Source organism: Cydia splendana, chromosome 18, assembly GCF_910591565.1.
Source record: "Cydia splendana chromosome 18, ilCydSple1.2, whole genome shotgun sequence".
Lineage (NCBI taxonomy): Eukaryota > Metazoa > Arthropoda > Insecta > Lepidoptera > Tortricidae > Cydia > Cydia splendana.
The window spans coordinates 5,572,826-5,861,183 of NC_085977.1; the positions used below are offsets into that span (position 1 = coordinate 5,572,826).

At 36.7% G+C, this 288,358-nt stretch overlaps 1 protein-coding gene and 1 long non-coding RNA gene across 2 annotated transcripts; one reads left to right on the forward strand and one right to left on the reverse strand.

The window, feature by feature from the left end:
* Positions 1-15,295: 15,295 nt before the first annotated feature.
* Positions 15,296-225,174, reverse strand: LOC134799410 (hemicentin-1-like). The gene is made up of 18 exons (XM_063771804.1): positions 224,777-225,174; positions 70,119-70,251; positions 62,035-62,162; positions 61,694-61,774; positions 56,693-56,803; positions 49,795-50,001; positions 45,377-45,522; positions 39,914-40,064; positions 37,024-37,154; positions 32,117-32,276; positions 28,994-29,155; positions 28,361-28,495; positions 27,566-27,769; positions 26,902-27,051; positions 25,760-25,877; positions 24,998-25,125; positions 16,564-16,673; positions 15,296-15,647 (listed from the first exon to the last, which is right to left on the reverse strand). Exons 1-18 carry the CDS (start codon positions 224,877-224,879, stop codon positions 15,543-15,545), a joined length of 2,463 nt encoding a protein of 820 aa, XP_063627874.1. The 5' UTR covers positions 224,880-225,174; the 3' UTR covers positions 15,296-15,542.
* On the forward strand, positions 148,383-218,562 carry LOC134799432 (uncharacterized). The gene is made up of 2 exons (XR_010145406.1): positions 148,383-148,524; positions 218,455-218,562. It is a non-coding gene; the product is annotated as an uncharacterized LOC134799432 (long non-coding RNA).
* Positions 225,175-288,358: the final 63,184 nt, after the last annotated feature.

Genomic DNA, 288,358 nt, shown 5'->3' on the forward strand with positions numbered 1-288,358 from the left:
TTTTTCATATAATTATTTTGTGCCTCAGTTATGTCAGTTTTTATTTTTGTACGAAGCTGACTATAGCGGTCATAAAACAATTTATTTCCCGACCTTTTCCATTGTCGATGGAGATGTGCTTTTAGCTCTATGTCACGGATGATTGCTCTCGTATAGAAGATTGCTGATTGAAGATTATTATGGCGAGATGCTGCTAAGCAATAACTAATAAGGAAGGATACCCAACTGTCCGACTCCGATTTGATTTAATTTTATATATGTTATAGAATAGTCTAAAATAACAGACACGTATTTTTATTAGCTGCCCAAACTCAACCTACTGGGAGAAATTGGCCTCAAAAGTGACAAAACCCTGTAACTTCTGTAGAGAGTTTTGTTCGAGCAAATATCTAGTTAATTAACCAAGAGCCAAAATAACAAAACACGTGTCCATTATTTTTCCATGTTCTCCAACATATATTCAAACCAGTAATTAACTAGCAATTTGCTTGAACAAATCTCTTTACAGAAGTTAGAGGGTTTTGTCACTTTTCAGTACCTACTTTGGAGGCATTGGCTTTGGAGAAATTGTTCTCCCAGTAGATTGAGTATATGGGCAGCAAAAAAAATACGTCACTGTTATTTTTAACTACTCTAAAACATATATAAAAATTATTCAAATCGGAGCCGGACTCTTCCTTGCAAGTAGATTTTGAAAAAAATCACTGCAACCTGTGCTTACTCTACTGTTTTTTATGTATTATTGTATCAAAGCTGTGCTAAGTTAATCGCTACTAAGTACCTGCAATTTATAGCCAGTAATCGCTAATTACCATCCGATTTTAATAGTCTCAGAGAGAACATTGACTAGAGTTTTATGTTTCAAAATAAAAAACTTGAAGTTGCATTAGTTTTATTTTATTTTTGTTTAGTCGGATAGTTAAGATTTAGTATTGGTATTCAAAGTGAAATTTACAGGTTTTTAAAAGGCAATTCTACGATAGTACAGGTACGCTTTCTACTAGGCTGGTTGTATCTTTGTATGCCACAAAAAATAGAAGCACTTAACTTATCAAGACGTTAATAGAGGGCCGCGGTCCGGATCACCACGGGGTAATTAATAATAATTATTAATTTACTAAGTAATTTATGTAATTAATTAATAATAGATTTTGTATGCGCCTAAATAAAATCAGCAATGTATTTATGTCCTGTTTGTCACAGCGTTTAACAAAATTGACCAGTTTGAGCTAAAACTACAGTATTTTTTTGTGTTTTGTCGGAATTTTTTTTTATTTATTAATATTATAGGTTTTTTATGTAATTCGACATTAAGAGACCATATACATCTCTAAGTAATTGTAATACATTAGTTTGAATTGTTAGTTCTATTTTATATAAATGTGGATGTGTTGTTATTTTATTATTTTTGCTTGTATGTAAATTCAATGATGACGTGTAAAAGTGCCCTTGTGGCCTATTTGCTGAATAAATGTTGATGTTTGATGTTTGTTTGATGTTAGGTAAATCAATTTTCAGTATTCTGATATGTAAGGTCAACCGGGATGAATGCGTCACTTGATGCGTCTTTTAAATATTTCATCTGAACGGAATATTTTAGAACTATTGCAACCCTCTTCTGTTCGAAGTGTGGTCACTAAATTTTTAATGCAGACGTCTATAATAGTCATTATAGTTGCGTTTGGAAGATATCTTCAATAAAAATTCGGCGCACTTGTTTTTTGAAGGACTGCGAGTCCGACAAGAACTGCTTGTCGGACTCGCCCACCGAGGGTTCCGTACTTTTTAGTATTTGTTGTTATAGCGGCAACAGAAATACATCATCTGTGTAAATTTCAACTGCCTAGCTATCACGGTTCATGAGATCCAGCCTGGTGACAGACGGACGGACGGACGGACGGACAGCGGAGTACGGAACCCTAAAAACGCATTTACCACAAGAGACGCATTTATCCCGGTAGGCCTTAACCGCTTGGACCAGCCCAGATACAACAATATAACCACATGGCGTCATCCAGTCGCTCATAAATCGAAAACAAAATTTATTAACACCGTCAAACAATACCCCCGTTTATGATATCACATAAAACATTAACCGTTGCAAGTAACGTCGAGGTGTAAATGAAACATTATTTTATTGAAGTTTGGACAATAAATCCACTCACCTACAAAGACCGTAAAATTCGGTAGGTTGATTGAGTCAGTATTTTTATTGTTTCGGCCCGTGAATCAATGGCGAATGTTTCAGTAATAAAACGGTTTTACGATTGTTTTCACGGGAAAATTTGTGGCCCGTGAAATGCCGTCATTTTCTTACTGAACGCTTTGCCAGAGATGTAGACAATTGACATTTTATTCAGTTAGCACGAGTATAAAATAATTGAGCAATTTGTGATTTTCTTTTTGCAGAAACGACACTGAAAGGGTGTCGAACGGTCAATGATAGGCTTTTAGGATGCTCGGAACATCCTAACGCTTGCTGAAGGCCTACCGAAGCCGAAGTTCTTCTTTCTCCTTTACTCCAATTACGGCATAATTAGAGTGACCGAAAATTCCCCACAATTTGAGAACTTCGGTGTTCGCGGTAGGCCCTTTGAACCTGATGCTCTGAGTACGGTAAAGGGACTCGTTGATAAGAATATATTTAACAACCCTAAATTTTTTACTCAATATCACATCTACTTTAAAATTAGAACTACAAATGCATTTTTTTATTATCTTAGTACCTATTTCTATTTAAAATATTCAACAAAGCTCGCCCCAAACTGTTTTAACACGTCCAAATTTGGCCAAGCGGAGTACTTAAAAAACACACGAATTACTTTGTATTTCGTACTCACAGATAACCTTTCAGAGATACCGCATTACGAGTCTCGAATTTGTCACACTGATTTTTTTTTCTGGATTAGGTAATAATAATATTTGGTTACGATGAGCTTAATACCTAATAGGGTAATTCACCAATAACTGGGCACTGTTAGGCGACTAGTTATTGAAGGCTGGCCAGTTATTGAAACGTTATACTAAAATGAATTATGTTTAATAGGTGAATAAAATTCATTTTTTAGTTTAGGGTGGCCAATTACTAACAGTGGCCAGTTACTAGCGAATTACCATATGTTTAGTTTTTGAAGCTTAACAAGAATAGAACTAAAGCCGGACTGGCTGGGTTAATTTACCAATTTAATTATAATAACCGCTTTATGCGCATTTAGAATTCTAATATATGATTCATAGATATTAAGTGTGTTTTTCAAGCTGAAATTAACAGATAAGTTTTGATCTTATTTTGATACGACCTTGAAAATTGCTCACACTGATTGGTGCATGCGAAGTCAAGTCAAAGTCGTGCGCGAGAAGCGTGCAAATCACAAGACTGTCGTCAAGGTCGTATAACAAGTAGGTAAATAGTGAATAGAATCAGGCGTTACTTTGCGGAAATCCATAATATTTAAAATAAAAATATTACTTTGCTAATCCGCGAAAAGATAACGTGCTAGTCAATCAATGCTAACCCGATTTCCGTTGCCAGGCGTCAGACCGTCAACATCTCCTGAAGATGCCTCGTAGAGAGGCGAAACATGTGTCGAGTATTGTTATTTTGGTGGTGGTTTGTTATTTTGCGTATTTTTTTTGCGGTGAGAGGGTGGGAACATTAATTGCAATACGCAAGTAAGTACAACGGGTTAGCACTGATTGACTAGGACGTTATCTTTTCGCGGATTAGCAAAGTAATATTTTGGTTTTAATTTTTTTACATGTTGGTAAATCTGAAACGGGCGCTAGGTAATTCGCACCCGACAGCGACAGTGCGTTACCCTATCTCTCGCAGTATCTAGTGAGCAGATCAATGTTCGTACTATTTTCTCTTCGCACGTCCGCTTATGAAATGTTCGTATTTCTGCATCGTTACTGTTAAAGTACTTAACAATGCTTTTGTCTGAAGCATCGGTGTACGGATGGAGTTTTCCGAGTACGTTAGTCATTAGCATTCTTTTAAATAGCACGACATGTGAATTTGTTACTTTAAAATAATACTAAACTGCATTCGGCCCGATTCGATTCGATTAAGATATCTTAAAGTTCGTATCGGGTGGATTGGGATAACGTCCATAGCGGGGTAATTTTGAAATACTTTGGCAAACACTTACGCTACTGCACCTCTTACTCGTACCAGGGCATCTTGTTTACTATTGCTACAGAAGAAAGTGCTTCTTAATTTAGTAGATATTTCCAATTTTAAAAATTAACACGCTATCGAAGTTACCCCAATGCACTTTACAAAATATACCTACTAGCCTCTGCCCGTCACTTAGTCCGAACTCAGTACTTCTAAGTAGGTAAACAGTCAGTACTTCTAAGTAGATGTAACTTTTAACAGTTTTAACCCCATTTTCTCACTTTCAAGGGGTGACAATTTTAATGACTGACTTTTAATGGCTGACTCCGACACCTACTGTTTAGGGTTCCGTACCCAAAGGATAAAAACGGGACCCTATTACTAAGACTCCGCTGTCCGTCTGTCTGTCACCAGGCTGTATCTCATTAATCGTGATAGACAATTGAAATTTTCACAGATGATCTATTTCTGTTGCCGCTATAACAACAAATACTAAAAACAAAATGAAATAAATATTTAAGTGGGGCTCCCATACAACAAACGTGATATTTTTTGCCGTTTTTTGCGTAATGGTACGGGTGCCCTTCGTGCGCGAGTCCGACTCGCACTTGGCCGGTTTTTAAGTATGTTAAAACGGGTCATTGGCGTTTTTTAAATCGTTAATTTAATGTAAATGTTCTTTAGTTAAGTAAAATTGTATCGTATGTAGAACTTAAGTCTGTTTTATAGAGTGTGGCAAAAACTTTGTTTCTAATATGGCTTTTCATTTGATATTTGGAGAAAATACAAAGGTAAATAAGTACTTCATTATCATTACTGAATTTTCCTACCTTAAAATAAATATTAACAGAACTTCTATAAACATAATTATTTCTCGGAACAAAGCAAACGCAATATAATTTACAAAGTTTTACCTCGTTTTTACTTCAACCTTAAAATAAATTATTTACTCCAGTAAACATTCTAAAAAGCAACAAAACGCGTGCCTAATAATTAGATCTCGGTGAAAGAAAAACTCGCGGCAGCGGTCAGCGGTCCATTTGTCTTTATACAGCAGACGTAGGTCTTTCCACTGTCCCTTGCCTATGTTGTCCATTTTTCTTCTCCTTTTCCGGGGGCAAACGGTAAAGAGAAACTTAATTGGAGGCTTTCCCGCCGACTCTTGGGCTCAATGAAAAATTACGAGCTAAACGAGCACACGCTTGGGAATTTGTGCTCATTCTCGGGCGTTTTATGGAAAGAAATGCGTAGACTTACTTACGTAAGGCTTCCTTGAACCATAGAGAATTTGAAATAGAGGAATATTGTCAAAGTAAATTATGTAGTCAGTACATTTACTGCCATCTATCGACACAAATTATTAAAACTTTTAGAACGACTTTGATCCTAATTTTCCTGATACCGTGCTAAATCTGTTAAATGTCAAAAAGTATCGCCATCTACTCGGTGATAGGCCAAAGCTATGGTGCCACTGCCATCTTTTCGAGCGTTGGCGCCATACCTTTGGCCTAACTGTCGAGAAGATGGCGATACTTTTTGACATTTAACAACACAATGAAATAATAAGGATCAAAGTCAAACGGCGTTCTAAGTATTAATCATTTGTGTCGAAAGATGGCAGTAAATGTACCGACTACATAATTTACTTTGACAATATTCCTCTAGTCTAAATTATCTTTGCTTGAACTTAGATAAACGTAAGCTGACAAACGTAATTTCGATGAAATATACTGCTCATTAGTAGACTTAATTTAATTCCCCTCTTTTAAATTCATGCCGGGAGTGTATCAGTGTACGTAGTCGCGCGTCAAGGGTCTTTAGCGAGTGTATTTTGACTTATGTTTATATGTAAGCTATTTTTGTTTGCTTATGGAATAAATCTTTTTAGCGATTTTATTTTCGCAGAATGCTTAATAGGACTAGTTTTTTTAAGCCTGATGGACGTGGGTTTAAATGTTGGTATGATAAAATATATTATGACTTCATTCTCAAAATGTACGCTGAATTTTCCTTTATCAAATAATTAGGTAGTCCGCTAGCTAATTTTATTCATTGTTGAAACAAACTAGTAATTCAGTTGTTATTTTAACCTAAATGCAGAAAACATTTTACAACAATGTAGTTGTTTATTATTACGATACCTTGTAATTACTTAGAGTTCGACCACAGAAACTTTGCAGCGCAATAATTTGACAGCGAATTAAAAAACTATATATGGCAATGTTTTTTAGCAGTCAGTAAACGTCATTCTCTATGGTATGTGTTTATCAAAATCGTTTAAATATTCGTTGTGTTTTGTGATGAACGGGAAAAACATGGTGAAACCTTACAAAATCGGCGTGCGGGAATTACTTTTCCGCATGACGAATAATTTTACATTAGTAAAAATCAACACTAGGCGATTCAAGCTCAAAAACGACAATGTTTACAAAATTTTGAGTTGATGACGGGTAAGTGGAATGAAAAATTTTAATACTTGCACCATATCTATTACATAAATAGATAATATATTATAATATTGGTTTATACTTGGTTTAGACTAAGGTTTCACAGCAAATTGAACACACCTAATAGGTATAGGCATACTATTACCTTATGAACTTTCTCTAACATTTCGAGAAACCCTTTGGTTCGAGCTGGGTTTTGAGATCGAAGTCCTCTAACCCACAACCTCCATGCTTAATGCTTACGGCATGGGTGCCTACTAGTTAAAGCTTACATTTATTTTGAATATACAATAAACATATTATTGTTTTAATGGTTTATTTAGTTTTTCCGAAATCCGAAGTTCGCGAATTGCGGGCAATTTCTTTTTCAATATAATTACGCCTTAATTAATGGGAGTAAAAGAGAAAGATGCTCGCGATTTGCGAACTTCGGTGATTGCGGTAGGCTCTCTGTACCTATTTACCGCTAGGCCGTCGCGGATATTACAAAAGCTCAATAATTTTGATGAAGCCAAATGTCATATTCTCCCAAATATCCCAATATGATTTATCAACATTTAGTATATGTATACATATTAATAGTGACATATATTGTTGGAATTAAATTTATTTAACCATAAATGCACAGCTTAAATTTTTCATAGACGGTAAATATGGTAGAAATTTCACAAGTATCAAGACTATTTAATCCACTTTCTGTGGTGTTGTCACATACTGATTTTTAAAAACTACTTTTTATCTAGCGCTGCAAAGTTCCTGTGGTCGAACTATAACTAATCATACCTAAATTATTCATGCAGTTGAATTGACAATCGCGGAAATAATATTCGAGTCCCTGATTTAAGTAAATTGAACGCTTGGTTCAGCAATCGCAGTTTAGGCTAACCATAAACTAAAACAAAAGAAGTTACATTTAAAACTCTATAATTTGTTAGGCTTATACCTATTCAGCTTATTATTTCCATTTTCATACAGAAAGAGTTAATTGGTCATTCTAAAATTTGTAAAACATTTTTGTAACGAAATTAAGATCCACCAATTGTCAGTTAAGCGCTCTTTGTACTTTAAAAACTTTGTCATACAATTGTAAGCTTTACATTTAATATGTAAAATGCAGTAACACTATACACCGGACGTCAATTTCTGATCGACCATTACGTCGACAAATCGCCAAAGACAAAGGTTCCAAAAACACCGTAATTGGTTAAGCAGTGGTCGCGGATTACCCTAGTTGTTCATTATTGCGCTTTCGGGATTCCGCTTAGGCGGAAAACACACGGAGGGCAAATCTTTAAAGCATCAAATGTAGTCTGAGCACGATTCCGATATTAACTTCTTGTTATAAAACTGTTATGGGTAAAATCTGTCACTGTTTCTGATACAAAAATCGAGAAATGTCACTGTTTGCTGACAGATCATATCCGTAACCGTTTCATAACAAGAAATTTAAATCTAATTCAGGCTACAGTTCTAAACTTTGCGCTAGTTTTTGGTAAATAAAAAATATAATAATAGGCTCCCTTACCTACGTTAGAGGGGCGTTTTTAAAACGCTCGACTGGGCTCCACGCCTTGCACCTCCTTGTGTATGTACTATCCCTTAGTGGACTCCACCTTAGAATCTAGCAGATACATATACTTGCCGCAGCACCAAGTTGCGTGTCAGGAAATAAAAGTCAGGTACCTACCTACCGTACATTTTATGCGTAATATTATGTACATGCACTACTGTTTTGAAAGCGAAAGCATGACTTCGATTATTTACAACCTGAGGGACTACCACGAACCACGTTCGATGTGTTGCCTCTCTGTCGCACTTGTAAATTCGCACGTAAATGTAACAGGGAGGCAACACTTAGTTTTAGTATACCCGCAGCCACAGGTATAGTTTTGTAGGAAGGTATAGTTTACAGTTTACATGATGGAAAAACGTTTCTAAACGTTCATTCGGGCTCGACACCGTATCCATCCATGTGTTCTATACCTAAGCGGACCCCTGCATAATTCACACGGCCGCGATTAACCCACCTGCATTAAAGAACATACTGCAATATTTATAATGTGCTTATGCCTGAGGCGTTCTATTTGTTTGCATATCTGCTTCCATTTTCGAAATAACTTCTTTGTACGATGTTTTATCATGCGAAAGCTGTTTAGGGCATTGTTTTATGGCACTCCAGAAGCTTTTATACAAAAGACTATAGAGTCATACATACAATACTCTTTATTGCACACCTCACATACTCGTAGTTACATACCTACATACACTACACCCATATACTTACGTAGTGATTCTACGTGCGTAGCAATTACGGGTAAAATATAGGGATGTACCGACTAGTCGCCGATTAGTCGGGAAAGCCGACTATCCGGCCACATTTGTAGTCGGCGATTAGTCAGCGACTAGTCGGCAAAAATGGCCGATTAGTCGGCACTTTATTAGTGAAAGAATACCATATATTTTATGTTTATTTTACTAAAATACCTATTCAGGATGCATACGAAAACTTTTATTCATATAAATAATTGACCGTTTGATCGTTATAGTATGTTGGTGGGCTGGTGTTTTCCTCTACAGGTCGATCTCAACTGATTCTCGTGTAATTTCATGTGCAAGTTCGATAGTTAATTTTTTAAATTATTATCCAGTTTTTGTTTTTTTTTAATGGTAGAGCCATGAGGAACTATTAATGTTATTGCAAAATTTAGAGACTTAGACTGGGCACGTTGCTCGTAAAGACGCGGACCACAGGGGATAAGTTCTTAACTGGCGACTGCGTACGGGAAATAGAGCCTTGGAAATACCTCCTACAAGCTGTACTGACGGTCTGCTCAGGATCGTAAAATAAAAAAACTAAAGACAGAAATTGAACGAGGATTCTTGTGATAGGTCTTTGAACCGGTAGAGGACACCTTTTAGCCAAGCTAATATGATGAATAGCGCAACCAAAGGAGCAAAACTATTGTATTTCACCTGAACTTATACGAAACTAGTGATCTGGCCGACTAGCCGACTAATCGGCCATTCGAGCGCCGATTAGTCGGCTAGTCGGCTAGTCGGCCAAATCAATAGTCGGTACATCACTAGTAAAATACAATGGCAAGTTGAACGCTACTAAATAAATCCAGCAGAGAAAATTACGGTCTACATAAACCTTTCATATAAGTAGTCCTACTTACACCTACTTAGTTTAAGTAACTTTATCGGGAAACAGAACTTTATACTCGTTAAAAATAAATGCTTAGGCACCCAAAAACAATAAAATAAATATTGAAGCAGTGGTGCCTTGCTCAAAACAGTGGCAGAGAGGAGAACGGAATGGCGATTACTCCACCGACAAGAGCCAGGCTCTTAAGTATTATGATGATGATGATTGTGCCTTGCGTAAATCTATATGAACACAAATTATGAACGACACGGCCCATACAATCGTAATTATGCTCTCGTTTTAAAACTACGTTCCAAAATAACATGAGATTTTATTTTACATGCAAAACTTTTACTCGCTAAGTATATTTTCTTTGTATGTAACAGTGTGCAAAGATATAACACTTTACACTCTCGCGTTTTGTACACATATTTAATAACACAAACAGGTCTACGGGTAGCTGGTGCAACTCAGTTGAAACGCGGAATTAAAAGTAAAAACAATGAAATTATATCGTGGTAGACCCGTTTGTGTGATTAAATAAGTGTACAAAGATTATAATAAACATATATAGTGTGTAAAGATATCTGGAAACATTTCACCATACTTAAAATAATTCTAGTCTGTCCAATAAACTCGCTGTCTTCTCAAATCTATAGATTTTCAAATCCCTTTCATCCACGATGACATCAATTCCCGATAAAGAAGCAAACAATCTAACACAAACTTTCAGTTTTTATAACTCCCGAGTCTATTTGACGGGTAAAAATTGAAATGGCTTTGCGGGTGAGCCCGGGTTTTAATTTTATTATGAGAATCGGATATTCGGTTAAGATTTTAAACTGGCTACGTCGAGTGGGTCCACTGGGATGACAGGCTGCAGACATTTTAATTAAGGTTCTGGATAGAGGCACAGTCGGCACAGACGAACGCTTCGCAGTAGCTACCGCACAGGTAAATACATACTAAAAAGGGGGATGAGATTTGTGATGGTCGTAGTTTTGACGTGAGTAAAGGACACATTTTCGAAGCATTAAGGTTAGGCGGTGTTGGAAAATGTCTTCGTAAACTGAGAGAATCTTGTTTTTTAGGTAATTGCATAAACGCACGTGGAACAAGTTTAAAGTTTGAATAATATACAGGTTTGTTCGCGTGCGTGATGCCGTCATATTCTTTCGACCTTACTGCTGTACAGACTAAATTTTGTATGAGTGCTCATTCTCTAGACAATACATATCTTCACATGAACTTCTCATAGTTTCTTTTTACGCCCAGATTTAACAGGTTATGGGCCCAGCACGCTTCTACTGCGGATCAAGGCCGATATGTCAGATATTGAGCAGCGCGAAGTGCTTATAATTTTGTTAGCGAATTGATGACAACTTAAAAGAAGCGCAGCAAAATAAAGGATGACTCACGCTAGATCGGTCCGGGTCCGGGCCAAGGCGTCCGACTCTTTGTTTTCTGTGACGGGTGTTCGATGTTATACTTTTTATAGAAAACGAAGCGCCGGACGCCCTGGCCCAGACCCGGACCGTTCTAGCGTAGTCATCTTTAACAAGACTAAATTCTTGCTAAATCTAAAACCATGATAAATATATATTAAAAAAAACAATAATTCATACATCTAATAGAAAACTATTTTGTTATCAACAAACTAGATACCTATACTAATAATCATTGCTTTTACTTAATGTATACTGAAAAGTTTTATTAAAAACCCCTTAAAAATTAACCACTTATGAATGAGTACTAGACTAATTAAAACTAAACAACACACAAACATCCAGCTGCATTTTATTCAACACAAACTCATTCTGACCAGCCATTTCATTCGTTACAAAATACAAAACTCGCAACATTCTTACAAAGAAACTGTACTATCTGCACACACAAGCTGTAGCAAGAAAGATCAGTCTGATTAATGTTTGCCGGTGTTGGATCACTGGCTCGTCACATACGCGCGTCGCATCTCCAATCAAGAGATTCGGCCATTCCATTACTGTAATTTGATTGAACTGTGGCTGGCACGATGTGACACCGACATTTGAAAGCTATTAATACGTTTTAGTGTAATGAGGTACGCTGAGTACAGTCGTAATGGGAAATCGGCGATTCGATTTTCTTTGTCTGACGGTCAAAGGATTGGTTACGATTGTAAAACTTCGGTCGGAATTTGGGTTTGTGATAATGTTAATGAATTTTAAATGTGAGCTCATTGACCTGATTAGAGAATGTGCGTTTAATTGAAAAGGTTGTAATGGATTTTTAGCTTAATATATTTTTTCATAATTAAGACTTTATTTATAAGTTAGGGTAGAACTAAAAATTGTCAGTTATTATTTATTTTTATTTAATTTTATTTTTTTATTTATTTCGTTATTTTGCTTCTGTATTTTTTTCAATCTAATAAAACTCAATTATATCATAAAAATAATATAGAAAATAACTTATCCATAAAGAAGTTACGAGATGACTTTCCTGTACGAGTAGAAGGTAAGTAGAGTTAGACCAAGACAAGTCTGCAACGATTTTGACAGCACACGCAGTGCAAGTGTTATTTTAAACGTCAATTCGTTTTTTTTACGAAACCAAACAGTCACATAAACATTTCAAAAATGCAATACAAAAGTTGTACTGCAACAAAAGATACAACAAAAAACGCCTATTCCACCTATCCCTACCGCGATATCCCCCCCAGTGGGGATATGTGGAATATTTTTCCATCTATTTCTACTAGTAGGGATACTTTTCCATCTATCCCTACTAATTGATGCCAAATGGATTTTTTTCCGCATATCCCTACCATTTTCCCCCTGGTAGGGATAAATGGATTTTTATCCTCCCGTCCCTACTGTTTCCCCCCCTGGGGGGGACAGGTGGAATTATTTCTATGTATACCCATTGGTTTCCCCCCCGGTGGGGATAGGTGGATTTTTTTTCACTTATCCCTACAACCTCGCTATTTGGTAGGGATACATGGAAACTTTTCCAATCATCTTAACCTGATTGTATTTTGGTTGAAATACATGGAAACTTTTCCAATCATCTTAACCTGATTGTATTTTGGTTGAAATACATGGAAACTTTTCCAATCATCTTAACCTGATTGTATTTTGGTTGAAATACATGGAAACTTTTCCAATCATCTTAACCTGATTGTATTTTGGTTGAAATACATGGAAACTTTTCCAATCATCTTTACCTGATTGTATTTTGATAGGGATACATGGAAGTTTTCTCCAATCATCTTTACCTAATTACATTGGAAAGACTGGCCAAAAAAATTGTGACGAGGCTATCTGAACATATATATGAAAAGGTGCAGGGGCGGGTGGAATAAGTCCATATTATATATCTACTAAACGCCTGTGCAAACCGGCGGAGCGCAGCGCAGATCACTTTAAATTTATCAATGTGTATTCTTCCCTATTTCAATTTCATTCAGGTATAAATTTGAATGCTCTGAGACATGGAGCATCTCGGAGCATCACGGAGGATTGTTACTCCGCGGCATCGAGGAGCACGTTAATCCTCCTGGGTGATCTGCGCTGCGGTCCGCCGGTTTGCGCAGGCCTTAAACAGCTAGGTAGCAGGGCGAGTGGATGAAATTCCATATATATCCCTACTAGGTAGCAGGGACGGGATGACTGGAAGAATTTCCATATATCCCTACTAAACAGCAAGGTAGCAGGGACGAATGGAAGAAATTCCATATAGCCCTACCAAACAGCAAGGTAGCAGGGACGAGTGGAAGAAATTCCATATATCCCTACCAAACAGCAAGGTGGCAGGGACGAGTGGAAAAAATTCCATATAGCCCTACCAAACAGCAAGGTAGCAGGGACGAGTGGAAGAAATTCCATATATCCCTACCAAACAGCAAGGTGGCAGGGACGAGTGGAAAAAATTCCATATAGCCCTACCAAACAGCAAGGTAGCAGGGACGAGTGGAAGAAATTCCATATATCCCTACCAAACAGCAAGGTGGCAGGGACGAGTGGAAAAAATTCCATATATCCCTACCAAACAGCAAGGTAGCAGGGACGAGTGGAAGAGATTCCATATATCCCTACCAAACAAAAAGGCAGTAGGGATAGGTAACATAAAATCCACCTGTCCCCACCTGGGGAGGAAAAAAGAGGTTAAAGTGGAAAAAAAGTTACTTATCCCCACCAGGGGGGAAATCAACAGGTACACGTGGAAAAAAATCCACCTATTTCTACCAGGGGGGAAAGTAGTTGGGAAAAGCGTAATAAATTCCATCTGGCCCTACCATTCAAAAATAGGGGGGATAGATGGACGACTTGATTCCATGTATCACTACCAGTAGAAATAGATGGAAAAATATTCCACATATCCCCACTGGGGGGGATATCGCGGTAGGGATAGGTGGAATAGGCGGAAATAGATGGAAAAATATTCCACATATCCCCACTGGGGGGGATATCGCGGTAGGGATAGGTGGAATAGGCGACAAAAAAGACCTGGAGGTTCATAATTATAAATTATGTTAGATAACTGAAATTAAGTAAAATTATAACTAATGCATAGGTAGATACCTGATATAATTAATATGAAATTATGACGTATAATGAACACTACCACTGCGTGTGCTATCAAAATCGTCGCAGTCTTGTCTGGGTCTGACTCTAGCTGAGTTTTTAGACAGAAACTAGATTATCCATAAATTTTTACTTACCCTTAATAGAAATCAGGAAGCTAACCGTAGGTAACTTAAACAACGGTAATTCTCTAATTCTGATGTAGGTATATTAATATTTTACCGAAGAGTTTGAAAAGCTTCGTGGAAATATACATGACTTTTATAACACAAACCTAAAATAGTGACACATAAACATTTAAAACTAATGTCGTTTAGTTAATGAACAGTACATATTAAATATTCATCGCACTTGCATGTCGTATTTACTTACATCCACACAATTGTCATTAGCGTAATGAAATATCAATAAAACAGTAGGTAAGTCAGAATTCATTTTACTTTTGGAAGCCATAGCTCAGTCAAGTTTAGGAACCAACTGGGGACGTACCTCCACTTTACAAAAGACCACAGCTTTTATACCACTTAGCGCCACTTTCACCATCCCACTAACCCGGGATTAACCGGTTAAACCGTTAACCGAATTGTACTGGTAACCATGGTAACCCCATGTTTAACCGGTTAACCCAGGTTTAGTAAAAGGTGTATGTGGCCCTTACTGTTTATAGAGAGACCTTCAAACGTTCAAGAGCGTACTCCACCGATCTTGGGAGTACGCTAGGGGCCTTTAGGCCGGGAACGCACTTGCAACCACTCTGAAAAGGCGCCGGTTTTCCTGAACGTTTAGTGACCCATGTATGTGGTTGACCCATGTGGTGGACCCATTAAACTAACTCTTTGCTGGGATCAAATTCTATGTATTTAAGTATTTGTATATTATATATATCGTTGTCTGAGTACCCACAACACAAGCCTTCTTGAGCTTACTGTGGGACTTAGTCAATCTGTGTAAGAATGTCCTATAATATTTATTTTATTGAATATTTATTTATCAAAGGCAAATAAAACAACAAATAGCCCGACTTCACTTTTAATCCTCCTTTATACCTTCATTTTACAATATTTACATCATCTTTATCACAATTTGACAGTCATTACATACCTACATTTCCTACTATGTACAAAATTCGTTAAAAATATTCGCTATTAGGGATGGACCACAAGATTTTGACGCAACATACGCGCAAATTCAAACACGCAACGAAGATACTTCGTTGCGTAAACGCTGCGTCAAGTATATGTGGGCGGTCCCTTAATAATTGTCTATACACAACTCTCTGGACCCGGTATTTCTTCTGCTATGAGATGTTCTCGCCTACTGAGCGTTGTGGTACCAGATTTGGTAGATGCTGCTATTGGTGAAATTAACTGTAACAAAAATATACATAAACGGTACATCACATTGTTTTTCGGAACGGCAAAAGTTCGCATTTACCTTATTAACACCTCTTTCTTAACTATCAGTCTAAGGGCCGATACAGACGGACTACAACTTATATGGGAACTGCACGCCGACGTTGCAGTTGGGGTGCAGTCGGCGTGCAGTTCCCATACAACCTGCAGTCGGGTTGCAGTCCGTCTGTATCGGCCCTTAGGTAGCCGTTAAATACTTTGAATACCTACCTACATACACGAAATTCTATGTGCTTGGCGTCCTTACTTTATCCGTAAACTAAACTACACTAGTTTGCGGGATGGTAACAAGAGAGTTACGGCCCGATTCGAATTTTAATAAAAAAAAAACATGTATTCAGATGAAATAAACCCTATTATACAGATTTTTTTCTTCTGCCAAACTGCAGGGCAGTTTGTTGGCTAAGATACGTCAGTTAATAGATCTAGAAACGATATGGATTAGATATGTCAGAGTCAAATGTGACGTTTCTTCAAACAAAAACGTCACTTTTGACACTGACACATCTAATCCCTATCGTTTCTAGATCTATTAATTGACGTATCTTAAAGTTCGAATCGGGCCTGTGATATTTGAGAAAAGATAATCCGATTAATTAACAAGCACTTTATTATTTACAATGCAGCCTTAGTAAGAATATTTGATCCTAATTTATTACCATACTACAACGGACGAGGAAATAACTTTAAAACTGAAACCAGGTGCCACTCCCAAATGTCTACCGGTAAGGCGGGTGCCTTTTTCTCTTCGAGACAAGGTAAAAAATGAAATCTCTATTATTGGCTAATGGAAGAATAGAACCCATAGAACATAGTCAATGGGGAACCCCAGCAGGGCCGTTAGTGAAATTACCAATGTGGTTCTTCTTACCGTGCGTGGCTCATCTTGCGTGACGCTCGCGCGCTCGCCCGTCGGCCACTCGTCTCGCAGGGCACCGTTCTTCACCGCCTCCGGACACCGCTTTAGAACCGGATCGCCATCTGAAAAGAGGTTACATTAAGAAGAAATTTGCCTAAATAATCAGCCGTCTTGTATGCCTAGTAGGGAGTGCTCCCGGTACTGGTTGTCTATACAAATACAGTACCGGAACCGGGAATTCCCGGTTTTTGCCATACAAACTCAGTACCGGGAGCATTCCCTAATGCCTAGCACATGATTGGCGCGACAGTATCTCGCGGCAAGATAGACTACCTGTCTTTTTCTAACTATGTTAATAAAAGAGGGACGCTGTAAACTGGAGCCCGATTCAGATTTATCAATTTGTTATGGTTTTGAACTGGTTTTGATACGACCAAAGAGAATTTGAAATAGAGTTACTATCATGGTAAATTATGTAGCTACAGTTCATTTACTGCCATCTTTCGACAAGATTAAAACTGTTATAACGCCATTTGACTTTAATTATTATTCTTTCACTGATATGTTAACTTGTTAAATATTAATATTAACGCCATCTACTCTAGAGTAGGCTGAAGGTTATGGCGCCATCGCTCGAAAAGATTGCACCATACCTTTGGCTTCAGTCGAGCGTTAATATTAATATTTACCAAGTTAACACATATAAGTGAAAGAATAAGGATCAAAGTCAAATGGCGTTCTAACAATTTTAATCATCTGTCGAAAGATGGCAGTAAAACAGTGGCTACATAATTTACTTTGACAATCCGCCTCTATACACTTTACTTTGATACGACCAAGACAATCGTCTTGGTGACTGTTTGGGTAACTTTATAGGTACCCCTGGGTGGCGAAACTGATTGTCCTGGCTTCCTAGGTTGAATACGGAACCCTTACGCTACGTCTTACGTAAGCGAACAACTCGCGACGGCGGCGCGGCGCGGCGCGGCGCGGCGCGGCGCGGCGCGGCGCGGCGCGGCGCGGCGAGGAAGAAACAAAACGTTGATACGTATAGGTGTGTCCTACTCACACATGAGCGATTTAGACGCGAAGCGGCGCGGCGCGGCGCGGCGCGGCGAACGCGCGGCGAACACGCGGCGCGGCGCGGCGCGGCGCGGCGCGGCGAGGTGAAACAAAACGTTGATACGTATAGGTGTGTCCTACTCACACATGAACGCGGCGAAGGCGCGGCGCGGCGCGGCGGCCTTGTCCGACTAGGGAGACACTCCACGATCGCCATGGCCGCACGCAGACACGGTTTTTAGTAAATTCGTATTTAAATTATGAGTAAACTATATGTCTTTATGTGGTTATGCAAGTAAGTGCAGCGTTCTTCGTTGTCTAAAATTTTGGTTTACTGGGATTTTGAATTGGCACCGCCATCAAAAACTAAGTACACAATTACCCGGGTGGTTATTAATTTGCTTATTAGGTACTAGCTTTTGCCCGCGACTTCGTCTGCGTGGAATTAGTAATTTGGGTACCATAATTTTTAAACAAATCTGCTTTTTATTACATCCTTCTTTTCGCCCCCAAAATGGATGACTAATTACAATTAGTCAAAAATGCGAACTTTCTTTATTTGTAACGAAATTAAGATATTATTTTCTTTTATTTATTTATTAATTTTGACGTGATAACGTCTTATAAATCGATGAACACCGGTAGCATGCACGAAAAAGTGTCACGTTGTGGACAAATCTCCATGGTAACGTTGTGGACAGATCTCCATGGTAACGTTACGTAATGTAATGGTAATGTTTTCTTATGACGTTATCACGCAAAATTATCGTCCGTAAACCGACTTTACAGACAACCATATTTTTCTATCTTAACATCACTTCCACCTCCACTCCAACTTGGAGGTTCGAGAAGTTGAAGAAGTTGGAGAAGCTGTAGAAGTTGGAGAAGTTGATAAAGTTGAATAAGTTGGACAAGTTGAAGTTGGACTTGGACAATTTAAAGTTGGAGAAGTTGGACAATTTGAAAAAGTTGAAGAAGTTCGAGTTGGAGAAGTTGAAGTTGAATTTGAAGAAGTTGGAGAAGTTGAAGTTGTAGTTGAAGAAGTTGAAAAGTTGAAGTTGAAGAAGTTGAAAAGGTTGGAGTAGTAGAAGTTCAAGAAGTACGAGAAGTTGAAGTTAAAGAAGTTGGAGATGTCGAAGTTGAAGAAGTTGAAGAATTTCGAGTTGGAGAAGTTGAAGTTGAAGAAGTTGAAAAGGTTGGAGAACTTGAAGAAGTTGAAAGGTTGGAGAAGTTGAAGTCTAAGAAGTAGATGTTGAAGTTGAAGAAGTGGGAGAAGTTGAAGTTGAAGAAGTTGAAGTTAAAGAAATTGGAGAAGTCGAAGTCGAAGTCGAAGAAGTTGAAGTTGAAGAAGTAGGAGAAGTTGAAGAAATTGAAAAGGTTGGAGAAGTTGAAGTAGAAGAAGTTGGAGAAGTCGAAGTTGAAGTTGAAGAAGTAGGAGAAGTTGAAGTTAGAGAAGTTGAAGAAATTGAAAAGGTTGGAGAAGTTGAAGTTGGAGAAGTTGAAGAAGTTGGAGAAGTTGAAAAAGTTGAAGCAGTTAGAGTTGGAGAAGTTTAAGTTGAATTTGAAGAAGTTGGAGAAGTTGAAGAAGTTGAAAAGGTTGGAGAACTTGAAGAAGTTGAAAGGTTGGAGAAGTTGAAGTTGAAGAAGTAGAAGATGTTGCAGTTGAAGAAGTGGGAGAAGTTGAAGTTGAAGAAGTTGAAGTTAAAGAAGTTGGAGAAGTTGAAGTTGAATTTGAGGAAGTTGGAGAAGTTGAAGTTGAAAAGGTTGGAGTAGTCGAATTTGAAGAAGTTGAAGAAGTTGAAAAGGTTGGAGAACTTGAAGAAGTTAAAAAGGTTGGAGAACTTGAAGAAGTTGAAAAGGTTGGAGAAGTTGAAGTTCAAGAAGTAGGAGATGTTGAAGTTATAGAAGTAGAAAATGAAGAAGTTGGAGAAGTTGAAGAAGTTCGAGTTGGAGAAGATGAAGTTAGAGAAGTTGAAGAAGTAGAATTTGAAGGACGAGTTGAAGAAGTAGGAGTTGAAGTTGAAGAAGTTGAAGTTAGAGAAGTAGAAGTTGAAAAGGTTGGAGAAGTTGAAGTTGAAGTAGGAGAAGTTGAAGTTGAAGAATTTGAAAAGGTTGAAATAGTTGAAGAAGTAGGAGAAGTTGAAGTTGAAGTTGAAAAGGTTGAAGTAGTTGAATAAGTAGAAGTTAAAGTTGAAGACGTTGAAAAGGTTGAAGAAGTTGAAGAAGTAGGAGAAGTTGAAGTTAGAGAAGTTGATGAAGTTGAAGAAGTTGAAGTTGACGACGTTGAAAAGGTTGGAAAAGTTCGAGTTGGAGAAGTTGAAGTTAGAGAAGTAGAAGTTGAAGAATTGTTGAAGAAAAGGTTGTTGATTCCCCATACAAACTTCCACCCCCTTTTTCACCCCCTTAAAGAGGGATTTCTGGGATAAAAACTACCCTATGTCCTTCCCCGGGACTCAAACTATCTCTATACCAAATTTCATGAAAATCGGTTCAGCGGTTTAAGCGTGAAGAGGTAACAGACAGACAGACAGACAGACAGACGGACACACTTTCGCATTTATAATATTACTAGCTTTTGCCCGCGACTTCGTCTGCGTGGAATTAGTGACAGCAGCTAAAGTAGGTATGGCGCCTGGATAATTCTAATAGCAATGATTCAATTCGCGCATTGCTTGCTTCAATTATTAGGCAATTCATTAACTCTTTCAATTCCACCCCCCCTTGCACTCTCTTCAGGGATGATTACCGACATAAAAACTATCCTATGTCCTTCCCCGGGACTCAAACTATCCCTATACCAAATTTCAACTAAATCGGTTCAGCGGCTTAAGCGTGAAGAGGTAACAGACAGACAGACACACTTTCGCCTTTATAATATTATATATATTTATAATATTAGTATTAATATAGTATGGATTAATTACGTTTTGGCAGAAATTGGCTTTACGACGGGATAGGGACTGGACAAGGATAGGGGTGGGGTCTGGTATATAAAAAAATATTTTGTGCTTTTCAGTGGGTTGGAAGGACCTACTAACGAAGAAACTACTGGACCAATTAAGTTGAAATTTGGTACACATATGTACATTAGTAACTTAAAGATGGACATGTTTTTTTTATAATTTTAAAATACATAGGTTCGAAGTTATTTAAGAAAATAGCCAAAAAATGACCATTTATCTCCAAAACTACTGGGTCTAAAATTTTGAAAAAAAATATACAAAATAGTTCTTTACCTATAGATGACAGGAAAACCTATTAGAAATGTGAAGTCAAGCGGGAGTCGGAATTATGTGCGGAACCCTAGAAACGCGAGTCTGACTCGCACTTGGCCGGTTTTTTTAAAGAAATTATATTAAGTTATTTTGCTTTTATGTTTGTTTTTTTTAATTGATTTATTTATATTTTTACTTTTTTATTTCGTTTTATTTATTTTTGTCTCATTATGACGATCGATTGATCTTGCTGCGCGCACGTAATACAGGGACCCACTCCCTCTCCCACTCGCACTCGCACTCTCAATGCCACTGAAAACCGCATCAAAATCACGGACAAACATACATACATAAATACATACCGGTCAAACTGAGAACCTCCTTTTTTTTAAGGCGGTTAAAAACCAAAGTAGTTGCTCTTTTCTGTGAGCTGTAACTTCGCAATTAGCCTAAAAAATTAAAATAATGACATAAATTACTTTGCCGAATCTTTATTACAGCGAACTCAGAATAGTCGTAAGTGCCATAGACGCTACTGGATTTAAGTCTTTTATGCCAATTTCCGCGAATTTGAATAGTTTTTAGTTTTGTGCCTATAGATTACAGGAAAACCTATAAAGAAATCAAACGGGAGTCGACTAATCAAATCATAGCCGGTAATTCTATATACGCAACGCCTCTAGCCGCGTCATATTCGCGTCTAAAAATCAAATGGATTGATCGCGCCCGTTCCGCGCCGCGCCGCGCCGCCGCCGCGCCGCTTCGCCATCGCGTCAAAATCGCTCACCTAGGACACTTCCATATGCAACAACGGTTTGTTTTTTCCGTGCCGCGTCTCGCCGCGCCGCCGCCGCGCCGCGCCGCGCCTCGCCGCCCGTCATTCGCGTGCAAATCGCGCCGCGCCGCGTTCGCAACGAGATCGCTTACGTAGGACACTTCTATGGGCATCAAAGGATTGATTTAGCCGCGCCGCGCCGCGCCGCGCCGCGTTCGCGCGTTGTTCGCCTACGTAAGACGTAGCGTTACGCAGCGTACTACGTAGGCGAAGAACACGCGAACGCGAAGCGAAGCGTGCGGCGCGGGGTGAATCAATCCTTTGATACCTTTAGAAGTGTCCTACATGGGCGATCTCGTTGCGAACGCAAACGCCTTGGGCCCGCCGCGCCGCGCCGCGTGGCGTTCGCGAGTTGTTCGCTTACGTAAGACGTAGCGTTAAAAAGTACCTCAAACAGTGTCAAACTGTTATTTTTCGGCGCCAAAATAAGACTGCCTGCTTAGCATCAGACAGATGACCTGTCAGCGCTTTTGCTTAATCCTCGTCATAAAGAAAAGCATTTATATGGAGGAAACAAAACTTAAGCTTTTTTATACAGAACGTCAGGTACAGTCAGCAGAAGTTGCTAAGGGGGCGAAGTGCTCAAAATTAACTTAGCACAACTTTATTGTTTAGACGTAGGTTAGGTAGTTCAAGTCCCATACTCCTAATAATGTTGAACATTGTACAAAAAATTACATTTAAAGGATCACGCTAAAACGGTCCGGGTCAAGGCCGAGGCTTAAGACACTTATTTTTCTATGACAGGTGATCGGTGATCACTTGATGCTTTCTATAAAAAACTCAATTGTCTAACGCATGAAGGACTTCTAAAACTAATTATTTGATGGTTAATGAAAAATTGAACATCCCTAATTCTATCCGGAGCAAATACATAAACAAAGGTAATATTTAAAAAAATATCGCGAAAACGTATTAAAGCCCAAAGCTTTGTCCACATTGCCCCGTGTTTTTGACACCTGTCTAAATATAAACGAGCCTTTGATCTCTCTAGGATACTGTATAGCTACATTGCGTAGAAACTTTAATGGAAACTATAATGGGCTAGAAATATTAACGGCAATAGGTAATTTAACTTTAGAGTGACGTATTTTATTTTAATTAAAAGCGCAAATGGACCAAGTGGATTGTGAAAGTTGAAGTAAATTGTGTAGGTATGTAAATTACTTATTATTCTTCCTTATTGTGTCATCACTACCGTCTTAGATATCTATACAGGGTGACTTGAAAGACGTAGGTAATTTGTAACCTAAAGGATTTCAATATTATATTGCCTTTCTGTCACAATATTTTCAACTATTTTCCAAGTTCCGTGCTACGCCAAGGAAGCATCACAATGACTAGTATTTGGCTCCCTTGAATAAAAAAAAACATAGCTTTTTTCATAAAATTTACTATTAATGCTGGAGGTGTTATTTCATATTTCATATTTCATTTATTGCATAGTCATGAACATAAATTACATAATAAGATGTTACAGTTAAGTTGGCCAATTCATGACACCCTGTTAGGGCACACATATATAGTTATATATAGTGGACATGTAAATTTAAGGTTATTTTAACGTTATGACGAACCACGTAGCAGAAATTAGTAGGTCTAGCGGGCGGTTTCGACTCTACCGGCCGCCGGCTGTACAGTCCAAAGTTTAATTTTATGACCCATTTGAACCCTGTCACAATGACAATAGTATGAGCTCTCTAGCGACTTTCATATTTATTGTCACTGTGACAAGCGTATTAAAAAAACATTAATGAACAAGAACATAAAAATATATTTAATGAAGCCTAAACTCGTTCATTAGACCAACTTAACGAGCAATAGAATTTAATTGTTGTTGTATTTTGTCTGAAAGCTATGTTTTGATACCACAACAAACAAATCCAACGACATAATATCAAACGTACGAGGTGTTTTGACGACGAGGCTCTTAAATTTTTTTTATTAAATATTCGAATTCAAATTCCACCTATAACTCTTTGTTCCAATTTTCGTTACAATAAATGTACATTACCCTCCCTTTATCGTCAGTTATATATTATGTTTAAAAATGCATTATGATATTACAATATTAAAGGCACCCTGTTTTTGTAACTCGGTTGATCTCTTGGGTATATTCCCGAACTTAAATTAAGATTAACATTTAATTATTTTGTATGAAAAATAAATGAAAATAAAAAATATCAGAATTTACAAAAACTTACTTTTTATACCATTTATTTCCCTTAACTATAGTTAGACATATGCCGAATTTAATGGATTTCAATAAAACATCCTGTATAAAAGCGTAGAGTAAGTAAACAAGTAAGTACGCTATGAAAATGTCGAGGGCCTTGAACCCACTAACAAAATTGTGTTCAAACGTTGATTCGGTCCCGGATAAATTTGCCCATTTTTGTCTTTGTACTTACAGCCAGCCTCAAAGATCCGTATTTAAGATATCAGAAAGCAGTATTTGTTTAGGACGAGCTCGTGGTGTGGCCTGCGGTAACGCAATTATTCTATTTGTACGGAAAATTGGAATATTCACTTACTGATAATGATGATATTTTGATTTATTGTAAGAGAATTGGTGTACATTTGGCAAACCTAATAATGATAACGACGGTATAAAAAAAAACTACCGTCTTATTTCTTTTCTCGATTTCTTGTCAATACTCAATACGGATAAGTGTAGCTGCGGGATAAGTATGGCTGCCTGGCTGGCCCTCATATTGGGGCCTGTTTACACATTGATTAGTGTGTATTTCAGTTCATAAATTTACTACTTGCTACTTGAGTTTGATGGCAAATGTATGAACTCTCACTTAGTAAACAGGCCTCAGAATGAAGGCCAGCTACACTTAGCGCGGAGCCACACTTACCCGCCACACTCGACCTTACCTATTATGACTCAGAAATGCACGTTTGACAACAACAACAAACAAATGAAATGAAACGAATGGAAAGAAACGAATCGAAATGAAACAAAACGAAATGAAATGAGGCATTGTCTATGAAAAGGGACCTTATTGTCGATGGCGCTTACACCGCACATGGTCGCGCGGCATTGTATTTACATCGGAGCATCGTTAATAATGGCGTAAGCGCCATCGACAATAAGGTGCCTTTTCATGGATAACGTCATAAATAATTTATTAATGCATGTGAAGAATAGGTCAACACATCTTACAATCAATATTTGGGGCATTATCTACGAAAAGGGACCTTATTGTCGAAGGGGACTTATTGTTGCGCGGCATTGCATTTACCCATGTCGATTACCATTGTCGTAAACCCCATCGACAATAAGGTTCCTTTTCAAAGATAACGTCACATTTAAAAATGTACTTACCGGGCGGTGGATTCAATATATCCGGCTGCGCCTGCTTGGGCGGTTTCAGCGTGTACGCGACCACGTATTGCCCATCGCCCGCGTTTAATTGCAGCTCAGGAGTCTGTTGCTTCGTTGGTAATGCTGCCCTGTTGCGAAATATTCAATTAGTAACATGATTTAATAAAAAATTGTATTGAGACTCTCGCTAGGTGGTTGGATCAAGGGTCAGATGCAGAAGGCGGTGATCTTGGACACGGCGCGGATAGTCCGCCGGTTCCTCTCTCTGCGGCCCTGACCACCGGTAGCTTGGGCCTTGCCCCGCTGCTGGCGGCACCCTAGGTTAGGTTTTTTATAATGTGTTTATATGTATTTTTTATTGTTTTGTAAGTGTTTTTATATTTTACTTTTATATTCATATTATAAATCACCTAGCCTAAGAGTTGAAATAAATAAAGAGAATAATTGTATTGTATTGTCCTATAGTTTTTCTGTGATTCCCAAATAAATCGCTAAAAAATATAATTATAATATCGAATCAGGGGCATTCCACGAGAATGCCGCTTACGGAATCTGATACTTCTGAAAATGCTGAGACCAATATTTTGACTTGGCCAACAAATTGACAATGTGTTCTCGAGATTTAGGCATTTGATTGAGGTAGCTGCCCCCCAAAACACGAAAAGTACCTCCTGTTCTTCATCTCACACCGCCGGTCGTCCGTTTTTGTTTCTGGATACCTTCCATTTATATTTTTTTTAAACTTCATGTAATATCACTTACTTTTTCCTCCGCAGCAAAAAGGCGATGAAGATGGCAGCGCATGTCCCGACGACCAAAGTGAGCGCGATCGCCCAGAACGTAGTAGCGGACACTCCCGCCATGATACTGTTAGCTCCATCTGTTGTATTTGGGAACTATTAGTAACAATAAAAAGTTAAGAGCGTACAGTCCTTAAGCCCTCGTATGCCGGAGCGCGGATCCGCGTACGAGGAAAATATTAGAAAAAAAATTACGGCACACGAGAGGTTAAAGTATAATAAACATAAACTTTCAGACGAAGGTTTAAATCAATGACAGTACATTATAGTAGAAGTTTTTCCCAGAATTTATTGACAAACTTAATAAAATGAAAACTTTGTAAGGTTATTAATTTCATATAATACAAAAATATATTCTAACAAGTTTAATATTATGAAGTTTCCAACAAGCAAAGCCAAGTAATCAACCAACTTTTAAAGTAGACTTAATTATTTAAACACGTTTATCTGCTCTGCTTTAAATTACTTCAAGTAGATTGTAATTAAGAACATAAAACTTAATTGCCTTTTTAAAAATGTTTTTTTCTCTTATTACTTGAGAATAAGATATTAAGAGTCTGAATTTTGGCTTGGCCTGTATATTTAAAAATATACATATAAAGGCTGTCAAGTCAGTCTTGAAAATCTATTGCTTCAATGTATCTATTACACTTCATTTAAAATTAGACAAGGTTATTTTACACTATTTCAATTGAAGCTCATAATTTTTGTTTTAAAGATCTTACAGGCCAATTTGAACGTGCACTGGCATCAAACTGATATTAGAATGATATTTGAATCATATCAGTAAGCTGACATGACAGCTAGGCTCATGTGGGCTAAATATAAAACACGGGTAAAATTAAGACTAACTTTTTAACACTCAAAATTTATTCTATTTTATTCCTATTCTATTTAAAAAGAAGCCTTGTGTTTATACAGACTTCTTTTTGAATGGACTAGGAATGAAATAGAATAAGTTTTTAACTTTCAATAACTTAGTCTTATTTTACCCGTGATTTGTATTTACCCCACTTAACCCTAACTTAGCTTTTGTCGTATTCGGAAAACAACAACATCAAACGAATATATTTTAATGCCTTGTGTGTTTCATTAATAACATACCGGTTCTTCTCTCAGGATCACGGTAAGCGAGTGAATGCAGGGTGATCCGATCAGAGTTCCCCTTGTCATTCCTGGAGTGGACTGTCAGTTGCAAACTGCCACCGATTGACCACAGCGCCCCAATCGGCACCAGGAATATGGCCACGCCATCTAGGAACAAATATTCAACTTTGCGGTACAGTCGTAGTTTGCGGTAAAGTAAGGTAGCTGCAGTACCGTCTTCATTATAAGGGCACACGGGGCCCGTGCCCAGTGGCCCCATCCTCAGGGGCCCCCGAATGACAGTAACAGTATATTTCATTACCCATAATAAATAGAAGATTATAGTAGAAAAAAGTAAGTTTTATAGCTTTCTTTACTTTCCAAAAGGGCCCCAAATTCGTATGTGCCCAGGGGCCCCAGCATAGTTTAAGATGGCCCTGGGTAGCTGAATATCAGCCAAGTTCAACTCACCAGTTTCATTAGCCGTAACGACGAATCGCGACTGGCCACTGCCGATGTCCACGGCCTCCAAAACCACAAGCTGCGGTAGCCCTCCATCATAGCCGGCCACACAGCGGATCACGACTGTCGCCGACGTCTTGCTCGAATCCTGGATCCAGTTCAAACCGTTCCCGGTCGAAACTAAAATAAGGTAGCTGAATATCAGCCAAGTTCAACTCACCAGTTTCATTAGCCGTAACGACGAATCGTGACTGGCCACTGCCGATGTCCACGGCCTCCAAAACCACAAGCTGCGGTAATCCTCCATCATAGCCGGCCACACAGCGGATCACGAGACTGTCGCCGACGTCTTGGCTCGAGTCCTCGATCCAGTTCGAACCGTTGCCGGTGGAAACGGTGCAGTTGCGAGGTGGCGAGGGTTTTGCTGGTGAAAACGGGAGTTAGTTAGAATAACAAAAACATGGTACTGTAGTGAAGCCATTTTAAGTGTGTTATTATTGTAAAAGCAGAAGAAATTAAGATCGTATTTTGAACAAACATGGTGGCCATTGACGGCTTTACGGAACTAAATATGTGTCTAGGCTTTAAAATTCGTAGGTGAGTCGTATTAAGGCATTAGTCTAGAGACATTGAACGTTGCATTTTAAACCTGAAACTATATTTGGGGTTTCTCCGACTGACGAGTCCGGGCATAAAAATCTACTTAAAACAACAAACATTGTTTGCTAAAACTTGATGTTTGTCAATCAACTCGTACTCGTACAACAACGTAATCAAGCGTACAGTCAGCATCAGAAGTGGTGGATGAGTCCAGTCATCAGTCTGGACTGACTAGTAATCAATCCTTTCTAAAAAGCGATAAATCTTTAGGTAAGTACATATAAAACTATTATTAGCAGGTGGCAGATACCTTTGGCGCGTTGTTTAATTCGCTTTTATTGATGTTGACGATAAACTGGTTGTTGAAAGTTTTGACAACTCTGAAAATCGTTTCTACATAAATTTGGCTACATACCTGCTGGCACAATTTGGAAGACACAAGGTTTGGCTTGGATACCGACGCTGTTGGTCCCCCGGCACGTCAGGGCACCGTAGTCCCTCTCGCTTGCCGGCGTGTATCTCAGCTCACTTATACTACTGTTCACTGTACCTGCATGAGAAAACAATTAGGTAGGTAGGTACTTAATACCAGCGACGGAATATATAGGCCCCGTACATGAACTATAGGGGGCAGCATAGGAGCCGTCAGATTTTGGGCGCGAGGCGTAAATGTGCCGATGAAGCCTACATGATGGCAGAACCTACTATGCACAAGGAAAAGTACCGACGAGAACGGTAGATGGTAGCACTTGCTTTAGCAATGTACATGTGCACATATGTTTCTGATTCAGACCACAAGATGGCAGACCCTCCACACGCACGGTCCCTATAGACTTTTATAGACGAATCTCTCAATACATTTTCAGTTTGTAAAACGACCCGTATATGACTGACATTTCTGACACATAACTATCACTTTCTGTCCGTAAACATATCCCGCCACGCCCAAATTTTTGAATATTAGCCAATACTCGGAATCTTTTAAGCGATCAGCACTCTAATTCCTACCAACACTAGGGAGAACATAACGAGCTGCAGAATAACTCACCATATCTTGCGGGAGACACGTTGAAGCTCTCGCCACTATTATTGAACTCCCACAGAAAGTGGACGTCGGCGGGGTCGGCGTGCACGGAGCAGCGCACGTGCAACGCCTCGTCCAACGCCGCGCCCACCACTTGCGGCGACGACTCCGCGCATACTGGTGCGTCTGTGGAAAGCAAAGCAGCTTTACCTACGGGACTTTTAAAACTGCTGGTACCATCTCGTTTGTTTTTCTTTATGGCCCATCCACTTTATAGCGTACTTAAAAATTGTAACTGTGTGTGTGGTCGCAAACACGGTAATGACCACGTAGAAAAAAGTGCCAATGGAGGATTCCAGGACCACTGGATTATCGACTTTATGAACAAGTTATGACTACAAGTCCAATAATTGATCCAGGGCAACCCCTGGATGCCTAGCCAATGTGACAAGTTGTGCTACGACAACGGAACGATTTGTGTCTCTCTATCACTCTTCCATATTAGTGCGTCAGTGACAATTGCGTTTCGTTTGCTACTGAGTGTAAACGATGGCATGTTGGATATGCACCCTGGCACACAAGACTAACCTGAGACTGGTCATTTAGAGTAGAAAAAGGCTCGTAAATTTGCGTGTTCAAGCACTCTTGCAAGTAGGTAAGCTTGAAGATACTTATATTTATATACTCGCTTTCAAATATCTATTTGTACAATTTCGATTTAAATAGAATATGAACATAAATTATCGAGGTGTTTTGACAAGACTAATGTAAGCTTTAGAATATTGCTATTTAATTACAAAAATATTCTGTTAAAACGCGAACCCTATTTTTCTTCAAGAGCTTATAGGAAGTTGATCCAATCAATATTCCGAGCAAAGTTTGTTTGTTACTTTTGAGTTCCCGGCCTCCAAACTTTGAGAACCTATTACCAAGTCACTGAACTCATGTGAAGCTTTGTAGCGTCTGTATAAATATACTTAAATACCTACTTAATTATCTCTCGTGTCTTGATTAATGCTTTTAGCTCAAAGTAGGTTATAGACGATAACGATTTCATATTTTTTTATATCGTATTTTAACATCAAGGTATTCTTTACTCCTTTTGCAATGAATTTTCAGATTTAACTAGACTCTTCCCATAAAAAAACTACTAGAATTGTTCCTTGAGAATTCTTCCCAAAAATTTGTATTCAGATTTGTTTTATTGTACCAAAAACATCATTATTACGAACAAACCAATAAATCCAGAAATCCAAACACCATTTTTAACTCGTAAAAAGTGTATAAATCAAATGCGGTACCTTCCCCGGCTGTAATTATTTCGTCTCCTCGCATGGCCAGCTAACCCCAATGAAAAAGGTAAGGTCATACATTTACCTTAACATGTAGTTACTGCTTTTTTCCCGAGGGAATCAGACCGGCCAGAATGTCCGCGGAAGGAAGCTATTCGATGCGCCAATATAGAATTGTATAATTAATCTTAGACCCGGACGTCCTTCTTGATTTACATTGTGCCCGCTTGAAAGGTACGGAATCCGCGCACAACAATGTGAATTTAAATTATCGGAATAATTTTCTTTAAGAGTCTCCAGTAAGCTCGGTTCTCCATACAAACGTAGTTACGCTCTCACTTTAAAACGACTAGCTAGATTGTTCTAAAACTTTGATCTTACAATAGGTTAAGCTATATATTATCTAGTGCTGTAATTAGTTTATGTAGCTTCAGATACCATATTTAAAAAATAAAGCGAATTTAAGTTTTTCATACAAAACTTGTTTTTGCTCTATTTCGTTTGGTTTATAAACTAGAGTTACATAAACTAATTACAGGACTAGATATACCTCATGTCATTCTATGTGCAAAGTTTCTTTACAATCCAAAATGTAGTTTTTAAAATGAGAACGGTATTCCGTTTGTATGGGAAGGTGAAATTCGGCCGAGCTTGTTGGGGACTCTCAACGGACTTCTTCACTCGAAAATAACCATCTAAATTACGCTTACAAACATTTTAACATCAACTGAAATGTCTCGTAGCTGTCAGCAAAAACACTATGTTAATCCTCTTTGTGTTTCTTGAAACGTAACTTTCTTTATTTTTATTTGAAACTCTGATTTCTATCTCGAATAAAAATAAGTTTGAACAAAAACTACGGCAAATCGGAGTTTGGACTTTATAAACAATACAAGTTTTTATTGCTCGTTCTAAAAGGAATTTCCGTAATGGCTACAAGAATAGAACAAATAAAACGGACAATGAACGTGCAAATGTTTTCGTTTTTGAAATGTATTCAACACAAGCGCTAACTAAAGCAAAGCTCTATGATTTAAAGTGAGCCGCGGAACAACAGATTGCGCGACTACGAATCGCCGTAATATTAGGGGTGTAATTTCGATGATTTAGTGGCCTTACCGACTTTCCTCAGCAATTACTATGCGGACGGCCGGCGGAAGGAAGTGGGTAGATACATCGATCCGACCGCAATCATTTGAATAGGTACCTACTGCGGACAGGGCGGTATTTATGGCACTGTAATTCATACTGCGCAGTGACATTTTATGGTTGCGATACATGTCACGGATACGTATTTGATGGTTATTACGGGGAGAATGCAAATGATGCTGTCTAATAGGTGGGGTTTTGGTTTCCTGTGACGGTCGCTTTGTTACGCAGGTTGACGTTTGATACGCATGTTACGTTTATTTTGCTATGCGCCCACAAGAGGATACCTTAGATAATAATTTAATTAAAATTAAACCTTTATCTAGGGTCTTTGAGAGGTTTAAAGGTAGGTAGGTATGATGGCGTCACACTAGCGAGAGTTATCATACCATTGCATCAGATTTACAGGGACCTGTCAAATTATAATCTCTGTACTGTGTATTAATAAATAAATAATAATGTCAGAACATTCAATGATGAACCTTTTGAACGCCAAACGGCGCATCCACTTGCCGTGCCACCACTGACGCCACGGAGGTAAAATTTAGTTTTGTGAATAAATAATGCCAACCTAAAAGTGGGGTGTTTTTCAGTAGATTTTCATCAAAAAACGATCGACATCAAATACCGTCATTGGCGTCGTTATCACGATTTTGCGTTGACGTCAATTGCCGTCTGTGGCGTTCAAAAGGTTAAGTATACTCACACTGCACCCGTAACCGGACGACTTCGCTCGAGGTCTCCCCTCTGGCGTTGGCAGCTTTGCAAGCGTACGCGCCCGCCTCTTGCCGGGTCACTTTCTGCAGAACCAGGGAGCGGGTACTGACGATGATGCCTGACGTCATGTTTTGCGACACCGGTCTGTCCTAGTGAAGGGAATGTATTTAATTTAAGAGTTTTTACAGTAACAGCTTATAATAATTAGAGAAAAATATTCATTCTCCGAGAATTTGAAAGGAAAATCCGAATTTAATCACACGTGATTATCAAAATTTAAACAGCATCATGCGAGCTTTACTTTATACGTCCACATTTCATTAAAATGAAAATGACTACTTTTTATGACCGCGATTGTTTTAAGCATGGCGTCTAAAACAAATGCCAACCGCCATAATTCCAATTTCAAACATGCCCAAACAATACAGCGTGACCTCGTTATGAAAAGCTCAGGCAGTGTCAATCAGTCGGAACAAAGCAGGGCTACATTTCCATTCCTCATTGAGCTATGACATGACATTTGTTCAGATCTCTGTGTAAGTTAACCTCGAGATTTCTGGATATATGTAGTAGGTGCAGATTTTTTTTTTCGGAGAATGTGTAAGCTACGCGAGTGATAATTATGGACTTTAAAGACTGCGTCGTTCTTTAGTTAAAGAAATAATCGTGATATTTAATTCTCTAAGAAAACAAGTCAATTGAAATAGTTCAAATAATTAACACTTTCTATGTTGGGCGCCCCGTTTCCAGTAAGTACAAAATAAATACACATAGGTACGTGTTCTTGACAGTGAATGTGTTAACACGTATAAAGACTAACTTTAGATAAATTTCGAAAAACTTTCGTTTTTGCCCTGAGTTTCCTAAACTACCAGACAGTAAAATAAGTAAATAATCCGTCTCTTTTTGAATTGAGACATGATGATGATGAGACTTAGTTTTTTGCTTGGTCCGCGGATGCCTCTTTAAATATTTATCATTCAAGAATATCTTTATAAGTATTTGGAGACCAGACTAAAAGTGGTCAACTTAAAAAGGTCCCTCAGTAAGTTTTGAGAAAATATTTTCAGTGCTGTGCACGTTTATAGTCGATAGAAATTGCTTTATACTCGTAAGATTAGTCAGCAGGGGTTCCCAAACTGTGCGCCGCGGCGCCCTGGTGCACCATAGACAATAAAGAGGGGACCGTGAGGCAGTCCACCTCACCATGTACCTGTCTATTTCGAATAGCTTAACTAAGTTAGGGCGCAAGAATAAATTTAAAACTTGCAAATGCGCAGCCGACTGAAAAAGATTGGTAACCCCTGGATTAAGTTAATTTTCAGTACCTCCATATTGGGCAGTGAGTACTCAACTACCTATTTAATAAAAACAGCTATTAGAAAAACAGAATTTGTGCATAATTTTAATTTATGAATAGCGAAATTTCACCAATTTCGATTCGCTTACGCTACGTGAATGTAAATGAGGGAAATTTTGAATAACAGTTTAAACGCTAGTAAAGTTTGGACGTAATCTGTTTAGAGCGTGGATTGGCTTCAAAAACAGATTTGTGATTTAAGTTTAGTTCAATAGTAGTGGGCGCTTATTGAAATTGATTGCAGTTCCCTAAACACAAATTCGATTCGGTTATGTTCTAATATATGGGGAAGACAAACAAATTATAGCCAGCATGCAATGAATGTAGTATGATACCTTTGGGTATGGTGCTTTACGCACACTAGCGTCCCACCCCCTCCCCCTGACGCAACCAAACTGAGTCTTACCAAAAAGTTGCACATAACCTTTTATGTTTAAAATTTATTATGGATTATTTCTTACCTTGACACTTTTTGCCTAACTCTAATACTTTTCTCAAAAATTAAAAAAAAAACCGTCAACCGGGACATATTTCAAGCTAAAAGAGGGGGGTTACGTCAGGGGGGGGGGGGGGACGCTAGTGTGCGTAAAGCACCATACCCAAAGGTATCATACTACATTCATTAAATGCTGGCTATAATTAGTTTTTCAAAAAACACAATTTGACCGAATCAATTGTATTACACTAGAAGCAAAACAATAATAATGCAAACAGGGTATTGGGTATTACATTAACATTTTGAAGTTATATGTATTCACATTTCAACGGGCTTTGCATTTGACTTTGACGGGTGCACGTGTGGGAGGGACAGAATAGATCCTGTGTTATTTATACGAACGATGAACTAAAATTGTACAAAATATAGATTTTATTGATCTCTGATAACGCATAAGTATACCTACTCCGCAATCTTGTCGCTCGTCGTAAAGTCAGGCTATTAAATATCAACACTGATAATAAAGTGCAAATAATATGTACCTATACACAACCTTATTATTGCCCATACATTAAGGTTAGTATTAGTGATGTACCGACTATTGATTTGGCCGACTAGCCGACTAATCGGCGCTCGAATGGCCGGCCGATTAGTCGGCTAGTCGGCCAGATCATTAGTTTCGTATAAGTTCAGGTGAAAAGCAATAGTTTTGCTTCTTTGGTTGCGCTATTCATCATATTAGCTTGGCTAAAAGGTGTTCTCTACAGGTTCAAAGACCTATCACAAGAATACTCGTTAAATTTCTGTATTTAGTGCTTTTATTTTACGATCCTGAGCAAACCGTCAGTACAGCTTGTAGGAGGTATTTCCAAGGCTCTATTTCCCGTAGGTACGTAGTCGCCAGTTAAGAACCTATCCCCTGTGGTCAGCGTTTTTACGAGCAACGTGCCCTGTCTGTCTCTAAATTTTGCAATAACAATAATAGTTCCTCATGGCTCTCTTTCTCTCTCTCTCGTCAGCATTATTATTCCCATCTGATTGTGGGGTCTGCTTTTCTGGTCTTTTCTCTCCACTTCGCGCGATCGGACGTGTCGTCTACTGAAACATCGCAGGCCCTCATGTCTTTTGCTATGGTGTCTGCCCATCTCATCTTCGGTCTTCCTCGTCCTCTGGACCCAACAATGTTCAGATCCATAGCAACCGAATACTCTGGGATGTTTTTCTTCCGAAGACTCCACCAGATTGTCGGCCGAGGAACACGATCAAAAGATAAAAAAAAATCTGAATAATAATTAAAAAAATTAACTATCGAACTTGCACATGAAATTACACGATCTAGAATCAGTTGAGATCGACCTGTAGAGGAAAACACCAGCCCACCAACATACAATAACGATCAAACGGTCAATTATTTATATGAACAAAAGTTTCCGTATGCATCCTGAAATACCTATTCAGGATGCATATACCTATTTATACCTATTTATACCTATTTAGTAAAATAAACAAAACATATGGTATTCTTTCACTAATAAAGTGCCGACTAATTGGTCATTTTTGCCGACTAGTCGCCGACTAATCGCCGACTACAAATGTGGCCGGTAGTCGGTACATCCCTAGTTAGTATACATATTTTAGCAATTTGTCCTTGTCGATATTTAATTAAACACCTTAACTGTACCGACATAAATCAAATTCCTTGACTGTATCGAAACGCAAAGCTGAATAATGCCCCTAAATAATAAACCTTCCTGTTACTCTGATGTCGGTGGCATGTCTTCAATTGCGTAACAAATCCGTAAATCTATACGGATCTGTGTGCAACAGGTGACTTTATCAAACTGGTTTTCGTCTCTACACAACCAATACCAATATACTTATATATAATATGATGTAAAATACGTCTCTGATATCAGAACTTCTTTTAAAAATGATACAGGTTGACGCCGGTCAATCCGCATGCATAATTTATTCTAAGAATGTAGGTGCGAGGGATAACTTTATAAACAACATGTCTTTCTAGGAAAACTACTAAAGTGCGGACTTAAAAATGATTAAAAGTTAAAAATAGTAATAGGAGGCGAGGCCATCATAAAAAGTGCAAGCGAGTATCGTAAAATGAGATTCAATCAATCCACTCCCATGGAACCGAGCCCAGGATTCATTTTGTAATGGGTTATTGTAGAAGTAGGAAAATTGAACTACTTATCCCTATTTTTATGATGTCCAGCATCATAAAATGTACAATATTATTAATGTACAATTTCTATTTAAAAAAAAAACCTTTTTTATTACGTCGCATTACGATTGAAATTGCTTTTCGACCCTTCTTTATAAATATTTTTTAGCAAAACCTCATAATTTTCATTAAAAAACCGGTCAAGTGCGACTCGCGTACGGAGGGATCCGTACCATTACGCAAAAAAATGACGTTAGTTGTATGGGAGCCCCACTTAAATATTTATTTTATTTTGTTTTTAGTATTTGTTGTTATAGCGGCAACAGAAATACATCATCTGTGAAAATTTCAACTGTCTAGCTGTCACGGTTCATGAGTTACGGCTTGGTGACAGACAGACGGACGGACAGACGGACAGCGGAGTCTTAATATGGTTGAACGTCAGGGTGGCCAATCCAAACTTAAATTTGGACGTCTAAATGATGTTATTATATTATCATTCGCCCCGCACGTCTGAATTGGCCTCAAGGAACTGTCAGTGTACATTCAACCAAAGAGAATAGATAGTATAGAGGGGTCCTGTTTTAATAAATTTTGTAGTCACAGTAAATTTACTGCCATCTCGACACACGACTAAAACTCAAAATGTAAACGTATAAAACTATCAAAAAAAAAATGGATAAATGATTTTATTATTTTTATATCATTTTGACCCATGTTCATTCACTAGACTGATACCTGTGTTAAAATTGTTAAATATTATATGGTGTCGTCAACTCCATCTAGCCGACCATAGGCCAAAGGTGAATGACTGACTGAATGAATGAATGAGAATGACTTTTTCTTGATTTCCGAGGCACGTTTTTTCCTTAGACTTTATTCATCTTATACGGAGTTACATATGTCTTTGATTCAACTTACATCATGAAACCACGTGATCCTATGCTCCCTCGGGTTTGCTCTGACGTTGCACTCGAAGTAGACGTCGTCCCCCTCCTTTATGTCGTGGGGGTTGAGTGTGCTGCCCAGCGTAAGGGTAACCAGCGGACTGTCTGGGGGAGAATACACAAAGATATAAATATATTAATTACAATTAAGGCGCGGTGTGTAGTAAAATGCGCTTTTTTGTCACCATATTTAGAGACTTTTACAAGGATTTCATGCATTATTTTCTAGTATGCATAACTTCAGTCCTTGAACTACGTTATTGCTTGTCAGAAACACGACGGCTCATTATTTTCTCGATAGAATCTTAAGTTAAAACATGCCTAACACTGTCTTTATTTCCTTATGTTAGAAGTACTACGACGAAAATGTATATGAAACTTACTTTAGTCGATAGCTTTTAAGTAAATCTTCATTATTGCTTGTCCTTTTATCGAAACGTTAATTTTTTCATTCATCATTTTATGAATTCAACATTTTGCCTACTAAATTACACCCTACGCGGCAATACCTTGCGCCCATTCCTCACGCCAGTACGCCCGTGACCACTATCAGCGTCGGACCTATGCTAGTTTAGCGGACGTTTCATAAAATGCGTAATCACAGTATAAATATGTTATACACACAATGTTTTTCAACATACTTACGAAGTAAAGCAAAATAATTCTTAAATACGGTGACATTTCAGACATTCGTCCGTCATATTGTCATTTTATAACAAGTTGGGCAGCAAAGGCACACACCCATCTAACCAATCCGGAATTCAGTCACGATTGATAAATTGTGTAAACATATTTTAAAAGGCTATTAAATTAATCAAATTGAATATATTTAAACATAGATATACAGGATTCAAATATGTGGGAGTGTTTAGTGTATGGTGGTAACCATTTCAACACTTTTAGTTTCCGAGATACCTACATGCGTTTTTGTGGAAGTGGTCGAAAAATGGCTATAATGGTTTTGTGTTTAATTGGATTAGGTATTTACATCCTAAGGAAAATAAGTGTAAGTACAATTGATCACTCTAAACTTTTATCGTAATAAAAAAAATGCGAGAGTGTCATGGGACAATCGGTTGAAACGAAGTTAAGAAAGAGTCGTGACGGAAACTCGGTCATGAGTATGTCGGGCCATGATCAGTATGGGTTCCGCAGTTACCCCTACGTCAAAATGGTCTGATTGAGTGATTGCAAAAACTCAAAAACGGCTGGAGCGTTCAGGTTTGCTATATTTTTCCTTGAAAGTATACTAAGTACTTTCACGATTTTTTCATATTTTTTGGACACATGGTTCAAAACTTAGGGGAACTAGAGGGGAAAAGACCACTTTTTTCTTTCAGAGCGATTATTTCCGAAAATATTATGCTGATCAAAAAATTGTCCTTAAAGACCTATCCAACGACACCCTACCCTATAGGGTTGAAGCGAAAAAAAATTTCATGCCCACTTTTCATATAAGGGCCCTATTAAATATTTTTTCTAGTTTTTATTTTACGACTTTGTCAGCGTAACTGATTTATATATTCTTGCTTATTCTAAACTAAAAATTTGATTTATGATGAATAATTACGAAAAAACGACGTTTTCTGAAATCGACTTTTTTATCTCATTGTTAACTTTAACAACCCTAAAGTATTGATCGTAACGTAAAAATAAAAATAACCAAATTTGTAGGAAATTATATGTTAAAACTTTTGTTATTGTTTTGTGTTCTATTCGTACAGATATTCGAGATATGTGCAAAAATATGAAAAAGGTACCTTCACCCCCTCCCCCCTACACCCTCAGCACACCCGCTAAGCTCGAGGACTTTAAGTGTGTTTATCTGGACACTATAAGGTATAACTGTGCCAATTTTCAAAATTATACGAATTACTTCCGCAGATTTTTTTATTTTCTTGAGCTATTAACTAACTCGAATGTCGAAGTAGAAGTGTTTTTTGCCATTACAATCTTTATGCTTGACTTTTACTCGTTAATTTTGTGAAGATAGCTAATTTTATCTACTTATTGGAGCTATGCATAACTCAATAGTCCCACAAATTATCTTAGCTTTGCTAGTATTCTTCCTGATTTTCACTACCTACTTGCCCTAAATTGACTGCTAGAGTTGGACCAAGTCTGCGACGCTTTTGATAGCATAGGCAGTGCAAGTGTTATTCATAATTTCATAGAAGTTTGACGTTTAAAATAACACTTATACTGCGTGTGCAATCAAAATCGTTGCAGACTTTTCTTGGTCTAACTCTATTACATTTTTAAGGTCTATTAGTAAGTACAATTTTTTGTCTCATAATAATTTGGTATCATTTGATTAGATTCTCAGTTTATCGCGATATACACTCATATTGTTTATTATTAATAATTATTTACACTCACCGTCTTACCTACCATTTTTAATTTCATTAAGCATTCATCAAAATACGAATTTGCTAATAAATCTTATTCAATATTAATTGCCGGAAAAAATCCCGGAACTGACAATTCAGAATACCGATGTCGTCAGAATAAGGACGTAGACGTGCTGCGCGGACATGGTGCGGTGCGCCGCGCGGGGCGCCCGCCTGCCCGCTCTACCACTCGTCTGCTTCACCCCCTTGAAAACGTAAAACTCGAGTATAAGAGCGCCTTAAATAATGTGTGGTCAATGTGAAAAAGACCGTCATCAGGTAAGACCTGTGTATATGCTCTTTCGTCCTCCGCGCCAAATACCCAACCTTATACCCTCCCATTTCTTTAGAGAACCTCCACACTAGCGTCTCTTGAGCGTTGGCTTGCTGACTAGACGCCGACGGTCGGGAGACGTTTTAGTTTTTCTATATTTTAAATTACATAAACAATGAATCAATAACACCGATACTAACATACAATGTTGAGCTGCACGTGATCATCGATCGCCTTCCTTGGCAACGCCGGGTTGGCCGCTATGCATTTGATCACCGCGCCGTTGTCCAGCGGCGTGGGCGTGAACACCAATGTGCTCGCCGACCACGTCTCGTTCGAGTGGTCGCTTACCTACACAAGGGAGAAAAGGATGAATTAGGTACTTGATACATCAATAAAAACCGGCCAAGTGCGAGTTGGACTCGCCCACGAAGGGCTCCGTACCATTACGCAAAAAACGGCAAAAATCACGTTTATTGTATGGGAGCCTCACTTAAATATTTACTATATTCTGTTTTTAGTTTGTTTATTGTTATTATAGCGACAACATAAATACATAATCTGTGAAATTTTCAACTGCTTAGCTATCACGGTTCATGCCTGGTGACAGACAGACGGACAGACGGACGGACAGAGGAATCTTAGTAAAATAGGGTGCCGTTTTTACCCTTTCGGTACAAGCCCTAAACAATACTGGAGCCCGATTTGAACTTGCAAAGAACTCGCAATAAACACTAATCAATGTATAAATAGGCCCCAATGTGAAGACCCGCCACTCTTATCCAGCGGCAAAGAGAATATATTATAGAGACTTACTGTCATGGTAAATTATGTAGCCACAGTACATTTACTGCTATCTTTCGACAGAAGATTAAAACTGTTAAACCGCCATTTGACTTTGATCCTTATTCTTTCACTGATATTGGGTTAATTTGTTAAATATTGAAATTAACGCCATCTACTCGACAGTAAATATAAAAAAAAACATTTATTCAGATGAAAGAAACCCTATTTTACAAATGTTTTTCTTCTACCAAACTGCAGGGCAGTTTGTTGGCAGAGGGAACTCCCTTAAAACATACCGGGTGTGGCCTGTAATATGGGCAAAACATTTGTTCAGCAACTTTCAAAAATAACTTGTGGTTTGATTTTTAATACGCCTTAAAGTTTATTCTAAGACGCAATGTATTGCGAATTTTGTTATGTTTAAGGCGTGACAAGCAACGTCAATCACAATGATATGGCATAGCGATGGCGTCCATTGAAGATAATATTTATTTTGTATGAAAAACAGGGAGTCTAAATACTAATTATTTTTTAAAAGTTGTTGAACAAAAGTGTCACCGTTTTTGAGGAGTACAATCTATGTTTTAATTATTTGGTCATGTTACAGGCCACACCCGGTAGATTGGTAGACTTAGCCAATTGCCTAATTAATTGTGAACTTAAGTACATCTTATTGCTTATGCTGGTAACTTTAACTTAGTAGGCTAAAGGTATGGTGCAATATTTTCGAGCGATGGCGCCATAACCTACTGGCGCCATCTACTGTCGAGTAGATGGCCTTAATTTCAATATTTAACAAATAAACACATATCAGTGAAAGAATAAGAATAAAAGTCAAATGGCGTTCTAACAGTTTTAATTTTTTGTCGAAAGATGGCAGTAATTTTACTGTGGCTACATAATTTACTTTGACAATTCGCCTCTAGTTCAAATTCTCTTTGCCAGCAGCCCCACTTATTATCCGTATTGATCTTTTACTTCTATAGATACAACAATATATTCGATATATCTTCGGTCTCCGCGTGCAGCCCACCTTTTGTGTTTTTACTGCAGGTACAAAATTTCATTTTTAGTATCTCACTTACGGTGTCTACTAGATATTTCTTATTTTTAGCCGTTGCAACGAAACTGCCGACTGGTCGCCTTAAAATTAAATTAGCGTTCACGCGATCGTGTTCAAACTTTGCAGGTAAGTACACTTAAGAGCAATAAACAAGAGATACTTTCACAGAAAGTCATCCATTTTCATTGCGTTTGAGTATAGTAGGTATTCTGTAAGTAGTGTGATGTGATCGTGAGAGCTAGGTGCCGCTTCTAAATACATAGTTCTAGGTCCTGTGTTGACGAAATAGTACGTGCGTTTGTCCCATGGAGGACCTAATATTCATAGGGAAATGATATTTATTTATTACTACATATTTTTTAGTATACATATGTATTTCAATTAAATACATCACCTCAGTATCATATTAAAATTATCAAAAAATATTATTAAGAGTGTTTAAATTATCAAGAATATTAAGTAAATATAGATAGGTAAAGGCGCTGTTAAATTATAAATAAAAAAAATTTGGTAGGTATACATAATTTCTAGTTAGATTCGTTTTCTGTGAATTTAATTTACAAAGTTTTAACAATAACAAACGTTCCTATCACGCTAATTACTCGCAACATAAACAACGAAACGCTCGTCTTCCAAATATTTGCATGTGGCACTTACCGAAATTAATTAAATTATGATACGCTAGCATATAAAATAAGTGTAACTAAATTACAAAAAAATACTATTGTGCGTGAGTAAAACTTAATTTACAAAAAGATAAATACGATTTTTATGGAAAATTTTGTTTGACATTTGTAAGTAGTGGTCAAACTAGTAACTTGTAACACCCCTCGTTTTGCGTCGGGACTTAATAATATTAGTTACCACCTGCCTGGATAACGTGTGTTAGCGTTGTTATGGTAGGTGTCCGGACTTCTTTGTAATAGCCCAGTCTCATTGACCACTCAAACTTCAATCCATATACTATTCACTTTTTCTACAATAGTCCCAATGCCTGCTGCGACCGGTTCATGGGTGTTTATTGTTGCGCCTGTGAATGGGTTCCAGCAGGCGTTCTACATTACATTAAAGCTCTCCAAGGGGCCTCTACGTGTTGGATCTATATCCCCACGCAAGCCTATCAAAAGACCGGGATTCCAAAACTTAGTTATGAGCCAAGAAACATAGGAAGCGCCAGGCGATGAGGTGAATGATCACACATAGAACACTGAGTGCAAGAAAGGTACCTAGTTAATGTGGTGTTTCGGCGGTTCCGCGGCCGGTCCCCTGACACTGCGGGGTTGCGAATAGGATCACAACTACATATAATGTGATTTGTAGTGTTTAGTTTTAAAATATATTTTATAATATGTATGCTAGTTTTAAGATATTGTATGGGCCACTTGCCTGAAATAAAGATTTTAATTCAAATGAACAAAAATAATTGAATATAACTTAGGTGCACAATATTTAAACTGCATAGAAGAAACTTTGAAAAATCTTTTGACCAATCTTGCAATTAGCTGTTGTTGCTTGCTTGTCGGTACGAGTAGTAGTTGGTAGTAGTAACCTAACTTCGCCCAAGTAGAATAAAAAAAATATGGTTTAATGCTAGTTAAGGCTAAGTTATGTAGGTACTAAAGGCAAATATAGGGTACGTATTTTTGCTGACCCTTATTTTAAATCAACTGCAACATTGAAAACGAGGTTTTACTGTGACACATTGTTGTGTGCGCGACTTCAATAGCTATAAAATAACTTATTATTGTTACAGCTATTTTTGGATCAAGAAAACGTTCATTTCTTCTTAAAATAATGTATTTACATGTATAATTTAGCTTTTTATCTGTGTACTCAGGAAAATGTTTACCAAGTTGAAAGCCAAGCAAAAAGGGTTAAGACGTTTACGTAGGTAAATCCCAAGCATTCCGCCAAATGCTCAGTGTTCACGTTTTGCGAGCAACCTTTTTCACCGTGACGATGCATTACGTTTCAGCAAATTTTGTTAAGTCATTCCGTGGCCGCAGGAATCTGATTAGACACTGACCTAGTTAGCGAGCGGGGTTATTCTGAAAGCTTAGCAAGCAAAGTGGCTCCGGCAACCAGTGGTATATTGGCCATTTTATTTTAAGTTGTACACTACACTTTTTTCCAAAAAACATATGTTAATTATAATATATGTTAAAAGCGCTGGTGGCCTAGCGGTAAGAGCGTGCGACTTACAATCTGGAGGTCGCAAGTTCAAGCCCCGGCTCGTACCAATGAGTTTTTCGGAACTTATGTACGAAATATCATTTGATATTACCAGTCACTTTTCGGTGAAGGAAAACATCGTGAGGAAACCGGACTAATCACAATAAGGCCTAGTTTACCATCTGGGTTGGAAGGTCAGATGGCAGCCGCTTTCGTAAAAACTAGTGCCTTGCCAATTCTTGTGATTAGTTATCAAGCGGCCCCTCGGCTCCCATGAGCTGTGGCAAAATGCCGGGGACAACGCGAGGAAGAAGAAGAAGATAATATACATTATGTTTTATATTAGTGTAATATAATATGAGAAGTGGGAGAAGTGACTCCGGCAACCAGTTGTTTATTACTGGTTGAAATGAGGCGTTGCACTTAGCAAGGGTTGTAACTAAAAGCCCAGGCAGCGAGTCTTCTGTTTTATCCAGATATTTAATGAAACGGGAATGTTCGTTACATCGTAGTATCATGTTTTATATAATTAGCATGCATTTAGGTTTAACAAATTATGTATACTATGCAATTTAGATTTTCATAACAGCTTTGCGGTTTCATTAGGATTACAGACATTACAGTAACTACATTTTCAGTGAAAATATTTCATTACTAATATTATTACTGATTAATATTGTTGGAAAGTAATCTAATTAGAATGACTTGGTATACAAATAATAATTTATACTAAAATATCATTAAGTAAATCTACAACGGGTTCCAATTAAAAGCTTACCTTTTCGCTGTCAAGGCTCCAATTGTGTTTGAACCAGATGAACTATATTTATATGTCATATGGTGATGGAAATCTTATTTGAAAATTATAGGTAATTAAGGATGACTCACGTACCGTGCCGGGCCCGGGCCGAGGCGTCCGACATGTCATTTTCTATGACGGCTGATAGATAATCACGTGGTGCTTTCCATATTAAACGACGCGCCGGAAGCTTCGGCCCGGTCCCGGCCCAGTCTAGCGTGAGTCAACTTTTATACACCAATGACAGGTACTGTTCAGTGTAGTTTGTCTATCATGACTATACTGATGTGCCGTTGGAAAATTTCCAAGATTGCGAAATTTTCACATTAAAAGTCTAAATTAAATCAAGTGTTTGTACAGGAATCGAAATTTCCCATGTTCAAAATGAAAGTTTTCTTTGTTTTCTGTGAACGTTTCGTAAACTCTTCCAATTTTTTTTATCTTCTTGACATGACATAACACATCTTTAAATGCAGGATTCCTCCTCCAAAATGCGGGATTCGTCCTCCAGCACACTGGTGGAATCCCGCCGTAATACATGGCTAAAAAATAACTGCATTCCCGTTGCCAGGGAGGTTTTGGGATTGTACTGAGCAACTTTTACTAATATGGGACCAATCCCACAGTCACGAAAAAATAAATTTACCCACCCATAGAAAATGGACCAGCCAGCAAAATGTAAGAAACAGCCAAATTTTTTTTCGGGGTTGGTCCCATAGTAACAGTTGCTCCGTATACTAAGTAATTCCAAAACTTCCCTGGCAACGGGAATGTGGTTATTTTTTAGCCACCCTGTATATACTAATGACACTAAATTATGTACCTACGTAAGCAGGCCTATACCTTTTCTCTCTCAAGACTCCTATTGTCCTTGAACCAGGTGATCTGCGCCGGCGGTCGGCTGCCCTCGGCGACGCATCGCAACGTCGAGGCTGCTCCAGCGATCAGCTGCTGCGGACGGTTCACGAGCGACACGGAGATCGGGGATACTGGGAAAAAAGTGAACGTATTAGATTTTAATGATGATGAGCACATTTGAAAAAAAAACAAATATAAGTACGAGAGAGGTAAGTAAGATAATGATAAGTAAGTATTCAAATGCAGGAAACCGCCGGGGTTGGTCTGAGATTCAATTTGAAACTCAAAACAGCCAAAATAGTAGAACCGCATGCATGTCTCGTTGCTTATATCTACCCCCTTTATTTTTTTTAACAAGTAATAGAATAGTTTTATTCTATTAGTTGTATACTTAGTTGTTTAGAATTGACTTTGTAATTTAGTGTGTAATTATTAATTACCCCCTCGTTTGTATTATGTTAGTGTAAACATGTATTTATCAGGAAGTGATTATTCTAGTAATCTTTTGAGAAATATAAACATCTTAAACCTAAAAATGTGTATACGGTCAATATGGAGAAAACCAGCACATATATATAACATTTTTGGTTAGGATGACCATCATAGGACAAGGATTCTAGTATTTTTACTTCGCTCAGACACAGTCAGAAAAGGAAAAGATTCGCTTCTTCTACTCTACCGACCTTCTATAAGTGGAGTATGTGTACAAACGCAAAAGTTAAAACAGCCAAAAGAGCTTCGTCGACGGTCTTCCCTTATAGACGGTCTTCTCCATATTGAGCTCATAATAAATTATAAGAATTAAAAGGCCCCACAGATTACCAGTTCGCCGGACGGTATCAGCCTGTCAGTTGTTCGGAGCTGTCAATTTTTGCGTTTAACTGCCAGGCTGGTCTGGCGAACTGGTAATCAGTGGGCGCCCCCTTAAGTCTTTTTATGAAGTATTATATTACGCAAAATTTTTAATATTCACACCATAAATGTGAGTAGGTATAATGTTTTTTTCAATGCTTTCAATTTAGAGCAACGAAGGAAGCAACTCGATGATTTAGAACATCAGTAGTCAGTTACACAGAACACTCCAGTCAATTGCGAGGGTAAACGAATTGTGGCCCCGCACGTGACAGGACGGCCACTCGAGGGGCATTTAGGTGCCTCTATCTAGTGTTGGTTAAAATGTTTAGCATAAGACTCGAGTACTTTGAATTTTATGCTAAACCTCTAGAGGACCACAATACGAGAAAAATTGGCAGTCTGAGACATTAAAAAATAGAATTGAGTTTGTTTCGTTTTACTATATTTTAAAATCTAACAAAACAAAACAAAAGCAACTCTATTCTATTTAATAAATATTTTTTCATTGGGGATAATTTATTTTGTATTGTTTGCAAATATAATACACATTGTATGTACCTGAATAGTTTGAACACCTTTCGTGGCTGTATTTTTGCAAATAAATGATTAATTGATTGATTGGGAATGTGGGACGCTAGAGATTAAGACTCGACTCAGTTTTTCACTATTATAATTAAGGCGAAACTCGAGTTATTATTTCAATTCGTTAGAGACTAAAGTTTTTTGTAGAGACTTAAGTCCTCTCTCAGAAAACTCAATTTTTTTAAGTTTTCAAAACGTTTCCATACTTATTTAAAAAAATAATAATAGAGGACTCGACTCAGGGCTTTAAAGACGTGGAAGATTTTAAGTACCGAGTCTCATAATAAATACTCGAGTAGGTGTTTCAAATTTAGACTCGAAAGACTCAAGTTCCCACCAACACTATCTATCGGAGAACTATTTCAAGGAATTATTCAGATCATGATTCCGAGCTCCTGTAAATGCCAAGCATAGTAAGGTCTTAGATGTTGCGATAAAGCATTTTACAAGCGTTATACTTCAGACGGCTGATTCGAACATGCAAAATTCTCATTGAATCATTTTACGGTTTAGACTCACTTGTTTTTAGTCACTCGCGCGACATGTTTCGGAGAGCCTAGGTCTCCTTTCTCAAGCACTAACAGTCGCGCGAGTGACTAAAAACAAGTGAGTCTAAACCGTAAAATAATTCAATGACAATTTTGCATGTTCGAATCAGCCTCGTAGTTATTTTTATGCATATTTGAAAAAAAAATATGGTTAATAGAAGACCATTTCCTCGGTAACATTTAATTATAAAGAATAAAGGCTAAAAACCCATTAACAACCTGTATCATACCAAACTCATTCTCATTCACTCAACACTTCTAACTTTCTCCATATAAATAAACGTAAGTGTATAGAAAATCCTAGCGACTAACGTCCTTCTGAATATAAGGCAGGCAGGACAAGGGAAGGTATATTAGTTTAAATTAGGGCGCCGCCCCACCTTTGTGACGTAGCAAGAACTAATCTGCTATACTATAATATGCTGAACATGATATGGCATGCACAAAGTAAATCGTTTAAGTACATCAGTTTCACGTAAGGCTAGGTTCACACTATAGTAAAGTTGGCCCTGGGCGTATTTTATGTTTAGGTTCATGAAAAATATATTGGCACGTCGCAAAGCGATAGAGGTAACTTTAATTTTAGCAGAGCTCCGTTGAAATGTATGGAATAACCGAAGCTTGTACTGTTCTCAATAATACCTTGAAATTAGTCGTTTTATGAAGGCCAGTCCAGACGGGTCACTTTTTCGCACAATCTGATTAAATTGTCAATTTAATTGTGTTGTGTGGACGCAAAAATAAATAAATAATAAATTCAAAAACATTTTCTTGCCGATCCTACTATTAAATTGAGTAAGTGGGAACGCTAGATGAGATTGTCAATTAAATTGAAAATTTTATAATCAAATTGGCAATTCGACTACCTGCCTATCTTGTCTTTACCTACTGGACTTAAACGTGAAGAAAACAAAACATATGTAGGTAACCAAATACTTTTGTAGTTTATATGGTCATATTTAATAGGTAGGTACATATTCCAAAGGAACATCAAAAATCTTAAATGTAAAGATTTAAAAAATATGTATTTAAATCTTTTCAAGATTAAAAAATACGCAAAATGTTTTAACATGAGTTATGCTGCAAGTGAATATTATTACTTACAAGGTATGTCGACACGGCGTAGACGCAGTGTATACCCACCCTTATTGTTTAACTATCGCGTCACTCGCCGTTGTAATATTACATTTCAAAGCTTGACGACGCATCAAGCAGTAAAATTGTTAATTTAATGCAAAGCGCTAAAAGGAAACCGAAGGCCGAGTTATACGGAACTAGTCTAAACGTAAACATGTATTTTATGTACGCCCCGGCATAATTTGAATTTAGTGGCTGCGGCAGCCTATTACGCAACTCTGCGGTACACTTTCAAAAACTTGTAGCATTTTTTGTCCATTTGAGAGGGAATCCTGGTCGGACTGAATTTGAAAAGAGCACTTTCATTTTAGCGACTGGTTGCAATGTCGTGCCTTATCGCGATGGCCGGGTTTTTTTTTTGGATAGCCGTTTAGCGTTAGATTTAGATCTGGCGGGTCACACATTTTGATATTTGATAGACATATAATGTTACCCGTTTTCATAGAAGCATATATATCGATTTAAACTACTACATTAGTCCCTTATTTTTGAATATATTTTATATAGTAGATTAAGTTGATGAAATATGAAAGAGGCATGCTTAGGTAGTGTCCAAAAAACCGGGCAAGTGCGAGTCGGAATCGCCCACCGAGGGTTCCGTAATTTTTAGTATTTGTTGTTCTAGCGGCAACAGAAATACATCATCTGTGAAAATTTCAACTATCTGACTATCACGGTTCATGAGATACAGCCTGGTGACAGACGGACGGACGGACAGCGGAGTCTTAGTAATAGGGTCGCGTTTTACCCTTTGGGTACGGAACCCTAAAAATTGTTTCCCCGTCATGTAAAAAAAGCTAACCGGGTTTAGGTGAAATTTGAAATACAGATATTATTTAACCTAGAAAAGGACATAGAATATTACTTATTTCGGCATCTGGCATATTTTTTAGCATATTTGGTTTAAGCCTAGTTTGCACCAACTTGGCAGCAATATAATCAGATTGGGAGAAAATTGAAGATTATATAAGTTATACTATCCGATGTAGCCCTCCGAATCGCTAAACTTAAGTGGCAGTGGGCGGGGCACATTGCCCGTAGAACCGATGGCCGTTGGGGCGGTAAGGTTCTCGAGTGGCGACCACGCAGGTACCGGAAGGCGCAGCGTGGGTAGACCCCCCACAAGGTGGACTGACGACCTGGTTAAGGTCGCAGGAGTCCGCTGGATGCGGGTGGCGCAAGACCGGTCATTGTGGCACTCTTTGGGGGAGGCCTATGTCCAGCAGTGGACGTCCTCTGGCTGATATGATGATGATGATGATGATGATAAGTTATACTTACAATTCATTTCCAGCCTAACAACCTTCTCCTGCGGCGGCACAAGATGCGTATTCGCCGCCCGGCACTTGAACGTGGTGTTCAAGTCTTCCCGCTTTAGATGCTGGAGTTCAAGTCGGTTCACGACCACGTGTGTGTCGGTCTTTACCCCGATGTACTGCGGGGCTGGCAGGCCGTCGATCAACCAGGATACCACGGGTTCTGGGCGACCTGGTAACAAAAGAATCATTTATTTTTAAATGTAGCAAAAAAATGTATAACATTTCATATGTGTGGTGGTCAGAATCGTGAGTTCATACCTTGGTTATGCTGTATAGAGCAGTTAAAATCGTTCTAAAAGAGCAATATATGACAAACTTTGGTCAAGAGCCTTAATATGCGTACAAGAAGTTAAGGATCCATTTCATAAGACATCGACTTTTTAAGAAAAAAATCCGTCACAGATTACATAAAATATTTTACAATAAATATTCCTAGACTTTTTCTTTTTAAATAACACTATAACATTCATATTGGGATTGTTCGAAACTGCCTTGCTTAGGGTAACCATACCGTAGCAACAGTATACAAGATGCCTAGTAATTGCAGTAGCGTAAGTGTTGCTAAAGTATGAAGTTCTTATGAATTATTGATATTTGCCATTTTCAAAATTACAAACGTAAGTAATTATTTAGATAGAAACTTTAGTAACTTAGAACAAACTTATCTCTTATTGTTTTTATCGCTTGCGATCATTCACTCTGTATATCCGATGACACAACCATTTGTAACAATATTGTTTCATTACTAACTTCCTTATCCCAAAATCCCGCGGACATCACTTCAGTTTTATCCTTTCAACGAAATATCGTGGGCTTATCCCTTGGAGCCATGGGACGGAATTTCACGTAGCGACTAGAACACAATGGATGGTTTTTGGACAATCCGTTATGACCCTGTTGTGTAGTCAGCCATAACCTCGTAAGGTTCACGGTCCGCACTTATAGTAGATACTTATTATTATAGTACTTTTTAGATAATATTAGAATAAATATACTTTCACTTTACTTTTGCCTTACTTTTTTACTTCTTTTTTACTTTTTGTTTGCGTGGATATTCTGAGTGTCGCGTGTCGGACTATTGACAATAAATAACATTACGTGTAGTGGGTGGATGGAAACATGGTCTAATAAAACATGGTCTTCCATTCCCAGAGTGACACGGGCCTACGTCACAATAACATTGCCACTTTATTTCAACATAACATGTTACATGGGTACATTATACCTATGGTTAATAAGTTAAAATATTTCTTTATAATTTTATAATTTTCATTTATATGTATTTTAGCTTAAATTTTACAATAACACATCATTTTTAATTACTCGTTAGCAATATCTTCCGATTCACGAAAGAAATTTCAGACTTTCGGGTAATTCTGTTTATACTACTGGCAACACAGGATAGCGCTGTGCACATTTGACAATTCGGATCTAGATAACTTCATGCCCTGACCGTCATCCTTGTCGAACGCGTGTTAATTGTTATTTCCTTCTCGCTCAGTGTCAGCAGTCGCAGTGTTTTCCAAACTTTTCACGTCGTAAGCTTGGTAATTAATGTGTAACTGTGAATTCGTTTTTTAAACGTTTGTCTTGTATAGATAAATAAAGTTTAATTTAATACATTAGATTTGTTTTATTTTACTATGTTTCTACATGAATAACTTAAAATTAATGCCGTTAAAATAATTTTCACCATTGGTTAAAATTCTCCCACATTTCAAAGTTTGAGAACCTGTAAACAGCATGATGACGTAGGCGCGTGTCAGTTAGGTCATACGCGAATCTCGGAATGGAGTACCAGGCGGAGTATATTATTATACCATGGATGGAAATGTGATGACAGCCCCATACTTTTTCATACACTTTTCGTCGGGTAGTTGCACAAATCTCTGTTTTGACATTTTGCTGGGACCATAGTCTAATAAAACATGGTCTTCTCTTCCCAGAGTGACACAAGCCTACGTCACAATAACATTGCCACTTTATATAGCGCTATCGCATATTATCATATACTGCTGTCGCATGATGACGTAGGCTTGTGTCAGTCACGTGACCACGAACAGAACGGGAAGAGAGTACCAGGCGGAGTATATTATTACACCATGGCTGGGACACCAGTTAGCCGCGACCACGACCAGTGAAACCTGTGTCGAAACGTCGGTAAATAAAGGTAATAAAATAAATTCACGATAGGTCTATAAATGTGAGTAAATATACTTTCAATCAGAAAAGACTTACATATTTTCTTTCGTTTCGTATAATATTCACCCAAACAAAAACTAAACTGAACTATTTCTTACTAATTTTACTAAATTTTATAAGATAATACGTTTTAAACGATTTATATGGGCAAGTGGTCTAACTAGTGCAATGGCGGAGACTTGGCCACGACCCAAAGAGACGCCGATGTGTCGATAGGCAATCACATCGTTTAGTATTTGGCCGATGCAGGCAAACCACACTTATTTATTTAAAAAGTCAAGCAGCATTACTCAACATATGCTTTATTTGTATCGATCATACACTGTCAGAGATGCGTAATATGCTTACATTATTATATATTATACAATAGGTAATACCTACTTAAAGCTAGTTCTATGAATTAATCTAAGCATTTCATCGAACAACCCCTTTTGTTCCAAAACTACTTCTACCGAAAAAGCGTAAAATAACCGGAATAATGAACAATTCGGTTAAATTTTTCTACTGCTTGATTTCCTTTATGGCAACATTGGAAGAGATATTCCATTCGAATGGGTTCATTGAAAAGTTCCGCAGTATGGCCGGTTGGCGGGCCGCCAGTCCTCCGTCCGGATTATCATTGCCTGTGTGCTCACCAATTGTGATGATGCAGCGGCGCGGACACTGGGGGATTTGGAGTTTGATTCTCATATCGGGAAATATTTAATTAATGGTATAGATTACTCGACATATTAACGATTGGATAAACTTGATGTCAATCTTATAATTTCCTGTGTACTCTGCAGTACTACACTATCAAAATGAGGCATAATAAAATGTTAGAAGGAGATATTTAGGAATAACTGCCGGATTCGAACTTTAAGATACGTCAATTAATAGATCTAGAAACGATATGGATTCGATGTGTCAGTGTCAAAAGTGACGTATTTGTTTGAAGAAGCGTCACATTTGACAGTGACATATCTAATCCATATCGTTTCTAGATCTATTAATTGACGTATTTTAAAGTTAGAATCGGGCCGTAGGTCTTAACTATATCTTTAAATATTGCTTAGTATGAATATATTTTATATTTGCCTGAGTTAAACAATTCTGATGATGGAATAGCGGGGATTTTTAGTTTGATTCACATATTGGAAAATATTTCATTAATTACAGATTACTCCAAAACCCATAACCATTGGGTAAACTTGATGCCAATCTTAGAATTGGCTACACTCTGATAGACTACCTACTAGAATAAGGCGTACCTACTCAGATGATTGAAGAAGATATTTTAGATTGAGTCATAAATTTATATTTAAATATTGCTATTGTATCTTTTCATCTTTGCTTACAATTCTCATGATAGAGCGGCGCACATACTGGGTGATTTTGAGTTTGACTTTCATATCGAAAAATATTTAATTATTTGTAAAGATATTCCACAGTCAGTAATTTTCAATGACATTTCTGTAATTTGGTGTTCAACATACATTGAAAATATTCCTCGAACTTATTTTAATAAAATACTATATCGGTACACCACTAGATTCAAGGAATAGAATTTACAATATCGTGCGTCAGGGCAATCCGGCCCAATTCTATCAATTTGTACCTAGTTTGGCAAAAAACTATCGTCATATATTTTTAGCGCGCGAATAGGATATTGCAAAATTTCAAGCGCTGGCCTAAATTTAACACAATCACGCTGTACAAAATTCTTTTTTACAGTTTTGAATGTTTTAGATAAAAATGTATAGTATTTGAATTAGATTTATAGACGAAAAATTCTGGCAGAGTTTTTCTTTTGAATTAAATTGTATGTTTGAACTGGAAAATATCGGCGTATTAAAATGTGTGGATAAAAAAAAACAGTATTAAAAAGTTAAAGCAGATATTGTTAGGCCTAGGAGGAAACTGGGTGGAAACGTAGAGGTGTGATAAGAGAGTTTTCTAGGTCACGTGACATTAAATAAACAGGGCGCATTACATTTGTTATAATTATTTTTCATATATTATAGTTTGATATATCGTTATTTTGAATAACGTAATAAATGGTATACTACCGTAATACCTAATTAACGGTACACATAATGTTATTTTTGGTATAATGGTCATAAGGTATCTTTACACTTCGTCTAAAATATACATTGTCATAATTATTACATACTCTAAAGCATATTATTTGTTATAACAAGTGACTACACATAATTATTTATGTGGCATAATAGTTGCATTACATAAATGGGTTAGGTTAGGTTGGAATTGTGACTCCGCACAAACGAATACCACCTAACAAAAGGAGGGTTAGGTTAGGTTAGAACTTTGACCCTCCGTAGAATAAAATACTCTGGCAAAAAAGTGGTTTAGGTTAGGTTTGAACTGCGGCCCCCGTAGAACGAAAACCGTGAAAAAATTGGTTAAGTTAGGTTAGAACTGCGACCTCCCTAGAATAAAATAGCTAGCAAAAGCAGTAGGGCTGCGTACTAGTTATAAAAAGTATGTAAAACTTTACGTTGTCAGTAAATTAAATATGACAAAAAAATTTATACAATATATGTATTTATACTTGATAAAATTGTATGAAGTATTACGTTATACAAAAATATAATATAATAAATGTCATTATAAAACATGTCTATATACTATTTGTAAATTATATTACACTAGGCATTATATCAATGACAGTTTAGATGAAATCACAATATAATAAAGGAAACGTATAATAAAAATTACATTATAACATATAATTTTTTTTTTTTCAATTTATTTATTAAGAAAAGAGAAGTTACATTAATTATTGTTACTTATCTGCCAAACTGCATAGCAGTTTGTTGGCAGAAAACTTATTCTACCCTCCACCATTGTAAAGTAAGTTAATTCTTACTTAATTTATAGCTGTGCGAGTGCGATTTCTTACAAACCGTTGTATACGTAACAGACAGACTTTAATTAAAAACATTTAGATTAGAATAACCATTAATACCATTAACCAGCTAACTAACTAGGTTTACCTATTTAGTCATTCTGTTACTGCATTATCATGTGTAAAAGGTAATTAGATTTCGTTATTAAATTTTATCTCAACCGGTCACCGGTAAACAATAATATATCAAATGGCGTTATAAGAAATGTATGATAGTTTTTTTTATAATTATATTAAACATTACACACCTGAATAAACAATATCACAGTGCAATGTTTGATTATCCAGTTTCCTTAACACCGTTATTAATGTTGCATTTATAAGGGTTGGTAAAACTATTTATTTATTTATTTATTTTAATCTTTATTGCACAATACATGAAGGTACAAATGGCGGACTTAATGCCTTAAGGCATTCTCTACCAGTCAACCAATGGGTCAAACCAGAAAGATTAAGTAGGTGCAGTGTCTTTAAAGTAAATGAATTTGTAAACAAGACTCTATATGAATATAAACTATGTTGATAAACTTACACATATACTTAATACAAATAGACTTACATACATAATATACATAATTATATACCTTGTGTGAATAATTAAGTTGACGAAGAAGAAAGTTTGTCAAGGAAATGTTTGCGCAGCATGCGCTTGAATGTGAATTTGGTCTGCGCTTGTCTGATAGAGAGTGGGAGACCGTTCCAAAGCCTGATAGCCTGCGGGCTCAGCACGGTTCCATTTTTATCGACTATCACTATGCGCGTCCCTTTCGCACTTACATACTTGTTAGAACGTGACAGGCATGGTGACAAGGGATAAAAACGCGACCGTGCTAAGCTGCCTGGACAGTGAAAGAATTGGTCATGAAACCCGTTCGATGTTGGGGGACAATGAGCTTAAGGCTACGGGAAGAGCGGAGATCTGTGCCTGGACGTGGGGTAACAAATTTAAATTTCGAGCGGAGATACTCTGGGGCGGACGGATCAAACAAGATTGAGTAGAGAGTACACAGAATACGAAGGGACCTACGATCTCGTATAGGGAGCCAATTAAGTTTTCTACGAAAAGCAGAGATATGGTCATACTTACGAAGTCCAAACACGAACCGAATGCAGCTATTAAGTAGCCGGTCAAATTTATTTAAAGAATCTTGAGTGAGATTAGTGTTACAAACATCAACATAATCAAGGACAGGCAGAACAAGAGCTTGGACAAGGAGAGTTTTTGTGCTGACCGGACTATCTATCGTATGGAACCCTAACTTCGCCGATGTTGCTCAACTTCGCCCGAGTAAAATAAACATATAATAATTTAACCAAGAAATACATATTTAATTTTCGAAAATGTTAGAACTGTAAAAATAGTTTATTTTTAAGTTAAAAATAAACATTCTAGAATTATCCAACTTCACTACCCGTCCCTAACTTCGCTTTATTTTTTTTAATGAAAATTAGACAAAACGTATTCCGTACTAAATCTTGAATTATTAACCACCCATGATACAATTTATAATAAAATTATGATTTAATTCTAGATAGGCCGAAGTTCGGTACTTAAAGCCAATATCGGTTACGTAGTTTCATCAACCCAAATTTTCAATGAACTCCAACATTGACAACGTTCAAAAACGGGTTATACACAGTTACGAAGATTCATTAGACTATTTGTAGAACATTAACTATCTACTTTTTATACATTTGCATGCTACAAGATCCTATTAAAAGATTATAATGAAAATGTAGATTTACTTACCACCCCTGACTTCGCAGACCAGCACTAAGGCTGAGCCCTCTTCTAAAGGTCCTACGACCCCTGAGACGTCTGCCCCCGATTTGTCGTATAACAGCATCTGATGCGGAGGCACTGGAACAATTTTTGTAGTTAGTATTTATTAAATAAATAGAAAATATGTATTGGTTAACTGTAGTATATACCTACTGTATAAATAAATAATAAATAAATAATAATAAATAAATAAATATTAAGGACATTAAATTTGTACACAAATTGACTAAGCCCCACGGTAAGCTCAAGAAAGCTTGTGTTGTGGGTACTCAGACAACGATATATATAATATATAAATACTTAAATACATAGAAAACAACCATGAATCAGGAACAAATATCTGTATCATCATACAAATAAATGCCCTTACCAGGATTCGAACCCGGGACCATCGGCTTCATAGGCAGGGTCACTACCCACTAGGCCAGACCGGTCGTATAAAGGGTGTAAATCCGATACGGGCGATAAATCAAACCAGACCCAGAATTTACCCCTGTAATCATGAATTAGGAAGTTACACGAAATTATTACCCCGTAGCTAATTATTGAAAATTTACCGAGCCGCAGTACAGTCGCCTGCAATAATATGTTACTCTTCCAAGGCCGCAAAAATATGTGACACGCTCTTATGGACCTACAAATAGATCGTGTCAGATATTTTTGCGGTCTTCGTTGTGTAAGATATTATTGCAGGTGACTGTACTGCAAACATTACGAGACATAACATAACATGACATGACATTACCAGATACGAGCTATTTATAGTAACTGCCAATAAGCGTTGACAGTTATTTAAAAAGCTTGTACTTATATCGTAACTTGTGTGTTGCTTTAGGTGCATTGTGGGCCGAATTATTTTGTATGGTTAATATTAAAGATAATTTAATATGATTATCTCTGACAATGTTTGAAATGAGACAATTAAATGCAAAAATTAATGTAAATATATAATATTCAGATAATATTAATATCAATATGTAATAATAATTAATCAGCAAATACCTGAAATGTAAAATAACAGTTGGATATTGTACATATATTTATTGACTTGTAAAATGATTGCCTTTTACCAATAAAACATCTGAATCTGAATCTGAATATTTTCATTGTATTTCCAAAAAAAATATATCTCAATATACTTCTAAGGTCCTATGCTAACCAAAGTATAATATTCGCCCGTACTGAATTTACACACTGTATAATATTACAATTAATAAGAAAGCGTACATCACAATTATTTTAAATTAAGTTTATTTTACATAATTATAACTACATAGTAGATTACAATAAATAGTGTAATGAAAGCTTAATAGTCTCTTGGTTTTAAACGTGCTATATTAATTTACATTCTGAGCTACATTTTCACTATTAACAATTTAATTTCGTTGTATAAATATTTTGTTTTCAGTCTATTTATAAGTGGGTAGTTATTTTTGCAAGGATGTTTAATTATCGTTGTGTGTACTGAAAAATAATAACAATGTTAACTGTATTTTTGACTTAATATTTATATATTCACATTAACACATGGATTGTTTAATCGGGACCTGACAGCAGCTAAATGGTCCCATGATGGTGCTACGCAAAAATCGTCTCTTTCCTAACTTTTTAATTACCGACGATTAACATTTATAGATTTAAAAAAAAACAGTCAGCAACAAATAGTCAATTTTGACAACAAAAATGTCTATGCTAATCGATCAAATCGTTGAGCACGGAATGTAGTGCTCCGTACAAGATTTGATTCACGAAGCATTTATGGGATTATTTCGAGAATTTGGGATTTTTTTTTGGTACTTGTAAATCGGCTACTATCGTTATTCTTACAAAATGTTGGAGGTAGATAGCTATATATTTGGAACACTAACTTTTCACTGTTAGAGCATTCTAGCTAACTATTATAGTAAATACTAGCTCTAACAGTGCATTTATTAAATTTACAAAATAAGTCAAAACTCAAAACAAAGGCTTAAAGGAAAAGTAATAAGGAAAAAAAATATGTGCCACGGCGTTGATAATAAATTTAAAACAAATCAATAATACCGCATCATAATCAACCAAAAACTAAATAATCCCAATACGTTAATTATTACTCCGTAGAGCATGTTTATTGCAATAAGTCAAAACTTCGATATAACCGTCGAAATACGTTTTGTTTAGTTAAATGATGGTAAGAATTGTAAGTAAGAAAAACATACCTAAAAATTCTATGCCAACGTATTTTTGGACCAACCTTTATACTTTGATTTATTATTGTTTCCGTCAGTATATAAGACGTATTATTTTCTGATTACAAATAAAAAAACTTATTTCATAGCTGATAAGAATACAATCTACGAGTACATTGTTTGTCATAATTTTTATTAGGTAGTCCCTGATAACGAACGAACATTTTGATCTTTTGAAAGCTAATTTTCTTTTCCATTTAACCTGCCTCCTGCAGATTTTATCTGTCATCGTGGTTGGCGTCTTTTTATCAGCAAATGGAGTTAAATGACACAGAGCAACGAAAAACACAGTAGAGAAACTACTAAATTGGACTAAAAAGTTGAGAAATATTTAAAAGTAATTGGACTATTGATTAATCTGCTGCTTATAACATTTTGGTGGAGGCTGGTTAAATATTAACTATAACACCAGGGGCTATGGAAGGTAGTGGTAAGGAATACAATCTCCATATATCAAAAAGTGCCCGTCAAAAAACCATAATAGGTGGCGCCACAATACCTATCTAGAATATTTGATACAAAAAAAAATCATTGACAGCGCACTTCACTCCGTCAATAACGCTTACGTTATCAGCTACTCTAGCGCTACTCTGGAGAGATTTGGAACTATTATTTATATCTGACAGCTGGATACTTTTGCAAATATTCTCCCATAAAAGAGTATTCTCCTTACCTCTACCCTCCATATCAGGGGCTACAAGACGAAACCATTGAAAGTTCATTCCTAAAAATCAGCTCCATAGTTTTGATAGTAATAAATAATTAAAATAATAGCGACCTACCTACCTAATAGGTACCTATCGAAAGCTACTCCGTTATTTTTAATAACCTAAACAGGCAGGACAAATCTAGTCCTATTAAATATTACCAGAAGACAAAAAAGTTTAAAAATTATAATAACTTAAGTAAGAATTTAATAAAAATATCGTCAGCGGGATCTAGAAATCACCGTATCATATTCAGCGACATCTACCGACTTATTAAGTAAGCTTTATACTGCGTATCCCAAGTGTCAAGCCTCACTATCTGGCGCACTGTTCCCATCTCCGCCCGGATCTCGCCTCGACAGCTCATAATTAAAATGTCTGCGAACCGTCATTAGCCAGAGCCGCATTTCACTCGTAATGACTAAATTGATTCCCTGTCGTCGCCTCATAAAATTTTCATGAAGATAAAAGTTTCGCGGTTTATTTGATGTTTTATTTATTTGGATGAGGACAGCTCTGGAATGAATATGAACAGTTATAGGATACCTAGGAGATGAGGATGTTTTTCTATTTTTATGACATGAATACATATCAAATTTACAAATAGTAGGTAGGATGTTTCCTAGGATTGGTTTAGGATGAAGGGCGTCACCATCATCAAAATGTTAACTATTTTGAGACACAGCTTCGCTACAAAGGGCTACGCAGTAGTTTGTAGCAGGCTTCATTTCAACAAGTTCACAAAATGTTTGGGTGTTTTAATTTCGTGAGTGTTGTGGATTGGTTAGTAACAATAGATCGCTGGCCAGCAGTGCATTGTGCATAAATAATTGTTAAAGATTTTCACTTAATTTCGGAACATACGGAAAAGGTTTGAGTGCGTACATAGCGAAGATCACCATTTTGAAAATGGATTTTCAAAAAAATAAATACGCCGTCATATTTGTCTTAGTTTTTCTTTTTTAATATAATTCAGAAATAGGAAATCTGCCGCTGGACATCCTGTATTAAAAATTGCAGCGCAGTTAGTGTCAGAACACTTCAAGCGTAATTCAACTTTGTCCACCAAAGTATTCTACCAACTTCCAACATAAATTGATTTTATTTTGATTAATTTGAAAACTTCCCTGTATGTACACCTAACATACAAGCTTTGATTGCTAAACGGAGTAGAGCAACGGTGAACAAGTGAGCTGATAGCTCTCACGAGAAAGTTTCTGCGCAAGACAATTAATGTATAGCTTGAGCACCAATTATGAGCATATGCTTGTAATACTAGCTTCGGTGTTTTCGATTCCATTGTCAGGGGGTTAACTCGTTTGAAAAAAAACAACGGGTTGCACTCTGGGAGTGCCGGCAGAAGTGAAAACTCAATGACATTGTAACAGTTTTTCGATCAGGTCACGTGTCGTTTCCGTCTTACGAATCTTACGGTCACGTGACCTGTCGCGAGTTTAACATTTTTTCCTCATCACAAAAAGTGTACAGCGCCGCTAAAGAAGTTTTCACTTCAAAAATATTAAGGAAGCTTTACTGATTCAGCATTAAAATATGTCGGTTTTGAATGTTTCACGGTTAGTTTCACTACACTTGTATCGATGCATGTAACTGCGTCGAAATATCGGGAGCTCGAAAACAATACAAAAGGTAATCATGGTTCATATCCCGGTCGATATAAGTGTGTTAAAATATGTGTTTCATAATTTCAATGTCCTAACTTCAAAGAGTCAGATAACAATTTATTACATAAAAAATAATATAAGACATTTATGCGATAAGACCGCCAGTTGTTTAACCTCTTCTTCCTGTATTATTTGTATTGTTTTCTGTAATGAGGTGTGCAGTAAAGAGTATTTCTATTGTATTGTATGGTATTCGCAAGATTCATTAAAAAAAAAAGAATAAAACACATGAAAATACAAACAAAAACAAAACAGTCGCATTAGTTTAGGTAAGGTTTTCATTTTGTTATGATATATCGCTATCTACATATATGTTACGATTATGAGCGTGTTTTCTAAGATCAAACTCACCTATGACAGTGAGTCGTATCTGGAAATTTCTGGTAGGGGAGTTCTTGAAGTCGACGCGACAGCGGTAGGTCCCCTCGTCATCTAGAAAATCATAAATTAATTTACACAATTTTACCTTTTGGCGTTTAGGTTAGACTATACATCTGTTCTACTTATTAACTTTTAGAATAAGAAAAGACAAATATGATAAACGTACTGGTGCTCGACGCGGTCCCAGTACATGTCATCTTGAAACTTAGTCATTGTCAATAGATGTGACAGCAAGGTGTCATCTATTGGGCATTAGCATGCCGAGCACTATTACGTTTACCTTATATGAATACAAATGTTCAACGTTTTACCTAGCTGAACGGAGCTGAGCGTAAGCGCCGCCGGCCGCGCCACTGTGGCGAAATACGCGCGCGGCCCGAAGCTGTGCGGATCCGACCATTGGAGGGCCTTGTTGAACGAGCGGCCGCGAACGTCGAAGCTGAAAAAAATATTGAATTTAGACTAAAGTCTATTAATAAATTAAATCCATAGATGTAGTTCTTAGGCACAAGCTCTGAATTTAAATGAGGCTGCAGTCAAGCCAAAGATGGCTGACGACATGGTTAATGCGTCTGTGTTAGCAGATTTGAAAAAAAGCCTACGCTCTCGAAATGGGTTATCGAAATTTCGCTCAAATTCGATGAATCAATCAATCACTTCCTTTTTGCTTACGCCTTAGTAAGGCTCGTTATATCTTTCTTGAGAAAACACATCGCAAAATAATGATCTTGCTTTACGCGTGTAACTACTCAAACGTTTATCTACAGTAAAGTTGTCTATGTAGTACCTAGTAACACAGTCTTACCTATGTAGATAAAGAATTGAAATGTATCTCTCTAATGACTAAAAATATTTTAGAATTTTTATATTATTTACTTTCAAATTATTTTTATGCAGCTTATTTCAATTTCTTGGTAAAAAAATTAATTTTAATATTTTACTTGGGCGAAGTTGGGTACCAACGGCGAAGTGAGGGTTCTTACGGTCGATATTTTTGCCAACCCTGATTTTCAATTAATTGCAACATACATAACGGGGTTTGCTTAGAACTAAGAAAATCAGTGCCTGTATTTTTATTTATTTGTAGCAAATGACAAGTCCAAGGAGTAACATTTTCGAAAATCCTAACACAATAAAACACCTTCAATTTGAAAAAGTAAGTAAGGCTTTTGTGTCCCAAGCTTGCACGTGGCAAACTAAGATTTTAAGACCATGGAGTCAGCATTAAAAATGTCAGAGTAAAGCGTTCCAATATGTGAGCTCAACTGTATTGTCAAGGGATGAAAGTTTCACGCATTTGAGACATCTTTTGTGTTCTCATATATAATGTTGAAAACTAACGAAAGATGCGAGTTGTTCGTATTAGGAACTATAATTTTCTGAAGAGCACGTGCGGTTATGCGAGTGTATTTGTTATATTATTCGTGTTGTATTTTGCTAAATTTATGATAATTATACTCGAACATATTTTGTGTATAATTTAAGGTGTAATTGCCCTTCTGTATATAGGTATAATCATCATCATCTTCCTCGCGTTATCCCGGCATTCTGCCACGGCTCATGGGAGCCTGGGGTCCGCTTGGCAACTAATCCCGAGGCACTATAGTTTTTACGGAAGCGACTGTTATCTGACCTTCCAACCCAGAGGGTAAACTAGACCTTATTGGGATTAGTCCTGTTTCCTCACAATGTTTTCCATCACCGAAAAGCGACTGGTAAATATCAAATGATATTTCGTACATAAGTTCCGAAAAACTCATTGGTACGAGCCGGGGTACCCGCGACGTCTGGATTGAAAGTCGCATGCTCTTACCGCTAGGCCACCAGCGCTTTTGTATATATAAGCAATAGTAAATAAAATAAGGAATAAGTTAGTCTAAGTCTTTCTGCCGAAGCTACCTGTTACTCAAGGAGCCGCTTACCCCTAAAATTCACATTTTAGTTCCATTTCATTGAATGTTATTTATCTGTAGCTTTGTTACAGCGACTGCAGTTTGTCATCGGCGTGACGTTTTAAACCCTAACAGCTTGCAGTCGGTTTTACAGTCTAGACTGCACGACTGTAAACCCAACATATATCACGTTGTGGACTAAAAATATAATTTTGCAAGCTATAAGAGTCAGACAAACCTAACCGCCGCCATACAGGCGAAGTCGAAGCGTAAGCTCTAATTTTAAAAAGATATTCTGAAATATTTGACATGAACATTCAAGTAACACAATATATAATTATCTATGTCAGGTATAGTTTTCGTTGCGAAGAATTGTAATACAGAGAAAATATTTACCCAGTTAAGGCTAGCTAGTGCTTTATTTCTAAGAACATAATATGAGATATAATTTAATAAAATTGATACATTATGTAAATATACTTAAAATTTGTTAGAGTTAGAACAAGATAAGTCTGCAACGATAACGATGTTGATAGCACACGCACTAAAAGTGTTATTTTAAACGTCAAACTTCTATGAAATTACGTCGTATAAATAACACTTGCACCGCGTATGCTATCAAAACCGTTGCAGACTTTTAACCGTCTAACTTTAGCGCCTTTAATATTTTATACAAAACAAGCTAGCCCGTTATGTCACTATCGCAATTCCATTCCAAGTTTGTAACATTAGTAAAAGGCGAAAGTGACAGGATAGTAAAATTACCTACTTTAGCCTTCTGTAGACGTGGACATGGGTAGAGGTCATGGGTGAGTGAGGGAGAGGAACTGAACATGTGTCACGGGTGTGAGTCACAATCTGAGATTCCTGTCTCGAGGTCTTTAGTGCGAGATGGATTAATTTTGCTATCGCGGGATATAGGGGCATGGCACACTGCATCAGCGAGCGCTCAAACTTCGGAGCGACGTCCGAATCGGACGCAGTGTGACATGCCCCATACAGTTAGATGTGCTTAAAGATTTTATAATTTGCCTTAAAAATAATATGTTTTAAATTAAATGACTTCAATGAAATAACGTGTAATTAACGTTATTTATCCTACCTCCACGAATGATATAAATGTTTATTTTGTAAATTTAGAAAAATATCAACAAGATGTTTTTGGCATACAAATAACTAGTAACATAAATCAGCATATACATCATTATAAGTACTAACGAGTAGCACACTATTTATTCATATTACAAAATGATTCCCTAAAGAAGTAAAAATTTGGATTAAAATAAAAAGTTAAGTATGCAATGTACCTTCTACTAGCAGTCCTGCCGGAGTATAGATTTCTTTTTTTTTTATTATGTATGTTTTTACTACCACTTGCTAAATATGTGAAGTGAAGCTACATAGAATACTTATTATTGCTTATCGTATGAAATCCATTGTTAAATAGTAAAATAGAGTGAATTTCGGTGAGTGAAGGTCGGAAAATGAAGATCGGTTAATTTCAAAGTAATTGTTATAAAGATTATCCTTAATACTACAGAAAAAATACATTTTTCTAAAACAGCTAAGCCGTTACTCGTAATTTTTCAAAGTGCCGCCTAAGGCTACATCATCCGTCACAAAAGATAACACTATAAATAATCAGCCAATGACCAACCACAAATTGTTGCGCCGTCACCCCACTTTGTATTATCTCCCAAAAATAATACACCCCAAAATAGGGGAGAGTTTTCTTAAAATTGCAAAGTCACGTCAACAAAGCCTCTTTACGGCGTAACTAATAGAATCAACGCCTAGCCGGGTTTAATAAAAGCCCGTAAATTGTCACATGGTCCGTTCCTAAAATTCATTTTCCGGAAAAAAAAACTGTCAAATTCTAGAATAAAAGAACGACCCGACCGAAGTTTTTCAATTTCCGGACAGGCAACATTTTTCTCAATTTTCCGACCTCCATCCTAATTTATACAGCAAGAAGCTTTGAGAGAGATGATTTGATTGTACACCCCTGCTGTTTCCAGGTAAATTTAACAATTTAAGCAAGCTTTTTATGGCGGCATTATCCCCGCAAAGCGTTCGTTGCTCTGCCGGTTATTGCCTTCGAGATACCTACTTATAATTGCAATTCCAGATAATCGTTGCCTCAGTAAACAGTGTACAGTCGATGATTTAAATTTTCCGCGGCTGCACGGAGTCTAAAATTACTTTGTTCGGGTTATTCATGTGAAAAGGTACTATACGTCAAAGCCTAAATAAAACTCGTTATCATGTAAACTTCTACACAATAGCTACGAGTACATAAATTCTCAAAAATTCACTGTAGGTATACAGCGCGCAACAGACGGATAGAAAGTTTATTAATAGGGTCAAGTTTGCACTTTTCAGATACAGTACTGAGAAGGTTTGCCATTGCCACCTTTACAGCCTTCTTAGTCGGACGGTGACTAGCAGTAGATTTATTTAAATTTGGAACTGGCAGCCACTGTCAGATAGAAAGGATGTGCGGGCCGGCATTCCAGAAGAGGTCGGCATCAGTGTTGATTGTTTTTAAGTAGATGATGAACATGAAAAAATGATGATGTGGATGATGCTCTCCTGAACATCTGTGTGGTCTGGAGTAGGCAATTTTTATTTCGCGTTATTAGAGTGTAGCTGATCCAGTCTCTGGTGCGCCCTTGGGTGGCTCACGTACCCTATCTTCTTGCTAAATACTCGAGCGCATTTCAGGAACATTAGATAACTTTTTCAGAGTTGTTGATCGAAACAGTGCGCTCCCCAATAGGCCGTCCTTCTTTACCGTACCCTGGAAACTCCAGTCACGTGTGCCTACTTGAACTGAGACCCCACTTATCTATAAACAGATTAGTACCTACACCCTTCCATAAAAACAATAATTATATTTCAGGAAGGTTTGTTCCAACATATGAAGGGATTCCTTTGATGGGATGAAGGCACAAAGTCTTTGTAAATCGTAGAAGGATATTAACATTGACTCAACCTTCATTAAACAATACTTCGAAGTCTAAGTGGATTATCCCCAGTTTAGACTCGTTACGGTTCAGCGATTTGTTTATTTCTGGGCTTATTTCGATACTCTGCTTTGTAAGCCGTTCGACTCTTTTATTTTTAAAGACTGAGTACAAGCTTGTTGATATAAAAAAGGACACTGAAGCTTGGTGATATAAAAAGGACATTGAATGGTATTATATTGAAGGGTATCTATCTATCTAATCTAATACCTTTAAACGAGATATTCTTGTTTATTTATTTATATATTTATATATATATTTCGGGGATCTCGGAAACGTCTCTAACGATTTCGATTAAATTTGCTATATGGGGGTTTTCGGGGGCGATAAATCGATCTAGCTAGGTCTTATCTCTGGGAAAACGTGCATTTTTGAGTTTTTATATGTTTTCCGAGCAAAGTTCGGTCTTCCAGATATTAAGAATAAAAATAAGTTTATACAGATAGTGGTCTCGAGAAAAGTGCTGGTGGACTAGCGGTAAGAGCGTGCGACTTTCAATCCGGAGGTCGCGGGTTCTAACCCCGCCTCGTACCAATGAGTTTTGACATTGGAAATGTCTTTTCGTTCGCTCCAGTATACGGTCCGATTTCACGAAAAAGTGCGATCCCCTTATATCTCGGATAGTTGTGAAGATATGATATTAAAAAATAGGCTCAAAAGACGCATAATCACGAGAGCTGTAAGGTGCAAAAATAATTATTCGAGAAAGTCAAAAACAAAAAAAGTTATGGTCGAAATGGTGAAAATAAAATTCAATTTTTTCCGAATTTTTGATTTTGGTGCTCGATAATTTGGAAACGAAGAATGATATCAAAAATTTGGCGTGATTTGCCGTGTAATAATTTTCTTGTACTTTGAACATTAATATATCCTGCTTATTAATCGAAAAATGAAATATGTACCTATACTTATGCGCCACGGCGACAATTATTCAAACTTGGATACGCGTGTGGAAATTTTGCAATTTGTTTGTTCACATGCGTTATGTCCAGGATACTTGTGTTAGTCTAAGAATAAAATAATTATCATTCAACGTTGTAGTTTTATTTTGTAACTTTTTCCTTATCCAGACTTTCTCGTCGCTCAGCGACAATATTTTTTCGAATTCCGTAGATTCATTTCCAATGTGCTCGATAGTCGTGTGAGGCACGAAATCTGTGAATTTTTCGGAACTTATGTACGAAATATCAGTTGATATTAAAATTTACCAGTCGCTTTTCGGTGAAGGAAAACATCGTCAGGAAACCGGGCTAACGGATGACTCACGTTAGACCGGGCCGTGTCCGGGCCGGAGCTTCCGGCGCATCGTTTTGTTTGGAAAGCATCACGATCACCTGTCATGTCATAGAAAAGTAAGCGCCGGAAGCTCCTGCCCGGACACGGCCCGGTCTAACGTGAGTCATCCTTATTCCCAATAAGGCCTTGTTTCCTCTCTGGGTTTAAAGGTCATTATGGCAGTCGCTTTCGTAAAAACTAGTGTATACGTCAATTCTTGAACCGTGAACCGTGCCATGAGCCGTGGCAAAATGCTGGGATAACGCGAGGAAGAAGACAGATAGGGGTCTTAAGAGTAAGTTACTGATTATTAGTATATACTTCGATTTTTAACTAGAACCTATAGGTAGAGCTACGCAATTTTACAAAATTACCGTTAAGTATGTTCCGCGTATCATTATTTTGCTTAAAAATGTCTTAGGTAAAAAGTCTTACAAGGAATAAAAATAGACATTGATAACTATCCCCCATCTATTCTACGAACGCCCTCCACACAATTTATTAACATTAAGTTTGGCCCAATTAAAAATAATCACGCCAAGACTTTAAAACAAAAGTTTACTTGCTTATGTCAATGGAAGAAGGTACACAATCGTATAATTATTTATTATTTCTGTATAGTCTTCGACTAACGAGTTCGTGACAAGTTCTTAAGTGTGTTTCGTTGTAGGTGTTTCTAAATGTTAATTGGATACCGTGAAGCGATTTAACTTAAGGAATCAAACGTGTCACGGTATCTTCTATCTCATATGAAGTAGTGTGTTAGTAAGGGAGGGAGGTAGATGAGGCAAGGTCCTGTCTAGTGATGTCGTGTTGGCATGATCACGTTCCCGGGAATACGTATAACTCAAGATTGTTTGTTGATTTTATATTTTGAGTACTCACCTACTCATTTTTCAATCAGCCATTTCCACGGAAACATTACTGACTCGGTTAAGATTACATTTTTTGTTTATATAATGCCTGGCATTAGATTTCTTGAAGTATACCTAAGTGATGATCAAGTATAATATTTTAAACTCTCGCGTTTTGTACAGATATTAAATTACACAAAGGGGTCTACAGCGATATAATTTTATTGTTTTTACCTTAAATTCCGACGTTTCAGCTGAGTTGCACCAGCTGTGGTCACGGAAAGACTGACGTCCCAAGTACACTCAATACTAAAAATCTGTCCTTCTCTCTTTAAAAGTCGTGTAAGAAACACAAACGTAAGCTTTAAAAGTTGCTCAGTGTAATCCCAAAACCTCCCTGGCAACTGGAATGCAGTTATTTTTTAGCCAACCTGTATATCACATAAACGGGCGGATTCCCTTACGTAAGTATCAACATTTTTAAGAAATATTCCCGTAAAATCTCTAGAGAATAATTCCCACGGTACGGCACATCTCTAGACCTACCTAGCTCCCGTTCGTTCCTGTCATCCGTGTAAGGCGCCGAACGGTTCATTACGCCCGACTTAACGATATTTAAATACGCTTTCATGACGTATTTACAGCATAATTGCCTTCTTATCTAACAATTTACGCTCACTAGCGGCGCTTCGTTACGGCAACTGGATTTACTCTGGAAGAGGGAATAGTTTTAACGGGATTATTTATGTTACGAACGGGTGATTCGATGAGCTCGTTGATTTTTGCTTTTCTTACGCTGCGGAGCTCATCGATCTCAAATTGAGTTAAGATTTTGAGAGTTCGAATGATGCTTCGTGAGTACCTATTTACTTATTTATTTTTCAAACGATTTTCGATAAAACTGAAAATTGTTGTCTTCCTAACGTTGAAATATTCTTACGGATTTTTTAGGGTTCCGTACCCAAAGGGTAAAAACGAGACCGTATTACTAAGAAAGTCACCAGGCTGTATCTCGTGAAACATATTAGCTAGACAGTTGAAATTTTCACAGATGATGTATTTCTGTTGCCGCTATAACAACGAATACTAAAAACAAAATTAAATTAATATTTAAGTGGGGCTCCCATACAACAAACGTGTTTTTTTTACCGTTTTTTGTGTAATGGTACGGAACCCTACGTGCGTGAGTCCGACTCCCACGTGGCCGGTTTTTTACTAGAATCATTGTTGTCCTTTACAAAAAAAGGTATTTTTACAGACATACATTACAGATGTGATAAACAAGAAGTTGTAAATAACTAAAGACGCAAAAAAGTAAATAAGACATAATAAACTCTAAATAAAGTACCTGTATATAGGCTTCCCGCCAGCCTTTCTGAACCAGAGCACCATGTACACTCGATCTTCTCCGGCGTCCGGCGAAACGTCGCACGGCAGTGACGCCGTGCGGCCCAGCACCGCGTCCACATCCACCGTGGATACTGAAACAATGGAAAATAAATACTTTATTATTTGTATTTCTCTACCCATCACGGATCCATGGTGTGCGTAAGTAATGTCAAAGGTAATGTATAGCCATTCAAGTGGTAGGGGAGACCGAGGTGAGTTGTGACAGAGGAGAGTTGTGACATTGTCGATTTTTTGGAATCTATTAACTAAAAACTAGGTCGCAATAGCGCACGTTTGTTAGTTCAAGTTGCGAGCTAACAAACGCACACAGTTGCGAGCTCACTAACAGTTATTAGATTCCAGAAAATCGACAATGTCACAACTCTCCTCTGTCACAACTCACCTCGGTCTCCCCTATACGTCATTTTTGAGTAGTTGAAACTTTAAAAGAGCTCCGCACAAAACTGTTAGCGGAGCTCTTATTTTGATTAATCACATTTCTAATTGACGTAATTATCCGGGAGCCGGTTCCCGCCACTTGAAGGGATAACTAGCTGTATGAACCAAATTTGCATGTAGGTATATAGCCTTAAAATGTATAGTTTTTGTTCATTATTTCTGTATGTGGAGATTAATATTTTCCTCAGTCACCCATTAACCACGAACGCTGTAAAAGGATCGAAACGTCGGGATGTATTTTAAATTCATTATAGGTACGCGATAATCCGTTTAAATTTGGCTTTCCATGAGAGAAGGGTCCTTATGCTTCATCTGCAATAAGAACGTTTCTATCAGAATATCTGTTGGAATTTCAGAAGTAAACGTCCTTAGGAAAGCCACAAATAGTTTTATTTCATGAATTTTGCTTCATTTCTAATTATACAGGTCTACCATCGCAGCTCCAAAAAGGTACGAAGATTTTATTTTGGCTGCAGCTGAAGAAGTTGAAAATCTTCATAAACCGAAGGAACCTGAAACTTTCAAAGAGGCTATGGAATCGCCAGACAGCGAAAAATGGCAAGAAGCAATGAAAAGTGAAATTCTCTCATTGAAAGACAACCAAACATGGGATCTGGTCGAATATCTCATTCAAAAGTACACTTATAGCCGCATTAAATTCTCCATTAACGAAGCGTTTCATTGTAACTAATCAGCTGTTTCGTAAATAATACTTAACCTTTCTAATCGTGTCAAAGCCTTAATGAACAATACGGCCCGATTCGAACTTTAAGATACGTCTGATATTACGACTAGATACGATATGGATTAAAGTGTCATTCCATATGGAACTTGCTAACTATGTAAACAAACCGCCATATTGAAATTGTCAAGAATACAATCAAGAATGTAATTTACTAGTGACTTTTGTTTACATAGTTAGCAAGTTCCATAGCTTTAAGATACGGCTGATATTACGACTAGATACGATATGGATTAAAGTGTCATTCCATGGAACTTGCTAACTATGTAAACAAACCGCCATATTGAAATTGTCAAGAATACAATTAGCGATAGCGGTACACCCTGAAATTCGGGAATCAGCTGCAAATGGTGTTAAAGGTATGAAAATCGGCACGATTAATCTTTAGGCCATTTGAATCAATTTGACCCGTAGCACCAAAAAAAAAACAAACGGAAAGGAGTTATGACGTCATCTTTTTTTTGTATGGAAAATAAAAAAAATTGGGACAGAAACCCATCGTGTGTGGTATTTAATGAAAGGGCATTTTGAGCCGGTTCTAAATATATATCACATTATTATATTTCCGTCACTTGCATTCAATTAAAATAAAAATAATTTTCAAAACATACCAAGTTTGGGCTCCTCCAGATACGAAACCGTTGCATTATTTTTTGTAAAATATACCTCAAGTAATACCTAATATCCTCATATCTAACCCCAAGAAATTAATTTCGAAAATATTTAGTTTTAGTATTTTTTTTTAATTTTTTAATTTTTTATTATTACAAATTGTGATCTATCAATCTATCGATGAAACGGCCTCCTAGCCTAGTCGATAGTGACCCTGCCTATGAAGCAGGAGATCCCAGGTTCAAATCCTTAATGAACAATACGGCCCGATTCGAACTTTAAGATACGTCTGATATTACGACTAGATACGATATGGATTAAAGTGTCATTCCATATGGAACTTGCTAACTATGTAAACAAACCGCCATATTGAAATTGTCAAGAATACAATCAAGAATGTAATTTACTAGTGACTTTTGTTTACATAGTTAGCAAGTTCCATAGCTTTAAGATACGTCTGATATTACGACTAGATACGATATGGATTAAAGTGTCATTCCATGGAACTTGCTAACTATGTAAACAAACCGCCATATTGAAATTGTCAAGAATACAATTAGCGATAGCGGTACACCCTGAAATTCGGGAATCAGCTGCAAATGGTGTTAAAGGTATGAAAATCGGCACGATTAATCTTTAGGCCATTTGAATCAATTTGACCCGTAGCACCAAAAAAAAAACAAACGGAAAGGAGTTATGACGTCATCTTTTTTTTGTATGGAAAATAAAAAAAATTGGGTCAGAAACCCATCGTGTGTGGTATTTAATGAAAGGGCATTTTGAGCCGGTTCTAAATATATATCACATTATTATATTTCCGTCACTTGCATTCAATTAAAATAAAAATAATTTTCAAAACATACCAAGTTTGGGCTCCTCCAGATACGAAACCGTTGCATTATTTTTTGTAAAATATACCTCAAGTAATACCTAATATCCTCATATCTAACCCCAAGAAATTAATTTCGAAAATATTTAGTTTTAGTATTTTTTTTTAATTTTTTATTATTACAAATTGTGATCTATCAATCTATCGATGAAACGGCCTCCTAGCCTAGTCGATAGTGACCCTGCCTATGAAGCAGGAGATCCCAGGTTCAAATCCTGGTAAGGGCATTTATTTGTATGTTCATCATCATCATCACACAAATAAATGCCCATATACACATATATACAAGCCCTGGTAAGGGCATTTATTTGTGTGATGATGATGATGATGAACAAACGAATAAATGCCCTTACCAGGATTCGAACCTGGGACCTCTTGCTTCATAGGCAGGGTCACTATCGACTAGGCTAGGAGGCCGTTTTATTGATAGATTTAAAAAAAAAATAAAAAAAACTTGACGCCGTCAACGTCAGACGCGTTTTTTACTAAATTTTCCTTTTATATGTGATCAAATATGTTTTTTACTGGCTTTTATTACATTTTTATTGAATTTTTTTGTGGAAAAGTTACCTACACATTAATGCGACACTTCGCAAAGGGATTCATGACCGCGAAAATGTAACTATGTACAAAGCTAGCCAACAAAGAATGATCGAATGACAGAAGGAAATGATCACACGGAGTAAAACGCGCTCACAAGCGTCTATCACAACTAACGCACGCCCACCACCCTCGCCCGTCTCGTCCGTCTCCTCACAAGCGTCATCGGGCGATGAATTTGCCACTGCGCCCGATACCAGCGAGTCGAGCGACGAGTGCGGGCCGCCGCCGCCGCCGCCACGACCACCAGCACGACGCGGGCGGCCACCGCTGCCGGCACGCTTGGGGCCTGCGGGACATCATGCTCCGCCCACGGTTCCCACTGCCGGTGGTGTAGTGCGTCGCATGCGATGGTCTCAAACAATGAATGAGAACGTCATGCGCGCCTACTATGGGGCTACAGAGGGGGGAATCGACTTATGCGCGTACCGTGTCCGAATGCTTCCACTGTTTCAGGCCCTCGAACCAACCATCGACGTGACTGCGCAACGGCTATCGGATCAGGTGCGAGTCATCCAGCGGCTAAAGCGGTTGGATGACTCGACACTTGATCGGCTTCGCCTGGAGGCTCTCTCTACTCGCGCAGCTTCCACCTCGGTGCGAGACCCGCCCGCCACATCGCCGGATCCGGTGCCGGCACCCGACCAGGCACCGGAGGCGCCGCGGGTAGATCTCTGTGCCGACGAGGAGGAGTTCGCGCAGAGTGTGAGTAGTACAGCCAATGAGCAACTGAGGAGGACTTTGGATGAGGCGATTACGCAGTATCGCTCCACACCCAATACTAGGCCACGATTACCACGTTTGCCTATGAATAGACACAATCTAGCGCTAATGGGAGCCCTAAACGCTTTACTAGAGCCATATTTGCGGACTAGTAAAGATTTAGATGATACGCACGCGATCATGTATTGCGGAGCCATCGCGGCGTGCCGTGTTGCACGAGTCAAGTTTCCGGACTCTGAACGTGCACCTAGGACCGCCGGGGGTGCCCCCGCATGGCAAATACGGATCGAGCGACGTATCAGCTCTTTTAGGACTCTTATCGCAAAGCTGATCTGCTTCAGGGGGGGCAACAATCGCCCCCGAGTAATGCGCTTTGTAAACCAGGCATTCGCGGGGACGGATATCAGGCCCCGCGACTACATGGCCAACATTACGGAGCGCATCGACTTTCTAAAGCAGAAAGTCTATGCATGGGCAAACCGTATTCGCCGCTACAGAGAGCGTGTGGACCGATTCCAGCAGAACCGTCTTTTCCAGAGTGACCAAAGGAAGATGTACCGAAAGTGGGAGGAAACCAACCCTCGTGCGTCCGACTCGCAGCCACCGGAGGCTACTGTCATGAATGACTTCTGGCGTAGCATCTGGTCAGTGCCTGTCGGACACACCGAGGGGAGTTGGATGAGTGTTGTCGAGCGTGAGTGCGAGTCCATCGAACCTATGGGGGCAGTCACCATCAGCCCCGATGACGTAAGTTGTGCCATTCGCACGGCCCAGAACTGGAAAAGTCCTGGGCCGGATGGATTGCACAACTTCTGGCTAAAATGGTTCCGATGCTCACACTCCTGCTTGGCAGCACAATTTCAACAAGCCCTCGAGCTTGGTTCTCCCCCACCTTCCTTAACAACTGGTGTCACCTTCCTGCTCTATAAGTCCGGTAGTACCACGGAAGCGAAGAACTACAGACCCATCACATGCTTGCCTACCTCTTCTCCCACTTAACTGATGACATCTGCCTTAATCCTCTAAGTTTGTTTCAGTGATGTTTAATAGTCTTTATAATGTAAAGTTCGTTACTCGTTATATTGTAATGTTTAGATAGTTATTTCTTCTGTGATATTTTTCACTGTAGCTATAGGAATATGGTGTTAATTAGTTTGTAATATTTCCGCTCAATTGTAAAACATGCTGTGTACACTTGTTTTGGATCTCGTGCTAGATTTAAGCCATAATGTGCAATTGTATTACTTACCCATGATATTGTACGATGTCTGTTTAGTGTACCTAATAAAGTAAAAATAAAAAATAAAATAAAAACACTCTACAAGCTCCTTACATCCATTTTGAGAGCAAAATTCAACGCGCACATTGTCGCAAACAATATTTTGGCCTCTGCTCAAAATGGATGTAGGGTTGGGTCCCGTGGTACTAAAGAGCTCCTCCTCATAGACATGACCATCTGCCAACAAATCCGGCGGAACAGGGGGGCCCTCTCAGCAGCCTGGATTGACTACAAGAAGGCCTATGATTCGGTGCCTCACTCATGGCTGGAGAGGGTCTTAGAGCTGTATAAAGTTGATACAGCTTTAAGAGCCTTTCTAAGCGCGTGTATGAGGCAATGGACCACAGTCCTTCGTCAACCAGGAGGCGGGGATGGGAGCCCTGGCCCGCAGGATTTTATAAGGATTGAGCGAGGAATATTTCAGGGTGATAGTCTGAGTCCTCTGTGGTTCTGCCTAGCTCTGAATCCTCTCAGTACCTTGCTGAAGGATTTAGAACTAGGTTGCCGGCTTCGGAGAGGGGGTGAAGTCATTTCTCACCTTCTGTACATGGATGATCTCAAATTATTTGCACCAAATAGCCAAGACTTGGTGGAGCTACTGAAAACTACCGAAGTCTTCAGTAATGCCATCAACATGGAGTTTGGTGTCGATAAACGTGCGGTTATGCATGTACAGCGGGGGAAAGTTGTAAATTCAACAAATTTACAACTTTCTGAGACAATGTCTTTCAGATCCATCTCTGAATCAGAAACCTATAAATACCTTGGCATGTCACAGTCGTTGGGTATTGAGGAAGAGGGTATTAGACGGTCGGTGAAGGAGCGCTTTTTCAGTCGGCTCACAAAAGTACTCAACAGTCTTTTGTCAGGAGGCAACAAAGTGCGCGCCTTCAACGCCTGGGTAATGCCTCTACTCACATACTCCTTTGGCATACTAAGGTGGACTCAGACCGAGCTGGATGCCCTGGATCGGAGGGTCCGACAGCTGCTCACCACTCACCGTATGTTGCACCCACGCTCGTCTGTTATGAGATTGTACATCCCACGGAAATGTGGAGGTCGCGGCTTTCTAAACGCCAAAAATCTCCACAACCGTGAGGTGTACAATCTCAGGAATTATTTCCTCAACAACGAGTGTGGGATGCATCGTGATGTGGTGGCAGCTGACAAGGGCCTCACGCCGCTCTCCTTGGCGAACGAGAACTGGCGCAAACCTGTAGTACTAAGCACCGAGGACCGCAAGGCGGTATGGAAGGATAAGCAGCTACACGGGCGGTTCTACAAGGCCCTCACGGGACCCGATGTGGACCTGCTCGCGTCGGTGAACTGGTTACGATTCGGGGACCTCTTCGGAGAAACCGAGGGTTTTGCCTGTGCAATTGCGGACGAAGTGATGATGACGAACAACTATCGGAAATATATCCTGAAGGACGGTACGGTCGACATTTGTCGGGCATGCCGCCGTCCCGGAGAGTCACTCAGGCATATTATCTCCGGTTGTTCTCATCTTGCTAACGGCGAGTACTTGCACAGACATAACCTCGTAGCCAGAATTATTCACCAGCAGCTTGCCCTCCTATACGGCCTTGTGGACCGCGAAGTGCCGTACTACAAGTACTCACCTGCGCCAGTTCTCGAAAATGGTCGTGCCACGCTCTATTGGGATCGATCTATCATCACTGACAGGACTATTGTAGCCAATAAGCCTGACATCGTGCTGATAGATCGATCGCAGCGCCGGACCGTGCTCGTCGACGTCACCACGCCACGCCATGATGAGAATCTCGTGAAGGCCGAGAAGGACAAGTCCAGCAAGTACCTAGACTTAGCCCACGAGATAACCGCTATGTGGGATGTTGACTCGACGATCATTGTTCCTATAGTCGTGTCAGCGAACGGTCTCATAGCGAAGAGTCTCGACCAACACCTAGAGAGACTCTCGCTGGGTGGTTGGATCAAGGGTCAGATGCAGAAGGCGGTAATTTTGGACACGGCGCGTATAGTACGTCGATTCCTCACTCTGCGGCCCTGACCACCGGCAGCTTGGACCCTGCCCCGCTGCCGGCGGCACCCTAGGTTAGGTTTTTTATAATGTGTTTATATATTTTTGTTATGTTTTGTAAGTGTTTTTATATTTTACTTTTATACTCACATTGTAAAACCCTAACCTAAGACCCTAATTGAATAAAGAGAATAAAAAATTAAAAAAATACTAAAACTAAATATTTTCGAAATTAATTTCTTGGGGTTAGATATGAGGATATTGGGTATTACTTGAGGTATATTTTACAAAAAATAATGCAACGGTTTCGTATCTGGAGGAGCCCAAACTTGGTATGTTTTGAAAATTATTTTTATTTTAATTGAATGCAAGTGACGGAAATATAATAATGTGATATATATTTAGAACCGGCTCAAAATGCCCTTTCATTTAATACCACACACGATGGGTTTATGACCAATTTTTTTTTATTTTCCATACAAAAAAAAGATGACGTCATAACTCCTTTCCGTTTGTTTTCTTTTTTTGGTGCTACGGGTCAAATTGATTCAAATGGCCTAAAGATTAATTGTACCGATTTTCATACCTTTAACCCCATTTGCAGCTGATTTTGGTCAACCGCTAGTACTAAATCAAGAATGTAATTTACTAGTGACTTTTGTTTACATAGTTAGCAAGTTCCATAGAATGACACTTTAGACATGTCGGTGTCAAAAGTGACGTTTTTTTGAAGAAACGTCAATTTTGACACTGACATATCTAGTACAATATCGTATCCAGTCGTAATATTTGACGTATCTTAAAGTTCGAATCGGGCCGACAGAATCAGAGATAAATCTCAATTAGATAAACAAAGGCATTTGTGCAAGAAACATTAAAATATTCCTCCATTCAGCTTTATCCAGTTCATTATGCGATTTAAAGACGGGTGACAGCCACGAGGCCAGACATTTGCATTTTGGAATAAATTCTAAAAGGGAACGTGAAAATAAAATTTATTACGTCCTAGATAAAAAAAAGTACATTGCGTTGAAGCATAAGACAGTGTTCTACGGTTTATAATAAAATAAGGAAGTAAAAAAAGTGAGGAAAGGAATCCCCGGTGTAATACATTTATTCATTACGAAAGTAATTTAATAAAAAAGAGCCATGGCGTTAGATGAAGCTCTTGGCTCAACTGCCTACTGCTTTAGGGCCGACATTTATCTCGGCGAGTTAATTGGGGCACTGTTTTCCCTCGATACATATTAATAAATGTCTGTAGTACTCTCACTAACTTTTCTATTGTTTTTACCGTTGAAAGATCTGATTTTGTACTATTAAAGAGCAAATAAAGAAACTGAACATTTATTTCGTAAAACATAGATACTACATGTTTCTCAGTCACTTATTTAGCGTATTATTGGGTTTTCAGTTTTTTCGAAAAACCAAACCTTTTGGGTTATTTAGACTCAGAATCACGAGTACCTACAAAGAAAAACAGTGTCCCCAGTTTTATATACAAATTTTGGGTGTCAGTTTTTTGACGGTCTATATAAAATGTAGGGTGAAAAAGCGTCACAAAACAGAAATTATTTTTGGGTCACATTTTTTTTCTTATTAAACGGATAGTCCTCGTGATTCTGAGTAGAAATAACCCAAAAGTTGATGGAATTTCAAAAAAGTAAATAGTACACTTTTAAGTAAAAATGCCTTTAGCTCGTAATATTATCAGAAAGCTTATCGCAAGCTTGGCATGATAAACTACCATTTTCTAATATAAAGAGTCGGCGAACCTCACACGGCGAACGACACAAAGAAACAAATCATTTTTCTATAAAGGTCCATGAAAACGCCTTCCAGTTTACATTTAAACAAAAATATTCTTCGCCTCATTCTAAACATCATACGGAACTGTGGGAAATCGAATAAACCAAGTCAAAACTCAATTTTCGGCACAAAAGAGCTTCCTAAGCATCAGCATTCACCAGGAAGCTATTGTGATGTGTTCATTTTGATTTGTGAGCGCCTAGTGAATATAATATCGACTGGCACGAAACTCATTGTCGCTTTTTAGAGGTACATTCGAGAAACACGGCTGCTAACGAGCCGAGAATTCGAGAACAAATTTAAGGTGTTTCCATTGTCTGTGATCGGAAACGTTGTAAAAAGAAAGATTGTTGTCTTTAGATTCGATCAGACTGAAAGCGGTGCGGCGGGAAAGGACTGAAAATGGTTTTTATTGAGAAAGAAATAAACATGATTTATCGACGCTGTGAAAAATGAGTCTCGAATACATTTTATAGATACGATTCGTTCAATAAACAAATTACGTTTCTATACACACCTACTCTACGAGGCTCGAGAGAGTTAAAAGGCTGACCGAGCAAAGAGCAGAGTATCGATTACTCCACCGAGAAGAGCATAGCTCTTATTGATGATGACACACCCACTCGTAAATTACCTACGCTTAAACTTTTTTTATTGTCGTTACTTCACGTATCCTTATTAGGCTACGTATAATTTTAGGCTATTCCTACTAAAAATCACTATTGATTGAACTATAATAAAAAGTGCCCAACTTTTCAGAATCTAAATTCCTAAGAACACAATAGTTACACCAAGTTGTAAAATTGCACGGCCATTATGTGAATGAATTCTTTCATAATGTGGCAAAAATAACAAAAACGCTTTAATCAATACCAAGTCCCATATAATTAGCAGCAGACGCGACACGAAAATAGGTTATCTAAATCTAAGCGGGTCTCACCTCAAAATAATAACCAAATCGATCAATCGGCATGCAGTATACCCTGCATATGCATTACGTGAATACGGCATCCTATTACGGGGATTGTGTTTTGGGCGCGGATCGGTCGCGTGCTGCAAGTCGTTTCAAACCCACGACCTTATGGATCGTATGCACGTATATAAACAATGGCCCACTAATGGTAACCTTAGTGCATTTACTAGTGTTATACAAACCGTCTTGGATTAGATCGAAATACATTTCTTAATGGGTCCATTTACTTTTATGGAGCGCAACGAATGTTGACCGTATTTGCTAGAGGTTGATAACATTTCATTACTTAAGTTAAAAATAAGCAGGAAGTAAAAGTATTACCAGATGTAGAAACATCCGGCTGCTCAGTTATTTTTTTATAATGTATTCTCTTCTACAGCTTCTTATGACGAATATAGCGGCCCACTGACCGATTTTGGATCTCCACGTGAGATGGATTCGAATACAATAATCGATTTAGAGTCATACTACAGTGTTCGTATTTGGCAAATATCAAATCAATCCGACTTTTAAATAGAAGGGTGAAAATCAACTTACAAAATATAACCGATTGTACTACAAAAATTAACTTAATTCTAAATAACATTTTAATTGAATAAAACCTAAGTTAGAATAGGCCCACTTCTAGAATAATTATTCTGTTTTTTATTCCGCATTTAAAATAAGAGTCACATGATTTATTCACCTTAATTTTATTCTAAAATAACTAGTGCAAGAATAATTCTAATTCAAATCGATTTGAATAAGAATAAAATTTCTGTTTTTATTCTTATTCTTATTCAAGTTAATTTTTGCCCAACTCTGGTATTTGCTAGGTATTACGGAAAGATTCTTGGTTGGCAATGGGTAGATTTTAAGTGGAAAGCTAATTGGCCTTGTACCATGCGTTTCAAATGAATTTATAGAAAATATTTTATGGATATTATTTAAAGACAAGTTTCATTTTAGAACTTTGTACTAACCTCCAAAAGCCTAAAATGCTATTTTCAATTTGAATTGTGTTGTTTCAAATATACCTAAGTTCAAACAAATCAAAACAAAGATAGAGAGATAGTTTGTGGGGCTAACTTTCGCCAATTTAACTCGTCTTTGCCTTGTTAAGATTTCATCGTCCTTCCACACCGGAGCTATTTTTAGGAGCAGTTGCTTACTTAGGTACTTCTCTAAAAATATCTTGAACCACAAGGAATTCAAAAGCTATCCCTAAATAGATAAGGCCTCCATTATATCACGTCACAGGGCTGATTTCGACGGCGCGTGAACTCGCATGCGATTTTAGTTACATTGCGGACTGTTGGTAACGTCCAATTCAACCGACCGATCATAACCCGCAATGTATGAAATTCGCATGCGAGTTCTCGCATTGTCTAAATGAGCCCTAATCATTAAAAAAGCACTTAACCTCAATATTTATTGCATTGCTATTCGGACGAGTTTAAAGCTATATCTGTGGTTTTGAGACACAGTGTACATTTAATATAAATGGTTAATTAATCTGTTTTTAATTGCTTATTAATGTATAACCGGAACTTCAATAAAAGGTCAATTTGTATAAGTTTTCTCGGTAGGTAGTTTCCAAAGTTAAGGGTTCGGAACCCAAAATTTGCTAATTTGCTACGTAATGATGTTTTTTGTTCAGTAGGTATTATCTGTTATTTGTTTTATATTAACTTTTCAATATCAATCATGATTTATATAAGGTGTAAACAATATTTCAGTACCTATATATCGACGCTGAAAAGGAGAAATTGGATAAGCGACACGCAGCTAACTTTACGGGGGAGCCAAAAAACTGCAAGGCTTTCTAAAAAAAAATCATTAAAATTCCTAATGATGACGTATTTCCTAGATTAGACATTTTATATGGTTATAGTGATGTATTCTACATTATTCTATTATTATTTTACCTTCAAATGAGTTATTTAAGAATTTAGTGTCGCTTAAGCAAAATGATCGTAAAAATAAATTTAGGTAAATTTATCTTACCGACATATTCCACAAGAAATTAGTCAGGTAAAAAACTCCAAGGTAAATTTGTTGTCAGAATTGATCGAGTAAAAACTATCTTATTGCAAAGTATGCTTATTTTATAGTCAAGCAAAAAAGTATATACGTAAAATTTTCCAAAAAACAAATCAAGATAGATTATCTAACACTTTTTAAGGAGCAATTTCAAACTCGATAAGCTGCTTATGCGACACATTCAACCTATGATACATCTACATTCTATGAGTTTTATAGTTATCAACCACAAGGAAGATTGTCATACCTACACATATAAAAAAACACCCTTTAAGGAATTTGTATAGCTTTATTACAAATAAGAAGTTATGTAACGAGTCTTAAGATAACAAGTGTACCATTTCTATTTGAGATCAAAATTGCTTAAAAGGGTCAACTTAATTATGAGGTACCAGTAAGAATGGGAAATTTATATTTGACCCAAAATAGGAAAAAATATTATCTCGTGTTTTCATACCTGAGATTAATATATTTTTTCTGTTACTTGGCATTTTCTGATATTATGAAAAATAACAACAAAATGTACTTAACTTAAAAAAATTACTAGGTAGCTTCCAACAAATTTCAGGTAAAATGGAATAAACGACAAAAATTTTATATCTGAAATTAGGTAAATAATGATAAACGCCAATAATTCACATTTGACAGTTAAGTAAATTTATCCATATGATATAGAAAGCTATTATTCGATCAGGTAAAAATAGTTAACCGACAGTGAAAGGTTAGTTGTCATAAGGCAAAATTATCCAAGCTAAGGTTAAGCTGAACTGGCAAATAAGTAAAAAACTCTATGGTTCATTACATCGAATAACTTTTTATCTAATCTCCACTTTTCAATAAATTGTTGAGAACTAAGTCGTTTAGTAACTTAAATGTACCAGTGATTTTCCAAATCACCGACTGGATAAGCGACACTAAAGTCGTCAGTTGGGTACGAAACCTAGTCCATTCGATGCAAAAAAATCTGGCGATTCCAGCGATGTATATAACTCAATATCTCTGAAAATGTCGCTTATCCAATTTCTCCTTTCCAGCGTCGATATGTATTATAACTTCTATGAAACAATTATTCAATCATCTAAGTACCTATAACTAACTAACTAACTAACTACTGATTGTAAGATAAATAAGTGTGTATTCTTGTTAAAATAAAAACCTAAGTAGCGTAAATTAAGGGGGTGGTACTGGTGCTCGACGCGGTCCCAGTACATGTCATCTGGAAACTTAAGTCATTGTCAATAGAGGTGACAGCAGGGTGTCATCTATTGGGCATTAGCATGTCGAGCACTAGTACCACCACCTTAGTACAGAAAACTTGAGGCTCCATTTGATGAAAGATATTTAATATACCGTATTTTTAGGTACAAACTTATTTAATTTTAAAATGTATTTTGTCTGCCAGTGTAATGGGGTCCATGCCGCAAGCCGAATTGTTGGACGGGGCATTTTTTTATGATTGGGTACTTTATAGGTTAATTGAATTCTTATACTTTTTCCGGTGTTCCGTATTTACTTTATTTCCACAAATAGTAATCAACTAATCACATATACAAACATATTAAAAGTTGTACGTCACAAAAAATAAATCACACTTCTAACTAATTACTGCAACTTAACCTTAACCTAACCAAGCTATCTAGATAAAACTAAAACATAACTAAATATAAAAAATCTCCCTCAACTCACCTTTTTATACTGTATATATAGGTACAAATATATTTAATTTTAAATTATTTAATTCTTTCCTGTTACAATAAATTAAGACACATGTTAAGTTGTATAATGAATATAAATAAATTTTTATTATGACTTTAATTAATGATTTAATATTGAATAAATATTTGTCGGAGAACGGCTGAATTGTGCTATCTATCGCATTTAACTAGCAAACTAGGATATTACAGTTTACATTACAGTACACCTGAGTGTAAACAAGGTTCTGATGTTCATCCGATAGTATGATACACCCACGATTCCCGACATACTTATAATGATTACCAGTATCCAAATTTCTCTGATGTGATATATTATGTGGAAGCCGAATGTTATTTAATTTGTTTAACATAGGCCTTGGAAAATTTACCATTTTTGCACCTAAATAAACTATAAGTTCCGCAAAAGGATTTTATAACTCATCCTTAAATTGATTTGGGACAGTAGTATGCGAGTCTTATCAAAAATCGGTATTGCGCGACATCGAATCTGAGTCGGGTCACGTTCTCGCCGCGGGGACCGCGGGCCCACTGACCGATTTTGGATCTCCACGTGAGATGGATTCGAATACAATAATCGATTTAGAGTCATACTACAGTGTTCGTATTTGCAAGGTATTACGGAACGATTCTTGGTTGGCAATGTTTAGATTTTAAGTGGAAAGCTAATTGGTATTGTACTCCAAGTGTTTCAAATGAATTTGTATCATGAGAAAGAAAAGTTTGGTCCATTTATACAACTACGCTTAACTTCACCTATTTTAAATTTTCACCATCGCATTTTTATTATTATATTAGAGAAATGGCAGCCTCTAGGGCCTTTGCCAAAGTCAGAGGTAGAGAATATCAACTAAATTAATTATAATACATTATTAGCAAGAAAAACGATGTACTCCCACGTCTCTCAATAAGATGGTGGTAGGAGTCTCTCCATCACATTATAGATATCTTGCATTTCTTTTTAGGGTTCCGTACCCAGAAACGGTAAAACCGGGACCCTATTACTAAGACTCCGCTGTCTGTCTGTCCGTCCATCTGTCTGGCACCAGGCTGTAACTCATGAACCGTGATAGCTAGACAGTTGGAATTTTCACAGATGATGTATTTCTGTTGCCGCTATAACAACAAATACTAAAAACAAAATAAAATAACTATTTAAGTGGGGCTCCCAAAAAACAAACGTGATATTTTTTTGCGTTATGGTTCGGGTCGGACGGAAACCTTCGTGCGCGAGTCCAACTCGCACTTGGCCGTTTTTTTTTAAATAACGTTTACAGACGACGTTAAAAATTTACATAAGTAAGTTTATGCAAACAGTTACAAAATAGGCTCTTCTTTGTCTGGCAATCATAAGATTAGCTTCGGCACTGTGCAATAAGTAAATATGGTATTTTACATTATTGCAACAATTAGAAAATACTTGCAAAACAAGGTAGGCCTTTTAAACTGGTGTGGTTAACGCTACGAATTCCACCAAAAGAATCGTAGTAAAATACGCCAGTATGAAAACGTCCCTAGCTCGAGGGAATCTACAGTCGTACCCAGCGCTTCAGTCACGACAAGTCCCATAGGGCTCGCCACGTGACGAAAATGGCGTACGTCGGAACGTTATCTGCGTCGTGAGCGTGACAAGTGACAGTAAGGTTTGTCAAATTATAATACAGCAAGAAAGTTTACGAAATTAAGCTTCGGCTTGAAATAGTCTGTTTTCATTTCACATCGTAGCCGATAACATGGATTTCCCGGTATGTAGCGGAAATGCTTCATAGAGGCAAAACGACAACATGTCGTGATTAGCGCTGAATGGGTTAATTGAGGTAAAATACCATGAAAAAATTACAATGCAAAACAATGTTTGCAAGGGCTCACAACCATCGGTCCCATAATTATTTTTTTTCAATTTCGTAAAAAACATAGAACCTTGGCGCCAAGTTTGGTAACTTGCCAAACTTGGCTTGGCTTGTTTGCTTGGTTTGGTTTTGCTTGGCTTGGTTTTTGTTTGGTTTGGTAGTTTGGTAATTTGTGCCTAAATTAAGTTAAAATGCAATTGCATATACAAATTTTATTTAAATACAAACCCTAGATTTTGTGACGAATCAGAAAAACCGCAACCGACTCGATCCAGATCGCGCGCCATTCAATATGTCTTAAGGGGCCCACTGATTAACAGTCCGCCGGACGGTATCGGCCTGTCAGTTGTTCGGAACTGTCAAAATTTTGTTCAACTGACGGGCCGATACCGTCCGGCGGACTGTTAATCAGTGGGCCCTTTACTCGCAAATCGTGTTACGGCGGGAACCATCGATGCGTAGTATCGTTGAGGTCTCTTCCTCACATATTCTTCACATTCTTTTTTTTGGCCCATAAATAGATTTATACTCCTACTAGCTTCTTCCCTCCACTTTGTCTGCGTGGGATGATGATGATTGATAAAAACTATCCTATTCCCTACTTCGGGCCTCAAAAAATCTCCGTACCAAAATTTCTTACATTAGATACTTACAATTTTTCACCTTATTGCAATGGATTAAGGGTAAGAAATGTATACATATTTATGAACTCGACTATACAAAATATCGGCATGATCGTGGGAACGACTCATGCATTATGATAATTTGTTCCATAACCACGGAAAAGGCGCCACAGATAACTTACACAATAGATGGAACATGATAAAGCCGACTCACGCTCACCATGAGCTCCAACATCTACAAAATTATAGGATATGGGGGTGCGAGCATTAATTTCAGTAGCAACAACGCTTGCTACCTATGCATGCGGTCATAAAAATATTAAGAAAATATAGTATAAGTACCTCCTCCAAGTCGAGCTTAATTTAAGAAAGAAAAAGATATGTTATTACCGTATATTAATAATTAAATGTTACATTTCTATAGTACATTGTAGGAGAGGACGGAAAACCGCTAAAAGATGGACGAGTGCGTTTGAGGGCCGACACGTTAGTCATCTCCATGCGCAGTCTATCAAAATGAATCAATGAACATCGAGGCACAAAATTTTAATGCCCGATGTTACGTGAGACGCACTTATTAAAAAAGCCGATTCGCATATTTTTAATCCTACAAAAATACGAAAAAGCGTCCCTAATGCTGGGCTATAACCGCGAAAATCGAAGTTCGCAAATTGCGGGCATTTTTCTCTGTCACTCTTATTACGCCTTCCTTGGAGTAAAAGAGAAAGATCCCCGCAATTTGCGAATATCGGTTTTCGCGGTAGCCCCTCTGCTCCGGATTTAAAATATAAATTGACACGTGCTGCGCCTCTCAACGAGACTGGGCCTTGTATTCTAATGGCGTTATTCACAAATGCGTTACTGGCCTGAATTATACTCTGTATCTTTAGGTATTTAAATAAAAGTAAACAAAATCTACCCTCAAATGGCTCCTTAAGCCAGTCAGGTGATCACGACATTTTTGCATCTGTCATCCCTATAAATTATTACTTATTGATCGATATATATAATATAATTATACGAATATTATATTGGCTACGGCTTGTGATATTTCCCTCCTAATAGAAAACATGTATTTTTTAAGCACATAACAGCAATAAATTCTCACTAAAACTCTCAGATAATCTGTTTCAAATGTTATGAAGTTGAATTGAGGCACATTTATTAATTCCAAAGGGCAAGCTCAAAAGCCAATGTTCAAAATATTGTTTGATTCGTAACAATTTTGAAGATTTCATGAAAATTAATGTATTAGGAATTGTTTAGAACTGTCAGTTATTCATTCTTATTATATCAACTGTAAAGTGTAAAGTTAATTTCATGTTATTCACAAAACAATGTCTAGTTTTTTTTTCATATGTGACAAAACAACGTCACAAGTTTTTGCTAATTAATCAACTTTTCTGAGAAAGCAAATCAAATCTAAAGCCTTTGGTAAATTAATTTAATAATTTAACTTGGCTAAATGTTTGTTTAAGGAATAGCGTTCCTTTATATTAATATTAAACGTGCCGGTAACATCTTATAAACCTAACAATTATCCAAAACTATTTCAGGAGTAGGCTGTATTAAGTGTATTATGTAATTTTCATTGAATTTGTATTATGTATGTACAAAGGACGAGAAAGTACCTTATACCTCGCATTTTCAATAAATTAACATGAGTGTAAAAGTGTAAATACGTTTAAAAGTAAAGTTAAAATATGGTTAATGAATTCCTTTCTCAAAGAAAATAGGTAAAGCTAAAATACAAAGTGTATAAAAAAAAACATTGCGAATACCCAAATTAGACCTTAATACATAGATATAAGTTATAGTTTTATAAGTAAAGAGTGCTGTATTTCGCCAACAAACTGTCAAGCAGTTTGGCGAAACCATATCATTGTAATTGTGTATATACTTTTGTTAAAATAAATAATAAAAAAAAAAATTTGCAGACTTAAACCATACAGTTTAGAAATTTCAATTTAATATATTTTAGTACACGTATGACTGGGCGTATGACTTATAATAACCTACCTACCTACCTCCCTAAGTACCTAAGTGTGTGTCTGTGTGGTGTGTTAACCCTAACAATACTACTATGGACCTTGTTGTCTGAAAATAAACGCATTTCTTTTTTTTAAGTATTTTTTTTTAATTAGCCCACTTGCCTTTATTGAGGCAAGTTTAATCTATTATTTAGTATGTTCGATCAGATTTTATATAGTTAACGAATGCTAACTATGAATTTAATTTCGCTTGACAGAAAATCGACAATTCGATCCATCATTAAGTATCTTCTTTTGTAAAAAGCGTATTAAACATAAATATTTCCCTTTAATGAAGTAACATTGTTGAGTTCCATTATCGATCAAATAGGTTTAAAGTTGACAATAATACAAGTAATGCAACACGTTTTGTAGCAATCAGTTTGGTGATTTTCCACTTACATTTCAGCCATTACGGTCGTACGTGTAATTAATTATGCCGTGATTTCAGGAATTTAATAAATTTTATATGCATTTTATTCATACAATTAATGCGAAATTAACATTTAGAATATTTCAAATTCATAATAACGTAACTGGGTTAAAAACTATTTTTAGTATGAGTTGAAGTTATGCGCCTTTCCTGTGGACGACATAAAAAACGGATTTTAAAATCAAATTTTCGTACTTTATCCCTGTTGGCAAATTAAACCCTTGCCACTCTTTGAACTGTGTATTAAACAAAGTCTTAGAAAAATGTATTACTACTTACAGTTCTATATCAAACACAATAAAACAATAAGCAATTAAGCAATTGATGAAAACATTTCTAAAAAGATGTCATGCACTGATCAATCTTCTTATGGCTCCTCTACACGTTGGCCAAACGGCCAACGCTTGGCCCATGAGTTGGCCGTGCCTTGGTCGGAACGCTACTACACGATGGCGAATTTCAGTTGTGATCTGACCGGTTTCCAAGATGGACGTGGAAGCATTAGCCCTTGCAGCAATTTATCTAAGATACGCCACGTACCATTATTATCATCATTGATGATACCTACTTCCCGAAAATAAATGAATGTTAGATATTTTTAAAGAATTAAATTAATTAAATATCTTTTTTAATTTCATGTTACCTTATAATTTGCTTAAATTATTTTAGAGCATATTATAATTTTATTTAATTTTGTTACTAGCTTACCAACATAGCTGTGCAAATTGTGCAATGTAGGTACTTACTATATATAGTTAGATATGTATATAATATTCATTTATTTAACTATAAATATGTATTGTTATATTTATTTATTTAAATTGTAAATGTACTGTCTGCGTAAATTTCCTATTCCTTCATCACCTCCATAACAAGGCCACGTACTCGTCATTTTAATTAAAAAAAAAAAACTAAAATTGATACTGAGCACAAACGTCCGCACTCGACCGCGTTCGAGCACGCACTGTGGATTGGGCCACGTGTAGATGCGTCCGCAATCGCTTGGCCAATCCCTTTGATGTGCGGCCGAAAAACCGACACCGCGGCCAACTCATCGCCATCCCGCGCGCCAAAAGCCAACCGATACCAATACCCCCTCTACACGTTGTCCCAACATATTGGACCAATAGGTTGGGCCAACGTGTAGAGGAGCCATTAAGTATGCAATATGAACTTTCCGCCGTTGCCGGTCCCAAGCCCGGATGCAAAAGGAGGAGGGTTGGTGGTAGAAGACAAAACCAACCGTAAAAGGTCAACGCCGAGCTATGGGCGGCGGTTAAATAACCCAGCTCCGGACCAAACCAGCGATCTCGGAGCGGTTCTCAGTGGCCTTGAGGGACTAAATCCCCTCTAAAAGACTGGCATGGAAGGACGTGGGAACCCACCATGATTATATCCCAAGAAAATCATCTCAAAATGCCAGGAAATAGAAAAGAGTATGATCTGTCGGACGCTCCGGCTGACGCCCGGCGCCACCCGGTACCCGGGCCGGGTGGTGGGAAATTTGCTACCGAAGCTCCCGAAGGGATAGGCCACCAGGTCTCTGAAGGAGGAAGTGCTACTGGTGGAACCAAACATAAAAACAATAAAATCTCAATACAGGCACATCATCGTATTGGCACCTGGAACGTGAACGGAATACTTCAGCCAGGAAAACTGAGTATCGTCGACAATGAAAGGGAAAATCACAATATCTCCATATTGGGCATCAGTGAAACCCATCTCCGCGGACAAGGCCATTTTACCACTGCCACTGGAAGCACTCTGTACTTTTCAGGGAATGACGACTCAAGCAGGAATGGAGTTGCTATACTTTTGCCACCAAACATGAACAAGTTTGTCCTCGGATATAATCCCGTATCTGATAGAATCATCAGCATGAAATTGAATACCAAACCATGCCTGCTCAATATCGTGCAAATCTACGCCCCTACAGCACAAGCTACGGATGAGGTTATCAACGAATTCTATGGAAACCTCGAGAAGACACTTGATGACATACCAAATCGTCAGATAACCATTATACTCGGCGACTGGAATGCGAAGGTTGGCAACATGAGACCGGACAGCGCCATCAGCGACACCATCGGCAGATATGGTCTAGGCACCAGGAATGATCGCGGCCAAAAACTCATTGATTTTTGCGTTGGCAGGAGACTGAGTATCATGAACACCCATTTTCAGCACCACCATAGACGCCTTTATACATGGAGATCTCCAGGCGATCGATACAGGAACCAAATTGATTATATAATCATAAACACCCGCTGGAGGTCTTCCATAACTAATACGAAGACTTTCCCCGGTGCTGAATGTGGATCCGACCACATACTGCTTGTCGCTAGCCTATCCCTGCGCCTTAAAGCGATGAACAATAACAGCTCACGACCAACACCCAGAGTTTTAAACCCTATTGAGCGCCTACATTTCCAAGATATCATCGAAGGCAAACTCGCTGAGAACCCAACACCAATGACGGCAGACGCCGATACTCTCTGGAGAAATCTGGAAAATAGAATTAATGAGTCTCTAAGTGAAATTGTCTCGAAGCGAAAGAAGGACCGCAAGAAAACAGCTTGGATAACCGACCACACGTGGGAACTCATACAAAGGAGAAAGGAACTTAAAGTGAGAGGGCTGCAGAACTCCGACGTAATGAAGGAATATTCAAACTTGTGCCGGGCCATCAAAAAGGAATGCCGCAAAGACAAGAATAACTTCATTGCCAGCATATGTCTTGAAGTGGAAACCCACGCGATGAAACAGCAGACCTCAGACCTGTTTAAAAAAGTTCGCCTGCTAAGTAGGCAATTTAAGCCCAAAGTGTGGGTCATCGAGGATAGCGATGGGAAACCACTGCACGAGTTAGACACTATTGCCGAAAGATGGCGTCGCTACTGCGAGCAGCTGTACAAAAAGCCCAACACAGCAGATCCCCTTAATGTCCGCGTGAACTGGTCTGTTTTGGACCTGGAACCCGATATCCTACGCTCGGAGATAGTAGCAGCCATTGAATCGTTAAAGACTAAGAAAGCGCCAGGTCCGGATCAAATCACAGCGGAAGTGCTTAAATCTCTGGGTGAAAAAGGCGTTGACACAGTGCACAACATCTGCAACCACGTATGGCGGAATGGCGAGTGGCCAAAGGCTTGGACTCAGTCGATTATCCTTCCACTTCACAAAAAGGGCTCGACCAAAAAATGCGATAACTATCGCACACTCGCGCTAATATCCCACGCTAGCAAAGTCCTGTTACACATTATAAACAACCGTATTCGCTATTATCTCGACTGGCAGATCCCACAGGAACAGGCTGGCTTTGTAAAGGGAAAAGGCACCCGTGAACAAATTCTTAACATCAGGCAAATCGTGGAGAAATGCTATGAGTTTGACACGCCGGTCATAATGTGCTTCGTCGACTATAGCAAAGCTTTCGACTGTGTCAATTGGGACTGTCTATGGAGAGTCTTATCAGAACTGGGTGTACCTCATCATTTAACCGCGCTTCTGCAGTCACTATACCACAATAGCCAAGGAATGGTGAGGATCGACGGTACAATATCCAAACCATTCAGTTTTGAAAAAGGAGTTCGTCAAGGCTGTATCCTATCGCCCATCCTATTCAATATATACGGCGAGTACATAGTGAGGCGTACATGCGATGGCTGGGGAGGAGGAATTGCCGTTGGTGGACGCAAAATTCACAATTTGCGTTATGCAGACGACACCACCTTACTAGCGTCAGATGAGATTGAGATGGCCACCTTATTGGATAGGATGGAACGCATAAGCGGAGAACTAGGGCTCTCTATAAATAGATCCAAGACGAAGATAATGGTCGTAAATCGCACAGGCAAGCTTGAGCTCACCGGAACACTTGACTTGGAGGTAGTTGACAACTTCACATACCTGGGCTCAAGCATTAGTAATAATGGCTCTTGCGAAGCTGAGGTGCGACGTCGAATCGGGATGGCAAAAGGAGCTATGGCGCAGCTACAAAAGATATGGAAGGACAGGAGCATCACCCTGAAAACCAAGACCAACCTTGTGCGCACTTTGGTGTTCTCCATATTCTTATATGGCGCAGAGACGTGGACCTTAAAGAAAGCCGACCGTGACCGCATTGATGCTTTTGAGATGTGGTGCTGGCGCAGGATGCTGGGGATTCCCTGGACAGCACATCGCACCAACGTATCGATTCTTCAGGAGCTCAAGATCCAGACGAGGCTTTCTACCACCTGCCTGCGAAGGATTCTGGAGTACTTCGGACACATAGCCAGGAAAAGCAGCGATAATCTCGAAAAATTAGTGGTCACTGGCAAAGTGGAAGGAAACAGACCTAGGGGCAGAAGCCCGATACGTTGGACTGACCAGGTTCGCACCACCCTCGACACCACCGTACACGACGCTCTTCACGAGGCAGCAGATAGAAGTGTGTGGCGCCGAGTGGTCCACACAAAACTATTTCGACGAGATGGTCACGACCCTCAGCATTGAGGAAACCGACGCGAGGAGGAGGATGAACTTTCCAGTTATATTGTGTAATTTAGCTCCGCCGTCTTTTCGCGCCTATCCTCAGGGCTCTCAAACTTGTTGTCCGAACTTCCCAAGTCATATTTTGCGCCCGTTATTGCTCCTCTCAAATTGTCTTCGTTTTAACAACTTTGAGCATTCACGGAGTCTTGAACTACTTAAAATAACTTTGTGTTAGAAAATATTGCTGCAAAATATTGTGTTTTATTGATTTAACTTTGACCAGGCGCCTCACTCCGCGATTTCGTCGCGTCGTTACAAGTTATAGAAGGTAGGATCCTATAGAAGTGCTATAAGCGTGCCTCCGTGAGGGACAAAACATACGCAATGCGACACTATTTTTGGTCGAATTTATTTGTTGCCCACCATAATCCATACTAAATTTACGGTGGGGAATAAAAAAAAAGTGAGACTGTGACAAGAACAAACAATAATAGCTCTTTCGCTACTACTCCTAATGAAAGATATATAAGACTATCCTGTTCGCTCATACCCCCCACCCCTCATACGTGATCCAGTTATATACTAGATTCATGCTACAAGTACATGCGGCCCACACCAATTTTGGTGTTTAATATTCGCGCTTGCGCCACCTAGCGTTCATATCTGTCGTAATAGACGCGTTTTGTTAGAGAGTGAAGCTTCTGTTATTTATTTTGTGCTTTGACTTTTCAAAGTTATTTATAAATCTACTCAATGGAGTATTCTGATCAAAACTAAGGCAGGCTAAAAATAATTCTGTTTGTATCAAAAGACAAACTCAAACATAAAATTTACATTCTGCCATTTGATACTGTTAAAAGTGACAAAACGAATATACAGTGTCATTATTCATTACAAACAACAATGTATTCCAGGTAATCCATTTCAATCAATTAAATATACCTTTGAAACAAAGCGCACCAGTCAAATGCATCTGTAAATCCCTGCATTTATTCCACAGCTTAAAAGGTTACCAAATCAAGAAGGCAGTATGTTTGTACAGAACTCGTACGTTCCGCAGCCTTCTTACGTAAGACGGCTTTAAGTCGTAGAGTGCTATTTTTATACGACAGTTGGCCGTTTTCTCGGCGACTAAATCTATTTAATGTCTTTGGTGAAGGAAATCTAACGTATATTTAGGTAAGGGAATGTCTTTTAGAGCTGCTGAAATGAACCATAAAAGGATGACAACTATGTAATTGTCTAATGCAGACGCGTTGGTAATAGGTACAACTGAATCACTTTATAGCTTAAGGGATATTGTGTGAATTATTTATTACATTCGTTACCTTTTAATCTTTTACCTACCATAAAGAATGCCAATAGCAGGTGTATTATGAATTGCTTTATCCACGTGATAAGATTTTAAGTGTCACCCTTTAACACCACGGGATTGAAAGAGACAGACACTTTATCACGCTGTGACGTAACAAAAAGCAATCGCTGCTTTGTCGACGAAATTATCAATGTTGTTCGTTGTTCGAGAAAAACGCTAGTGGACGGAATAGTCTCTATGACGGAATTAAACACATTGACCTTAGCCATTGTTTTATAGCTAAGTTTTGCTAAGCTTTTGTTACTTAGTAATATAAACAACGAGCAACGTCAACAACTAGCTTCTACCTTTTTATTTTAACAATTCTCGCGATACTTTATAGGTAACATAAAATAAAATCATGCTGCTATAAACATCCTACTGTTTTAAACTCCGCTTAGAACACTAGTGCGAATTTGCATAAAAGCAATAACCATAATTTTTCCAAGCATTTTTCAACCTAAAATTTATTCACCATACTAATTTATGAAATTGAAATTATATTCGGGAGCCAATCCCAGTGCTCGTGAATGTTGCGTGACTTCATTTTATATCAATATGTTTAACAACCACCTTTGTTTTGTTATTACGCTTGAATACTGAACGTGCAATTAAATTCAATTAAATTATTGTTTACTCAAGAGCATTAAAATCGGGTATTTTATATGGAAATCTTAAATGCGTATAAACTCGTAACAAACATTTGAGACAGAACTTACAGATCAGTTTAAATTTTTATAGGATATAAATAATATTCGTTCAACTCTCTTTCAACCAATACCTACAAGATAAAACGGTTTTTTAATAATAGTAAAATTTCTTTTCCTGAACAGTTTCATATCTGTTTCAAACCCTCATAGATTTGTACCAGAGAACTCAAATTCATAGGCTCAAATTGATGCGTGATGTTACGAGTAATTTCTACCGTAAGTAAATCCATCGGACAGTGTGGCACATATGGAAATAAATAAAGTTTATGTCTTCAATATTGTGAAAATGCAATAGAAAATTTATGAAACGGCCAAGCCATAGTTTTAAAGCCAAGGTGTAGTGTAAGTAAATACAGGGCTTAGTGGCTTGGCTTTTGCTGAGACCTGATATTTATTTTCAGTAAAAGCTAGTGAGTCTTTGCCACCAATTTTACATTATAAAATTATAATACATGTGTTTGGTGAGTAAGTTTTTATTAAATAACATTAAGTATACCTAACGTATAAAACCTAATCAAAACTCAAACAAATCGTCATAACATTAAAAATACTGTCCTTAGAATGTCCTTCAACACTCACCTTCCAATTCCACAGAAATACTTTGACTCCCACTTTCGTCACTTTAAAATCACTCGCGACCCTTCAAAGACTCGGTTGGCGTGACTCCTGCCACTTTGCCCACGAATGCGGGTACCGAAATAGTACGATTATGTTTATGGCACTTTTATTGGACCTACCTGGGATTTCTAGTGCCATGTTTTAAATTTTAGTGGGGTATCGAATTATTCGAGTTCGGTTAGGATGGGGATACAATAGTATGCTATAGAGCGAAGCAATTAAATTTAAAGAAGTGGTTTTTACTGACCGAACGTGCGCGAAGCGTCTCTGTTTCAGCGTGCGCAAAACTGCTTTTGTCTCTCTGTCTGTTCGGCTGTTCTCTTCTACAGGTCGCATTTCTCAACCGGTTCTCGGGATATTTTTTAAGGAAAGTCGGTGAATGTATAGAATTTTTGTGATAATTTTAGGTTCAAAATGGCGAAACCATAGATATATTGTTTGTGACATATAGAACTAGTACATACACATATGTGTGGGCCTACATAAAGATTTATCACATTTAATATGATGAAATAGGTAGCTTTTAAAAAAATTCAATGGCATAAAAGGAATCTTTAGAACGGTGAATACTTGGAAATACACAGTGAAATAAAGATAAAACTTATATTCATTATTTTCACTGATATTAAATTTACTGGTTTATTTTATTCTTTGAATTTAAATAAATGAGAAATGCTGAGTAATACCGGATTACTTATAAACATTTTATTAATTAACAACACTTTAAGGAATGGATCCTCAATGGATCAGTTATTTTAAAAACTAAATTTCCGCAATGCTTACATTTAAAGGCAAAATTGAACAAATATTTAAATAATAACAATATAGTAAGTAAGTAAAAATAACTAAAATAGACGCGGTATAGAATACGACTATTTAAAAGATCGTATTAATAACGAGATTAGTAAAGTGTTAGTTACATGATACGTTTTTTTTTGCCATCTAAGGCAAATTAGATTTCAAAACAATAAACGATAAGGTTATTAGTAAATACACCCTACAGTACCCGACACATTTAAGTATGTCGTTGCTAGTAATTTATGCAACTGATACATAATGAGAACGAAGATTGAAAGATTGATTGTTAGTGTTGATAAATAATAAATTACTTAGAAGAACATGGACATTATCAGCGCACTATTGTCTAGGCGACTATGTTTTGTCTCAAAATAAATAACTTCAGATGTTCAGCTCCGCAGACGTGCTCGAAAAGCAAACTAGCGTCCCTCGCTTCTTGACAAATGTGGGACTTTAGTGCCGTAGTTTCTTTAAGTTCTGATAGAGATTTCAGATTCTTGTAAGGCGTTGAATTCTGAATTTATTCCACAATATTTAGATACAGTCAAGTGTTAAAACATGGGTGCACTAATCATCACAAAAATATGTCCTATGTAATATGTGTATGTGTGTGTAAAATATGTCAGCGAATTAGGAACTACTATGGGACATATTTTTGAGTAACTTGTCTACCCATATTTTTACACTAAGTACACTCAGTACTTACTAGATTCTTCCCTTCAACTAATTCAACGGTTTAACTCACACAGTCATGAACTAAAACACGACACGACAATATACAAAGAGTATTCTTACGTTCATGTTGTATAACTTTGTATGCCTATATGTTTTTGTTAGATATAAGGTACAAGATAATATCATCATAATGCAATTGTTATCTTAATTAAGGATTTAAATACGATTCAGTAGAACAAAATAAGCAAACTAAAATATGTGAAAGAAAAACAACAAATCCACGTATATTTTAAGTATCTCTTTCCACTGAGGTCTTATTGGCAAACAAAGGCGAATGAAAGACTCAAAAATAATAAACGTAAAGACGTCTTGCTTCTTTAAGTACAAAGTCCCTTATGAATACAATGCCCTTCTAACAGACCTCATAAATGTCCTTCTTGGAGAAAGTTATTTACATAATTTTAATTAAATTCAGTCTGTCATGAAACCCCCCGTTTAAAATCTGAATCAAAATGCATTTTAAAAAGGAGAGCGATTTAAACAAATAAAGGGGAAAGGTTGACCGACGATGTAAAACAAGGCTTCTGTTTTGCTCCCGCATAATTACATTTTGAGCGATATAATATTTTGCCAGTGAAGTCGATGGTCCTGGGTTCAAATCCCGGTAAGGGCATTTATTTGTATGATGACACAGATATTTGTTCCTGAGTCATGCTTGTTTTCTATGTATTTAAGTATTTATATATTATATATATCGCTGTCTGAGTACCCACAACACAAGCTTTCTTAAGCTTACTGTGGGACTTAGTCAATCTGTGTAAGAATGTCCTATAATATTTATTTATTTATATAAATACTTGAAGACGCAAATTTACTTAAATCGAACTAACCAATATTATTGTGTAAGTACTTCGGTGTTGATATATTATAAAAAGCTGTCAAGCAAGATACAAATAATATTTTTAAAATGAACACAATATAAACAATTTGGTGTTGCTGAGGAAAGTTTGCATGTATTGTGTAAGGGCCTGTACGTAATGGTTTTTAACGATTCAAATCTGTAAACTGAAATAAATGTCAAAATCAAATCTGCTCCCTAAGGCGTATAAACAAACAGGTAGGAATGGAAAAATTCGCACGCTTAAAGTCGCAATTTCGAGTCTTGCCCGGAGCGTTGAATTTTTCCATTTTTATTTTATTTAACTTTATTGCATAAAAACAAAAATAATGTACAAATGGCCAATGCTATCTTTCGCATTTACATATTTTAAGTAGGGATAAGTAGTTGATACAAAACGTTGAAAACAAATCATCATCTGTAACTGCATTTTACACCTCAGTAACCAACAGTTTATAAAGAAAGGTAAACAGAAGCGAGAGCGCTTTACGTGTCACGTAGCGTAGTATACATCAGCTCGTTAAGAGGCGACAAGCCAGGTCAAGGCACGGTTCGTTAGTGACGGGATCGCGGCGGCACATCGATCTCGACTAGTGACGTGTTAAGGGAATATTCTTTTTCTCAAACTTGCAATGAAATGTTGACATGACCTACCTACTGTTAGGTCCGGATATACGAGTACTACGTATCCGGTGCGATGAGCCAAGGTGATATGTAAAGGAATTTCATACAGCCTTACACACCTAGGCCTGTAAAGCAACCTTCTTTTATTTATAAACGTCAAATTGTGACACAACGTTTTAGGATTTTTTTTTTTCATCTTTATAGGGCTGTATTTCCTAAACCGTGCGTCGTAGCGCAAAAATAAGCAAATTTTCGTTCCCCTTTACCCTAAGTAATATTTAAAAAACACATATGTCATGTAGAATGCCTGGCAGGCATTGCCTACTGGAACCCGTTCACATGCGCAACAATAAACAACCATAAACCGGTCGCAGCAGGCATTGGGACTATTAATTGTAGAAAAAGTGAATAGTATAAGGTCTATTCACTTTTTCTACAATATATTTATTTTAATATATTTTTATAGAATATAGGGCCTAATGAAGGTACCAAAATGATTTCTAGCTTGCTGGGAATTATTTCCTCCAAACGCTTTTTTGGATCTAATATGTTTGGCCTAGTACTAAGTTGCATGATTATGCAGAATATTCGAGATTCTTTATTGTCCAATATTATCGAGCACGTTGCCAGGAATTTTCTCAATCAAGGAATATTTCCGGGAACAGCGCATCACTAATCCCGAGCGATACGCCACATTACCTCACCTACGCCAGAGGATGTCATTTTATTCAACTGCTTTCTAATTTTGATTGAGAATGACGGTAATGGCTGTGATTATATTACGTATATGTTAAGATGTCTGAAGTGGGGTGAAGTCTGAAGATTTAGAAGCATTTGATCTTACCCCTTTTTGGAACCTCGAATTGTCGGGTCCCTGCGATGTGATGCAAAGTATGGTAAATAAACAAAAACTATTTAGTTAACTAGCTTATCTTTTTTAATGAATCTGACTAAATTTACTCAATAATTTAATTTTTTATGGTTTTATTCATAAACTCTAAAGTCTAACTAGCCCTTGACAATAATTTGTCCTTATCTGTCATTTTAACATTTGTATTTGGCAGAAAGGGACACAATTTAACATTTATGAACAAAGGGGTTAGTGTATATATGATATTATTTTACTAATTTACTCTAGGTCCATGGGGTCCCAGCGCGCATAAGTTGTTCGCAGAAATCGCGAAGCGTCTGGTTGACGTAACTGGTGACGGAAGAGCTGGCGGCTACCTCGCACAACGTATCAGCATTACGATACAGCGAGGAAATGCCGCCAGCATCCTTGGTACAATGCCTCAAGGGCCTATTTTAGATTTAAGATAGTTATTAATTTCGTTTAGTAGTACCACTGTATATATATTGTATGTAAATAAATGTTTTATTCCCATTTATAACGACGATTTATAATTTATAATTTGTAAATTGGTATAAATTTATTCATATTTTTTAAAGTTTAGTCTTACTCTGTCCTTTACCCTTAATATAAGTTACAAAATAGAGTAAGACCAAAAAAAGTCTGCAACGATTTTAATAGCATACGCAGTGCAAGTGTTATTTATACGTCATAATTTCATAGAAGTTTGACGTTTTAAATAACACTTATCTTGGTCTAACCTAGCAAATTGCTAAAAAGTAATTAGTTTTAAACTTTACGCATACGTTCGTTTTAATAATAACGGTTTCATTAAATTTAATAATGCAAACAAACGAAATTCTTTATTGACCAAACAACAAAGCAGCAATTATTTTCCATAACACCAAATTTTCCGTTAAACGTTCGTTTAAAACTTGCACCCTTGTAGCGAACGCACAAAATTGAGGGAATATTCAAAAGCTCATAACTCCCATTTCATTTTCGACCAAATATAAACCTTATGAAGCGAGTGACAGAGTAAAATTTTCTGAAGCATTCATTTAAAATTATGGTGGTTCAAAAGTCAGAGGAGGAATTGCCGACTCTTTATTCAAAAGCTTTGTTCGCTGACGGGCAAGTTAGTAAGTCCAGTGGGTCGAAACTGTATGAAAATGTAAACCGCCCTGTTTAGACTTAAAAACACCTGTTACAGAAATAACTTACATAAAGCAGAAAGTAACTCACATATTTTCAGCAAGGCATTATTTCAGGGAAATTATTTTTAAATGTGAGTCTGAAGTACCAAGAAATCTATATTTTACGACATGTTTTTTTCCATGGACAACGACCCGTTATTATTTGAAAAGAGAATTTGAAATAGAGAGTTACTTGAAATAGAGAGGTAAATTATGTAGCTCCAGTACATTTTCTGCCATCTTTCGACGGACGATTAAAACTGTTAGAACGCCATTTGACTTTGATCATTATTATTTCACTGATATGTGTTAACTTTTTAAATAATATTAACGCTATCTACTCGAGAATAGGCTGAAAGTTATGGCGCCATCGCTCGAAAAGATTGCACCATACCTTTGGCCTATAGTCGAGTAGATGGCATTGATATTAATATTTAATAAGTTAACACATATCAGTGAAAGAATAAGGATCAAAGTCAAATGGCGTTCTAACAGTTTTATTTTCTGTCGAAAGATGGCACTAAATTTACAGTGGCTACATAATTTACTTTGACAATCCGTCTCTATGCACTCTATTCTCTTTGTTCACTATATGACTCTGAAATCAAACGTACGCGCAAACGCTACACAGTTAACACACAGCCGTAATGGAGTGTGTAATGAAATAATCCGCTTGTTAAACACGCGCGAAGGATTAAGGCCTAATTTGTATAAGGCCAGACGACATCGTACGATCATACGTGACAGACAGGGGTCGCCGAATTATGCCTCAGTCACGCATGTGTGTGATAATGTTGTGCTAGGTTCGTACGTGGGAAAAGTAAATACACTTTTATAGGCCATCGTATCCAATTAATAATTTGTTTGGTTTTTCATTGCAAAGTTTGTAAATCTATATTTTAAGGCGAGTAATGCTCAATACAATTAGTAGTAATTGAAAAAAAAAGCACAAATCTGCCCGGTCTTAAGGCATAATATACTCAATATTGCAAATGCCGTACATACTGAGTGGAAAACTTTTCAGTGACTGATTTTTTAGAGGAAAGCGGACGACCGCTTCTCCATATAAACATAATACCCATTTTCCTGTCTGGATATTGAAATCATGAAAACTATAAATTAGATGTTTATTAACTATATCTAATATGTATTATGTATATGCCCCTTCGTTGATATTTTTTTTATTTCTTGATTATTATAAAAGAGATAGGAGCTAAAAAATAACTACCGTAGAAATTTCTAAAAGCTCCTAACTCTTAAAATAATAACAATAATAATTATTATTCAAGGCCCACTTTGTTCCACTACTGGGCAAAGGCCTCCCCCCTCGTCTTCCACTCGTCTCTTTTTAGTGCTATAGTTGGCCAGCCACTCAAGAAGGTGTCCAAGTTATCCAAAATAATTAAAAATCGGAAAAAGAAAAAGGGGGCATAGCTCTGGTTAATATAAATATAATTGGAAATTAGGACTACATTTTTTATTGAGAAGCGTCATCCATATCGTCTTAAAAAGTCATTCAAATATTGTAGCGTTTTAATTATTTCCCGGAACACACAACATTATAAATCCGAGGGATGTTGCATAATAAAATACAAGCTAATACTATTAGTGATTTTGTATGTTAAATCACTAATAGTATTAGCTTGTATTTCATTATGAAATAGGCCCCCAGTCTAACTAAATCTGGGCAAAACATTATTAAAACCACACTCAAACATTATGAAGTATCCAGTTTACTAATATTAATTCGATTGGAAATATACTGTTAATTAAAATGCATTCGAACGTAGTCAAACGCAAAAGTTAACAACGTTTTCCATTATGTAAGCCGGTATAGAATGTAATGGTATAATCCGTTAGTTCAATTAAACACACGTGATGGTAGATTAAGTCCAAATTCAAATAAACTAGAGGATTACATTGCATCGGCATCTGCCCGCGACTTTGTCTAGGTACATAAAATATTAAATTAATTAAGTGGTATTAATTTTCATATTATGATAACCCAAATAGTTTACCTACGAGAGTTAAAAAAACTACAATCAAACTTTTTTATGCGGGTCAAGTTTAATATTTTAATATTACTCGTGTATACACAATATTTTTGTTACACATGCTAACATATGTATTTTGTAATGGGATGCTTTTTAATAAAAAATGTATTTGAAAGCTGAAATACATTCTTTTGCCATTAAAAAATAATAATTATTCCGCCATCGCCATTGTCGTTTTTGAAGCAAAGCATAAAATGATTAAAAAGAGCATGAAAAATATTTGTAACAGATATTAAATTACTCAAAATTATTTCATATACCATCTAAATATATATGAACTGCATTTTGTTTAGTTAGTAGGTAAAAGTCAGTAAAAAGTTCATTAGAATTACATCGATCAGAGTAAATGACTTAAAAACTGTACAATTGGCGATATAAGCTTGTATACAATTTTATTTACCTACATCTTTAAATTACACCATCCACGTCCAACTCGAAGATAGTTTCCCTTTATTACTTACTAAAGCGTTCACAACATTTTTCCTTTTTGTCTCGCGATTCAAGAGAATATCTAGTAGTTTTATGAACAAGCAGAAATAATAAGGTTTCTTTGGTCCCGGGGGCAAAAGTTTGCGGAAACGGTGTAGCCGTGTATTAACGTTAAATACGTTTCCATGAAGTTCATGCCGCATGGGTGTGATGTGTTATAATCAGGCATATAAGTTTTCGTGGCAAAAACGAGTGTTTGATGAAATGAAACATCGATAAATCTGTTATCGATAGTTTAATCATAAATTAATTAATAAATAAAATGTAACTTCTAAGCTAATTTACGGTTTCACTCACGTATTAAACTAAAAAAAAGTTAAAAGCTTAAAGTTAGTATGTCTCACGATAGCTTTAATACGATCTTAGAGGATATAACCAACGGAGACGCCATGTCTAAAATTTTCGGTACAAAATAGTCTGCCGTTTTTTGCGGGGGAGGGGCACATCAAATGTATAGGTACATCATGTCAGATAAACCTCAGTCCATACATACGGTTGACATGTGGTTGACCATTGGCCGCCTATTTTCGACAGAGAGGAATGCCTGTTAATGGTGGCTCCATTGTTAATTACTCCGAGAATACGATTATGTAGCTTTTACTTGCTGTAAATTACCGATATTCCTGTAACTACATTCGCATTCTGCAATTACATTCTTGTAACTACAAGAATGCAAATTAATTACATACTTTCTACTACTACTTAATGGCGCAGCGACCCAAAATGAGTCTTGGCCTCCGACACGAGTACCTACACGCCAAAATTGTCTCGATCCTGTGCCATCTCCCGCCAGTTATCGGCATGGAGATCGCGCAAGTCCGCTTCAACCGCATCGCCTCAGCGATACCTGGGACGTCCGATCGGCCTCCGCCCTACCGAGCGTCCCAGGTATGCCCTCTTAGCGCCGCGATCCTCCTTCATTCTCAAAACGTGGCTGAGCCAGCGAAGACGGTGAGCCTTTGCCTCGCCTATAATATTGGGTGCCGCCACTAATATCTAAATCAACCTAAATAAATAAAAAAGAAAATTGTAGTGTAAGTGTCAAAATAATAGAAGACTACTGTGAAGATTACTAATAGACCAAAGAAGATATTGGACGTATTCTACATTTTGCGGTAGCTATATACTCTAACAATGTTAGAAATATATATTACCTTAACTCCTAGCCTCCCACAGACGAAAAATTGCCAAAACAAATGCAAGACTAGTCAAAATAAAGATTCAGAATACAATGACCTTTTTATAGGTCTCTACAGTGGTTATAGGAGTTAAGGTATCATCGATAACAGATTTATATTTCATTTTGTCAAACACTTTTTGTTGCCAGGAAAAGTTCTATGTCTAGTTATAATAGTAACTTATGTTACTTTGTTGTTGATAACCAAAGAAGTCACCATAATTAACACATTACTGATTGAAAGCTAGTTAATAACAGACGCGTTCAAATGGATATTCCATTAATTAATAAGCGCCAATTTCATTGAAATTCCGATAATCCGATTAATCATCCTGTTAATAAAACGCTCATTAAACACACTTGGTAAAAAGACGTGAATAATATTTACGAAAATAAATAAGCTACATGTAGGTACAGTCAGCAATAATAGTAACGGATATATTTTTGTATAAAAAAAAGACACGAAACTTGTAAACCTAGAATATATTATGCTGAAGCGATCGACATCAAAATTTAAGTGATATGTTAAGATTTGTTTAGTGGAAAACGTTTTCTCCCGAAATGTAAATTATATGAAAAAAGTACCTTTTGTCAGTTAGCTATACTTCCCTCTTAAGTTAGTATTAGTGGTATTAGTGAATGGTAGATAATTTTGCCGTTAAATTACTTTGCCACTCTTGAGGCTAAAATGAATGAATGAATGAAAATCTTTATTTCAGGCAACTAATGGCCCATACATAAATACCTTAAAACTAGCATACATAATTATTATATAAAAATATATTTTAAAACTAAACACTATAAATCACATTATGGTTGCGATGCATTACGCAACCCCGCAATGTCTGGGAATCGGCCGCGGAACCGCCGAAACTTGACACCCTTCGGCCAAAACTCCTCCTTGGTGAAGGTCGCTAGAAATAAAATAAAATGCAACGTTCTCTTTTTTTTAATAGCCTGTTATAGTGTCCCACTCCTGGACAAAGGCCTCTCCCCTTTTCACGACTTCCGTTGTTAAGCTTTTACCGGCCAGTTATTAATGAAGGTGTCTAACGGCCCGATTCGAACTTTAAGATAAACTTGGTCAAGCAGATTTTGTCAGTAGAAAATGGCGGCAAATTTGAAAAATGTAGGCGCGAAGGAATATCGTCTCATAGAAAATTTGAATTTCGCGCGTTTTCTACTGACAAGATTTGCTTGACCATCTATACGTCAAATATTTCTGTGTCAGTTATATGTCAGTGTCAAATGTGACGTTTCTTCAAATAAAAATTTCACTTTTGACACTGACATATCTAATCCATATCTTATATAGCTGTAATATTTGATGTAGGTATCTTAAAGTTCGAACGGGCAGTGTGTCGTCCCGCCATCTCCGTCTGGGCCTGCCACGTCCGCGCTTATTTTGCGTCCTCATTAATTCTTAAAAATAAAGAGAACCTTTACGAACTGGTGTGATGAAAACAAATAAGCCTATCTATATCCAAGTACCCCATTTATAAAACATTTACCCGGCCTGATGTAATAAGGATGTCAAAACAGAAATTGGGCCCGCTGGCGCCCAAAACTAAATTCAGGTGAGGTCACGCAAATCCAGAAACCGCATATGGCTTCCGAAGTTTCCCAGCGTGAACCAATTAACCCCTGTGAACATCCCTGGCCGTATTAAAACAAAATTGGCTCCAATATAATTTCAGATGAAAGCGAGGGCTAAGTTAGGATCACTTTATGATTTCGGCAACCCTAGTTAGGGAAGTTGACATTGCCGTTAAGGAAGGTGTGCTTTGTTTCAAACTACTGTTAGATATGTTTTGCGTGTTTGTAAATAAATAAGGACATAACATATTGTAGATTAGTTACTTAATTGCTCGTTAGATGTCGCTTTTTAAATGCAAACTAGCCAACGAAACTATTTTCTGCGACAATAGGGTCGAATCGTTTCCAGGGTCAAGTCGGTAAAAAAAATAAAGTTTAAGTAATACAGTAGTACTCTACTGTACTCAGTGTGTAATAATAATTTTCTTTAAGACTCCATCGCTCGTCCAGTGGCGCCCTCATTGGAGTAATTGTATTTTCTAATAAGCCAATTAGTTTATGTATAAATTAGTATATTACTATTGTTTTCCTACTGATTCTCTGACTTTTGATATTTGTGGCATAGTTTTATTTTGCTTATTGTTTGCTTTATCACTTAAACATAAATATGTGGCCAACGTTTGCCTGGCCAACATATTACATATTGTCTAATTTATTTTTATACAGAAAAAAATGGTGCATTGCTCGCAATAAAATATGATAACAATCTTCTATATATCTCAATAAAAATACACGTAAAAGTATAATAATTTAATCACAGTCGTAATAAATAAAATTACGATGACATATAATACCTACTTACTTAATGTAACGCAGAACTAAGTGAGAATCATACCTATATATTTTATTGAAAACAATAAAGATCTAATATAATATTTGACAATTTGCTATAATATCATTCGTAAGTAAGAGTATATTGAACACTATGATTTCAAATAAAATAATGAGACTTTTATAAGATATATTTTTATTAAAGTTATTCGTAAGAGTATATTGAACACTATGATTTGAAATAAAACAGTGATAGGCTTTTATAAGATTTATTTTTATTAAATCTACCTCAATCAAAATTCGACCTTTCATACACATGTAAAAGTGTTACTCAACGTTACAAACAAATTGATTTTACCAATAAAACCGTATTAAATTCGCTTTGGGACACTGAACAAATGAATTTCTCCCCGCGGTAATAAAAGCTATGTTACAAAAAGTATCGTAAAAAATAATATAGCCGGTGTTGCACGCGACATAGATTGATGTGGCCGAGTGTGACGGGTATGCAGTGTACCTGCTCGCACCTTGCCCACAGTTAATGTTTTCATGGAGGTTATTATTCATTTTTATATTAATGTTTGAAATAAGGAGAGAATGGAAATATTCGCTCTGGTAAATCTCTAACTCGCAACTAGCGAGATACTAGCCTGTCCCTCCACTAATTGAGCTACGACGACCTACCAGACTGCAGCGGATACCAATATGCGCCATTTTTATCTATTTCAATATGTAATTATATTTTATTTAGCTATGACTTTTTAACTGAATACGGGGGAAAGACGTAGCGACGAAGTTTCTTTTAAGTAAACCACTTTTCTACACTTTACCTATTAGTATTACTTCAACTTCTTTATGTATAGTCACAGAATAATTAATAGTACTACCGTACAGAAAGGAAACTTCCTACAAAAACGAAGTTTGACAGCGGTTCAGGGTCGAATCATGCTGTTCCTTTCTAATATATCGCACTATCCCTTTCGGCTATTTAGGGTTGTCAAAAATCAAGTGATTATCTTATCTGTGGTCGTGCACGCAAAAGGGAGCCAAGTGGTGCCAACCCTAATAATTGCTCGGAGCAATGCTGAGCCGAGCGGAGCCGAGTTTGACCGAAGTCAGGAGTTTCGCACCCCTGGTATAGTCTGTATCATTTGGTATTCAAATAAACAAAATCTACCCTCAAATGGCTCCGTAAGCCAGTTGAGGGTAGATAGAATAAGAATAAGAGAATAGAATAAGAATAATATTTCAACATTAAAATAAGAATAAGAATAAGATGACAACATTGCACGATCAAATAATGTAGGTTAAATTCAGGCCGTTCAGTGACTGATCCAGGCAGTTTTGTAATTGGTCGGTTAACCAATAAACACATCTACATGTAGGTAGGTACTACATGTAGAAGTTGCGGCTTACAACTTGTTCTCCATGCCGTGACAATCAGCTAAAACAATCACACGTGGAATCCAATCGGCACGCGGCGAAGTCTTGCCGAGGCATTCGCGGCATTCGCCCGGCTTTATCATTTCTATTCCGCCTCGGAAATCTATTGCTGACCGGCATTACTTTTAACGCTACACTTGTTAGATAATTTTATTTACCTACTAACTTTAATAGTTTCTTCAAATAATGGAATACATGTACAAATATGTAGTTTGTAATTTAACTGGTTTGGTTTGACGTAAATAAATGAATTTTCTTTCTTTCTTTCAAATAATGATGAATGTAATGATGATTTAATTACAAGATAATTAGTAGAAGTAGTGAATTGACATTGTTTTTTTTTGTCATATTATTATAATACTACCCTTATACACCTAGTAACTACAGCAAAAATATTGTTGATCAGGCGGTAAGAAAAAATAATATTTAAAAACATTACCTCCGCTTAGATTCGAACTCACGCCTCTACCGCGCCAGACCACCGCTGTATCACCTATTTTCTAATCCCTATCTAAAGGGGCCCACTGATTAACAGTCCGCCGGACGGTATCGGCCTGTCAGTTAGAACAAAATTTTGACAGTTCCGAACAACTGACAGGCCGATACCGTCCGGCGGACTGTTAATCAGTGGGCCCCTTAAGGGGTAAACTTAACTACGGTAATGTGTAATATTTCCATCAAATACATCAGTAAAGTTATTCCTTATAATTAACCATCTACCCTCATTTACAACCGAATTAAAACATGTAATCCAACTGCACTAACCATTCCCAAATTAGGTGCAAAACGCTTACCAGGTCCGTAAATGCCCCGGTACCGAAAATCACCCCATAATACTCCAGGGACCCAGGTGGCATAACACTAGGGTAGAAGCTTAAGCGATTTGCCTCCGCCTAAAGCTAGCCATGCAGGCAATAAACCCCTAGTTTTCGGTACATTTTCGGTACACGCCACTTGTTCGGAATACCTTAGCATGGTACATTTTAAATTAGAATTTAACGCAGGTGCGGCCCGGTTTGTAATGCTGGATAATTATAAGTTACAGTTCTGAATTCAATGTGCACAGGAAAAATAAAAGGGTATTAGCAGATGTGTTTATGTTCGCGTCGTATTCACCGTAGCGGCTTATTTACTTAGCCCATTTTGGGTGCATTACATTTGTTATAATTACTTTTCATATATTATAGTTTGATATATCATAATTTAGAATAACGTAATAAATGGCAATCTACCGTAATACCTAATTAACGGTATACATAATGTTATTGTTGGTATAATGGTCATAAGGTATATTTACTCTTCGTTTAATATACATTGCCATAATTATTACATACTCTAAAGCATATTATTTGTTATAACAAGAGTCATTACATAATTATTTATGTGGCATAATAGTTGCATGACATAAATGGGTTAGGTTAGGTTGGAACTGCGACTCCGCATAAACGAATAACTACCTAACAAAAGGACGGTTAGGTTAGGTTAGAACTTTGACCCTCCGTAGAATAAAATACTCTAGGAAAAAAAGTGGTTTAGGTTAGGTTTGAACTGCGGCCCCGCAGAACGAAAACCGTGGAAAAATTGGTTAGGTTAGGTTAGAACTGCGACCTCCCTAAAATAAAATAGCTAGCAAAAGCAGTAGGTCTGCGTACTAGTTATAAAAAGTATGTAAAACTTTACGTTATCAGTAAATGAAATATGTCAAAAAATTTTATACAATATATGTATTTATACTTGATAAAATTGTATGAAGTATTACGTTATACAAAAATATAATATAACAAATGTCATTATAAAATATGTTTATATACTATTTGAAAATTATATTACATTAGGCATTATATCAATGACAGTTTAGATGAAATCACAATATAATAAAGGAAACGTATAATAAAAAATACATTATAACATACAATAATATATCAAGTGGCGTTATAACAAATGTATAATAGTTTTTTTATAATTATATTAAGCATTACACACCCGCCCATTTTAATTAATGAAGAGTACGTATACTTAGATTCGTGTTTACGATTTTTAAATTACTTTCTTAAAGGTGGTGGTTCTATACGAAAAAAAATAGTGGGTTTAATCTGTCTGTTCGTTTTCTCATATTTAAAAAGGGTTAGTTTCAGTTTATAAGTATTATTACTTTTCCAAAAAAAAAAATCAGGTACAAAAATTAGGTACCTACTTAAACTACAGGTAGGTATAAAAATGTACATAGGTACTTAAACTACGAGTACCTGGGTTATTATGTTCAGCTCAGCTTATTAGTAACCACTATGTATGTATGTATGTATGTACGAGTATGTATATATGTGCTATGTATGTAATCAATAGGCTTAGGAGTTTTCGTAGCAAACCGTGGTTCTAAAATCCTTGGAGCCACCATATGTTAAATTTTCGAAGTCAAAGTCAAAGTCAAAAAGTATGAAGTTATTTTAAAGGCTTAGGACTTTTTGAAGCATGCCGTGGTTCTAGATTCTATGGAATTTTTAGTTGTAAAATAATATATAACAAAGTAAAAAAAGACATTTAATATAAATAGTATAATGTAATATATTAATTTACAACGCATTTTATAACGGTGATAAAAAAAAAACTTAGAAAATATAACGTCTCTAACGTATATTTTAGTATCACACGCCAAACAATATATGTGTGACTTATCTTCGCTTACCGTTAGTTCTTCTTAAGGTTTTATCCAACTTAGGATTATACTATTCTCATCACTGTTATTTTGATGAGATATGCTATTAATATGATTCACAACAAACATCACGCTGTAAAATATAATAGGAACAATGAACACCATATTTTTAACCGACTTCCATTTCATAGAAGGAGGAGGTTCTGTATTCGGTTCTATGTTTTTTTTTATGTATGTTCATCGATTACTCCGAGACCCGTGGGCCGATTTGAGTAATTCTTTTTTTGTTCGAAAGGAGGTACTTCCAAGGTGGTCCCACATTAATCTGGTGCTGTTCTGATGATGGGATCCATGAGGAATTGAGGGAACTCCTCAATTTTTAAATGCACATGTAGGGTGATTTGGGTGTTTTCTTAAGCAACTCGAGCATTTTCTCTCGAAAACCACCAATTTGATGAAGTGGACCTGATGATGATGATTTTTTTTATGATAATCATGACGATTTCTTAAAATGTACGACGTTCAGCGATTATTCCGAGACCCGTGGTCCGATTTGAGCAATTCTTTTTTTGTTTGAAGGGAACTGCCTCCAAGAGCGTCCCACATTAATCTGGTGCTGTTCTGATGATGGGATCCGTGAAGAATTGAGGGAACTCCTCAATTTTTAAAGGCACATGTATGGTGATTTGGGTATTGTCTTAAGCAAATCAAGCATTTCCTCTTAAAAACCACTAATTTGATGGAGTGGACCTGATGATGATGATTGTTGATGATAAATGATGGTGATTTTATAAGTGTAGATTACTCCGGAACCCGTGGTCCGATTTGAGTAATAATTTTTTTGTTTGAACGAAGTTACCTCCAAGGTGTTCCCATAATATTGTTGGTTATAATCTGGTGACGGAATTCATAAGGAAATGAGGGAACTCCTCAATTTTTAAAGGTACGAGTATGGCGACATCGTTGTTTTTTATAGTAACTCAAACATTTCCTCCCGTTAATAACCCATTTGATGAAGTACAACTGTAGTCTTACCACGAGTATGACACTACATCTTCGCTATCGTCTTCGTAACTTACTTTCTATACATCTCGCTCGCACTAATAGGATGCCAGTACGAGCGAGACGCATAGAAAGTAAGTTACGCACTCGCTAAGCTAATATGTCAGTGTTAGACTTATGGTAAGGCTACTGAGGAGTCGGGAAATGGCGGTTGAAGGGTTGGTGGTTCAGGCTTCAGGGTCGAGGGGTTCCGTGATCAGGGGTTGATGTGCTGTGAGGTTGAGTGATCTGGGGGTTGAGGTTGAGGATTGAGGATTGGGTCAGTGGCGGGGCGGAGGATGGATTTTGTGTTTGTGCACTGTAGTGACAGGAATGATTACGAATTTAGTGATACGCATCATTATTATTTTCATTCATGCGTCACGCGTCACTCATAAGCTGTTAACAATGCCTTACAATTAAAAATGGAGAAATAAAAACTTTTACAAAAAAAAAGAAAACCGACTTCAAAAAGGATAAAATAAAATATAATCTGTTTTTAAGTATATGCGTTACTAACTGATATGTTTGAAGTCGGTGCCAAGACAAATAGTAACAATACCGGTCAAAAATAATCAGCTTTATGTCTATAAATCACATTACAACTGTACTAATAGGTATTATAATAGTGAAAGTAATTCTGTCTGTCTCTTTGTCACCTTTTCAGCTAAACAACTGCCATGTAAACTGGTGAAATTTGCCATGCAGGTAAAAAGTTAAAGCCCTGTAGATGGTTCTTGAATTGTTTTATATTTTGAAATCATGTTCTCTGGATAAGAGGCAGGAAATAACTCAGTCCCAATCCCACACCTGAGTACTATGGACAGTTCGAAAATTAGTAAAAATTGCTGTTTAAAAAACATATCGGCAATCGCATTGGTTTTATACTAGTACCGACAAACATGGTACGGACTCCGCCAAGGTGGATTGACAGTGGGTTCTTAGGTATCTACAGAAAGTATGATAATTGCTGTCGTGTAAGGCAATCCTTGTTATGGCAAACATTGTTACCGGATCGCCCTAAAATCATGGTATGTTTCAAATTTGGCTTGGCACCGACTTCAAACATATCAGTTAGTAACGCATATACTTAAAAACGGATTATATTTTATTTTATCCTTTTTGAAGTCGGTTTTCTTTTTTTTTGTAAAAGTTTTTATTCACCATTATATTTTAATTCCTTATATGACTCTATTCAATATTTAATCTCGGAAGTTGTAATATTATTCATTTTAAATACAATCAAAAACCAATTTGAAGGTCTCTTATCAAAAGTGTCAACTAATTATGTCAATATTTTTTAATTTTAAATTGCGAATGAATTTGCACTACTCACTAAACACGGGCATTAAAGAGGATGTATAACTAGATATTGTAGCATCACATGTGATCAGTAATTAGTATTATTATATAGGTTTATGATAAAATTAATTACGTTCGATTAAAATGAACTCAGTAACAATGTGACTGTGACTGTGTATGTGTGTGTGTATGTATAAATCATTATATTTAATATGACATCATACTTTTTGACTTTGAATTCGAGAATTTCACATATGGCGGCTCCAAGGATTTTAGAACCACGGTATGCTACGAAAAGTCCTCAGCCTAGTAATCAATGCCAGCGGTTACTTATTCATACAAACTTACAATGTAGAAAGGTGTGAATTTAGGTACCTAGTGTAGATAGGTACATACCTAGTCAAAAACACTGTATATTGTATCGGGTAAATCAATGTGAAAGAGTATCCCTTTCTTGTAAATCACGTAAAACATACATCTTGTAAAACGATAATTTCCATTCGTTTACTTAATTAACCTAGGTGATCTGAGCTGGGTAAACAGAGTCAACTGTTTCTATTGATGATCAGAATACATAAAAATTCAACTTACGCAGGTTAGAAATTATTCGTTCAAATGTGCGGCAAAAAGTAGGTATTAACGATAAATCATTTATCTTCACGACTAACGTTAGGCGCACCTCCGAGCTCCTCAGGGAGGGGAGGCAGTCAAAGGCATAAAACTCATGATTTCCGTGAGCAAAGAATACTAAATAATTTGTAAGGTTGAATTCTGTTCCGTAGGCGGACAAAAAATGAATTTTAGGCAGAAAAAGTTGCGGTCAATTAAGAAATGAATACTTTGCTTTATTTGTAATAAGTTTTGTAATATGTTTGTGATTTATATCGAAATATTTCTTGTTTAATTAGCCATTTACTTAATTTCTTGTTTTGTTGTTTTGTTTGTGAAAATTTAGATACCTAATATGATAACGAAATATTCCCTTACTTACTTCCCTCGTGTTGAAGATTTTGGAAATACTTAATGAAGTAACGATGAAAATGTTAGTCTCGGTATTATTTCAGCTATTACAGGAATTAGTGTCAGTGTTAATAGGCCTTAAAGGTTATAAAGGGTTATGCGAAATATTGATTAAGTTATTAAATTTCCTTTATTCATTTAATATCTTGCGTTAGGTTATTTATAATATGAATATAAAAGTAAAATATAAAAGCACCTACAAAACAATAAAAAAATACATTATAAACATATTATAAAAAATCTGACCAAGGGTGCCGCCAGCAGCGGGGCGTTGGCCCAAGCTGCCGGTGGTCAGGGCTGCAGAGAGAGGAACCGGCGGACTATCCGCACCGTGTCCAAGATCACCGCCTTCTGCATCTGACCTTTGACCTAACCACCTAGCGAGAGTCTCTCAAGATGTTGGTCGAGACTCTTCGCTATTAGACCGTTCACTGAAACGACTATTAATCAGTTTAGTCACGTCACAACACAATATTACTATAAATAAATATAATTACAAAACAGCGAAAAGTGATCACAGATGAGATCTAGCCAACTGACAATCGGTTATAAAAACACCAAACAGAACTTAAAATAATTTATAGACCTTATCATGTTTTTACTTTTTTTAATCATTTATTTACATACAATTGTTTTTACTTTAGTTTTAGTTATTAAATGATTCATCCTTCAAATAATGAGTTTTCAATTACGATATGAGTGTAAATGAATCTCATCTATTTTCCACAAGCATGTCTCACGCTCGAACGGTCCGGGTCCGGGCTGAGGCGTCCGACACTTCAGTTTTCTACAAAAATATTTCGTGGTCAACGAACTGTCGGAAGCCTAACGTGAGTCATCCTTAAAATAAAATAAAGATATCACCAAAGTGCATAATTAGAGGATGGATTTTTATGAAGGGTTCGGAATGCCGTATATAGCACCTAGTGCTCTGTTTTAAAAAAAAATCCTCAGTATTTAGCGTCGAAATTATATGATCATAAATTAATAAATAAATATTATAGGACATTCTTACACAGATTGACCAAGTCCCCCAGTAAGCTCAAGAAGGCTTGTGTTGAGGGTACTCAGACAACGATATACCTATATATAATATATAAATACTCATCATCATCATCATCATCATCATTTATTCATTTGACGACCGGTCTGGCCTAGTGGGTAGTGACCCTGCCTGTGAAGCCGATGGTCCTGGGTTCAAATCCCAGTAAGGGCATTTATTTGTGTGATGACACAGATATTTGTTCCTGAGTCATGGTTGTTTTCTATGTATTTAAGTATTTATATAAATATTATATACATCGTTGTCTGAGTACCCACAACACAAGCCTTCTTGAGCTTACTGTGGGACTTGGTCAATCTGTGTAAGAATGTCCTATAATATTTATTTATTTATTTATTTATTTATTTATTTATTTATTTATTTATTTATTTATACGTACACGGATATCCGAAGCTTTGGAATGCAAATAACCCCTTATAACTCCATGATAACACGTTATAGCGATGTAACTAAGCGTAGCGTATGCATCTGAGAGCTCAATTACTCGTAGTTGAACTGCAGCTTTCAGTAACAACAATGGACTGAGCGATCTATAGTTTCCCATCGCACGGGATAATAGGTCTTATGTCATAAAAATGACCCACTAAGATGTTACATTTTGCGTGCTCGAGCTGTCGGTATTCCTCGAGCATGCGTGCGTTTGCTTCTAATGAACTATTATTATAGCAGAACCAAACTGACCGGGGACATATCACTATCTCTCTCACCCTACCTATGATCACACGAGTGTGAATGCGAATGTGAATAAGACCCCGGTTGTCAGTTTGGTTTGCGTCAACTTATAGCTGTTAATGACCAAGGCCATCAACCTTTTGGAATCCACAAGCCTTACGCGCTGGCCACGACATTGCGCGACTGACTCCGGCTAAGGCGACCATAGGTGGGAATGAAAGGTCCGATCGCTGTGTCTCGCTCCAACCTATGGTTACTTCCTTAGCCGAAGCGTTCGCGCAATGTCGTGGTCAGCGCATAAGGCTTGTGGATTCCAAACATTGAAAATTAATGAAAATTCCGGTATCTACTCAATTTATTAGACGTATTAGAACAAATTAAATTACTTTAAGAAAATATTATAGAGAGCCGCCATAAACCGTCAGTAAGAAGTGCATCTACTTGGTAAAAATCTATCTATGCCGCTGTGGCCCGGTGGCCGAATGGCACAGGCACCTGGCCCGATAGCAGAGGACGCTGGTTCGATTCCAGCCTGGGGCACTGGAGGCCTTGGTCACTTTTTCTTAGTATATGACATTTATTTCAGTTTATAATCTACTTAATTTGTTTGGAAACTTTCAGCAGATCTATAGTCACACCTAAGATAGGTTACCTACGAGTAAGGCATTCTGCATTGCGTATTCGAGTAATACCAGTATCACCTACAAAGCAATAAGCACACCACAGAATTGACCGGGAAGGTATTGTGTTACAAACGTATCGTATGCCGCACTAGGTTGGTCAATGATAATACGAGTAGTTAGATATTGTTTGCTTCTAAGATGTAATGCAGAAAGTTATTTATTTATTTAAGTATTAAGAAATTTAAATCAGGCAATAAGGCCCATATTACAAATACCTTACAGACTAACATACATATGTATTTTATAAACTTAAAACTAAACATTATTTAGGCGACAAAATGGCGTGGCTCCGTTGCATCGTCTGGTCTTGTGTCGGATTCGGAAGTTTGCCCCGGAACCTCCGAAACACGACACCTTTCGACCAGAAGTCGGCGCAGTCAATAAATAAATAAAGATAAACTGTTATGTTATAACAAATATTTCTTATATGAAAGTTTCGTTTATACTTAACAACATAGGTACAGTCACCTGCAATAATATGTTACTCTTCGAAGGCCGCAAAAATATGTGACACGCTCTTATGGCTCTACAAATAAGATCGTGTCAGATATTTTTGCGGCCTTCATTGTGTAACATATTAGTGCAGGTGACTGTACCTATATTTACAATAGGACCAATATTGACATTGCGAAAAAAATTTGGCTGTTTCATAAATTTCAACTCATCAAATCCACTAGAGTTGCAAGCACTCATAGGCTGCGATGGCTGCTTAACATCAGGCGGTCCGCACGCATGTTTGCTCCGTCGTGGTAAATAAAAACCGGCCAAGTGCGAGTCGGACTCGCACACGAAGGGTTCCGTACCATTATCTATAAAACGGTCACCCAACCAAGTACTGACCCCGCCCGACGTTGCTTAACTTCGGTCAAAAATCACGTTTGTTGTATGGGAGCCCCACTTAAATCTTTATTTTATTCTGTTTTTAGTATTTGTTGTTATAGCGGCAACAGAAATACATCATCTGTGAAAATTTCAACTGTCTAGCTATCACGGTTCGTGAGATACAGCCTGGTGACAGACGGACGGACGGACAGACAGCGGAGTCTTAGTAATAGGGTCCCGTTTTACCCTTTGGGTACGGAACCCTAAAAAATTACGATGTTATCTATGGAACAGCTCGATAATTTTTTCGCAATGTGGGGGTTGGAGGTAGTACAGTCAGCAGCAGAAGTTGCTAAGCGGCCGAGGTGTTCAAAATTACCTTGACACGCTCTTATTCTCTTAACAATAAAGTCGCGTCAAGATCATTTTGAACACCTGGCCCGCTTAGCAACTTCTGCTGCTGACTGTACGAGTAGAAGGTTTTAAGTACTGGCTACGTGCGAAGTGCATGGTGGGGGTAAGTAAAGCGATCACAGCGCATGCGGTGGTGAAAATTGGAACTAACGAAGGATAGCGTCTTTAACATTTCATACAAGTTATATGGCTCGAAATGTAACTTTAATTTACGATTACTCCTGAGTTATTAATTTAAATTGTATTTGTAATTTGTAATTGTAATTGTAAGGGACCATTGTAATCTGTATGAAATGCTTAGTATAACTAACGTACCTACCTATTTGATAATTATTGATGCTGTATCCGTGTAAATAGCTTTGCAAATGCCACATATTATATGATCTTTTTCTAGAAGTTAAGAATGAGTATAGGTAAGTTATCCTCAAAATATATACATACACCATCGCGGACTTTTTGTAGACCCGTGAGAGAGAGACAACCCCACCATACATTGTGTTGTTATAGCTCAAACGGATTAGGCAGCGTTTTCGATTAAAGCTCCTAGCCAGCGTGATTTTTTCCGACAACATTGTTGTTGTTTTTCCGACGACGACGACAACAACAACAACAACAACAACAACAACAACAACAACAACAACAACAACAACAACAACAACAACAACAACGTCATATTTCAACTATTTTAAGCAAAACCTTCACAAGTTATATACCTAAACCTTCCTCAAGAATCACTCTATTGATAGATGAAAATCGTATGAAAATCCGTTCAGTCGTTTTTGAGTTTTGGAGTAGTTTTATACGATGTAGTGAACTGACGTTTTCCCCTAGATTAGTGGATGCTAGGTTGCGTGACAGTTGTGCACGAAGCGAATTAGAATATGACTGAAAGTGCCTACCTTAATACATGACATAACTGTATTAATGTATTATCCATCAATTAATTTCGCTTCCCATTTCCGAGCCCATATCTTGACTATAATTGGTACTTATCTGGATAATTGGATTTGATTTAATTGAATAGATTTGTAATACTAAATGTGTAGATTAGACCATGGGTTCTATAATAGGATTGTAAGAATCGTCGGTGCGAATAAATCGCTATGTGTTTTTTTACGATTTTTTTACTTTGGTATATTTTAATTCCTTTTTCAATTTCCCGTCGACCTATATCTTTATATTATATTTATATTTATCTTTATATTTATACCTATTTTTTATTATATCTTTATTATTTTTGAAAATAACTAACAAAATTTGTACAAAAAAATATTTTTTTAGCACATAACGAAATTAAATGCCTTGTTTTCCGTCGAGGGTGACGGCGATAATGTTGCACATGGCGATTTATTGACCTTAAAATCCGCTATGTATCATTTCTCGTACTAAGTTATTTGGCAACAAATCGCTATGTGTAAACTTTACACATGACGATTTTAAGTGAACCAAATTTAAGTCGCTATATGTAGCAAAATTCTGGTTAAAATAATTATATTGTGTAAATTTACGAAAAAAACTGTTTATTTTTTTCATAAGTATCATGTAAAAACCATTGATCTACCAGAAAAAAAATACAGGTGCAACAAATATATTACAAACAGGAAAATAAACAGTTTTTTTGTCTCCTGAAAAGTAGCTAAAAAATACATGGTGATTTTTTTTATTCGCACCGACAGTATGTATGTATAAACTGTTAATTGTACAAAACACAAATTTATGATCTTCGGTTACCGCGATAGTTACTTACTCATTAAATAAAACTATTAGGTTTAAGATCATTTATTCTCATAAGAATTTTACAATTCACTTGACGAGATAAATACAGAATAGTATATTATGTTTTGTTTAAAGCGCACAAAGAACTTAAATACTTAAGATAAGATAAGATAAGATAAGAATAGCCTTTATTGACCAAAAAATAAAGTTCATTACATATTACATTTAAATTAATTCACATTTCATTTATATTAACATTTTTCCTTAATTAATTTTAATAAATATATTTTTGAATGTCATTGCTTTTTATTAATTATTCAGTCTGCCTTCTTGGCATAGGCCTCCTCCAGCTCTCTCCATAGCTCTCTATTCTGTGCTGTCCCAATCCAATTTACTCCCGCATGCTTCTTGATGTCATCCGACCTCCTCATTATTGGTCTCCCTTCTCTCCTCTTTCCATCTCTAGGATACCATTCCGCTACCTCTCTATCCCACTTATTTTTACCTTCTCTTGCCATATGTCCAGCCCATTTCCATTTTAACATTTTTACAGTTACTGATATATCCTTAATTTTAGTTTTCTTTCTAATATCTGTCAGTCTTACTTTGTCTTAAGTAAGTCAAAGTAAGACTTAAATACTTAATTTAACTTAACTAAAACAGGTAGTTTACAATAATACTTACTACAAATTATAACTGACCGCGCAAGGAGGGCAGCGATAACGCGCGAGTATCTATATCTATTGAAACGGATTATATCGCGTATATTGAATTCATACTACATCCCGACGTTTCGAACCCTTTACAGCGTTCGTGATGGTCAACGGGTGACTGAGAAAAAAGTACACTGTGCAAAAACTACCCACTTACAAAATAATGAACCATCATAAACTATAAATTTTAAGGGCACTTATACATGCAAATTTGGTTCATAAGGCTAGTTCTACATTACAACTATTTTCTAGTAAAGATAAAGATACGCGATAAAACTATGCCGGCTCTAACCCTACACCTCTGACCCGAGAAGATTCTCCCCTACATTTTAGGAGATTCTCCCCTTCCCATAGAAAATGGACCAGCCAAAATGTATGAAACAGCCAAATTTTTTTTCGCATTTTCGAGGTTGGTCCCATAGTAAAAGTTGCTCAGTATTCTCCCAAAACCTCCCTGGCAACGCGATTGCACTTATTTTTTGGCCACCCTGTATATCAAGAAAAATCACATCGACCGGATCATACAGGATGTCCAGCGGCAGATTTCAGTACAAAAAGAACTATTTGAATCAACCTAACAAAGATACCTTGGCCTTAGGAACTTGTTCTAAATGGACTTGTAAAACAACACACTATTCTCGTATTCTCAACTATTCCCATTCTATAACAATACAACACACAACTATTTCGTCATCGGACTAAACTCTATCCAAAGATATTTAGACCATTGTATTCACAATACATTCCCAATACCTATTGTATCTAACGTGGAACTATCAAGTCGTTTAAGAGGAGAGTGGACGATCGCTTATCCATACAAACTTAGTTCCCATTCTCCTCTCTGTATTTTATATAAGATAAAGTTAAAATATATTTATTCGTGACTATCACACAACATGTACAGACAACAACAGCAAGAAAAGAAGAAATCATTAATTGTGCATCACGAAATGGACCCAACTCAGCATAATGCTAGCTATAAAGCCAGCGCTGGTCTGCCGTAGGGCCCAATCGGTGATGCTACGACAGATAACACATAAAGATACATATTAAAACAATACAAAAATACACAAAAGGAATAAATAAAAAAAAAACAACTAGAATTATACAAGAGAAATCATAAAGAAACCAAACAAAACAAAAATTCCAACTCCTATAGGTAATTATTTAAAAAATCAAAAAAGAAGGGACCAAAAGGGCATAAATATGGTTAGAGTTAGACCAAGAAAAGTCTGCAACGATTTTGATAGCACACGCAGTGCAAGTGTCATTTTAAACGTCAAACTTCTATAAAATTATGACGTATAAATAACACTTGCACTGCGTAAGCTCTCAAAATCGTTGCAGACACATCTTGGTTTAACTCTAGTATAAATCAAATTGGTTTGTACACAAATTTCTATATTTTTAATATCCAGAGAGGAAAATAGGGACCAGAATTGTATGGAGACCCGGTCATCCACTTTCCTTTCCAAAAGCTATTGTGTCTAACGTACCCAGTCGTTTAACAATAGAGTCGTAGGAGCATCAGGCCGCAGTAAAACTATGCAACAATAGGATTAAAACCTATTAGTGCTAACGGAAATTCGTGTCGGGACCATTGGGGGCAGCGGTGGTGTCGCAGATCACTTACTAAAGGATGACTCATGTTAGACCGAGCCGGACCTTCCGGCGCTTACTTTTCTATGGCATGACAGGTGATCACGTGATACTATCCATAGAAAACGGCCCGGATACGGCCCGGTCTAACGTGAGTCATCCTTAATCCGGACAACAGAGCATACAATACAATACAAATTGATACTCTTTATCGGCACCTCACTCAGTTTACAAGTGTACTAATCTAGCCATGGGCGAAGTCACATCTGCAAGGCCCTTTTCTTTCAATATGGCGAAGGCCCACTTCGCCCACGCTGCTACGCCACTGGTATTAAGGCCGGTGAACAATAATTACGAACGAATGTGAATTGAAGCCCGATGCCGAAGGCGAGGACTTACTTAACACGAGTTCGTAATACCTGTACCGCCCGTGGTACACACAATGTTTTTCATCACACTTGTGTGGAAAAAAGGGAAATAAATTTTAGTCTCACAACGTCTTTTTCAAGTACATCGCCATGTATCGTGTGTTGACCGCGAAATTTTGTATATATTCCCCATAATGCATAGTCTTCACGAAATAGTCTACGGTCACTACGGTCAATACACACGGATGGAATGGGCGGATAACTGCGTGAGTTAATTTGCTTGACTTTAAGCCCTGGTACTTATCCAGAGTAAAAAATTGTTGAACATCATGCTTTCTCTTTAACTTTCACAACCCCTGTTACCCCGCGCTTATGGCCACTTTCTTGGCTTCCCTTCATATCAATATGTTCTAACGCAAAACATACTGTCGGCCCGATTCGAACTGTAAGATACATTAATTAATAGATCTAGAAATGATATATCTTAAAGTTCGAATCGGGCAGTGTTAGTCAATACTACTCGTTTTTTTGTTGGCCGAATGGATAGGCAATCTCATTTGTAGGTGCAGGTACGAGTGGCTAACTAGAAAAGTTAATTTGTGAAACAGTTACGTGGTTACCTACATTCTCATTAGTTCATTTGTTTTGGATATAGTAAGGGAGAAAGTTATAAAATGTATACCAATTAGTAAAAATTAAAAATATTCAAAAAATATCATAATATGTTTTGTCAAAGCCGGTACCTACTCGTATTATCTTATTTTTTGTATCTATAACGGATTTTTTAACATATTTTGTATATTTTCATATTTTTATAATAATTATGTACCTAATATCTCATGTAATTAAATTTTTAACAGTTTACATTGCTTTCACAACATCTCTGACTAACGGCGCGATTCGGGAAATGAATTACAGATTCACTAGATATGAAATAGTAAAGATATGTGACGTTCCACGGCAAAAGGTTCCCTTATATATTATATTATATTGGAACGGCGTTAATAGCGTAAGCGCCAACCGCCATGAGGTACCTTTACCTACCCGTGGGACGTCACATATCTTTACTATTTCATATCTAGTGAATCTCTAATTCATTTCCCGAATCGCGCCGATACTCATATACGGCATAACCAAATAACCATTCTATATACGGTAATAATTAGTAGGAAACTAGAAATTATGTACATTGTGACGACAATAATAGGTCCCAAGAATGAACGCGAATTTCAGTACTGAAACTGTTTCTGAAATCAAATATAATATTTAAGGTGTAGCATAACATTTTTCCTGCACAAAATATGAACTAGGTTTTTTTTTTGTTTTGCCGGAAATATTTCACATGAAATAATCTTTAGTAGGTATTTTGAGAAACATAAAACATTGCATTCATGTTTTATGTTTTGAAAATACCTCCTTAAGCATGCCTCGCTCTATTTTTACTCAAATACAGTAAAACCAAACGGAAAGTTTGTTCTAATTCTAAGTTTAGCACTAACATAAACGCTAGCGTAAACGTAACTTAAATACTTACTATGCATCTCACTCGTACTGGCATATTAGTGCGAGATGTATAGAAAGTAAATTACGTAGACGTTAGCGTATTAGACAGCGTTGACGCTGTCAGTGACTCGTGGTACTGGTACAGGAGGCCAATTCGAACGTATTATGTTGATGTCAAAATAATCATTTTGGTATCATTCGCCCGTGCATTTCGCTCGTACTTGTTCGTACAGGGGGAGGCCTATGTAAGGGGGAGGCCTATATTCAGCAGTGGACGTCTTATGGCTGAGATGATGTTCGTACAGCCTGGCAAAAAAGAGTAGAAATTAAAAAGTGGCAACACTGTAGTGTCTTCCCTTTCAAATCAATTTATATAAGAGAACGGGACGACACTACAGTGTTGCCACTTTTTAATTCCTACTCTTTTTTGCCAGGCTGTAAGTATATTGGCTCGAGCGTGACGCACGGGCGAATGATAACAAATGGACATCATTAAGATCATTTTGACATCAAAAACAAGTTTTAATTTGTCTCCATAGCCTCTACCATCAGTTTTGACATTGACATAACGCTCACGTCTACGTAAATTACTTTCTGTACATCTCGCTTGCACTAATATGCGAGTACGAGCGAGATGCATAGAAAGTAACTTACGTAGACGTGAGCGTATATGTCAATGTAAAAACTGATGGTAGACGTACAGGTCTATGTTTAGTGAGTATGATTGGGTTGGACCGTAGCGTCAAAACCACTCAGCCGTTTTCAATAAGGTGTCAATCGGTTTGTTTTTTAGGATAGGTAACATCGGTTATAAACCAATTGACAACTTTTCTTACCATAAAGAAGACCGAACTTTTACGATTTGTTCAATAAAATGTATTTATTGTACTGCAGTGCTATAAAACAAAGTCCCTATATTTTACTTATTTACATACATATCCTAAATGATGATGCAAACAAACGTATCTGGACCAATATGGTCAAATTGTTTTTTTACCTAAGTCGCAAACCTAAGGGGCCCACTGATTAACAGTCCGCCGGACGGTATCGGCCTGTCAGTGGTTTGGAACTGTCAAAAACCCACCGTCCGGCGGACTGTATCAGTGGGCCCCTTTTGATAATCCTCAAACCCTATCAAGACTATCGTACCTTGTTAGGATCAAGTGAACAGTTGAAAACAACGCCGGCTTACAATTAATCCAAACCAGACTGAACTCCTGACTTCTCGAAACTGCTCTGTACACGCCGCAATGCAGCCACAGATTTCATGCTAATAGCAGATATGCTATTATTTACGAAAACGGAACTTAAATGCGTATAATTATGTTTTAAGCGCGGTGAGAAAATTATTATGTGTCTTTGAACAGGGATTTGAAAGTAAGTAATTAATTTTAGGTACTTTATTGTTTTCAAAACACATTAAACCCTAGTAGTTAAAAATGTGGTTTCTGTGCACTTTAAATCAAAATTTACAGAGATAATTAGCTCGTTCTTTTAACACTGAAGAGTGATCTCCCAGAAAAAACATCTGATGTAGTATTGTAGATTGTCGATCTAGATAGCATTTATGTGCTTACTAACTAACTGATTTGGCTCAGCGATTCAAAGAGCATCTTGGGCTCCGAAACGAGAGCGTGCCACCTGTGACCTGTCCCGATCTTGCGCAACTTCCTGCAATTACTACCATTCTTATTATTAATTTGCTTACTAGTTACTTATATTTCCTATGGCAAAATGACCAGTGAGGCGAGCCTTTCCGCCATATGAGGCTTTTAGGGAGGCACCCTAGCGATATCTAACCGTAAGAGCGTTACACTCCTTAAACGGCTACCGGAGTTCCAAGTCATATTGGAAAATCACCAATTTTTCCACTTTTAAATTTACTATAAGCTTAATCGCATCATTTGCAGACATTTCTGCTTGATAAGAAATTAAGTCAAACATAAAAAAAAAAATTTTTCACCTCACCAGCTCGAACAAGGGTACTTTGCTTCTTAAAAACAGTGAGCAAAATGCGATTTTGCTCACTGAGTCATTTTGTCTCACTCACTGAGCAAAATCGCATTTTACTCACTGAGTGAGACAAAATGACATTCAAGTGACCTTTATAGTCAAATGTCATTTCAACATGCGGGGTCTAATACAAGTTCGATATACTTGGGTTCTATTATCTCTGTCCCTCTAGGTATGTTCTCACTGCTTAGGGTGAAAATTTTTGTGTACTACACGAGATCAAAGTTATTTACGTCTCGTGCGCTTTTGAATCCCTTACTACGCTCAAGATTCTAAATTAGATTCACTCGCTACGCTCGTGAATCTATTATAGAATCTTTCGCTTGCACGGGACTCAAAATAAGCACTCGAAGAAATATCAAACTTTGATCTCTTGTTGTACAAATAACTATTCTAAATTACTTTAACATGGTTTTACATATTATTGACTTATTATTGACGTACTTAAATACGGTATGATAGTGCGTCTTACAAATTATCTCACTTTCTGAGAACTCATCATCATCATCTGGTCTTGTACATCTTTACATATGATTTAAGAAACATCTATGAATTATATTATCTAGATTCTAGCAACAGCGTTGCTCGTGGCTGTATAACCCGATCCTTGAACGGCACAATCGCCCAAGAACTCATACATAAATTTAATAACTTCCGTTTTGGCCAACGCAAAACTAACTTTCATTGCTAGCAATTGGTGAATCTATAGCGTTATTTAATCTGCGTCATGGCTGTAAAGTAATAGCAAAGTTATGGACGCAGCCCTTGTATACCGTCTAACGCGCGCCACGACCGCAGCCAATTCGCGCCGACCCCACTACATTGAATTGCGGAACCATAACCCGTCCAAACTAATTGTTGGTAGAAAATACTTGAAACGCTCTGTTAGTTGCGTTTTACAGTTACGTCAGTTATGTTGTTTTGCAAAATGATTTTGCAGTTTTAGAAGCTTCATTTTGTTGAGGAATTTAAGAGGATAGTGGACCACCGTTTCTCCATACAAGCGTAGTTGTTTTTTAGGGTTCCTTACCCAAAGGGTAAAAACGGGACCCTATTACACAGACTCCGCCGTCCGTTTGTCTGTCCGTCTGTCTGTCTGTTACAGGGCTGTATCTCATGAACCGTGATAGCTAGGCAGTTGAATTTTTCACAGATGATGTATTTCTGTTGCCGCTATAACAAGAAATACTAAAAACAGATTAAAATAAATATTTAAGTTGGGCTCCCATACAACGAACTTGATTTTTTTGCGTAAAGGTACGGAACCCTTCGTGCGCGAGTCTGACTTGCACTTGGCCGGTTGTTTCCTCCCTGGATATTAACATTATGGAAAATAATTTACTTAATACGATGTTTAACCATAGCTTCGTATTTCGTGAAATATTGTTTATGGGACAATTTTACATAAATCGAACTAGTCCCACACTAAATATAATCTATCGGCTATACTAACATCGGCTCATGTATGTATAATCGAATATAAAAATATACGACCTACATAATATTTTCTATACCTAGAGGTATTCATTTTCGTTACGAAACTCACAAAAATTTTTGTTCACCTGCCAAAACGGCCTGAAAATCACGGCAATATTATTCGGCAAAATACATTGTCTCCATTATTCAAGACAACGCTAATTACAATCAAAATAACAGTGGTAAATTTGTGTAACTTGTTGAGCAAGGTGACGCCATAACTTGAGACGCTCGCAAAATTTATATTTAAAGCAATACAAAAGTTAAACCCTGCAAGCTCGCCGTTCAGACAATAGCGGAATACAGGCGACGGCGAGGCGAGACACTTTAGAAAATTTTAGAAAATTCTTGGTAATTTTCTCACGAAAACTTGGTAATTTTCGCTCGCGTTTCGGACGTAGAGCATAAATCATTGAACTTGTTTTGTTTATAACGCAAACTTTATCAACGGTGTTAACAAGCGAGTGTCCTGTAGGCGTCTACAAAGCCATTTAAGGTGAGGGAATGAGTTTCGGAAGCTGAAATAAGATTTAAAGGTGACGCTTCTATACTCTGTTTTGTAGTCAACTTTAATGAATAGATTATTTAATGGGTACGGAGGTGCCTATGCATATTTTATTAGATATACGATATGATCTATAATTTTTTTAATCCACACTTTAATATCGAATCAAATCATCATTTAGAAATAATTACTGCCTCACGCACGCTAAGTTCATAAAATATGATGTGATGTGACAAAAAAAGTGCTAAGAATAAAAGAAAAGCATTTTTAACGGTACACAAACACGAAATTGGCGGAGAAAATTATCATACGACTTTGAAACATTAGATCGTATCTAATTTAGTAATGAAATTACTCTCTTAGGACCTCACATACTGTTTAAACCATGATGATGATATTACAAATACCTTTACAGAAAATCACAACTAAATCGGCAATCCATTTTAGAAATAAGTGGAAAAGTTATATTAGGACTTAACCAACCTCTCGCAGTTAACGCAATATTATATACATTCATCTCTCCTTTGAGTTATGTCACCACCTAATTTTCTTGGCGGTTATCGGTTAAAATATGAAAAGCATTTTTAAGTTCAAAAATGAAACAGGTAGAGACAAGGTTCGTCGACCTCATATCCTTTTCCAAAAATGCGACACAAAAGATCCATTGAATTAGAAAAATCCATTTAATTCATAGTAAAATAAGAAAATGCGAATTTTTCACGCCTTAAACCATCGAAAAAACAAAAGACAAAAGAACAAAGGCGGTGTGCCTTTGACGAATTAATTTTTAAGCAATATTAATTCGTTGGCGAGGTCATTTATTTGGGTAGGTGTTTAATATACCTCCATTTATTAAAAACGCATATTTCTGTAACACCAATAAATATTAATGAAGTGAATTTTCTATTTAAGATTGTCGTCTGATTTTAAGAAGCGTTTTATTTTATTTCATTAGGTATTTTTATTTTGATTCCCCGAACCATCTTTTAATAAGATTATTTCTGTCTAGTTTTACCTACTTTAGCTATAAAACGTTGTAAGTGATGTATAAGTATAGTATTCAGTGTGCGTTCATTATTCATATTAGCCACAATACGCCAAATATACTTACGAATAATTAATTACGTTACTGATTAACGTTAATACTTATACGGAAACTACGCTATAGTAAAGTTAAATAAAATTAAGTAAAATTAAATCAACTATATTTCCAATAGACTTTTTACCGCGTTGTTTTGGGAAAAACTATATTTTGTCTCGCAGTATGTTAATATTTCAATTAAAAAAGATCATAATTTGACTTTTTTAACTTTGGGTATCTATGTCCACATGATAAACGTGTATAGTCAGCATCTAAAATAACGCATCGGACTACGCGTCCTCTCTATTTTGAAATCTAGCTCTAGCATTCTATGTTGGTATTAGGTCATTACCTATGAAATTGGCGTTTTGTTCGGAGAATTTCAACGAAACACGAATTTCCATACAATTAATTTTGCGGATATTTTTTTGATGGCTAATTCAAACCAAACAAAATTTTTCCAGTAATTTTTGACACCTTTAAGGTATGTTTTCAATATCTCCATTTCTTGAAAATTGGTACCATTAGAAAAATATAAGTAATTTTAATACTCGAACCGACAGCACATGAAAAGACCTATTTTCAAGGCTTAATTCTGAACACTTAACAATAAAAAATAACAATTAATTGTATGTAAAATCGTTGTTTATTGAGTGCACTGTAGTTTTATTGTAATTGTGTATGTACTTTTGTAAAAAAAAAAAAAACTAGGATCAGACTTATATCTATGAACAAAAACGCCAATTTCATAGGTAAGGACCTAATAGATACTTTGGCGTGTGTGTGTAGAAGCGCTGGTGGCCTAGTGGTAAGAGCGTGTGACTTGCAATCCGGAGGTCGCGGGTTCAAACCCCGGCTCGTACCAATGAGTTTTTCGAAACTTATGTACGAAATATCATTTGTTATCAGTCGCTTTTCGGTGAAGGAAAACACCGCGAGGAAACCTGACTAATCCCAATAAGGTAAACAAGGGTTTACCCTCTGGGTTGAAAGGTCAGATGGCAGTCGCTTTCGTAAAAACTAGTGCCCACGCCAATTCTTAAGATTAGTTGCCAAGCGGATCCCCCAGGCTCCCATGAGCCGTAGCAAAAATGCCGGGACAACGCGAGGAAGATAATGATGAGATACTTTGGCGTGTTGTTTTATTCACTAATATTGATGCTGAATGTACAGTCGCCATCAGATATATAGGAGCGGCCAAGGTGTTCACAATATCTGAACACGCGCTCTAACGCCCTGACAATAGAGGCGTGTTCCTATATTTGTGAGCACCTTGGCCGCTCCGATATATCTGATGGCGACTGTACCTACCTAATAGCCGTATGACCCAGATAAATCTCAGAATTCCACAACACAGACAAGCAAAGTTGCTAATAGCTTGATTCAAACTTAACGCAGCAAACGGAGCAATCTTAAAAGAGCTCGCTAAACCAAAAGCAAAATATACTATCCGCACATAACTGATATTACGTAACTACTTTTTAAGGTTCCGTAGCCAAATGGCAAAAATCGGAACCCTTATGGATTCGTCATGTCTGTCTGTCTGTCTGCCTGTCTCTCTGTCTGTCTGTCTGTCTGTCTGTCCGTGTATGTCACAGCCACTTTTTTCCGAAACTATAAGAACTATACTGTTGAAACTTGGTAAGTACATGTATTCTGTGAACCGCATTAAGATTTTCACACAAAAATAGAAAAAAGACAATAAATTTTGGGGGTTCCCCATACTTAGAACTTAGAACTGAAACTCAAAAAAAAATTATTCATCAAACCCAAATGGGGTATTTATGGATAGATCTTCAAAAATGATATTGAGGTTTCTAATATCATTTTTTTTCTAAACTGAATAGTTTGCGCGAGAGATACTTCCAAAGTGGTATGATGTGTCCCGTCCCCCCCTGTAACTTCTAAAATAGGAGAATAATATAACTAAAAAAAATATATGATGTACATTACCATGCAAACTTCCACCGAAAATTGGTTTGAACGAGATCTAGTAAGTAGTTTTTTTTAAATACGTCATAAATCGTAAACCGCAATTTTATTATGTTACTTGCTGCTACGGAACCCTTCATGGGCGAGTCCGACTCGCACTTGGCCGCTTTTTGTTTTATGTGAGAGCGCACGTTTCGCCTACATCGCTCGCAGGAGCTTTCTATCTCTGAAACAGTTGGGAAACAAGAAATTTAATAGCCACACTATCAGTGAGTGCGATCACGAAACGAAACAACTAGTCGCTGTGGGGCCTATTCTGTTTCAACGATTTGATATGATTTTCATATAATTTTGATACAACTTTGTTCAAGTGGTCAAGTAACATAACCTATAACCGAAATAGTGTGAGAGGCGACTGGTTCGGCCACGTGATGAGAAGAGACGACCACCACATGACTTAGAGAGCCCTTAATGACATTTCCGCAAGTAGAAGAGATAGAGTGTAGAGATTAACAAGCATTAATAATTAAATAGTGTTATTAAAATACGCTACATATTATCCTATTTTTGTGTTCATAATTACTTATTACATTATCTTTAAAAACATGTAATGCAATAAGCCCAAACGCAAGTAATGCAATGAGGCCTGTGCCCAGCAGTGGGTGGGACGTATATAGGCATAATTATTATTATAATTATAATGAGATTTTCAGAATTGTGCGGAACCAAAGCATTAGCCCTGACTTCGCCGCTAAATTAATCTTAATTGTACCTTGATTGCTCCTTTATAGCACTTTGGTTGAAGCACTTCCCTGTACGGAATAAAATTTTTGAAATCCGCTGTTCAATTTATTTCTAGAAACTAGAGACAAGTGAACAAAAGAACAGGTAGATTCAAAAAAAGAAAACTTAGTTGAATGTCCTCACATTAGACAGGATTTAGTTCTATTTGAAACTCTCTTTAAATTTTTTCACCTATATTTACCACCGTGATGACATCTACTTTTTTTTGCGAGCTTACTAGGCCGCAATTGCCAGTAAATTAACAAAAAAATATACCTAATTAAACACTTTATTCTTCTTCTTCCTCGTGTTATCCCAGCATTTTGCCACGGCTCATGGGAGCCTGGGGTCTGCTTGACAACTACCTATCCCAAGAATTGACCTAGGCACTAGTTTTAGTTTTAAACACAGTAGTAATTAAACACGTTATTATTTCAATTAATTACGCTAACCTTATATTCGCATCATATTTATGTTATGGTTCTATAACAAATGCGTATAAAACCTCAGGAAACCATTGTAGAAAGGCTTTTGCTCACCAAAAGACGTTTTTCGGCAGACAGCAGGAGACCTCAAGGACACGAAGCTAAGCAGTTATTGAAAGTATTTATTATTTTTATGTCACTTACAACACAGACACGGACACTGACCAATTAGGGCCAAGGTTCGCCTAGTGGGACAAATAAGTGGGGACCGGGCAAAAAGTGACAAGTAAAGAATGGGGGCATTAGGTAAAAACGTCTATTAGAGCTCGTGACAAACGATCCGGAGGATGCTGTTTCATGGTGATTATAGACCTTACCTTACCCGCCGACGGATTAGTGAGTGAGATCATTATAAAGTGAGGGAAAACAATACAAAAGGAAAACATTTTAAAATTATTTTAACGCCGTCGCTCGTTCGATCAGAAGCGGTATCATGGTCGCATTTTTATCACCTGTCATGCCATGCGTCACTTTCGCACTTACATATTTGTTAGAGCGTGACAGGCATGGTGACAAATTATTAAGAGCCAGCCATATTAGCCTTACAGTAGAGGGGTGCAATCGGTGCTACGGTGCTTCTAGTCGAAGATCCTTTATTTAGAAGAGCGTTATTCGAGTAAAGGATGACTCACGCTAGACCGGGCCGGGCCCGGGCCGAGGTGTCTGAGATGTCATTTTCTATGACGGCTGATCGGTGATCACTGATCACGTGGTGCTTTCTATAGAAAACGAAGCACCGGAAACTCCGGCCCGGCCCCGGCCCGGTCTAACACTCGCGTTATCCTTAAATAAAACGTGATAACCCGTTTAAAATAAATTTAACATGTCTAACGAGAGTTTTTTAGTTAAAAGGAAAACAAGTGGTAACTTCTTTCTTTTTCCTCGCGTTATCCCGGCATTTTACCACGGCTCATGGGAGCCTGGGGTCCGCTTGACAACTAATCCCAAGAATTGACGTAGGCACTAGTTTTTACGAAAGCGACTGCCATCTGACCTTCCAACCCAGAGGGTAAACTAGGCCTTATTGGGATTAATCCGGTTTCCTCACGATGTTTTCCTTCACCGAAAAGCGACTGGTAAATATCAAATGATATTTCGTACATATAAGTTCCGAAAAACTCATTGGTACGAGCCGGGGTTTGAACGCGCGACCTCCGGATTGAAAGTCGCACGCTCTTACCACCAGCGCTTCCACCTGCGCTTTTAAGTGGTGACCTTACTTCTAATATATTAAACAATACATTTCGTAGATTTACTAAGCGTTTCTTCCTATCACATAACATGTTCATTTTCGATTCGTTAGGTTGGCTGTATCTGCGTGTCGTATACGACGCCCCATACTCACCTTGCCGCAGTGTAAATTGAGCCATGCTCACTGCAGCGCACACAGATCTACAATGACCAGTCGACGTCAAAGATATGCTTACACTTTTGCACTTTACCCCTTTGCAATAAGGCGAAAAATGTAAACATATCTTTGACGTCGAGTGTCCAAGATTGCTTGTCAACGATCAAAAGGGTGACGAAAATTGGAATGATGTCACGTGTTATTGGAGTATTAAATTTAAAATATATATTTTCCAGTAAGGTTAGTACATACGTTACGGTACATTCAAGTCAGCCGCTAGGCCGATATAGAATCTCAAATGTTTTGAATTTGCCTGTCTTTTTCTATTAATGAAATGATCATATATATGATGGTTTCCCTTTCCCACACTTAAATTCAAGTAATTTTAGATCTATGATAGCGCCACAGCTGGCGAGTAGGAATGACATGGAAAGACAACTCATAACCAAATACTACATAATTGTCTTTTTACGTTCATTTGTAAGCGCAAGCACTAATTCACATTTATAACAAGAAAGGCATCTAACTAAAATCCAATTATAATAATCCAATACAACATTAATTCACATGAGAAAACACCCACAGAATATTATAGAAACAGAAAAAATAAAAATAAATGAGGATCGTCAAATATCGACTTTAAAACAATATGCATCATTTACATAATCACGTGTATGGAAAACGCAATGCAAAAACAGGTGTGTTCAGTCCTTTAATTGTAATATCGATCGGTTCATTTAGATAGTCAAAACTTTCACGAAACCCCTATTACACCTCTGTTATCGAATTATTAGCATAGCGCTACAGTTTGAGATAAGGCCCCTTCAAAATCCCTCCTCATTGCCCATTACGAAAAAAAACAGTGTACCCAACGATTACATCCCCCTAAAACCATAAACACCCGAAGCAAGTGACATAAGTGAGCAAACTCGAACATGATAGAAAGCCTAATCTTCGTTGGCACTGCTCCGAACTGTCGTTAATAAAACTCCCTGAAAACTTATCTCCCTTGGGCGAGATAAAATATTTTTCCGCAAAAAACAAACATCTTAACCGTCGGAATTGGGTGAGGGAGTTTCGAACCTATTGCAGGGTTGACGAGGATATATTGATTTTAAAGTAGATTGAGTCGATACGCGGAATGATATATTGAATATAAACTGGGCATTCTATGCTCTCGATTTCCGACAATATTTTCGATTCAAACTGCAGCGATATAAACTTCATATGAGTAAAACTTAAAATTTTTCTTCTCCATTTAACAACAGATATTATACTCCATTTACTGCTCCGAATGACCACTCCTTCCCGATCACAATCATTATAAACGACGTCCCAAAGTTACGTTGCGCCGAATCATAAAACAATCTACGATCGTATTGCCTCATAATTTCCCACCATAATCTCTGTAATTAAGTACTCCGTGTTCTTATCGCCAAAGTCGTGAATCAATTAGGTGTGTGAGGTCTAGATCGCCTTAACAAAGAGTAACTGACGCCAGTTAGCGAGACAAAGAGGAATCGCCCTAGTGGACTGGAAGTCTCGTTACTTCACATATTTATGGGCTGAGAAGAAAAGTCTTTCTAACAGAAAATTGTGGCTGTTGTCGGGATTCTTCAAAATAATTCTTATGCGACTTGGGAAAGTATCATTCAGATTAAATTGTATATTACTAACATAACGGAGAGTTTGCTATAAATTGCGTTAGTTAATTTTAATGGTGTAAATTTGGACACAAAAATTAAATGCCAGATATATCGAAATGTGGTTAAAAATAAAATTTGTGAAAGGTAGTGCTTAACTTAGAAGATTCAAGGAAATACATTTATATCTCAATTAAATATCGCCGTAATATGCAAGACGAATTATAAAACTTCCAATTAAAATTTCCACGTGCAATGATACTTGAACCTAGAAAGGTAAGTGCTTAAAATCTAAGTACCTAATAGTGCAAGGACCTATTTCAATCCAGCCCAAATTCATACGGCATCTTCAATTTATCAGTATGTGCCTAATTACCCGTTTATTTACTATTTAAACATAAAATAACCCAGAAAAACCACTTAATAAACATCACGTAGGTACCTATAACTTATTCCGTGTAATGTAAGACACAAAAACGTTTTCAAAGCTAAACTTAATACACACGCCCCGCTGTGTGCGAAGCACTCAGAATCGCTTCCGCTTTTGTTGCGGCTTCTTCGCAACAAAAGCTATTCGACTAGAAAATATTTGAATAGTGCCCTGTTACAGGAGTATAATTTTCAATGACGTCAGTAAATAAACTACATGTATGTTATGTGCTCGCGTTTATAGATCCTTACGTCGTCTAACAAAGTAATAATAAAATGCGTTAAAGTTTAAATTCCGTGTAGGTACTTTTTACGTCAAACGTTCACGTATTTATACACAGTTGTACTTGTATTGTATTTTTTAAAGCTAGCATATGTATACAACAAAAGATTTGTACGGTGCACTGAATTTGGACTGAAAAATAATAAATTTAGATAAATTAAATAGCAAAACTTCATAAATTCAAACACATTTTTCAATAACGAATCGTGTGATAAATATCTTATGATTGGCAAAATATACCATATGCATATATATGTCGCAGACCGTCTATTATGAATTTATGTTAGCTATGGCGTTCATCCAGTATCTTTAATTTACGTGATCGTTTATCAATATCTGTCACATATATGATCATGATAAAATATTTACAGTCACTTGCAATAATATGTTACACAACGAAGGCCGCAAAAATATCTGACACGATCTTATTTGTAGAGCCATAAGATCGTGTCACATATTTTTGCGGGCTTCGAAGAGTAACATATTATTGCAGATGACTGTACTGCTAAAAAAAATCCCTAGTCTTAACTTGTTTGTCCTTAAATTTTATAGGTAGGATACAGTTTTTTGTTTGAGGAATAGTCAAAATATTAAAAAGTCCCGTTTTTGGTTTCGCTAAACGTAAACTTTACTCATCAACATGTTAATATCAGCACAATTTTAACATTTAATTTCAAACAAAATACACAAAACAAATTAGTTTAAATTATAACGAACCGTACGACAATAAAAAATAATAACTTGTAATTTATTTACAAAATCATTACCGCTTACATTATCCATCTAACATTCTACTTTGCACCGCTGTCAAAAGCTGTGTAGTTAATAAGATCAGGTGTGTAAGCAGGTATTGTGAAGACGGGCTGTCAACGTCGGTCCCTTGGAAGGGCTCTCGATATAATCCCTAGGTCGGCCTAACGCAGGTGTCGACTTGAGAGCTCCTATCCTACTTTATATTTATTAAATGCAGACTACGAGCATGTTACATTTTAAAACACGTTCGAGGTTCCCGTACTTCTAAAGAATAAGGATTTTACTAAAAGTGACATGTTCAAAAATATGGAACCAATTCTTGTCAGCATAAAACTTAGCGGATCAGACTACATGTTAAAACAGGCAGGTGTATGCAAGTTGAAACGAAATGGAGACAATATATATATTTTTCCCATATTTAACTTTGGTACTAAATTGTAACCAAAGTCATACAAACCCTATTGACTTCCGATAACAGTTTTAGCTGTAGACATTTCCCTTAATATTGTTGAATATATACTATTTCTGTGGCCTACGTTCAGATCATTATTACTCGTATTCTCATAAGATTTTACATGCCTTTAATTAATTAATTTATGTTACATCCCTTTCTTACAAATGCATACGTTAAAATTTAGACAAAACATAACAACAACAACAAACAAATAATAGCTAATTGAGGCTTGTAGAGAGTTGATGAATAACGATATTAGTCCCTTCAAACATGTTCTTATCAGAATCAGCACTTTTCAAAGTATGAGTTAGCAGAGCTCAGCAAAAGTAGAGCGTACCGGCTTATCGTCTAAACGTCTTAGACGGTCGGCGAATAAGCAAGACTTGAGAGGCTTCAAGAAAACAAGATTACCTCTCGCTTGTACACAACTTAGGTCAATGAACTTGTTGTTTACGATGAAAGGCAATCTATAGTCTGGCAAGAAAATTATGTGGTCACTTTCGCACTTACATATTTGTTAGAGCGTGACAGGCATGGTGACAAATGATAAAGACACGACCATCTTAGCCCTACACAGTGTAAATAAGTACATACAGTCGTCAAACAAGTCCAATTGAACTCTAGCATCGGGACAAAAAAGTTATCATCGATCGTTTATTTACTTACAATTCTGTAAACATAAATAAAGATCGAACTGAAACCATTTCCACCAAACTATAAAAAAACAAACAAACAACTCTCAGTAGTTAGCAATGAGCGTATCCAAATAGAACGGTAAGTAGACATTTCTCGGCTACGCTCGAGTCGCGAAAATAGTTTCATTGATGTATTGGTAAAGGCGACGGGAGAATTTACTTTTCATTACGACTGAAAGTTTGTTGGCAAACAGCTCAGCACTCGTTCGAACGTTTCACTTGAACCTCGCGTACGGATCTATGTAGATTCATGGAATCGTTTTGCGGTGCTGTGAATTTTCTCAAGTTTGCCTGCTGTGCCAAACATTGCCTGACATTAAAAAAATGTGATTCTCTTCCAAAAAAGTTATAGATAGATAAATACCTACCTCAATTCAAATACGTTTGGGATCATTTCAGACAGATAGAGTTTTGAGCAGCTAAGTAGGTTTGAGGATATGCTTGTATTATGGGTGTTATGCAATACTATAAAAGTTAAAAGTCAAATATACTTTATTCATGTAGGCCTAGCAACAAGCACTTATGAATGGTAAATTAGTATATATATGTAATATTATCTGAAGCTAATTATCATTATAACTCAGGAAAAAGTATTTATGGATACAAATCCAAAAGCTCCAGCTTTGCAAGCAGGCTTGATTCTGATTAGCGCAATAGGCCGTAGGTATCTTTATCCTAATAATCAGAAAAATGCAAACATTATTATAAATAAGATATAGAATAACTGTTTTGTAAAGAATCTGTTCTCTCAAGCCAGGCAATCATTGGCACGGTACCGGCAGGCAATGTTGAGCAAGTTAACGGTAAGCAAATTGAATGTAAAAATAGGAAATAAAATATTTTGTCATCAATCAAAATAACATGCTTATAAATAAAACAGGTCATACAACTTTTTCCTGTAAAACTTTGTCAGAGTTACATTTGGATCAACCTCTAAATCCTCGATTTTATAGTTTTTTTTTTCCGAGTAAGCAGTTTGTGGTGGTTATAAGCATTTATAGACTGCCTACTGAGCACATCAATTCATAGTAATCAATGCCAACATCCGTAAAGTAAATATGAAAAAGCCAGGAACTGCAGGGAACGCAGGAAGACCAAAATTATTCTTAAAGCATTACTTACTTACTACCTAGTATATTACTAGTACATACATCGGGTAGTATGTTTTATTAGGAAAATAGTTGTACCTACGTTTAACCGGTCGCTGGCCAACATTTTTACGCGTAAAAAAAATCTATGATAATCCTAGCAAATCTGGTGAGATACTAAAATGGGTTTGTTAAGATAAACTAACTCGTAAACATATTATTAAATTATGATCATAAGTCTAAACCTAAATTAGCCTGAGGCATTGTTCCCAGGACACTGGCCGCGTTCCCCTCTGCACAGTGAGGCTGAGTTATTGCGCAAAAAATGCGCCTGCTCGTAGGTCGCCAGATTATCTAAAAAACGCTTTAGTGATCATAAAAATAACGTAACATTATCCCCAAATCTCAACCGATACTAAAATCTCATGTTACCCAAACGACTTTCTAAATAAGAAAAACTTTCCCGAATCAGGCCCTTAACTCTAGGTTTCTTAGTCCCCAGTGGTGGAGCAGGCACTTTATAGTTGAACGCAGCTCGGGTCGTATTATCACGCCTAATAATATGTATTAACTTTCAAACTTACGTCCAAGGAATAAGAGGCAAAATTGTTTACCTAATTTTAACCCCAACACAAACTACAACTTTTCTTCTCGTTAACCCATGTTTGCTTCTAGCTTGTGATAAATTCATTTACTATAAAGCTCTAGATAACTTTATAGTGAGATAAGTCTGAGTAAAATTAAGATTTTCACGCAATAGGCCAGTTACTAGCAAGCTAGATATTACTAAGGCACACGCTAAATCTGAATAATGATTCTAAAATATGGAGAAAGTCAAGGTTTATGCGTTGTTATAAAAAATAAAACCTTAAATATTACCAAGATTCTAAACATAACCTTTAACTAAAACACATGCACAGCGTACACTTTAGCTCAACTTGTGTCAACGTACTATAGAAAATAGTAAAATGTAATCTGCATTGTACTTAAAACTACTTGACGATAGTTCTCAAATTTCTTTTTAAATTATAAATTGTTTGTTTTCATAATTTGTAATTTGATTATGATTATCATTGTTGACATTTTATAATTACGTTTGCATGCTAAATTATTGACGATCATAATGTAAATTCATATAGATTAGCGTAAGAATAATTTATACTGTAATTTATCATTATGAAATAAATAAACTAAACTAAACCAAACTACTTAAATAAGTACCTTAAAATAATTATAGTAACGTTCGATGTAATATTATGTTCATTGTAATTGACAACCTGTTACAATACACGCTTTTTAACAAACTGTTTCCATAGTCAATCAACTTCAACACATACAAAATAATGCAAACGAGAATCCGCAGAGAACTCGATTAAAAATAAAGTGTCCGCATTAAAGAACAATGAACGCCACAAATTCTCATGCAGCCCCACTGGATACCGAGGTTATAAAAAAATCCCTTTAGACAATTTTCCATTATCTGGGCGTCCATTGTCGAGGTCCGATGGTCAGCGTTTTATGGCCGGGCACTGCGTCGTAAGTTCTTATTAAACCGTCGGGGACGTCTTCTCTGAAGTTCCCTCTAATTGATTTAGAGACTGCCGCCATGACGTTTGGCCTTTTTTGTTTACTTTTTGCGTTCGGATAGTGTCGATACTGAGGTAATGTTAGTGATTTAAAGGCCTATAAAAGATTAAGATACAACACTGACAAACACGAAACTAAAAGGTACAATAGACTTTTCGATTGCTAATAGAATGAATTTGGTAAATTTTAATTAAAATAGCATAAAAGCATTGTATACTAAACCACTCATGTCACACACCTATTTAGGTATCAGTTAATTTAGATTTAATTGAGAATATATATGCCTTACGGTGGTATTCACAGATTTAGAATTATCTGAATTTTAATGTCATGTCGTTGAATTAAATTTCAAATAGGCAATCCCGCTGCGAGGCCTATGTTTAGCAGTGGACGTCCTCTGGCTGATATGATGATGACGATGATGATGACGATGATGATGATGATGAATTCCGCTGCGGGAGTTTGCCTATTATATGACCCTAGATTGTCCCACTGCTAGGCAGAGGCCACTTCTAAGGCCTCTCTTTCCACGTATCTCGGTCTTCACCAGTCTTCGTCTTCGTCACTAGTTTCTAAAATTAAAGGCGTCGAGGTCATCTTGCCATCGTCGTCGAGGTATGATGTAACCCTGAGTTCGATTTTGTTTTATACGAAAGCACAACGCTATAAAAATATTTAATAAATACGAAAGTTTCAAATCTTAGATTTTTATCTAGTAACACGATTATTAGTGTATTAGCGCTGAATCGCATTAATATTTATATTTTTCCTCGAAGACTGACCTTCATACTTAAAACTCGAAACTTGTACAGAATTAAAACATTTATGAAGAGCCTTGGCTTTACTAGTATAACCTTTAAAGAAAGTAACGTATATTAATTGAAACAAACTTATAGAAAACTTTTTATTAGTCTAGACTAAATTCATTTTAAAAAGTTTAAGTTATGTTTCAAGGTTTTATTAGTGGTAGGTATTGTTATTTGTTTAAGTTTTTGCAATTATTTAACGTACGACAACAAAATTATGTTGAAGCCTCATAACAACAAAACTATTAAGTACATAAAAAAATAAAAACACTACATAAACAAAATAAGGCTATATAATATAGGTACGAAATAAGCCTATGTAAATTAAAAATTGTCACGAACAAAATTCTTTGTGTAAACTATGACACACGTTAACGTTTTTAAAACTTAAATAAAAAACAACGTCATAAATTCACCTTCATATAATTTCCGAGAGTTTTGTCGTCACAGGAAGAAAGAAAGAAAACGAGGGAAGAAAAATGAATGATTACGGCAAAAGGGCCATCAGAAGGAATGATATACGAGTTTAATCCGAGCCCCATCCTAGTTTTATTACTATCGAACGATTGTAAAAACGTATTAGTGGAACTTAGCGGTGGCAGTGATGGGCCACGACGGAATACAATGCGCTTGATGTACATCGATGGCTGAAACATGGCTAATCATTACATATTATAACACAAAGTCTTAGAACCTTAACAAATTAAACATTTTCAAGAATCACTATTGATAGGTGAAAACCGCATGAAAATACGTTCAGATGATTTTAAGTTTATCGCGAATAATTATTCAAAAGGACAGAAGCGGCGGGAGACATTGTTTTATAAGGTGTGGTGATGTTTACTGATGTGCCGTCGAAAAGTTTCTAACAGTGCAAACTTCCCACATGGAGACATTTCAGAAATTTAACATAATTATTTTTGCCATTTCCAAAATGAAAGTGTCCTTAATTTCCTGAGAAAATTTTCGTGAAATTTCCGCGAATTTTTTAAACTTTTTGGGAATTTTTTGCAAGTTGGACTTCTGTAATGATGTGAACTAAAATATAGACTTTGGTGGTAAAGGGTGGTTTTCCATGCACGCACTAAAGTAAGTAGAAGTACATAATATTATAATAGCGCAGCAGATCCAAGGGAGTATAGCAATATTTTTCGTTCACATCATAATAATTTATTTTCACCTCACAAATGATACATTTATTAGTTTTAAATAAGCTTTACTGTTACAAATACTACCTACCTACACCTACCGTTATAATATAATATTTACTACTATAAGTATGTTTTTTTTTTGTTTTCATTCAATTGACGTTTTCATAAATAGTACCCTTGAAAGTAGTTTATACCTACTGTCCCATTTTCTTGAATAGACTAAAACGTATAAAATACTAATATTCTGGCTTTAACATCATTAAACGAACATTAAGTACCTATTAAAATATAAGTACTATGACAAATATTCCCTTTTGCCCGTATTTACATGCTAATGATCAACACTAATGAGTTTTACTCTAATTAGACCAAAAAATCAAACAAAAGCTTTTGTTAAATATCATAATATTGTATACTACATAAACTTCGAAAGTAAATCGCAAAAAATGTGCAGAAAATTCTTGTTTGTTCTCATTAAGTCGGCTTTTATGGTATCCTAAAGGCTTTAATCGCAATAACAAGAAATAATTCTACCAAATGCGGCATATCAAAGAATCGAATTCCAGGAATTTCTTTCAGCTAGATTCAAAGGCAATTTTTGGGTAAAAAAATATAATTACCTAAATGGAAAACGGCACAGAATATTTGTTGCCAGGGTGATCAAGTCTTTTAATGATTTGTTTTTTTATTTTTTATACCACCGTGTGTCAAAAAATCATACGGCCTCTGCTAGTCCGCCGGTGGATACGATCGCCGTAGACTTTAAGAGCTTGCAACTCCAGGGGTGTTACATGCGCGTTGCCGACCCTTTACGAAATTTTTCTTAAACCGCACAGTGCGCTACCATTTAGGTTCAACTTGATCATAATTTAAATTTGATATTTATATAAGTGCATCTCGCGCTGTGTTTTCTTTTGGCTTTGAGAATAAGTAGTCCTTTTCAAGATGTCGTTTAACTTTATACTGCCCGATTCGAACTTTAAGATACGTCAATTAATAGATCTAGAAACGATACGGATTAGATGTGTCAGTGTCAAAAGTGACGTTTATGTTTGAAGAAACGTCACATTTGACACTGACATATCTAATCCATATCGTTTCTAGATCTATTAACTGACGAATCTTAAAGTTCGAATCGGGACGATAGAAATTTTATTTCCAGGTAAAAGTTGTTTTGTTCAACAACTCGTCAATCAAACTCTGATATATTTGCATTTGGAAATATTTGCTTAATTTACGTGAAATCATGCAATTAGTTTTGCTACTAATCCGAGGATGAAATCCGAGGTTACAAAAAAATCGGCGGTTTTGATTTCTGTGCCACTTAGTACCTTATCGCAGTAACAATAAACAAGAAGCCACTAGCAAAGATAATATAGTACATACAGAGTTGCTGTCAGTGTAAATTATGTAGCCACAGTAAATTTACTGCCATCTTTCGACATAAGATTAAAACTGTTAGAACGGCATTTGACTATGATCCTTATTCTTTCACTGATATGTGTTAATTTGCTAAATATTGGAATTAACGCCATCTATTCGATTATAGGCCAAACGTAAGGTGCAATATTTTGGAGCGATGGCGCCATAACCTTCGGCCTACGGCGAGTAGATGGCGTTAATTTCAATATTTAGCAAATTAACACCATATCAGTGAAAGAATAAGGATCAAAGTCAAATTGCGTTCTAACAGTTTTAATCTTTTGTCGAAAGATGGCAGTAAATCTAAATATACTGTGGCTACATAATTTACCATGACAGTAACCATCTATACACTATTCTCTTTGGCCACGAGTAATCTCGTGTAACTGTCACTGTGGCAAGGTACAAATTAGTACAGAATGATTCCTTGACCATATATATATGGTGACCGAACACGCAATGGACATCAAACGATTACTTCTTTCGTTAATCAAGTTAAATGTTTTTATGGCCTATAGGCGATCTATGACACTTAACGTGACTTTTTATGTCCAAAACCGAACATTTGTGCTAATTTATAGGCTGTTCGTTACTTAAATGAAATTGAACTAAAGGTATAAAGGTTTGTGACGAATGATAGGCAATTTTACGTGTTGTATTTAATGATAATGATACTAAATATTATTATCCTTTTTTTGTAATACTACGATTATAGTTCGTTCCGCGTTAAGAATCCAGTGAAATCATCACTGTCCGCTGGCCTAGCCACACCCGTAACCAATTAAATAGTTCCATCATCAATTCAATTTCACAGAGACCAGTTGAAGGCATACTTTCTTATTAGGAACTAATCATTGGTTACAGCATCGCTAGGCCGGCGGACAATGATGATTTGACTGCAATCTTCACGCGAACGAACTATGTATACTGCGTTGTATACAAATTACATCAAAGGTGGTGGCTAAGATAATCCAAGTTACGGAGCGATTCGGGAAATGAATTAGAGATTCATTAGATATGAAATAGTAAAGATATGTGACGTTCCATGGCAAAAGGTACCATTGCCCCGGCTGAATATTGGAGCGGCGTTAATAATAGTGTATTAAGCGCCAGCCGCCATAAGGCACCTTTTGCCGTGGAACGTCACACACATATCTTTACTATTTCATATCTAGGGAATCTCTAATTCATTTCCGTAATGGCACCGTTAAATGTGTAGGTACAAGCGTATCTCATGTAAACTTCTACCTTCTGTCTGTAACAGGATTAATTTACTATAAATATATAAGTGGTACCAAGTATTTTATCGAGACTCAGAACAGCTTAGCATACATGAATAACATTTTTATCTTTGCTCCTATATATAATAACGCAATTATTTTTAGAACATAGTTGGTTGTATTATTTTACCCGACTACGGCAATGCAAAAGGAGGGTTATGATTTTGACCGGTATGTATGTGGGTATGTATGTATGTATGACTGTATGTATGTATGTTCATCTGTTCCCTCATAACTTCTAAAAGGATTAGTGTTGACAAGAAAACTAAAAATACCATTCAAATCAATGCAAACGACTAAAAAAGTAAGTATTTATATTTTAATTAGCTTTAAATGTAAAAAAATGTTGCCTTCAATATATGTATTTGTTTCATCTTACAAACTTAAATCAATATTAAATCAGATTATTAATCTTCAAATACCGCTCCATTGAATAAAACACGTTTAAAATCAAACAGCTATTACGCTTAAGTAACATCTTAAGCTCCGAAACTACAACAATACAGTACAATGTTTTACAGCACTTACTCTCTCATAACCTTTAGTGTGATAAAAAGAAAAGCTTTCAGGGGCAAAAACATGAGAAAATGACTAATTTTCATTATTCAGCAAGATGCTCCTGAACGAGAATTTTACCTCGTCGGCCATATTGTTGGCAACTACTTGTGCGCTTTACGACGATCTTAAAATAAATGACGTAATTTTTCAAGTTTGGCGCCTGCTGCACCCGGATTTAAAAGTAATTAGGTTCATGAGATGTGGTTCTTGGATAAGGCAAAGAAGGCAATTTTTATATAACTTATGAGATCAAATAAGAACCAATATTGGGTCCTAAAATCCGAGGTCACGGCAAATGTTGAAAGATTGTACAATACCAAAATATATTAATATATTTGTATAGCCCATATAACTTTAAAAAATAACTTCTAAATGATGACTATAAATTTGTCGGTGTAAGGTATTTCAAGCAGCTTCAGACCCGAATAATATGCAAAAAGGCTCGAATGCTTAAATAAGCTGTGAAAAAGGCTCGAATGCTTAAATAAATTTGCAAAAAGGCTCGAATGCTTAAAAAAATCCTTCGATTTTACTGAACTGTGACGCGGTGGGCAAAGTTATGTTAAAGGGCAAACTTTTACACTTTTACGGTATTCATAATATAACGTAGAAAACATGATATACTTATTTTATGTAAATTTATAACTGTAGGTAAAATTTCAGCATTTTCTTTTTACACAAAAAATATACTCGCTAATTCTCAACAACACGTCACAATTATTTAAATTAATCATTTGTAACAAAGACATAATATACAAGATTAAAGCAAAAGGAATGCGAGTTAGCTCAAGTAACGAGTAACTGAAGAAAGGGCTCATTAAGCCCTCTAGGGTTCCTTGAGACCCTTATTAAACGAGAGGACGAGAGGGTAGAGTGCCCTTGCGACCTATTCTTCCCCCGCAGGGTGGTGCATCCCTCCCATGTCTGGCTGCATAACCGTGAGTACTCTTTGAGCGTATTGTTTATATTTTTGTTCAGAGGAATGTAACAACGTGATATGAGTTACGAGGTGCTACGCCGTAGCACTTGTACGGAATACGTAAATGTTGACGATGACATTCGATTTATTCTAGGAGACGTATTCTTATTATGTATACATATTTATGAACTCGACTGTAATTATAATAAGTGTAATAACAGGTAATGAAATTGATCTGTATTTGATCTATCAGTGTCAAAAGTGACCTCTCTTCAACCAGAAATGTCACTTTGAACATTAACAGATCGTATCGATAACAAATCCATGTCAAATTCACAACCTGTTATAACAATCAGAATACGCGTCCTGAGTTACGAAAACGTATAGTATTCAGCGTAACTCAACGTATAATTACATTAATTTTTTTAGACAAGTTTTGATATCGTATTTATTTCACCCAGAATATGGAACTCTTCAAACCGGCCTTATCTGAGCGTTTTCCAAAAAAAATTACATTTCATTCATATCTTCAAAATATTGACTTCTTGGGCTCATTTTACTCAGAATCATTTGTACATTCACGCCTCATACATGAAAAAATGTGTCCCAAGATTTCCTTTCCGGATCGTCACATTTTGTATGAATATTTTTATTATTTGTATGAACGTGACGCACTGGAAAAGTATTTTTTCATACAAAATTTTGGAACACATTTTTTCATGTATGAGGCGTGAATGTACAAATGATTCTGAGTAAAATGAGCCAAAGAAGTCAATATTTTGAAGACATGAATGAAATGTACATTTTTATTGGAAAACGCTCATCTAAATTTAATGGGGAAAAAAATCAACACCAAAATCTATTGAAACATTAAGCAAATAAATAAAAATATTGTATAAAGGGATCGGGGATGTTTTATTTTTATTGATTTAGGATACTTACTATAATTTAGTTTCACAAAAAAAAATCGGCCCTATTAGCATGCTGTAACATATTTAGGTAGCATTAGTGTTTTCATAATAAAACGACAATAAAATTTTATTTTAGTGAGAAATTTTATAACACACGATATACACTACCGCCTTTAAGTAAATAAGTCCATAAAGAACGTTTTATAACGAATATAACAAAGTAACATAAAATAAATCCACCTAAACGTAGGCGGAGCGATGAAATTATCAGGGCCTAAAATATTGTTTTCGGAAGCCATAAAGAAAATTTCTCATAATAAAGATAAGATTTCCAGAATTTGGGGCAATTTTGTTAGTATTAAGAATCTACATGTAAATTACTATTGGGACATGCTTGAAATTGGGGCAGCGTGTAAAAGAAGCTCATAAAAATATGAAACTTAACCTAGATTCAATTAGAGTTAGACCAAGAAAAGTCTGCAGCGATTTTGATAGCCCACGCAATGCAACTGTTATGTTAAACTTTTTTGACACAAGTTGACGTTGTATGTTGTATGTTGACGACCGCTCTGGCCTAGTGGGTAGTGACCCTGCCTGTGAAGCCGATGGTCCTGGGTTCGAATCCCAGTAAGGGCATTTATTTGTGTGATGACACAGATATTTGTTCCTGAGTCATGGTTGTTTTCTATGTATTTAAGTATTTATATGTTATATATATCGTTGTCTGAGTACCCTCAACACAAGCCTTCTTGAGCTTACTGGGGGACTTGGTCAATCTGTGTAAGAATGTCCTATAATTATTAAAAAAAAAAACGTGAAACTTCTATGAAATTATGACGTATGAATAACATTTGCACTGCGTGGGTTATCTAAATCGCTGCAGACTTTTCTTGGTCTAACTCTAACGTTTTTCTATAGGGACACCGTACAATGTGCCTACTTTGCTCCAAAACTTGCTCCAATATATCTAATTCGATTGTAGGCATAGATATATTTATACCTGCTATCTCGTACTCTTCCCAAAACGGTAGGTTAGGTTAATGTGCTTCCATATGTCCTTACCTGTAAAGAACGGAAACGACAAATTAGAAAAATATACATTTATTACTCACACAAACACTAACATAACAGAAAAATAAGGAGTTAATATTCTATAGGGTGTATTTGGATAATTCCAACTACTGCAAAATGTCTGCTTATTGTGAAAATCACCCATAATTCCATCTGATTAGAGATCAGTTCTTGATATTTCCTGACATTCTGAACTTTTCGGAATTACCCAAACTCTTGCAACCCTCTGGTGTTTCAGGTGTCCATGAGCAACGGTAATTGCTTACCATCAGGTGATTTGTCTGCTCTTTTGCGTCCTACCGTAAAAGTATAAAACTTTGCCCTTTAACATAACTTTGCCCACCGCGTCACAGTTCAGTAAAAGCGAAATATAACACCTTCTTCAGAAAGTGTATCTTTAACTACTTTTAAGTTATTTCGCTTTTCCTGTGACGCGGTGGGCAAAGTTATTTTAAAGGGCAAAGTTTTATAATAGGTACTTTTACGTATATCATTAAAAATACAAATATCTGACATATGAATGTCAACTTTAGTTGCAAACGATAGCTTACGTAACCAATCAAAAACTCCCTAAATACAGAAATCTGTCATTCACAATCTAATGAACTCGCAACACAGTAAATACCAGCAAAATTCCGAGGTTCGGGCCAAAAATTTATGATCTGCAACACGCAGTAACATGTCTGAGCGTGTCGCATGTGGACAGAACGGCGCGAAATGATTTACAGGCTTTCATTTCGGTCCGTTTCATTTCTGCATTCAACTGAGGTTCTATAAAAATACTGTTGTAAAAATTACACGGACATTTCGATATGAGCGAGCGTTCTGAGTGAGCAGTTGGTTTTATAAATGATGTACATTATTTTAAACAATTTATTTTATGGCCGTTTTTTGGTGCGCAGGGTTACGCGGGAATACTGGAGTAGCTAAACGTTTGAGCGTATAATATAATCATTGTCAATTTACATACGTTTTAACAACAGAAATTTACCATTGACGTATTATATCTAAGGACTGGCCTTACGTCAACGATATTTACCTATTAGTTACTTGTATCCATGGAAAAGTTGTAATCTTGACCGTAAGGAGTTTTTGAAAACGAACCATACTAAGATGTGCCAGTTACGGAAGTGTCCAAAAAGTTCTCGGAAATAGGAAATCTCTTAGAAATAGTACATTGTAGGAGAGGACGGAAAACCGCTAAAAAATGGACGGCCCTCAAATAATACGAGTCCATCTTTAGCGTTTCCGGCCGAGGCATTAGATAGTGCTTTTCAAGACTACTGCGAGGAAATAAGAAAACATTTGCATAACTATAAGTACTGGCCCGCGGTTTCTCTGGTAGCAAATTACTAGCCACTGCCTGTGCTGTCTCTTGAATTTCGGTAGGCGTCAGCGTAAGAATATCATTTTCTTCAGTAGAAGAACTCATTTATATAGCGAGCGTAGATACGTGTTTCTTGTATTTTTTAGTCAAACACAATTTACACTATCCAATTCATTAAGTAATTTCAGATCCCGCATTTTTTACTTTTTTTATCACTTTTAAGAGGCGTTTTTCGGTTATTTGCTTCAAACCGACTCTAAGCTTGGAACCGTTTTTGCTAAAAAAAAACACAAACAGCTACAAAAGTAAAAACCGCCTTAAGCGTGAACTGAATGGATAATTGTTAAAAATGGTTTTGAATTTTTTTTTAACAAGAAATTGGTCCTATAAATAACCTAATTTTATTTTTGAAGGAAAAGGTTGCGCCAAAAAAGACCTTTTATTGATTTTTATGTTATAAATGATACTCATTGCTGTAGCGAACCGTCACCAATGATAGTTGATGATAACAATGAAACATTGTAGTAGTGGTGGTTCAGGTGCTACAGCTATTCCCTACTTTCCAGCTTGGTTTTAGACCATATATTGCTACATTTCCGAACAGTGGCGTGAAATAATAATTTTCATAAATAGGTTACTTCTTACTAACTGCCCGATTCGAACTTTAAGATACGTCAATAATTTGCTAAAGATACGATAAGGATCCGATATGTCAGTCTCAATAGTGATGTTTTTGTTTGAAGAAACGTCACTTTTGACATTGACATACTCTATCCACGTCGTATATTTAGCAATTTTTTGACGAATATTAGAGTTCGAATCAGGCCGTAACGGCTCTAACGATTTCGATGAAATTTGCTATATGGGGGTTTTCGGAGGCGAAAAATCGATCTAGCTAGGTCTTATCTCTGGAAAATCGCGCATTTTTGAGTTTTTATATGTTTTCCGAGCAAAGCTCGGTCTCCCAGATATTTTTCATAAGGAACCATATTTACTTTGAACGAAATAGGTTACCTACATCTACTCATAAGTAATCCTACCTCTGTAGGCTTTACATCAAAAAAGGCAATTCTTCAACAAAAGCCTAGACATCATTGTTTATTATTTCAAACGTCGCTGTTCACGAGTTTTCCAGTTGTGTTTTATTTCTGTTATTACATTATAGAAGTTCCTTCGACATGACACATTTATGTGCCCCCGCGGAACACACGTTTACAAGGTTATACGACGATCAAATACTTTTTGCTGCTTTTTGATATTTTTATCAAACATGAACAAAGAAACGAATAAATATGTCTGTGGTACAAACTGGGTAAGCAAATAAAATGTAAATAGTAAAGAAAAGTAAATTTATTTAATTCATCAAGACTAATACAATTTGTAGGGTGTATTGGGTTAACTTCGACAAGAGATAATTTGTGACGTTATCTATGAAAAGGGACCTTATTGTCGATGGCGCTTACGCCATTATTAACGATGCTCTGATATAAATACAATACCGCGCGACGCTGTGCGGCGTAAGCGCCATCGACAATGAGGTCCCTTTTCATAGATAATGCCCCATTTTGAAAATAACAAATATACTAATTTAGAAGTACTTTGCTCTAGACACAGTAAGTAAGATGCCTAATAAGAGTAATAAGCGTTGCAGTAACGTAGGTAGGGTATTTCACCAGTAAATGGCCGGTTTTAGTAACTGGCCGTCCTAAACTAACAATTAATTATATTCACCTATAAACAGAATCCATTTTAGTATAAGGTTTCCATAACTGGCCAACTTTCAATAACTGGCCACCTTATTTATACTAAAATGAATTCTATTCATAGGCGAATAGAATTCATTTTAGGTTTGGGGTGGCCAGTTACTAAAAGTGGCCAGTTACTGGCGAATTACCCTAAGTGTTGCCAAGGTAAGAAGTTTTCAAATGTATGGTGTTATTCGTAAACGTCTGTTAAATGTAACAAACCGTTGATAAATTGTTTGTCCCATCTGTTATTTTTGACATTTCTGTTTATTAGAAAGACAAAATTTAACAAAAAGGGGTTGCTAAGTTTTATGAATAGGGGGGTTAATAGATGTTAGTGATTTTCCCATTTATAAAGTTACCCAATGCACCTTATAATAACATAATAGCGAATCATACGATTGAGAAATGTATTCAAGATAATTAATGTTAAAACGAAATTTTCTTTTATTATTCCTTATCAGATGGCTAAATACACCCTAAAATCGCACCTTTTTAAAATAACCCCACAAAAACTCAATTGACTCAAAACGGACTAAACGTGATTCAGGCCCGAAAAACAATTATTAACTGTGTAAAATAAATGTTTTTCCAAGGGAAGCGTATTTAACCGTGGCGGGAAATAACACAGCGGCATCGCCGATTACGCGCGCTGATAATTCTCGACCTTGTAATTTATGGCCCTGATAATAGGGCAGATGATTTAAAGAACAGAGATAGTGTTAGCTGTTAACAACCGTAAATATCCTGTATCATTATTTTCTTGGGACTTCTTTTGATTATAACATTATTTGCTAATTAGGGTTCCGTACCCAAAGGGTAAAACGGGACCCTATTACTAAGACTTCGCTGTCCGTCCGTCCGTCCGTCCGTCTGTCTGTCACCAGGCTGTATCTCACGAACCGTGATAGCTAGACAGTTGAAATTTTCACAGATGATGTATTTCTGTTACCGCTATAACAACAAATACTAAAAACAGAATAAAATAAAGATTTAACCATTTAAATCTTTAGGCTCCCATACAACAAACGTGATTTTTGACCGAAGTTAAGTAACGTCGGGAGTGGTCAGTATTTGGATGGGTGAGCGTTTTTTTTGCTTTTTTTTCGTTTTTTTTATGCATTATGGTACGGAACCCTTCGTGCGCGAGTCCGACTCGCACTTGCCCGGTTTTTTTTATTATTCAAGCCCTAATACTGCACTAGAAATCAAGACGTTATACGATCGATGTAACTTAAGTTTAGAAACAAGTTGATTTGTATTTTTATATTTGTTTGCATGGTATATTGTTTGTTTTGTGTGTATTTTGTGACAGCTATTTTTTTAATGTGTAAATTTATTAATTTCTGCTACCTAAAGGTTGTCTGGGAGAGATCGTTTAAGAGTATACTGTATTGTAGGTATCGATTTGACATACTATTTTGTATACTGATGCTGAACACTGGTAGTACCTATTGGAACTCAGGTTTGGTGCAACATAGACAAACGCTGTTATGGTCATCTCTCGTCGCGTCAAACTGCTGTCAAGAAAATTTCATATCTTGCAGCAAATGGGCCGCTGCCGATCAAGACTCCAGTGACGATAACGGCTATGTGGCTACCACTTCTCGAGTTGACTACGGATTTGCCGTGTAATAATTTTCTTGTACTTTGAACATTCATATATCCTGCTTATTAATCGGTAAATGAAATATGTACCTATACTTATGCGCCACGGCGACAATTATTCAAACTTCGATACGCGTGTGGAAATTTTGCAATTTGTTTGTTCACATGCGTTATGTCCAGGATACTTGTGTTAGTCTAAGAATAAAATAATTATCATTCAACGTTGTAGTTTTATTTTGTAACTTTTTCCTTATCCAGACTTTCTCGTCGCTCAGCGACAATATTTTTTCGAATTCCGTAGATTCATTTCCAATGTGCTCGATAGTCGTGTGAGGCACGAAATCTGTGAATTTTTTTCTCTTAGTTATGATAGACTGCTCATTTTCTATAAATGTAATTAAAATAGGTACCATTACATTGTAAAATTCATCATGAACATGTCATCACTAACAAAATTTTGATAACACTTTACAGGTTGCTTTTGGATATTGTGTCTCATTATTTTTTAAGCTTCCATTATCTCGTAACATAAGCTAAATTTTGCTTGAGACGAAGCATAAGGCTATAAGGTACCTTTATTTTACATCGTTAGGAAGCGTTATAAACTTTCTTTGAACACAGAAGTCTATAGTTTCAAGCTCTAGCAGCTAGCTATTTAATCTTAAGAAAAGTAATTAATGAAGATAATGAAAAATTTATTAATGTCAATACAAGATAAAATAATATACGACGCAAATCAACAAAAGGTTAGCTGAACAAAACAATTTTAGGTAAATTTCACCTTCGTACAAATGTAGATTACCTATTTCATTACTTTCGAATTGTTATTGTGTCGTTTTTATATGCATTAAATATCATACATACCTACTCGTATAATAATCGATTTGAAAGTAATTTACTTTGACAGGTAAATCTAACATGTATAGTTAAGGTTTATTTATAAATTTGAAATGAGGTTAGTAAGAATCTCCATAACATTACTCAATGTTTTCTCAAATGATATTACCTATTACACTTATAGTATTTTGTGGAGTAATAATATTAGTCTAAAACCGATCGAGACACGGGCAATTTTTGTGATAGGTACAGTCAACAACAGAGCTATGAATACAGGCAAAGTGTCAAAAATATGTATACAGTACTTTATTGCCTGTACATTAAGGTGGTGTATACATAGTTTTGGCACTTTGCCTGTATTCATAGCTCTGTTGTTGACTGTACTAGAGTAAGGTCACGATGAAATTTTTTGCAAAAACAAAAGTATCAAATGCACCAATGAGTCAAAAAATATTATCTGTTGTAAAACTTGTAAAAGTAACAAATATATTATGAAATTTTGATTACATTTTGAAATTGTAACGGGAAATAAAGTTAACAAATATGCGCTTTAAAGCATAGCAACACAAAACCTTAGACTTTAGAGTCTTTAGACAGCCTTGCACTGGTTATTATCATTAAATATAGAATCACAAACGGATCGATGGACCTCGGTGCATGTTTGCTATCAATATTGGATTTAAAGCTATTTAACACGCGTTCATTGAATCTAATGTTTCCTTGATCCGATTTTAGCATCGCTAACTTTATAAATATTGATCGTCTTTAAATAGCGGGCCGTAATTTCAGGTTTTAGGTTAGGTTTCGTTCATGTCGTCTCGGATATGGGTAAATATGATATCGATGCATTCAGTGTAATGCCCTGAACACAAATATATGAGATGACAAGCGCGAAAGTGGTGGGGGTAGTTGCTGTGGCGTCATAAAGTCTGCAGTAGGTACAAACTTTTTTTTTAGTTTCTTTTAAACATACCATGTGGGGTACCAAATGAAAGGGCTTTGTGAGTAGATCACGAATATAACTGTACATTTTGAATACTGGGTCTAACAAATTATTAGAAAACGTTCAAAAATTACACAATCCACTGTTGACTTTCAAGTGCTCTAAATTGAAAATGGCTGAATGGATTAGTCTAAAATACATACCAAATGACTGTGAATATTCTCTATATAATGTTAAAAAATAATTAACCAGATACATATATCAAAAAATAAGAAAAGTACATCAAGTTGAAAAAGTATAATTATCTGTTACATGAAACTGCAACTATTATTAAAACAAACAAAAAACCCGACTGTTTACATATATTTTTGAAATGGTCTTTTCACTAGCTTTCATTTGGTACCCATATTGCTATAGTAAGAAAAAAAACACAATACCCCCACTCCATTTTTTTATTTAGCCGGCGCCATTTTTGACATATGAGGTGTGGTTGAATTCGTCAGAATTGTGGTAGTGACATAGGCTACATACATTTTGAGAATGGCGCCCGCTAATATAAAAATGGAGGGGGGGGGGGATTGTTTGAATGACGTTTTTTGTTTGAAGAAACGTCACTTTTGTCACTGACATATCTAATCCATATCGTATCTAGCCGTAATATTTGACGTATCTTATGTTCGAATCGGGCAGATATTCTTTTGTTCTTTTACCAGGAATAAGTACCAATAATTTTTCTAAATGTTGGTATGTTTGATTTACCTTTTATTTTATCTCTCTCTTATTTTACGTGTTCAACACTTGACCTTCCATTCTACTTGAACTTGACATTTATGCCACGTTAGGAACGTTGAAAAAATGGCGGGCCAAATGAACTGAGGCATCAACCTATGAGTTTGACAAACGACCCTAGACCCGCCTATCTTTTGTCCAAGTCGTTCGCGCGATGGCTACTGCGAGGTTTTTTGTCTGTGACGAGATTTAGCCTGCCTATTTTATTTTACTTACTTGTATAACGTTATGAGCGTGATTTTTTTACCAGATTAAAAAAATACATTAGAAATAAAATTAAAGGTACCTTAAGTTTAATGGAATTATGTCACAATTCATTTAAAGGAAATAAGTAGATATTGATTTTAAACTCCGCAGAAAAAACCCGGTAAACGGTCACATGAAAGTAGGCCAAAGTTTTATTTATTTGTATTTTATTTCCTCGTAAATATGTAGTAGCTGCCGAGTTATCGACATAAAGTAGACAAATTACTGGTCACTTGATCTTTTAAAATCAAGTCGATGTAATACTTTTAAAATGGGATTCTTCAATAACGGGACACAAATAAAAACATAATAAAGGAAAAACTTAAACTGTAAACTTATATATCAAAGAATTGCTAGCTAGGTGCCCAGAAGGCTGGCCGTATTGGCCCGCTGGATAGCAATGCTAACCTGCCGGCGTATTATGGATGGTTTTATCCACGTGATAAAATATCTGTTACCTTCTAACACCGCGGGATAGAAAGTGACGGACACCGTTTTATCACGCTGTCACGTAAACATAGAACGACCATCATATCCATACTGGGGGGCGATTTTTGAATTTCGATCGTGCGATTTCGTCACTCGGAAATCGGTGGAAAACGGTGAGATGTTAATTTTTGAAATACGAGCGATAGAAATTGGGAATCTAGTGGTATTGGCCACTCGTTTTCTATTCTATTAGTAGAATTTAAATGCCTAGTAGTGGAGGTATTATTGAACGAAATACATGAAATCGAGCGGTCGAATTTCATAAATCGCACCCCTGGGCGAGATACAGCCCTCTGATCACCGGAGGTCTTTATAAAGGCGACGCGCGCTAGGCCCCCATGACTCAAAAGTTTCAATCCCAAGCGCGGGTAATATCTATGTAGCTACTACCCTGTAACAAATACTGAGGGCCGATTTTTTAATTCCGATCGCTCGATTTCGGCACTCGAAAATCGGTGGAAAACGGAGAAATGCAAATTTAGAAATACGAGCGATAGAAATTGGGAATCGAGTGGTATTGACCAGGACCACTCGTTTTCAATTCTATTAGTAGAATTTAAATGCCTAGTAGTGGAGATATTATTGAACGAAATGCATGAAATCGAGCGGTCGACATTAAAAAATCAGGCCCCTGCAATGTAACGAAAATCGCATGCTAGTTCTTGAACCGTGGGGCTTAAGGCATGCGGCAGACAGTGCTAATTATGAAAATTAAAAGGATCTAGGGTTCAAGTCCTGCCGGAAGCGTAATTTTTCCATTTTTTCTTTAATATAAAATTTAAAGGATATTCAATAAACGCCTTCAAAAAGGTGTAGGTAAGTACCTAAACGTTTTCCTTAAAGATAACCTAAGATGATAATGGGCATTTTCCAGGAACAGCCGTAATCTTGTCTATCTTCAGAGTAATTTGAAATTGCCGCTGTTTTCTTAGATAGGCTGGATAGATAATTTTGTTTTACCTAAGTATTTGAAATGCGAAGCGACTTAAACGAACCGAGATCAGTTGGCAAACTTTTTTGGCGTTATTATCAGGAAGATTTTCATTCGTCAGAATTTTCCTGAAAAGGCTGATTAATAGCTAAATTCATATAGAAGATAAAACCAGAAAAATCATATAAAAAGTCCTTCGCAGATGAAAACCATCAAATGTAACACACATTACTTCGGCAACTTTACAATCGTCGCGCACAAAGGCCGTTCCTTATTAATTTCCTCCATTGTATAAAGCTCCTTTGTCGTCGTAATAACTCAAAAAAAAATAAGTCGACTTAGAATTTACTATATGAAAAAGTAGGTATTGTATTTGGAAGAAACGCTTCATTAGTATCATAGAGAAATAAAAGTAAAGAAAGAGTAGTAACTCCAAACATCAGTTTTCTTACCAAAACGCGAGTTATTTCGTAGTCGACATCAAGCGTCAAGTACCGGAATTTATCAGTACTGCTAGTTAACAATAGATGCGACGAATGAAAACTCTAATGCTCAAGAATTTTCAGCTAATATTATAACCGGATTAACCGGAACTCTATTTTCAACTCCTTCTGCTTATAATATTAGTTGTAAATTGTTTTAGTAGTAGGTACATTTTTCGTCAGTAGCGACACTTGTGACGTCCGGTGACAAGTAGCGGTGCTAATTGACGTTAGATGTCGACTACGAAATAACTCTCGTTTTGATAAGAAAGCTGATGTACGGAGTTACCACTCTTTCTTTACCTATATTTCTCTATGTTAGTATAGATGTGTAATTTCTGGGTATTCACAGAAATTCGCAACGTGCCCGTTCCCAGGAAGATCTGGGATAAGTCGGCGTGCGCCTCTCATTTGTATCCCTGGCATTAATGGAACTTTTTTCAGATCCCTTCACTTTTTCCCCGTCAGTTTTTGCCTTTTAATTGTCTTCGCTCCGCTCGGTAAATATTCTCCCAGTAATTGAATGCCACGTTAATGGCGTTTTAGGTAAATGGACAGTAAAGTTAGTTAGGTTAATAAAATATTGATGTGAGAATTATTTACGAGTAAGTATACTAAGCAGGTCGAGAGTTAAATAAGCTTTTCATTAAGGCAGTGGTGGTGTCGTTAAGAGGGAAGATACCTAGCTACTGACAAACGGTACTCTTTTCAATATCTATTTCGGGAGAAAACTGTACGGTTACCATCAGTTTGTCACTGATATAAACGCCGTCGAGAACGTAATTTACTTTCTATACATCTCGCTCGCACTCGCATATTAGTGCAAACGGGATGTATAGAAAGTAAATTACGTTCTCGACTTCCACTAAGTAAATCTTAACATAACACTTTGATTTTGATGTCGATCGCTTTTAAATAAAAAAATTGCAAATTTTTAAAAACGGAATATCTATAAACCTAGTTTTTCATTGTGTCAATCATACGAGTAGGTACAAAAAAATCATGCAGAATGGAAAATATTTACAAGTGGACTCTTATTGTATGGACGAGTACGTGCTATACTTCCCTCTTAAGATTCTCTAAATCGATTAAAAACATGCATGTCGAACTATTTAATGTACACTTTACATATGACTCATACCTAATACATGAGTGATCCGTTTGTACTAAATATATCCGTTTTGCGGCACATTTTTCATTTAAAGCGTTGTTTTTATTGACTTTCGAAACGAATAAAATTACTGTCATTTTATCAAAGCATAGTTAAGCGTTATTGGATTTTGCGGGTCAGAGCAAACATAGAATTGAATCAGTTTAATCAGTTTAATTTCGGCCAACAGCCGCATTCGATATTTTCTGCGGCACCATAATCATAACATCCTATGAAAATATACAAAAATAATTAATGGCACATCTGCATAATGTATTTTACATAATAAATAATAATAATGTAAACACATCGGTTGTTTCTGACAACGGGTATTTGAATGTGCAAAAGCATATTGTCAAAACATCAGGATTTAGGATAACGCCGCTACTAAGTAAAATTATGCTTCTGTTATATCCACAATACAATTTACCTAATTACTTTAAACTCTGTTATATCATTATGTGCGTCGTAAATATTCTTAATAAGTTCCCAGACATTATTTGTTAGCTATCGTTCTTTGTAGGTATCTTAAAGTTTTAATACTAATTGGAAATCAATTTTATATTTAGCTACCTAAATTTCCGATTTGTCCTAGACGGTTACTAAGGCGTATAGTCGCGTAACAAAGGTAGGTTTTTATTTTTCTTCATATGCTTCATAACGCGTCCTTTAGATTTTTTTATCTTTCTGGAATGATCCACATTCAGTTCGGGGGCACGTACAGAGGTAATAAAAGCGAATGACGGAATCATAAAAGGGTTGAATTTATTGATTCGCATTGACGTCTGTGAAGCGATGCAAACAGCCGTGGCGCGCCGCACCTCGCGAGAGCAAATAACCGCAAGCAACGCAATATGGACCCTATTGAGAACCCTTATGACCTCTTATACCTTTTCACTGCGCACTACGACCCTTCTAGGTCAATTTAGATTATTATTATACTGCAACTGTCAGTTTTTATTTGTTTTTCGGTTTATGAGATGGCGGGATGTTGATGTTCGCTTTCGTCAGCCATTCTCGAAATCAAGGGGGTATTTTATACCCGAAAGGCCGATCAAGTCTTGTTTATTATTAAGGGTGGATTGTAATAATATATTTAACAAATACACTCCTGAATTGTGTAACATACAACTTTCTTAGAGAAGCTTAATAATTATACATTCCTACTCGATGCCAATTACACAGTTATGGGTAACATATTTTATGCTAAGTATGCTTTTCCACTAAATAATACTGGTTGTCTGGTTGGAACACATCGCTTTTTAGCGATAAGATCGCCTGTAATCTACCATAGTTTAATTTGTCTGTACTTCTTTTTCTTATTAGTAGGTATGCAAAAAAGAATATTTGTATTGTATTGTTATACCTACTAATTACAGATTTGATCGGTTTACCCCCACCGAAATAACATCTGCTAACATTGCTTGGAGGCAGGATATCGGGTTTGCATCGATTCGTGAATTATTTGACCATTAGCTAAAGTACCTTGTTCGAACCCTAAGCGCATTGGAACAGAGTGCCACTTCTCCAAGTAGCCTTTGGAATTATTTGCCTACAGGGTTGGTATTGATTAAGACTCGAGTCCGTTGAGGCCTCTGCTTTAAGAGTCGACTCAGTTTTTCACTCTTATAATTAAGCTAAAACTCGAGTTCTTCTCAACTCGTTAGAGACCCGAGTCGTTTGTAGACTTTTGTAGATCTTTTCAAAAAACTCAATTTTTGTACAAAATGTTTGTAATGCATAGTCCATGGAAAATTCATGTATTGGGTAAACAAGTCATACAATAACGCCCATTTCTTTTACTGTTATTTAAATGATAATAAAACCTATAAATTGGTTAACGCAGTTCTTATTATTTATGAGGTGCGCTGAAAAAAGACTCAATAAAGGACTCGACTCGGAGAAAAGAATCGGAAGTTTTGTCGAGTTCTTCAAAAGTCTCAAAAGACTCGAGTTCCTATACCATACTATAGAGGGTTCCCCTATCTGTTTTGCACCGCTTTTCCCGAATAGACTGACACGCGCCTATGAATGCGTAAGCAATTTCCATAATAACGTATTATTATCTGCTATGAGATTCTGCGCGTCCCACTATATCCCGCATAGCATTTTATTTGCAGGGGAAGATAGTCAATTTCTTATAATGGAATCAATTTGTGTATATTGAAATATTATGTCTGCGTTTGGGGGATAACAGTTGCCAGTACGCTCACCTTTATTCTATTGGTATTCGTCCAATTTCATCATGTTTTTATGACCTTAAACTAATAACGCATAGACAGATAGTCCCCTTACGGCTAATCTGCCAAAAGTGAAGCCGAAACACGATCGATGTGTGCGTGGAACGCTCGTGTTTTACGCTCAGCAACACACACACATATACAAAAACGTGTGGCCAGTATATAGATATTTCCCTCAAAATCCAATCCAAACAACATCCTTAACACTTGGTTATTAATAATTTGTGTGTAGATTTAATAGCAAAAGCTTTTTATGTTTATTTAAGGAATTTTGCATTTCTGTCCTTTGTGAATTAAGGTTTAAATAAAAAAATTGATACATTTTTAAAATTTTTTATTTAAAATGTGCATAAAATTACTACATAATTTAAAATGAAATAATGAAATATTTAAAAATATATAATCTAAATATATAAACGTGAAAGACCTGACTGACTGACTGACTGACTTAAATCAACGCACAGCCCAAACCGCTGGGACTAGAAAGTCCAAATTTGGCAACTAGATTGCTTATAAGGTCTAGGTGTCCACTAAGAAAGGATTTTTCAATATTCATCCCCTAAAGGAGTGAAATGGGGGTCCAAAGTTTGTATGGGGAAACAAGATAAGTTAGACTATTTTATTCCAAATTTCACAGGAGTATTCCTAAAGATAAATAAGTAAACACGTGTTTCAGGTTTTTTGAAAATTGAACCCCTAAGAGGGGGAAAAGTCCCCAATAGGGTTGATATCACAAAATATCAATATGGGTATCGTTTTCATAGTATTTTGAGACGCTAATAACAAAAATGGCTTCAAAATTAAAATTAACGTAGCCGAAGTGAACAATCATCCCCTGGTGGGGGTGCAATGGGGTTGAAATTTCAAAATATCAATATGGGTATCATTTCCATGGTTTTGTGGGAGGCTAATTACAAAAATGGGATCAAAATTAAAATATAACGTAGCCGACGTGAACTATGGCCCCTGGTGGGGAATGCTAATTAAAAAGATAGCATAGACGGTTGTAACATACACGCTGATTTACAGCTACACGGGTTACAGACTTTTGAGAATGCAATCCCTTAAAGTACATTTTTTTAGCTATTAGCTCAGGGAAAATTTCACTAATACCTACAATGGCTGTTGAATTGTTGGATATTGATGGGACCATGTTGGCTCACACCGTAGTACCTATAATTGGAGATGGAGCCTGTCTGTTTCGCGCCATCTCCTATCTTCTGTATGATATGCAGGTGATGGCCAGGGAGGTGCGCAAGCAAATCGTTAGTCACGTGGTGGCCAACTGGGAGGAGTTTGTTATTATGTCTCATAACAGTAACGGTGATAATTACTCCAGCTCCGTTGAATACTGCCTTGAAATGTCGCGCCCGTTTACTTACGGTAGTCTCTGCAAGTTGGTAGCGGCAGGACAACTGTTTCCGTGGGTTTTCGAAGTTTACCGCAACAATGAGCTATATATGAGAGTTGGTACTGTGGGTAATCCGGTGGGCCGACTAAGATTTTCAAGTGATTTGTCTAGCGGTCATTTTGACGTATATATTCGCAGTGAATTACTCGTAAGACCCACAATATCAGAGCCCCCTTCTTCACTCCTCTCTGTGGTTGCCAAGAAGATTACCACGGGAAGGAATGAAGAGATTACCACCCCACCACCCCATTTAGAATCAGACTCATCATTATCTCTTACCGCTACCAAAACAGTTACTAAAAAACGCCGTGCCAGGTTCACGAATACTACACGGAACAAACAACTAAAAGCTGCCGCAAATAAATATATGCAAAACAAATCATCAGATCACAAAGCTGCCGTAAGCAATTACCAAAAAATTTACAAATTTACCTGATGTACACAGAGAAGCAGTAGCTAGGTATCAGCAAGCCCACCCCGAGGTAAACCGTGACACCTCCGCTAGGTATCAGCAAACCCACCCCGAGGTAAACCGTGACACCTCCGCTAGGTATCAGCAAACCACACACATTGATACACTTCATCCATGTAAAACTCCGCACCATTTTGCAATTCTCTCTCAAGTTGCCGTTTAATGTCGTCCGAAAAACTGTCCTTATATTTTTCCCAGAGACTTAACGGGTCAGTAAGTTGACAAAAAACTAACATTATTATGAAAAGTTCACGCAACTTGAAGGGAGAATCGCACAACGCAGCTTCCTGTTGAGTCCCAATGTTTATCGTCCTCTAGCAATCCAAGGGAGAACCACTAATGTAGTGTATAAGGAGGTGCTATAGGTACAAAAGGCTACAACTACATAAATAAAAAATATAAATTAAAAGGTGTTAGGTACAAAACGTACATTAGATTATATTAAATAAGTCGAGCTCGATTAATCGATATAATTACAATTCAGGTGTCTTCAAGTCAGGAGTGAATACTGTGAATATGCTTTTACTGAAATAGTGAGCTACACCTTCGGCCTTGTCATCACTTTCCAGCAGGTGACTAAGGTCAGTCACTGTTCAGTCCGTAAAAAAAAAAACAAAATTAAAAAAACTCTCCTGCGCGTGCGAAGCCGCGGGCAAAACATATACAAGGAACTTTAATTAAGCGTATTCATTTTAGAATGTAAACGTCATGTCCCAATTTGAGGAAAAAATATTCACTACACTGGCAACATTTATAAGAAATGGCGGCTGACGAAACATTGGATTTTTATAGTTACGATTACGTAAAAATATCACATTAAACTCTATACTTCCGCGTGAAATGTAACGTAAGTCGGTTTGTTTTTATGATATGATGCGTTGTGACACCCATTTAATGCACAAACAACCATTATTCCTGTGTTTTTGATTTTTAGACGAGAGATGTACATAAACCGACGTGACCTTGAGTACTGCCAGGGCCGGTCGAATACGGTGACACGAGTGCGACGTGACGTCGCACTTGAAATGGCTTCACTAGGGATGTACGAACACTCGATCTATGCCTTATAAATCTATGTTTATGACGTATTTTACACTAATAAAACTGATAACGCTCGTGAGCTTTCACAAATTGTATGTGTATTGATATAAATTATTTATTTTTTATTCTGGAAGATGCCCGTGGTGAAATACAAGAAATATGCTCATGAACAAATTTAAAGGAACGCAAAAAATATAGTTAAATTACTAATTGTGAAATTTCTTTAGGTGCTGTAATCCAGTTATTAAATCTTTTTTAACGTTCCTCTAAAGCAGCGGTCGGCAACCTTTTTTTGCGTAGTTTTAGTAGCGTAGTTAACGATGAGTAAGTTGACTCGGGCCGCACTTTGTTAATAATTATGACTTTATCAGACATTGTCATTTCTCAATATTACATAGCCAGAGAGGCTCGCAGGCCGCAAGTGACAGTTTCACGAGCCGCATGCGGCCCGCGGGCCGCAGGTTGCCGACCGCCGCTCTAAAGTCTAAAAGGTATAGCTGTGTTTGGGGTCATCCATTAATTACATCAGACGTTTAGGGGGTGGGAGGGGGTCAAGAAAATGTGACATGTTGTGACAAGGGGTAGGGGGGAGTCATAAACTTTGTGACGTCACTTTAACTTCATCAGTAACCGAAATTGTATTTAAATTATTTTATACGCTAATTATCATTTAAATAACAAGGTTTTGAAACGATAATCGTTTTTATTCGTTTAATTTTATTTCTTAATCAGTTTTGGGTTATAAAATAACTAATATTTCTTTTGTCAAAAATATTAATTAAATATTTGCCGATTTCGTTGAAGAAATGTGACGTCACACCAGGGGGGAGGGGTTTGCCAAATGTGACCAAGTGTGACAAGGAGGGGGGGAGGGGTAAAAAACCTAGAAATTCGTGTGACGTAATTAATGGATGACCCCTTTGTATGGGGCATCGGCCCCAGAAGCCAAATTGAGTGCCGTTTTGCCAATTTGTTAGCCCAGATGTAAGATGCTATTTCACCAAATAAATCACCCTAAAATGCGACAGGTTTTGAAAAAACTAAAAAAAAAGTTACAAAAAATCGGTTCGGTAGTTTAGATACAAAAAAATTTAAACCAATTTTCTTTTTTTTTTAGATTTCTCATATTAGGGTGATTTATTTGGTGAAATAGCATCTTACATCTGGGCTAACAAATTGGTAAAACGGCAATCAATTTGTCTTCTGGGGCCGATGCCCCATACAAACACGGCTATACCTACCCTTTGTCCATGAGTAGGTACCTATATATAAAATACAATACTCGTACCTAAACAAAACTGGTTTTAAATGACTCCTATTTTAATCCGGCAACTGAACTTCTATTTCTATTTAATGTTAAAAACAAAAATAGCTACTATTTTTCACTACGATCAATAGGATGATGAGCAAAGTCTAGCTGCGCAAAAAAAGTTAGTCTGAAAATATTTATAAAGAGATCAGACTCCGTATTCCAAATGCCTTACTGAGTACAGTCGTGTATTTATCTGCAAACAGCCAGGTTAACTGTGACATTGAGACTCGCATAGTTACAGGTGTTGAAGTAATATCTTATAATGGTTCTCACTTAGACGAATGGTCGCCTGTGCTCAGTGAGCGATAGGAATCAAGCCGGTGCTCGGGAAAGATGGTGGCGACTTGACGCGAGCTGAAAGGATTATCCGGATGACGTTAATGACAGGGATGAGTGAAAGAAACAAAAGATAAATCTTATCTGTTAGTAAGCCTAGGATTTTAAATTTCAAACGAATCAAGCTGGTTTGCATTTTGAATTCCGTGACAGTGATATTAAAAGTTCGTAAACTGAAAGTCGACAATGAATAACGTAACTGACTAATATTGGATTTTCGGTTGAACTTTAAAATGGCGAAGTCATCTCGAGAATATTATTTGTTTTTGTCTTGTGTCCATGCAATTTTGCATCTCACTGTACAGTATTAACTATCGATACGTCTAGGCAACAAGATACACACACACTTTGGCGCTTTGATCGTATCGATATTTTATAAGTTGAATGTACGTTGACGCTTTACGGCTCGATTCGGGAAATGAATTAGAGATTCACTAGATATGAAATAGTAAAGTTATATCGTATCTAGTTAATCTCTAATTCATTTCTCGAATCGCGCCCTTAGCATAGAAAACAAACTTCGTTTCTAATTTATAATTGAAAATTTGCTTTTGGAAACGATCATTTTTAGGGTTCCGTACCCAGAGGGTAAAAACGGGACCCTATTACTAAAAATTCGCTGTTCTTCTGATTGTCTGTCTGTCCGTCTGTCTATCACCAGACTGTATCTCATGAACCGTGATAGCTACGCAGTTGAAATTATCACAGATGATGTACATATGTGACGTCCCACGGTCAAAGGTACCTTATGGCGGGTATGGAGTTATGCATACCCCAGTAATCTACAATAAATAAGCTATCGATAACACAAAAGATCAACCTTCTAGGTTGCGTAGTTACAGAGATATGATTTTTTGAAAATAATGTTGTGAAATGAGCAACTTTACGATAGAGAAGTTTTAAGTTTAGCCGCCTAAAAAACTATGTTCCTGAAGTAAGTTACATAGTTGACTACAAATAATAATACCTTATATATCTGAAATTAAACAAATATTGCGACTTGTTCTGTAATGCAAATAGAAACTTTTGATATCGACTGATTTATGTGTATACTAACCAATCTCTTGAAAATAAAGTTTTATTTAATTTTCACGATTGATTGCAATGAGCTCTCAAGATTTAAATTTTATCTATTAGAAAACGACACTGACAGACAGTTTAAGCAAAAAACAATACCGATTTAGAGGTGAAAATGTATTTTCTGACTTTTTCATATAAAATCACAAAATTGAATATTTTTACTTTTAATGTGACACACAATCAATTTTTCTGAGCACATATGAAAGACATTCTGTCATTCAAATGAAATAAATCCTAAAACCGCAACTAAATACTATATTAAACCCTTTATGCCACTTTAAACTTACATAACAATAACAGTATTTGCTCCATACATTTACGAAAAGGTACCTTATGGAAATAAATCTAATAATACATCACTACAAAATATCAATCATATTACAGTTTATCTTTTATGAATAGAAAATATTAATTTACATTAAACTGCCCCAAATTTAATTAGTTCTTCGTCATAATAATCTAAAAAAGACCAATAATTTGTATGTAATGAAAAGGTACCTTGTGATTAAGTTACATGATGAGGCATGATGATGATGGAACAGTTAGGATAAACTAATAATATTTTGGGGTTAAGATGGTATAAATCGTCTATTTCCTATCAATAATATATTTCGGTTGCTATTGAAGATAAGCGGCATTGAGGTTCAATGACCTCAGATATTCCATAAGGTAATGCGTCGGATATTGGCATTTTTCAGCACCAACCAATGGCTGATTTACTGCATGCGACCAAACCAAATGAAGATTATTCTAGTTAAGAAAGACTTGACGAGAGTAACTTTGGTATAATAGCAGGCTACTTGGATTTGTGATGTCGGTCGATGTACGGTTATAATATTTGCGAGGCGCCCCAACCAGAACTGAAATTATCAAATTAGTTTTGCAGAATGCTAATACAGTTCTCTACCAAACTTCTTTTCCCGTATTGACTAGTTTTTTTGGGAATTTTCAATCTTTTTTCCATAAGGTACCTTTTCTACTAAACTTTGAGACGACATTACTAGGCTTATAACTAACTTATAACAAAAATAAAAACAGGTAAACAAACGTTACGCATTAAGGTTTCAGATCACACAATAAAAAAAAATTGAGCATTTTTTCACCTCTTTACAAAACATTTCATATCTCCGAAACTAGAAACCCTCATAAGGTACCTTTTCCCGTGGAACGTCACATATTTCTGTTGCTGCTATAACAACAAATACTAAAAAGAGAATAAAATAAATTTTTAAATATACAACAAACGTAATTTTTTACCGTAGTTTTGCGTAATGGTAAGGAACCCTTCGTGCGCGAGTCCGTCTCGCACTTGGCCGGTTTTCTTTTTCATTCAGTAAAGAACATTCCCTAGCAAATTACGAGTTGATTCTGATTTTAGTTTTTCATGGTTTTGATCTGGTTACGGTTATAATGGTAATGGTAAACAAAACCAAAACCGTAACATATTACTATTAGAGGTACCTAAAAAAAAATGCTTTAGTAGAAACTCTATATAAATTATAAATTGAAATAAATGTTGTATACTAAGAAAATGTAACTAAGGCGTCCAGTGCCCAAGGCTGGAATGGAACCAGCGTCCTCTGCTATCGCGGCAGGTGCCTGAGCCATTCGGCTACCTGGGTCACGGCGGCATAGGTCGAATTTGTCCAAGTACATATATGCATTTTCACGCCACTGTTCGGAAATGTGGCAATAGATGGTCTAAAACCAAGTTGGAAAGTAGGCAATAGCTGTAGCACCTGAACCACCACTACTACAATGTTTCATTGTTATCATCATCTGTCATTGGTGACCGTTCGCTACAGCAATGAGTATCATTGTTTTTTTTTTTTCCAGAAAAGTATCGTACATTTTAAACTTATATTAGGTTCGCCAAACTTACGTTTAACGGCGACATGATGCACTCATTTTCAACGTTAGTACCTTAATCTAACTTACATTACTAAGGTTAATACATAATGATAACATATGACCACAGTATAAGCTGTCTTTATATAATATTTACCTATCCTATTTATTTAATCATGCATTGTACCTATTAGCAACTTCTTAATTTTTGATTAAAACATAAAAATCAATAAAAGGTCTTTTTTGGCTCTGGATCTGAAAATACTTACTGAATTGGATAGTGTAAATTGTGTTTGACTAAAAAATACAAGAAACACGTATCTACGCTCGCTATAAAAATGAGTTCTTCTTGTGAAGAAAATGATATTCTTACGCTGACGCCTACCGAAATTCAAGAGACAGCACAGGCAGTGGCTAGTAATTTGCTACCAGAGAAATCGCGGGCTAGTACTTATAGTTATGCAATTTTTTTCTTATTTCCTCGCAGTAGTCGTGAAAAGCACTATGTAATGCCTCGGCCGGAAACGCTAAAGATGGACTCGTATTATTTGAGCTGTACTCGTATTACTCAAACGCACTCGTCCATCTTTTAGCGGTTTTCCGTCCTCTCCTACAATGTACTATTCTTACTGAAGGCATATGGCGCCCCCTCCCAACTAACAATTTGGGGCAAAATTTAGGTTTATACGATCAAATTATATGGTCGTATATACGTTTATACGACGCGATTTGGGCGCAGCTTATTCAACTTAAAGTCGTATAAAAGTTGAGTAATGGTCGTTTTAATACCTATTTAGTTGCATAGTCGTCGTATATGCGTCGCCGATTCGACACTTCGTCGTATAAATAGTAACTACTACGACGCTTAATCGACTTAAGGAAGAGTAGTGGTGAGAAATACGATATTTATACGACTTTAAGTTGAGTTATTGCCGCTTAAAGGTCGTATAAATAACTTATTTCTTCAACGCAAGTTCCGCTTCGGCTTGTGTCAAAAATGACATCAATATTAACAGCAAGTGGTGTGTAATTGTATCTTTGAAGAAGGTATAAGTAGCCATTTTTTTAAGTTGGTGGTGTATGATATTGGAAACAAAAGTGTATATTTATATCTGTAAACTACTGCGCAGTTAAATTTACTGATGATTGCTATATAAGTTTATAACTAATTTTTGATGCGCTTTTAAAATTCTTACTTATTTAATTATTCTAATTAACAAATCATTAAGCAGATGCCTTATAGGACAGTTATACAACTTGAGGTTGTATAATCTATACGTTTGATTTGGAATAGTCGCTATAGCTTTTCAAAAGTTATATAAAAGTTTATTTTACCACATCTATTCGACTGTTGATTGAATAGCGGTAGTATAATAGCACTTTTGCTACTTAAATACGGATAGGGGTCGCCATATTGTAACAGTTAGTCGATTGTTCTATAAAGAACACTTTTACGACGTGTATGCAACTATTAGTAGTTTAAAAGTCGCATAATGGTTATTCATACCACAAAATTATCGTGACTACCACATTATTACGACCGTAATAATGAGGACCTCTATGCGACCAACTGTCGTGTAAGAAAGTTCTATAGGAGTCGCCGTGATACCTACTATACGACGGTCGTATAAAATGGTAGAATAAACGTTTATTCGACCTTGCTATACGACAATAAGTTTACCGACTATTAGTCGTATAAAATGGTAGAATAAACGTTTATTCGACCTTGCTATACGACTACAAGTTTCACCGACTATTTAGTTGTATAAAATGGTAGAATAAACATTTATTCGACTTTGCTACACGACAATAAGTTTAACCGACCATTTAGTTGCATAATGCACCATTAGTCAAAATGACGACAGTTATGCTACTTTTATAATACTTCAAGTCGTAGCTATACGACTTGATATACGACCAAATTGTTTGTTGGGCTGGCTATCCCTAAGAACAGTATGGTTCAACCTTCTGACCGTGATTTAATAATGAATAAATTATCAAATCTAAAGGATGACTCACGCTAGACCTAAAAACGAAGCGCCGGATGCTCCGGCCCGGCCCGGTCTAGCGTGAGTCAACCTTAAATCGGGCTCCGGGATTTTTTGGAACACCACAACTTTCACATCATATTTTGTACGTATGATTAAAACGAGCATTTTTTCGTCTCGCTGAATGGTACACGCAGTTATTTGTAGTCCACACGAGTCCGCCCGCGCTGACGCCATTAAAACGGAATAATGAAACACCTGCGGTTTCGCTCTGTTGCCGAACTATAACGCACTAGATGTGACACGAGTAACATTTGTGATATGTTATCACTGAAAGAAATACTGATTTAAACTTTCACGATTTTTAAACATTATTAAAATGCACAACGGGACGTCCCTAGTGCGCAAAACGTTCAAACTGATAAGCAAGACCAAGTGCGGGTAGTTCGAAAAACTCGCGCGGCTAGAAGATGTTGATGTCAATAGCCAGTCTTCTCCGAGACCACGGGGACAACGCTGTCCTCGAAACGTCGGAGGTAAATCTTAAAACTTGAATACGCGATTAAATCCCGTTGTGCAATTTAATACTGAAAGAAATGTTTGAAATATTTTGTTACTACTCACACAAAAATGGGGACTTGTGAACTATGTGTTACATCGGCCAACAGGTCGGTTTGTAACAACAAAATTTATTTTAGGATATAAAAAAAAATATGGCTTAAATTTATTAATGTCAGCATTTCTTTGAATTAGTTCTGCTAATTTTTTTTCAGTGAATGATTTCTGAAAACAGCTAAGTACTCAAAATACTATTAATTAGTTTTGCGCGTTTCCGTGCCAAACGAAGCTCTGCGGGTTTCGGGATTCTTCGCAATCGAGAATACTTGTATCGACCCAAGCCTGGCTCGGACCTAAATTGTCCTTGATAAAATATTTTTATGATCCCGTTGTATAAACTACTATTAAATACGAGTTACCAAAGTCCCTTCCAGTCAGTTAAGTCCCTGTCGTGAGTGAGATCGCGTCTCTCTTTGTTCCGGGGCGTCCGCGAAGCAGTTGCACAAATAATTATGTGCATACAATTATTCCTGTCTCCGTTAAGCGTTGGCGCCCTCGCGTTTTGGCGTATATGTGTTTTTTTAAATTAAAAACATTAATGCTCGCGTGTTAATCCGGAGGCGTGGCATTTGCGGGCACGCTTTTAGGAGTGCTCGTGATTATGTTAATTCCAGGCTCCTATTCCATGTTAATCCGACGTACATATCGGTCAGCTGGGCATACGCTTTAAGTAGGCCACGACCTACACCAAAAACTAGTAAATCGGAGTTGACAGATCTGATAGATTTAAAAAATTATACGGGTGGGTCCTAGGTAATAATTTATAGAATAAGGTTGTACATTATCTACGAAGAAACGAGCGACATCCTTAGCGCGGTCCTGCCAATAGGGATGTTACCGCCGAGTGCGGTACAACATAACCTGGTAAACGATCTTGGAATAAAATAAATGACTATCGTTAATCAAAAGAAAAAACCATGTAAAACCTGTAATAGTAGTGTTTGCGTGGGTACCTACATAATCAAAGGCATTAAAATACGTAATTTGCAGTTTATGATCGCGTCATAGAGAGTCTAGGTAGATAAAAGTTTATAATCGCATTTATTATTTATTTTATACGCATTTTATTTAACCAATTTTTAAACAAGCTGATACGTCTGCGGGTGATATTCCAAATTTTATATTAAAGGAAATAATAGAAAAATTTACGCTTCCGGTGGGACTGGAACCCGCAACCTCCGCAATCCGTGCGTTTGCTCTTAACCAATTGAGTTACGGAAGCCTAATCTTTCCATTTCTTCCCTTATGTATACACGCCTTTGGGGTGGCGTATAGCGACATCTAGCGGCACCGCAAGCGAAGGGAAGCGTATATGTTTCCATTTTTTCCTTTAATATAAAGTTCGTATTTTATTAGTTTGAAGTAAGTCCAATCAGCTAAAACGTTAAAACGTCACGGTACGTCAAAAATGTCAAGCAAATCAGAGCACAGCGCTAAAGGCTCATTTAAGGGTAGGTAAATCAAAGCTTCAAAGTGTACATTTTCCGCGTCATGAGGAAAAAATACCACATTGAATTACTGACTTTAATGTTTTATTCTTCGTTTTCCCACAACATACAATAACTGAAGTACGACTTATCTTTAATAAATACATATACTTACATTTTTTTTACCAAATACATGATAACGCGTAATCATTCCCCAAATCCCCATTTTATGAACAAAACTTCGCGATAAAACACAGTTACGTATCCAAATCAAGTATTTTATAAGTCGGATGGATAGAAAATAAGTTAATGATTTAATAAAATAATCCTGGCTTAATTCAATAGCGCCAAAAGTGATGCCTATTCGATTGATTGGCTTAAAATTTAATTAAAACTTTATATATGCTTTGGTCAATAATCGTCAGAGTTATGAGTAATGCGATTCTGAAAAATTAACCTTAAACAATTTGTTATTGTTGTAATTAAGCCATAAGCATCTCACCATAAGAAGTGCGAGCGAGATGCTTAATAAAACGTCTCTGACTGCATTTCTCGCTCACTAATCAACGCGAGCAATCAAAGTCGTGTCATTAGGCAACTTATCTCACTCGCACTTATTGCTGCGCGTCGGCCTCCAGCATACTTACCACGAGTTTCACATTGACATATTCGCTAGCGACTGCGTAAACAAACTCACAATGCATCTCCCGCGTACTGACATTGGTGCAAGCGAGATGCACTGCGTTTGAGTTGACGCAGTCGCTAGCGTTTAAGGCCGCGTAAAACTCTTGGTAATGGTACAGGTAATCGTAATGGATTTAGGATTTTCAGTAAATATTAAATGGCAAAGGAACGTCGAAAAGTAACAATTAAAATATAGATACAATGACGTTATTGGCCCACGCACACGTATTTATAAATTTGTTTGTTACACAAATAGACTACAATTATATATTTACGTGCTCGTCCATTTTAAGTCTACTATGTAATTCAGAGCTATTATAATCGTCGTATTTCAGTAAAATTTACAATGCTTTCATTTTAGAACCATTAAGACAAAATGTAAAAAGGAATCATCAATTATTCAGAAGCTGAATATGTAGTTAAGTGGAGCACTCAAAGGTAAATCCTAATTTTCAAATATAAAGTTGGTTTAAGTGATTCATATTTAATAGCGAATATGTTTTAATAGTTATATGAATAAAAATTTTAACCTTGTTCTGGCCATTTATTTTTAGATGAAGTTTTAAAGTTTTATTAGTTAAATTTATATAATGATATTACATATTACGTACCCATTTCAGTATGAATAATAAAAAAACATCCGTTAACAGTAACAATAAATAAATTGGTTACTGCCCAATGAGTATGATAATTGATAACTATTTAACAAACCCAACAAAAATCTTTCCGCCCTTTCCACCATATCCCTTCTTCTGACTAGTAGTAGTAGTAGTAGTAGTAAAACACTTTGTTGTACAAAAAGAAACATAAAACATGCAAGAACACACATCATGGCTAAACTAATAATGTCCAGGTGCCTCGCTTATAGTGAGAGTGAATGAACGTGTGATATGTGATATAATAGATGATGAATGGAAGACTTGTAATGTGAGATTTTATTGTTATAATTGTATAATTTTTAATGATGTGATGATGTGGTTATTTTTTTTAAATTCTATTGATATAATTGTATAAGTAGTAGCAAGTGTAATTGGTATAAGTACTGTAACCGTTCTTGTGATATTAATAATAAATAAATAAATAAATAAATAAAATCATTAGTACAAAGGCGAACTAAGGTAGGTACTAAAAACAAACATGTTCACTTTCACTTTCAGATTCCATTTACCGCGTTCTGAACAGCCTATGTCGTAGGGCTGTCTACTGAACATTGGCCCATATTAACGGCAGGCGCACAAAAGACTGTGCTCGTATATCAAACTAACGTCACTCCAATGTCTTCCTTCCGCGCAGTTTTACTTCAGAAATGCCCATTCTTTTTTTATTGAGCGTTTAGTGTATAGCCGCAGCTGTATAGGCTTTGAGTGGCAACATTTTTATCCAAGAAAAATGTACAAAGGTTTTATTGAATAAACTATATTGCAGGTTTTGATTTTTTTTAAGTCGTACTTTACACTCTCGTCTCGTGCTTGAGAGGAGCCTTGTGCCCAGCAGTGGGACGTATATAGTTTAAAAATTTATTTACTTTACACAGTATCTTGTATGTGATCACTCATCAATCACATGTAGCACTTATACATGACTCGAAAGTAATTAGCTAATAAAAATCTACTATTTGGACCCAAAAAAAAACCATTTGCTTTAAAATTAATAATGAATTTGATTTATTTGTTTGAACTCTAAGCAATAGTTTAAAAACTTGCAAAAACCAAATATATCTTGTACTCGTAGGTTTAATACCTAACTCTTAAGTACGGTTACCATCAGTTTGTCACTGACGTAAACGCCGTCGAGAACGTAATTTACTTTCTATACATCCCGTTTGCACTAATATGCGAGTGCGAGCGAGATGTATAGAAAGTAAATTACGTTCTCGACGGCGTTTATGTCAGTGACAAACTGATGGTAACCGTAAAGGTCATCTTTAAAGTTAGATAATTACTGCACAGAATATTTGAACAATAACGGACCCGAAGACAATCGTTTAAACAGCACAACTCGAACATCTCCCAAAGTGAAGTTGTTACTTCAAAAAGAAGTCATTAGCGAAGTTCCTAACTTCGTAACTCAGGGGAAAATAAATATTCTCAACTTGGCGCAAAACAATTCTGTCAAGTTTCAGCAAAAAGGCGTATTTGGATATTATCTTGGAGGCATTTACGTCTTTATCTGGAAAGATAACAATTGCAATTTTGCTTACTCATTTTCGACAGTGCTGCTCAAATTAGACCGCTATTTTTTGTAACAGTTTTCGAAATGATAATTTTTCATCAATTCCGAAATAGAATAAGAACGGTTTTTTTGCCATGTAAAAAATAGGCAGTGTACCTAAAAGCCGGTTTAAAGGTTCCGTCACACAGACGGGTTTTCCGGGCGGGGCGTGAGCGCGGCGTGAGCGTTGTGACGGAGCCTTAATGGTAGGAGGTGAGTACTTTTTGATCGTTATATATTTGATTTAAATACGTAATAATCAACTAATAGCGGCACCCAGCACTAGGGTGATTCACTTTTGTATGGAGAAAAAAAAGTTGTAATATTTTTCCTGACTTTGCTCACCAATGGAGTCTCCCCACACTAAAAACTATCTATTTCAATTTTCAAAAGAATCGAATAACGTTTAGAGGTTGCACAAGTTGAAAAGGTAGAGTGAGAACCCCATACATTGCGTGAAAATGAACTATGTTCTAAAATGACAAAATATAATGATCTAATACTAAAATCGAATGAGAAAACTGAATTTTGCGTCTAAAACACGATAAAAGCACTTTTCCTTTGGAAACAGGTGGAAAAACTGGAAAATCTTAATTAGAACATTTATCGAGTAACCAAAATCCAAGTTTACTACTAATTTTAAAATTTATTTATATGTAGAAGGTTCAGTATCACTCTCCGTTTTGATGGTAGCCGCTTAAACCATTTTCTACCCTCCGATGTAGAGTCGTTGGTTATTTGAAAAATCTTTGTTGAAGTTGTGCAACCTCTAAATGTTTACCGATTTTAATTTTTTTTAACGTATAATATTTTCTTATCAGTTAGAACAAGAATTCGAGCAAAGTCAGATGAAAATCGAAAATTCGGAAAAATGAAACACCCTACCCAGCACCTGCGTAGAGGAGGGCAGTTTAATACTAATAAATAAAGATGGGTTCATTATTTTCTTGTAGATAACTGGACAACTTTTTGCTTTATATAAATAATCTTAATTGAATTATTATTTATTTACTCATAGTTTTAATAGCAATTGAATATAGTATACACGGTGGCCAAAAAATAACTCCCTACATTCCCGTTGCCAGGCAGGTTTTGGGATTATACTGAGCAACTTTTACTAAGGGACCAACCTCGAAATCGCGAAAAAAAATTTGCGCTCCCATAGAAAATGGACCAGCCAAAGCGTATGAAACAGCCAAATTTCTTTTCGGGTTGGTCCCATAGTAAAAGTTGCTCAGTATAATCCCAAAATCTCCCTGGCAACGGGAATGCAGTAATTTTTTAGCCACCCTTATACCGGGTGTGGCCTGTAATACGAGCAAAAAATTAAACTGTAGGCTGTACTCCTCATACTGACCAACATTTGTTCAGCAACTTTTAAAAATAACTTGTGCTTTGATTTTTAATACACTTTAAAGTTTATTCTAAGAAGCAATGTATTGAGAATTTTGTTATGTTAAAGGCGTGACAAGCAACGTCAATCACAAATGATATGGCGTGGCGATGGCGTCCATTGAAGATAATATTTATTTTGTATGAAAAATAGGAAGACTAAATGCTTCATAATTTTTAAAAGTTGTTGAACAAAAGTGTCACTGTTTGAGGAGTACAATCTATGTTTTAATTATTTGCTCGTGTTACAGGCCACACCCGGTATAGGTATATATTCTTTCGTTTAAGATTAACACCCATGCCCTATTGTATATAAAGACTTTATTATGAAGAAATTCGAGCAAGATAAAATTAAATAAAATTTTCAAACAATGTAAAAATATATTTCTGTTTATTTATTCACGTGGCAAAGCGTTAACCTGTCTAAAAATTTAATATAAGTAGGCGTCTGAACACAATATTTAAAAAAAGAAGTGTGAAAATATTTACTCTCTCCAGACTTGCCATTGTGCGATTATCAGCCAAACTCACAAACGTCGCACAAGGACACGAGGGGGCACAGGAGGGACACAAAGGCAAAGCACGTTTGAATGGGTATCGCCCTTTCGCACAACTTCACTTCCTGCGCTATCTCCTAAACTTGGACTTGGCTGGAAAGGTCCTCAAAATTTACACAGGGGCCCTAACTAGATATACCTACTTCAAACTGTTCCTAAGCTAACCTAAACATTGATTCAGATTTCACGATTTGGTACGGTTGTGATCTTGTTTTGATATGACCTCGAAGATCGCTAATTGGTGCATGCGAAATTAAGTGGAAGTCGACCAAGATCGTCAAGGTTATACCAAAACCATTTCAAAACTGTAAAACGTTTTTACATGTGAATATGGGCCCGATTCGGATTTTGAAATAGACATCTATTACTTCTATTAGATATATTTTAGACATCACCAAGATACGATAACGATATGTTTAAGATCTAACCTGTCAAATTCTACATTTGCGCGATTCTGGAGATACTCTTGAACGATTTCCACAGGATATGACTTAGAGATGTAATTCACATCTAATAGATATCTTACTCTATCTAACGTAAAAGTGACATTGGTTGCCGGAATTGCGCTGCAAAAGAGAACTAGTTGATATCTAAACTATAACGTATCTAGAAAGGATCTAGTACGTGTCATCTCTTGTGAATATCTTGAAGATCGAATACGGCAGTATCTCTGTGAATGGCTCCTTGACTATCGGCCCAATTCGAATTTAAGATACGTCAAATATTACCACTAGATAGATTAGATATGTCAGTGTTAAAACTGACGTTTTCGTTTGAAGAAACGTCACTTTTGACACTGAAATATCTAATCCATATCGTGTCGTAGTAATATTTGACGCATTTTAAAGTTCGAATCGGGCAGTCTATTAATTAAACTAATCAAGCTATGTAAGAGCTTTGAAGCTCGCTATGAAAATATACAATACTTGATGAATTCCCGAGCGAATTGCCTTTTGATTACCCACAACATCCTTATCGTGAATACCAAGACATCTTTGAGGTTAATTAAGGTACGTTATTATAGTACATAGGTATCCATCGATATATGTACCTATGTACAGGGTGTCCAGTGGCAAATTTCCGATTTCAAATCCAAATAATTTTCGAACGCGTAGTGCCAAGGAGACGCAGAGGTTTTTTTTAGTTTCGTGAGTGTTACGGATTAATTAGTGACAATGGATCGCTGGCCAGCAGAGCAGCGTGCACGTGCTATTGAGGCGTACCTAAAAACGGCTTTTTATTCAGTACTGCAAGACCCTGACCTTTTCTTCTAAAACTGTTACGGATTTAATCTGTCAGCTGACCGTAGTCATTTTTCTGGACCAAAAAATACAGAACAATAAATTAAAATCAGAATGGGGCTCCTAGGCGAAAGTTGCCATATTAATTTTAATATACGCCATACTGCGATGCACCGTCAGCTAATCTTATTGGAAGCTCGGTAGAAAATATGAGTTTCAAAAAATTTTCTCCGCATTCATCAACTTTTTATATAAGTATACAGTTTTGGTTTATATGTTTTAGTTTTTTTTTATCAAATTATGAAATCGGAAATCTGCCACTGGCCACCCTGGATATCGTCGTCTAGCAGCCATATAGTACAAGCTTTGCTTAGTTTGGGGCTAGGTTGATCTGTGGAAGATGTCCCCTGATATTTATTTATTGGGTTATTAGTCGCCAAAAAATAATCCATATAGGTACAACCAAGAACAATTTTTTGTACAAAGTGACTCTTTGCTTTTAAGTGTACCTACTTAGATTTACGCAATTATTTGTGTGCTTAAATTTTTGCTCATTTAATATTTTTTAAGTCATAATTTAGATTAATTAGGTTTTCTTTGTAAACGGATTCTAACGCGATGCTGCCCTTTAAGAACTGTTTCGTTCTAAATAATTATCCTCCTAAGTCCCTGCGTACAATTTTTTGTACATATCCCAAAATCTATTTTGAACTTTTATTGTGTAACTAAACGCCATCTTGCACCATCCCACTAACCCGGGGTTAACCGGTTAAACCTGGAGTTACCATGGTTACCAGTACAATTTGACACTGGCTTAGCGGTTTAACAGGTTAACTAGGGATAACGGGATGATGCAAGTGGCCAAGGGTTCTAATCTCAAAAACAAAACAATTGTTTAAATAACATGGATGACTGGCAAATTCAATTTATTTTAGAATGGGTAAGCAGAAAATGATAGAAAGCTAAAACATTGTTGACTTTGTGGATAGATTAATGAAGTTACCGAAACAAATATATTGCTTTTAATTGAAACTGTCAGAAGTTTACAGAAACTTGCCTGAGCCGTATCGAATGTGCTTCGATTAATTGGTTAGCGTAAGTGATATTGAAATGAATTCCAATTATAACAATAGATATTAAACTGGAGATTAATTGATTCGGTCAAATGTTGAGTGACTATAAGTCGGTATATCAAAACAAATGTCTCTATAGGTCAATTTGTGTGTTATATAAAACTAATTTGAAATTAAACTTAGGAGTATAACATTAATTATCCTTAAACATTAAATACAGAAATATTTGTTCAGAGGTAAAAATAGATCGCTTTGTAATTAGTGCTTGATTTTTGTATGAATTAAGATACTTCGTGATATTTCAATTTCAGTTATATTCGCTTGAATACGTTAATAAATTACATTTCACAGAAACATAGACGCATTTGCGCATTTTTCGACGATAAAGTGTAAAATTTTATGTAAAAAATTACTAAATTCACATCACAAAATTTAACCCTTTACCTACGGGCTATTGAATCGCTCCGTCACCGCCCAATACGGGCATGTTTTGGCGAGAGTCAGCGGTTAGGCATAATTTCACTTACTTGTAACTTTTGAAGTATTACAGCTACACACTTGAAACTTCACACACACAATACGGCTGCCCTAAACAGAAAACAAGTAACCCAGTTTTGACAAATTTTTGAGGAGAGCAAAAAAACGTAATTTGTCGGTTTTGTTAGGTATTTGGTCTAAAATATAACATCTTTTTATACCATTATGTTAAGGGCGATAAAATTAAGCTTATACAGACTTTATTTTTTTATATTCTTGTATATAAAACTTTGTACAGGCATAAAATGTTTTCTGTGTAGTTTACTGCCCGAAAATCTCAGAACTATTCTACACAAATTCAAGTATCTCGTGTTTAGCTTTGAAATAGCAAGCACTTTAGCTTCTTAAATACTAAACATATTTGGCTCTCCGCTCAATAACTTTTCAAATTTTCATGCAATTCTGAAGAAAATGGTATCAAATGAAAGCTAATGACATAAGCTACCGATAACCCAATTTTTGTTTCTTTCAGGTTTGTCGACTTCAAAATGTCTGTTCCATAATAAAACGCTTGAAAAAATTATATTTTTTTGATATATATTTAAAACTCATTTTTTATTAGTAATTGATGTTGCCATCCTCAGACCTTCTGACACATGGTTATTAGTACCTATTTCATCGATTTTATTTATTGCCAGCGATTATTTTGTGATACAATGTCCCATTCCTTCAACAAACCCTCTGTCTTAGTAGATGGGTGTTTTCAAACTTCTAAATTAACGTAAAAAAGATACGGTCGTTTATGCCAAAATACGTTAGTATTCGACAGTCTCAAGGGAATCAAAATTTAAAAGGTGCCTAAGTAGGTATGTAGTAGGTAGCTAGGTCAACGGGAAGTCCCGTTGACCTAGAACTATGAAATGTGGCAAGTAATATTGTCTTACACTATAAGTAGAGGGAATAATCTGAAAACTATAAAGTACCTACAAAAAAAGAAATAATTTAAATTTGTAAGGTGGGCGAGTTCGACTTGCACTTGTATTTTTTATAGTCCTATTTGACACATGTCTTTGATAGGAATGAGGCGGGTGCATGGCATGGTGAGAGCTGGTGAGTCCATAAAAATCAATATTTGGGGACAATCTTTCACCCATTGACCTAACCCCAAATTAAGCAAAGTTTGTACTATGAGTACTAGGCGACGATGTCGACGATATACATACTTGCATAGATAAATACTTAGGTACATAGTTACTTTATTTACTATTTAACTTTACTTATGTAACAAAGTAAAAATCTAATTAAATCCTTCAAGTCAGTTTTACCTATTTCTCATAAAGCAATATCGATTCTTGGCTATGTTACCTATTAATATGGTAAATAATTGGTGGTTCTCTTTAGTGGCTAGAGTTAAACCAAAAACTACAGAGATTTTGACAGCACACGCAGTGCTGGTGTTATTTTAAACGACAAACTTTTATGAAATTATGATATACTGGCACTGGCACTGAGTGTGCTCTCAACATCTCTGCAGACTTTCCTTGGTCTAACTCTACTAATAGACTCCTCGAGATTGATCTTAGATGATTCACTTTACCACATAATATATGTCTTTATAAAAATTCAATTTCTGGATTAAATATTTCCCTTTTGGTCAATTGAATCCAGTGAGTTATTGTTTGTTTCTATTTTTTTCCAAAACCTTTGGCATGGATACGGTATGATTATGATTTCCTCTTTCTTTGACGTAGGCGTCTATCTCATGCATTCTAGTGTTCTGTTTTCATTACTGTAGACAATACCTACAGATAATTTTAATTATTTTAATAACACTTTTTTCTTTATACTTAAATCTCACAGACTCTTCACGTGTTAGCCTTTGACACGAATATTGCTAAGCAAAATTGTTCTCTATGTATATGTTTAAACAAGGTATTTTCTGTATAACTATGTAACTAATTTCTAACCTAAATTGCAAATTGTGTTGGGAGATACTTGTTTTACCATTGTAATAAACTGATTCGCAGTTACGAACATCTACGCTAAACTCAAGTATCTCAGTCAACTATATGAATTACAAGTATCTCTGTTTAGTTACTTGAATTTAGCGTAGAAATGGGACATATACTTGGATTCAGCGTAGAATACAGGGTCAAAAAAAAATACTTGGATTTTAAAAACATGAATATTTTAAAAACTACGCATTATTTTACAATTATGTTTTTGGTGAAAGATGCGCCTGAAATTGTAGATTCCGAAAATCCAAAAAACCCGTTTTTGAAAATTTCCGAGTTACTTGTTTTCTGCTTAGGGCAGCCGAATAAGTATAATGTGTTTAATCAATAAATAATCACTTGGAGTAATAATATTCACTATCCTTTCTGATATCAAGCAATATACCAGTCACTAAGAAATTGAAGATTTTTAAGTTACTACTCGCGGATTTCACAAGTTTACGTTTAAGAACATTAGTTTATAATATACTTAACACAAATAAACACTTAAATAACGATAATTATGAAAATAATGCATAAATATCAATCACAAAAAACGTTGCACTAAAACAATTTGCCACTTATGGAAAATAGTGATGTGTGTCTATCGACGCATTTGTCGATATATCGATAACCTAGTAAATGTAAAACTGAAATTTAACAAGTTATGATTGCGGTGAAATCATAATTAGGTACAGTAGTACCTAATAATGATTTCATAACATGTTAAATTCCAATATTTTTACCAAAAACGGTAAAAAAACACTAAAAATAACACTCCAAACACTCCCATGCCGTACTCTCATATCGACAACAAGTCGATGAAATTTGAAAACAACACTATTGTCCGCCATATTGAATTCAATTATTAGCACCTCTGCAGTACGGGTGTCAACTCCAGTTGCCAGCAAAAAAGCGGTAATTTTAAAATTATGTTTATGTCAGAGCCATCTACCGAAATATTATGATATTTTTTTTCTTTGTATCTATACTAATCACAGTGTACATAACATAATGTGACCGATATTACCAAGCCACAAGGTCTCGTTTTGTTTTAAAAAAATGTTTATCTACACACATATCATAAACTGTCTATGATGCCTTCAAAATCCGTAAATAATGGCCCACATTACGATAAACTGTTTTGTTACAGCAAATTTCTTATCTGTGAAAATGTGGTAATAGCTTCATTACTATATCAAAATCGATTTGGTAATGCATTCAAATTTCGAACATCTCTGAACAAAAAAAAACAATTTGATTTGACCGCTATTCTAATAGCAGTCGAGATGACGTTTTAATCGAAATCAAATGACAATTGCATACAATATTGACAAATCTCGCATGTAAGTTGGTATCGGACGATATGGTAATCGACCCCGATTCTAGTTTGTCTCTGAATTAAAAAAAAACTACGGATGCGTAACTTGCGTGAAAAAAGTTTTCATTTGCCGCCATTTGACGTACAGTTTATCTTTTAATTAGTTTGTAAGTAAAAAATAATTTGTTTTGTTGTGTTTAAAGTAACTACTTAATAACAAAAGTTTCGTGTAAAATGTGCGATAAAGATATTTCGGAGACGACACCTCATATCCTCAGTTCCGCCAGAGAGGAAAGGGCCCCAATGTCGGCTGTAATATGAGGTTAGTGAATATATCATAGAAAGTTTATAATATGTGTGTAGATAAAGCAGTGTATGTAACTGTACATAATTAGGCATTAAAACACTCGTGTGATACTATTATGAAACTCATTTCATTCGTTTCATAAACCCACACTAGTATTTTAATGCCTTTCATTATGTAGCAGTCACATAAACTACTATTAACACGACCATTACTTAGATCAACTATAGTTGACACCCGTACTGCAGCGGTGTTGCCTTACTGGCAACTCTGGTTGACACCCGTAGGTAAAGGGTATACCTTTGAACCAAATTAGTGAAAATTCTTATACATACCTACTCTAACACAAACAGAGCTCGATACATAGACATACATTTAAAAGCAAATATCGAGTAAGAATTATTACCTACAAGCCTATAATTTACAAGGATCGTAATATCAATACGCATTTAAATAGTTTACCTGGGCAAGTCAAACAATAACATAGACATGTCTACCTTCTAATTGATACCTATTATCAATATACAGTCGCCATCAGTAATATCGGAGCGGCCAAAGTACTCAAAGATATCTGAACACGCCAGTGGCGGCGCGTTTAGATTGTTCGTAGGCAAGCCGTTGCTGAGTTGCCTTTCCTTTTCTTCATAAGTTTAAAGAAAATAGCCCAAGAGCCTGAATATCAGACAAGCCGATGGGAATCGAGTTCTATGGAAGCTCCGCCTCTGGAACACGCACTCTAACGCATTTAGTGAGGCGTGTTCAGATATTTATGAGCAAATTGGCCGCTCTGGTATATCTGATGGCGATTGTAAACACTCAACTTAAGCGCATCATTAACTTGAAAGTTCGAACCTTTTTACTAACAGTTGCCCTCGCGCCCCAATGATTCATCAAGTAAACAGGGACCTCGTTAGTCGGCCCCCCGGGCCCCTAACAGGCCCCAGGGCCCCACTTGTCGGGATCTTGTGTCATCGGCAGGGGGCAGTTTGCTCTCAATGTCACTTGGGTTGATGGAAAATCTAAAAACTTTGTTTCGAATCGATGAAAATGGTTTTATTTAGTGTCTTCGTTCAAATGATTTACTAGTATCGAATTGAACGTACAATTAAGACACTATGAGAAAAAGACAAAATTTTGGAAATCAGAGATATGGAAATGTTAATATATTTTTCCTTTTATATTATATAATTACAATCTATAAACCGCCTCACACCTTAACCGGACGGTGCAGACAGCAGGCGCTGCGGCAGAGCTGGCAGCGTTAAGAAAGCGGATAAAATACTCCGACCTTGAGGCGAATTATTATTTTGTACCACTCGCCTTCGAGGTAACGGGGTGTTGGGGGTCTGACGCCATAGCTTTTATAAGGATGGAGGTGGGAGGTAGAATCAGGGAGAGGACCTCTGATGCTCGCGCGGGTTCGTACCTGGTGCAAAGGCTGGCCATCGCTATGCAACGTGGTAACGCGGCAAGTGTCATGGGCACCTTTGCACCCGGTGCAGCCCGCGGAGGTCTTTTAGATTAAAATATTTTAATATTTAGATATATTTAAGTTACTCTTGTATGATTTTTTATATACCATTAACCTTTTGTATAATGAATAAATTTTGATCTATAAACTGTATATACGAAACTATATATGTACTTATATGAAAGCAGCTGCTCGAATAAATTTTCAATTTGCTGGATATCACAAAATGTTCAACGTCATTAAAATTTACCGGATCACCGCAATGTTTTGATAACATCATTGATAAGCCAAACAAAATAAATCAAACAAAAGGACATAAAATAAATTAATAAGGTGGTTTTAGTGGCTAGTTTCAAATTAGTACGTTTTTGTATCTTATTTGCAGTTATTGTTCCTAAGATATTTATTTATTTACACTTTATTGCACAAAATATATACAACAATGTACAAAAGGCGGACGTAATGCCAAATGGCATTCTCTACCAGTCAACCATATTAAATATAGGTATATATTTAACAATTAAGTGACTGATTGTAGTGATTGTCTATTTAAATTATTTATTTAGCACAAAGTTAAAATTCCAACATCTCATATCGATGTACAATGCATGATGATGAATTGAAGTAAATTACGTAGACGTTAACGTATATGTCAGTTTTGACACTGTCAGTGACTCATGGTATGGGTACTGAAGGGTTAATTTATTTTTAATAGCAAGATGTCTAACTTCGATTAATACGTAATATTGTCGGCATTATTATTTTTCAAAATATAGATAATGCAATATCCATTGAGTTATTTCGAAAACTAATTGAGTTTCAGTTACTCAAATAAACAGTAATATCATAAAATTATCGCACTCCAATGAAATCATACTTCTGAGTAGTTAAAAATCAATATCACCTTCAATTATGTGTAAATACAAATACCTACAAAGTTACGTTGAACGGCCGCAAACGAGTCACGGCGGTTAATTTACGGCGTTCTCGTATCGTTGCCTATCGAGCAATTATTGTATCGAGTGACTGATCATTACATCAAAGTTAACTTTTCAAAGGAACGGAGTTTCGACAGTGTATCGTTTGAAATTCCATGATTATCGCACTCGTGTAAGCAAACGCGATAAGAGGTCACTGCACAAATGGTTTAGGTGGGTGATTTGATATCTAAAACCGTTGGTTAACAAGAAATTACTATCTGAATAGGCCTGGAGAACGGAGGAGGAACATTTATATTATGAAAATAAAAAGTTAAGTTCATTATTTTTATTGATTGTTTTAGTTTCTTTGATCAAAACAATCTCTGTACGTATTTTAAAGACTGGTTAGTTGATTCGTCTCCTACTTGTTTCGACACAGGTTAATCTAAAAAAATTACTTGTTTATCGCTTTTACTACGGGTATTTTTTAACCGGTAGGTACTTAGGTACTTACCTCAGTAATGCTGTAAACAAGTCTACTCTTTTTTAACCTAAATAGTATATCTTGCAAATAAAGTTGTGCCAATTATTTCAGCAATTACACAGTTGCCTATTTGTTTTTCTTTTTGTGACATCGGTCGTTTAATTCCGGACAAAGCCCTACGGGCTTACCTGGGATACCTACGTATCCCTGACAGTAAAAGTTGTATAGAGCAAACAAGTAAATAAATACCTTCTTGATAAAACGATGAACATAAGACAGTGCTTGAGTCCGAGTCTCATTTCTTTACTTTACTCAAGTTTTTACTTCTTTTACTAGCAATATATTTCAGGGTAACAAAATCTTATCGGAACAATAAACACGCTATAAAATCCTGTAAGCGCTGTTTTATTCATGCAGTTTTCCCCGCGTCATCACGAACTTGGTAAAACCGGAATCCAGCTGGCACGGAAACGCTCTTTCTTTTGTCATCAAGACACCGTTCCGATTACGTTTAAAAATCCATTAAAAGATAAACGTCGAAGACAGTTGACGGCGTTCTGGCTCCATCAGTCGAGGAACGTTCTTGACGAGACAAAGTAATTGTTTGGCGCGTCGCCAGTGATGTTATGCCGATCGCTTGTCATGCAACGGCGAATCGAACGCTCATTACAACCAGTGTAATGTACTCTCCGACTACAAGCAGACTATACGGGTCTTAAATCTACAGTTACGCTGGTCATTCTGAGTTATCTATTCGCAAGTGCTTGTTGAGGAATGAGAATATACAGCCAGCTCCGCCACATGCTGGAGCCGCTGGCCGTGACAGCTGGAAACTCTTCAGCGAGTCTTTCTTGTGGAATTTAAATGCGAACTTTTCAAACTATTTTCGACGAGTTATGCTTTTGGCGGATGTCGAGAAGTAATTGTTTATTGCACTGCCAAAAGCCCATTATAAGGTACCTATAAGACAGTGAGCTGTGACATTTGAAATGCCGTTGTCCTCAGAAAGCCTCAAGAAGGATTCCTATATCTTTAAAGCTAAGACGCAGCTCGATTCAATTAACTGATCAGAGGGCCTAGCCAAGATGCCAATCGTTGGCGCTATGACAACGATTACAACGAAACGCTTTCCGTCTCTCTATCACATATTAGTGCGATAAGAGAGACAGATAGCGTGTCGTTGTCGTAGCGCTAACGATTGGCTTCTTAGCTAATGTAGACTGTCGCTAAGCTAGGCATACAGATCTGCACAACGCTCGACTTAGGCAGTATTTTTTTTAGTTCAACTAATTGAGGTACATATTATTCATTAGTAGGTAAAAATCATTTTATCACAGCCATACCTTATAATAATTATAATGCGCCTTAAGCACAACACTTTTTCTAGAAATCTAATTAAAGAATACAAATATCTAAATTGGCGTTAATCAATCACTAAAATTAGGGAAACTAAAAGAAATTCTGCTTATTAGAAATGGTCTCCTACAATGAATCATTCGTTTTTTATTCATAAAAAGAAGATAACAATGTGTTAGAACATAACAGCGTGCTTAAAACACACACAACAGTGTGTTTAAAACACATCCACATTGACGTTTCTTTGCGTATTTATTTCAGTAACATCCAACATTTTCACACTCGCGCTCGCAAGAAAAACTTCCCCATCCGTAAAGTAACCGTAAATTGATATTGCATTGCAGCAACTATTATGCTCTTGTAAGTCCTAGATTCAAGTTAAGTTAAGACAGTACCCACTGCAGGCTTGTTACTGGACTTACGAGATAGCCCTCAGTTGCGGAAAACTTTATTATATCGACGTCTAACTCAAATAAAAATCTCGATAGCAGCCGGGAATTTAAACTTTCGATGGGAACGGGATATTGCTTGGGTTTTTTTCTTATCAACACATAATTACATAACTTCGCGTTGTTTAGAGTATATTAAGTTGCCTGTGTATTGTAAGTACTTATACAGGATGATTCATGAGACGTGAGCAGGACTAATCCTGCACACTCAGTAACTGATAATTGATCGATCACCGTCGTATTTAGGTGAAACAACCACACTTTTTCCTATTTTTTAACTTTTTACTGAGGACAAATTTAATTCTCTGCAATCATGGTTACCCTATCCTCGGAGTAATTAACAATGGAGCCGCCATTAACAGGCGTTCCCCTCTGTTGAAAATAGGCGGCCAATGGTCAACCATATGTATAACTGACGTTTATCTGACATGACGTACCTATATATATGACGTATAATATACGAAATGCGCAGTGTTAGTCCTGCTCACGTCTCCTGAATCACCCTGTATAGATAATTGATCAATCGATTGATATCGTAGCGCCAGACAACTTTGTTGCGATAATTGCAGGGGGGGGGTCTGGACATCGGATGATGGTATGGCATGACGTAGGAGGAAACGGGGTCATTCGAAGCATGATTTTTGGATGATTTTAGGGGGAGGGAGGGGAGGGCGGGTCAAAAATAGATGACGTAATTTTTTTTAACCTTACATTTAATTAATTTAATTTTGAATTGAAGAAACGATGAAGAACGGAACGTGAAAAGAGCGTATCTGGGCCGCCTAGCAGGAGGACGTCCTGCCAGTCGGACGCCCCAGAGGGCCTACCGCGAACCACGTTCGACGTGTTGCCTCCCTGTCACACTTACTTACGAATTTACACGTGCGACAGAGAGGCAACACGTCGAACGTATTTCGCGGTAGACCCTCAGGTATCGCTGGTGTGACATGGTGGAGGCGGATCTGCGCGATCTCCGTGTCGACAATTGACGAGATGTCGCACAGAACCGAGAGAAGCGGCGCTGTCTTGTGTCGGAGGCCGAGTCTTATTTTGGGTCACGGAGTAAGTAAGTATGGTACTCTGAACTTTAAAAATATTCTCGAAAAATCAATGCCGTGCCACTCATCCATTGACTAAAAGCACTTAACCGATTCATTATCACTCGAAGCGGGGAACGTCCTAGGTATTCGCAAACAGAAACAAATGGCCGACCTACATGCTTGTTCCGATTTGTTCTACATACTAGTAACTCCAATGACTATCTGTAGACTTTATGCCGTTGTAATAGAGTTTACAAATGTTCAATAAACTGTGTTGGTACGGGCCAAAGCGCTGGCGATTGGCCATCGGAGCCTAAGCCTCTTGTTAGGGCAGCTGCAGTGGATGATCCCTTAAATTTACATCGTGTACCACGGACAGTTCGATAAAATTTGATCAAAGTAAAGAAACTATTTTGAATTGTATTTGAATACTACTACTACTACACTATAGTTTTTGATTGCAGAAATAAGCATGATGTTTTAAAGCTGGCACTTAATGCGGTGAAATTTCCCAGTAAATTTTAATTTAAAAAATTTTAGTACTAATCGTGCTTGTTAAGATTATCACAGAGCTATACAAGTTGTATAGAAGTTGTGCACTTCTAGATAACAGTACCTTCTTCTTTCCCCTGCCCTTATCCCACGTTATGTGGGGTCGGCACAACATGTTTTTCTCTTCCATTCTCCTCTGTCTTTCGTCTCCTCAGCACTCACTCCTTTCTTTCTCATATCCTCTTTCACACAATCCATCCATCGATTTTTGGGTCTACCATACGCTCTCCGTCCATCAACATTCATCCCTAACATTCTTTTGCCTATATGGCATTCATTGCATGTATATTTTTCGGACTCTTTATTTGCCTTCTGCATTTTTTTTAAATAAGTATTCTGATATAGAGCAAAATAGATAACTCCTAACTCCTATAAATTCAACTATTTATTTTTATGGGTGACGTTAATAGTCCTTTCTAAGACAGTACCTAATAAATCAAGCACGTCTTCTCATCAATTAAGTATATAATTACATATACTTCTTTATTTAAGCGTAAGCTTGTTATTTTTTACCTCCAGCTCGTAAAGACTCGTAAAGGCGGTTAAACAACAACTTTGCCACCTCGTAAACCAATAACTATTTCTCAACCAGAGTACTTTCAGGTTTTTTATTCTACATATTTAACGTTGTGACTAGTCTCTTTAGCCTTACGCCGCCGTCCCGCAGCTCTTTATTTCATCACCGAGGACAATTCAGCTTCGTTAGCTTACTTCACGTTCAGTTTAATTCTCAGAATACTTGTTCAAACAGAGCTCATTTTATCGCAAACGTTTCTTCATTTTTACCATTACGGTGGGATACACTCAAGAGCAATGAAATTGGATTTGTGTAACCACATGGGCAACTTTGGAGCCTGGTCCAAAAACCAACAGAAATGAGAGTTAGGTCATTAGATAGGTATTTCTATGTACATAATTTCGTTCTATGGGCACCAAACGGAATTCCATTGCAGAACTGAGATATTGGTATTTTAGTCAAAATGACACCTCCCTTTTTACCTAGGCAATAGAGACCAAGTAAATAAATTTAGAGTATAGAGTCTATACTATCTATTCTCTTTGCCTGCAGCAATTAATTTATTTACCCTCTGAGGGGTCCTAGTCACAGTAAATTTACTGCCATCTATCGACACACGACTAAAACTCAAAATGAAAACGTATAAAATTATCAAAAAAAAGTATATATATGGATAAATGATTTTATTATTTTTATATCATTTTGACCCATGTTCATTCACTGATATCAATGTGTTGAAATTGTTAAATATGAAACGGTGTCGTTGCGCCATCTAGCCGAACATAGGCTAAAGGTGTGTGCGCCATCTATCCGAGAATGACTTTTTCTTGATTTCCGAGGCATTTTTTCCTTAGACTTTATTCATCTTATACGAAGTTACATATGTCTTTGCTGCAGGGTGGATGTTGGGCGAGCACGGCGAATGGTTTGCCGCGCTCGCTCGGTGGTGGACTCTATTGCCTAGGTAATAAGGGTGCTGACATTTTGCCTAAAATACCAATATCTCAGTTTGGCAATCCACTTGGTGCCCATATAACGAAATGAAGTTCATAGAAATACCTATCTGATAACCTAATTCTCAACTCTGTTGGTTATTGGACCATTTTGGCGCATAGTCTTTCTATAAATTACCTCTGCATAAATAGACAGGTCTAAAAGGAGAATAAATACCTAATTGTAATTAATGTAATAAAATTTAAGATTATAATGTTACGATTTCTATAGGACCATATTATACTTCCTAAATTATCAAGCTTTCTTCTTTGTGGTCGTTGTTCTTCATTGCTTAAATTCGTGCCCATTAGGAGAGTTGACCGCTAAGTTTTGAAATAATTCACGTAAAATAATGCAAGATTACAAGCAAGACATAAAATTCACAATCATATCACAATTTGTCAAAAATCAATGTTGATAACCACCCTGTCATTAAAACGTCCAAATTGGGCCCCCGAGCCAACCATAGGCTTCGTAATAAACACAATTAACCACAACAACTGTCAACTAAAACGCGCACGAGCGTACACTCGAGGACATGAAAACCGGCATTCGCTCGCCAGTGTATAATTATGTGTACACATCCCGGAATGTACTCGCGAATGGATAATTACGGTAAACGGTCCATTTCTCCCGGCCGTGTTCCATTTATCCCGGACTAACCAGTGGAACACTGAGCTAAACTACCCTAGTAGCTAAGCGGCATCAAAAAGTGGCTCTTATACTGGTTATAGTAGATTAGTCTATCTATAGGTACTCTGTATGCGATTGTAACACGTTTGCACCGCGCAACGTGGTCACCCGAAAGGGATGTTTACGCTTCGTATTGATAGAAGGACTTTTTTTAGGGTTCCGTACCCAAAGGGTAATAACGGGACCCTGTTAATAAGACTCCTCTGTCCGTCTGTCTGTCTGTCTGTCCGTGGCTGTATCTCATGAACCGTGATAGACAGTTGAAATTTTCACAGATGACGTATTTCTGTTGCCGCTATAAAAACAAATACCTACTAAAAAGTACGGAACCCTCGGTGGGCGAGTCTCACTCGCACTTGTCCGGTTTTTGTGGATAGCGGACTTGTGTTAATTGTGACGCGTTGCCTTGTTAAAATGGTACTGCATAATTAATTGGCTGTTTAGATATTATGCATTTCAATTCAGTTAATTTGGATATTTTAGCTTAATCCTTTCCAAAAAATATTAAAATAATAACACTTAAGTGAAAATCAATACTCGTATACACACAGTTTTAATAGCAGAGGTCATATTCTCACGTAGGTAGTTATGCATTAATTATTGGTTACCGTAAAATGGGGTCAGTAGGTGCAAAACTGACATTCAAACCTCGATAACATTTTATTTTCACATATGCAAACTGAATGGTGTAGGTATACAATAAGTGTTCCGGACGTTTGTATTTTAGTTTTTATTTTATTTTGGGTAGTTCCATTTCATAACTTTGACGATAAACTGGAAATCCCTCTTCACCCCGTAGTCCCTCGTATTTGGGGTGAGTTAGGTTTTCATTCAAATGTGATTTTGGAAGATTGTTGGATCGATTTTTTTTGAGTATTACTATAGCTCCATTTTAAATTGGAATACATTATTTTTGTAGCAGTAGCCTTAAAAATCCCTTCTCACCCCCCTTTCATCCCTTCTCGCCCCATTCATAACCCAACTCTACCCGCGAACCCTACTCACCCCATTTTACGGTACTGAAATAAAGACTCATAACTCATGAAACGTCATTTAAACGTGGTGAACACGACCTCTTCAATGGCCACTTTATTAAATTAACCTGTAGGTATGGCCAGGTACTTGTTCAGGAAAAAAGCACATTATTAAATCAAAGGGTTCCGAAGGGACCCACCCTATTCATCACCCTCATCTGCTGTTACATTATTAAAACATAACGCTCCAGAGTGTTGTGGAGACCTTCATTTTGAACATGTTTGTACCTCAGATGTAATAAAGGCGTTTAAATCAATTAATGTCAAAAAAACTAATGACCTCTGGGGAGTCTCTGTCCATGCTGTCAAATCCTTAGTAGAAATTGTAGCACCTGACTTGATAGTTATATTTAACAACAGTGTTGATTGCGGCGAGTTTCCTGATCTAATGAAACATTTTGACGACCGATCTGGCCTAGTGGGTAGTTACCCTGCCTGTGAAGCCGATGGTCCTGGGTTCGAATCCCAGTAAGGGCATTTATTTGTGTGATGACACAGATATTTGTTCCTGAGTCATGGTTGTTTTCTATGTATTTAAGTATTTATATATATCGTTGTCTGAGTACCCACAACACAAGCCTTCTTGAGCTTACTGTGGGACTTGGTCAATCTGTCTAAGAATGTCATATAATATTTATTATTTATTATTTATTATTATTTATTTATTATTTATTATAGTAAAGTAATTCCTTTATTTAAATCTGGTAGCAGCTCTGACCCCCCTAACTTTAGACCGATATCTGTGCTACCAACATTTAGCAAGATTTTTGAAAAATTAGTTCTTTCTCAATTAGTACGACATTTTAACGTTAATTTTAATTTAACATTTTAATATTTGATGCATAATAAGCAGTTTGGTTTTACACGGGGTCGCTCAACAACCGATGCCGGTGTTGAGCTAATTAAGCATATTTTCGATGCCTGGGAGGAGTCACGAGATGCTTTAGGTGTCTTCTGTGATTTATCTAAGGCCTTCGACTGTGTTTGTCATGAAACATTAATCAGGAAACTTCATTATTAAGGAGTTAGAGGATCGGCACTGAATTTACTTAAGTCCTACTTAAATGGTAGAATACAAAGGGTCGATGTGAGTGGACAGCGATCACCTGGGTCATTGGTCTCTATGGGTGTACCACAGGGGTCAATATTGGGGCCTTTCCTGTTCCTTATCTACTACATAAATGACTTGCCATTCCTTGTTAAGACCCACCATGATATAGTATTGTTTGCAGACGACACCTCACTTATTTTCAAAGTCAAACGACAGCAACAAGCTTACAATTATGTAAACAATGCCATTTCAAAAGTAGTAAATTGGTTCAATGTTAATAATTTATTGTTAAATGAGAAAAAGACTAAATGTATTAAGTTTGTCACTAGTAGTAACGTAAGACTGTTTGCACATGCCTTACGTTGTGAAGGATGAGGAATTGGAATTAGTTGATAGTACAGTTTTTCTTGGTATAACTTTAGATTCTAAACTCCAGTGGGGTCCCCATATTGCTACTCTTTCGAATAGACTGAGCTCTGCAGCTTTTGCAGTGAGCAAAATCCGTCAGTTAACTGACGTGAAAACAGCTCGATTAGTATATTTTAGTTACTTCCATAGCATTATGGCATATGGTATTTTACTGTGGGGCGGTGCTTCAGAGATAAATACCATTTTTGTTCTGCAGAAGCGGGCTATTCGAGCAATATACAAAATGAACCATAGAGACGCACTTAGAGATAAATTTAAGGAAATTGACATAATGACAGTGCACTGTCAATACATTTATGAGAATATTCTGTATGTACATAAAAATATTGTAAATTTTAGGAAAAATTGTGAAATTCATAATATTAATACTAGAAATAAACATAAGCCCGCAGTGCCCTTCACTCGGCTCCATAAAATTAAAAAATCATTCATGGGTAATTGTGTAAGATTTTATAATAAACTTCCAAACCATATTACTGAATTATCTATTAATAAATTTAAGAATTATGTAAAGCGTAAACTTATTTCTAAAGCTTATTATACCACACAAGACTACATGAATGATATTACAACGTGGGATTAATTGTTATTCGAAATGATTATTTATTTATTAGGTATATTTGATTATTGATGAGGAAATGGATATTCCGATGTAATACTATCTACATCTTTTGTTACTTATCCTTTTTTTTTTGACATTTAGATTTTATTCTAGAAATTCTAGACTAGTATTTTTTTATAAAATCTTTTTAATGGTTGACGATCCTTTTGTGAAATTCTTAGTGTTAAATTTGATATGTATAATAATCCAATTTTATTATGGAATAATATTAACATCAATAAATTGCTCTGATAATTAGATTAAGATTAATTACGATTCATAAGAGCTTGTTGCTAGGCCTACATGAATAAAGTATATTTTTGATTGATTGATTGATTTGATATTATTAAAGACTGCTCCCCTGTTTGTCATCTTTTTGTTTATCTGTTTTATCTTTAAATATACATACCGACATAATTTAATCTCTACTATTTTTGTTACTAAAATTATAAATTCGAAAGTAACTATGTACCTATCTCTGTTTACCAGTTTGTAAGTCATCATCTTCGCGTTATCCCGGCTTTTTGCCACGGCTCACAGGAGCCTGGGGTCCGCTTGGCAACTAATCCCGAGAATTGGCGTAGGCACTAATTAATACGAAAGCGACTGCCATCTGACCTTACAACCCAGACTACTAGACTGGTTTGTAAGTATTTGCCTATAACGAATAGAAAACTTTGTGTCAATTCTAACTAAATGTATTCGTGACACTTCGTAGAATATAAACTACAAATAAATTAATCATTAATAATCTACAAAATGATCGCATTTATTGCCATTTGCTGACACCGGCATCGGGACACCGGCATACAGTATACGGCCAACATAATTTATGTAACCGCTTTCATAAATCGGTTAAAAAGTGTTACCGGATATAGATTTACGAAAAATTTCGAGGAAAACTAACTGTACTTTAACAGTTAAACATCCTATAAAAAAAACTGTAATTAAACTCAAACACTATAAGATTAACTACCTGTTCCTAAATCACATAGAAAGAAATATTTGAAAAGCATGGCGCAATTCAGGAATGAAAAAGATATTATCGTAAATTTTAAAGTAAATATTGACGTTTTTTTCTACCAAATTGAAATTGATTGATAATATGTTGATAATAGAAAAAAAAACCTGGCAAGTGCGAGTCGGACTCGCCCACCGAGGGTTTCGTACTTTTTAGTATTTGTTGTTATAGCGGCAACAGAAATGCATCATCTGCGAAAATTCAACTGTCTAGCACGGTTCGTGAGTTACAGCCTGGTGATAGTCAGACAAACAGATAGACGGCAGAGGAGTCTTAGTAACAGGATCCCGTTTTTACCTTTTGGGTACGGAACCCTAAAAAGGGGTGTAATTACAAGTTTTTACGAGTATAGATCAGAAACGCTTCCAATTGTCGAGTTGCAGACATCTGTAGAGTATGTTTAGTTTGTCTTTGACTTTTATGTTTTTGTGTCTATGATTGAACAGATGAATAAAGAATTATTCTTAGACCAAACTAGATATGGTTCGTTTATTTCAAATAATAATACATATTACATGGCGCAGTCAAGTATGGCTACAGGATATCATTTACCTTCCAAGTTATCCCTGGTGGGGAACCTAAGTGAGAACTTTAGAAAATTCAAGCAATCATTCAATATATACTTGAATGCCGCGGGTCTCTCCGAAGTGACAGAGGCAAGGAAAATCTCACTTTTGCTAAATCTAATTGGTGAGGAGGCTCTTGCCGTCTACAATACTCTAGATGTAAAGTCAGAAGAGGTGAAAACTCTCGAAGATACATTAAAGGTATTTGAAACATACTGCAATCCCAAGAAGAACATACTTCATTCTAGGTACCTATTTTATAATAGAAATCAGAAAGCAGGAGAATCGTTTGACAATTATTTGACTGACGTAAAACAATTATGCAATGACTGTGATTTCAAAAATAAAGATGAAATTCTAAGGGACCGTCTTGTATTAGGTTCGAGTGACACGGATTGTCAAAAAAAGTTGATAAAGAAAGGAGACCCACCCCTGGACGATGTGGTGTCATCGCTCAGAATATCTGAGATCACGAATGCACATGTCAAAGATATAACTGACAACAAACCCGATATTGATGCGGTCACAGTGCCTAAAAGCACCCAGAAGACCTGTTCGAACTGTGGATACCATCATATCTACGGTCAATGTCCGGCGTATAACAAGACGTGTGTCAACTGTAAGAAGAGACATCATTTCGCTAAAATGTGTCGTTCCAGTAAAGTCACATCGAATGAGGTAAACTTGCAAGATGATTCTGATTACTATGTAGAGTCTGTGACTTCAGACATATCTGTTCACTCGTTAGCGTGGTTCCAAAAGGTAACACTGCCTGGAAACAATCCGGTGCAATTCAAACTCGACCCAGGAGCTGATGTCAACATATTACCAGTACACATCTATGAAAAGGTCATATCTTCACACCCTGTTCCCCTCAAGAAAACGATGTCGACACTCGAGAGCTGGAATGGCTACAAAACGCAAGTCAAAGGATTAGCAACATTCAACATAGAAGTAAATGGCAAGATGTACTCCGAAACGTTTTGCATCGCGGGAAAAGAGGACGCCACACCGATTCTATCTCGAGATACGTGTGTTCGTTTAAATTTAGTAAAAAGAGTTTCATCTATCGAAGCTAGAGATGATAGAAAACAACAATTAGTTCGTGAAAATGAGGACTTGTTTGTAGGTTTGGGTAAGTTTAATGATCCTTACGAAATCAAATTAAAAGCTGATGCTATACCTACATCCAAACCTCCATACAGAGTTCCTCTAAAAATAAGGCCAAAATTAAAAGAAGAGTTGGAAAGACTTGAGGGTCTCGGCATAATAAGCAAAGTCACGGAACCATCTGAATGGGTTAACAGGTTAGTGGTGATTGAAAAACCTGATAAGTCTATTAGAGTGTGCCTAGACCCGAAAGATCTTAACAACGCGATAGTAAAAGACTATTGTTATATTCCTACTATTGAAGACTTATCTGCGAAAATTAAGAATGCTAAATACTTTTCTGTATTAGACTTGAAAGACGCCTTTTGGCACATTGCTTTGACTGAGAGTTCCTCAAAATATTGCACATTTTCCACAATGTTTGGAACATATAAATTTAATCGTCTGCCTTTTGGCATCGTACTAGCGTCAGAAGTGTTTCAGAAACGGTTATCTGACATTTTTAGCTCAATTGATGGTGTTGTAAACTATATTGATGATGTGCTATGTTTTTCAGAAACTGAGGAAGAAATGCATAACATCTTATCTAAAGTGTTCGAAAAGGCAAGGGAATGCAATGTTCGATTCAACAAAAAAAAGTTTCAATACATGATTAGAGAAGTTAAATACTTAGGGCAAATATTTGAAAATGGTACAGTCCGACCCGATGACGACGCGATTAAAGCTATAACTAATTTTGACAGACCCAATGACAAGTCTGACTTACAAAGACTTTTAGGTCTAATTAACTATTTACGACCATATATTCCCAATCTGGCTTCACTCACTAGCCCATTGAGAGATTTACTAAAGAAAAACACGATATTTGACTGGCAAAAAATTCATACTGATGCTTTTGAGCGAATTAAGACTATCTTATCGACGAATCCAGTTCTGCAGACTTTTGATCCCAGTAAAGAGATCGTGATTCAGACTGACTCGAGCAAGACAGGCATAGGTTGTGTACTTCTGCAGGATAATAAACCCGTTTATTATGCCTCAAAATCCTTAACAGAGACTGAAATAAATTATGGTCAGATAGAGAAAGAATTTCTTGCTGTATTATTCTCTTGTAAGAAGTTTCACTCATTTATTTATGGTCAAAAAGTTCTTATGTTGACAGATCATTTACCGCTGATTTCCATAATGAAAAAAGACTTACATGACATTCCGTCAACTCGCCTGCAGAGAATAAAATTAAAATTAAGTAAATACGACTTAACCATGAAGCATGTACCAGGTACACAAATGCACATAGCAGATGCATTAAGTCGAGCCTGCTCCACGGCTAGTCAAGACTGTGATAGTGATCTCAATGTAGTAATTCACAGTGTTAACATTTCAGATGCAATACTGTCTCAATTGAAACAAGAAATAAAAGTAGATCCTATAGCATCAAAATTGATTGATTTCTTCAAAAAAGGATGGCCAACTTCTGTATCTAAGGTACCGACTGAACTGAAATTCTATTATGACATCCGAAAAACCATTTGCTATGAGGATGACTTGATATTTATAGACCATAGGCTTTACGTCCCAACATCTCTACAAAGACTAATACTGACAAAACTACATAATGATATACAAGATAAATTACTGAATAATTGTAATAAAAATAAATTATACTACGATCAACACACAAAACCTAGAAGTGACAATTTAGAAGAAGGGCAAAAGATAGTATATAAAGAAAATGAAAATAGTAGTATTTGGAAACCAGGTACGGTTTACAAAATCACCAGTAATCCACGATCTGTAACAATAAAAGACTTTTATGGAAACTTAAAAACTAGGAACTCGTGGTTCATCAAAGTGGACAAAAGTAGAGAGCCTGTCCAACCGCATGTACAGTCGGCTTGGTCTCAGATCGCTGTCCAGCAGTTACCTGCTACTAACTTGAATCCAGCTGCAAGTCCTGAGTCTGAGATGGAGTCGATGAGTGCTACTGAGGCACCTGCTCTTCCAATGCCTCTCAGAAGATCTAACAGAGATGTTAGACCTCCTAGGCATCTCAACGATTATGTGTGTACTATTTAATTCTTAACCATTATATTTTATTATTTTACTTTATGTTGAAAAGGGAGATGTAGAGTATGTTTAGTTTGTCTTTGACTTTTATGTTTTTGTGTCTATGATTGAACAGATGAATAAAGAATTATTCTTAGACCAAACTAGATATGGTTGTCGTTTATTTCAAATAATAATACATATTACACATCAATATATAATTGTGGCCACTGGCCACTTAGTTACTAAAAGCACAGAATAAATAATAGTACTAGGTACAGAAGACTCACTCTCTAACAAAACGCGTCTGTCACGATCAGCACAGATATGGCCGCTAGGTGGCGACAGCGCCACGCGCGGCTTATGGCAAACCCCAAAATTGGGGCCGAACGGATGTACTTTTAGCTACCTGTAGCAAAGCGACGAAATCGCGGAGTGAGACACGCCTGCTAAAAGGTAGGCCTTTTGCCCATATGCTTGTTTGCATCAGGGATCGGAACTGGTTTTTCACAAAAACTTAGAAGTAACCATATTTTTCAAATAATTTTATACTTCAAATGTAGGACTCAGTTATGTTTATAGGTAACGACTTCGTATTCATTTCGTATTATTAGATTGCCCGATTAGAAATGAAGTAATTAACAAAGTACGAAATGATAACGTTTTCGTTCCCATACAAAAAATAACGGTATTCGATCTCTGTTTTGCATTACCAACATGGTTTAAAAATACAATTATGAACGAAACAATCACATCGAAATTTATAAAATGACCGCATTTGCCGATAATCGGAACGCCGGCAAACATACGGCCAAGATAATTTATGTAGCGGCTGTTTTCACAACTCCGTTAAATAATGTTGTCAGTAATCTGCTTGTTTGAACTGCATTAATTAGTTCGCATTAACTTTGGAATAAATGCGCGGACAAATTAAATACGGCTCCATTATGTTTTCAAATTGACGGAATGTTTTTGAAGACAGTATTTTGTAATTGTTATTTCAGCGGATTCATAATGCATGAATGTAATTGCATTGACGTGTCACGAAAAATTTAAACTATGAGGGTTCGACAAATACGAAACGCGTCGACAAAAGGCAGGCAGTGCGTTTTGTCTTGTCTTGGCAGGGGCATGGCCGTGCCCTCAGATTTTGTTTGGTAGGTTTTTTTTTACAGAATGCAAAGCTTTGATAGGTCGTGTTTTTAAAGCGTTTCAATTATTGCCTTTTATAGTTTTCCTACAATTTTACTAAATGTTTTGAAGCCTATTTCAACCTGACCTGAAACGTTAAATTTATTTGTAGGTATGACGAATAGAGTGAAAGGCTAAAGCTGCTCGCTTTTCTCGCTTCACTGTTTTCTGTGATTTTAAATACAAATATTTTTTGGTTCGTACCTAACATACGTTTCACTTCGTTACACTCAATCAAATATAAAACGAAACGCAGACACCAATGTTTTTCTTTGGTTATTTTTATTCGATCTGAGACTCTAAAAAAGCCGTGTTGTGCTTTAGTCAAAAATAAATTTATCAGTAGAGTAATAATAAAAAAACATGAAAAGGGTACTTAAGAGTGTACGAGTATGACTAAACGCAATAGAAATGTCAATTCTATGTTCCAAATTTTGAAGACGTGTGGTGTTAGTCATAAACGCCTGTTAAGTCTAATAAGCTTTGATAGGGTAGGTACTTGTAAATTTTTGTCCTTATCCGTAAAATTTTGTTAGAAAGGGACACCTAAGTTTTAACTTTTAAGAATACGGCGCCCTCGTATGTGATGTGTTTTTTTTTATCTATCTGCTACTGACTTTACAACTGAAATTTAATTAAAACATAACGATACCACCTGTATTTTCCATCCAATCTACTGTTTTTTAAACTCCAACCAAGTAGTTAAAAAACGGCTTCCACTATTGAATTACCGCGTGAAAAATCTAATTCGGAACGTACACAGAATACGGGTGGGACTCAAAGGTATTTAAACTGAAATGCGCCGTGCACGAGTAACACGTTGAGGCGATCCAAAAGGTCGTATGTCCACGAGCCTCATAGGTGTTTAAGGCTTTTGGGATTAAGGAGGTTGTTACACTGCTGACCTCTCGCCCCGGTCGTCCGCAACGATTACACGTCACGGGGCCCTATTCTGGTCCACTCCCTCGATTCAGTTTAGAGACATTTAATGAAAAGAATTTGTGGTGTTTTCACTGGTAAAGTTAGTTTTTTATAAATATTTTATTTAACTATTTTTAAGTTTTTTGTGAAAATATTATACCAATTATCATAAAGGTACATATTTGGGGGTTATCAGAAAAACAGGTACCTACCCTTAAATTTTTTTTTAAGACTTAAAATCACGAGTATACTATTGAATGAGACAAAGTAACAAGTGTCCTCAGTTTTTCATGGCTGTCAGTTTCGTGATGGTCCATATAAAATTTATGTGAAAATGCGTCACAAAACTGCCATTCTTTTTGGAAACGCTTTTTTTCTTTTTAAATCGATAGTCCTCGTGATTCTGATTAAAAATAACCCAAAAGTTAATGGATTTCGAAAAAAAGTAAATAAATGTAGTACACTTTTAAATTAAAGTGCCCATCTACATGGACTCAAAGGTATTTAAACTGAAATGCGCCGTGCACGAGTAACACGTTGAGGCGATCCAAAAGGTCGTATGTCCACGAGCCTCATAGGTGTTTAAGGCTTTTGGGATTAAGGAGGTTGTTACACTGCTGACCTCTCGCCCCGGTCGTCCGCAACGATTTCACGTCACGGGGCCCTATTCTGGTGAACTTATGGGAGATGTTTTAAATGAAGCAAACTTCATCGAGAACCTTCCAAAGAAGGTTCTCGATTCAGTTTAAAAACATTCAATGAATTGAATGAAATCAATATCGGTCTTTAAAAAAAGGAAAAAAAAACTATTATTTCGAGTACTTATCAATCTTATCATTATGTATCAGTAGACTTAAAAACCATACTAAAACATACATTTAATAAAATACAAATTAATTCAATAAAATAGAATAAACTACGTTATAGCATCAATTCAGTGGTTAACACATTGATGGATTGATTTTAGCTGGTAAAACTAGGTTTTTTTATAAATATTTCATGACATTTTATTTAGGTAACAATTTTTAAGTTTTATGTGAAAATATTATACCAATTATCGTAAAGATACCTATCTACATGAATGACTTCAGTAAAGTTCACGTAGTTTTAAACCCCAGAACGCATAGAAAAAAAAACCACCGTAAAAATCAGGTAACTTAGTCCACAACTTACAAACTATGGTCCAAGTTCAAGTTCCAGTAAAATATGTATAAATATTTTTTTCAATTAAAATGAGTATTTTCTATATTAGATAATATATAAAAAATCATTACTATATCTAAGGAACAAAATGTTTGTTTATTTCTTTCTTTGTTCTTATCAATAAAGTTGACAGGAACAAAATATGTAACGAGTACAAATCAAAAAGGCTCAACGTTAAAACTGGTCTGGACCATAGTTGTATTAGAGGACTATAGTTACCTAATTTTACGGTACGTCAAATAGTTGAACTACAAACCGTTCGCAACTAGTTCCAGAATCGCTCAGATAGTGACAAAGCGCGGTGACCTCCCAGCCGCAACGTTTTTCAACGTGCCGCCTGCCCGGACCGAAATACCTACCTGCTGAATCTTTAACCTATCTGACCTTTTCACCTACATTTTTAAAGGTGTAAACATTTCACCGATAGCTTAGTTCGGAAGTTGTTTGAGCTTTTCGTTTTAAACTTTGCAAGTTTATTTAAACTTTTGAGCTACATAGGTACGGTCAGCATCAAAAGTAACGTATCAGAATTCAAACCTAAAACTTCAACATTTATTCAGCAAATAGGCCACAAGGGCACTTTTACACGTCAACATTGAATCTACATACAAGCAAAAATAATAATAATACATCAACAATTATAAAATTCAACTAACTGCAACTACCAATTCAAACTAACGTACAATTAGTAATAAACAATTTTTTTATGAGGGAGGCAGCATTTTTTAAAATTCAATTATATAACATTGTGCCAACCCGTATGTCGATCAAACAAAGGCGATTAAAAAGCTCTCTGATTAGATATCAAAATGCATCATTAAACGGTTAAAAGGCCCACAACGCCGCCGGGCGATATCTGTCTGTGCTGTTGGGAAAGAGGGTAATTTCTCTCGTAGCTGTTATGCCGGGAACCGAAGGCTGATTGGTATTGTTTAGAATTTACCGTGAGCGGGCCAATTATGTAACATTGGCTACCGCAAACAAAAGAGTTGATTGACTGAGGCCTTATTTTACAAAGATACGTTAGACCGCCTGTCAGATCTAATTAAATATCAGACGGAAATGTATGCTGATGGCCTGTTTGAACGGGTGCGTATCATAATGAATACGAACTTTTGGTATAATTTCAGTTTACAAACGTTCAAAACGTATACTAATCTTATGTATAATGCACTAAATCTCTATTTTCAATTAGTATAAAATAATAATAATATTTTTTATTTTTATTTTATTTGAAAAATGTTTACATGACCTTACAGACAGATCCAATGCGCCATGAAACTTAACATTAACATATACCAAAGGTACATATAACAATCAGGTACAAACAAACAATTACAAATAACACAATTACAAATCACTAGGTCCTTATCACATCCACAATTACACCTTAACGGATGTAGGCCTCGCATCCATCACCTCACAGAATCTCATGCATTCATTTCTTACAGACACCCAACGCCACGCAAACAGGTCGCACTCGGGTACTGATGCCAAGAGTGCATTCAACTGTGTGAGGGCACGGAGCAGCGGAGAGTTCAGTCGTGACACGGTGCGTCCCGCTGGCAAAGCCAACAGATCGCGTCGACGCGGTCTGAGGGCTATCCTGGGGATGTCTGGCACATGTAGTCGCACAAGTCGACTCACCAATTCTGGACAGTCCGAATCACCGCGCAGGGTCCGACACGCCAACGTCAATAAGCTTAGGTTACGTCTCACCTCCAAAGAGTTGTAACCTAAGGCCCCAAGGAGATACTTTGTCGGATAAAGAAACGGGTAATATCCAAACATTTTTTTGTATAAAAACCTTAAAAAGGCTTTTTGTACCTTTTCAAGAAGCAAACTGTAGGTAGATTCGTAGGGATGCCAAACGATCGATGATGTCTCAAGCTTGCTTCTTACAAGTGCATTATAGACAAGCCTGATAGCAACAGGATCGTTAAACTGACGAAGGTTGCGTGTAACGAAGCCCAGTCTTCGAAAGCAGTTGGCAGCAAGCGTCGAGATATGCTCATGATAAGTGAGCCGCGTATCGAAGACCACACCCAGATCTTTACGGTATGGGGCCGAGACAAAACATCCATGCTTAACGTACTGCTGCCGATCGCGTAGATAACTAGCGAAGAAAGACAACAATGCGGGAGAAAAACCAATCCTTACTGAAATCAAAATAAAGGACATCGACTTGGATACCTCTATCTAGGTGCTCAGATATGCTATCAGCCAAAATTAATAGGTTGGTGTTAACCGAGCGACTATGTCTGAATCCGTGTTGTGCGTCACATAAAAACGGTTTTACCTGTGCACATAGAGTTCGGTGGACTATTGACTCAAAGAGCTTGGCCAGAGTGGAAAGGACGGCAATGGGCCTATAGTTTTCCACGATTGTAGCGTCATTTGCCTTTGGTATAGGTCTCACCCTCGATAGTTTCCAGCGAAGAGGGTACGACCCAGTCCTCAGTGCCAAATTAATGATGTAGTGTAAAGGGGCTTTAAGGTAATCCATGCATCCCTTTACAACGTACGCTGGCAAGTTGTCCGGGCCTACAGCACAATTGGATTTGAGGTGCTTTATCCCAGATACAACCTGTTCCATCGATACTGCATCTATATGGATGTAGTTGGCACTACGGTTGAGATGGTCAGTTCCCCTTACGTTGGGATCAAGAAGCGGCGTGTCAGGCAAAAATACCCCAGAGAAATAGCTCGCAAACGCATTAGCTACCTCAGCTCCAGTAAACAGCTTTCCATCCAACTTCACACTATTGACGAACCCTCCCGTCGACTTCAGGCTGTCTAAGTGCTGCCAAAATGCCCTCGGATTGTCCTTCACCTTGCTCTGAATTCGAACTATATAGTCGTCGTAGGCAGAGGCTATTCGTCCTTTCAGCTCAGACCTCAATTTTGCGAACTTGTTATAAGACTGTTTGTTATTTGTGCTTTTCCATTCTCGGTGCAGGTCACTTTTTAGTCTCAGATCATTTAGTCTCAGAATATAACATACAATATACATACCGCTGTTTGGTATAACATAAAAATAAACTAATTACATTTAATATAACTTTCATTATGCATATAAATTAAAATAATGAATAACATCTCATATAAGTATCTGAACAAAACATCAGTAAAATTATTTGGATAGCTCAGTATTTCATAGGTCATCGAAACTAATTACTGTCAGAAATGTAGGTTAGGTTAGGACTGTGACTCCCCAGAAAAAAAAACTGCTACCAGAAAAGTAGGTTAGGTTAGAACTGTGACTCCCCAGAAAAAAGAAACCGCTACCAGAAAAGTAGGTTAGGTTAAGTTAGAATTGTGACCCCTCAGAGAAAGAAACTGCTACCAGTAAAGTAGGTTAGGTTAGAACTATGACTCCCCAGAAAAAATAATTGCTACCAGAAAAGTAGGTTAGGTTAGAACTGTGACTCCCCAGAAAAAGAAACCGCTACCAGAAAAGTAGGTTAGGTTAGGTTAGAACTGTGACTCCCCAGAAAAAGAGACTGCTACCTGAAAAGTACGTTAGGTTAGGTTAGAACTGTGACTCCCCAGAGAAAGAAACTGCTACCAGAAAAGTAGGTTAGGTTAGGTTAGGTTAGAACTGTGACCCCTCGGAGAAAGAAACTGCTACCAGAAAAGTAGGTTGTTTTGTATATTATATTATTTAAACGTTATACCTTTTTATACTTATCATAAACGATATTATATGTAAAGTTACATTATAAAATTATAGAATTCATTGTTATACGTATCGCACGTTATACTTATTGCACGTTATGCCATTCAAAAGTATACTAATTGAATTTATATATTCTGAGCAATATATTATAGGTTTGTATACGTTCTATTACTTACCCATTTTTATACGTACTTACAGCTGAATATAGATTTAATTATGTCAATCCTCACAAGTACCATTAAAAAAATGTGTTTATAGATATTTGTTGTCTTGTTCTTGAAATTTGATTTGTTATAATTGGCAGTTATAATATATGGTTATACTAAGTGAATTATTGAAGTGAATTTCAATTTTTACTGTTCAAACAGGGTAACTCAATCTATATTCAGCTGTAAGTACGTATAAAAATATCTTCTGAATCCTTTTTTGAAGTAAAGCGTCGTTTAGCAAAAGTATCTAAACTAGAAACATTTCCTACTCTAGCAACAGTAAGCAAGATGCAAGCAAACGTTGCAGTAGCATAAGTGTTGACAACAACATTAATAATATATCGTTTGTCAAAATACAAAATATAAATATTTTTTTCCTTAATTTACCGGTTAAAAAATACCGGTAAAAAACCTGTTAAATTACCGGTATTTTATAACGTTACTCGTAAAAAATACCGGTATGAAAGATGACGTCACGCGAAAATATCGGTATTTTAAGCCCTGAGTGTTGTTAAAGTAAGAAGTGCTTCTGGTTTTTATAGATATATGCTATTTGCAAAATTAAACCGCTTTCGAAGTCACCCCAATGCACATTATTTATAAACGTTTATTCGTAACACCGATAGAAATAAAAAGTCTACGTTGGTCGCGCTATTCATGCCCCCTTTAAATTATATAAGCCTATTGCGCCGATCACAGATACGCTCAATCGCCACACCCTAACACCTTAAACGTTCTGAAAACTGACGCGTAATGATCACTCTAATTCCCTGTTCATTTTCCCATTGGTTACGAGATCGTGAGCAAATAGAGGAGGGAGCCAGTGTTTCTTGACCCCTGTGTGGCTACCACCGGATCGGCACTGACATATACACTATCGAGAACTTAACTTTCTATGCATGTCCCTCGTACTCGCATATTAATGTGCGAGCGAGATGTATAATAAGCCCCCTCCAGACTATGTGCGTGAATCGCGGCGCAACGTCGCGGAGCGAACATATCGCGAAGTTGACGTATGACTCCACACTCGCACACTTCACGGCGATTTCGCAGTTTGTTTTGCGGCAATATGGCGGAAAAGCATCAGCTGATCGAGTTTAACTGTTAGTTATATATGGCATCATACGTGATTTAGCTGTTTTTCCATTTTGTTTTATTGTAAAACCGTAAAATATAGCTGCTTAATATAATAAAATCATAATATAATTAGTATTTATCTTGCCACAGAGGAGCCAGAATATTGTGTAATGTGGAGTCTTGCAAGTTCGCGCTTCGCGTCTCCTTTGACGCGGGCCGAAATACCGACAAAAAACGGAGAACAAGGCGCGAAGGCGTGAACAATCTGCGAAATCGACGCCACACTCGCGTTCGCGTCGCGAATGAGTGTCGAGGGCGCTATAGAAAGTAAATTACGTAGACGTTAGCGTACATGTCAGTTTTGACACTACCAGTGACTCATGATACGGGTACTGATCTGTACAGTCACTCATGGTTCGGGTACCTGATCTGTAAAAACTACATATTACGCGTACAGTCTATGCGTTAATATTTTGGAACACTTGGCCTCCGTTCAATAGGGAATATGATGCAAAACTGCGTAGAGAGAGGGCATCATTAACTCAATCACATGGCCTACCGTGAAACACGACAAACTTTCGCGAAAGTTCGGTTTCTGCCTCTCTATCACTCTTGCTTATTCGATCTATAGAGAGGCAGATAACGAAATTGCGTTCTATTTTCTCGTTTCGCGGTAGGCCACCTGTAAACAAACCGCCTTGATGCATCAATGTCATAGTGAAAACTTGTCAAAAAACTGTTTAAGGCGTATAAGTTACTCTATGGTTTACTAAACGAATTAGTGCTGCACTCTGACGGCAGAATACTGTAGTAATACTATTTGATACATTCTAATTAAATTTCACATAATTAGGGTAATTACACTAATTACTTAAAATGCCCGCACTTGACGTGTGAAAGTGGCCTTGTAACCAATTTTCTGAATAAATGTTTGAGTTAGACAGATTACTCTCAGCTGAAGCTCAAAACGTATCATAAAATGTTCAAATGTATAAGTTTTAGTATAATAAAAAGGGCCATGAAATTATGGCCGTATAGTGGGCCATATTTTCTAAGGCAATTTACGAGCTAGTATTGGGTAAGTTAATAGAATAGCATGCTCGATCATTTCGTGCGTTGAATTCGATCGCCGTACAAATTAAATTACAGTCATTCTGCATTATGGCTCGTTGTCATGATTCGTGACGTCACTAATGTTGTAAACGCTTAGTTTTATAGGCTTTTAGAATAATGTAAATTTAAGTTTCGTAATTGACCATCGAGTTCGTATCAATAGGTAGCTTTGTAAAATCAGATTGAATAATTTGCATCAAAACAAGTAAATGTCAATTCATTGCATTAAAATAAATTATGTTAATTTGAGCCCTGAAGGCATAAATCAATCCGGTTAGTACTTAAAAATCACAGACCACCTCAACTACTAGACGGAGCACTTAATGTAGTCTGTGCAATGCGATGCGATGAGAAATAGCGAAAATTGTGATAAGAATATATCTACGCAAATACATGGTTTATTTTTATGTAGTCTGTGTTAAAATAAACCATTCTATAGAATAAAATATGAAGTAAATTTGAGGTATTTCCATGAAGTTGCGTCGATATATTCTTATCACAAGTTTCGCTACTTCTCATCGCTTTGCATGAAGTGTGCTCATACTTTTTTAATATCATATTGACTTGAAACCTCCAGACAGTATGAAGAAACAATAAATACGTGCAAGCGAGATGCTCCAATATTGACTTATTAAAATATTATGACAAAGTATCAAAACATGTATAATAAGTAAAATGCAGTACGTCGAGCCGAAAACTCAAAAATGTTTTAAGCCGCGTGCTCCCCCAAGAGATCATACGACCAAGGCATCATTCACAATTCAGGCGTTCCTAATATAAAATCAGCGTCTTCTGTATTGATGTATTTGAAGGAAAAGAAAAACGAAAATACATTTTTTTACATCCGCACATGCATAAAATAGGTCAAATAAAAATCCAATGAGGAAAAAGGATTGGGGATAAATAATAATTTGTTTTTAAGTACTTAAAATCGGCCTACAGTGTAGATAGCCATCATCGAAGTTATACCTACTCTGATGTCAGTCGAAATTTTTGGCAATGCACAAAATCTTTAAAAAACCTTACCTTAAATGATAGAGTGTAACAAAAATAGTGGGGATCCAATTAATTACATATTCCGTGTCGTACTCTGATTAGGAAAGAGTAAAAGAAATTATTTTTGACGCGAAAAAGATTTTTTTTTCTATGGAGTTGGTTGTCCAAATGTCCAAGTCGGACATCCCTCTATACAAAGGCGAAACATTTTTTTCTTCTACTTTTTCCTAATAATAAGAAGGGGGAGAACAATCTCACACCCGAGGATGCCGAAGTCCGGGCAAAGTGGAGAAGACTGAGCAGGAAAGCGGACCCTGGCGCCGGGCCGGGAAAACGCTAGGTCGAAGAAGAAGACTTTTTCCTAATAATAACACGGTACCGGTACAGTACCGAATATATTTAAACGTTGTATAGGTACAAACATATTTCTGTTCTTTATTTTGAATACATTGTAAAGAAAGTCTCGAGAAAAATAACAAAAATTAACGCTGTTACTTTAAATGTAAAACGAATATACATCAAAGTATTATTTTTAATTAACGAAGTATAACTGAACATAAATACACTAGATTAAAGCAACGTTACTCCAAAAAGTATAAAATGTTAAAACAATATTTTAACTAAAAATTTTAAAGTAAACATGCAGGAAAGAACTGGGTCATATTGAGTTGCATCGCTACCAAACATGAACTAAGTAATTACAGCGGGCAAATAATTAATTTCTGCCGGTTAAGCCCGCAGCTTCGACACACAAAATATGTGGCGGCCGGCAACCTTACCATGAAAAAGCCCCAGCCATAAATGCCAGAGACTGCATCGACTCGCAGTGCATCTTGCTCCCGCCAATATATCAGTACGAGTGAGGCGATGCGAATGAGTTCACCCAGTTGCTAGTGAATATCGTCGCGTTAAACTCATAGTAAGGAAACAGGTCCAGGGCTGCCAAAAACCGGTTTAAACCGGATTTTATGACGGACAAGCTTACTTTGACGAAAATTGCGGCTACATTGTTACTTTACTGTTAATTAAAGTATACGCATCGTATCAATCTAGGTTGGGTTTGTGTTTCGAACATACAGTGTAGGGTTATGTAGGATTTTTTAACAACAAACAATTATCGTTAAAAATGTGTGGGATAAACCAGTTTTTTAAACATTATAACGGCCCGATTCGATCTTTAATATACGTCAGTTAATAGATTTAGAAACGATATGGATTAGATATGTCAGTGTCGAATGTGACCTTTCTTCAAACAATAACGTCACTTTTGACACTGACACATCTAATCCATATCGTTTCTAGATCTATTAATTGGCGTAATACCTTAAAGTTCGAATCGGGCAGTGGTAAGAGTGTCAACGCATTTTACCACTAATGTGTACAAGTCGGTACCTTAAGTGACTCGGTCGCTACCTGCTGTTAAAAGTATAATAGGTTATACCCTAGTGTACTTACTGTAAAGCTATATCATAACTAAGGTTTTGATTAATCGACCGTTTAACCTGGCCGATTAAGTCAGTTTTTCTTTCAGTTGCTTAAAGCAATGATAGAAAAGAAATCCAGGAAATCAATTATAATTATGTGACAACCCTGACTGTCGCTTCCGGTGTTACCGACTTTATTCAACTGTCTACAAGTGGAATTAAAATGTTTTAAGTGCCAACAATATGTAGCCTGCTACCGCGTCAAATTATTAAAGTTCGTTCACAACTACGCGGACACCTTTGAAAGTTGTAAAACGGAAATTATTATAACCGTCAAAAGCATAAAGTACGTCTCTATTTCACTGCATCGCGTTCAGCAAAAACATCGCTAAACTTTACCAAACATTTTAGTTACCTTAAGGAAGACTCATGTTAGACAAGGCCGGACCCGGGCCGAGGCGTCCGACATGTCATTCTCTATGACGGCTGATCGGTGATCACGTAGAAGCTCCAGCCCGGCCCCGGCCCGGTCTAGCGTGAGTGAGTCATCCTTTATACTAATAGATGAAGAGCTGGTCCCGGAAAATTGTATGACAACATGAGCAACGAAATCGCTCTCTAGCTAGTCATAGGTAGATTGCTATACTATAGGTTATTACTCAATCTAGTCATAGTCAGTATATCATGTAGTATATAAGTGCATGCGCTGTATATGTATTCAAGTGAATAAAATCATTCATTCATTCATTCATTCATTCTGAAAATCTAGCAGGTTCATTAGAGGAGACCGGAGTAGCAAGCCAGCAAAGAGGTTACCTACATATAAAATTAATGAATTTAATCAATTTTGCGACATACCTACTCAACAGACCAAACCGTTTTTGTTTTAACCACGAACCGACATTTAATTAGTCTGCAGATATTTGTACATAGGTGAAGCGAACTTTATTTAGAAATTTTCATTTAAGTAAAAATGTTTAACTTGGCTCGTAATTTCCAAAAAAACTCATTTAAAATCACTGCATTAGAACTCTGACGGAGGAAAGCTATTTGCAGAAATTTTGTGTCGGCCTTAAATTTATGACCGGGTCTTCACAGCGTCTGCAACCGATAATAAAATATCTCCTCCGACGCAGACCACGTGTTAATTCCTGGAAATTCAATAAGTTCCCAAATAATGGGAATATCCGCGCCAATGGCACTCGAGTCCGCCTTGACAAGACAAAGAAATTGTCTGGCTTTCAGCCAACCGGCGAACCAGCTCCTTGGAACAGTCAAATCGGAGATAATAATCAAAACAATCGCGACTTTAACATCTAGAGCATAAAGGTCTACTCGAAAAAAAATCAGATAGCCCGATGCGCTGAAATGCCTCACCGATCAAAGATTACTCCTGGACAAAAGTCACATTCAAAAGGTAGGCTTCAATTTTAAATTGCGGAAGTTTTCTATTGACTTTTGGTAGAATGGCAAAGGCAGCGTTAGACTGAACGGGCAAACGTATGTTGGTATTCTTGGAGAGCTGCCGAGATAGTCGCGAACGATTACTTTTTAGGTCGGTCGGCTCCAAACATATTTTATAGGTTATGAGAAAGTATTTTCACGAATTGTATAGGAGGCCTGTCTAAGATTCGTTGAAAATTTTTTATGCTCGATGTTTTATTAATATTCCCATGGTGTAAAGGATGACTCACGCTAAACCGGGCCGGGGCCGGGTCAGAGCTTCCGGCGCTTCGTTTTCTATGGAAAGTACCACGTGATACCCGATCAGCCGTCATAGAAAATGTCATTTCGGACGCCTCGGATTTCAATAATTATAATGACCTTAGCCACCATTGAATTCAGACGTGTTTGAAATAGTTTACGACTAGACTGCTCTCGTTTGCTGCTGCTTTCGTTTGCTGAATATAACATTAAAAAAAAAGACTTGTACAAAAAGTTTGTTTTCACTTAGGTATATTAAACAAATAAAAAACGATATTAAACATACCACTCATGCTTTCTATATGCAAAAAAGCGCAGACTCATCCCACGTAAGTCTCGACACCATTAATTTTGATTTAAACATGATTTGGCTTTATTTATTAACCTACTGAAAGTTATCACATTAGCACTTATTAGGAATGAAATAGGATTGAATAAAATTTCTTTTTCTAAAATAGCGCAACATAAAATGTTGATAGAAACATTGTATTAAGAGGGTATCGACCGTCCAGTGGTGTACAACTAAAACCACAAAAATTCTAAATAAAACTAACTTTTAGAGCAAAATTAAGTACCATTTAGAGTAATAAATTATGGTTATAATATACCTGAAGCTGTTGCTGTTAATTATAAATTTGGGATTTGTATCACTTCCTTTTAGAGTGTTATTTACAGTAACTCTTGCTTTTTAGTCTCTTAAACTGAGACCCTTCGTTTTAAATTAACTGAAGACATTTAAGCAATAAAATCCTATTACGTACAGCCTACTTTACGGCCTCCGCTCCAGCAGCTACGTTTTACTAATGAATTGATATATCTTTCAAACTACAACTATATTTTGCGCTTTGCGGCTGCGATCACGGTTCAGTGAACTTAAAAATACACCCGCGAGTATACGGTTGGTAGTTTACACTGAATTTACGATACAGTTCCAACTAATGTAATCAAATATTATTATTGCCGTATAAACATTCTCTGGCGGGACTTGCAGGCAAATGCGACTCTATTGAATGATATTTAGAGACATGACCTTCACTTTTGTGAAAAACGATGATATCGACAGTGAGCCAACTTTTGTATTTTGTTTGCTTTCATCACGACTTGGGCCATATTATTCTGTGCTCTGTCGTCCACTTCACACTTGGCTTCGACAATTCACACCCTTACACACACACACACACACACACACACACACACACACACACACACACACACACACACACACACACACACACACACACACACACACACACACACACACACACACACACACACACACACACACACACACACACACACACGTGTATTACAAGGCCATCGCATCGCGCCGCTTCGCCCTGGCGTCACGATCGCTCACCTAGGACACTTCCAACTTCCATAGCTTCCTTAGCTTCCGAGATACGCCGCGCCGCTCCGCGTTCGAGTCGAAATCGCGCCGCTTCGCGTCGCGTCGCGCAACAGCCGCAGTCGCACTGCTGCAGTCGCTGCTGCAGTATTGCTGCACCGGTAACGTCGCAACAGTAATGCAGCAGCAGTCAGAAATGGACAGTAGTCAACTTAACACAGCGAACTACAGTGGTGCGCTGTGACCCACCATTTCTATCTTGCAGAACGGCCGTAACGGCGTATATATAAATAATTTGAATTGTTTCTTGAATATTAAATATATACAGTAAAAAGGCAAATTTCCGATGATATACAGCGAAATTTTAGGCACAAGGGTTTCGGTAACAAATGTAAGTTAGTCGCTATTTCACGATTTATCAAAAGTAAAAGTTATTTGACTTTTGCTATTCACTAGTATACTCGTTAAATGCATAATAAAAGTTTAAATGGGCTTATAAATTATGGTCATCTGTGACATAAAAGAACTAAAGACATGCAACGTACCAAATTTATAATGTTGTAAAGCAATGTACAACCTAAAAAAGTATTTAGGTGCTCGCAATCCAACAAAGTTTATAACCAAGCGGACATATTCCAAAAGATATACATATTTGTGATCTCTCTCTCTCTCTCTCTATCTCTCTCTCTCTTTCTTTCTTACACGTGTTCTGTCTTGTTCTGTTTCTGTATTAGTTTTAAGTTTTACTTTTTAATTTTGGGTGCCCTGAAAACTAGCGCCGTGTCTTACAGACACTGCTTATACTGAGCGGATTTGGAATACGTTTCTTTATTTAATTTGCAGTACCTAATGTATATTATTACGCCAAATAAATATTTTCTATTTCTATTTCTATCTTGCAACCTTGAGCATAAAAAATAACTACAAATAAAACTTTGACATTGTTCGTGACGCTCCCTCTCAACAATATGAAAACCGGGCAAGTGCGAGTCGGACTCTCGCACGAAGGGTTCCGTACCATAATGCAAAAAAGGCAAAAAAAGATGGTCACCCATCCAAGTACTGACCCCGCCCGACGTTGCTTAACTTCGGTCAAAAATCACGTTTGTTGTATGGGAGCCCCACTTAAATCTTATTTTATTCTGTTTTTAGTACTTGTTGTTATAGCGGCAACAGAAATACATCATCTATCTTTGAAAATTTCAACTGTCTAGTTATCACGGTCACGGTACGGAACCCTAAAAAGGCCTAAATATTCACACTTTATACGAACATTTATAATACAAGCAGAAAATTTTACCAGCGAATGACTCTTTATATTTTTATCGCTACAGTTATATACAGTGCTCAAAGTCGTATAATAACGATAGGTACTCATAAATATATTACAATTTTCTGCTTGCATCAAACCTCCAAAAAACAGTTAGTTCCAGTAAACACCTTTTTTTAGAGTGCTATTATGTAATTTTGATTTTTTTCCGAGCGGCTATGTATTGTAATTTATTTGTAAAACATTATGAAAGTTAATTTATTTGTGCCTACACTAATTATTTTTAGAATATGTAGTCCTGTGAAAAATACACGCTGTATTTTTAACTAACTTTTTAAACATTAGAAACAGTGTTCAACATCATCATTTCATCCACTTATAAAAATCACCCTTTGCTGAACATAGGCCACTCGCCCCGATCTTGAACTAATCTCATTCAAAATTGACTCACAATTGAGAAAGATAACAAAAATTAACGCTGTTACTCGTATTTTGAATATACAATGGATATACATCAAAGTATTATTTTTAATTAACGAACTGAACATAAATACACTAGATTAAAGCAACGTTACTCCAAAAATTATAAAATGTTAAAACAATATTTTAACTCTAAATTTCAAAGTAAACATGCAGGAAAGAACTGGGTCATATTGAGTTGCATCGCTACCAAACGTGAACTAAGTAATTACAGCGGGCAAATAATTAATTTCTGCCGGTCAAGCCCGCAGCTTCGACACACAAAATATGTGGCGGCCGGCAACCTTACCATGAAAAAGCCCCAGCCATAAATGCCAGACACTGCATCGACTCGCAGTGCATCTTGCTCCCGCCAATATAATCAGTACGAGTGAGGCGATGCGAATGAGTTCACCCAGTTGCTAGTGAATATCGTCGCGTTAAACTCATAGTAAGGAAACAGGTCCAGGGCTGCCAAAAACCGGTTTAAACCGGATTTTATGACGGACAAGCTTACTTTGACGAAAATTGCGGCTACATTGTTACTTTACTGTTAATTAAAGTATACGCATCGTATCAATCTGGGCTGGGGTTGTGTTTCGAACATACGGTGGGTGATGTAGGATGTTTTAACTTAAACAACAAACAATTGTCGTTAAAAATGTGTGGAATAAATCAGTTTTTTAAACAATAAGAGTGTCAACGCATTTTATCACTAATGTGATAAAATTCTATTAAAAGTAGGTAGATTTTGCATGCAAAATATAATTAATAATAATTTGAATGAGGTATAATAGGTTGTACTTACTGTAAAGCTATTTCAAAACTAAGTTTTCGATTAATGGACCGTTTAACCTGGCCGATTAAGTCAGTTTTTCTTTCAGTTGCGTAAAGCAATGATAGAAAAGAAATCCAGGAAATCAATTAGATGACGACCGGTCTGGCCTAGTGGTTAGTGACCCTGCCTATGAAGCCGATGGTCCTGGGCTCGAATCTTGGTAAGGGCATTTATTTGTATGATGATACAGATATTTGTTCCTGGGTCATGGTTGTTTTCTATGTATTTAGGTATTTATATATTATATATATCGTTGTCTGAGTACCCACAACACAAGCTTTCTTGAGCTTACCGTGGAACTTAGTCAATTTGTGTAAGAATGTCCCTATAATATTTAATTATAATTATGTGGCAACCCTGACTGTTTCTTCCGGTGTTACCGACTTTATTCAACTGTCTACAAGTGGAATTAAAATGTTTTAAGTGCCAACAATATGTAGCCTGCCACCGCGTCAAATTATTAAAGTTCGTTCACAACTACGCGGACACCTCTGAAAGTTGTAAAACAGGGAAATTATTATAACCGTCAAAAGCATAGAGTTCTCCTTATTTCACTGCATCGCGTTCAGCGAAAACATCGGTAAACTTTACCAAACATTTTAGTTACCTTAAGGAAGACTCATGCTAGACCGGGCCGGACCCGGGCCGAGGCGTCCGACATGTCATTCTCTATGACGGCTGATCGGTGATCACGTAGAAGCTCCGGCCCGGCCCCAGCCCTGTCTAGCGTGAGTGAGTCATCCTTTATACTAATAGATGAAGAGCTGGTCCCGGAAAATTGTATGACAAAGCAACGAAATCGCTCTCTAGCTAGTCATAGGTAGATTGCTATACTATAGGTTATTACTCAATCTAGTCATAGTCAGTATATCATATAGTATATAAGTGCATGCGCTGTATATGTATTCAAGTGAATAAAATCATTCATTCATTCATTCATTCTGAAAATCTAGCAGGTTCATTAGAGGAGATCGGAGTAGCAAGCCAGCAAAGAGGTTACCTACATATAAAATTAATGAATTTAATCAATTTTGCGACATACCTACTCAACAGACCAAACCGTTTTTGTTTTAACCACGAACCGACATTTAATTAGTCTGCAGATATTTGTACATAGGTGAAGCGAACTTTATTTAGAAATTTTCATTTAAGTAAAAATGTTTAACTTGGCTCGTAATTTCCAAAAAAACTCATTTAAAATCACTGCATTAGAACTCTGACGGAGGAAAGCTATTTGCAGACATTTTGTGTCGGCCTTAAATTTATGACCGGGTCTTCACAGCGTCTGCAACCGATAATAAAATATCTCCTCCGACGCAGACCACGTGTTAATTCCTGGAAATTCAATAAGTTCCCAAATAATGGGAATATCCGCGCCAATGGCACTCGAGTCCGCCTTGACAAGACAAAGAAATTGTCTGGCTTTCAGCCAACCGGCGAACCAGCTCCTTGGAACAGTCAAATCGGAGATAATAATCAAAACAATCGCGACTTTAACATCTAGAGCATAAAGGTCTACTCGAAAAAAAATCAGATAGCCCGATGCGCTGAAATGCCTCACCGATCAAAGATTACTCCTGGACAAAAGTCACATTCAAAAGGTAGGCTTCAATTTTAAATTGCGGAAGTTTTCTATTGACTTTTGGTAGAATGGCAAAGGCAGCGTTAGACTGAACGGGCAAACGTATGTTGGTATTCTTGGAGAGCTGCCGAGATAGTTGCGAACGATTACTTTTTAGGTCGGCTTCAAACATATTTTATAGGTTATGAGAAAGTATTTTCACGAATTGTATAGGAAGAGTCGTTGAAAATTGTTTATGCTCGTTGTTATATTGATATTCCCACGGTGTATAGGATGACTCACGCTAAACCGGGCCGGGGCCGGGTCAGAGCTTCCGGCGCTTCGTTTTCTATGGAATGTACCACGTGATACCCGATCAGCCGTCATAGAAAATGTCATTTCGGACGCCTCGGATTTCAATAATTATAATGACCTTAGCCACCATTGAATTCAGAAGTGTTTGAAATAGTTTACGACTAGACTGCTCTCGTTTGCTGCTGCTTTCGTTTGCTGACTATAACATTAAAAAAAAAAGACTTGTACAAAGTTTGTTTTCACTTAGGTATATTAAATAAATAAAAAACGATATTAAACATACCACTCATGCTTTCTATATGCAAAAAAGCGCAGACTCATCCCACGTAAGTCTCGACACCATTAATTTTGATTTAAACATGATTTGGCTTTATTTATTAACCTACTGAAAGTTATCACATTAGCACTTATTAGGAATGAAATAAAGAATTGAATAAAATTTCTTTTTCTAAAATAGCGCAACATAAAATGTTGATAGTAACATTGTATTAAGAGGGTATCGACCGTCCAGTGGTGTACAACTAAAACCACAAAAATTCTAAATAAAACTAACTTTTAGAGCAAAATTAAGTACCATTTAGAGTAATAAATTATGGTTATGATATACCTGAAGCTGTTGCTGTTAATTATAAATTTGGGATTTGTATCACTTCCTTTTAGAGTGTTATTTACAGTAACTGTTGCTTTTTAGTCTCTTAAACTGAGACCCTTCGTTTTAAATTAACTGAAGACATTACGCAATAAAATCCTATTACGTACAGCCTACTTTACGGCCTCCGCTCCAGCAGCTACGTTTTACTAATGAATTGATATATCTTTCAAACTACAACTATATTTTGCGCTTTGCGGCTGCGATCACGGTTCAGTGAACTTAAAAATACACCCGCGAGTATACGGTTGGTAGTTTACACTGAATTTACGATACAGTTCCAACTAATGTAATCAAATATTATTATTGCCGTATAAACTTTCTCTGGCGGGGCTTGCAGGCAAATGCGACTCTATTGAATGATATTTAGAGACATGACCTTCACTTTTGTGAAAAACGATGATATCGTCAGTGAGCCAACTTTTGTATTTTGTTTGCTTTCATCACGACTTGGGCCATATTATTCTGTGCTCTGTCGTCCACTTCACACTTGGCTTCGACAATTCACACCCTTACACACACACACACACACACACACACACACACACACACGTGTATTACAAGGCCATCCCATCGCGCCGCTTCGCCCTGGCGTCACGATCGCTCACCTAGGACACTTCCAACTTCCATAGCTTCCTTAGCTTCCGAGATACGCCGCGCCGCTCCGCGTTCGAGTCGAAATCGCGCCGCTTCGCGTCGCGTCGCGCAACAGCCGCAGTCGCACTGCTGCAGTCGCTGCTGCAGTATTGCTGCACCGGTAACGTCGCAACAGTAATGCAGCAGCAGTCAGAAATGGACAGTAGTCAACTTAACACAGTGAACTACAGTGGTGCGCTGTGACCCACCAGTTCTATCTTGCAGAACGGCCGTAACGGCGTATATATAAATAATTTGAATTGTTTCTTGAATATTAAATATATACAGTAAAAAGGCAAATTTCCGATGATATACAGCGAAATTTTAGGCACAAGGGTTTCGGTAACAAATGTAAGTTAGTCGCTATTTCACGATTTATCAAAAGTAAAAGTTATTCGACTTTTGCTATTCACTAGTATACTCGTTAAATGGATAATAAAAGTTTAAATGGGCTTATAAATTATGGTCATCTGTGACATAAAAGAACTAAAGACATGCAACGTACCAAATTTATAATGTTGTAAAGCAATGTACAACCTAAAAAAGTATTTAGGTGCTCGCAATCCAACAAAGTTTATTACCAAGCGGACATATTCCAAAAGATATAACAAACGATAACAAAAGATATAGCAAACTAAAAATCTTTTTACTTAAGAAATCCCTATACTCTGTAAAGGAATATTTATCAAATTGAATTGACCAATTATAATTGTGTATCTAATGTAAATTGTTATTTTGTTATCTTATTTTTAAGTTGTTTATTTCAATTATTATTTTATTCTTTTTTTATTTCTCATTTGACATGTTTGACATTGTATAAAAAAAAAAATATATATATATATTTATTGATAGGTACTCTGTAGTACTATATTAAAATTGTTTTTTATTTTTCTATTATCATTTATTATCTTTGACATTGTATAATTTGCTATTTGAATATTTTGACATTACTAATATTTTGTGATATATTTATATACCATTGTATATAACTATTTTTCAACTATAATATCAATTGTAATTTAATTATTTGCTTTGTTTTGTATCCTGACGATCGCTATACGATAAGTAATTGCTTCTGTATTCTTTTACATTAACTATGAAAATTGTATTGAGAGATCAATAAACTAAACTACACTAAACTATACATATTTGTGATCTCTCTCTCTCTATCTCTCTCTCTCTTTCTTTCTTACACGTGTTCTGTCTTGTTCTGTTTCTGTATTAGTTTTAAGTTTTACTTTTTAATTTTGGGTGCCCTGAAAACTAGCGCCGTGTCTTACAGACACTGCTTATACTGAGCGGATTTGGTGTACGTTTCTTTATTTAATTTGCAGTACCTAATGTATATTATTACGCCAAATAAATATTTTCTATTTCTATTTCTATTTCTATCTTGCAACCTTGAGCATAAAAAATAACTACAAATAAGACTTTGACATTGTTCGTGACGCTCCCTCTCAACAATATGAAAAAAGGCCTAAATATTCACACTTTATACGAACATTTATAATACAAGCAGAAAATTTTACCAGCGAATGACTCTTTATATTTGTATCGTTACAGTTATATACAGCGCTCAAAGTCGTATAATAACGATAGGTACTCATAGAAATATTACAATTTTCTGCTTGCATCAAACCTCCAAAAAACAGTTGGTAGGTAATATCAAGTTCCAGTAAATACCTTTTTTTAGAGTGCTATTAATTTTGAATTTTTTTCCGAGCGGCTATGTGTTGTAATTTATTTGTAAAAAATTATGAAAGTTAATTTATTTGTGCCTACACTAATTATTTTTAGAATATGTAGTCCTGTGAAAAATACACGCTGTATTTTTAACTAACTTTTTAAACATTAGAAACAGTGTTCAACATCATCATTTCATCCACTTATAAAAATCACCCTTTGCTGAACATAGGCCACTCGCCCCGATCTTGAACTAATCTCATTCAAAATTGACTCACAATTATCTGAATATCGTACAGATATGGTTCATATTTGTTTTCCATCGTATTTTCTCGGAAACGTTCGTAGTTGTCATGCTACTTCAGTCAACGGCAGTATTTTTTGTACCGAGACTGACTGAAATAGCAAGACACGTTCGTAAGTTTCCGTGAAAATATATATACGATGGAAAATAATTATGCACTACATCTACTCTGTACACCTATCGATCTAAAAGTCACCGGGCGCCTCTCACATAAGAAACAAAGATTACAAACAAACTAAAAGTAAACTCGTCGTCCCCAATTGCCTCGTAATTCAGAACGCGATATACAAAAACAATTCGTCGTGCGAGGAATTACCTGCCGCTACTCAGTGGGTCAAGGCCCGACCCCTTATATTTCTAGGGGTTAAATTTATAGCCATACTATTTCTATTTTTATCGCTTTTTATTTACCTCGTTTCGACTTTACGAGACGATATTACAAGATTTGTCTATTTCAAAATGACTGAATGGTTGTTTGTATACAGGAGAGATTTGTGTTCATCACACAAATAAATGGCCTTACCGGGATTCGAACCCAGGACCATTGGCTTCACATGCAGAGTCACTACCCACTAGGCCAGACCGGTCGGGTCGTCCATAATTATATTTAAATTTAAATAATATATAACGGTAAACGTACATATTTACAGTGTTAAACTGATGTATTTAAATTAGCATGTAAGTTTGAATAATACTAGTTTTAAAACTTAAAACAATATTAACTATTTAATCTCTGTAATTCAAAAACGGATTGTGACCCGAATATTTTAACCGAAGAATTTTTAAATGACACAATTTCTCACCTGTGTATTTGACCTAATTACATAAGTAGCTACTTTTAAGTAACCCTTACAAGTATTTAAGGCCCAATTAGGTTTTTGTAAAAGCAAATTACTAGGTTACACACAATGGGTAAGAGTGACCCTCTGCCCACTTTGTCCCTACCACCCCACTTGACTTTACTTGTGGGACGCTACGATAATACGCGTTAACCCATAAGTACTCTCTTTGTCTGTTATAATCACAAGTTAACGTTCATTTGTTTTTTTTTTGTATGAGGTAGGACTACGACTATACTAATATACGCTACTAGTCGACGCATATCATTAGAAGCCAATAACATTTATCCATCGAAAGATGTTCAATGTGAGTCATAAAGGTATTTTCATGATTTAAGCTGAGCACTCACGCTCCTTGTGACTTTTTTAGCAGCAAGAGTACCTATTTGAGTTTTTGCGGAAAAAGTGGAACGGTAAAGGATGTAACAATATGTAGTAGGGGCAAGACTGGCTTCTTGGGTTGGCTTACAATTCTTTTGCGCTTTTTGTAGCTTTGAATTATGCCCTTTTAGGTGATTGTTAACAACTGGAATTAACTAGCTTTATAGAAAATAATCTCACTTACCGAGATCCTCAGCATCCTCGCTCCACTCTCCCGTCCCGAGCACTAGCGCCGCCGACGCCACTACCAGCACCACGTGGCGGCACAACGTCCTCAAAACTCCCATCTTCACTGCACACACTAATCCGCCATCTTGTTTATCCAAGGTACGCGGCCATTTTGTTTTAGCGGCATTTTATTTTATTTGTTCTTTTGTATCATTGATACACTATCGTTTTAGGTACTGTTTATAGCTACGTGTACACTTATAGTACTGAATATTCAATTAAATCATTCTAGCATTATTTAAACTGCATTTTACAGACATGGTTTATCTTAGACTATGATTTATGTATTTACTTAGTTATACACGAAGTTCGAATTTAGTTTATCTCGGTTACTTTGCGATTAACTTTATAGTCATGACTGAAATATTTTGCACTTAATTTCGAATAAGTTTACTTACTTCCCGAAACACATACGTTTTTAATAGTAATATAATATTACTCCGCGCTGTTAAATTAATAAAACCGGATTTGCTGTATCAAACTCGAGTAGAATGTTAGAATAATATGTAATCTTCTTAATATTAAGTACCGCACAGTTTTGTATCACGCACGAGTCGTGCGGGACTCGGTTAATATCGCTTTGAATTATTCAGGAGTGTTTTAGCCACGCCGTCGGCACCTGGAACAGAGTGAGGGCGTCATTTCTTTTCAAACACAAACGGGAACGACACACGGTTGGAATATAATAAACTCAAAAATGGTGGAGGAAATTTGGGACAATTATAAAGATCTTTTTTTGACAAAAGTTGGAGTAACGGATAACGGTAATTGTTATGTTATACATCATTATCATATATTTAAGAGTAACTGCCCGATTCGAACTTTAAGATATGTCAATTAATATATCTAGAAACAATATGGATTAGATGTCTCAGTGTCAAAAGTGACGTTTTTGTTTGAAGAAACGTCACATTTGACACTGAAATATCTAATCCATATCGTTTCTAGATCTATTAATTGACGTATCTTAAAGTACGAATCATGCCGTTAGACTCTTGTCGTGGAGGGATTTCCATGCATGTCAGTCCTCTGCCTTCTCCTTGAAATGTCATGTAATGCATACAGGGTGAAATTGTTATGTTTGACCATACTCTGATGGGTGGATATGTAGGTCATAATGAACAACTTTTACTGTGGGACCAACCCCGAAATCGGGAAAAAATTCTGCCGTCTCATATATTTTGGAGGAATCACGTGTCAATGTTTTCTATACCTATGTCTTTTACATAAAAACTTAACCTAACCTGTCTTATATATATAAAAACAACAACAATCTATTAATAGCATTATGTACACGCATGATCATAAATAAACGTACGTTTTAAAATTACAAGGCAACGACCGACAGTTTTATTATTCATAAAGCAATCCATTATGTACGGGAAGCAAGTATCTAACATACCGGTATTCCAGTTTTAAATTATAGGATATAAATTCGATCTGGATTAGAAATACTGATATGGATCAAAGTCATATCCTATAATTAAAATTAGAACACGCCTTCTAAATACAGAGCAGAATCATACTTAGAATTAGGCCGATAATTTGGATCGGACGAAACATTAAAAACTCTTACACGTAATTACTATATCACTTGAAACTTTATTCTGGGATCTCAGGGTCGATTTTTCACTTGTTGTTTTTAAATTTGGTTCTCGTCGTACTACTTTGAGACGAAAATAAATTAGTGGTGTTAACATACTTAGGGAAACTTGCACCATCCCACTAACCCGGGTTAACCGGTTAAACCTGGAGTTACTCGTACCAGTACAATTTGACACTTGGGTAATTGGGTAAGGGTTTAACCGGCTAACCCCGTGTTAGTGGGATGGTGCATGTGGGACTTAATGTAAAGAGACAACCAAAAGATGTATCTGTATTGTACGAGTAGGTAAGTATCACAACCGACAGATAAATCACTTCTGTCGAACTGAGTTATCCAAGTGCATCGAATTTTATATATTAACGAAATTGAAACACTTCATTCAAATCAATATACTTAGTACTCAGAGCATCAGTGCAGCCGAGACCCTTAGAATTTATTTCAAAGGGGAGTTTCTTGCGATAAAATGTAATAAAAGCTTTTAAGAAATAAATTCTTCATCAAAGGCAGCAAGCTCACGTTAATGCACTTGACAAGACAACGTGTAGGGTATAGTGGTTTGACGATGTGGTATTTACATAAATATAATACACCAAGAGGGGCGTAAAAACAGGAAATTAGAATGGAACAAAAATATGGCGTGCACGCGATACTGGCGACGGAAGATTTGGCGATCACGCGGGTTTTAAAATACAGTGTAAACTCTGACAGTCATATTCGAACTTTAAGATACGTCAAAAGTGACGTTTTTGTTTATAGAAACCTCACTTTTGACACTTGTTTGACACTGACATATCCGATCCATATCGTTTCCATATATATTATTTGACGTATCTTAAAGTTCGAATATGGGTGTGTGTAGCGACCCTCAAGGAATCGGACGTTTTTTGACACTATAGAGAATTTTCGTTATAGAGAGAAATTGATATTAAAGTAAACCATCCAGAGCCAAACATTACGATGTTATAGGGGATGAATGGTTATATCGAGTGACGTTATATGGAGTTTACACTCTTTAATAACTCTGAAAGTATACTTCTCTTTCAATTTTTGTTAGTCAAATCTCTCGGTTATATCCTTAGCTATTTTTTAGGGTTCCGTACCCAAAGGGTAAAACGGGACCCTATTACTAAGACTCCGCTGTCCGTCCGTCCGTCCGTCCGTCTGTCACCAGGCTGTATCTCACGAACCTTGATAGCTAGACAGTTGAAATTTTCACAGATGATGTATTTCTGTTGCCGCTATAACAACAAATACTAAAAAGTACGGAACCCTCGGTGGGCGAGTCCGACTCGCACTTGTCCGGTTTTTATTAAATAAATTATAATGCCGTTGCATGTTAACGATATCTAATTGAAATTAAATTTATTAAACAATTTTTGAAATTATATTTTTTTGTTGTTGCACCTTATATTTGAAGCGTTAAGGATGACTCACGTTAGACCGGGCCGTGTCCGGGCCGGAGCTTCCGACGCATCGTTTTCTATGGAAATCATCACGTGACCGCCTGTCATGTAAATAGAAAAGTAAGCCCCGGAAGCTCCGGCCCGGACACGGCCCAGTCTAACGTGAGTCATCCTTTACATTCATTTTTTTTTTCAATCAGTTTCTCATTCAAATATCTACAATGAACGAAAAACCTATAGAAAAGAAACATAAATTGATTCTCCTTCCAAATGTTGTTAAATTGTTCCCTGCTTCAATTCAGTGAACGATAAAATAAAAAGAAGTTATTTGGTGAAAAGGTTAAGAAAATATATCTCTCTTTTACCTTGAACGTCGGATAAAATAACTAGGACCTATTATTTCAGAGGAATATAACTGTATAGAAAAATACTGTAGACATATGTCTTGTCTTTCCATTTAGGCTTTTTTTGGGTTCCGTACCCAAAGGGTAAAAAAGGGACCCTATTACTAAGACGCCGCTGTCCGTCTGTCTGTACTAACTCGGGAACCGTGATAGCTAGACAGATGAAATTTTTACAGATGATGTATTTCTGTTGCCGCTATAACAACAAATACTAAAAATAAAATAAAGTAAATATTTAAGTGGGGCTCCCATACAACAAACGTGATTTTTTTGCCGTTTTTTACGTAATGGTACGGAACCCTTCGTGCGCGAGTCCTACTCGCACTTGGCCGGTGTCTATTCGTTCGTTTCCCCGAGCAATCTATCAAATAAGTTTACTGAAATAATACTCCTGTCGTCGAAAAACCTGTATTCCATTTTTGTTTTATACTTAATGTAGGTTACTATGAATAAATGATTCTTGATTCTTAAAGTAACTTTTTGTCTTGTTGTATTTGTACTAGGTATATAAAATTACGTATTTTATTTTATTTCTTGGTTTGTATATATGTATAGTATGTTTTTTAAGAACTCATTCATGATCAGTTAATATGTACCTTTAACAGAACAAATTACTGTCAAAAACATATTTTGTGAGACACTGTTATTGCTAACTGTATTTCTTCTCATTTGCATTTCTATCAAGTACTGTCACCATCAGATATATCGGAGCGGCCGAGGTGCTCAAAACTACCTGAACACACACTCTAACGCCTTAACAATAGAGGCATGTTCAGATCTTTGTGAGCACCTTGCCCGCTCCGATATATCTGATGGCAACTGTACATCTAGAGACTTTTGTAATCAGCCTAAACTCGATGTGTTTGTGTTTTTCCATCGAGGAGTTAATTTGGCTACCTTCCGACTGCATCATCAGATCAGCTTGTTGGTCAACATTAATAATTATGTTGACAAGCATTGTCATCGGAATTACGCAAATACTCCAAATTTCAACAGAATCAGTCAACAGAAGTTCAAATTTAAGTTACAAGATTCGAAGCTCCATACATGAATTGAAGTTGTTCTTTCTTCTTTACAAATACGAATGCATTTATTTCATTACTTTTTAGGGTACCGTACCCAAAGGGTAAAAACGGAACCCTATTACTAAGACTCCACTGTCCGTCTGTCTGTCTGTCTATCACCAGGCTGTAGTATATCATGAACCGTGATAGCTAGACAGTTGAAATTTTCATAGATGATGTAAGTATTTCTGTTGGCGCTATAACAACAAATACTATAAAGTAGGTACGGAACCCTCGGTGGGCGAGTCTGACTCGCACTTGTCCGGTTTTTTACAGCTGTTCTTAATTAGTTAGTTACAAAATTGATTGAAAATTTCAACATTGCTCACAACTGCATCACAACTTTGTGTTTGTTTTGGCGACCGCTCTGGCCTAGTGGGTAGTGACCCTGCCTGTGAAGCCGATGGTCCTGGGTTCGAATCTCGGTAAGGGCATTTGTTTGTGTGCTGAGCACAGATATTTGTTTCTAAGTCATGGATGTCTTCTAAGTATTTACATAAGTATTTGTGTATTTATATATATCGTTGTCTGAGTACCTACCCACAACAAAAGCCTTCTTGAGCTTACCGTGGGACTTAGTCAATTTGTGTAAGAATGTCCTTATAATATTCATTATTTATTCAAGCTATCAGAGGTAACATAATACATAAGTATGTAGAAACATCTTCGTAAACAAAAGGGATTTCCTTTTTCCTGCATCATTTTAGGAACATGTTTCACCGTTTCACATGTCAATCACGATTACCACGAGAAAGGAGTAAATCAATACGGACGTCACGTATGTACGTAATAAACAAACATTTTTGAAGATCCTGTTATTACGTTATAGGTACCGTAAAATCAGGTAACTTTGGTCCACAACTTACAACTATGGTCTAAATTCAAGTTCCAATAAAATATGTATAAGTATTTTTCAAATTACTTATGTTGAGTATATAATATAGAAAGAGTATGAATTATAAAGGCTCGTTAAGAGTCAAAGTTAAAAACTGGACCATAATTTTACTTAAGGACTATAGTTACCTGATTTTACGGTACTTACCCGGATTTCCGGTTAATTTCAAAATAGTGAATCTGTCTCGAGAATATTTTCAAAAGAAAGCAAGAAACTTATATATTATATAATAAGTGTTATAAAATGAATATAAAACTAAAATTAACTACAATTAAGATTTAAAAATACGTATCAAAATTTGCGGCAGCGTTCCCGCGCCGGATTGCTATTGGCCAATCTCTGCGCGAGAAAGCTGCCTGCGCGATGGTCACCGGTGGCCTCCCTTAGGCTTTTGCTGAGCGCCTAAGGTATAAACATACATCGATGTTGCTGTCCGGATTTTTCACATTTGTGGCAGCAATGCAGTCGGCAGTAATTCTGGTGTAGTCTGAATCCGAACGGCACCTTTAGCTATACCTACAGCTCCAAACTTAAATCTCCAAACTCATTAATAAGTTGCGCCGCAAAATGTCATCCGAATAACGTCATAAAGTTATTACTTAAGCCCCTTAGCGAGTAAATCTGGACAGAAGTTGGTCGCTGAATATTTACTATGATATCGAATTTCCTTCGGGAGAACTATCGGTCACTTGTGTACACGTGAACACGTACCGATTTACTTATTGATGTGATTTAGAAACTCGCCGGCTTACGCAAACTTGCGGCCCGATTCAAACTTTAAGATACGCCAAATATTGCGGCTAGATACGATATAGATTAGATATGTCAGTGCCAAAAGTGGCGTTTTTTGTTTAAAGAAAAGTCACTTTTGACACTTACACATCTAATCCATGTCGTATCTAGCCGTAATATTTGACGTATCTTAAAGTTCGAATCGGGCCGTAGCTCTATTTATTGACAAAAGGCTTTAACAAATATCCGGAAATAATCTCTTAAACAATTAAACGTTTTTGAGTAAGCCAAATGTGGTATTATGATGAATATACAGTCACCTGGAATAATATGTTACACAATGAAGGCCGCAATGAAGCAATTGTAGAGCCATAAAATATACATTCATCAATATAATATAATTATTTGGCTCAAATCTCATCCACGGAAAAATACTTTCTTTTGAATATCATTACGATATTTTCAACCGCTAATAATTGATATTTCCAAATATAATTAAAAAGAAGATTGATAAATACTCGACTTTTCTTTTTCATTTTTTCGTCGTTTTCTCGAGCTAAAGACATTTCAATCGGCCCAAGGAAATTGTTTGATCTCGGGGGAAATTGTGTAAAAGCAATCGGAGATCATATTTATGAAAATAAATATTTGGAAACTGTTGTTATTACAGTCGATACTGCAGTATTGATGAAGTCATCATCATCACTGTTGTAGTATTGTGATTTGTGACATTCCCTAGACATTTATATTTTTGATAATGACACTTGTAAATATTCTGAATAAATACGGTAGTCGGTAACGCTAAAATTGCATTGTGCGGTGTTATTGTATTGTGATACCTAGTCAATGGCGTAAACTCAATAAATTTGTCTAAAAATTGTTACGGCGCTTACTCAATTTGTGACTTCTGTAACAGTAAGTGCTACATATGTTCTACGGCGTAGCGTGTAAGTGCCAGCGCTACGAATATTCGTAGCGTTTGCTCGCTACTCGTTTGCACCAATATACTATACTTTCAGCGGCGAAATGCTCAAGTGATTTCAAAATGAGTTCAAACTGACTTCTATGTGACTGCCTGATTTGAACTTTGAGATACGTCAATTAATAGATCTAGAAACCATATGGATTAGATGTGTCAGTGTCAAAGGTGACGTTTTTGTTTGAAGAAACGTCACATTTGACACTGACATATCTAATCCATATCGTTTCTAGATCTATTAACTGACGTATCTTAAAGTTCGAATCGGGCCGTAAGTTCCATTTATTGTCTAAGGACCGAAATTATTTGCATACTCGGATAACAATAAAAACAAAATAAGCTTAGTAGTTCCCACGCTTTTATTGACCATACAACATATACAGGGTGGAACATTTCTAGAGACTGAGCTGAAAGGATAATGTTATCTAAGTGATCTACAATCGAGTTATTATAATCGTAAAGCTGAAGTAACAAGTAAAACAAAATCACTAAAATGAAATATTTTTATATCAGTGACAACCCTACAAAGATATTTACATTTTAAATTGACACATGTCATGTCATACAATAGGATCTACTTGCTAGGGTTGTAACATACAGATTTATGCACTAATGTTTAACAAACTGTATCTCTAAAACGGTTAGAAATATTAACGTGATTAATAAGTGAAAAATAAAGTACGTAGCCTAAACAATTCCCCGGTTGCGTAAAAGTTCTTCGTTCTATTCCATCCGATATATGAAATGAATGAGTGAATTAGAGATTCACTAGATATGAAATAGTAAAGATATGTGACGTCCCACGGGTAAAGGTACCTTATGGCGGTTGGAGCTTACGCTATTATTAACGTCGCTCATATTATTGCGGCGCTATGCGACGTAAGCGCCAGCCACCATTAAGGTACCTTTTTCCGTGGAACGTCACATATCTTTTCTATTTCATATCTAGTGAATCTCTAATTCTTTTCCCGAATCGCGCCGATAACCATAACCTGTCCTGTCGTCGGAAACAGAAACTATAATAAAAAAAAAACTCTGTAGTTGTACTGATATTAAGGTATATAAACAAAACAATCCATTCAAGTTTACTTCAAAAGAAATACGGAAAAACTCAAGTCATTTACAATAAGCTGCAAACAAGTAAAAATCCGCAAAGGAAATAACAAAAAGCTAAGTATGCAAACTTAACCTACAAAAGAGCTTAACCGACCTAAGTTTCAATTGAAGATACGACTTTTTGTGACGACGCTACTGTTCGGCCTTGTGAACAAATGTGACTCTCCACGGGAAAAGGTGCCTTATGACGGCTGGCGCTTACGTCGCATAGCGCCGCAATAATATGAGCGACGTTAATAATAGCACCGCAAAAGTATTGGAGCGGCGTTAATAATAGCGTAAGCGCCAACCGCCATAGGGTACCTGGAACGTCACAAATTATTCTCCACCCATGCGGCGGTAAACATATCGGACATAACGTATCGAGGTACAATTGATCTACTTATTAAACTAATTAAAACAATTTAGATTATAGGTAATCCTGTTATTATATCACAGAATAAGTAGTTTAAAACGTTGCTAAATAATTAGTTTAAAATCTATCTATCCTGTTATTATATAATTATCCATTATAATGTTGTTAGAAAGTTTGTTGTTATTAATTGCTTCATTAATTGAAGAGTTACATTTTGTAAAAAAGGAAACGTTTTCATTTTTTTTTTGTACGATTAGCATTTTTTTTATACTAGCTTTTGCCCGCGACTTCGTCTGCGTGGAATTAGTGACAGCAGCTAAAGTAGGTATAGCGCCTGGATAATGCTAATTGCAATCATTCAATTCGCGAATTGCTTACTTCAATTATTAGGCAATTCATTAACTCTTTCAATTCCACTCCCCTTTGCACTCTCTTCAGGGATGATTTCCGACATAAAAACTATCCTATGTCCTTCCCCGGGACTCAAACTATCTCTATACCAAATTTCAACTAAATCGGTTCAGCGGCTTAAGCGTGAAGAGGTAACAGACAGACAGACAGACACACTTTCGCCTTTATAATATTAAGTATGGATTATGTCGGTGGCCGCCTGATGGAAAATGGTTACCGTCGCCTATGGATGCCTGCAAATCCAGGGGTGTTACATGCGCGTTGCCAATCCTTTAAAAACCCGTTCACTCCTACTTTGAAGAACCCCATACTGTAGTCCCTCGAAAAAACATTGCGAAAACAAAAGTTTTACAATTTCAAATTACTTATTAATACATAATACCGGGTGTGGCCTGTAACATAAGCAAAAAATTTAACTGTAGGCTGTACTCCTCATACTGACCAACATTTGTTCAGCGACTTTTAAAAATAACTTGTGGTTTGATTTTTATTAGACTTTAAAGTTTATTCTAAGACGCAATTTATTGCGAATTTTGTTATGTTTAAGGCGTGACAAGCAACGTCAATCACAATGATATGGCGTGGCGATGGCGTCCATTGAAGATAATATTTATTTTGTATGAAAAATAGGGAGTCTAAATACTTCATAATTTTTAAAAGTTGTTGAACAAAAGTGTCAGCGTTTGAGGAGTACAATCTATGTTTTAATTTTTTGCTCGTGTTACAGGCCACACCCGGTATATAAATACTAATTACAAACCTTTTATTTTTACTGGTCAATATAATATATAACAGTTTAAATATCTAATTAGTTATATTTTAAAACTAAAAAAACCTTACTGCTGATTTAAAAATAGAGATTTGAAAATGTATATCAATAGATTAATTTACAATATATTTACATTACATAGTTTGTTTATTAAAAAATATGCTAGTATAGCAGCTTAGTTCTATCCTCATTGACAATATATAATGGGTAATATATTTAAATGGTAAGATACACTATTTACCGGAAAATCATCCCTTGAAGGAATATAATGTAATACCAAAAAAAAAATAAGCTAAATAACTGGCATCGCTCCCTTTTATAAAACCACCATAAAATCAAGTACCTAATAATTTTTCATCTAAAATATTCTTAGATATAATATTTTACTCTCGGCCTAAACAAATATACACATTTGAAAATAAATGTAAAAATTAGAGAAAATTGTTAGTAATAAGAGTAGATCGTGTGTAATTGACAAACAAAGACACAGGTGAAACTATTTACTTACATTTAAATGACAATATCCTCAGATATATCTCCAAAAAACAGCATAATTAGTTTTAAAACCTAAGAAAGTGTATCAGTAATAAATGTTACAAAGTCATGTATATTTGTTTTGTTGAAACCATGCTAAAATAACATAATTTATTGTGTAGTTATTGTTGTTGTGAATCGGCTAGTTACATTAAGTGCATTTTCACACGTCACAGCTATTATTTACTCGACCGTTCAGGTCAACGACGATTACGGTAACTGATAACTATATCCTTGTCATTACTATATTAATAAAGCGAGACAAGTGCACTGTCGTCACATTTAACATTTAACCTTTTGTCTGGGATTGATAAGGATTCTCAGCAAATGTTTGGTCATTTTTTGCATTTTTTAACGATTATTTCTGCTCTGTACAACACAACTAAGGTTTGGACCCAGGATTTGACCATCACACACATATGAAAGGTTAAATAACTACATAAAAAAAAGGATTAAAATTGAAATCTTCTTTTTTTGCCTCCAGTGATAAAAAATAAAACACTCTCACTCTCCTCTACTCTAATTTTTTTTTTCGTGAAATTATTCACAAGACAAATGTTGTATATTATATGTTGGACATTACAGGAATGATTTATGAGCGTTTCTTTAATTTTTTGCCATTTTATATATTGTGACCTTTTTTGCCACTTTTGTGTTATTTCTAGTCTGGATCGCGAGCCCTTTTCATCCTTATAGGAGAAAAAAAGTGTCCTAAAATGTCCATACTTTTTTCAAACTTTGCTTTTTGTTACCGCCATACAAACTATATGCGGGAATGGTTACAGAATAGGAATAAAACCCTGGGACATTTATTTATCCCATTAGGATCGAAAGAGCTCGTGATTCTGAGTAGAAATAAATCAAAAGTGGCAAAAAAGGTCACAATATAATAAAAATGGCAAAAAATAAAAGAAATGCTCTTATATGACGATCCCAACCAGCAAATAAACAAAATTATTCTTTGAGGTATTTTGTACAAGGTTACAATTTTTTTTTATGTGAGAGAATTATATCACTTTCTAAATAAACAAAAAACAAATACTACTTGCTATTAGATTAAAACTAAAAAGCTACTGCGAGCGACAAACTTATAAAATCCTTTTTATAATTACCTAAAAAAGTCTCCTTTAACCAGAGCCACTTCAGTCCTCACACACACTAACAACTACAAATTACAGTTCTATAAATAAAATTTAACTCTATAGAAGTTCGCCGTTCTGTAATATTACGTGTCGCGTCACGTGACGTATACGTGAATCCTGTCGCGCGCCGCGCGGCCCACTAAAGTCTAAACGTAGGTAGGGTTGCCTCGTACCTCAACCGCCTTCGCCCCGCTTCGCACCGTGTTACAGGTAGCTCCGTATTAATTACTTGGATCCAAATTAGCGTATTGACCGCGCCGAGACGTGACAAAATGGCCCGTGACGTTTGATTCCTTTTTGATGCGTTGTCAATTAATCGATCGTGACGTTCTTTGTGTTTCCGCCTTCAATAAATTTACAAGACAGTTGGCCGTTTGGAATTATCGTGTGGAATAATTTGACTTGTTTTGAGTACTTATAATATAGCCCGTATCGTTGCTGTACAGAATATCTGCTGGTAGATTTCCGATTTCAATTTTAAATAATTTTCGAACGCAAAGTGCGTGTGAGTCACGGGGGCTGTTTTAATTTAATGAATGAGTGTTGCGGATTGATTAGGGACTATAGATTACTAGTCAACAGAGCGGCGTGCGTATGGTATTGAGGCGAATATAGCCAAAGAAATTTTCACTTAAGTTGTAAGTTTTGCATTCGGAATATGCGGAAAAGGCTGGGGGAGTACGTACACAGCGAAGGTTGGCATTTAGAAAGCGAGATGTTCAGAATATGATATCGGTATTCATCTTCTTTTCATAAAAATAAATAGTTTTGGTTCATACCTACGTTTTATTTTTTTATCACAGTTTGAAATCACAAATCTGCCGCTAGTCACCCTGTATTATATTTTTTTCAATAAGTAATGTCATGATAGGGCCAGAATAAAATAATATAGGTACTTACTTTATTCATAGACAGGCGTATTTATTTATTTTAAACTTTATTGCACATCAACAAAAAAGTACAAAAGGCGGACTTACAGGCCTATTCGGATTTCGAGATAATCACAAGATCTTGAGACGATTTAGAGATCAACTAGATCTACATTAAATATCCACTAAATGTGACTTGGATATCTAAGTCATAACTTGTCGAAATCGTTCAAGACGACCTCCAGAATCGCGGAAACGTCAAATTTTACATATCTATCTTACAAATATCTTTAAATTATCCGTATCGTAACTTGTTGAAGTCTAGTAGAAATCTAATTCATTTTCCGAATCGAGCCGTTAATGCCTTGTGGCATTCTCTACCAATCAACCATAGCGCAGAATAAATAATAGTACCTACTAGGTACAGAAGACTAACTCCCTAATAAAACGCGTCTGTTACGATCAGGACAAATATGGCCGCTAGGTGGCGACAGCGCCACGCGCGGCTTATGGCTAGCCACCAAAATTGGTGTGGAACGGATGTACTTTTAACTACCTGTAGCAAAGCGACGAAATCGCGGAGTGAACCACGCCTGACCATAGGGCCAAACAGAAAAATGTCAAGGTGGGTGCAGTGAGAAAGTGGGTTGGGTGGGTTCGTATTCTGATTTTAATACATAATAGGATAAAAAGTAGATATGGATCTAATTCTTACCCTGTTATTAAAATGAGAATACGCTTGAGAGACGCTGGTGGTCTCATCAGTTATGAAAAATTTCATTCCGACAGCATTAATTTTAGGTGGCAATGTAAAAAAACCAACTTGAGATGCAAAACCATATTAAGAAGCTTACAAGAATTAAAAACACTAACTAAGTCCGTAAGGGTCACTTGCATTATCTCATTACTCATTACCCGGGGTTAACCGATTAAACCTGGAGTTACCAAGGTTAGTGGGATGGTGCAAGTGGCGCTAAATATATTAATACTTCTACAGCGATAAACTACGTTGTAACAATATTACCTACGTAAGAAAAAATGTTTATTTTGCTGCATTACAAATTATATTTAAAAATATACACATAAAAATACATACAGTATTTTAGCACATTCCGTATGCAAAATGACGAATGTAATATTAAAATGTTTCCTTCGCAATAAAATACCTCCATAATACGCTTGACGGCTTCGTTAAAACATAAAAGGGCGCCACGGGAACTTTCGGTGGATCCACTTACCAATATCGCTATTGAGACTAGCGGGAGGTTTATCGCACTTTCCGCCCGAGTGAAGTAGGCGCGGTGTTACTACCGTAACGAACAGAGCACTTGGCTCAGGCATGATATATATGATATATGAAGTAGAGATGCCCCGAATAGTGGTTTTGGCCGAATACCGAATATTCAGCCCTCTCTCGGCCAAAGCGCCGAATATTCTGCGAACATTTTGAGGCACAATTATTATGAAAATTGTTCGCCAATAAAGCACGTTTGCTAAGATATATTTTTTGTTGAACAGAATGAATTAATGTAGTTAGTGTCAATCAAATCAGACCAATGATAAAAAAAAATATTTTGGAATCAACAAATGCTCAAAAAAGGGTCTTCGTATTTAACAACTTTCCAAGAATACATTTTAAATATACCTCGTTTTTGGTTATTTTTATTGTGTAATTTTTTTTTAAATTAATAATATGCAATAGCGCTATATAAAGTGGCAATGTTATTGTGACGTAGGCTTGTGTCACTCTGGGAAGAGAAGACCATGTTTTATTAGACTATGGTGCCTGCATGTTTCCACCATGGCAGACGATGTGGTGGAATATGTTTGCAAGACTCGTTACGTGCTGATGGTGTTCCAGCTCGTGAGTGGTGCGCTTGCCGTGGCCGCTACTGGAAACTGTTTCCAGCGTGGACTTCTGAGGGCCTACCGCGAACTACGTTCGACGTGTTGCCTCCCTGTCACACTTACGTGTGAATTTACAAATGCGACAGAGAGGCAACACGTCGAACGTGGTTCGCAGTAGGCCCTCTGGGGGCCATTTTTTGAATTTCGAGCGCTCGATTTCGTCACTCGAAAATCTGTCGAAAACGGCGAAATACTATTTTTGAAATACGAGCGATAGAAATTGGGAATCTAGTGGTATTGACCACTCGTTTTCCATTCTGTTAGTAGAAGTTAAATGCCTTAGTGATGGAGATAATATTGAAGGGAGCCACAAGAAATCGAGCGCTCCAAATTCAAAAATCGGTCTCCTGGCCGGAAAGTGTGGCATTTCGGTGGTTCCGTGGGAATCTGCTGAATCGTACACCAGAACAGCTAGTTGACGCAGCAAAAACTGTCGTGTCGTCAAATGAATTTTTGTTTTTATAATTATAATTATTACATGAACGAAATGAAAACGGTATTAATGTCTCATTCTCATAGATAGGCGTCTCCAGGAACCATGAGCCAGAGAACCATGAGTTAGGTTTTAGACTACGAGTTTAAGTTCCATTTTAAAATTTTCAGATTCTTTTTTGTCAGTCATCAATTATGTTCAGTCACCATCAAGTAGTAAAAGAAAGAACACGTCAAAAGTATCTGCCATCCTGGAATAATTTTCTAAATAGAGATATAGCCGTTCAAAAGTATCAGTCGCAGTCTAATAGCCCGATTCGAACTTTAAAATACGTTAAATAAAGTCTATAACTCTGTATCTTTAGGTATTTAAATAAAAGTAAACAAATTCTACCCTCAAATGGCTCCTTAAGCCAGTTGAGCCCCTGTATTCTACGCTAAATTCAAGTATATATCCCATTTCTACGCTAAAGACAAGTAACTAAACAGAGATACTTGTAATTCATATAGATGACCGAGATACTTGAGTTTAGCGTAGATGTTCGTAACTGCGAATTAGTTTATTACAATGGTAAAACAAGTATCTCCTATCACAATCTGCGATTTAGGTCAGAAATTAGTTACATATACAAAAGGTACCTTGTTTAAAGACATACATAGAAAACAAATTTGCTTAGCAATATTCCTGTCAAAGGTGAAAAGACTGTGAAATTTAAGTTTAAAGTAAAAGTGTTGTTAAAACAAATAAAATTATCTGTATTGTCTACACTGTAGACTCTACAGTAATGAAAACAGAACACTAGAATACGCCAAAGAAAGAGGAAATCTTAATTATGCCGTATCCGTGCCAAAGGTTTTGGAAAAAATTTGAAACAAACAACAACTGATTGTATTCAATTGACCAAAAGGGAAATATTTAATCCAGGAATAATGCCAAAATTTGAATTTTTATAAAGACACTTATTATGTGGTAAAGTGAATCATTTGAGGTCAATCTCGAGAAGTCTATTAGTAGAGTTCGACCAAGAAAAGTCTGCTGAGATGTTGAGAGCACACCAGTGCCAGTGTTATGTATATGTCATAATTTCATAGAAGTTTGACGTTTAAAATAACACCTGCACTGGTGTGCTCTCAATATCTATGCAGACTTTTCTTGGTCTAACTCTACTAATAGACTTCTCGAGATTGACCTTGTGCTGTCAAAATCTCTGCAGACTTTTCTTGGTTTAACTCTAGCCACTAAAGAGATCCACCAATTACTTACCATATTAATAGGTGTATATCAGCAAAATTTCAGATGGATAGGGTTTTATAAGAAATAGGTAAAACTGACTTGAAGGATTTAATTAGATTTTTACTTTGTTACAAGTAAAGGTAAATAGTAAATAACGTAACTATGTACCTAAGTATGTATTTATCTATACACGTATGTATATATCGTCGCCTAGTACTCATAGTACAAACTTTGTTTAATTTGGGGCTAGGTCAACCAGTGTAAGATTGTCCCCAAATATTGATTTTTATGAACTCACCAGCTCTCACCATTCCATGCATCTACCTCATTCCTATCAAACACGTCTGTCAAATAGGACTATAAAAAAATGCAAGTCGGACTTGCCCACCGAGCCTTACAAATTTAGTTATTGATTTTTTTATTTTTTACAAATTTATAGTTTTCAGATTATTCCCTGTACTTATAACGTAATACAATATTACTTGCCAAATTTCATAGTTCTAGGGCAACGGGACTTCTCGTTGACCTAGCTACCTACTACCCACCTACTTAGGTACCCTTTAAATTTTGAATCCCTTGAGAATGTCGAAATATACTTACGTATTTTGGCATAAACCACCGTATCTTTATTTTTACGTTAATGTAGATGTTCGATTTTTTTCTACATCTTTAAGGGAATGTAGACCTGAGTATATGGTTTTAATTTCAACTCGATACCTCCACGCGTTTCCGAGATAAAGGATCTTGACAGACAAATGGACGGAGGACGGACGGACAACAAAGTGATCCTATAAGGGTTCCGTTTTTTCCTTATGAGGTATGGAACCCTAAAAAAGAAAAGTTCGGAAGCAGGATCCTGTAGGTACCACCCATCTACGAAGATAGAGGGTTTGTTGAAGGAATGGGTCATCGTATCACAAAATAATCTCTGAACATAAATAAAATCGATGAAATAGGTACCAATAACCATGTGTCAGAAGGTACGAGGATGGCAACATCAATCACTAATTTAAAAAGGTCTATTTTCCAATAGAAAAGAACTTCAAAATATATAAAAAAAAATTCAACCGTTTTATTATCTAACAGGGATTTTGAAGTCGATAAACCTGAAAGAAATAAAAATCAGTTTTCGGTAGCATATGTTATTAGCTTTCATTTGGTACTATTTCCTTCAGAATTGCATGAAAATTGGAAAAGTTATTGAGCGGAGAGCCAAATATGTTTAGTATTTAAGAAGCTAAAGTGCTTGCTATTTCCAAGCTAAACACGAGATACTTGAATTTGTGTAGAATCGTTCTGAGATTTTCGGGCAGTAAACTACACAGAAAACATTTTATGCCTGTACAAAGTTTCATATACAAGAATAACAAAAAATAAAGTCTGTATAAGCTTAATTTTATCGCCTTTAACATAATGGTATAAACAGATGTTACATTTTAGACCAAATACCTAACAAAACTGACAAATTACGTTTTTTTGCTCTCCTCAAAAATTTGTCAAAACTGGGTTACTTGTTTTCTGCTTAGGGCAGCCGAAATGCTCGTAGAGCACGACGTTGTTCGGTAGTTGGGTTTTGAGGCTCTTGTAAGGCGATAGCTGGACGTTACAAGGACCCGCGTGGGGTACCCGGCGTTGACGCCAGAATGGTGGTTAAACGCGTTTCATGATGAATTTTTCATTATCTGCACACATCCACATTAATTTACTGCATAATACGTTATCAATATTACACTTTAAACAACATTAATGAGCAAAAACAAAGAAATGAATCACGAGGCGATGTTACCAATATGGCGGTCGACGAATAACCAGATTAGATATTCATTCATTCATTCATTCTTTTGAAATTATGGCTTCAGCCCAGTGGGGCTATTTCGCCAGTATCAAGGTCGTAGTAGCAGGGTAAGACGATTGAAATTGTACGGTTAGTACAAGACAGTGTACGATGATTTAGCACTTGTAAAGCGATAGCGGACTTTACAAGAAACACGTGGACAACCGGCCGTTGACTCCAAAATGATGGTTAAACGTGCTTCAAGATTAATTCCCCATTCACTGCACACTACCACATTAGTTTACTGTATAATAGGCTATCGATATTACACTTTAAACAATATTAATGAGCAAAAAACAAAGCAATTGATCACGACGCGTGACCATCAAGATGGCGCTCGAACCGGAAGACCAGATTAGATATGTCAGTGTCAAAAGCGACGTTTTTGTTTGAAGAAACGTCATATTTGACACTGACATATCTAATCTATAACTTATTTAGCCGTAATATTTGACGTATCCCAAAGTTTGAATCGGGCCGTAATTGTTCTAATCGTACATATACTAGAAATGGCGTTAGACAACGTCATAAAGTAGCTTAATATGAGCTTGGTGTTTCATTTTGTGTTTCGCGCACTAATATTTTTTCTATACAACATAATTGTAATAAAAATAATTAAAACTAGTGGCTCTGTGAGCTGTAGACCTCATATAACTCAATTTTCAAAAACCGAATCTACAAAATGTATACATATTTAATTATTGAACCTACTCACAATATTTATTTATTTAAACTTTATTTCACAAACACAGGAAAAATGTACAAATGGCGGACTTAATGCCTAAAGGCATTCTCTCCCAGTCAACCATTGGGTCAAACACGAGAATTGGTTGAGAAATGCCTGTAGAGGAGAACATTATTGCATTTTTGGCCAATCTAAAATGGAGACCTTTGCTTCACTCACTTCAATTATTATCCAGAAAATAGCTAAAAAAGTCACCTAAGTCCAACCCGGCTATTAAATTTTAGTAGTTGTTAAGTCGCCCGAACAAAAGTTGGTCGACGAGTTGTTCTTGCGCTGTATAAAGTTTTTATAGTTTACGTATTTGGGTCAACTTAGGGATATTGGTCTTTATTAATATACTTATATCTAGAAGTTTTAAACTGTTTGTAATAATAATGATTTATTTACATACAATATATATACAGTGGTACTACTAAACGAAATTAATAACTAGCTTAAATCTAAAATAGGCCCTTGAGGCATTGTACCAAGGATGCTGGCGGCATTTCCTCGCTGTATCGCAATGCTGATACGTTGTGCGAGGTAGCCGCCAGCTCTTCGGTCACCAGTTACGTCAACCAGACGCTTCGCGATTTCTGCGAACAACTTATGCGCGCTGGGACCCCATGGACCTAGAGTTTCAACACCAAATGGTACAAAATGGTACTCTCTACCGAGGCTCTTATATTTGTTACGTTTTAGAATTTCGGCGCTTTCCGCCGCTCCGCCCGCTTTTACAGTAGTCCGTTGGAGGTGGGACGGTGCCAGTGTGTCTACGCAGGTAGCATCCCACACCAACATCCGTCCCAAGCTCCAAGGAACTAAGGACACTCCATTAAAATAGTCATGCGATCTAATATTTTTTTCTGGCTAACGGCGAAGAGTAAAATCCAGGGGGGCTACCGAGAAAACCGAAATTCGCAAATTGCGGGGATCTTTCTCTTTTACTCCAATGAAGGCTTAATTAGAGTGACAGAGAAAAATGCACGCAATTTGCGAACTTCGATTTGCACGGTCTATAACCGTAACAAAAACCCCCGGTCCCACGTCCGTAGGTAATGTACAGTCACCATCAGATATATCGGAGCGGCCAAGGTGTTCACAATATCTGAACACGCGCCCTAACGCCTTGACAATAGAGGCGTGTTCAGATATTTGTGAGCGCCTCGGCCGCTCCGATATATCTGATGCCGACTTTACCATGTACAGTTTCCTTCGTTAACGGGCCACAAATCCTTAGAGCACTTGGTAATTATTTTAACTTGCGTTGCAGCACATTTAAGGGCAATTCTAATGATCTGTTTTTGGATGCCCTGGTACAGAAGCCATTTTGAAATTAAAAACAAAACTATACCAAACCATGTATCCCACATTTAAAATACCTAGTTGCTATTCTATAATGCATATAAACTTAATATTATAAATGCGAAAAACGCTCTGGCTGTCTGTAACCTTTTCACACTTTAACCGCTGCCACGATTTTTATAAAAGAATAATTCTCAAAAAAGTAGCATCTTAACCTGTCATCGAGTTTTTGAATTGAATGTATGTTTATTTGCTCTTTTTCATATGAAACTAAAATGTATCTAGATAAACTAAAACAATGTTTATCAAGTAATTATTTTTATTTAAATTTAAGACTTATTTTTATAAAAAATAAAGAGTACTTAGTACTTTTCACTGTAACCTGTCTTGTCCAAAAGCATCGCTCTTCCAGTTTTAGTTATTTAGATTTTATAAGCACCAATTTATGTAAATAAAATATCATGCTATATAATAACATTAATAATACCTTTTAAAATGTACATTGCACTGGCCTTATATTTTTTTTTTACAACAATATTCACACACGAAGTTTGTCCAAGGATATTTTCACTGTAACCTGTACAGCTGCTGCTATGCTGCTGCTGCTGTAACGTGGTATTGCATCTGACTCATACACAGAAAATTTTATATAGATCATAACTATGGCAAAATATTAGGTAAGTATCAAGCTAACCACCGTAGGGTATCATCATGACCCAAGTGTCGTAGTTACGTAGAGACAAGTGGTTAAAGGCAGGAATCTGGGGTTTGTAACGGAATGTTAACTTTAACTTGTCTCGATTATTTTACGAATTTGGTATGGAGCCTAATGTAATAATATCATTAATATTGAGTGAAGGTTTATTCATCTATGCTAAAAGTGAGACTTTCGTATTATTATCTGTTCAAGAGAAAAAATAAAAAAGAATGTATATTTCACTGTAAATGGGGCTGGAGCTCCTCTCCTGCCTGTAACTGCGGGCACCCAGATCAGACCATCAACCACATCATTCTGGAATGCCCCCTTACTAGATACATGTACAGGCCAAGGAGACGATTTTAAGACCCTGTCAGATGAAGCAGTCGCGTACCTGGGAAGGGCGAAATTTTAACGAAACCTTAACTTTGACATTGTAATCCAGTGACATGTACATATGCCATACGATAAATAATAACTGTAACCTTAACATGTGTTCAATGTATAGGTTTTTGTAAGTCTTGAAAATAACTTCTTCATTCTCCGTTCCCTTTTGAAAATTTGGGGTAGTAAAACATATTTTTCATTCTTAAAAGTAAAAAAAAAATCATTTACTTTAACCTGTCGATGCCACTTTCTTGAGAATCACTCAAAAATTTGTTTAGAAATTATTGAAACAGGGCATGAAATTATGCAATTAGTCTCCTTCTTCTTCTTCTTCCTTGCGTTATCCCGGCATTTTGCTACATCTCATGGGAGCCTGGGGTCCGCTTGACAACTAATCCCATGATTGGACGTAGGCACTAGTTTTTACGAAAGCGATTGCCATCTCACCATCAGAGGGGAAACTAGGCCTTATTGGGATTAGTCCGGTTTCCTCAAGATGTTTTCCTTCACGTAAAAGTGACTAGTAAATATCAAATGATATTTCGTAAATACGTTCCGAAAAACTCATTGGTACGAGCCGGGGGGCCCGATTCGGATTTTGAAATAGACATCTATTAGACATCTTTTAGACATCACCAAGATACGATAACGATATGTTTAAGATAAATAAAAAAAAATCTTTTATTTCAGACAAAGTACATATCAACATAAAGATCCAATTCACATTTAATAGATATCTTACTCGATCTAACGTAAAAGTGACATTGGTTGCCTGAATCGCGCTGCAAAAGAGAACTAGTTGATATCTAAACTATAACGTATCTTGAATGGATCTAGTACGTGTCGTCTCTTGTGAATATCTTGAAGTTCGAATACGGCAGGAAGTTTGAACCCGCGACCTTCGGATTGCAAGTCGCACGCTCTTACCGCTAGGCCACCAGCGCTTTTTTATGAAACTAGTATGTAAATACTAATTCTACGCAGTCGAAGTGACGGGCAGAAGCTAATAATCCTTAAAACGTGTAAAGTTCAGTGTGTACTGGATCTGCCGGGTCGGCACTAAATTAGCTCGGGAGCAAGTTTATCTCGTTTCCAAGCGAGGGGCCGCGATAGCACCTTCGATTACCGGCGCTTGCCTTTTATACATTAATGTGGTTCGTTATGCTAATTACTTATTAGAAAAGCGTATATGAAATATATTTTTCACCACACCCAGCTCGTAATGACTCATTTTATTCTTCAAAAACTGATGAGAAAGTTGTATTTTGTGCACATGAGTGACAAAGTAATTTGATGCTTTTGAGTCGTTTCCTCGTGTTAGCTGATTGAAATGACTTTGATGTGATGATTTTGAATGATAAATATCACTACGTTAATGGCCTGTCATGTCAGGTTAAACAGTCATATAGCGGAAGGTGCTGGGCCTAAAATACGGCGTTGCGTGAACTTGCGAAGAGATTTCCTTCGGCAGGATTGGTCCTTAGGACCCAAGGATAGATTTAAGAAGTGGGGCCACCGAGATTTTTGATGTAAAATTTTAGGGGGGAGGGGGCTATCAACTTTATCTTGATATCTATATCATTTAAGCTACTAGGCCAAGTTTGGTGACGTTTTCGTATAAATCGGGGATGCTGAATTCTTTTATGATATCATAATGACACCATTCGAAGTAAAAACACATAAAATATGAAAAAAATACTTTTTTTTTTAATTCCTCTTCACGCTTAAACCGCTAAACCAATTTAGTTAAAATTTGGTACAGAGATAGTTTGAGTCCCAGGGAATAACATAACATACTTTTAATCTCTAAAATCATCCCTTAAGGGTGTGAAAAGGGAGGTGGAAATTTGTATGGGGATTTAGATAAAATTTGGTATAGAGATATTTTGAGTCCCGGGAAGAACAGGATAGTTTTTATAAAAAAAAAGTCATTAAAAAGTGAAAAGGAAGGTGTAGGATTGTATGGGGAATCAATAACGGCTGCACCGATTTAGAAGCAATCTATGTCTACATCTTTGATTTAGTTGAAAATGATACTAAACTTGACATAGAACCTGAACTTAAAAAAATATTAACCTCAAACGTCGCCGAAGCTTAACCCCCCCCCCACCTGTATCAAAAATCTGGGTGCTTCCACTTCTTAAATACATTTGAGGAACACAAAGATTAATTCTGCCAAAGGAATTATCTTATTCAGTGAACGCCGTAGTTGACCTTTTTATGGCCTGAGCACACTCGACTAATATCAATATTGCCAGTTTAGACTTGCGAAATCTTTAAAAATAAGGCCGTCATCCCTTTTAAAAGCTAATGCTCACAAATATTGCTGCGGCGCTTAAGAATTAAAACAATCTTTTAGGTTTTACTCAACTCTAAGATTAATGTTGACAGTTAGTTCGTCAGCAGCAGAAAAACACAAAAACACCCGCAAAAAGCCAAAGGTTAAATAAAGGCTCCTTTCAGCTAGTAGAGGTCATCAAGGGAGGTCATCTCGAAACGGAATTGACAGATTGTGGTTACGTGTTCGAGCGGCGGTGAGCGAAAAGGGACGTTATTAATTGAAATGAGCGGTGTTACGATAACCTTCAGAAACCCATTAAACTTTTTTGATAAGATAAAATTAAGATAAGATTTCTTTATTTTCAAAGCTGTGTTGGTACATAGGTCTTATAAATATTACAGAAGTCCATCAGCTTGCCCATTTCGGGCGTACAATTATAAACTAACCTAATGCATGCAAAAAAAAAACAAAAAGACAATAACATAACATCATAACTATGAATTGTCTATGTACAGAAAATATTCATTTAAATTATAGAAACTTTTTGTTAACAGCCATTTCTTGAGCTGGTTTTTAAAACTGATCCCCTCTTGGGCCTTAATATATTCAGGCAAGTGATTAAATATTTTTATTCCTGTGGCATAAGTGCTCTTGCTTAGTATAAAACTAGACGATCTAATCGTACAAACATCATATTTGTATTGCAATCTTATATTATTTTTTGAGTCACTTTTTTTAATAAATATGTCATTTTGTTCCTTAACTAATACACAAATTTCCAAAATATAGATACATGTCAGAGTTAATATTCCATTGTCTATAAAAACTTCTCTAAGAGATCACAAAAACAGTTTTTTTTTAAGTAAGTAGGTGAAAACGAGATCCACTAAAAGTATTCCAGTTTATAGGTTCTATACCTATTAACTAGTATAGGTACTTATTACTCATATTTAGCATGCCATGAAGCCACTTTATGAGCTGGGAGAGGTCCACGGGCTGATGATGATAATGATGATTAGTAGACTATATTGTCATGATAAATTTACTAAATATGGGTATTCAGTCAGTTTTTCGTCAGATTTCGATATTCAGAGGATAGATAGAGTTCTCTAATCTTATCCTGAGTTAGGAAAATATTATGGTTAGGTATAGGTATTCGTTACTCAACGAAAAAATACATTCATTATATTAGGCACAAGTTTTGATTTCGTATTTAGGTATTCCGCTCACAATTAGGAGCTCTTTGAACGAACCAAATTTTATCCGAATCTAACGAAAAAAACCGGACAAGTGCGAGTCGGACTCGCCCACCGCGGGTTTTCCATTATATTTCTCACCAGTTTTTGAATAATAAAGAGAGCCTTTACGAGCTAGAGTGTGGTATAAAAAAAATTCTGCAGATTGACAAGTTTTACTTTTTAACCAGTATCCTATCGACCACGTTCGGCCCCAAGCGAGTTGTTCCCTCGTGAGCACTGCAGAGTTAAGTACTTTGTGCTTAGTAACTTAAGCAACAAATTAGGAGGGGCTGAAACTTGGCGAGTGCAGGTGTCGTTAGAACAGTGCGGCGTGACGTCTAAGGAGAATTAAAAATGGACCTAATACCTACTAGTTTAGATCTTAATCTTGGACACACATACGACATAGCTCATGTGTAGTGTTGGTAGGAACCGAATCCTTGAGTCTAAATTAGACGATCTCAACTCGACTCGTTTTTAACAGAATCTGGGTTAAAAAACTATTGAGTCTCTTAGGTTCGGACTCGAGTCCTTTATTGAGTATTTTTGTTTATTGTTTCAATAAGGTATTTGCCTAGTTTACTAATTTGACTAGTAAAGTCAAATCGGTTTCTTTTTTTCGAACTGTCAAAACGATTTGCCACTATCTTATACCTTTAAACGAGCATGTCTTGTATATACCGGGTGTTGCCTGTAACACGAGCAAATAATTAAAACATATATTTTACTCCTCAAACTATAAAACTTTTGATAAACAACTTTTAAAAATTATGAATTCTTTAGACTTCCTCTTTTTCATACAAAATAAATATTGCCTTCAATGTACGCTGACATCAGCGTGTTTGACGTTGCTTGTCACGCTTTAAACATAACAAAATTTGCAATACATTGCGTGTTAGAATAAACTTTAAAGCTTAATAAAAATCAAAACATAAGTTATTTTTAAAAGTTGCTGAACAAAAATATTGGTCAGTTTGAGGAGTATAGCCTACGGTTTAATTTAATGCTTCTGTTACAGGAAACACCCGGTATATTTATTTATTTATATACGGTTCAACGATTTCGATGAAATTTGCTGTATGGGGGTTTTCGGGGGCGAAAAATCTATCTAGCTATTATCTCTAGGAAAATGCGCATTTTTGAGTTTTTATATGTTTTCCGATCAAAGCTCGGTCTCCCTTTATATTGGAAATTTGGAATTCATATGAAACACTAGCACGTTGACGTGACGTCACGGTCAAGTTACTATTTATAGTTCTATACGATTTATAAAATAGAAATGGTCAGGTGTCTAAAAATACCCGACGTCTACGTTTCTCTATTAATGTTTTGGTGCTTTATTTCAAACATGGTGTGAAATAATTTATTTTAAATACAGTCTTTCTGCAGCGATTGGCGGGAACATGCACCAAACCGTGATGAGTGGCGGAAGAAAGGGGAGGCCTTTGCCCAGCAGTGGGACACAAAATAGGATATTGAAAAAAAAATGCAATCAACATTCCTATGTTCAAAGTTCGTGCAGCGATAACAAACGTAGTGAGATTTTATTCTGTCCATACAATATTTCCTGTATGAGGAAAGCCTGATTAAATTATAAGAACCGTATTATTTCCGGGGATAAGAATTGTCTATAGGGTTTTTCATGGCTTTCTGTGGAATTGTAATGACGAAATCAGTAAGGCTACATTCTTACAGACATTTTCTGGGACAATTTTTTTATCTGTAATATGTTTTTTTGTACTTAGTAAGTTTTATTATGTTTGTTTATTTCTTTCTTTGTTTTTATGAATAAAAAATCATCGGATTGGTTTTAGAGATGCTGCCTACATAATAGCAGAGATTAGGTAGTCAAGACTGACAGCCAACCACTTTATCCATCCATTAAAAAACATCAAAATCCAGCTATTCTAGTCCCACTACCGACTAAAGGATGACTCGCGCTAGACCGGGTCGGGGCCGGGCCGGAGCTTCCGGCGCTTCGTTTTCTATGTGATCACCGATCAGACCTCATAGAACGACACATGTCGACGCCTCGGCCCGGGCAAGGCCCGATCTAGCGTGAGTCATCCTTTAATTACCGATTGACTTCATATCTTATGTATACATACAGGTACACATTCTCTCTAAACTACTTACACAGTTGCCTAGTTAAACACATTATGGGTGGAGTTTTATAGAGACATAATCTGTAACTTAAATCCCATATTTATTAGAAAGAGAGGCAGACAGCGATTACGGGCTCCTAGCTGAATTTCTTAATTTTGTATGGTTCCGTATTTGGAACCCTAAAAATATATTAAAAACAAAGAAACGCTTGTATCAAGGCGTGTCCTTACCCGGATAGCGAAGACAGTTCTACGACAATGTAATTTGCTGGTATTAGCGATTACAGCCCGAGCGTGAACCCATCGCCAAGTAATATAAGTAAGCCAAATGAGCACTCCCTCATAAATAGACACAATACTGGTTATTGTATGAGTTGTATATATTGCTTGACAATAATACATTGACGGATTATGTTACCAATTAGTATTGAATGGCTTGTGGGATAAAAACAAAGGATACACAGCGAGCGGTTCATCGTATCATCTAATATATAATATTACTAGCGATCCGCCCCGGCTTCGCACGGGTTAACAAATTATACACCTAAACTTTCTAAAGAACCACTCTATTGATAGGTGAAATTCGCATGAAAATCCGTTCAGTAGTTTTTGAGTTTCTCGCGAACATACAAACAAACACACAAACAGAAAGACGCGGCGGAGGACTTTGTTTAATAAGATGTAGTGATAGTGACTTACGAATTTTTTTTAGCACTTAAATTAGGCAAAAGGGTCAAACAGATCAGTGTGTTATGTCTTTCCTGTAGACATACACAAGAGTTAAGGGCTATAAAGGTTAATTTTCTTATTTAACCCTTATCCACGTGAAAAGGTCCTCCTTTTATATTTAGAGAACTATGATAAAATCATTGCTTACATGCCCACAAGCTGTTAACTATTGCCCACAGGAGAGAAAACTAGTGTGTTATCGCGAACAGCACATTTTTCTCTCCTGTGGGCAATAGTTAACAGCTTGTGGGCATGTAAGCAATGATTTTATCATAGTTCTCTAAATAAAAGGAGGACCTTTTCACGTGGATAAGGGTTAAATAAGAAAATTAACCTTTATATCCCTTAACTCTTGTGTATGTCTACAGGAAAGACATAACACACTGATCTGTTTGACCCAAAACTATAAAAAACGTGATAAAAACTAAACTGCGGTAACATAACGCATTGCTGTCGCAAGTAGAACGTCCAATCCTTCACTCAATAAAAGCTTTTATTTATCTTGCAATGTTTGTAATATGTTTGTTCGGATCAAATCTTGTAGGCTAAATTTGATCCATTTCCCATTATTCAATTGAGCTGAAACTTCACATACTTATGTAAGTTGGGTGACAATGCAATATTATGGTACCATCAAGCTGATCTGATGATGGACACCGGAGGTGGCTATGGGAACTCTGTGATAAAACAACGTAAGCGGCAGCGGGCCAATTTCGACTGCGGGGTAGGTAATTTCAACTAGTCGAAATAACTTCCATTATGTCCAGATAGCGAAAAAGATGTGTTGTGTGTGACTCTAGTTAATAATGTAAAAGATGAAAGAAATTTCGATTAGTTGAAATTACCCCGCAGTCGAAATTGGCCCGCTGCACCTTGACCGAATTGTGCTTGGATTTGTTAAATTGTCTCGACGAGTATACTTAAATATATTAATTAATAAAAAGACAATGCTCGTTGTTTATTACGCGTTAGTGGACTCAATCATTAATTATGGTCTAAGTGTTTATGGTCGAACTTTTCATACTTATTTAGACGAAATTAAAAAAATACAGTTAAGATCTATGAAATACCTAGTTAATAAAAAAATTAAAAATAGGCTTAAAGGGAATTACGACAAATTGTACAAGATATGTAAAATACTTCCTATACATCAAAAGGTGCAATACTTGATAGCAGTAGAAAATTGTTTTGATGATAAATTTAAGGTGTTGAAACAAAGTAGATATAGAACAAAGAGCATAAGGCTTAAAAAAATTGTACAAAATACTGCTAAAAACTATTATGGCAAAAGAACTGATTTGTTTTTGATACCAAAATTGTATAACGAAATTAACTACCTAAGGGAAGAAAATAAATGTAGTAGGGCTAAATTTAAAACTGAGTTAAAAAATACGTTATTGGATAATATACCCTAACATTTAAACTGTACCTAAAATATACCTGAATTTAGTTGTTAAGTTAAGTTTAGTATTTAGTGCATAGCATAATATGTATGTCTGTGAAGATGAGCGCGATCTCGCCAACAAACTGCAATTGCAGTTTGGCGAGGAATATAATGTTTATAAAAGTGTTGTGTACTTTATGATAAATAAATTAAAAAAAAAAAAAAAAAAAAAAAAAAAAGAGTATTAGTTGCCTGTTGAAAGAAGTAACCGATAAAAGCTTGTATCAAAAATGATCAACAAATAAATAAAATTAATTGATAAAATTATCAAAGTAATTAATAGTGACATCGCCCGCGTAACGTTGCAACAGTAACGCTACCGAGTGTCACCTTTGCTCAAAATATAACCGAGAATTCCACAATTTTGAGTGAATCCCACGCTCTTATCGACTGTCGGTCCCGGCCTAGTTAATTTCCTTCCGATGCTGATAAACCGAACCACCAAACGGATTCAGCGATGTTAGCGACGGTTAGTTATATAGCGCAGGCAAGCGTTCGTCAACGGAGAACCAGTGAAATAACGACCTGCACCTATTACCGACTTATACGATACGGATATATGAAGTTTACAGGTTTTAGGGCTCATTTAGAATATGCGAGAACTCGCATGCGAGTTTCATTACATTGCGGGTTCTGATCGGTCGGTTGAATTGGACGTAACCAACAGTCCGCAATGTACCTAACTAAAATCGCATGCGAGTTCACGCGCCGTCTAAATCAGCCCTTATTTGTCTATCATCATGCGTCACTTTCATTCGAGATAAAATGTCATATACAAAAGAAAAATTGACTCACTCACGTTGTAAGGCGATAGTAGGGCCTATCTTAGCCCCGCAGTGATAATTATAGGTACAAAGGCACAGTTTAGATAACCTATTCAATCTTTACTTAATTTTAGTCTCAATTTGATATCACTCGCAGGGCATATTGCTGGTATCAATGGCATCACATATTACGAGTGGGCAAGCATGTCAAAAAATATAATCATAATGTAAGCAACAAAATATCTCCTGTTTTGTATTGATAAAGAGCGTATTATACATATTTAATCGAATCTCGAAAACTTTTCCTGAACTTAAAGAAAAGAAAACTTAAAAACTTAAAGTAAGGACAGCGACTACGTCAACATGTTTAGTTGCTTGGGAACTTTTGGACGATTTTTTAAGCTTTTCTTTAATTTTGTTACATTAGTTCTCAAAATTTCCAGGACTATGCCCAAGCGCCGGAGACGCAGTTCCGTTGAAGCGATCGCTATCGCCCTGGAAAATATGAATAACGTCCCTGCTCGAGATGTCATTACCCGCTGCCCATGAACTGAAGAGCCTCAAGTGTATTCCTTCCTTCGCATATATGAACGACTATAGGACGTTTCTGTTTTGTACGACTCAGGAGCCGTTAGTCGCTTCGTTGTGTTTCGTCACGTTCCCTGTTCTAATCGTATGTCGGGAATACGTTACGAAAAATATGACTATGCTGAGATGACGTATATGAGTCTGCACTAAAATTTTGCTGAATAAATCCGACTAATATATGACGCACATGAACATTTTGGGTAAGTGAAGGAGGACTGTATCCGGAACCAAATTCTTTCATTGATTCACTGAAAACTACATTATCGTAAATCGGGGTGAATAGGGATGACTGGGGTGAATAGGGACAAAACTTAAAATGTGATTTACCTGACGATATCTTAAAAAATACCCACTCAAATTGTATCATTTGATTGAAAATAATAGTAGATTTTATATGAAACAATTTGTGTGGGTATTTTTTAAGATATTGTCAGATAAATAATAATATTTTAAATTTTTTCCCTATCCACCCCAGTCATCCCTATTCACCCCGGTTAACGGTAATTCAAAAGAGGCATTTAATTACTGAGCTATTTCTGGTCAATTAGTGTCAACTCTTTACACTTATGTACGTGTTTGCTTCAAATTGATGTCCTCGCCCTCACACCACAAAACACGCAAATAAATATAACAAGCCATTATGATTCTAGTTATTACTATGGATTTCTGTAACGCCTAATTCAAAAATAATACCTAATCGTATGTAATAATACCTACCTGGTATTTATTGAATACAGCTTAAATAGGTACTAACTTTTTACTTCAAATAATGGATTGTCTTAATAACATAGATATAATAACAAACGCCGCAGGTAACACGGCTACTTATAGTAATTTAGACGACTGGTTTCATACTTTTAGTAATAAAGATTTTCATTTGTTACATGTTAATATACGATCATTAAAGAAAAATTTTCACGATTTACTAGTTACATTGAATAGTCATATAAACGATCTCGATGTCATTGTGATTACGGAACCAAACATAAAATTTAATTTGTTAAACTTATATAAGATTGATGGCTTTAATATAAATAGTTATATTCGCGCGGGGCGAAGCGGGGGCGGAGTGATGGTGTACTCTCGCGCCTCACTCCCGGTCCGCTCTTGCGCGCCGTTGCTTGGCACCGCGGCCGCCATGCGCGCGGCGGAGTGCGTCTCCATTACACTAACCAACCATCGAGAGACTGTCAATATTATAGCAATCTATAGGCCACCTAAAATAAACAAACAGGATAAACTAACACAATTTTTTGCAGAGCTCCGAGCCCTTCTTATTAGCATACCTCAAAACACAAAAGCAGTGCTCTGTGGGGACATTAATATTAACTTATTAAATATTAATGATAAAACAGTATCTACATACGAAACTATTTTGTGTGAATACGGCTTTACCAGATGTATATCTCAAGTTACACGGAGAGAAGTCTTAATGGGAAATTTAGTAGAATCCTGCCTAGATCACATTTATCTAAGAGCACCTTTAGCATCTATCAACTCAGCTGTTATTCAACACAAACTATCGGACCACTATTATGTATCGGTTGCAGTGGAGTGGAGTCACACTCGCGATGGTGTTGGCGACGGCGGGCAAAGCACGGCCGCAACCGTTCCGAACCGAGAAAAGCCCCGCGCGCGCGCACGGCGCGGCGGCGTGCCTGCTTCCCCCGCCACCGCTACGCGGCTCGTATTAGATAGTAGATTAGTAAGAGAAAAATTACTTTCGACTGATTTTAATAGCCTTATGTTAATAGACTGCCCTATCAAACTGTACGAAGCTTTTAGGCAACTATTTGAAAATATTTACAATGAATGTTATAAAAAGCAGGTTATAATAAGTAATAGTAATAGGAATAATAAATGTTGGATAACTGGCAACTTAAAGAAGATGATAGCTGAGCGAGACAGATTATTCCACATATGGAGCATGGATCCAAAAAACATGTTAAAGAGGCTAGAATATACAAAATATCGCAACAAGTGCAATAAAGCTATACTAAAAAGCAAGAATGAATACGACAAGCAGAGTATTTTAGCCTGTAATAAAAATATTAAAAAAATATGGGATAGGATTAATATTATGATGGGAAAGGAAAAGCAGTCATTAGATACTAAGATATTATCAAATATGGATGAAAGTAACGAAAAACATATATGTGATAAATTTGCAACCTCATTTACTACAGAAATAGACAATATAAAACACTCGTGCAACGACATATGGATGACTAGGGAAAACTACGTACATGAGTCTGACATGTGTATGCGATGGCAACCGGTATCCAGTGATTATGTTAATCGAGTAATTAGAAACATGAACAGTAATAAATCACCAGGAAGCGATCTCATACGCATGTCTGATCTAAAAACAGTTGTAGATAAAATAAGCCCGATACTAGCCAAACTAATTAACTTATCAGTTAATCAACAAAAATTTCCTACAAAACTCAAACAGGCAATAGTGCGTCCAATCCATAAGAAAGGCAGTTTTAAAGATTATTCTAATTTCAGACCCATATCTATACTATCTAGCGTTGACAAAATAATAGAGAAATGTATTACCGACCGAATATCACATTATCTACAAACTAACCATATTCTAAATAGTCGCCAGCATGGATTTCAAAAACAGAAAAGTACGAACACACTATTATCTGCCTTTACAGATGAGATTAACAATAGCTTAGCAGATAAACAGTTTGTGGTAGCTATCTTTTTTGATTTTAAAAAGGCTTTTGACACCCTAGAGACCGATACTTTGCTGAAAGCTATGGAGGAGTGCGGGGTGGGGCGGCCGCTGAACCAATGGTTCCGCGACTACCTGACCGCGCGGTCCTTCCGCGTGAAGGTCGGGTCGGCGCTCAGTGACGAGCAGGTCGTCCGCTACGGAGTGCCGCAGGGCTCGGGCTGCGGGCCTCTCTGTTACCTGATGCACGTGAACAGCCTGTGCGGCGTGCTGCGTCACTGCTCCGCACACATGTTCGCGGACGACCTGTGCACGCTGCGCGCCGGCACCGACCTAGAGCAGACCTGCAGGCTCGTACAGGAGGACGTCGATGCTGTTGTCAAGTGGTCTCACGATAATGGAATCGTACTAAATGCCGATAAGACAAAACTTATGATAATACATTCTCCATACTTGGTACCTAAAAACGATATCCCATCGATTTTCACTCATAGTTTCCATTGTTTTCATAGTATTAATAACCCCGGAACTTGTAAATGTCAGCCCATAGAAAGAGTTAACAGTTTTACATATCTTGGCATGAAAATCGACGAAAACTTCTCCTGGACGACTCATGTAGATTTCATTAGTAATAAATTAAGAATACTTTTAAGCGTATTTTACCATCTTAGTTTTAAAGTTCCTGTTAGCACGTTGAAATGTATTTATACTTCTTTAGTAGAGTCTATTATTAGTTACGGTCTTGACTGCTATGGCCTCACGTTTAAAACAAACAGATAAATTAGAAATGTTACAAATCCGTTTTCTAAAACTACTAGTTAATAAAAAGATAAAATACAGTTGCAAATCTGACTACAGACAATTATTTAAATTATGTAAAATTTTACCAGTGGGAATAAAACTTAAATATATGTTAGCTATAAACAGTCATGGCAGCCAGGAACACAGAGATCTAGTCAAACATAGTCATAATACCAGAGCACTAACTGCGGGCAAATATGAAGTACCTAGGGTGTATAATTATTACGGCGATAGGACACTTAAGAAACGTTTACCCTATTTACTGAATACTTTGCCCGCGGATATAGTCAAAGAGCCCAAAAAAAGTAGATTTAAAAATAGTCTAAAAAGGTATCTCCTGAATACTCTATAGGAGATGTGTTGTTCCCCTACAGAGTATTCATAACATACCTACTTACCTAAGTATTTTAACTCCCAAATGTAAACCTATTATAATATTTAAATTTTATTAAGTATAGTATAGTGAGACTCCACAGTCAAACTAAATGTAGTTTTGTGGAGCATTGTCCTTACAAAAAAGTTGTAACTTCTTGTATAATAAATAACTATAATAATAAAATAATAATCAACCATAGTAAATCATTAATTTTATGTATACAACGAAACTCACAGTGCTCGCCCGGATACAGATAAGTGACAATTACTTCTGACTATGTTATGTGCCCCTAGTACTTTTGAACAGCCGATTTCTGTCAAAGCGTCTCTTACAAACTTGAAAACCTACTACTACTCATGTGTAATATTATGCTCGTATTACTATTGTTATAAGTGTTATATTTATAATGCCTTGCTAAATAACCGGTGCCCGATTTCTTTAATGTCACCAGTGTCACCACACTCTCACTCATGTTCCCCTAGTACACATCTTATTAATTGCTATGTTATAATTGTAACGTTGAGTTTAAAATTTGCGTATGCTAACACTGCTTCATGTGTTCCTAGTGACACTCAACTGCACCAACTAAATATAATTCAAATATTTCAGATGTACACACTTCTCATCCTAGCATTAGCACACATTTACACATCATATACATACACACACTGTCATAATATTTACCACCTATCCCTTCACCCAACATTAAATATTTCTGATGGTTCCTGTTCCCCTGGTAACTGGAAGGAATTAATTGGCAACAAATTTACACCATTTTATTTTATTGCATCCGGACATCCTATAGCCAGGTATGCCAATAACACCCTACCCCGTTATCTCATTCTTTGTCTGATTAGTAATAGCAACACATTACCAATACCAACCCTATACACAAATAGAACACACTTACTTAAATATACCACCTTTGAGCTCTGCGCTCCTAGTAGCTGCTTTGTTACTGCACACAGTTGTATGGGGACCTTGCACTTTGAGACTATGCGCTGAAACTTGGCACAGTTGATTCTTAGCTGGTCTTGAGCAGATACAGACCGGGAGACCTCGAGAGCCATGTCTCATTTAGTGGGGGGGAGGGGGGGAAGTTCGACGCCGCCGCGCTTCACTTGGAGCAACATTTCTCTAAAACTATACCTATTAGGGAATGTAATATATCATTTTCGGATAAATTAAGGATGAGGAATCTAGTTTTGGAACAAAAACAATGCACTTTCTAACAAAAAAAAAGCATAAAGTAGAAAAGACTAAAAAACGTATTTTTGATTTTTTCATAATTACCAATTTTTTTTTAAAGTATAGCAGGAATCTGAAAACAAAAAATACAGTCGTAAAGCTACACTTATTACGTTTAAGAAAATATATAGTTTAATATACAAAACTGTTGATAAATGGGAGATAAAAAATAATATTAAGCGTGGGTCAGAGTGATCTCAATACAAAATATGATGAATGTGGGAAAGTTATAAACTGAAATAAATGTCATATACTAAGAAAAAGTGACCAAGGCCTCCAGTGCCCCAGGCTGGAATCGAACCAGCGTCCTCTGCTATCGCGGCAGGTGCCTGAACCACTCGGCCACCGGGCCACAGCGACATTAGTCAAATTTTCCAAGCATATGCACTTCCTACTGAAGGCTTGTGGCGCCCCCTAGCCACAGCTAGCTTCAGTAGGAAGTGCATATACTTGGAAAATTTGACTAATGTCGCTGTGGCCCGGTGGCCGAGTGGTTCAGGCACCTGCCGCGATAGCAGAGGACGCTGGTTCGATTCCAGCCTGGGGCACTGGAGGCCTTGGTCACTTTTTCTTAGTATATGACATTTATTTCAGTTTATAATTTATATAGTAGTGTTTCTACTTGATAAAAACAAATTAAAATATTTTCTGAGAAATAATTTAATTTGTTCAAATACTTCATAGTGTGGGAAAGTTACTTATAATTTGTTCTACAATCGTTTATTTTTCTTGTTTTTCGTAAATAACTCGTAAACGGTAGCCCACAGCAAAAAAATATCTTTTACGTAAATAATCTGTTTCAGATTTCTTATAAAATAAGTACTACTGTTTTTCGGTACCATCAATATTAAAAAAAATATTGAAGGGAGAAAATAAATACTTAGGTCCCCTTTTTTAGTCATTCGTAAATAACTCGTAAACGAAGGCCAATAGCAAAACAATTTTTAGTACATGAATAACTTACATAAAATTTCCTACAAAAAAGGTCATTCGAACTTTTTCGCTAGGATCAATATTAAAAACGATATTAAAGAGAGAAAATAAATTCTAAGGTCCCCTTTTTAAATATTGATCCTAGCGAAAAAGTTTGAATAACCTTTTTTGTAGGAAATTTTATGCTAATTATTCTTGTGTTAAAATATTTTTTGCTATTGGACATCCTTTACGAGTTATTTACGAATGACTAAAAAAGAGGACCTTAGTATTTATTTTCTCCCTTCAATATTTTTTTTAATATTGACCTTAGCGAAAAAAAGGAGCACTTATTTTATAAGAAATCTTAAACAGATTATTTACGTAAAAGATATTTTTTTGCTGTGGGCTACCGTTTACGAGTTATTTACGAAATTATTAAAAAATAAACGATTGTAGAACAAATTATAAGTAACTTTCCCACATTCATAATATTTTGTATTGAGATCACTCTGGCCCACGCTTAATATTATTTTTTATCTCCCATTTATCAACAGTTTTGTGTATTATACTATATATTTTCTTAAACGTAATAAGTGTAGCTTTACGACTGTATTTTTTGTTTTCAGATTCCTGCTATACTTTAAAAAAAAATTGGTAATTATGAAAAAATCAAAAATACGTTTTTTAGTCTTTTCTACTTTATGCTTTTTTTTTGTTAGAAAGTGCATTGTTTTTGTTCCAAAACTAGATTCCTCATCCTTAATTTATCCGAAAATGATATATTACATTCCCTAATAGGTATAGTTTTAGAGAAATGTTGCTCCAAGTGAAGCGCGGCGGCGTCGAACTTCCCCCCCTCCCCCCACTAAATGAGACGTGGCTCTCGAGGTCTCCCGGTCTGTATCTGCTCATGACCAGCTAAGAATCAACTGTGCCAAGTTTCAGCGCATAGTCACAAAGTGCAAGGTGTCGTGCACTAACAAACTAACTATAGTAATTTGGCAACCTATCGCACCTTCTCGTTACACATGGACTCAACTTACTTAAAACTAAATTATGAATAGTCCAATCGAAACATTGAACGATATTGACAACACTGAAATTGCGTATTCTTGCGAGTGCGACGTTCAGGATCTCAGCTCACGCATTCCGGTTAATAACTGGGATCTCACAGTGGTATCGCAAAATATACGCAGCATATATCGCAACTTTAATGACCTACAAATAACTTTATCTGAGCTTAAGCCTGAAATTGATATAATACTCCTTACCGAGTGTAGAATAAATCCTAATAAACCCATCCCATGTATGCCCAATTACACCTCTCTAGCAACTACTTACAACTTAAACCAGAATGACGGAGTAGTCAGCTATACAAAATATAATTTGAACTCGGTAACAAAAGAGGTAAGGCTTACTCACGCCTCGTGCGTACAGGTTAGGATCAACAACACAATCGTCTTAGGTATTTACCGATCACCATCCAATACGAATGCATCTGAATTTGTCTATTCCCTAAACTCGTACTTAGACACCATTAAACATTTTAAAAACATTATTATTACTGGTGATATCAACATAAACCTTATCCCACGCCCACAAGAAAGTAATCAAGATACTATTAATAGAAACAGCTACCTAAACATGCTTGCTACGCATGGCCTACTTCCAGGACACATGTTGCCCACAAGGGATGCAAGTTGTCTAGATCACATAATGTTGAAGACTGAACTGCGAAGACTTGCCCCATATACAGCTGTTCTTAATACCTCCATTACTGACCACCTTACTATCTTCTTAGCCCTATCCACAACTGACATAAACAAACAGTCACCGATCGGTAATAAGGTCAATTACTCACGGGCACTCGATTACCTTAGTGAAATAAACTTTGATAATATAATGTCACATACGGATCCACTATACATAGCTGTACACTTAATTAATAAACTTACGGAATCCTTGGAGATCGGTAAAACAAATAAAAAGATCCCAAGAAATCTACGTGCAATTAAACCTTGGATTACACCAGGGATCCTTAGATGTATCAGAAATAGGAATGAGTTACAACGGAAAGCTAAATCGGATCCTGGCAATGAGATTCTGAAGGTCACATACAAAAGATACCGCAATTATTGTAATAATTTAATTAAAAAAATAAAACGGAAATATGACAGGGATCAACTTGAAGCAGTAGCTAAAAACCCCAAGGCCTTATGGAAAACTATTAAAAAGATCACCCACTACAAAGCCAAAGATAACAACAATAGTCTGGAACTACTCAATACTAAACCGTCTCCCCCTGAAGCTGCGAACCATATCAACCATTTCTTTGCAAACGTAGGGAAAGACCTGGCTGAAGCAATCTTAAAAAGCCATACAACTGACAAAAACACGGATGTCGTGACAATTGCATCAAACCCCTCTTCTTTCGTTCTATTGGATACAGACGCCGCGGAAGTGGATACCATTCTTATGAACCTGAAAAACGATAGTGCTCCGGGATGGGATGGAATCCCCACAAAGTTTCTGAAGCTTGCTAGAACAGTTATTGTCCCAATCGTAGCTCGACTGGCCAATCTGTGTTTTGCTACAGGAACATTTCCAGAACCTTTAAAACAGGCTATTGTAACACCTGTTTATAAGTCTGGGGAGAGAGACAATGTTAATAACTACCGACCTATATCTGTGCTACCCTCTATCTCCAAAATAATAAAAAAACTGATAAATAACAGGCTAACTAATTATCTTCACAAATTCAATATTCTTTCAGAGTCTCAGTTTGGATTTAGAAAAGGAAAATCCACAGAAGATGCTGTCTTGGCTCTTACAACTGAAATAACACGACACATAGACAAAGGTGATAAATGCCTTGCAGTATTCATTGACCTACGGAAAGCTTTTGACACCGTCTCTCTTCCCTTACTCGTAAATAAACTGGAAAAAATAGGTATTCGGGGAAAGCCGCTAGATCTATTCAAAAGTTATGTACAAGGCCGTTCCCAAAGGGTAAAAATTGGTACGTTTTTGAGTGAGGAGAGCCACATTGCCTATGGCGTCCCCCAGGGAAGCGTCCTAGGCCCCACACTCTTCCTTACATATATTAATGACCTCACAAACCTCAAGGTTGACGGCGGATGCGTGTTCTCGTACGCCGATGACACAGTGGTAGTTTTCAACGGGAGCTCATGGGACGATGTGTATGAAAAAGCTAATAACGGACTGCACAGAATAGCTTCATGGCTGAATTGTAATCTGCTGACACTCAATAGCACTAAGACTAACTATATATGTTTTTCGAAGTACGAGAACACGCAACCACCACATGACCTTACAATAAAAATACATGTATGTGACCTAGTCGACACACGCATCTGCCACTGCCAAACTATTGAAAAGGTTCCATCGGGCAAGTATCTGGGGGTTATTCTAGACCAGCGTCTCTCATGGCACAGACACATAGATTATCTAAATGGTCGAGTCCGAAAGCTCATATGGTTATTCAAAACTCTAAAGCATGCCGCTACTACAGAACTTCTCACTCAGATATACACGGCACTTGCCCAGTCCATCATGACATACTGTATTCCAATTTGGGGCGGAGCCAATAAAACCAAGTTTCTGGAAGTTGAAAGAGCACAAAGGTGTTTGCTAAAAGTTATGTTTTCTAAGCCCTATAGATACCCTACTGATGACTTATATAAAGAATGTAACTTACTATCTATAAGGAAACTATATGTATTGAGATGTATTACAAAACTGCATGTGTCAATTAAGTACATAACTACCTCTAGGATTAGAAGGCGAAAACCTAAAGCTGCACTAGTGCCAGCATTAAACTCAAAATTCGCAAAAAGACAGTTTCACTATCAATCACCTATAGTAGAGGATATATATCTAGTCGTTCGTTAATAGAATTATATAATTTAATTCTATTAACGAACGACTAGATATATATCCTCTACAAATGCATGAATGTAAGATAAAGGTCATAGAATGGTTAAAAACCCTACACTATAACGAATTGGAAGCCATCGTATGATAAATAGAGAATATAAATATATACACACACACACACACACACACACACACACACACACACACACACACACACACACACACACACACACACACACACACACACACACTCACGCATACATACACGCGCGCGCTAGCTATAAATTAGGTTAAGTTAGTTAAATATGTAATATTATTAAGTATATTAAGTTCGAAATAATTTTATAGCATGTCTTATAGTAATTATAAGTAACATACTTTGTTGTAACATACTAAATTATATTATGGATTGTACCCTCTCAAATTATGGAAGAGCGGGGCCTTCTGCCACAAGTATATTTTATACTTAAAAGAAGGTTCCAACCTTATTACTATTGTAATGGAAATTGTAACCCTTAATAAACAATTTTTCATTTTTCCTTTTCATTTTCATTTTTCATGTATTTATATGGAGATCCAACAGCGGTGATATTGAACATCAAACATTGTAAAAGATACAATTAGCCAATATTACAGGAACTCACAGGTAGTGACATAACTCTTAGGTACTAAAGTTCCGCAATGTCACAACCACGTGAAGAAAACTAATACAAATTATTGTTTTTTTTTTTTTGCTGACACTGAAGTTGTTACCAACTAGTGCACTAATTAATTATTTGTATTTAAAGTACGTACTCTAAGTACGTAAGGAGGATAGTTTGCCAGTAACAAATATACTATATACAGATTATAGGTACTTACACATAATATTCGTTATGTGCACTCTCACTTTAAGCCAATCAAATTGTAAAGTGGCTCATAAAAAAATATCTAATAACACAATCATCGGTTACACATGGATTGTACATAGAGAGTTACAAATGAAATCAAAGACCACGCACGGTGTAGCAAAGATTTAATATCAAGACATGACAAGAAATGTGACACGACATTTTAGTTTCTAAATCAGTCGCTTAACTTCAAACTCGGGTAAATCCATCTATCAGATTATGCGATTTTGGTATTAAGAAAAGGTAGGGTAGATATTTGCTGAGAGGGTCGAATGGATTTATCCGAGTTTGAAACTAAGCGACACAAATATGATCAGGAATACATCACTACAATCCTTGAGTTACTTCTCAGTAACTTACATAATATTAGTGTAATATTAGTATTTCTTGCGTTGTATACAACAAAGCAATGTCATCACGTCAAAGCTAAGTCCGTATTGTCTTATTGAAACTTTATTCATTAGGAAACTCAAAGTCAAACGAAATTTGTTTATTGTCACGAGACGCTGACGAGTTGTCTTTAATCTACTTCGACACAGTATAAGTATCTTAATTGAAGGGTTCATAGCAAAACTTCATAATTATCCTGTCGTGTAAGTCAGGATATTGAATACAAAGTGTCATATTTTAACGTATGACATTTTTTAACGTATGAAGGTACATGCGAAATGGCGTGCAAGTCCTGCTTTATATACGCGCCAATCAAGAAGAAGAAATTGTTAAATTTGAACCAAACTCCAGGTATTAGCTGTTGTATTCATAAATTCTGCATGTCACTTATTTTACTTACATATCATACTTGAACTGACTTGTGACAGAGCCTCAAGGCCTACTTACAGAATAAGTTTTGAATGTCTTCTTCTCTTCCTTGTCGTATCCTCATGGCTGAGGGACGTGACGAAAGTGGACACTTTTCACCAGTGCTCTCCAAGCCGCTCTGTCTTGGGCCCAGTGCATGCTAGCTTGCAATGTGGCGGTTGTCTCTGACGTTATTCTGTCCGTCCAACGCGTGGCTATACGTCTACCCCTACGCTTCCTTGCCATGCGGCCAGTTATAATGAGCTTTTCCAGGCTATCAGGCCTTGTCCTGCTCAGATGGGCGAAGAAACCAAGTACACGTTGGGAGCAAACATTGAATTTATTCCACAGCTAGTTTGTTAACCCACCCTGCACCCGCTGCAACAGCTTGTCAGCCGCTCTCGGACAAGTGAGCGAAAAATTACAAAATATCAGACTGGTTTAGCGCGCCGCTTTACCACCGAAATTCAACTGTTCCACTCGTTTTATTTAAACCCCGATGCAACGTTCAACACCACCGAAATACAGTAATTAAAACAAACAGTTGGCTTGTCGGACACATTTGGTTTTAGTGACAACGCGACGCTCTGTTTTATGAAAAGGCTTTCAATATGTAGTGGTTTATGCATTTCAATCCCTACTAAAATAACTTTGCGAAAATAACTCTGTCTGTTTAAGGATGACTCACGTTAGACGGGGCCGTGTCCGGGCCAAAGCTTCCGGCGCATGTCATTAAATAGTAAGCCCCGGAAGCTCCGGCCCGGACACGGCACGGTCTAACGTGAGTCATCCGTTCTGTCATCCTTAACTCGTCACGTTTAAACTGCTTAAGCTAAGCGATTTAGAAAAAAAATTGGTATGGATAAAGTTTAAGACCCGGGGAAAGACATAGAGAATAGTTTTTATCAAGCATCATCATCATCATCAATCCACGCCGACGAAGTCACAAGCAGAAACTCCTCTTCTAAATGCTAAAATTATCCAAAAACAATTTTATACTATTCGTTAATAAAACGAAACATAAATTAACTTTATAATTAAATTTAATTATGACGTTTTGGACATACCGGGTGTGGCCTGTAATACGAGCAAATAATTAAAACATAGATTGTACTCGTCAAACGATGACACTTTTGTTCAACAATTTTTAAAAATTATGAAGTATTTAGAGTCGCTATTTTTCATACAAAATAAATATTATCTTCAATGGACGCCATCGCCACGCTATATCATTGTGATTGACGTTGCTTGTCACGCCTTAAACATCACAAAATTCGCAATACATTGCGTCTTAGAATAAACTTTAAAGAGTATTAAAAATCAAACCACAAGTTATTTTTAAAAGTTGCTGAACTAATGTTGGTCAGTATGAGGAGTACAGCCTACAGTTAAATTTTGCTCGTATTACAGGAGGCCACAGACTGTATACCAGCCGTCAAATTCGAAACATCGGTACCAAATAATTGGATCTGCTTAATTAGCCCGCATACGCGATGAGATTCTATTAGGTAAGTTGAATCTAACAGAAGTTTACATAATTATAAACTTTTGTCTTATTATTCCCAAGGAAATTCAGATACGTTTGCACGTTCTCTATATAACTTTATATTCAATTTAATCCATTCTGTTCCTAGAATCTAATTGCGACTAGATCAGTTTCTATCAAAGCCCCAGATACTTAAATTAGAATTCATAGAAGGATTAAAGCACCCAGCTGCTGTATACTAAATGAATGAGCATCAGTACAAAAGTTTCGTGTCGCCCAGGACAATGCACGGAGTACTCACGTATTCCCAATATTCCTGTTCCAACCAGTATTACTTAAATCACGAGATGTATAAAAACCATACGCTTGCGAAGAGTGTTATTCTGGTCTTTGAGCGTCGTGTTAGGTAAGTAATTGGGAATATATCCCTGACTTTTGAATAGGGCTGGCACCGAAATTCAGGGCCCAGCTTTGAATAAATCATGACCGGCGACCGCCGATTCCGGGCATTATAAAACAACACAACACCACTTAGTTTGCTTGACTTATTACATTTGTTTAGGGCGGCGTGTTTGACTAGTTGACGATGTGACAGTTTCATTCTGTTTTGTCATGTGAATAACGATTATGTTGACGTTAAGTTGTCGTTTTACCTATATACTAACGACTAACCTGAATACATTATATTGTGTAAATAAATAACAAATATTTGGTGCCCGTCTAACGAAGCGACCTAGTCCTAAACTAAGCAAAGCAAGGCTTGTACGGATGACTCACGTTAGACCGGGCCGTGTCCGACCCGGAGCTTCCGGCGCATTGTTTTCTATGGAAAGCATCACGTCGCCTGTCAAATCATGTCATAAGCGCCGGAAGCTCCGGCCCGGACACGGCCCGGTCTAACGTGAGTCATCCTCTATTGTTGCTTGGCTAAAATATGGTTAATGATATACTTAGTACCTACTTACTCCGTTGGCTCAGCGACCCAAAATGAGACTTGGCCTCCGACACAAGACAGCGCCACTTTTCTTTTATTTTCTTTTGGTTAATGATATATATATGTAGGTAATTAAATCTATTATTACTACTATTACTACTATTAAATTACCCCCAAACAACTAACGTACAGTCGTTTTCCTTATCGAACTGCACTAGGATTGGCATTCATTTTAGCAGTGTGTTGACGCTTTTAAGGTTTGGCTTGGCACCGACTTCAAACATATACGATATAACGAAACTAATCAAATAGTAACTTTGATATCGACTATAGGTAAAGTTTACCTTTCAATGAACCCTGTTATTTTTGATAACATCTCATATTTCGTTGTCTACAAGTAATTCTACGCCGGGTTAGCGGCACACAAAGCCTAGAATACATACGGCACGGGTTGGAGGCAAAGTTCACTGTATCTATATTTTACTAGCTATCTCGTTTATGTCCTAGAAAATATTTTTCTCTTACACGTGCTACCGTCACAGATGACTTACCCAGATGGAGCATATGAGACAACTCCTGTGCAAATGAGCATTTCATACTAATAAAGTAGGCTCCAGCACTCATTTCTATTGCATCTTCTTTTATTAAATGAAATGAAAAATCGTTATTTTCAACCAGTTATTCGATCATAAAAATACAATTATCTTAAAAATTAAAAACACATTATGGCTGCGATGCATTTCGCATTTTTATGCATGGATTTTTATATAAAAAACAGTGCGCGCATAAAAAAATTAGCAACAAAAATTTTAAAATGTTAAATATCAATTGTTGTATAATATTATTTGTAATACAATGTACTATTATTATAGTATAAATATTTATTTAACATTATTATAACATAATAAAAACACTAAAAACTTATAAATAGAAAAATTTACCTAAGTAAATTCGTAAAAAAAAATCGTAGTAGTAGGTATAGTTAGTTAGGTAGTAGAACCCTAAAAATATTGTAAGTATGGTATGACACAGACTTACTTCACGGAATGTACACAAGTAAGTAAGTGTGTGTCATAGTTATTTATATTAAATATACCTGAGTAATATCATTTTGTGACTGTTACGCTTGCCCAACATTTTTGTAGGCGTATCAATCAGGCTTTTTCTCTTTTTTATTATTCAGTCCTGGTATTTACGGGACTATGTGATATTATTTTAGGAAAAGATACTTTACAGATTTTATATGACAAGACGTCTTTGGTCTACGTTCGAAGACATTAAAATCCTTATAACACTAGCTTCTACCTGCGACTTTGTCTGTGAATGATGAAGATGATCAATTAAAACTATCCTATGCCCTTACCCGGGCCTCATACTTACTATCGTCATGCCATCGATATCATTTCGAGGTTTAAGCGTAACGTAGACAGACAGACAGACAGACAGCATTCATATTGTTACATATATGTATAATTAATGTAGCATATGGTGCTCCAATAACTTCGAGAATTTACGATAAAAATTGTGAAATACGACATTTTATTTTCCGTCGTTTTTTTTTCACGGAAACGTACGAACGCGTCTTACTATTTCATTCAGTCTCGGTACAAAAAGTACTGAGGTTTACTGAAGTAGCATAACAAACAGAACGTTTCCTATAAAATACGATGTAAAACACACAAACAAATTATCTTATTGACATTCAAACCATAAGTTAGAAGTCGTCACCAGGGCTCGAAACCGGTTTTTTCTTCATGCAATAACTACCGGTATTATTACGTTCTTTTTCGTTCTTTAGTTTATTACTTTATTTTAAATGGGACAATCTAATAATACGAAGTTGTTACCTAAATACATGATTCAGTACTACGTAAGGAGCATAAAATAATTAAAAAGGGCTATTTCGGGGTTTTCAAAATAACCGGTTCCGAGCCTTGTCGTCACTACGGTCGCTGTACGGTCACAAAATTTATTTTCCCATTTTTCCAAGCTAAGTTTATAATCTTATAAATAAACAATCGTGAGCTCATTAAAACGATTTTCCTCCCCAACAATGAACTTCGGTTATAAAAGAATGACTAATGGAACCGTATTACCAGTGAGAGACTTTCAGTCTTCATCATACCATCCAGCTATAAAAGATGGTTTTTTTCCAGGAATTTTTCTTTTCTTAGGCCCCTTCGCTACGAATTGTAAAGGGGATTCCGAATAACAGATCTCCAGCTCATTCATTCATTTTTAATTATTAGAATGAAAAGCAAAAAACAAGCAATATTAAGTGAATATTTCAATTCAATTCAAATTATTTTTAATGTCAACGTATCTCTACTACCCCTACTAATCCATTTTAATATTATAAAGGCGAAAGTGTGTCTGTCTGTCTGTTACCTCTTCACGTTTAAGCTGCTGAACCGATTTAGTTAAAATTTGGTATAGAGATAGTTTGAGGCCCAGGGAAGGACATAGCATAGTTTTTTATCAATCATCATCGCCATTCCACGCAGGCAAAGTCGGGGGCAGAAGCTATTCATACCTATAAAAGTGCTAGAGAAAAAAAATATTTTCGGCACCCTTTGCTTTTTAAAACACTAAGATAAAAAAAATATGAGCATTCACATGGAAGTTAAGCCATATACAAATTAAACAGATACAATTATAATAGCCACAACTTTTGTCTTATGGGTATTTGTCTTTGCAAGGGAACATTAATATTATAACTAGGTAGGTATAAGGTGGTGGTACTAGTGCTCGACATGCTAATGCCCAATAGATGACACCCTGCCGTCACCTCTATTGACAATGACTTAAGTTTCAAGATGACATGTCCTGGGACCGCGTCGAGCACCACCTTACTAATATTACAAACAGTTGTGAAAATACATTTTAAATTCATCTAATAGGTACCACGTGATTTGAAAATCTACTAAAACAGTTTGACTTATACAGTACCGTTCTTAGTAACTTAACACAAAAGTCCCCAAATGCCTATCCTTACACTAACTCAGCTAAGTAAGCATTTAAAACATTCTTAACGTTGTTTCTGATTTACCTCCAAAAGTTACCCGGATTAAAATAACAAGAGGCAGGTAGACTACCTTCAAGGAAAAAAGACGTAACTTTAAATATAATTCATAGGTCCTTATTACCTTTTGTTAAAAATGCTGATAGACTGCGCGATGAGGACAAAAAGGGAGTAACTATAAACAGAAATGAAAGGCACTTAATGCCTTTTAAAATGAAGTTGGCATTAAGGCGGAACTCTTCCCCCTCCGTTTTTTTATTACACGAGATTACAACAACAGTTAATTTATTCTCGAAATTTGTCTCATCGTGAAAAATTTCCCGTCGCAATCGCTAACAAAAGGATGAGTAATGATTTCGTAAAACAAAGTTACACAACGCCAAAGAAACTTTGAAAACAAATTTCAAGGGCGTGAATTATTATCTTGGATTACGCTTTTTTTTTCTTTGGAATTTAGGGTGGTTATGGTAATTGTTGTGAGCGTTTTATCTGAAAGTTATTTTATGAAGTGTACAAAATGATAATCTAGTTTAGAAATTCTTAATAATTTTATCTGTTCTGTGTTAACTAATTGAAACCGAAACATACACCAACTAAACCCTTCTTATAAAATGAAGACCTCCTCACATTTAGATCCATTTTACTTGTAAAATTCTACAAGACGACGTCGCACTTCTCAGATGCATCTTACGTCCTCATACTATCAGCCGTATTCGAACAATGAGATACGTCAAATACTAGATATTGAAACGATATGGATTGGATATGTCAGTGTCAAACAAGTGTCAAAGGTGACGTTGTTGTTTAATATGTCTAATATGTTGTTGTTTAAAGTGTCAAATGTGACGTTGTTGTTGACAATTTTGACACTTGTTTGACACTGACATATCCAATCCATATCAATATCTAGTATTTGACGTATCTCATTGTTCGAATACGGCTGTAAGTCATTATTATTACCCCGTAGGTTTTTTTTTACCTACACGCCTATCCAAGATGCAAATCGTTGATAGAGTTAGACCAAGAAAAGTCTGCAGCGATTTTGATAGCCCACGCAGGGCAAGTGTTATTTATGTCAGAATTTCATAGAAGTTTGACGTTTGAAATGCCTCTTGCACTGCGTGGGCTATCAAAATCACTGCAGACTTTTCTTGGTCTAACTCTAGAAAACGCCAATAGAAACTTAAGTAATGTATGGAAATTGTCACGTAACGTTTCGTATCTGCTATCCCGAACCTTTCTCCGAATCTGGCGCTCTGGACCTTTGACCTCAAACCAACAAATACGAGTCCAAACGTAGCTTACCCACCTAACATTTCATGACTTTAACACACAACCTAAAACAAATGGGATAACAAAACAAAAGAATCGCCACGATCTAGCTCAAGTTAGCCTTAATAAATCCTTTTTGCGTGAAACAAAGATATGTAGGTGGCCTATCATAAAATCGCCGCCCATACATTTCGTTATCCCCTATATCGATCCCATAAGCTTATAGTCCCTGCCCTTAGTGGTAAAAATTGCCAGTCAGTTCAGTTGGGGCGACTCAGACCATTCAATTTGTCGTGCACAGTACCCTTCTCAATACGTAATTGACAGTGGATTATCCCCGAACTTGGTGGCAGGCTTCGTTCACATGTCTCTAAATAGCCTTCAATCTCAGTTAGTGATTAGTTATTGTTGATTGTAATGAGTAGACGCTAAGAGATAAAAAAATAGTTTATTCAAGTAGGCATATTACAATGCGCTTATGAACGTCAAATAAAGCTACACCGGCTCCAACCCTACACCTCTGCCTCGAGAAGATTTAAATCCCCCCTCAATTGGAGGAGGGTATCCCAATATGGGACCAGCAACAAACGCCGAGTTTTTTGAGGACACATCTATTCAAAACATGATTACATCTTATAATTAACATGCATTACGAGTAAACAAGAAAAATACAATGTAGTATGTTTAGGTGTCCTAGACAAATAGGTTGATTTTATTATGTCACACCATATTCTGAGGGGTGAATATATAGGTAGGTCACACTAAACAATTGTTACTACCTACAGAGTCAACTGAGAAAGTAAAAAAAAAGTACTTTTCCATAAAAACATTGACATGTGATTCGCCAAAATGTATGAGACTGCGGATTTTTGCGTGTAATGTTGTAAAGTTTGCGTTTAAAGTTGTTCAGTATAGTCAAGTTCAATATTACAAATATGTGTCATTATTGACTCGCTGACAAAAAAAATGAGATCTACTTACAGGGTGGCAATAAAATAAGTACATTGCCTTTGCCAGGGAGGTTTAGGGATTATACTGAGCAACTTTTACTATGGGACCAACCCCGAAATCGCGAAAAAAATATTTAGCTGTTTCATACATTTTCGCTGGTCCATTTTCTATGGGAGGGTAATTTTTTTTTTCACTGTATCGGGGTTGGTCCCATAGTAAAAGTTGCTCAGTATAATCCCAAAACCTCCCTGGCAACGGAAATGCAATTATTTTTTGGCCACCGTGTATATGGGTGCCAAGTTCTGTGTTGTGTAGAAAATCCTGAAATTATAAAGGATTTGTCTAACTGTCTTAGTCTGTTCTGTCTGGGATAACATCCCCCGGCTTAGTTGTCCTTCGAAATTAAAGCATTATTAACCAACAGAACACCACAGAAATTATTAAAAAAAACAACCTAAACCTTTTTTTTTTTTTTTTTTTTACGTGGAGTAATGCATTTAGGCATTCCGCCTAGCCGGGGAACTAGGATGGATATGTCGGACTCGTGGCCAAGGGGCCAAATACCGACTAAACCCTCCACGGTATGCCCGTCTCGCAGCAATGGTGACGGTGAACACGGGATCGCAGAGCATTCTACCGCGAACACCGCCTGCTGCCGACAGCCGAGGCTGTCCCCTCCTTGGACCTAAAGGCCCTGGAGCCGAAGCTCCCCCTCTCGAAGGTAGTATGCAGGGCGACACCACACACTGATCCCTCATGACAACCTCCACGCCGGGAGGAGATGGAAAAACCCCGGGTTCCACCCCCTCAGGTTGTCTTAGCGATTTTTTATAGAGGTGGTCATCCTCGTGGCCACCACGCCGGCGCCGGCCAGCAGTGGCAACCCCCCCGGCCGTCATCATAGGCCCTCTGCCTAGACAGTCAGTTACGGGGACCGCAGTTTTATACAGGGCAGCGGCATTCCTGTGCCCTCACGCGCCCGAAGGCGCCCGGCCCGAAGGCCTCATCCGCGACCGCAGCCGCCCGGCCCGAAGGCCCCCCTCCAGCACACACTCGGGTGAACTCTCCCTCAATGAGAGAACACCCTGTGCGGAACCCCCTCAACCCCCCCACGACAGGACATTGGCAGCACCGGTAAGGAATTACTTGAAAATCAAGAGATTACTTACCGTTGCCCCCGGGGCGCACCGTCCAAGAACCCTTACCTTTCCCCCGGATCAACTGATCAAGAGGAATGACAAGAGACTCGGCACTCTAGGAGGTTTCCTGTCCGTAGCACCCCAAACAACCTAAACCTAACCTAACCAAGTTATTAGGTATTTGTAACTATATTTTAATAAGTTAACCCCTTTAAAAAGTTAAGTTAAGTTAAACCCTTAGGAAAATAATTTCATACTTACTTAATACTTTTCCTGAAATTACCATAATATCTATATTGTAGTAATTAATTACCTACTATAACTTATTTAAGTTACGTAACTAGAAACTGATGACCCTACAGTCAAACTCATTGTTGAGTTTTGCGGGGCTATGACTATATTTATAATCTGTATTTTTAGGTATTTAAATAAAAGTAAACAAACAATTTGTACGTTTTCGGGTAGTTATAACATTTATTGCTTAACCAACCAAACATGGTATAATAATATACTCCGCCTGGTACTCCATTCCGAGATTCGCGTATGACCTAACTGACACGCGCCTACGTCATCATGCTGTTTACAGGTTCTCAAACTTTGAAATGTGGGAGAATTTTAACCAACGGTGAAAATTATTTTAACGGCATTAATTTTAAGTTATTCATGTAGAAACATAGTAAAATAAAACAAATCTAATGTATTATATTAAACTTTATTTATCTATACAAGACAAACGTTTAAAAAACTAATTCACAGTTACACATTAATTACCAAGCTTACGACGTGAAAAGTTTGGAAAACACTGCGACTGCTGACACTGAGCGAGAAGGAAATAACAATTAACACGCGTTCGACAAGGATGACGGTCAGGGCATGAAGTTATCTAGATCCGAATTGTCAAATGTGCACAGCGCTATCCTGTGTTGCCAGTAGTATAAAAATAATTACCCGAAAGTCTGAAATTTCTTTCGTGAATCGGAAGATATTGCTAACGAGTAATTAAAAATGACGTGTTATTGTAAAATTTAAGCTAAAATACATATAAATGAAAATTATAAAATTATAAAGAAATATTTTAACTTATTAACCATAGGTATAATGTACCCATGTAACATGTTATGTTGAAATAAAGTGGCAATGTTATTGTGACGTAGGCCCGTGTCACTCTGGGAATGGAAGACCATGTTTTATTAGACCATGCAACCAAATACAAAACCGCCTAGATCAGTCACTGAACGACCTGACTTTAACCTACATTATTTGGTCGTAATGTTTTCATCTACCCCCTCAACTGGCTTAAGGAGCCATTCGAGGGTAGATTTTGTTTACTTTTATTTAAATACCTAAAGATACAGAGTATAAATACACCACTGTATTTTATTAAAGGAAAAAAAAAAGTGTTATTCACAACTTGAACAGCATCAACAACTGTAACACTACAATTTACCCCAACGATGAGTGTGAACTGCAAAGAGCCTGTTGGAAAATAGCTCGATGAATGTTTAACGCAATTCCCCTGCGGTACTGACGCGAAAGGTAAACCCTAGGCGGCTGATTCTGTTTGTCTGTTCTGGTTTTCATCCTCCTTTAAAAATATATTTGGATAAGCTTACACAGATCGACCTAGCCTAAACCCATAAACCTAAGTAAAGCTTGTATAGTCTGACAAGAAGTTGTAGAAAACTATTGAGGGCCCCGATTGCTACGTAACTGTCACATTTTTGACGTAAAATGCGTAAACATGGCAACAATTTAGTAAGGAAATTTTTAGTTCCATTTTATTTAATTTCTTTTTATCCAATTAGGGTCTTAGGTTAGGGTTTTACAATGTGAGTATAAAAGTAAAATATAAAAACACTTACAAAACATAACAAAAATATATAAACACATTGTAAAAAACCTAACCTAGGGTGCCGCCGGCCGCAGAGTGAGGAATCGACGTACTATACTCGCCGTGTCCAAAATTACCGCCTTCTTCTCGCTTCTCGCTGACACTACTATAGGAACAATGATCGTCGAGTCAACATCCCACATAGCGGTTATCTCGTGGGCTAAGTCTAGGTACTTGCTGGACTTGTCCTTCTCGGCCTTCACGAGATTCTCATCATGGGGAATGGTGACGTCGACGAGCACGGTCCGGCGCTGCGATCGATCTATCAACACGATGTCAGGCTTATTGGCTACAATAGTCCTGTCAGTGATGATAGATCGATCCCAATAGAGCGTGGCACGACCATTTTCGAGAACTGGCGCAGGTGAGTACTTGTAGTACGGCACTTCGCGGTCCACAAGGCCGTATAGGAGGGCAAGCTGCTGGTGAATAATTCTGGCTACGAGGTTATGTCTGTGCAAGTACCTACTCGCCGTTAGCAAGATAATTTCTTTTATTATTATGTTGCCTATACTATGGACACTAAGCGACGGTATACTCAGGAACAAACATCCGTGCTCATCACACAAATAAATGCCCTTACCGGGATTCAAACCCGTGATCACCGGCTTCCCAGGCAGGGTCACTACCCACTAGACAAGCCAGGTCGTCTTTGATACGACTTTGAGTTGTGTTATCAGGCATCTCATGCGCACCAAAAAGTGCGAGCGAAATGCCGTATGAGACGACTCCTAATTGCATTTGGTCACAACCAATCAGCTTGAGACGCTACGCTGATAAGTGCTCACGGTCAAGGTCGTATCAAAATAAAATGAAAACCATATCAAATTCTCATAACGGAATCAGCCGCTAGGTTTTTCTTGCATACCCAACGATACATGAATTCGTTGATCTGTTGAAAAGTTAATCGGTTTAACAAATGGACAGAGGAAAACTCAATTATTAACTGACTGATGAAAAAGTAAGGTTATTTTTGAGGTTATTCTGTAGAAAAAATTGCTAAAAAGTTAAGTTTTTTTAATTGAAATGTACCTAGGTTTTTTTTTGTGAACCACAACTTAGTTAAGAAATTAAAATTTGTAACATATTTTATGCCCACCGTATTCCATACAACATGTAACCAAAACAGAAATAATAGTGGCAGTAATTGCTATAACTATTCCAAATTTTAGGCATCTTCGTCAAACTGTCTCTGAGAAAAACGCATTTTTAACTGATTTGCAAGACCGGAGTGATCCCAAAATGAAGTAAAATCAAGTTGTGGTGTATCATTGGATGTTGCATATAAAAAACATCAGACAAAACTTAAAGTAAAAGTGATTAAGACCTTTCTTGTTCTTTTGGAGTTTTGGAGGTTTCATTAAGCCTTATTTAAATAAAAGGACATCGTTTCTCAGTTTCTTGATCACTGAATAAAATTATACTTATTTCATATTTCATATTTATTTATTTCGTATATGCACGGATATATTACACGTCAAAACATTTTAAATATGAAAACATAGCTTCTCCAAACTACAAAACAAAAACTCTGTGTTAATTAATTGTATAAAATGTACAGCACTTAGATAATCTGGCAGCGCACCATCGCTCAACAACAGTGACAAATCACAAGATAACCCAGCCTCTTGTAGCGGGAACTTTCACGAAAATCCCAACTTTGTTTTACAAAGTCATTAGTCATTCTTTTGTTACTGACCCGGCTTCACTGCAAAATTTTATGACGCGAAAAGAAATTGCTTCAACATATTAAAACGCTTTGTAATCTGAGGTGGCGCTGATAAAGACTTAGAGTTTACCTATAATTTAACAAAATTTCTCCTTCATTGCAAAGTTTCCGAGTGGAGCAATTAACTTTCATTGTTTAGCTTTTGCGTTCCTAGTAGTTCACACTAAAGGAATCCAGTCTTATGAGTTTCACGTATAGGAATTAGATTAAGATCGATCGTATCGCTACTACGTTATTTATTCAGATGCCATCTTTCAGAGTATTAATCAACTTGGGGCAGGATGTTTATCACTAGACTTAGGTATATCGACCGGGATATGGACCGTGATTACCTTTTGCACTTATTGCGTCCATATCCCGGTCGATATAGTCTAGTGAGGACGTTTATTGCCTTGAAATGGCATTTGAACTTGTATAAAAATGTATGCGAGCCACTATTACTATTAATTATATGACTACTATACCAACCTTTTCAATCGAACTTTAAAGCTATACCGTCGACTGCTAACCGCAACTAGTCACCTGGCAATTAAGGCAAACGCTTAGCATTTAGTTCTCGTAATCGTGGCCTGTCAATCGTCTTGCACGCTCATTCCGACCCGGTATAGACTTTTAGCGCAGTCATTTAACTGAAGCTTACCTCAAACGGCATGCTCCAGAATTAGTTGGGAGCGGCGTCGGCGTCAGCGCGCGGTAAATATTTGCAGCTCGTACAAGCAGCACAGAACGCTGCACCTAGTATAAGGGCGGAGGCGGTCTTACAGCGATTTGAACTAGAAAACACCCGTCAGAAAACCAACGCATACTATGGTGGCAACGTGAACGTAAAATGGCTGCGATTCTGACGAAGAAGCCAGACAAAATAAACATTAAACTATGACAACGTATTATATCGCAGATTATAATCATATGTAAAGGGTTCGAAAGGTTGGGATGTATTTTGAATTAACTATAGGTACCTACGCGATATAATCCGTTTCCATAGTTTGATTTCATGAGTAACTATCGCGGTAACCGAAGACAATATTCGAATTGAAATATTTAAAACGGGCCGCATAAGTCGACATATTGGTAGACATATTTCAATCCATTGCGAATATCGTTGACATGAGCTACTATAAAATAAGCACATAATAAATTAACTATAGTTAAAATCCTAATGCAGTAAAAATTTGTTAATTTTAAAGATAAGGCAACGCACCAGCGTGATCGCTGGAAATACAAGTCATTCCGACTAATCCATTAGACGCCCTGGGTATTTTAGAACTGAATTTATTCTCCGAATATTCATGGTGTAGTTAATACCTAAATATATTACGCCTGCTCCTGCTAACATTAGGACCACCACGTAAATGGGTGTCGCTGTAAGTTGCAAAAGGTAAATGAGATGCGACTGTGACTCAACATTGTTTTATTCAAACGTTTTGTTGTTCTTGAACGTTACACTCCACTTTTAATTAAGAGAGTTTGCTGCGTATATTCTGCCTTCCATGGAAATATACAGGTTGATTTTACAACCCTTAGTCATATGCAAAATTTTAAGTTTCCACATTAATTGTACCTTTTTTTAGGGTTCCGTATCTACCCAAAGGGTAAAAAAGGGACCGTATTACTAAGACTGTCAGTCGGTCTGTCTGTTTATCACCAGGCTGTGTCTCATGAACCGTGATAGCTAGACAGTTGAAATGTTCACAGATGATGTATGTCTATTGCCGCTATAACAAGAAATACTAAAAACAAAATAAAATAAATATTTAAGTGGGGCTCCCATACAACGAATGTGATATTTTGCCGTTTTTTGCGTAATGTTACGGAACCCTTCGTGCGCGAATCCAACACGCAATTGGCCGGTTTTTATATTTTCCACACTAATTGTATCTTTTTTGTGGCTTTGTGTACTCTAAACTTGGTTAGTCTCTAATAATTTGTTTCTATTTAATCCTTAAAAGAGATAAAACTCATAGGCATCCACTAGAATCATTTTTTTCGAAAAGTTACTGATGTTTATAATGAAAAGATGCAGTTATTCTTTAAAATAATGTTTTGGTTTCTTCACCAATTTCAGCTATTTTTACAGTTTATTATTAGTCCCTTTGAGGATCCAATAACTTCTTCGACACTGTATTTAGTTTTATTATTCAAGCAACTTGCACCTTGCCGTAAGATTGCCGTTGCGAGTGGTCGTGTCACAATGTAATCATTATTCCTTTCAAACCGCTAAAACGAGCGACCATTATACTCAAAATGTAATTTATTTGCTCAGATCTTCAAGCATTTAATACATTATAAGGTAAACGTACTAGTGCTCGAAATGCTAATGTCCAATAGATGACACCTTGCTGTCACCTCTATTGACAATGACGTAAGTTTCAAGATGACATGTACTGGGACCGCGTGGAGCACCAGTACGTTTACCTTATGTTTATAAAAGATAAAGGATATATTAATGTGAAGTTTCACATTTTAAACAAGCTAACTACATACTTATCCATTTAAAATAACGTTTACAAGTACGGTTAGATTCAAGAAAAATATAGCGCCTCAGTCTCCATAAGGTTGGATGTGATAAAGTAAACTTTTCACTAAATTTGCATTTTTTTACCACTATTTCATGACCTATGAGGTTAGCATGCTTTTTATTACTATGAGCGAATTGAGCGAAACCTTTTTATGAACCTATTTTATTTTCTGGATCAGTATAACCGTTTTAGCGTTATATGTATATTTTCTTAAACCAAAAATAAGTCATTGTCTTAATCCAGCTTTATGCATTATTAAAATGTAATATAGGCAGCTTGGTATAAAGAAAATACGCAAAATTGATTACTTATTTTATCAATATCATTGTGTTTAAAATATCATTTTGGTCGGATGTTCACATCCGACCTTATGGAACTCGAGCAGTGACATAATGTTTTATGTTATTTTAGCAGTCGAGGGCTCTTAATAATTAGTCTGCGTTCCTAATTACTAATTACAATGCGCGTTTCGGGCCTCGAAACTTGTGATGAAGAATAAATATTAATTTGGAGATGGTTGGGTCCAGACGAGTAAACTTTTCTCGATTTCGTTTTTTAAATGTCTATTTTAAAATAAAAATCCTTAAACCGCACAAGCTATCTAATAGGAATAGTCCTCGAGTTTTTTGTGACTTCTATATGTATGTAGAATATAAGTAGATATATTTGCGTAAATACTTTAAGCAATCTTATTTCTCAGATATATCGGGGCAAACAATGCGGTCACAAATATAATATGAATACGAGTTTAATGTTAACCCATTATAGTGGTTGATCAGATATTGTGTAGAACTTAATTGTATGTATACTTGACTGTGTGTACATAAACTTAAAATGCACTATTCTTTGAAGTTACACTAAAAAAATAAAGGCCGTAAGACTAGAAAGAATTATTAGAATCACTAAAGTTGTATAAATATACAGGGTAATCAATCCAAATGGGTCAGTATGGAGAAGTCGGAAACTATGAGAGATAGCGAAATCTGTTCTTAGGAACCATGGCTTCGATTTTAGATTTAATAATAATGGCATTCAATTTTTTTTTAAATCTATCATACATAACCGGGATTCGAACCTGGTCAATATTCTTGTTGTTTGTTTGTATGGCAACTTTTAAACGATGCGTGATAGGTGGGGGGTGCTCAACCAAATATCATAGAGGGCCCCGAGACAAAACAAACTACATTAAAAAAAATTCAAAATGGCCGATTTTTTTTTAATTTTTTCAAGTTGGTCCGAGTGCGCTGAGATTTGGCATGTGGCGAGCCTGGGGGCCCAAGATTACCATGTCAAAAAATTTTTTTGGAAAAATCCAAAACGGCGGCGGACACGGGCAAAGTCAAATTTCCAAGTAGGTTAAGCGAGCCCGAAGGGCGAACTTCAGGCCGGGAGGCCGAAGGCCGGGAGGCCGAAGGCCGACCCCGGCGGAGGTCCGAAGGCCCGGAGCCTCCACCCCGACTCCCAAAACGCGAGGCCGAAGCCGAGTAAACGAAGGCCGAGCTCCGCGTAGGGCCGAAGGCCCGAAGCGTCACACGAAAGGGGGAAGTTGGAGCTTATACACGACCCAACACTTTTCCTATTGGGAGTCGCGTTTTGGGGGTCGGGGTGGAGGCTCCGGGCCTTCGGCCCTCCGCCGGGGTCGGTCTTCGGCCTCCCGGCCTGAAACTTGCCCTTCGGGCTCGCTTAACCTACTTGGAAATTTGACTTTGCCCGTGTCCGCCGCCATTTTGGATTTTTCCAAAAAAATTTTTTGACATGGTAATCTTGGGCCCCCAAGCTCGCCGCATGCCAAAACTCAGCGCGCTCGGACCAACTTGAAAAAATTAAAAAAAGTCGGCCATTTTGAATTTTTTTTAATGTAACCCCCCACCTATCACGCATCGTTTAAAAGTTGCCATACAAACAAACAACAAGAATATTGACCAGGTTCGAATCCCGGTTATGTATGATAGATTAAAAAAAAAATTGAATGCCATTATTATTAAATCTAAAATCGACGTCATGGTTCCTAAGAACAGATTTCGCTATCTCTTATAGTTTCTGACTTCTCCATACTGACCCATTTGGATTGATCAGCCTGTATGTCAAGTTTGTCAAATTAAGACTTACATACGTACCTACAACGGTATAACGTTTTTTTACTGATGCCAATCAAATTTAATCACTAGTTATGTCAATAGGTAATAGTTATTATGCTTTAATCGCTTCGTAAACTAAATAATCTGCAGTTCAATGAGATCAAAGGTTAACAGTAACTCCGTTCTTAATTATTAATTATCTAGAGTAATATTGCCTGCTAATCAACAATAGATGAGAGCTCAGCGTAATCGTACCATATAGTATTTAGAGAATGAGCATATATTAACCATCTCATCTGTTCAATGGTGCGAATCGGGAGTAGATTTGGCAAGAGTGTAGATACGGCATGATTAAATTGCAAATATTTGTATTTACAGCATGAACTAGGAGAAAAATACGATATAGTGATTATTCCCGATAACTAAATTTTACTACATGTGTTCAATCCTAGAAAATGTAAAGCAACTAGAATATTGAGCTTTATAGGAAGAAACGGACTAAATATTTAAATTTTGTGTTATAAATAAAATAAAGGTTTTATTACTGGAAAAAGCATGAAAACTCAAATATTGTTCAGCTAACAATACCTATGTGTACGGTCGTTTTCTATTACCTAAGTAAGCAGTACGCTTTTTACCTCCTACTCTTCCCGTCCTAATAGATTTTAAACGGCCATTAACTCATTTTCCATTTGTACCAACTAAGAATTCTTACTAACTAAAACAATTTTCTTAAAAGCACCGTTCGTATTTTGTATCCACCTACAGACGCTTAAGTCTTTCATTCCGCTTCCAAGCAAAAAGTATCTCCAATTTGCAGCGCAACAATCACCCAGGCGAACGCAGCGAACCGTTAAGGAGTGTTCAACGTGGGCTGTCACTTAGAGTCAAGAGAACACTCAAAGGGGCAGAAATATTACCTTCGCGCTACGACCCCTGCATACGTCAGCCTGAAAGGCTCGACACAATAGACGAAAGACGGCTCACTGCGCCTCCAGATTAAGATAACGCCTTCACGGGTTTCTTTCGGAGCAGCGGAGCGTCAAAGAGCTACAAACGTATGTTGACTTTTGAAATGTACACGGCTCTGTAAAAGTCACTTAAAGAGCACACGGGCGCTGTTTGCGTGGGTAAGGTACGCAAATATGGACACATGATTTAAATTCATAATTATGCGTGTTTGTGGTGTCAAATTAGGTTATGCTTCATTACGAGGAGTATGAATAGCGTGGAATAAGGCAAAGTAAATTAATGACGAATTATATACTCATGGACAAATTTAGAGGCACGTAAAAAAGTAATTACTGGATTATAGCACCTAAAGCAATTTCAAAATATGTAGTAATTAAACTATTTTTTTGCGTTTCTCTACATCTGTCCACGAATGTATATGACTTACACCTTACATTAAAAACGGGTACCTACACTTTTTTACCTACTGTTTTTTTAAATGAAACAGTGCGGTGGGAGCATCCAAGAATTCCAGATTTGATGGACACCCCAGCGTTTTTCATAGTTTTGATGTGCAGCGCCACGCGTGGTAAATTAAAGAACTAATTCGACCAAACCGCGAAGCGGGGCTCCGTCTAGTCAAGTTGAGAAGGAAATGTTTTTTTGAAAAGAAACAGTGCGGTGGGAGCATCCAAGAATTCCAGATTTGATGGACACCCCAGCGTTTTTCATAGTTTTGATGTGCAGCGCCACGCGTGGTAAATTAAAGAACTAATTCGACCAAACCGTTTACAATTTGCCTTCGGCATTTTACAAACGGCGTCGTCAATTTACAAATGGTTTCACGTTTGTAAAATGACGCTACTGAAGTGAAGGCGGATTCTTACAATTTGCCTGCGATATATATATAAGACACATTATTAAATTTGACCTAGAACGAAAATAGCAACCTTTGCCCCTTGTTATCCACCGTGACTTCTGTTGAATCAAATCATCGTTAAAACCTCAATATACCACTTCTGAACAGATTTTCCTTTTATAAGCGTGAACTTCCCTTTTTATAATTAAGGCAATTTCAGGCAGGTTTCTTTAGGGTATTGACCTATAGTCAACACGGGAGAAAAATCGAAGGAAAACAGTGTCCTCGTTAATGCCCTAATCTTATTATGAGGCTTCGTGTGCTAAGGCTTATCTGTTAAACGAGGTCATTTTGTGCTTTTACTTTGAAAATAATCCGTTTACATGCGTAATAGGGTCGGTAAGTCGAAACATTGGTAACGGAGTGGACCATTAAGTACGCCTTTATACAGATGGATCATTTGACAGATGATACATTGACAGAAGGTCCGGCAATGGTTCGACATTTTTGCCTATTTATTATTTGCTTTCGACATTCTAAACCAGGGGTCTCCAAACCCCGGCCCGCGGGCCAAATCCGGCGTCCGACGCGTTCCAATCCGGCCCGCCGACACCCAAAGCGTCCGGCCCGCGGGCGCCAGGCTCCAGTGGTTCAGCCCTCAAACATCAGCAATCAGTAAATTCATTTGTAACCAAGACTATACATATATGAATATACACAAAAAAAAAGTTTACGATAATCATTGTAAACGTAAACAATTTTTCAACATGTCACCGTTAATTTAAAATACAGATGTATTTTTATATGAAAAAATATATTACTATAGATAGAACCTCACAATACATTTTCTTTTGAGCTAAAGCAGTATGACCCTTTACGTTAAACAATCCTTTGGCATTACGTCTCTAGTTCTTAAAGGTCACTCAGCTAAGGAGCAGTCTTCAGTCTTGTTAACCGAACACGGGTTAGTGATGTGAAAAGGCCAGCCTTGAAGGCTCAAACTTTGAGCAAATGAAGACTTAAAATAAGTTTATAAACTAAAGCTATTCAAAACTAAACTTTGAAGGCTGAGTCACGAGCTTAAGTTTTTAGAACATAAGTGTCAGGAATTTTAAGTGAAAGTGAATAATTAACTATTTACAACTTTACATCTTGGTTAAGAGGCGAGTGCGCGAGTTTAAGCCATGAAGTATATAAGTAATACATCATTAACCAGAACATTTGCAAAACATGGTGCCTTGAAAGCCTAGTATATACAAAGGTCGACAATTTTTTGAAGATAAAAGCCAACGGTAGTGCAAACATTGAACTATTATTACTAACGTATAGAACCGACACACAGAACCAGTATTTTGCGCCATGAGTTGATGTTGTTTTGAGAACTAACCATAGAAGCGGAGCGTGACTCTCGCGACCTAAACGCGTAAGCGCCATAAATTTCACGGCTTTATAGATACCTAAGCTTCTCTATAGTAATAATATGTATCTCAATGAGTACATATAGTAATATTCTTTGTCTTAAAAAAGAAATGCTTAAACAATTAAATTATTTTAACTAAAATGCATAATTATGTTATTCCATTTAGCATAAATGGAGCAGCCTGTACCGAGTACCTATGCGCCGACCGGTTCTTATCTTGCTCGGCCGGCCGGTGTGATAACGATGCGTTCAATTTTTTTGCAATCGTTATATTCATTATGCTGTTTACGAATTAGATGTGTTTTAAGTGTCTATTGTATATTTAAGTATTTAAGTACTGCGGAATGGAGTATCGAGACAAACCATTCTGGTTTAACGATGCTTTTGGATCAAAATATTATGTAATTGTGATTTATCTCTAATAAATAAATAAATAAACCCGTATTATCCCAATAATGAAAACCAGCGAGAACTATGTTTCCCCTGCAGCACCCCTAAGTATTTTACATTTATTTATAATTGTTAGACGGTTTCAGGAACCCAATTACCGCGTTAAAAATTATATGAATAATCATTTTTTAGGGTTCCGTACCCAAAGGGTAAAAACGGGACCCTATTACTAAGACTCCGCTGTCCGTCCGTCCGTCTGTCACCAGGCTGTATCTCATGAACCGTAATAGCTAGGCAGTTGAAATTTTCACAGATGATGTATTTCTGTTGCCGCTATAACAACAAATACATACTAAAAAGTACGGAACCCTCGGTGGGCGAGTCCGACTCGCACTTGTCCGGTTTTTTATTTTCTTTGAGCTCTTAACTTAACAATACCACAGAATAATTAATAGTACTATGTACTAGGTACAGAAGATTCACTGTCTAACAAATCGCGTCTATTACGACAGCTATGAGCGCAAGCGCAAGCAGGCGTCCGTTCCATAGCAGTGCGCGGCAACTACTACTGCTAGACACCAAAATTGGTGTGGGCCGCATGTACTTGTAGCGACGCGACAAAATCGCGGAGTGAGCCACGCCTGATAACACAAAGCGCCCTTTTATGGTTTGAACCGTCGTAACTATTCGATTACCAACAGCTCACGGCTCAAAACTTGCCGAATCAAGGCATATGTAGCTTTGAAATCCTAGTACTCGTTTTTGATTGCCTATGATATTTTGGAACTTACTTCTGTATGCAGACTTCTCACTGGTGTTGATTGGATTAACTCGCTAACTTTTCAGCGAGATGTCTTAATTAGAGCTCCTGCTTCGTTAAGAGATGTATATGTATCTACCTGCTAACCCCCTTATTCATAAAACTTTACGGGCCTGATTTAGTTAAATGATGTCCTATCCCTTTCTAACAAATACATAAGTCAAAATGACAGATAAAGACAAACGATTATTAGCTAATTGAGGTTTATGGATTGAGGTTACACGTTTATGAATAAGAGGTAAGTGTTTATCTTTATTTTCTAAATACATACATCAGTTCGTCCGCGAAGTCATAAAAAAATTTCAATTCTATTTTCACCCCCTCTATAACATTTGAATGTTTCAAAAATTCTTCTAAAGTTTAAGCTAGTATACTTAATATATTTTCTATACCTAATTATACTAAAAATTCTGTGTCAAATTGAATTGAACTTAATATACTTGAACACTTTTTAACGTTTTTCATATTGCAATATTTGGTCATCATACGATCAAACCCAAAGAAATTCTTACGCCAG

Bases quoted from the DNA above. Each gene is read 5' to 3' on its own strand.
- LOC134799410 (XM_063771804.1), bottom strand. From the start codon at position 224,879: ATGGGAGTTTTGAGGACGTTGTGCCGCCACGTGGTGCTGGTAGTGGCG. The intron at 61,775-62,034 runs GTAAAACGTTGA...ATGATTTTCTAG, and splicing joins GCTCAGCTCCGTTCAGCTAG to ATGACGAGGGGACCTACCGC. The intron at 29,156-32,116 runs GTGAGTATACTT...TGCTTTCCACAG, and splicing joins CGTCCGGTTACGGGTGCAGT to ACGCACCAGTATGCGCGGAG.